The sequence below is a fragment of the Peromyscus leucopus genome, chromosome 8b, assembly GCF_004664715.2.
Source record: "Peromyscus leucopus breed LL Stock chromosome 8b, UCI_PerLeu_2.1, whole genome shotgun sequence".
Lineage (NCBI taxonomy): Eukaryota > Metazoa > Chordata > Mammalia > Rodentia > Cricetidae > Peromyscus > Peromyscus leucopus.
The window spans coordinates 430,850-640,849 of NC_051086.1; the positions used below are offsets into that span (position 1 = coordinate 430,850).

The following is a 210,000-nucleotide window of genomic DNA, read 5'->3' on the forward strand; positions in this document are numbered from 1 at the left end:
TTTCTTTTCTTGGTTTTTTTGGGCCCAGGCCTCTTCAGGGTCTGGGATAGGCCCAGGCCCACACTCTTCTGTTGTGCCCAGGCCTCTTCAGGGTCCACGGGATAGGCCCAGGCCCACATCTCTTCTTGATGGGCCCAGCCTTCTTACAGGTCAAGGATAGGCCCAGCCCACATCTCTCCCTTGTTAGGGCCCAGGCCTCTTCAGGGTCAGGTAGTCCCGGCCAATATCTCTTCTTGTTGGGCCAGGCCTCTTCAGGGGTAGGCCAGGGTGGCCCAGCCTCTTCAGGTCAGGGATAGGCCCAGGCCCACATCTCGTCTTGTTGGGCCTAGGCCTCTTCAGGTCAGGGATAGGCCCGGGCCCACATCTCTTCTTGTTGGGCCCAGGCCTCTTCAGGGTCAGGGATAGGCCGATGCCCACATCTCTTCTTGTTGGACGCAGGCCTCTTCAGGGTCAGTGATAGGCCCAGGCCTCTTCAGGGTCAGGGGTAGGCCCAGGCCCAATATCATTCTTGGTAGGCCCAGGCTCGCACAGTGTCAGGGATAGGCCCAGGCCCACATCTCTCTTGTTGGGCCCAGGCCTCTTCGGGGTCGGTAGGCCCGGCCCACATCTCTCCTTGTAGGCCCAGGCCTCTTCAGGGTCAGGGGTAGGCCCGGGCACATATCTCTTGTTAGGGCCCAGGCCTCTTCATGGTCAGGGGTAGGCCCAGGCCCACATCTCTTCTTGTTGGGCCCTGGGCTCTCAGAGTCAGGGATAGGCCAGGCCCACATCTCTTCTTGTTGGGCCCAGGCCTCTTCAGGGTCAGGGATAGGCCCAGGCCCACATCTCTTCTTGTTAGGGCCAGGGCCTCTTAGGGTCATGGATAGGCCCAAGGCCCACATCTCTTCTTGTTGGCCCAGGCTCCAGGCGAGGGTCTCTTCCCAGTCCCACTCTCCGTTAGCCAGCCTCTTCAGGTCAGGGATAGGCCCAGGCCCACATCTCTCTTCTTGTTAGGGCCAGGCCTCTTCAGGGTCAGGTAGGCCAGGCCCACATCTCTTCTAGTTGTTCAGCCTCTTCGGGTAGGTACCTAGCAGGCTCTCTTCCATGGGTTGGGATAGGCCCAGGCCACATGGGTAGGGCCCAGGCCTCTTCAGTGTCAGGGTAGGCCCAGGCCCATAGTCTCTTCTTTGGTAGGGCCAGGCCTCTCAGGGTCAGGGATAGGCCACCCACATCTCTTTCTTGTTAGGGGCCCAGGCCTCTTCAGGTCAGGGATAGGCTCTCTCCTTGTCAGGGCTCACATCATCTTCTTGTTCAGGGGTAGGCCTAGGCTCTTCAGGTAGGGATAGCCCAGGCCTCTTCGGGGTAGCCAGGCCCCATATCCCTTCTTTAGGGCCTCTTCAGGGTCAGGGATAGGCCCAGGCTCTCTAATATCCCACTCTTTATCTTCGTTTAGGTCGGCCCCAGGCCTCTTCAGGGTCAGGGTTAGGACCGGGGCCCATATCTCTTCTTGTTTAGGGCCCAGGCCTCTTCAGGTGCATGAGAGGCTCTAGGCCTCTTCAGGTCAGGGTTAGGCCCCAGGCCCACATCTCTTCTTGTTAGGGCCCAGCCTCTTCAGGGTCAGGATAGGCCCAGGTCCACATCTCTCCTAGGCCCAGCCTCTCGGGGCAGGGTAGGGCATCTCTCCTTTTAGGCTCAGGCCTCTTCAGTGTCAGGGGGTAGGCCTAGGCCCATATCGCTTCTTCTAGGGTCCAGGCCTCTTCAGTGTAGGGGTAGTCCTAGGCCCGCATCTCTTCTTGTTGGGCCAGGCCTCTTCGGTCTGGGTAGGCCCAGGCCCACATCTCTTGTTAGGCCCAGGCCTCTTCAGGGTCAGGATAGGCCCAGGCCCACAATCTCTTCTTGTGGCCCAGGCCTCTTCAGGTCTCAGGGATAGGCCCCAGGCCCACATCTCTCCTTGTTAGGGCCCAGGCCTCTTCAGTGTCAGGGGTAGCCCGGGCCCATATCTTCTTCTGTTAGGTTCCAGGCCCTCTCCAGGGTCAGGGATAGGCCAGGCCTCTTCAGGTCTGGGATAGGCCAGGCCCACATCTCTTCTTGTTGGGCCCAGGCCTCTTCAGGGTCAGGGATAGGCCCAGGCCCACATATGGCCCAGCCTCTTAGGGTCAGGGAGGGGCCAGGCCCACCATCTCTTCTTGTTGGGCCCAGGCCTCTTCAGGGTCAGGGATAGCCCAGGCCCACATCTCTTCTTGTTGGCCAGCCTCTTCAGGGTCAGGATAAGCCAGGCCCACATCTCGTCTTGTTGGGCCCAGGCCTCTTTCAGGGTCAGGGATAGGCCCAGGCCCACATCTCTTCTTGTTTGGCCCAGGCCTCTTCAGGGTCAGGGATAGGCCCAGGCCCACATCTCTTCTTGTTAGGGCCTCAGGCCTCTTCGGGTCAGGGATAGGCCCAGGCCCACATCTCTTCTTGTTGGCCCAGGCCTCTTCAGGGTCAGGATAGGCCAGGCCCACATCTCTCCTTCGTTAGGGCCCAGGCCTCTTCAGGGTCAGGGGTAGGCCCAGGCCCACATCTCTTCTTGTTGGGCCCATGCCTCTTCAGGGTCAGGGGTAGGCCTAGGCACACATCTCTTCTTGTGGGCCCAGGCCTCTTCGGGATCTGGGGTAGGCCCAGGCCCACATCTCTTCTTGTTAGGGCCCAGGCCTCTTCAGGGTCAGGATAGGCCCAGCCCACATCTCTTCTTGTTGGCCCAGCCTCTTCAGGTCAGGGATAGGCCCAGGCCCACATCTCTCCTTGTTAGGGCCCAGGCCTCTTCAGGGTCAGGGGTAGGCCCAGGCCCACATCTCTTCTTGTTGGGACCAGGCCTCTTCAGGGTCAGGGATAGGCCCAGACCCACATCTCTTCTTGTTAGGGCCCAGGCCTCTTCAGGGTCAGGGATAGGCCCAGGCCTCTTCAGGGTCTGGGATAGGCCCAGGCCCACATCTCTTCTTGTTGGGCCCAGGCCTCTTTAGGGTCAGGGATAGGCCCAGACCCACATCTCTTCTTGTTAGGGCCCAGGCCTCTTCAGGGTCAGGGATAGGCCCGGGCCCACATCTCGTCTTGGTAGGGCCCAGGCCTCTTCAGGGTCAGTGATAGGCCAGCCTCTTCAGGGTCAGGGGTAGGCCCAGGCCCATATCACTTCTTGGTAGGGCCCAGGCCTCTTCAGAGTCAGGGATAGGCCCAGGCCCACATCTCTCCTTGTTAGGGCCCAGGCCTCTTCAGGGTCAGGGATAGGCCCAGGCCCACTTCTCTCCTTGTTAGGGCTGAGGACTCTTCAGGGTCAGGGGTAGGCCTAGGCCCATATCGCTTCTTCTAGGGTCCAGGCCTCTTCAGTGTCAGGTGTAGTCCTAGGCCCGCATATCTTCTTGTTGGGCCCAGGCCTCTTCAGGGTCTGGGATAGGCCCAGGCCCACATCTCTTCTTGTTGTGCCCAGGCCTCTTCAGGGTCAGGGATAGGCCCAGGCCCACATCTCTTCTTGATGGGCCCAGGCCTCTTCAGGTTCAAGGATAGGCCCAGGCCCACATCTCTCCTTGTTAGGGCCCAGGCCTCTTCAGGGTCAGGGGTAGTCCCGGGCCCATATCTCTTCTTGTTAGGGCCCAGGCCTCTTCAGGGTCAGGGGTAGGCCCAGGCCCACATCTCTCCTTGTTGGGCCCAGGCCTCTTCAGGGTCAGGGATAGGCCCAGGCCCACATCTCGTCTTGTTGGGCCTAGGCCTCTTCAGGTCAGGGATAGGCCCGGGCCCACATCTCTTCTTGTTGGGCCCAGGCCTCTTCAGGGTCAGGGATAGGCCGATGCCCACATCTCTTCTTGTTGGACGCAGGCCTCTTCAGGGTCAGTGATAGGCCCAGGCCTCTTCAGGGTCAGGGGTAGGCCCAGGCCCATATCACTTCTTGGTAGGGCCCAGGCCTCTTCAGTGTCAGGGATAGGCCCAGGCCCACATCTCTTCTTGTTGGGCCCAGGCCTCTTCGGGGTCTGGGGTAGGCCCAGGCCCACATCTCTCCTTGTTAGGGCCCAGGCCTCTTCAGGGTCAGGGGTAGGCCCGGGCACATATCTCTTGTTAGGGCCCAGGCCTCTTCATGGTCAGGGGTAGGCCCAGGCCCACATCTCTTCTTGTTGGGCCCTGGGCTCTTCAGAGTCAGGGATAGGCCCAGGCCCACATCTCTTCTTGTTGGGCCCAGGCCTCTTCAGGGTCAGGGATAGGCCCAGGCCCACATCTCTTCTTGTTAGGGCCCAGGCCTCTTCAGGGTCAATGATAGGCCCAGGCCCACATCTCTTCTTGTTGGGCCCAGGCCTCTTCAGGGTCAGGGATAGGCCCAGGCCTCTTCAGGGTCTGGGATAGGCCCAGGCCCACATCTCTCCTTGTTAGGGCCCAGGCCTCTTCAGGGTCAGGGATAGGCCCAGGCCCACATCTCTCCTTGTTAGGGCTCAGGCCTCTTCAGGGTCAAAGGTAGGCCTAGGCCCATATCGCTTCTTCTAGGGTCCAGGCCTCTTCAGTGTCAGGGGTAGTCCTAGGCCCACATCTCTTCTTTTTGGGCCCAGGCCTCTTCGGGGTCTGGGATAGGCCCAGGCCCACATCTCTCCTTGTTAGGGCCCAGGCCTCTTCAGTGTCAGGGGTAGGCCCGGGCCCATATCTCTTCTTGTTAGGTTCCAGGCCTCTTCAGGGTCTGGGATAGGCCCAGGCCCACATCTCTTCTTGTTGGGCCCAGGCCTCTTCAGGGTCAGGGATAGGCCCAGGCCCACATCTCTTCTTGTTAGGGCCCAGGCCTCTTCAGGGTCAGGGATAGGCCCAGGCCCACATCTCTTCTTGTTGGGCCCAGGCCTCTTCAGGGTCAGGGATAGGCCCAGGCCTCTTCAGGGTCAGGGATAGGCCCAGGCCTCTTTAGGTCAGGGGTAGGCCCAGGCCCACATCTCTTCTTGTTAGGACTCAGGCCTCTTCAGGGTCAGGGATAGGCCCAGGCCTCTTCAGAGTCAGGGGTAGGCCCAGGCCCACATCTCTTCTTGTTCGGGCCCAGGCCTCTTCAGGGTCAGGGTTAGGCCCGGGCCCATATCTCTTCTTGTTAGGGCCCAGGCCTCTTCAGGGTCAGTGATAGGCCCAGGCCTCTTCAGGGTCAGGGGTAGGCCCAGGCCCATATCACTTCTTGGTAGGGCCCAGGCCTCTTCAGGGTCAGGGATAGGCCCAGGTCCACATCTCTCCTTGTTAGGGCCCAGGCCTCTTCGGGGTCAGGGATAGGCCCAGGCCCACATCTCTCCTTGTTAGGGCTCAGGCCTCTTCAGGGTCAGGGGTAGGCCTAGGCCCATATCGCTTCTTCTAGGGTCCAGGCCTCTTCAGTGTCAGGGGTAGTCCTAGGCCCACATCTCTTCTTGTTGGGCCCAGGCCTCTTCAGTGTCAGGGATAGGCCCAGGCCCACATCTCTTCTTGTTGGGCCCAGGCCTCTTCGGGTTCTGGGGTAGGCCCAGGCCCACATCTCTTCTTGTTAGGGCCCAGGCCTCTTCAGGGTCAGGGATAGGCCCAGGCCCACATCTCTTCTTGTTGGGCCCAGGCCTCTTCAGGGTCAGGGATAGGCCCAGGCCCACATCTCTCCTTGTTAGGGCCCAGGCCTCTTCAGTGTCAGGGGTAGGCCCGGGCCCATATCTCTTCTTGTTAGGTTCCAGGCCTCTTCAGGGTCAGGGATAGGCCCAGGCCTCTTCAGGGTCTGGGATAGGCCCAGGCCCACATCTCTTCTTGTTGGGCCCAGGCCTCTTCAGGGTCAGGGATAGGCCCAGGCCCACATCTCTCCTTGTTAGGGCCCAGGCCTCTTCAGGGTCAGGGGTAGGCCCAGGCCCACATCTCTTCTTGTTAGGGCCCAGGCCTCTTCAGGGTCAGGGATAGGCCCAGGCCCACATCTCTTCTTGTTGGGCCCAGGCCTCTTCAGGGTCAGGGATAAGCCCAGGCCCACATCTCGTCTTGTTGGGCCCAGGCCTCTTCAGGGTCAGGGATAGGCCCAGGCCCACATCTCTTCTTGTTGGGCCCAGGCCTCTTCAGGGTCAGGGATAGGCCCAGGCCCACATCTCTTCTTGTTAGGGCCTAGGCCTCTTCAGGGTCAGGGATAGGCCCAGGCCCACATCTCTTCTTGTTGGGCCCAGGCCTCTTCAGGGTCAGTGATAGGCCCAGGCCCACATCTCTCCTTCTTAGGGCCCAGGCCTCTTCAGGGTCAGGGGTAGGCCCAGGCCCACATCTCTTCTTGTTGGGCCCATGCCTCTTCGGGGTCTGGTGTAGGCCCAGGCCCACATCTCTTCTTGTTGGGCCCAGGCCTCTTCAGGGTCAGGGATAGGCCCAGGCCCACATCTCTTCTTGTTAGGGCCCAGGCCTCTTCAGTGTCATGGATAGGCCCAGGCCCACATCTCTCCTTGTTGGGCCCAGGCCTCTTCAGGGTCAGGGATAGGCCCAGGCCTCTTCAGGGTCAGGGGTAGGCCTAGGTACACATCTCTTCTTGTTGGGCCCAGGCCTCTTCAGGGTCAGGGATAGGCCCAGGCCTCTTCCAGGTCTGGGATAGGCCCAGGCCCACATCTCTTCTTGTTGGGCCCAGGCCCCTTCAGGGTCTGGGGTAGGCCCAGGCCCACATTTCTTCTTGTTAGGGCCCAGACCTCTTCAGGGTCAGGGATAGGCCCAGGCCTCTTCAGGGTCTGGGATAGGCCCAGGCCCACATTTCTCCTTGTTAGGCCCAGTCCTCTTCAGGGTCAGGGATAGGGCCAGGTCCACATCTCTTCTTTTTCAGGTCAAGACCACTTCACGGTCAGGTATAGGCACAGGCCCACACCTCTTCTTGATAGGGCCCAGGCCTCTTCAGGGTCAGGGGTAGGCCAAGGCCCAAATCTCTTCTTGTTAGGGCCCAGGCCTCTTCAGGGTCAGGAATAGGCCCAGGGCCACATCCCTTTTTGTTTGGGCCCAGTCCTTTTGAGTTTTAGGAATAGGCTCAGACTCATATCTCTTTTTTGGGGGCAGGTCCTTCTTAAGTTTATGGATATGTCTATGCCCATGTTTCTTCTTCTTTTTATTGGGACTCTTCAGGTTTAAAGGTAGGCCCCAACCCACATCTCTCCTCATTTGGGTCTGTGCCAAATACACAAATATACTTCATTGTTAGGAATCATTTCAGCCCCACATTGCTTTTTGCATTCTGCTGAGCCTTTCATTGTCAGGCTCAGTCCTACTCACACTATTTATTTAAGCTCCCATGTCCTCTTTTATTTGAGCTTCTGGGACATGCCTTCATATCTTACCATTGAGGGTCTGGCCATCCTCAGGGTCAAACATACCAGTTTCTTACAGCTCATGTAGTGGATCATTCTGAATTCTTGTAGATCAAAACACACTTTTACATTAGTGTTCATATATGGTCATCATCTGAAAAAAAGAAAAACAAAACAAAACAATAAACAGGCTTGTGGATAATTATCGAGGATATTATCGGTGTTCTTTTATGGCATGTCATTGACCTGTCCTCAGGGAAATTTGCACAGACACAGACATCTATAGCCCACCATCCAGATGATACAATTTTACATTTTACCAATAGAAAGATAAAATATATAGGGAAGAAGGAGAGTTAGAAAAGATCTTCTTGTTGCACAGCTCACTGGCCATGTGGTGGAGACTGCCCATGAACTCATATGGAATGTCCGGTGCTTCTAAGTTCTGAGGCCCACAAGAGAGTCCCATCAATACATCATGCCGCATTTTCTTCCTGTGGTACCCTCCCGTGAAGGAATATCACAGGAGTTACAATAGAGGGTAGTCCTCTGTGTGTCTAGAGGATGCCTTGCTAAGGCACTGGGGGCTGTGTAGATCTTCACAAGGCCTCTTTCCCTGATTTGGATATGCTGTCTTGTCCCTGTGTGTCATGCATGGACCTACGAGGATGTCTCTCTGGTTTTTGAATTGCAATTCTTCTGAAGATCACATCTGTCTTTTCCATTAAAACCCCTCAGACACTGATGTTGCCTTCAAAATGCCCCTCCAGAAATCCCCTGCCAACTACATACACTGGTGTGAGATCACTTCTTCACCTAAAGAATTTTTCTGAAGTCACTTACCTGAAGTACATCTCTGCCCATATTCTCCTTGGTTCAAATCCCTGCCTACTCTAACTCTGCTGCCCTTAGATATGGGGCACACCTTTAACCATGACAGTGATCCCTATGTGAGGTCACAAGGCCAGGCCTCACTGTTTGGGAAATCTCAAAGGCTGTCCAGGCACATGGGTATATTTTGGGTTAGTACTTATGGGAAGTATCTGAAGGCATCTTTTATGACCATTTCATGGGAAGAAGCTCAGATCCAGGCCTCCTCTTTCTCTAGGGAACTTTACCCCTGGGAAGAGCAAGTCCAGTGGGGATGAGGTGTGCACACTCAGTCCCGATGTACAAAGTGTAATTCTTGGTTTATCATTTCTGATGCCCTGGTTTTCAGCAAGTTTCTCTCATCATGAAACTTGGAGTGTCCCGTCTTCTGGGCCCTGGGTACCAAACTGATTGATAAATTGTCCTGCAGCCTGTTCTCTTGCCACCATTAAACCCAGCTTGAAGCAGGATTGCCCAGAAAGCAGGATGTCATGAAATTTCTGTACCTGGACGTGCAATGGTAGTCGATGACTTCTGAGAGCGTCACTCACTGGAGAACAGCACAACATCAGAACTTCATCCTGTCCCAGTCTGCAGCACAGGCTGGGGGTGGCCGTCCCTGGGCCTCATCGTCCGATGAGTTGTGGGTGTCATTCCCTTATTTTGACAATTTCTTGGCACACATTCCACTGATACTGCAACTTTTTTTACTGCTATAGCACAGGTCCTGTTAAAGGTCACCTTAAGGACCACATTGTGCCCCACACATTACACCCTCCCACTTTTCAGTATATCACACTGTTAATTAGGTCTTCATTCCAGGAATCCTGTATGTATTTTTCCCACCACATAGCCCAAACCTCACTGCACACCTGCAAGCAACTCTTTCTGAATCCCGGCCCACCCAGTAGACACTGACTTCCCTCTCATCAACACCACAGCCTTTACCTTGGCAATGAGCTGTTATATGAGGTAACAGAGGCTTGACTACACCTCTGTCCAGCTCATTCCTCTGTGCCTGAGTGCAGCATGAGGAACAGCCATGGTTTCCCAAACTGTGCTGAGCACTCTGTTCCAGCACTGTGGAAGGCGTTCCCTGTGGTGAGTTCATCTTATGAACAAAGCCTGAACATAAAGTTACCCTGTCTCATATGACAATGTGTATATTGGTAGGGATGATACATGACAGCAGTGTCCTCTATAAGCACTTTCCCACGTATGACATGGACCTGCAGACAGAGCACATACACGAGCACACACACAAAGTGCAAATGTCGGTAATCACAGAACTGGAGGGCAGAGTGCTTTCGTGGTGTGTCCTCTGATGGTGACATTGATGTTTGTTTCCATATTGTGACAGCTGAGGACAAATGAAAACATTGCCACTGCAGGGACTGGAGTCCTGGAGGAAGAGCAGACGACAGTCTCTCGGGTGCTTTTCCTACCTTCCCTGGAGAAGCCATGCGTGCTGGTCTAATGTGGCCATTCAAACAGGAATGGATCCTTCTTCGTTACCTATGCTGGGTGCTGAGTCCTGGCCTAGAGACACCTGTGCAGCTTCATCTTAAGGCCTCTCTGCCCGGTGAGATGAGGGGTGGTCTTGACGGAGCAGTCCCACTGCTATAAGATGTCTGACCCCTGATCTTTCTAGTTCTTAGGATGAGCTGTCCTCGGGTAGGAACATTTCAATGACCTCACTATGTTTCATTCTCCCCATTTAAGGCCTCAATGAAGAAGTGCCCCACACTGACTGAGTCAGTCACATGATGAATTTCAGGTAGCGTCCATCCCAGAAAACAGCCCAAACTTACCCAGAGACTTGGGCCTGCTTCGAATCCCAGCCCTCCTTGGTGGACTCTGTGTTGCTCCCAGCCAAAGAACACTGATGTTTCTGCAGCAGATTTACCTGTGACATCACAGAGGTCTCACCTCACTTCATTCTGAGAATCCCAAAGGGCATCCTGGCCTCAGTTACCTCCCAGCTTGGCCCATCCTTAGTCTCTCCCAAACTGTGTCAAGCATCCTTGGAAACACATAGATTGGGAAAGTAGCTGGAAGTGTTTCACAGAGACCCCTCCATGGGAATCACTTCCATGCATCTTGTGGCAGCCCTCCATCTTTTCTGAGGTCACTGCATCCTTGAGAGGAGACACACAGTTGACAGTGCTGCTTCCTCATCTCAAATGTCTGAACTCACCCTCTGTCTCAGCATCTCAGATTCTCCATTGGCATCACAGTTTATTGCTGGCACTCACCTGCAAGGTGCCATCTCTGCCCCTTGCATCTGGCTCCAAATGTAACCATACCTCGTTTTCTATTTTCCCTCTGCACCACTAATCTTTTAGCTTGTGATGGGTTATTAGCTGAGTGTTTGGCTGCAAGGCCAGTGGCCCTTAGTTAAAGGGAACCGTATGAAAATATATAGATCAATAGTGAATAAATACACAGCATTCATGAGCCACAGTAGAATGAATTGCAGACAGAGCCCAGAATGAGGTGTGAGAATCCTGGAAGCACATGCTTTCACTTGTCCTGTCCTCAGTGGATCTTCTACCCGAATAACTGTGTTTGTGAATAATCATCCTGTCTAGATATGTCTCACACCACTGTCCACATGCACTTGCACTTTATGCAGTGTTGGGAGCCCGTTCTGTTATCCTGCTCTTTCCTGGGACTCTGTCAAGTCCATGCTTCCCCTATGCAGGAGCTGCAGCCTCAACCACCAGGTTTCCAGTGGTTCTCATGAGGGGGTGGTGGGTGTAAAACATGACTGACACCCAACACTGGGGATTGCTGCCACACATGGCCATGGGGCCACTGTGCATTCTCTGTAGTTATTCAGAATGTGGAAAGTTCAGTGGATAAGTGTGAGAAGCTTTAAACCTTGTCTGAATCAGCCTGGCTCTCCCTCTGGAGACCAAGTGTCTGGCATGAGGATGTTTTCGGGGAGTTGCACTGTGTTTTTGCATTCAGATAGGCTCCCATGTTACATGACTCATGAGCATGAGGACCCTGTGGGTGTCATTTGGAGACTGTGGGAAGTCAGAGTGCCTGATGGAAGGACAGGCTTTTCCAGCAGGGGAAGGAGTCACCATTGTTGTGTCCCAAGTCTGGCCATGTGCTGTCTCCTGCACAGGCTCATTGTGGCTGTAGCTGACCATCTGACATGGAACACAGGTTACATACAGTAGAATTAGGGGGAGCCTAGCTGCCCAGTGTTTCCTGGTGGGAATTCAGATCTTCCACTGCCCTATCCCATCTCATAAAGGACCCAGATTTCATACTGCACATCTGCATTAAAATTGTCATGAAGCAGCCTGTTCATCATAATGATGAACAGAATGAGTGACATCACTAGATAGCACAATGTAAGCCACAAGTTGCTGCTACTCATGCACAGGCCATGGTCAGTGTTCGCTGTAAAGGAGCAGTATGTCTAACTCTGTAACTGGAGGTGGAGACGGCTGAGGAGTTCCCACTGTGTCTGTTCCACATCCTTCCTGTTCACCAGCTGACAGGCACTTGGTGGTTCCCAGTTCTTGGCTATTGTGAATGGCACTGCTGTGAGCCTGTGAGCAAACCCCTGACACACTGGCTGTGTCGCCTGGATCTCTACCCAGGAGTGTGATTGCTGGATCTCAGGGTGGCCGAGTCACTGTTTCATGAATAGCCTCCTTTTATTTTTCCATAATATCGGGATATTCATGTGCATAATTTTTGTTACTATTTAAAAAGTGAAAATTAATCCAACTTTTAAAAAGTACTGTAAACCTGTCCATGAGCCCAACCACATGGTTGGGGAGCTCACTGGTCCCATGGGTGTACCTACTATTATTGTACTAAATGAACTGGGTGTGAAAATGTCTCCATATTCCTGTTTACTCCCATAGATTAGTGCAGCTCTCCGACCTCGTCAGTTTCTTTGTGCCGTGTAGGGTGGTTAACAGAGAAACTCACAATTGTTCAAAAAGCAGAGAGTAAATGCCAATGGAGTGCTCAGTCACTAATGGGACATCTGTATCACCCTCTTCCCTTTGATCAGGGAACACCATGAAAGAAGAGCAGAGAGGACCAGAGTGAGACAGTGTGTTCTGGACAAGAGCAGACCGCTGTACTGACGAACTCCCAGCATCTGTGGCTGCCTCTATAAGACCTGAACAAGATCAAGCCCGTCACATTCCAGCGCAGAGGGTCGAGGGGCTCATGTGCCCTCATCGCCAGCTGAGGAGCTGTGGGGAGCTGATGGTTTCTGCTGAAGGGGTGGTCAGTTGTCTCTAAGGAGGAGGGCTGGAGAAGTTGATGGTTTCTGCTGAAGAGGTCAGTTGTCTCTAAGGAGGAGGGCTGGAGAAGTTGATGGTTTCTCCTGAAGGGGTCAGTTGTCTCTAAGGAGGAGGGCTGGAGAAGTTGATGATTTCTGCTGAAGGGGTGGTCAGTTGTCTCTAAGGAGGAGGGCTGGAGAAGTTGATGGTTTCTCCTGAAGGGGTCAGTTGTCTCTAAGGAGGAGGGCTGGAGAAATTGATGGTTTCTCCTGAAGGGGTCAGTTGTCTCTAAGGGTGTGGATTCTGTTAAGTTTCCTGTGCTCCAGTGGGTGGACACATGCATGCACTAAATGTACAGCTCCAATCCATCAGTTTTATTTTATTTTGGCAGGAACAAAGCTGGCAGGTAGGTAGTTGATGGTTGATCTGGAAGGAGTTAGAGGAAGGAGTCTGGGGTAAATATGATCAGAATGCATTGTATGAAATTCTCAAGGAATTCATAAAAATGTTTTTAAAAACAACTAAACAGAGAGATGAAGAGGAGACGTGCTCAGATTCCTTACTGCTAACGAGTGTAACCAAGTCACCTGTGGTTGTTCCCACATCCACAGGCTTTAGGTGTGAACTGCAGCCTCATACTCCAGAGACTGAGAGAAGCCTCTAGGACATGTTTGGTCATCAGCTGGTGGACCACAGCTGGTCCATCTGGGCCCCAGTGTGCAGGAAGTCTGCTGCCTCAGCTCCCTTCCCACCCCAGCTGCTGTCCTGCTCACTGCAGGTCGGGGGCCAGGACCTGCTCTGAAGGTCGTCCAGTTTGTGAGCAGATCAGTGTGGTGATATATTGTGACCCCGATAAAGCTTACCTGGGATCAGAGAACAGAACCAGCCACTAAATTAGACATAGAGGTCAGGCAGTGGTGGCACACACCTTTAATCTTTGTCTTGGGAGGCAGAGATCCGTCTGGAGCTCTGAGAGTTCAAGGTCACACTGGGCCACATGAGAGAAACAGAACCAGGCAGTGGTGACACACGCCTTTAATCCCAGGAAGTAATATGGCAGGACACAGAAAGGTATATAAAGCAGGAGGGTACAAGAACTCGCTCTCTTGAGGCTGAGGATTTCATAGGGGTAAGATAGAGGCTGGTTGTTCTGCTTCTCTGATCTTTCAGCTTTCACTCCAATGTCTGGCTCTGAGTTTTTTATTAGATCTTTTAAGATTCTTGTTACATCTGGCTCCCAGTGTTTGTGGCACAAATTCACAAAAAACTGCTTGTCTGTGGCCTTGCAGGTCCCAGCTCAGTCCTGAGCTGCATGTGGCCAGAGTCTCCACCCCATGTGGGCCAGAGTCCCTAACTAGCTGGACCCAGCCAGCTGGAGATTTCTCTTCTCTCCTGGTAAGGTGTGGGCTCTCTCTGGATCCCCATCTCTGGCTGCTATCACTCTAGGTAGCTGCCTTGAAACCCACTTGGGCTTCTACTGTTCTACACAGTCAGTAGAGTTGATGAGTCAATTAAGATTTCTTAAAGGAAGAAATTAGTTAAAAGATAATTTTTTACCACATTAAAAAAATGGGATACATTTTTACAATGGGGGTTGTTTGGTCTCTGTTTGATAACACATTAGACGGTCTGAAAAATGGAACAATTAGATGAGAGGATAACTAATGTTGATGGGATAGATGTAATGTTAATTATAAATATTATTTGTTTCATCATTTCTGTTTTAACATTTAAAAAGTTGGTTAATGTGAGTGCCAAGATAAAAATTTTAGAAAAACTTGTTACAACAGATCATAGAGAAATTCAGACCCAGACAGAAGAATTTAAAAGTAAAACAATCTCAACATTGCATTACACAGTTACAGAGAAATGGCCTAAGGTTTCAAACAGCCAACCTTAATCTATCCAATAACCTTACAGGAACTGCCAAATGTTCAAGGCTGTGTATGAGCTGATTGGACTCCTGCAAAAATGTTAGGTTTGAGGATATTCAAAGAAGTTATAGTCTCATATGGTATGCACTCTCCATTCGTGAAGTAAGTGTTAAACTTGTGGTCAACTTGTAGTAGAGTCATCCCTCAAGACTGGAAAGATTTAGTTATAGTGGTCTTAGAGGTTGGTCCCCACTTACAATGGAGGACTTCATGGAAAGACGAGGCTAAGACCATTGAATAATGATATAAGAGGTATGGAAATTTCCCAAGATCAACTTCTTGGAGAGAGCAATTATGCTGATATACAAAGACAATCTTTATATGACAACAACACTCTAGCTTAATGCCACATGGCAGCCCTGAATGCTTGGGACAGAATTGGAGAAGTAGGGGGAAATGAGTCATTTACAAAAGTTATACAGGGCCCAAAAGAAACCTTCACTGATGTCTTACAAAGACTGACTTCAGCAGTAAATAGAATGATACCAAATTCAGAAGCTAGACAGATAATAATTAAATCTCTGGCTTTTGAAAATGCTAATACACAATGCAAAAGGATAATTAGGCTGTTAAAGGCAAGATCAGCACCCTTGGAAGAATGGCTCTGAGATACAATTAATATCGAATCTTATGACCATGATGATGCTTGGATAGGAGAGGTAATTTCCAGAAGTTGAAGAAAAATAGTAATGTCAGTGTTTCAATTGTAGTAAACAAGGTCACCTAAAAAGGGACTGTAAACAGGGCATTCTTAGAAACAATGTTTTTTCAAGGAACAATGACAAAAGAATGCCCCTCCCTTCTGGAATATGCAGAAGGTGTGGTAAGGCAAACATTGGACTAAGGAATGTAGATTAACAAGGGACAGACAAGGTAATCCTTTGCCATTGACATTGGGAAACTCTCTGAGGGGCCTCTCACAGGCCCCCAGGACAAATTCATTTCAGTCCTTTCCTTTCATCATAGAAGAAACCCCCTCTCAGAGCAATTAAAGAAAATAATGCCTGTTGTAAAAAACCATACTGCTCAGGATGATAGAACAGCTATAGAAGAGAGAACAAAAATTTTAGGAGAAAACATAAAGTGAATTTTTTGGCAAACTTCTATAAATGAACAAAGACCAAAATTAAAAATACAAATAAATGATGTTCTCATTGAAACTCTTGCAGACACAGGTGTGGACATATAAATAATTGCACCAGAATCTTGGCATCCAAAGTGGCTTCTTCAGGAGCTGAATGTTCAGCTTTTAGGGATTGGAACATTTTCTCAAGTGAAATAGAGTGTGAGATGGGTCAAATGTATAGGACCAGAAGGACAGAGAGGAAAATTAAAGCCATATGTATCTGATATAGCTATGAATTTATGGGTACATGATTTGTTACAACAATGGAATACCCAGATTAACATTCCTCCAATCTCAGAAACCAACCCTAAACTAATACATGTTTTTGAGAAAAATATTGGAAGGTATTATAAAGAACAATCACTGACCATCCAGACTGTAGAAGAACAGGGCACAAGAGCTGCTGATCTTTCAAAGATACCAACAGCCTACCTTTAAAACAGTTAACAGATAAGACTGTATGGGTTCATCAATGGCCTTTAACAACAGAGAAACTGCAGGCCTTAGAACAGCTGGTACAAGAGCAGTTAAAGGCTCAGCATATTGAAGAATCAACTAGCCCTTGGAATTCTGTATTTGTTATTAAAAAGAAATCTGGTAAGTGGAGGGTGATAACAGAACTAAGAGAAATTAACAAGGTAATTCAGTCAATGGGCTCTCTACAATCTGGAATTCCTTTGCCTACTCTGTTACCTATAGGATGGCCTCTTACAGTTATTGATGATTTAAAAGACTGTTTCTTCTCAATACCCTTACAAAAAGACAGAGAAAAAAAATTGCCTTTACAGTACCTGCTTAGAAAAAATCCCAGCCAGTCAAGAGATAGCAATGGAAGGTTCTCCCACAGGGAATATTAAACAGCCCAACCCTGTGCCAATATTTTGTACAACAGCCATTGGAAGTAATACATAAACAATTTCCTAAATCTATAATTTATCATTACATGGACAACATTTTACTAGCTGATTCAAATGTGGATACTTTAGAAAGAGTGTACCGGGCATGGTGGCACAAACCTTTAATCCCAACACTTGGGAGGCAGAGGCAGGCGAGTCTCTGTGAGTTCAAGACCAGCCTGGTCTACAGAGTGAGTTCCAGGATAGACTCCAAAGCTACACAGAGAAACCCTGTCTCAAAAAGCCAAAAAGAAAAAAATAAAATAAAAAAGAAAGAACATTTGAAGAAGTAAAGAAAATTTTGCCTTGTTGGAGATTACAAATTGCTCCTGAAAAGATATAAAGAGGAGAGTCTATTAATCATTTAGGATATAAAATAGGTCTACAGCTGGGCAGCAGTGGCACATGCCTTAAATCCTAGCACTCAGGAGGCAGAGGCAGGTGGATCTCTGTGAGTTTGAGGCCAGCCTGGTCTAAAGAGAAAGATCCAGGACAGGCACTAAAACTACACAGAAAAACCCTGTCTCAAAAAACAAAACAAAAAAATAGGTCTACAAAAAATTAGACCCAAAAAGGTTCAAATTAGGAGAGATCAATTACAGACTCTTAATAGCTTAAGATTATTTGGAGACATTCCTAATCTATAGACCACTATTGGGGTAAAAATGATGAACTGAGTAATTTGTCAAAACCTTAGAGGGTAACAAAGGACTTAAATAGTCCAAGAGAATTATCAGCTGAAGCTGAGAAAGAATTGGTTTTGGTGGGAAAGAAAATACAGGATATACGTGTGTGGTGGTATTGTGTATTCCAATAAATTTATCTGGGGTCAGAGAACAGACAGCCACTAGATACAAAGGCTAGAAAATGGTGGCACTCACACCTTTAATCCTAGCATTCCAGAGATAGAAATCCCTCTGGATCTCTGTGAGTTCAAGGCCACATTGGAAATAGCCAAGCATGGTGACACGCCTTTAATCCCAGAAAGCCAGCCTTTAATCCCAGGGAGTGGTGGTAGAAAGCAGGAAGATATATAAGGCGTGAGGGCGAGAAACTAGAAGCATTTTGGCCTGGTTAAGCATTTGGCTGGTTAAGCATTTTGGCTGGTTAAGCATTCAGACTTCTAGCAGCAATCAGCTGAGAGCCATTGGGATGAGGACACAGAAGCTTCCAGTCTGAGGAAACAGGACCAGCTGAGGAATTGGCAAGGTGAGATAGCTGTGGTTTGTTCTGTCTCTCTGATCTACCAGCATTGACCCCAATAAATAGCCTCGGATTTGTTTTTATTAATAAGAACTTTTAAGATTCCTGCTACATACGTGTGGATCGTGTGAATCCAAAGCTTGATTGCATTTTGTTATTTTACCCTGTAAGCATTCTCCTACAGGAATTTTAATGTAGAGGGAAGATATTATATTGGAATGGATATTTCTACCAAATAAACAGAGTAAAAAATTAAAACTTATGTGAAAAAGATCTCTGAGTTGATTTTAAAAGGAAATTTGAGACTTCATCAATTAGCAGGAATAGACCAGCAGAAATTTTAGTACCTTTAACTAATGATTAAATTGAAGAATTATGGGCAGAAAGTGAACCTTGGCAAAAAGATTGCAGTAATTTTGGGGGGAGAGATTAACATTATATATCCCAAAAGCCATAGAATTAAACTTACAAAGAGAGCTAACTGGATCCTGCCTCTCATTGTACAGGAAACACCACTATCTGGAGCCCCTACATTTTATACTGATGCAAACAAACAAGGAAAGGCAGGTTACAAATCAGAAAATATAAGTAAAGTGGTTCAAAGTCCTAATAATTCTGTCAAAAAATTGGAATTATATGCCATTCTTATAGTATTAATAGATTTCTTGGAACCTGTCAACATAGTTACTGACTCTCAGTATGCCAAAAGAGTGGTCTTACATATTGAAACTGCTGAATTTATCCTTAATGAGTCAGAATTAACTTCGTTATTTATTCAGTTACAAGAAATAATCAGGAATAAGAATCATCCCTTATATATAACTCACATCTGATCCCAAACAGGTCTGCCAGGCTCTCTAGCACAAGGAAATGATGAAATTGATCAACTATTGATAGGAAATGTGCTGGAGGCCTCAGAGTTTCATTTTAAAAAATCATGTAAATAGTATTTAAAAAATAATTTTTCTATAACCTGGAAACAAGCCAAGGAAATTATAAGGAAATGTCCTACTTGTTCTTTATATAATCAGATTCCACTACCAGCAGGATGTAACCCAAAGGTTACTCAGAGGAATGAAATCTGGCAGATGGATATGTTTCATTTTGTAGAATTTAGAAAACTGAAATATGTACACCACACCATTGATACCTGTTCAGGATTTCAATGGCCAACTGCTTTGAGTTCTGAGAAGGCTAATTCTTTAATCACACGTTTGCTAGAAGTTATAGCCATCATGGGTATACCTGTACAAATTAAAACTGACAATGCTCCAGCATATGTCTCTAGTAAATGAAACAGTTTTTTGCTTATTACAATATAAAGCATATTACGGGGGAAGTTCCCTTCTGTACTCTCCTGGGAGATGGGTGAGGGCACCGAACAGTGATGATCCCTTGGTAGAAAAGGCCTCCCTGAGGAAAGGGCCAACCTATTAGAAGCACAGTCAATGGTGAGTCCAGTCCCTGTCCCAGCTCTAGTCTCCAGGTCTTGGACATAGGAGATGGAGCATCCATGAGGTCTCAGCTTTTAAAAGAAATTCAAAAGAATAGGGCCTGTCCTTGTCCCCTCAAGGGCGGTGAAGTAAGGCTCCTTCTGCACACAGGCAGAGAGCTGGATCTCTGCTGTGGGGTCCCCACACCCCAGCTGTGCCACCCTCTATATCCAGCATGGTCCCAGGTGTCTGGACTGGCCCTCTTCTCATCCTGGACACTGCCTGGTACCAGAAGCACTCGGGCTGCCAGCAGGTTCCCGGTCAGCTATCTGGACACCACTGAGCCACTGTGGGACTGTCCAGAGGAGGAGGAAGAGGTGGTGGCGCTGAGCTGAGAGAAGCGGCTGGTGCAGGATTCCAGGCTGGACATGGAGCCCCTGGGGAAGAAGCATGTGTACACCTTAAGTTATCTCCCAGGCAAGAGCTGTTAATACTGTACATGAGGCCCCAGGGCTCCTTCCTCAAGGCTGCTAACCACCACCAGGGACTAACAGATGCAGAGGGAAAGTCAGTGATGCCGTAATGAGCAAAGAGAAGCTACCAGCTCCCTGGACCCAGTTCCTAGGGACCAGTCAGGCCTGCCGCAGCCGAGAGCCACACTGACTAGAACGGAGCAGAGAAACCATAGCCTGGGAATAGCTCAGTCCCAGGCTCATTCTCTCTGGTTTTCTTCAGTCAAAACTACTAAGTATGGTGGCACAAATCTGCAAACCCAGCACACCAGAGGTGGAGGCAGGAGGATTGTGAATCTCAAGCCAGCCTAGGCTAACAATTAACCCCACTCCAGATATCAGGTCAGAGCTGGCCAGAAAGAACTTTCTAGTTTCTTTTGGTTTTCTGAGATAGTGCCTTATTATGTAGCCCAGGCTAGACTCAAACTTGGGATGTTCCTATCTTGGCCTCTACCTCGTATAGCTACATTTGTTCTTTACTAGTGAAATAAAAGGGATGGGCATAGTTACATTGCTAAAGTGCTTGCCTGGCACGCATGAAACTCTGGGTTTGAGTCCCAGTACCACATAAAACCAGGTGTGGAGGTGCACACATGTGACCCCAGCACTTGGCAGGCAAGAGGATCCGGAGTTCAAGATCTCCCTCAGCCACATAGTAAGCTCAAGGCCAACCTATATTTCATGAGACCCTGACTCAAAACTAATGAGAAATTAAAATGAAATGCAAAAGGGGGAAGAAATTGAAGACGTTGCCTGCTCCACCTCCAGGCTGCCCGGTCACTTCTGAGTGCCCGCTGTGTGCCAAGTGAACCATCTCTTCAGTGGTTCCCATGTAGTAGTTGGGCTTCCTATACCTCAGGGAGTTGAAGGGACTTGTCTCCTCTGTAGATGGTAACTGGGAAGCTCAGTGTGTGTGTGGGTGGGTGGTGGTGGAGGGTCCTTAATAACCCAAAGTAGCAACCTGCAGACAGTTATCTATAAGGCACTGCTCTAGAATACTTTAGAGTCGTTGCAAACAGAGGAATCTAGGATTGAAGGGTGGTCCCTCCGCCTCTCTCCTGGCCCTGTGCACTGAGACCCCCGAAGGGAGGCTCTGCTGCTGCAAAGGGTGAAGGTTCAGCATTTGAGCCTCTTCCCCACACTAAGTTCCTAGAGAGGGCTGCTGGTGTCCACCCAGGAGAAACCGGCCCCAGGCCACTGCATAGTCAGTCCCCAATCACAGGAGCAGCAGTCTCCAGGGCTGGTGGGAGCCCCAGGCCTGCCCTACCTGAAGTCTTCAGATGCCAGCACTTCACAGTAGTACAGGAGCTTACACTTGGGACCAGGACTGTGCAGAGCCGTCAGGACATCCTCCACCCCTGGGAGGCTGCAGGCCACACTCTCAGCGGGACTGTGAATCTGCCACTGGAGCAGGTAGGTGCCAGGCCACTGAGTCACATGGGAACCCTGAAACACAGAACCCACAGTAAGACCAGGTCCTCCTGGGGATGAGATGGAAAGATGGGTCCCCTGGAACAAGACGGGAGTTGAGTCTCTCTGGGGACAGGTTGGGGAGCTGCGTCCTACTGGGAATGATATGGGCCATGGGTCTTCCTAATGCTATGTGGGGCTGGGTCCTCCTGAGGACAAGATGGGGAATTAGGTTCTCCTGGAGATGGGATGGGAGGTTGAGCCTTCGTAGATTTTCTTTAGCCAGGTTTGGGAATGGCGTCTCTTTGTATTTGGTCTTTTCCAGTATCCCAGAAAATCCTTTATAAGTGCTTTCCAAAGCCTCCTTGTAGTGACTGCCATATCCCAGGGACCAGAGCTTCCTGCTTAATGTGGGGGAGCAGACCCTGGAGTGTGGGGTGCAGGACAGCAGATGGGTCTGTGGGATGCTGTCTCTGCTAATGAGGTTAGGTCTACAATCCAAGGGCTTCTGAGAAGCCACTAGGAGGGTGTTAGGGAGAATGTGTGGAGGAGCAGGGAGCGGGAGGAGGACGGTTAGAGTGGGCAGCTCTGAGGAAACACTGTGGGGGTGTCCAGTGGGATGGTGGGGACCTGGCTGTGACTGCAAGAGTCATTTGTTCCACGGAAGCTTCAGTAAGGTCCATGATGCTCATGGAGCCAGCGGCCTCTCACTGTGTGTGGATGTGTTGATGTGTATGTGTACATACATATATATATATATATATATATATATATATATATGTGGGTGGGTGTGAGAGAGTGTATTGTGTATGAGTGTCTGTGTGGGTGTGTCTGTGCATCTGTGTGTATGTGTGTGTGTGAGTATATATGTGTGTGTGGGTGTATGTGTGTCTCTGTGTGCATACATGTGCATGTGTGTTTATGTGTAAATGTATATGTGTATGTGTAAATGTGTGTATGTACAATGTGTATGTCTGAGAGAGAGAGAGAGAGAGAGAGAGAGAGAGAGAGAGAATGTGTGTGTGTAACATTTCACCTGTAACACTGACCTCATGGAGAGATTGTGGGGATGAACAAAGTAGCTTACAGCCCAGTTACACACCCATGTTCTGGCCCAGACCCATGGATCCTCAGCTGCGATGGAAACATTCATGCCAGAGTCAGGAGGCAGGAGATATGGACTCCCAGAACTTCATAGTGCAGGGTGTTCGGGAGCTTCTGAGGCCAGGGTCTTGGGGTGCTGGATCTGGCCGCTGACCTTGGGACCTTACCACTTGCCCTGCCATGCAGACGTCCTCTGGCCCCACAACTCACCCCAGCCCATGAGGTCTCCCGCTTCTTTCTCCAGCTTGGTCCTGCCATTCCTTCCACCCAGGAGGACACCTCCACCTCTCCCAGCCCCAGCCACCCTGAAGGCCCTCATGAACTCATATGGGGAAGCGGGACTTTGAGTCCCAAAGCCCCATCCTCCACCCACCATGAGGTGATGACATCGGCTGAGCAGTGCCCCCCCCAAAATCCATGTCCACTCAGAACCTCAGAAAGATGACCTTACTTGGTTATTTCTCCCATTTGTCAGCTAAGGATTTAGGGTCAATCCTAAACATGACTACCGCTGTCCTTATAGGAGAATGGAGAGGGGACTTGAGGCACAAGACAGAGACATGGAGGACAGAGCCATAGAAGGCAAGGGTGAGGACTGAAGTTATGTGTCCACAAGCCAGGGACCCACGAAAGGGACAAGAAAGAACCCTTCCTCAGCCTTTAGGGAACCCCCCAGGCTCCTTGACTGGATCTGTCACCTCCTGAATTTAGAGATGAGAAATTTTGCTTGATTTAAATGGCACCAGTGGTAGCCATTTGGGGCCCCCACGTGAATGTATGTGCTTGTGCATGAGTGTGTGTGTCCACATCTGGCTTTTTTTTCCACGTAGGTTCTGAGGATCAAACCCAGGTCTTTGTGTTTACAAGAAAGACAAGCGCTTCACTGACTGAGCTACGGCCCCAGCCTCCCTTAGGCCAGTTAGGCCTTTAATGATTTCTTTTCCTCATGCAGAAGAAACTGAAGCCCCAGCTCCAGTTGGCCTCCAGCTGCCTCTTAGCTTAGTGTCCCTCCCCCCTCCATGTAGCCTTCTGGAGTGGAGGGGGGACCTCCTATTACACAGACACTAGGGGCTCTCTCCCCGGTCGCCCTGCAGGGTCCCAGAGGCTGGGAGCACATCCACTTTGTCCACGCTGTCCCCCCAGAGCCCTGGCCTGGGAAGGATGCTTGATAGCCCAGGCCGAGTTAGTAACCACAGCCCACGCCTACACACCTGAACGCTCTGACCTTCCCGGCAGATGAGGGGCGCCTCTACACGGCTGTAATCTGTCCCAAGGACCCAGCTCTTGTCGATTAGCTGCCCACTGGCTCTAACCCCAGGCTCCTGGGGACCCAGCTTGGGGGCCTGCTTCACATGGTACAGACTGAACACCACATCTCCTCGGAGAATGTCAAAGTCCCAGGTGATGACTGACTCCCCTTCTGGAATTTCCATGGCAACCTGCATAAGGGGAGCAGAGGTGGACGAGTCCCGGGGTCAGGGTGTTGTTCTCTGGTCATCTACCAGTCTCCCTGTGGTCATAGTGAACTGCTAAGACTCCCCCACTCTCCCTCCTCCCAGAACCCCACCTCTCCCTGAAAGGCCTGGTCACTTGGGGTGCACTGTGGGTGCCAGGGATTCTGCCACCATCCCATGTCCCAAAGCTGCTGGGACAGAGCTGAAACAGTGACCAGAATCACCCCACACCCACTCTGAAGGAACCACCCCGCCATGCCCTTCCAGACCAGGTAGCACCAGGTGGCACCTCGTGGGGGGTCCCGCGGAACACGCTGGCTGCATGGTAGGTCTCACTCCACTGCCGGAGCTGGTCAGCCTGCTCCTGCTCTTCTTCGGTCAGATACAGGGACTTGGGGACCAGGCCTCCTTCTGGAACATTACACTGAGGGAAGATTTCAAAGACTGAAGGGGTTGGCAAGTCAGGGCTGCCTCATTAGGTGCTCTGTGAGCCCTGAAACAGCGTAGGAATAGCAAGATAAGATACACTCTTCTCACTTAATGAAAGAGGGGAAATGGGACCTTAGACACGCGAGGCCAGGCTGCTTTCCCAAGATCACACAAGGTGCACGTGGCTGACCAGGGCACAAAACTATGTTTGGGTTGAGTGTGATGGTACATGCCTATAATCCCAACATTCAGAAGGTTGAGGAAGGGGGACCCTAAGTTCTGGGCCAGCCTGAGCTAAACAGTGAGACCCTTCTCAAGAGCAAAACAGGGTCTGGTGAGATGGTTCAGTGGCTAAGGGCACTTGTAACCAAGGCTGAACCTGAGTGCCGTCCTCAGAACCCACATGTTAGAGGGAGAGACGGATCCCTGCAGGCCTTTCTCCAACCTCCACATGCATGATGTGGTATTTGTGCACCTACACAACACACACACACACACCCCACACATACTCACACACACATTCACACACACTCACACACACCACACACTCACACACACCACACACACTCACACACCACACACTCACACACACCACACACTTACACACACATTCACACACCACACACTTACACACACATTCACACACCACACACACACTCACACCACACACACACATATTCATACACACATCCCGCACACACTCACACACACTCACACATACTCACACACACCACGCACACACTCACACACACTACACACACACATTCACACCAACTCACACACACCACACACTCACACACACCACACATACCACACACACACTCACACACACACACAGTAAGGGGGAAAAGACCCCTGCACTCCTAGCCCTCTTCATGGTGTCTGGCTAGGTGTGGTTCCCTCTTCTGTAGCACACTCAGAGTGGGGGCAGCATCTTTCCTTCGGCAGTGGGACCTGACCAGTGCTGGGTCTGTCTGGTTCTATAGGTGTCCCCAGGTAAAGGTGCCCTGGTGGCCAAGTCCCAGACCCCAAACACCAACACACAACAGTTTTCCTTGTTTCACTTTGAAAACAAAAGTTTGGGGGAGGATAACAGAGTCCCGTCCTTGCCCGTGGTCCTTCAGTAAGTCCTTGAGAGATGTAGGCCGGTCGCCCAAGAAAAAATCATACGTCTGTATCACAAGAGCAGAGCACAGTCAAACTGGACAGAGGTCCTAAGAAAACCATCTGACCGACAAGCGGCTTGCTGCCTGGTGTCTGTGCTGGAGGACGACGGGTGTGCCCACAGATGGCCTGGGGATGAGAGCAGGACCAGACTCACACTCCTGGGAGCCATAAGAGAGTCTGGATACTGCTTTCCCTACGCATCCCAGGTGGAGTGGCCATGGACTGGGCTGGGCTCACTTACTCCCTTTTAAAAGATGTGTTTATTTATTTAATTTATGTGTGTGTGGATTTATGCACACGTCACACATATGGGTAGAAGGCCAAAAGAGGGCACTAGGGATCTCACACCACACTGTCTATCCCTTTGAGACAGAGACTCTCACTGACTCTGGGGCTCAATTCTCTTGATAAGGCTAGAAGCCAGCAAGCTGTCTCTGTCCTGCATCTGCCTGTCCTGGATTTGTGACATTTGTGAATTCCTGCCTTACTATGTGAGTGCTGGAATCCAAGTCCCAGTCCTTATAATTGTAGCAACTGTTGTTTTTGAAAATCTTTAACATTTATTTTTATGTGTACGGGTGTTTCACCTGTAGGTTTGTTTATGTACCACATGCACAGGGTGCCTATGGAGGCCAGGAGAGGGTGTTGGATCCCCTGGGACTGGAGTTACAGCTAGTTGTGAGGCACCATGTAGGTGCTGGGAATCAAATCCAGGTCCTCTGGAAAAGCAGCCAGTGCCTTTAGCTGCTGAACCATCTCTTCAGCTCCAGCAAGTCCTCTTAAATGCTGTACCACCTCTCCAGCCCTCACTGCCTTTGAAAGAACCAAAGGAAGGCCCACCTCAAGAGATGTCGTCTCTCTGAGGAAGCTTCTACAACCAGCCTTAAAGCCAGCGTGTCCTTGGTGAGAGTGCGTGGGGGGGTCACTAAGGTGCTCTTCATCAGCTTCCTGGCCCCAGGAGTCTGGGTTCCCAGGCTCCTGCCCCGCTCCTTTCTGGGACCCAGGACCAGCAGCCAGACTCACCACACTCTCTCCTCCAAGGAAGTCAGGGATCACATCCTTGTCCAGGTAGTCCACCAGGCCCCCAGGGCCCTGGTAATTGCTGCCACTGTAGATGAGAAACTTCCGCCTGGTGTTCTCATTGATGAAGGGGCTGACCTGGGGGCGGGGCAAGGGAAAGTTAGAGAGCTTTATTTCACTTTATTTCTGGTTTGGTTGTGTTTATTTTTATTTTATTATATTTTTTGGTTTAAGGGTTTTTTGCTTTGTTTTGAGAAGGGTTTCATTCTGTGGCTCAGATTGGCATCAAACTGGGGTTCTTCCTGCCTCGGCCTCTTCTGGCTTGGCTACAGGCATGAATCACCAGACATAGCTCAAAACTGATCTCTTTAAAAGCACTTTTTACATGTATTTATTTTGGGGTGGGCATTTGTGGAAGTCAGAGGACAGCTTTTGGGAGTTCTTCGTCTCCTCCTGAGTGTGTCGTAGGGATTGAACTGGGGTGGCCAGGCTTGGCCACAGGCGCTCTTCCCGGCTGAGCCCTGTCACCAGCCCTGACTCCATCCCAAGACAGCATAAACTAGGCATGGTGGTACATCCCATAATCTCAACACTTTTGGTGACAGAAGCAGGAGGATTAGACGTTCAAGGTTATCCTTGGGTGAATAGTGAATTTGAGGCTAGCTTAGGTTAAATGAAATCCTAGTTTTAAAAGGGGGGGGCATACCAAAACCACAGAAGTTGAACTTGTGTACGTTTATACCACTCCTTTAGAGTTGAACAAGATAAAAAAACTTAAAATAAAATTTAAAAAAGAAGCTAAAACAATTTTTTAAAAAAGATAAAAAAAACTTAAAGGAAATCTTATCAATTTAAAATTTAAGCTATTTTAGGGCTGGAGAGTTGGCTTAAAGGTCAAGGTCCTCTTCCAGAGGACCCAGGTTCAATTCCTAGCACCTACATGGTAGCTCACAACTGTCTGTAGCTCCAGTTTCAGGGGATCTGACATCCACACACAGACACACATGCAGGCAAAACACCAATGAGCATAAAATAAAAATGAATCATTAAAAATTAAAAAACATATAGCTATTTTATGTCAAGAAAGTATTATTAAGTGAAAAAGACATCCTGGTGATAAATATATTAATCTAAACTTGCAATCATCAGGCAGTCTTACCTGCTGGATGCTACCACCAGCCCTGACTTGATTTTCTTTCTTTCTCTCTCTCTCTCTTTCTTTCTTTCCTTTTCTTTTCTTTTGAGACAGGGTCTCACCATGTAGTCTCCTGGCTGTCCTGAAACTCAATATATAGATCTGACTGGCCTAGAACTCACAGAAATCCTCCTGCCTCTGCCCCCTGAGTGCTAGGATTAAAGGTGTACACCACTACATCTGGTTGATTTGATCTTTTAAAAGTGAATGATTATACAGGCTGGAGACATGGCTCAGACAGTAAGGTGCTTGTCACACAAGCATGAGGAATAGAATGTGGATCTCCAGAACACACACGTTAAAAAAAAAAAAAAAAAACAGCTGGGTTTGATGGCACCCATTTGTAAACCCAGAGCTTGGGGGTTGAGGTGGGCAGTGATAAGTGAATCCCTGGGACTCTCTGGCCATCTGTCTAGCCCAATCAGTGAGCTCCAGGTTCTATGAGAGACCCTGTCTCAAAAACCAAGATGGAAAGCTCCTGAGGAAGGACACCCAAAGTCAATCTCTGATTGTCACATGAATGCACCTGTGTGCACATGCACCTGACACACATGGGCACCCACGTGAATACACACCTATGCACAAAAACATAAAATTAAAAAGTGCAGGATTCGCCAGGCGGTGGTGGCTCATGCCTTTAATCCCAGCACTTGGGAGGCAAAGCCAGGCGGATCTCTGTGAGTTCGAGGCCAGCCTGGTCTACAGAGCGAGATCCAGGACAGGCTTCAAAACTACACAGAGAAACCCTGTCTCGAAAACAAACAAACAAACAACAACAAAAAAAAAAAAAAACCACCAAAAAAAAGTGCAGGATTTACAGGCTTTTAGGACATTCACCAGGTCATAAAAACCCCTCCCATAATCCAGTTACGTTTCCATCTCCTGGAAAGAACCCTGACAACCTTGGATCTGCATCATCTCCGCAGATCTGTGCCTTAGGATCACTCAGGTAGAGGATTCACCCGCTGTGTGGCCCCCTCTCTCGCCCTTGATCTCACCAGCGTCCATAGCACCGGGAATACGCGAGGCGCACGCACGATGAGCAGCCGGCCCAGGGTCTCGGGGTAGTTGTCCTCCACTACCTCGATCATCCGCAGCAGGGCCTTCACCCCCGGCCTCCACAGGTGCCGCATGTTGAGGCCCTCCAGGTCCAGGAGGCAAGTCCAGGAGCTGTGGCAGACACAGGCCGTCGGGCTCTACCTGACTCTGCCACCTACGGGGGCCTCCAGCACTGCCCCCCACCACCACCCTCCCCCAGGCACGCGGGATGGAGAAAAGGGCTCAGGAGGGCAGGGCTGGGACACAGGACACTTTCACAGTCCCTGTAGGTTACTCAGCCCAGGAATGGAAATGTGCCAGAGGAAGAGGAAGACGATGGTGACAGGCCCCGTGAGCTGAGGAGGAAGGCTGGCCTTGGGAAGCAAAGGCGCTATGAAGCTAAGGGAGCAGTTCAAATTAGCTCAGCCAGAGCTCCGGTTTCTCCACCAGCAAAACCCAGGACAGGGGCCCTGCCTCACCGGATCATTGTAAGAACTAGGTGATAGATAGCACTGTCCCACAGCGCCTAGCCGGCTACCTGGCCACCCACATGCGCAGTCAGCGTTAGCTAGCCTGCTTTGGGGGGTTTGCCAGCAACTTGGGTTCTTGCCTGATGGGACGGCGGGCCATTAACTGCGAGCTTTGTTCGGGGTGTTCCTCTTCGCGTTCTTTCTGTCTTCTTCGCCGTTGACAGAAGAGAATAGAAGGCAGGTGCATGGGTACTAGACAAGTGTGGCGTGCGTTAGGTGGACTACGTCGGGGCAGGCGGTAGTCAGCCCCATCGCAAGTTGGGCTCGACCCGATACCTGCAGCGAGCAGCGTTATGCACGGCTTCTCATAGTGCGTCGCAATGGGCGTCCAACTCCCGCAACTGCTGGAAGGATCATACCAGGCCTTTGGTGAGAGATGCGATCTGGACGACAGGGGCAGAATGTAAGAGGGAGAAGAGTTGCTGGGCCTATCCATAGCTGTTGCGCGGTGGAGCGGAGAGCACCAGCGAAGAGAAGAGATGTTTTTAGGAGTGGTGAATCTATGATCTTATGCGCTAAGATACGGTGCTACACTACTAAGCAGCTGAGGTACTGCTGGCAGGACTACAGATGACAGGGCTAAGCAGGGACACACATACAGTCGCTTCCTGGTGACTCTCTTGTTGGCATGTGAGAGCACGGTTGGCACCCCATATAGGTTGAAGACTGAACACTCAGAGAGCAGGTTGTGGCGAACATTGGATGGGGTTAGTTATATCAGTGGAGCTCGTTGAGAGGGTAACCTCAAATCTATGAAATGACATCTTTCTCTGGCGCTTGAAGAGCACATGAGTGAGTACTGGTTTGTTTGTGTGTTGTTGCTTTGTCTTGTTGTGTTTTTGTTTGTTAGGGTTGGTAAAGTATTGCTCTGTAGTGAGGAACGTGGTGAGCGACGCTTGTGATATGCAAGAAGAGAGGCCAGCAGCAGGTATGTTCTGTAAGTATTGCAGCCACTTTGATGGCATGGCAGTCTATAGATCCAGTGTGGCTGGGGAGTGAAGAGAAAGATACGGTCCCTTGTGGCATTCTGACAGCAGCCTCTCGCTTCGCATCATTTGCACTCCGGTCAGTGAGATACTCACATTAAGACAGTAAGGTATCGGCTTCTGTCTCCCCACACTCAACCGCGCATCGTAAGGGCAGCACAGTTGTTCACGTCCGCATGAGCTCTCCTAGGATCTTAGAGAGCCTGTTGAGCAGTCCGTTCTCATCGACTTCGGATGGACGTGGCAGCTTGGTGGCACTCACTTGCAGCTGCATGTGTCATTTTGGCCGTCTTATCACGGAGAGTTAAGCCTGCCTTCAGACAGAGGTCTGGTGAACTTACGAGGTCGTGCCATGGTCAGGAAGCGGTAAGCTTCATGTGCTGTGCTTTCCAAACTATTCCTTCTGTCTGATCGCTGTGCCTCGCCCCCTGTTGTGCAGAGCACGTTTTCTTCCATCCCGGTGCCTGGGGGAGGGTGGTGGTCCGGGAGCCGACAGAGCTCTCAGGCATGGGGTCAGTACACGCTGGAGGCCCCGTAGGTGGCCGAGTCAGGTATGAGCCCGAAGTGACATTCTCGGTTCTCGTTCTCCTTTTATGTTGTTGAAATAGGTCTCCAGATAGGTGGCAGGCACTGATGCTTGCCCTCTGTTGTGTACTGCCAATCACAGGTTTTAACTTGCTTAATCGATGACACTCAGCGGTGAAAGAGCTGGGACTTCGTCAGAAATGTGACTACCTAGGGCCAAAGCACTGCTACCACTGTGGTGAAATGGCAAACGGGATGATGAAAGACTGCAAAACCTAAGACATAATGTCAGGAATAAGGGTTAGGGGTCGAAGGGTAGGATCAGGAGGTGTGGGTGTTAGTGATTATATTCTCTTTCTGTATGACTTCTCGCGCGCTTTGTTGCGCTCTTCTATTGCGTGTCTGTGCTCCGCTCACATCGCTAATAAATCAACAGGAATGACTATATGAAGAACAGAATCGTGTTGTATGATCAAGAGTGTGCGCAGAGAGTCAGGGTCCGGCGAGCACAACAACAGCAGAGGAGGAGGTAACGATTGCTGTAATCCAGCTACATAGGAGAGATTAGAGTGACGGATCCTCTCTCATATAAGCTGCTTGTGTGAGAACACAGACAGACAATCTCACACGACCACACACCAGGACCAGACAAGTGTTGATGCAGATAACAATTTTACAAGAACACAAAATTCGTCACAAGATACAAGCGTAATGATGAATTGCTATGGTGAATATGAATCTATTGCACAAAAGATGAGTGAGGGATGCGTAGAAGGATGACTGCGCATGTGGTATGTGTGGAGGGGTGATTAATGGCAATCGTGTGTGTGTCGATATGTCTAAAATGAGGGCCTGGCTAAGTGTTCAAATTCCCAGCATCCACAGGCCCATTCAAACTGTCTCGTGGGTTTTCTAAGTTCTCATCGGGGATCCAATACCTTGTGGTTCTATTCTTTCATTGTTTTTTTTTACATTAAGTTGTGTTTGTTTGTTTGTATTAGAGCATGCTTATTGGTATGGTATCAGAGACTAATAATAGGGTTATTCTCTGTGTAGTTATAAGTTTTGAACGAAAAGTCAGAGACTACCGGAGATGTGGTCTTCGGCGCAGGCTCGATTTCGATTACCAGCAGAAACTACAGCGAGCCAGAGAGCAGGCTGGCCTCGAACTCACAGAGATCCGCCTGGCTTTGCTCCAAGTGGCGGGATTAAAGGCATGAGCCACACCGCCTGGCGAATCCTGCACTTTTTAATTTATGTTTTTGTGCTAGGTGTGTATTCACGGTGGGTGCACATGTGTGTCAGGTGCATGTGCGCCAGGTGCATTCATGTGAAAATAGAGATTTGACTTTGGGTGTCCTTGCCTCAGGACTTTCATCTTGGTTTTTTTGAGACAGGGTCTCTCATAGAACTGGAAGCTCACTGATTGGGCTAGACAGATGGCCAGAGAGTTCCAGGGATTTTTCACTTATTACTGCCAACTCACCCCAGCTCTGGGTTTACATGGGTGCATCAAACCAGCTGTTTTTTTTTTTTTTTTAACAGTGTGTGTTCTGGAGATCCACATTCTATTTCCTCATGCCTTGTGTGAAGCACTTATGTTTGAGCCATGTTGCCAGCCTGTATATAATTTACTTTTAAAGATAAATGAAACAGAGTAGTGGTGTACATTTAATTTATCCTAGCACCGGGGCAGAGGCAGGAGGATTTCTGTGGAGCTGTAGGTCTCCATGTGGAGTTCTGAGGTCTTATCCTGGAGTTATCACGAGGAAGTGGCAGGAGATCTACAGACACTAGGAGTCGCAGCGAACCACTGTACTCAGCAGAAAACGATGAAAGGTAACACGAACAGAAAAGAGAGAAAAAAAGAGAAAGACGCATGGGCTTGGCAACCTCACAGAGAGTCCATGTGATGACAGAGAAAGTGAATAAGTAGATGTGTGTGTGTGTAAGGTCAGGTGTGTGTGTGTTGGGGTTGTGTGGCTTGCCAAGATGACTTTCTAGTGGTGTGTGCAGGTAACCAGGAATGAATATTCGTGTTGTGCTCGTCGAGAGATGACATGTGTTTTGTGCGATAGTGTGCAGTACAGATTGATATTGTGTTTTGATATTGTGCGTAGTCGGTCAGGAGCCAGTGATGTATGTTTGTGACTGTGTGTGTGTTATTTAGTTTAGTTGTTTGCCTTATAGGTAATTAAAGAGATGAGCATAATGATGATGGTCATACATTCTAATATTTGTCAATCTCTCTATTAAATCTTGATATTTTATGTCATTTTATATTTTTAGTACTGTCATTCACTATCATTCATTTCGTGTAGTTTTTGCTTGCATTTGTGTCTGTGTGTAGATTGTCAGATCTACCTCATTGATTATTCATTTTTTTTTCAGACAGGGTTTCTTTGTGTAGTTTGTGAAACGGCAGTTTATGTAGACACGCTGATGATGAAGCTAGCACTGGCTATGTGTAGGGCAGTTGAACCTCGTGCTCTGTCGGAAGAGGACTTGATTTAAGCATCTCCAGCCTAAAATAGCTTAAATTTTTTATAAAGTTGAACGCATGAGATCTCTCTGCTCTTTTTGCCCCGAGTAGATGAGGATATTTAAATTATGTTGTGTGTCATACTTTATCGCAAACAACAGTTGTGTCTTATGTTCTTTTTAAGATTATCATGGATCTCTTGTCGACATAAGAAGACTTTATTTTCTAATCTTGATCTAAGACTCTTGAGAGGATGTGAGGGTCTATTAAGACGTACCAAGTTCTCAACTTTCTCGCTAGAGTGTATTAGCGTCAATGTGCCCTGTCTCACATTATTTGTGACTAAAACACTCACAGTGATCTGTGCTTCTCACTAGTGGTGATAGCCTAGGAGCTGTGAGACCTTCAAAGTTCGGACTGATTTCAATCTTCGCAACAGCAAGCACTTCATGAGCTACTGCGCACTACAGCTCTTGAACGTGCGTCGATCCTAAGGACTGAAAAGTTTTTACATTCTACAAACATGATGCCTTTGGAGCAAGACCCTAGAGTTGTGGGCGATTTTCAGAACTTATACTGTTCACAGCAATGAAGGTGAGGTTAGGAGATTCACTTTAGAGATGTATACACTGGAATAAGCGCATTAGTTATTAGGTGGCTGTCTCTAAGCTGAATATGGTGAGTTTCAGTAGAGATGAGTGACGCGGCAGCCCTGGCAGCTCGGAAGAGCTTCTTGTGGCACGGAGAAAAGCCTGAGCCAAGCATTTGCCGTCCCAATGTCATGCAATCCTAAGACGACGGCCTATTTTCATGGCATAGAAAGCACCTAAGAGAAGATAAACGCGCAATCAACGTGGGTCCTTCTCACAGCTTAGTTAGTTTTTTAAATCTGGTACACAATGGTGACCCACCAGGAGGCCAGAAATAGTAGTTCTCCAAAAGAACGTATAGTCCACAGATGATACCTTACAGAGTGGGCCTATAGTGACTCTGTGTGTGTGTGTGTGTGTGTGTGTGTGTGTGTGTGCCAGATGACTTTGTGTGTGTGTGCCAGATGACTTTGTGTGTGTGCCAGATGACTATGTGTGTGTGTGTGCCAGATGACTGTGTGTATGTGTGTGTGTGCCAGATGACTGTGTGTGTGTGTGTGTTATATGTGTGCAAGTAAGTATAGAGGCCAGAGGTCAACATCAGATGTCATCCTCTATATCTTTTATTTATTTATTTAGTCTATTCATTCATTCATTCATTCATTCATTCATTCATTCTCCATCATGATTATTCATTTTTGTTTTCAAGACAGGGTTTCTCTGTGTAGTTCTGGCTGTCCTAGAACTCGCTCTGTAGAGCAGACTGGCTTTGAACTCAGAGATCTCCTGCCTCTGCCCCCTGAGTGCTAGGATTAAAAGTGTGTGCCACCACCGCCCAGTGTCCATCATGTTTTTTATGTGACAGGATCTCTTGTTAGACATAGAACTCACCAATTTACCTAGATTGGCCTGTGAGCCTCAGATAGCCCCATCTCCACAGTGAGCCACAGATAGCCCCTGTCTCCACATCATTGAGACTACAAACACAGTACCTGGCTCTCCAGTGGGTGCTGGGGATTGAACTCGGGGCCTCATCTTGCACAGCCAGCACTTCACTGAGCCCTCTCCCCAGCCCCTCAGAGGACTGAAAATTTTTACCATTCTACACATGTCCTTGAGCAAACCCTAGAGTTGGGGATTTCAAACTAGCAAGTAGAGAGAGTTCACAAATATGGAAACCATAAATAAGGAGTCAACTATGTGTTAAGAAACCACCCTGGCCTGTTCTTCAGGAGAACCAAGCATTTGCCGTCATCAGCATGCGCACCATTTTTCATAAAAGACCTTAAAGAATACAGCAGTCACTGGCTTCACAGCTCTATAGTTTTTAAATCTGGAAATGGTACCCACAGGAGGAAGAATAGTGTCCTCCAAGAACGTATGTCCACCAGAACCTTCAGATGGGACCTAAGTTGTAAATGGAGCTGCAGACGTCAATTAAGGATCTCAAGATGACGTCAGGATGGATGTGTGGTGGGTTCTAAATGACCTAGGGCTCCTGTGAGGTGGTGAAGGGACATGCAGAGCTACCCACAGGGAAGAGCATGTCAAGTGGGAGCAGAAATTAAGAACAATGCAGCCACAAACTCAGGGGCCACCAAAAGCTGAGAGAGGTGGGGTAGGACTCTCCCCTAGAGCTTCTTGATTCCATCTGTTTATTTGTTTGTTTGTTTGTGAATGACAGGATCTCTAGCCCAGGCTGGCTTCGAACTCACTATATAGCTGAGAATAAACTCGAACTTCTGGTCCTCCTACCTCCACCTCCTGAGTGTTGGGATTTCAGATGTGTCCCACCAAACTCAGATCTGTGAAGTGCTGGGGATCAAACCTAAGGCTTTGTGCACGCTAGGCAGCCCTCCACCAACTGGATAGCCACATCCCTAGTACTGCTGTCTTCTGAATCCCAGACTGCCACCCTCCAGAGCTGGCATCTGCTGTTTTAGTTCCAGTTGGCGATGGCTGCCTAAATAAATCCATACTAATTGACGAGAGTATGACATATGATGGCCCTGGGGCAGAAACATCTTCCCAAGACCAAAATCTATGCCTATCCCACCTCCTGCATAGCTGGGTGACACATCACAAGTATCTCCAGATGCCCCAGAAATCTACAAGGGAACCTGAGATGCCAGCATGGGTGCATCATTTAGAGCATCCTTGGCATTCACACATGGCTCAGGTGTGGGACGCACCTATGTCCTGGTAGTGCCAGCCTCCGGCATAGAACTCCTGCAGGGGAGCAGGGGGCTGCCAGGTCTGCAGAAGGAGATCCACCTGGTGCTGCTTCCGCCAGCTCAGGGACTGGCACAACATGTCTCGGGCCTTGTCCAGGTGGAAGTCTCGTGCCCGCAGGAAGCGCAGGATGTGCTCATCTTTGGGGATCTGAGAGACAGAGAAGAGATAAGACCACAGAATGGTACTGCCAACCCTTCAGGTAAAGTGAGCGGGGGGGGGGGGGGGGGGAAGTAGCCCAAGCAAAGAGAAACCAGGGGCGTGGCGGGGAGGGGGGGTGAACAGCTGTGCACTGTGGCTGCCTAGCATCCCTCCCTCTTTGTCTTGGAAATAGCATCTTTCCTTGGGGTAACTCCTCCTCCTCTCCCTCCCTCCTCTCCCCTCCCCCTTCAACTCCTCCTCCTTTCCCAATACCATACGCTGCAGAACCAATCCTAGTACAAGCTGTCTTTTCTGGGGTTCTTCCTTTGAGCCAGATTCCACCCTAAGGATATGGTGCACGCCACACTGTATGAACAATGTCCCCGTTTTACATTTGCAGACATGGAAGCAGGCCGGTTATACCACAGGCCAACACTGAGCAACTCTCTCGTCTGGCCCCAGGGCTGGGGAGGGAAAGGTAAGTGATCCATGCTAAGCAACAAGTTCTGATTCTGCTTGGGACTGAGGTATATGGTGCACACCCCTGTTACTGGAACGAGTGCTTGAAGGCAAAATCTAGACAATCAGTTATCACTCTTATTAAGTCATATGACTCTGAGAAAAGGACAGTGTCCATGGTCAAATGAGCATGGTACTATATAGCTATAATTCTCAGTTGCACAAGAGTGTGTGTGCACACATGAACACACACACACACACACACACACACACACACACACACACACACACACACACGTCCCCAGGGGACACATGCCCATGCCCAGGACCATTTCGAATTATCATACCTGGATGAGGCAAGGTACTGGCATCTACTGACTGGAGACTAGGGATGCTACCAGGCATCCTACAATACACATAATAAACACCTTCTCCAAAGAACATCACTAGCAGGAGGGTGGTGCCATCAGTGTGTGTAAAGGACAGACAGGACAGATGTACCAGAAATGAATGAAAATGTCAATTTTTAGTGTTACTGATAGCATAAGCTTGCTTATCGTTCCTCCCCGCTGCCTTGGCTGATTCCTGTCGTTAAGTGCACGCCCCACACCCACCTTGCCTTTGTGAGTCTCCTGTAACCAGTGCCGAAGCTGGACCAGGCAACTCTCCTGCATGGGCGTGAGATGGCCCAGACACCTTTCGATGTAGTCTGCATCCAGCTTGTCCCCTTGATGGAGGGAAAAATGAGGATTTCAGGGCAGGGGAAGAGGGGGCATCCTCTGTCTCCTTCTCCTTTCCTTTTTTTTTTTTTTGTGAGACAGGGTCTCATGTACCCTAGGCTAGATTTCAGATATACTATGTAGCAGAGGCTATCTTTGAGCTCCTGATCTTCCTACCTACACCTCTTGAGTGCCAGGCTACAGGTATGTGCCACCATATCTGGTGTCTTAGTTGGGGTCACTATTGCTGTGATGAAACACTGGGACCAAAGCAACCTGGGGTTGACTTGGCTTACACTTCCATGTCGTGTTCACCATAGAAGGAAGAGAGGAGAGGAACTCAAACAGGGCAGGAGCACGGAGGCAGGAGCTGATGCAGAAGCCAGAGAAGGGTTTTGCTTCCTGGTTGCATGTTGCTCATCATGGCTTGGCCTGCTTTCTTAGAGAACTAAGGACCACCAGCCCAGGGGCGGCCCCACCCACAATGAGCCCCCCCCCCCATCAATCACTAATTAAGAAAATGCCCAACAGCCAGATCTTAAGGAAGCATTTTCTCAATTGAGGTTCCCTCCTTTCAGGTAATTCTAGTTTGTGTCAAGTTAACATAAAACTAGCGGGCATATCTATCTGGTGACGTGGGTCTTTATCTCATGGCCTATACTCTGTGTGGCCCTCTCTACTTGCCCACTGTCTGAGCTCTGGAATGTGGTTTTTAGCCAGGAAACAGCCATAAGAGCTCCAAAACCACCTTTCTAAATGGTTATCTAGATGGTTTTGAAAAGTTATGCTGGGCAAACCTGGACGTTACCACTGGGGGCCTTCCCTCCAGGTCTCAGTGTGGCGATGATTCTCACACTCTGTGCTGAGGTTCTGAGAACAGTTATCTCCCCAGCTTTTACTTTTTGTTTTTAACATCCCATCATGAGCACTTTCTACATCAACAAAGATTGAACTGCCCCCAGACATGGTGGTGCACATCTATAAATTCAGCACTTGGGAGGTAGACACAGGAGGACAAAGAGGTAAAAATCAGTCTGAGATACATGAGATAATACCTCAAAATAAATTCATCCCAAAAATAAATAAATAAGGCCAGACATTGTTCTAGGGCTGTACTCAGGAGGCAGAGGCAGGCTGATCTTTATGAGTTTGAGGCCAGCCTGGTCTACAGAGCAAGTTTTAGGTCAGCCAGAGATACATGGTAAGACTGTCTCCAAAAATAAAAATAAAATAAAATAAAAAGATGCTGTACTATGTATATAGTACATACATTTTTTCATTCCTTGAGTACAAAAATGTACTACATTATTTGTAATTTAAACACACACACATTTGCACATATACACACACACACAAACACACAGACAGACACACACACACACACCCGCACACATCTAAGACAGGCATAGTGATGCACACCTGTAATGCCAACACTAGAAAGAAGAAGGCAGGGGGACCAGGAGTTCATGGTCATCCTTAGCTCCATAGCAAATTCAAAGCCAGCCTGGGCTATTTCAGACCCTGTTTTTAAAACAAACAGAAAGCTAGGGGGTTGGTGAGATGACTCATTAGGCAAAGGTATTTGCTACCAAACCTGATGACCTGAGTCTGATGCCCAAAATCCACATGGTGGAAGGAAAGAAATGACTCCCCCAAGTTGTCCTCTGGCCTCTACATGTGCACCGTGACACACACACACACACACACACACACACACACACACACACACTATATGATTTCACATGCTATATGATTTGTAGTGAGTTCTAAAGCAGGCTAAAATAGCCTGCATCATGCCTATAAGTTCAAGGTCATCCTCAGCTGCATACCAAACCCAGGGCCAGCCTCTGTCTCAAACAATAATGTTAATAATGAGCCAACATTAGTAAATAAGGCATAAGGCATTCATACAGTACTATGAAGTGCGAGGGTGTGCATGCTGTTCTTGCAACATTAGTGAGAAATAGTAAAGTACAAACAGGGTGCATGACATGCTCCCACCTGTTCCATATTTTCTAAGTGTGATCATGCATGTGCACATACATGTGTAGGTGTGTGCCCCTCATGTACCATATGCCCTAGGTAACTTCACAAAACACAAAACTATTGAAGACTCTAGGGAGAGGGAAGAAACTTTCATCCTTTTCTTTTGTGTTTGTCTGTGTGTGCATGTGTGTGTAACAGATGCATGCGTATATGTGTACACATGTGTGAAGGCCAGCCTCAGGTGTGGCTCCTGTGGTACCATCTACCTTGGTTTTGTTTGAGGCAGAATCTCTCACTGGCCTAGGGCTCTCCAGTTAGGACCAATTAGGCTCGGCTGGCACCTCTCCGGTAGTAAGATTACTGGCTGGCTTTTTGTGGGGGTCTGGGGGATGCAAGTCATGTGTGCAAGACAAGCACTCATTGACGGAACCGCCTCTCCGTCCTTACTTCTCACTCTTCATCTCCAGTTCCTTTAGATAGTTTGCCACCATGATCTTGCATTACTCACGCAATTAAAAATATCCCCAAACCACCAGAGGTCAGTTCCTGGTCTAGAAATAGATCGACTCTGAGGAGCAGAGGGAGGAGGCTGAGTGGGTGCCAGACCGTCCCCAACCCTGGCAACCTACAGCACCTCTCCCTCCTCTCCGGGAGCCGGGCAGTGCGGCAGGCTTCCAAGAGCCAGAGGTGAGGGCACAGACTTGGATACTGGTTCTCTGCAGCCACCTACCATCAGCTGTGGCCATCTCAGGATCAGGGCCTGGGGCATCCCTGGGGCCGTCTGTCACCATGGAGCTGGAACACTGGTACACAACCCGGCTGCAGGCATCTTCCTCCCGGACTGGGGCAGGTGTCCAGCGGGGAATGTGAGATGTTCCCTGAGAAATGAGCTCACTCAGGTAGTGCTCAATCACCTCCTTTCCCTGGAAGCAATAGACCCAAAGATGTCACTGAACAAGCAGTGCTGTGAGGTCAACACACCAACTCTGAGGAGAGAGGAGAGGAGAGGAGGGGAGGGGAGGGGAGGTGGATTCTAAGCAGGGGCTCTACGGTTGAGCCACACCCTCAGCCCCTCATTGGTGGATTCTAGGCAGGTGTTGCACCACTAAGTCATGCCCCTGGCCTCAGCGACACTTTTTCATTTTCCTGATCTGGTTCTGGGAACTGAAGCCAGGGCTAGTCAAGCGCTTCACTACTGAGTTATGCCTCCAGCTGTTTGCCTCACTGAGTTGCCTAGGCTGGCCCTGAACTGGCTCTGTAGCTCAGACCTGAACTTGCTGCAGCAGCTTGGAGGTGCTGGGACAATGTCAGGATGCCACCAGTACAAGCCGGTTCTTCCCACTGGTGACCTCACTGAGAGGTCATGACCCAGTGTTCATTTTAGAAAGACGAAGACTGAGGCAGGAAGGTCGGGGCTGTTGCCCAGTGTCCTGGGGTTGTTGGCGGCAGAGCGGGTCTGGGCCCCTCCGCGTTGTGGCTAGCACAGTCGCCCTCACCCTCTTGACGTTGGCGGTGTACTGCTTCATGGCGATCTTCTCCAAGGTGCTTTCAAAGCCGAAGAAAGACCGAACATCCAGGGAGGCCGACTGTTCAAAGCAAGTCCAGTCTTCATTCTCAGGATGGACCTGCAAGATGGGCAGGGGCCACGGCAGGGCCTCAGTGTGAGGGTGCTGTGCTCTCTCCAGGGGCCGTCCTGGCCACCAGAGCCTGCTGTGGACAGCATTTCCCACCCAGACAACGATGCGAAGTCTAACCGCAGGGAGCAAAGAGCCCTTTCTCCAGCTGGGCGTGGTGGTGCACACCTATAATCCAGCACAGGAGACTGAACAAGAGAATCAAAAACTCCAGGATAGCCTGATCTACATAGTGAGTTCTTTTTTTTTTTTTTTTTTTTTTTTTTTGTGACAGGGTTTCTCTGTGTAGCTTTGGAGCCTTTCCTGGAACTCACTTCGTAGACCATGCTGGCCTCTAACTCACAGAGATCCTCCTGGCTCTGCCTCCCGAGTGCTGGGATTAAAGGCGTGGGCCACCACCGCCAGGCCATAGTGAGTTCTATATAGAGAAATCCCGTCTCAAAAAAAGAAGGGCCGGCGGTGGTGGCACACGCCTTTAATCCCAGCACTCGGGAGACAGAGCCAGGCAGATCTCTGTGAGTTAGAGGCCAGCCTGGTCTACAGAGCAAGATCCAGGATAGGCATCAAAACTACAGAGAAACCCTGTCTCAAAAAAACAAAAAAAAAAAAAAAGAAGAAGAAAAGAAAATTACATACACAAAGAGAGATAAAATTGTGTATGTGCAATTCCCAGATCATTTATATAATACAAATTATCAATATATGTTTAGATATTTCAATAATTGTTATATATTTATATATAAAGATATTAAATGTCCTTATATGTCCATAAGTATATTTGAATATGTCAGCAATTAAAAGAAATCTTAGCTGGGTATGGTGACACACACCTATAATCCCAGCACTCAGGAGGCTGAGACAGAAGAATGGAAAGTTTCCAGGCTAGCCTGGGCTACATCATGACATTTGGTCTAAAAAAAGGAGAGGAGAATAAAACCCACTCCCAAGGGTTCGGGAGCACATGGGGAGGGGAGACTGGAGGGACACACAGGGCCCAGCCCCGGACAGCCTCAGGGCCACAGGTAGGCCAGGCAAGCTCACTGTGTAGCGGCAGTTCTCCTTCACGGTCACTCGGCTCGCAAAGGTCTCATTGTGGGCATCTATCAGCAGTGTTCTCTCTCTCCAGTTGAGGACGTTTCTCTGCACAAAGACCACGTGCTCCACACCAGCGATCTGCGAATGAGGAGCCCAAGGAAGAGGAGCTAGCCCGCAGGCCACCCACCCTGATCCCTGAACCCTGATCCCTGATCCCTGAACCCTGCTTCCTGATCCCACACAGCCTGGGTTACCCCTTAGCTGGGACTTCAACTTCCATCTCCTGTCACTCCCTAGCCTGGCCTGTGTCATCCCCAAAGTAGAGACAGACACCCTGCTCCCTCTGCCACCCAATCCAACAAGAGACACCAGCCTGGGTGGACGACTCCTGCTCCCGCCACCATCCACACTGGCTCAGGCCACACCTAGCACAGAATTCAGGTCCCTTGGGCGGACACTCAACCTTGCTCAAATAACTTCCACCCTAAGGACCCTCAGTGCTTTATACGGCCACCACCATCAAGCAAAGAGTTCCCCCATCCACGCACCTATCGGGGGACCTTTGTCCTGCCACCGGGCAGCCTGGCCCGGCCCTCTCCCCACTGACACCTAGCCACCTCCACCCAAACTTTGGGACCTGCACCCCACTCTCCATCCCTGAATTCTCACCTAGCTCTGGTTCCCAGACCCTGCACCTGGGCTCCCTGGCTGCTAGACCTCCCAGATCTCAAGACTCAAGCGCCTCCTTTCAGACTCCCCCACCCCACCCTCACCACACACACACACACACACACACACCCCGGCACACCGAGACCCCAGCCCACCTTCCGCAGCAGCCGCGGGGCGTCCACACGCAGCCGGCAGCTCCTCTCCACCGTGTGCACGGCTCCATCCGCGCTTCTCCACTCGCCCAGGATTTCGCTACCCAGGAAAACGGGAATGAGAGGGCAGGTGGGGAAGCGTTTCTCGTAGGCCTGTGGACAGAGGGACAGTAAGAGCAGCACTTCCTCCCTGAGAGGGACAGACAGAAGCACCCAGCCGTAATGACAGCACACACACATCTCGGCTCCTTTTCAGAGCAGTGGTACACAGAGGCCCTGTGAGCACACTTTTCAAATTTTTCATTTATTTATGTATTTATTTGTTTATTTGTTTGCTTATTTATTTTGGTGGCATTGAGGATTGAACCCAACTGGGCAAGTACTCTAACACAGAGCTACATCCTCAGACCTCTTCACTTTTTATTTTGAGACAGGGTCTCCTTAAGTTGATCAACTTGGCCTTGAACTCATTCTGCAGTCCAAAGCAGCCTTGCAGCTTCCTCTGGCAGGGGTGACAGCCTGGGCCAGTTCCTAGCTCAACACTGAAAGAAAAGGTACCTGGGCCTTTCTAACCTGGTCAGGCAGAATGGCTCCTGCAGAGAAAGATTTCCAGACAAATACAGCTGCTCTGCCACCCCTAAGACGTTACTGGGAAGACACCACCAACCCTGACATGAGCATCCGTGGGGTGGGGGGCTTCAAGGAGCATGATCCTCAGGCCCTCAGAGAAATCTGGACATTTGCATTAAGGACATGGGACTCCAGATGAGCACATTAAGAAGGAATGTTCCAAGCCGGGCGGTGGTGGCGCACACCTTTAATCCCAGCACTCGGGAGGCAGAGCCAGGCGGATCTCTGTGAGTTCGAGGCCAGCCTGGGCTACCAAGTGAGCTCCAGGAAAGGCGCAAAGCTATGCAGAGAAACCCTGTCTCAAAAAAAAAAAAAAAAAAAAAAAAAAAAAAAAAAAAAAAAAAAAAAAAAAGAAGAAGAAGGAATGTTCCATATCCTTTGCATGCATGTTTGTCCAGAAATGTAATGTGAGGATTCTCCAAACAAGCTCTGTAATCTGGTTACCTATGACCACATACAAAAGCCGGCAGGCAACGTGGATGAGAACTAACTGCTGAGTGTCAAGCCAAGTTACACGACGGCCCTGCAGATGGGAGAGAAAGGGACAGAGACACAGACAGACAAAGAGACAGAGAGATAGGGGACCTGATAAAATGCAGCACCCCTTCCTGATTTTAAAAAAAAAACACCACATAGGAAAAAACCCATAGTTAACTTCTACTCCAGAGTGAAAGACTGAATATTTGCCCAGCAAGTCAGAAATAAGACTCAGGTGTGAGTTCTCCTTCTATTTAAAACTACAGTTCAGGTTCAGGCCAGGAATTCAGTTTGAAAGAAAGTGAAAGTATTTCTATTTATAGACTACATGATCTTACCTGAAGAAACCTTGAAATATCTCTCCCCGCCCCACACATAAATACACACACACACACACACACACACACACACACACACACACACACACACACACACACACTTAGTGCTAATAATTAAGTCCAGTAATAAAAGACCCATATATTTATACAAATTCAGGCTGGGAACTTAGCTCACTGATGGAGGGCATGTGGTTGGCCCTGGATTCTGCCCCTCGGATCACAAAACAAAATCTGCAGGAATAAATCCTGTGACCTCGAGGTAGGCAATGCTAGGGAATGCTTCCCTAGTTGTGATACCAAAATAAAAAATGAACTAGACATTACTGGAGGCTTTGTGGCTTTAATAGACACCATCAAAAAGTGAAAGTGGGGGCTGGAGAGATGGCTCAGCAGTTATGAGCATTTGCTAGTCTTCCAGGGGACCCTGGTTCAATTCCCAGCACCCACATGACAACTCACAGCCATCTGTAGCTCCAGGGGATCTGATGCTGTTTGACCTATTGGCCTGAGGTCATACATGCAGGCAAAATAGTCATATACATAAAATAAGATTTAAAAATCTAAAAAAAAATTAAGAAAGCAAAAATGGAAGGGTTTGGAGAAATTGCTCAGAGGTTAAGAGCATTCTGTGCTTGCAAGAGGACCTGGATCCTGAATCAGATTCCCAGCCCCCACATTGGGTGGCTCACAACTGCCTTCAATGGTCTCTTCTTGCCCTGAAAACACCTGTGCACGTGCGCACACACACAAACACACACAAACACACACACACATACACACACACACACACACACATACACAAACACACACACACATACACAAACGCGCGCGCACACACACACACACACACACACACACACACACACACACTCATTGAAATCTTCTTTTAAAAAAAGGAAGAAAGGGTGGCTGGGCAGTAAAGGCACTTCCCCACAAGCCTGGTGACCTGAGTTTAATGCTCAAACCCTACACAGAGGAGAGAATCAGCTCCCGCATACACATCACATATATACACACAATAAATGGGGAAAGTTCAAATAAAGAATGAAAGAGAAGAAACAAGGATTAAACAAGGTTAAAATGAACTAGGCATGGTTGCACACACCTATAATTCCAGCACTCAGTAGGCAGAACCAGAAGAATCAACAAAAATTCAAGGCCTGCTTGTTTTACATTGTGAGTTCCGGGCTACAAATAGCACTCTGTCTTGGGGGGGAACTTCAGTGCATACCCATAATCCCATCCCAGTACTTAGGAAATGGAGGCAGGAGGACAACCTTCTAGCATGTTCAAGGCCAGCCTGAGATACATGAGACCCACTCTCAATAATTAATTAATTAATAGTAACAAATAAATATCTGATGCAAAAATGTATGTGAATATAGACATATAACTTTAATTATAAATATTACTAGCAAGTATTTACAGTATATATAGAGAATATATCTATAGATATGTGTCTATAATTGTGTAAGTATGTGTAGAGATAGATGTGTTATACATGCAAACATATAAGTAGTTTAAATATGGTACTCACTTTACATATGAACATATTTATCATCATACGCACATATGGATGGTTTAGGGGATGGATCCCTTTGCCTCAGACATTCTACCAGGGAGCTGTGCTCCCAGCCTTGTTATCAGGGGTTTTATTGTTTTTCTATCTTTTTGAGAATCTCGTGTAGCCCAGGCTGGCTTTGAACTCACTGTGTATCTTGAACTTCTGATCTACCTGCTGGGATGATGGGGTGGGGGGAGTGCTTCTTTCGGAGTACAGAGGTCCTCCCTGAGGTTCAAAGCTGAGGAGGGTGCCTAGAGAGGACCCCCAAGCTAAGGATTAAGTATTCAGAGACGGCAGCACTCTCCACAGTTCTAGAAGCTTCCAACCAGACTCGGCTCTTAGCCTGGCACAACCCACATGCCCCGGACCTGGGACCAACACAACTCCAAAAATAGTGGCAGCATGTGAGGACAGTGACCTCCTCTCTGTCCCTTCAGCTCCTGGGAGGAGATGCCACCCTGGACCTGAAGGAGCAGGGCCTCAGGAAGCACAGAAAAGTGCTAGAGGCCAGGGAGGCCATTCCTCCATGGGGTGGGGGGCAGACACAGTCCTGCCGGACTGCCAGGCAAACAGGACACCCATCACTAATATATGTGGGGGTCTTACCACCCTGGACAATACACCTTGGGGCCCCTGGCTTCTGAAACAACAGTATATTCACCCTGGCAGGAATGAAGACATTCTAAAGAGACACTTGAGAAAGAAAGTCCACGAGGACTCAACCCTATGCAAAGAACTAAAGGCAGCTAAGGATGCTGAGAGCAGGAGAAATAGTCTTCCTCGGGGAAGAGCACGTCGACTAGTTACGGTTATCCAATGCCAATGGTCAGCCCTGAAAACATACGTACAAGTGACATTATATAGACTGACCAGGCTGTTTTTATACATTTAGGAATATACGTGTGTGTGTGTGTGTGTGTGTGTGTGTGTGTGTGTGTGTGTGTGTGTGTATAAACACTTAATGAGAAAAGAGGTCATGAATTTGAAAGGGAGCAAGGAAGGGTATATGAGAGTGCTTGGAGGGAGGAAAGGAAAGGGGAAAAGGTGTCATTATATCATAATATCAAAAATAAAAGAAATAATTTTTTAAAAAAAGAGACCCTTATACCCCTCCCTTTGACTATTGAAATGATGGTCCTCAAGAAATTAGAATTTTCCCAGGAGCCTTGTGCTAGGAGAAGGGAAAGGCTGAAGCCTGGTGCCAGTAAAAGGGGGAGCTTGTCTCTCAGGAAGAGATGTTCTTCTGCCATTTGTATGAATTCTTCTTTTGACTGATTAGGGAGCTGGAGCTCACGGATTCACCCCGGGTCACACAGAATGAGATGGTAAACTTGGTCTCGAGTCCAGAGACCCAGCCCCCCCCTCCTTCAGGAACCCCTCACTCAGCATTTGCTCCTGTGGGAGGCTCAGAAACAGCAGACATTGTGCTCAGGGCCTGTCCCACCACATCGTTCCCCTTTCTGCCCTCGGCCCTTGGTTCCTGCCGGGCTACGGCTGCACCACCCTCTGCCCTGGACAACTGTCAAGTCCCACTACCACCCTAGCGCAGCGAGTGGGCAGAGGAGCAAGCCCTGAGCTGGGGGCAGTCTGTCAGTGAAGTGCTTGCCTTATGCTTCATAAGCACAAGGATTGGCTTTCGTTCCTGAGAACCCACGTAAAAGAAGCTGGGCAAGGTGGTGCACGCTCACAATTCCAGCGATGAAGAGGTGGGGGGTGGGGTGGAGACAAGTGGATCCCTGGGGCTCACTGGTTAGCCTATGAGATCCAGACCAAAATACGAGATGGACAGCATCTGAGGAACAAGACTTAAGGTTGACCTCTGACCTCTACATATGGAACTGCAAACATGCAGATTCTCTCTATATATATATTTACATATAGAGAGATAGATATGTATATGTGTGTGTGTGTGTATGTCTGTCTCTCTCCCTCTCCGTGTATCTCTCTTTGTCTCTCTCATACACACACACACACACACACACACACACACACACACACACAGACCTCACATTCCTTACTTTGGCCTCCAAGTCCATCAGCCCACCTCCCACTCAGCCCCCCAGCCCTGTTCCAGCCACACTAGCCTTGCTAGTTCTGAAATGCATCAGCTTGTCCTCCCACAGGACCTTGCCCCTGTTGTTCCCATGCTTGAAAAGCTCATCTATTCGATGGCCGAGAAGAGCGGGAGGCACAAGTCACCAGGACTTTCCGGAGGGACCTACCCTTCTTCGGGGGATTGATTCATCCCGGGCACCTCCCCTGCACAGCTCCCTCCTCTCCATCCTTTTGGTCCATTCATTTCCTTGACCGCTCTTATCAACACTCCTAGTGATAGACGTGTGTGTGCGTGGTGGTGGGGTGGGGTGTTTTATCATGGCCTGCTTCCCACAGAAGTCCTCAGCCCATCCCGGGCTCCATTGCAGGCACACAAATGACCATGCAGTCAGAGAACTCATATCACCACGTCACAGCCCTAGAACCACCTGAATGGCACCCAGGGAAAGAGGACAGGCCAGAGGCTCGGCACCACCGCCGACAGACGGCCTGCTTTCCATCGGGAGAATTCCATCTGGAGACCCCAGATAACAGGCTTGGGGGATGCTGACTGGCAGCAGGTGGCTGTCTACAACTGTAGAAGAGAGGACTCCATCCTCACCCAGAGGCCCCGGAGCCCCAGGGCAAGGGGAGAGGTAGACAACTCAAAGCCGCTTACCTGTGTTGAGGACAGTGGCCACCAAGGAACACTGGACCCCACTGTTCCTCTGACAGAGTACCAACCACAAGGCATAATGGTGTGGAAGTCCGTGTCCCCCACCACATTTCTATGACACTCCCCCTCCACAGATGCACAAGTGGAGGCCAGGGAAGGCAGGGGACTGGCCTGGTGAGAGGGCACCCCACGACTGAGCCAGTCTCCTGCCTGCCTCTCATATTTCTTGTTCTTGTCCTAAAGCCAGGAAAACAGGATGCTGCTCCAACTGCAGAAAGATAGGCTGCTCCTTCTTACCCCAGGGCAGGAACTAAGAGAGCCCTTGCTTTCTTACAGGAGAATGTTCTAGAATGTGGCCCCTGCCCAGGAAAGCTTGCTTAAGCTCCTAGTGGTGAGTCCCAGGAAGGCATGTACAGTGCAGCTGTCTGCCTGTCACCGTGGCAACAAGAACAGTGAGCACTAAGGGTCAGTCACCGTGAGTCAGGATGGAACATTCCAGGCATTTCACACTACCCCTTCCAACAATCCGAGGAGGTAGGTAGCAGTCATGTGGGTATGGAGAAACCAAGGTTCAGAGAGACTGAGCCACTTGCCCACAGTCACACAGCTTGTGAGGAGAGAAGCTGGCATTTGACCCCTGGCAGCCAAAGTATGGGTTCTAGGTTCTTGCATTGCATTACCCCTCAAGTCAAATAGTCACATGTGAGTGTGTGTGCACATGCACACATGCACACACACCTCATACACACAAACACATACACACCACAAACACACACACACACACACACACACACACACACACACACACACACACACGGGGTGGGGGTGGCATAAGCTCACACTTTCAGACCGTGTTCAGCGCATCCCTGACACTCCCATATCCATTGCTTCTTAGACAGTTGCTCAATTGCTCGGGAGTGTCTACCCTCCCAACTCCACCCCATGTAACCCTCTCTGAGGGTCCACTGAGCTAGCCTTGCATCCCCTTCCTGTGCTGGGCTCAGAGAAGGAACAGAAGTTCAAATGCCTGCTCAGTGCCTGGCAGCTCTGCCTTGACGGTGATAGGGCGCTTGGCCGCTCCCGGCAGTGGCTCACAGAACCTGCCCATGCCACAAACCTGCTCACAAACTTCTGTCCCTGCCAAGGAGCTCAGCTACCAGCTCATGTCCCCATACTTGGCCTGGCCACCCACTAAGGAAGCCTGAGCCTGTCCAGACCAAACAGGCATGTGGTGTGGCCTTCTGGGGTCACAGAGCCACAGAAGGATCAAGTTACAGCCCCTTTGCCGGGTGGCGGCGGGGGAGGGGAGGGGTTGAACAACCAGGCTTGCCTGCTCAGCAAGAGAGCAGGTCCAAGGCCCACAGCCTGGCCCAGCAAGGCCTCGTCCTATGGGGTCCCCATTTTGCAGAAGGAGATTGATACCCTTAGCAGGTAGAGAAGAAAGACTGGGCAGCCCTATATTCCTGGCTGGATGCCCCCCTTCAGGCAGCAGGATTCCGATACAACTTTCCCCTAAGTATGGCTTGAATCTTTAACATTCTCCTCTCCCACAAAGGCACATTTCAAGTGAGTTTCACTTGGTCCCCAGTGAAACACTGCTGAGAGTCTATGAAGTCTATAAAAGCTGATGCCTGGGCTGGACAGACAGCTCGGCAGGTAAGGGCTCCCACTGTTCTTCCAGAGCATCTGAGTTTGAGTCCCAACACTCATGTTCCATGCCTGCCTCACGACTGCCTGGAACTCTAGTTCTGGGAGATTCAATGCTTCTGGCCCCCAAGAGCACCGGCACTTACACACACACACACACACACACACACACACACACACACACACACACACACACACGGCGGGCGGGCTATGGGCTAAGTCAGTGAGATGGCCCAGCAGGTAAGGGTGCTTGCTGCTAAGTAGCTTGAGATTGATGGCCAGTTACCCACAAGGCAGAAGAAGAAAACTGACTCAACTGTCTGCTGACTTTCATCCTTGCACCACGGCATGGGCACTGCCCACCCCCAAAACCCAAACAAACAAACAAACAAGGTGTGAACATTAATACAACGTGGGAGGAGCTGAATGAAATAAACCAGGCACAAAGGAGGAAACATAGTGTGATTTCTTCCCTTCGAGACACCTAGGATGGCTCAGTTTGTAGACAAAGCAACGTGGAGGGTCTCCAGAGTCCAGGGCAGTGGTGGAGCAAGAGGTGTTTTGCAGGTAGTCTCAGCTGGGCGGTGAGAGGCCTCTGGGGGTGCCAGTTGCCCAGCAATGCATTTGTCCCTAATGCCACTGACAACAGACTTTAAACAGTTGCCATGGTGGGGCTTTGTTTTGTTGCTATTGTTTATGGAGCTGACGCTGGAACTCAGAGCCTCCTGTGCCCCCAGCACGTGCTCTGCCGCTGAGCGGCAACCCAGCCCGCAGCGGTGAACTCCGAGTCCCGTGTGTTCACTGGGAGACACAAGTGCATACTCCTGACGGTATCTCTCAGCTCCAGAAGTGGGGTCTTGAGTCTGTTTGTTTTGGTTTCTGCACCAAGGTCTCTATGCATGTGTTGTTGACGACCCTGAGCAGGCCCAGCGGCACACGGCTATCATCCCAGTACTTAGAAGCTGGGTCAGGAATCCAAGACCAATCTTAGCTGCATATTTGATTTAAGCCTCGGCTACAGGAGAGCTTGATGTGGCGAGGAGACAAAAATACCTTAAAAGCGCTGGATAGGGAGCTCGAGAGATGGTTTGGGTGCTAAGAATATTTGCTGCTCGTACAGAGGACCAAGGTTTGGTTCCTAGCTCCCACATTGTGGCTCACAACTGTCTATAACTCTAGTTACAAGAGACCTAACACCCTCTTCTGACCTCTGTGGGCACCAACCGTGCATGTGGTACACACACACACACACACACACACACACACACACACACACACACACATGCACACACACACACACACATACACACACTGTATGCAGTTAAAACACTCATACATAAAATAGTTTTTTAATCTAAAAAAAAAAAGTTTGTTTTTCATACATGCCAGACATGGTAGCACAGGACTATAATCTCAGCACTCAGGAAACAGAGGCAGGAGGATAGACACAAGTCCAAAGCTGCCCTGCTATCATGTTATTCATAAGGGTTCCAGGCCAGCCAAGAGCTACAGAGCAAGACTCTGTCTCGAGACATAAATAAATTGGGTGTGATGGTGCACGCCTTTAATCCCAGCACTCAGGAGGCAGAGACGAGTGGATCTCAATGAGTGTGAGGCCAGCCTGGTCTACATAGAGAGTTCCAGGCCAGCCTGATCTACATAGAGAAACCCTGTCTCGAACAAACAAACAATCAAGATAAATAAATGGGACTGGGGAGATGGTTTGGTGGGTGGCAATGCACAAGCATGGGAATCTGAGCTAGAACCCCAACACCCAGCCCTGATACTGGCAGAGAAAGGAGGATCACTGGCATGCGCTTGCTCTAAATTCAGTGAGAGACCCTGTCAAGGAGAGTAATGAACACACGTGCACAGACACCACACCATACACACATACACAAAGAAAAGAAAGAGAACCTGACCACCAGGCAGACACGGTGCCACCTTACAGAAAGTTCTTTAATGAAAAAGACCCTTAAAAACAAGTAAACAAGTCAACAGAAGAATGACGCTCTTCTGCTGCGAAAGCGACCAATGATCCAGTGCCTCTAGGAGCTAACGCTTGCGGAAAGGATGGCTAAGGACCTCCTCCTGTCCACTGCAGCTCTGACATCCTCTGACATCAGGGGACTCTTTGCTGGGCAGTGGATAGGGATAGACCAAATCAGAGTTCATCACCCAGGCAGAATTGCTTCCCTGCATCAGTTAGCAACCAGATCAAATGACGCCCCAGGGAACTCATTTAATCTCACTTAAATAAGGCCCCAGCTGCTTTATTAAAAGGATGTCCACAGCAACCAGGCCACTGGAACTGCTTTTGGCCCGGGCTGCAAGAGTATCCGGCTCCTTATTAATGATCCATTTGCTCAATTACATGCTGCGTATCAATACAGCATGGCCAAGGTTTTAAATATTTTAACACTAAATTGCAGAAGAATGGAACAACATCTCTACAACCCCTGGAAAATCTACTGCTTACAAAATCCCTCTTCAAGCCCTCTTTCTTCCTTACGTTTGCAGAGCCAAAGGGGATTTGGAGCCCAAGACAACCTGGGACAGTGGCCATACGAGAAAGGACAAGGTCATTTCTGAAGCCTCATGGCCAAGGGTTGCTCAGGGCTTTACCAAGTGTCATCATGTAAGGTCCCTCTATTGAGTGAGAGTCCCTTAATCCTGGTCCAAGCTCTGCTGTGTGCTGGGTGTTACTGACACAGAACAAAACGACACCCAAAGTTAAAATAACCCAGTGTTAGGTTTGTACGGGGATTCCTGAAGAATAAGGAATTTACGACAAGAGTTACTAACTCCGTGGACAGCCAAAGCAGCAACAATATGGTGGACACTCTGCAGAGTTCAGGCTCCAGCTCCAGAGACAGACAGCATGGTGGCATCTCAGCAGAGGAGGGAGCCTCTTCTGGGTTCAGGGCTACCAGGCTCTGCTTCCCAGGCAGGAGGCAGGGAAGGGAGTGGAAACAGGGTGTGTGCCCTTTGGTGTAAATGCACTTCCCAGGTGAGAGTGTAAGCATGTCCCAGTAGGGTGCCTGTCGGTGAGGAGGCCTTGACAGTGGGATTCTAACACTACATTCTCTCACACAAGGAGGGGAAAACCGTCCCTCACCCTGGGGACTGATGTTTGTTTCCTAGGTCTGGGTCAAGAAACTTCAGTGCAGCTCATAAAGCTAAAATCTCGTTCAGAGAGAGTTTTATCTTGCTAAAGACATCTCAAATGAGAATGTCAAAAGCAACACACTGGCTAGTTATAGTGTGAGTACCGAGCATAAAGCCTTAAGCTTCCTTCCCAGCCCCACATTTAAAAACAATGAGCTTCAGACTCAGTGAGAGACTCTATCTCAGATAAAGGTGGGTGTCTTGCTCTCTCTCTCTCAGCCTGTTCACTTGAAGCAGGAGCTAGGCTGCCTCAAAACGTCACCTTTTTTCCTTCTGTTTAAAACTATATCAGATCAGCCAAGGGGTGGTGGCACACACTTTTAGTCTCAGCACTTGGGAGGCAGAAGCAGGTGGATCTCTGTGAGTTCCAGCCAGCCTGGTCTGCAGCAAGTTCCAGGACAGCCAGGACTACACAGAGAAACCCTGCCTTGAAAAGCAAAAATAAAACAAAACAAAAAATCATATCATTCTATTATAGTATTATTCAATGTGTAAATTGCTTTGCTAGTCATAAAATAAAACATGATTTAAAAACTTTAAGGGGCTAGAGAGACGTTCATCAGTTAAAAGCATGTGCCACTGTTCTAGAAGACTCCAGTTCTGTTCCCATCACCCATGTCAGGAGGCTGACTGACAACCATCTGTAACTCCAGCTCCAGGGAGGTTGGTGTCTCTGGACTCCACAGACACCTACACTCATGTGTACATACCCATCTATGGACACACATGCATACACATAATTTAAAATAAAATAAATCTTTTTTTAAAGTCATTACTAGACACTGTAGTGCAGTTTTAATCCCAGTACTTGTGAGGCAGAGGCAGGCGGATCTCTGTGAGCCTGAGGTTAGCCTGGCCTACACAGCAAGTTCTGGGCCAAGTCAAGTCTACATGGTAAGACCTTGTCCCCCAACATTCCCCCCAAAAAATATTGAAAAGGGTTTTTAATAAAATAAAGGTGGGGAATGATTGAGGAAACATGTCACCTGACATCGACCTCTGGTCTTCTCATACACATGTGCATACAAGTATACATCCACACTGTATATACATGTGCCACACACATACACAAAGACATACCACCCTCCTGCCTTTTTCTTTTTCCTTTTAAAGGTCTCACTATATAGCCAAAGCTGGACTTGAATCTGCACTTTTCCTGCCTAGCCTGCCAAGTGCATGAGCCAAATTCTTTCTCTGCATGCATGTATGGGGGTGTGTGTGTGTGTGTGTGTGTGTGTGTGTGTGTGTGTGTGTGAATAGGTGCACGTGTGGACATCAGAAGCTGATGCTGGTGGCTTCCTCCATTACTCTTCATCTTGTTTTTGAGGCAGAATTGTTCACTAAGCCTGGAGCTCAGTGTGTTTCTACTAGACTGACTGGCCAGTGAGTCCTGGAGATCTGCCTGGCTCTCCACCCCCATCCTGAGGGTTAGAGGTGCACACTATTGCACTCAGCTTTTATATGAGTACAGGGGAGATAACTCAGGTCCTCATAGTTACACACAAGCCCTTTGCCCACTGAGCCTGGCTCAAATCTTTTGAAATAATCTCCACACTTAGGAGGCTGAGGCAGGAGAATTGCTGTGAGTTCCAGACCAGCTTGAGCCACAGCTTGAGTGAGATCCTGTCTCAAAACAAAATCAATCAATTGGGCCAGTGAGATGGCTTGGTGCGTAAAGATGTCTGTGGTAAAACTAAAGACCTGAGTTCAATTCCCAGAACTCACCTGGTAAAAGAAAACTGAATCCAGACAGTTGTCCTCTGGCCTCTACATCAATTCATATTCTCAGTCTCTCTGTCTGTCTCTGTCTGTTTGTCTCTCTCAAATTGTATAAGTTTGTTTTTTTGTTGTTGGTTTTTTTTTTTTTTTTTTTAAGAAATCTTGCTGGAGAGATAGCTTGGTGGTTAAAAGCACTTCCTGCTCTTCCAGAAGACCAGGGTTCAGTTCCCAGCACCCACATCAGGTAGCTCACAGCCACCTGTGACTCCCATTCCGACATGCTCTGGCTTCAGTGGGTACCCCCACACACAAGACGCACAAACTCATGCAGGCACATGTACATACACACAAAAAAGAGTAAGTAAATAAATAAATCTTTAAAAAGTTTTAGAGGTCAGTAAATCAATACATTTTCTAGGAGGCCAGCATGAAGGGGTGATTCAGTTCTCCAGACACTTCTGTTAAACAGAAACCAACCAGCCAGCAGCTCCTCGGATGCCTGGAGGCAGCTGAGTTCATCCCTAAGGGTCCAGCCTGGAACCCACGCTGAGGGCGAGTATCAGCTGAGGAACAAAGAGGGGCATTAAGGGCAGAAAAACCCCTTTGTGCCTCCAGAGCCACAAGTTCCGCTTAGTTATGTAGCTATTTGAGGGACAATAGCGTTTTGTCAACAGTTAGCAAAGCGTCTTTGTCTGTGGAGAAGCTGCAGGCTGTGGACACAGACAGGAGCAGGCCGGAAGAGGCAAGGAGATGGCTGGGACCCACCCTCTAGAGAACACTTTGAAGATGACTCAATGCAATTTACTATTTAATTTGTTTGTTTGTTTGTTTGTTTGGCTTGGCTTTAGAGACAGTGTCTCTCTACATAGCCCTGGCTAACTTGGTACCCCCTATGTAGACCACGCTGGCCTTAAACTCACAGAGATCCTCCTGCCTCAGCCCCCCAAATGCTGGAAAATCACTGTTGAAACCTTTCCTTTTTCTTCTTCTTTTTTTTAAATTGGGGGTGTGGGGGAGATAGTGTCACATGTGGTGCAGGCTAGCCTTGGAGCTCACAATGATTTTGGTCTCCTGACCCTCTTGCCTCCACTACCCTCCCACCTACTGCTCGGGTTCTAGGCAAGTGCCACCACATCTGACTGTGAATATTTTTTATAACCCATGCATGATCAACGGAGTTTACATGTATTACGCCCACACATCAGATTGTTTTCCACCCTGTAGACATGTGTCTCAACTTCATGGCTGAAAGCCCTGGTTTCAAAGCAACCTCAGAAGGTGAGAACAGGCTCTCTCCTCTACTCAGTGAATGATGGGTTCTGAAGCTTAGACTGCGTGAGTAGCCAGGAGACTAGAGGATTTACGGTCACCTACCATTACCCCCTCGGTGATCTTTTTCAAATGTTTAAATTACATTGTTTGTTTGTTTGTTTGGGGGGCCGTGCACGTGGAGGTCAGAGAACAGCTGTGGGAATCTGTTCTCTTCCTCCAGCATTTGGGGGCCGGGGGTGAGGCTCAGGTCATCGGGTTGGCAGGCAGGCACCTTCATCCAACGAGTCATCTCGGCAGCCTTTTCTCCTTATACAGAGTCTCAAGTAGCTCAGGCTAACCTCAAACTCATGACAAGATGAGGATAACCTAGCCTTCTGCCTCTAAACTTCTAGACTGGGATTATAGTTAAGCACTGCCATATAAAAATGGGGTGCTGAGGACTGAGCCCAGCGCTTTGTTCATGCTGAGAGGACACTCCACTACTGAGATACAACCCTCCTCTAGTATTTTCCATCTGCTTGGTATGGAGTGAGCTTTGTGCTGGGATGGACACACACACGCGCGCAGAGTTAATCACCGTGACAACCAGAGTGTGGCATGAGACAGTGTGGATCCACTTCTGACCAAAGTGACTGAGTTTCACCCTCTGGAGTCACAGGCCCATGACAAAGAAGGGAAGCCTACAGCCTGCCTGGACAAGAGTCACAGTGAGAGCCAGAATTCATGGCTCATTTCCTCTTCATCAGAGCCTACATTAGGAGCCTGCAGATATGAGTTCCCTCAATCCACGACTCGTCACCATGATTTGGAAACCCTTTAAAGATGGGCAGCAGAGGGTTGGGAGTGAAGTAACCCGCTCCAAGGCTACCCATCTTGTCAACCTCACCACTCTAGGAATCAGCCAAGTGTAACAATGGCTTCTGTGGGCCTTCGTCTTCTGTCTGACTAGAAAAACAGGCACGTGGGCTCGCAGAGTTGGATCAGACAGGACACATGCACAGATCTACCAGCTGAGATGGGTTCTTAAAAAGAAGGCTGGGTTAGCCGTAGGGGTGGGGTGCAGCAGAATGGGGAGACACTGGTGTTTAGGACACTAGCAGGGGTGTCCAACCCTTTGACATCCATAGGGTGTTGTAGTCTATGACTATATTGGACCACATTTGTAGCTGTCCTGGAACACGCAAAACCCATGGGCCACAGGTTGGACACACTTCACTTGCAAGATATTTCAGTATAGTTATTTATAAAACCTTATCTTTTCTTCTCTTCTCTCTCTCTCTCTCTCTCTCTCTCTCTCTCTCTCTCTCTCTCTCTGTGTGTGTGTGTGTGTGTGTGTGTGTGTGTGTGTGTGTGTGCGCGCGCGTGCACACTAGGCACACTAGGCATGGAACTCAAAGCATTCTGCAAGCTGGATGAGCATTCACCACTGCTTTGCCTTCCGCTCTGGATCTTGTGTGACAACAGGGAATGCCATATGTCACAGGTACCTACTATGTGTCAACCATGGGGCTTCTGAGACACCTGTCACTTCTGTTACTCCACCACAAGCCTGTAGCTCTGCCCCATTTCACCAAGGAGACCGAAGCTCCAGGAGCAGAGTGACGGAACCCAGAGAAAGAGTCCAAGCCATGCCCCAGCTCTGGCCTCAGTGCAAAGACCTGGCCCAGGAGGCCAAGGATCCGGGGTCAGCCCTCGGCACCCACTGCCTCCCTGCCAGACACGCAGCCATGTCTACAGACTCAGACTCTGATTTTGTTCCTATGTAACCCAGGATAGCTTTGAATCCTGATCGCCCCGCTTCAGCCCCTCGAATGCTGGCATTACAGGCACATACCACCACACTAGATCTTGTATTCTATCTGCTAGGCAGGGTTCCAAGAGTCATGACAGATGGAAGGGGGTGGCCAGGCAAAGAAGTCAGGGCAGCTGAATAGTTCAGTAAGTCTTCCCCATCTCATAGTTTGAAATGGCCCTTCTCCTTCCCACCATAGCTGACCTCCAGTCACAAGAGAACCCAAGAACCAGGGGTCACTCACCGCCATGACCAGCTCAAATGGATACTTGTACACTCGGACAGGAGACTGGTATTTTTGCACCATGTTCGAACTCAGACACCACCAGGACAGGGTGAGCACAGAGCCTGTGAATAAAGAGTTCCTAGTGAGGTGGCAGCTCCCTTCGCACGAAGCATGGACACTACGCTGTCAGGGCAGCCCCAGCCCTCAGTGACCCGGTCGACTCTTCTCCCTGCCCTAAAAGTAAGAAACTGATCTGCTTGGCCACTGAGCCAGGCCAGGCACCTGTCCACTACCCACCACCCCAACCCACACTCACCCCTCTGAAAGCAAGCAGCACTCCATACCATCTCCCCATCCCCACTCTTTCAGAGGCCTCCAGAGGCACCCTCAATGCCACCCACTCAAACAGGCACATGCATTTCAATTCTTACATCCCCACGATTGCCCTCACATATTCCCCCATGGCTTGCCACGGATACCCTGCCCTATTGCCCACCCTCCACCCCCAGTATTTTTGTGCCTACCAGCTCGTTTCTCTCCATGATACCCTGACACATGCACCCTTCTGTACCTTACCCCTGCACTCCACTCCCACACAGAACAGACCTTGCACACGCAACACAGAACTTTGCACAGGCACTCAGCTCCCGGTAGCAACTCCACACACGCGCACACTATTCCCCAGGTGCATACAGTGCGCACCCACACAGAGCTATTCAAACACGCATGCACGCGCAGGCCCCACAGCCCCGCTCACCCTCAGGGCTGCTGGAGACACCACAGCACAGTGTTCTGGCACCTGCCTGACCAGGGAGCTGAGCTCGCCAGGGTCCCAGCAGGCACCTTACCCGGAGCGCAGAGCCTTGGAGCTCAACAACCTCAGCCTTGTACCAGCTTCTTACTCAATCCTACACACGCGGTGGCCCGGCCCGCAAAAGAGGCACCAGAGCGGTGACAGACATACCCGGCCCGGAGAGCTCCAGGACCCGGGACAGCGGGAGAACTTGGCCTGGCCTGGCCCCGCCCCTACAGGCTTACCTTGCTTCCTGATTGGTCTGGTCCCAACCCACCCCGGCCAGACTCTGCCCCCTGTTTTAAGCCCTGCCCCTCGTTTTTCCTCGTCCCTCTCTTGGTCACGCCTTCAGCCCCACCCTCGCTCCCAATTGGTCACGCCTTCGGCCCCGCCCATATTGAACCGGTCTATAGTCACCTAGACCCAGCAGAGGCTCCGCCCCCAACCCAATCTGCGTCGTCCCCCCCCCAAGAGGACCCAGCCCCCAGGTCCCCTCCACCCCCACCCCGCCCCGTTCACCTGAACCTGCCCATAGGTACAGTTCAGAGCATCCTTGCTCTGTGTAACCTCTCCTTTATCCCACTGCGCCTGAACTTCTCGTTGTTGTTTGGTTTGTTCTGAGGCAGAATTCACACTGTGGACCAGTGCACCCTCGATTTCGCGGCTATACTTCCTCAACCTCCCGAGATTACAGATGTGCTCCACCACGCCCGGCTGACACCTGGCCGTGAGCTCAGCTCCCGACCTGCTCTCGCTTCAGAGGCTGCAGTGATCTCCCACAACCTTTCCGCATGCACCTTTACAGAGCGTTCCTTGTCAGGCCTTCGGATGTTAAATCAGTTCGGCAGGCTGGAGAGATGGCTCAGCAGTTAAAATATGCACTGCTTGGTCCTCCAGAGGAGCCGAGTTCGATTCCCAGCGCCCAGTTCAAGTGCTCACGACGTCCTGTAACCCCACCTCCGGGGGAATCCAGCTCCTCCGACCTCTGCAGGACCTGCACTCACGTGCACTTACCTACACATACACATAATTTAAAATAATAAAAGAGCTCTCTCCCTCCACTCCCAAGAGGTGTGCACCCCTCGACACCCCCCCCTTTCCCTCTCCTATTTTCTCTCCGTCTCTCTATAATAATAAACCATTTCTGCGCGGGAAAAAAAAATGAATCTAAAAAATAAAGTAACATTTATTATTTGATCATTTAGACATGGTGGAAAGTGTTGGGCAGGAGAAAGTCAGGGAAGGCGTGCACGGGGTCACCCTGGAGGCAGGCATTTGCCCGTTCTTCTAACTTTAACCTCCTCCAAACCTGCCAGTCTTCCTAGGGGCCCAGGGACCAGCCTCACCCCCATCGGCCCTCCTTTTTTCCCAGCCTGCTGTTTCACCTAGAGCAAAGGAGATGGCTCCGGTATCGTTGCCATCCTTTTTGTCGTGGCTGCCCAGGTAGCGGCAAGAGTTTACCAGGACCTAGCAGGCAGCCTGTGCGAAGTGCTCGCTAGGTTAAAAAGTACAGCACTGGGAGTCAAAATTCCCAGACTTACCACAAGGTGGCAGCAAAAGATAACCCAAGTTGCCGAAGGTGATGGCTTGGTCCCAGGTGCCTTACCTAATTGGACTCATTGAGGGGACCTGTTCTGGGTCCCGGGATCAGCAAGACACAGTGACTGTGACACCGTCAGCTGGCGTTTTCCCAACACCACAGTTGAGTCACAACCTCCTCCACTCCAAACCTTGAGGGGAGATGGGACCGCACTAGGAAAACGAGTGGTGGCCTGTTGGGTGCAGGGAAGCCTGAGGAAAGGGGGTGCGTGTGTGGACCGAGTCCTGCCCCAGGGCAAGGGACACGAATTAATAATGTCACCACCTCCACCCCCACACAACCTCTTCCCAGCTCGGTTCTGCTAATTATCCCTACCACTTCATTTGTACGTCCCCTTCCAGATACCCTTGTACAGACTTTAAAATATGAGTGCACTCAACCCCCAAACAGCTGCCGTAGGGAGGAAATGCCTTGGGACTTGAGGGAGGCGATGCAGGCAGAACCCTGGTCTATTAAACGCCATCAAATGGTCTAAACTAAGATGGACGATTGCACGTTCTATAAATTTCGCCTCAATTAAAACAAAAACTGGAGAGTTGGTAGTGTTTGCCTGGCTCCCATGAAGTTCTGGATTCCAACCTCAGCACCACACATACCCTGTCTGTAATATCAGCACTCAGAAATGGAAACAAGGGGATCAGCAGTTCAAGGTCCTCCTTGCTACACAGCAAGTTTGAGGCCAGCATGGGCTACATAAGGCCCTGCCTCAAAAAATGAATGAACAGGGGCTGGAGAGATGGGTCAGTAGTTAAGAGTGCTTGCTGCTCTTGCAGAGGACCCAAGTTCAATGCCCAGCACCTACCCTGGGTGGCTCACACCTGCCTCTAAGTCCAGCACCAGGATGCCCAGTGCCCTTTTCTGGCTTCCAAGGGCATCCCCACATATCACATTCACTGTAAATAAAGCAGAAACAAGTCTTAGTAAGTATAAATTGTAAATCAGTGAGTCGGGTCTAGGGAGAGGGCTCAGTGAGAGGATTAGCACTTGTGAAGCTAGTGTGAGCAATGTGCCGGGACTCCTTAGCATGCGTGTGAATGCCAGGCAGGTGTAGCAGCCCACGTGTAAGCTCAGCGAGCGTGCAGAAGATGGAGACCCCTGAAGCAAGCTTACTAACAGAATTAGTGAACTTTGGGTTCAAATGAGAGACCCCACCTCAAAATGTAAGGTGGAGAGTGCTCAAAAAGATACCAGCCAGATGTGATGGCACACGCGTTTAATCCCAGCACTTGGGAGGCAGAGGCGGGTGGATCTCTGAGTTTGAGGCCAGCCTGGTCTACAGAATGAGTTCCAAGACAGCCAGGACTACAGAGAGAGACCCTGTGTCTTTGTTAGGGTTACTATTGCCGTGATGAAACACCATGACCAAAAGCAACTTGGGGAGGAAAGAGTTTATTTGGCTAACACTTCCACATCACTGTTCATCACTGAAGGAAGTCAGGGAAGGAACACAAGCAGGGCAGGAACCTGGAGTCAGGAGCTGATGCAGGGACCATGGAGGGGTGCTGCTTACTGGCTTGCTCCTCATGGCTTATTCAGCCTGCTTTCTTATAGAACCCAAGACCACCATTCTAGGGTGGCACCACTGACAGTGGACTGGACCCTCCTCCATCAGTCACTAATTAAGAAGATGCCTTACAGGCCTGTGTACAGCCTGGTCTTATGGAGGAGGCATTTTCTCAATTGAGGCTCCCTCCTCTCAGATGACTTCAGCTTGTGTCAAGCTGACATAAAATTAGCCAGTACAGCCTGTCTCAAAAAACAAAAGAGAGAAAGAAAGAAGACACCTAGCTTCCACATACATTTGCACACACAAGCACCTACATTCTCACGCACACATGCACACGCACACAGTAAAATAAAATACATATAACATGAGAGCGCCTATTATAACCATCTTACTGTGCAATAAATATGGCGGGCCTCAGCGCATCCGCAAGGCTGTGTAACCAGCACAACAGCGGGACTTCCCGACACTGCCGCTCCCAGAAGGATGCCTGCACCCTTTAGGCAGTCTCTCCTGTCAGCCTGCCCCAGCTGCTGCTTCTGAAGGTCATCGCATCTGTCCCCTGATGTCCTAGAATCTAGGGTCTAGATTGTACTCTTTTTTGTTGTTTTGTTTGTTTGTCTGGTTGGGTGGGTGGGTTTTTTGTTTTTGTTTTGTTTTTTCAAGACAGTGTTTCTCTGTGTAACCCTGGCTGTCCTGGCACCCTCTGTAGACCAGGCTGGCTTTGAACTCACAGAGATCCGCCTGCCTCTGCCTCCCCAGTACTGGGATTAAAGGTGTGCGCCTCCACCATTAGGCAAAATTGTGTTTTTTCTCCAGTTCTCAGCACACAGTCCAGGGCCTCCTTGTTGGGGACCCTCTAGGGCCACCCAGGTCACAGTCTGTGCACAGTTGTTCAGGTTGTAACAATGCCACACGGTGATCCTAGTGACTTTGCAGCCTTGATTGGGCAGGAGCAGGGTCAAGAGTGGCTGACCCAGGGGCCTGCACAGTCGGCCACTCCCCAGTCTGACTCCCAGCCTGTCCCAAGTCTTTTCATTTCCATAAAGGCTTCTGGACTCCACCCAGAGCCACCTGTGAGCCAAAGGTCACAAAGATGAGAAGACTTTAAACAGTAGAGAATCCTCAGCGTGGGGTGAGGGGGGGACACAGGCCTGAGTGGCTCAGCAGGCAGTGTGGATGCTTTCATAGATCCCCCCTAGTGAACTCTGGCCTTCTGCTCACAGACGTGTGGCCGCACTGTCCCCTCTTCCATCTTATTTGACTTTAAAATTCATTTTTATTTTGAAATCTCTCTGTGTGTATCTATGTATGGCATGTGCACATGAGGACACATGCTGGCAGTCAGAGATACTGGATCCCCTGGAGCTGGAATTAGAGGCTGTAGTGAGCCACCCAACATGGGTGCTGGGAATTGAACTCCAGTCCTCTGTAAGATCAGCGAGCACACTGAAATGCTGAACCATCTCTATAGCAATTATGTCTTTTTTTTTTTTTTTTTTGACAGTCTTGCTCTATGGCCAAGGCTGGCCTTGAATTTACCTTGTTCCTATCTTATCATCCTCCTGAGAGCAGAGATTATAGGTGTGAGCTACTACAGCTTTGTTCAAGAACTTAGTTTGTTTTGTTTTATCCGGAGCTGGGGATGGACCTTAGGGCCTCTCTCCAGGCTGCTGGGCAAGCGCAATGGTCCCCACCCTTCCTTCCTTTCTGTGACTGAGTCATGCTCCTCTGTGGACAGGCCACATTTCACCGGGCTGTGGACAAGCATCTGGGCTGACAGTGTGGCTTTCACAGGTGGATAAGAAGCATGTGGATAAGGGGAGATAATCCAGACAGACAGCCTGCCAGCCAGAGAAGAGTCAAACTTGGACAATGAGGCCAAGAGCTTGCTGTCAAGGCCACATCACCACAGGAGCCTTCCTGAGCGCTGAACTTGGACACACTCCCTTCAGTTCTCTTGGTTGTTTTTTGTTTGGTTGACTGGAGATTTTTGAGACTGGGTTTTACTCTGTAGCCCAGGATGTAGCCCAGTCACCCCTAGGCTGGCCTCAAACCTGCAATGACCTTCCAACATCAACCTCTTGTGTGCTGGGAACCACAATCCTTCTTGGGTTTTTGTTGTTCTTTATTGAGACTTACCATGTAGCCCAAGCTAGTCTCCAGTTCACACTCCTCTGTCTCAGCCTCCCCAGCCTCCAACAAGAGGTGTGCACCATCATGCCCAGCTCTTGGGTCTTGAAAACACCTCAAAAAGGACAGAAGCAGGGTGTGATTTGGAGCATCTCTGCCTGAACAGTGTTCCCTATTGGGCCCTGGGTGGTCACTGCCTACCCTTTGGGTGAATAGATTTGGAGGGTGACTATGACGGGAGACAAGGCCTTGGTCCTTACTCCCTGCCTTCACCAAGGTTCTTTCCTCTGTCTGCTCCCAGAGGTCTTGATGGTCCAGGCACTTTTCTGTCCCACCAGCCGCTCCCCAAATAACCACACAGAGACTTAATATTAATTATAAATGCTCAGCCAATAGCTTAAGCGTGTTTTTAACTAGCTCTTATAACTTAAATTGACCCATTTCTATTCATTTATGTGCTGTCCTGAGGCTCTTTTTACCTCATGTACATACTTCCCATCCTGCTCACTCTGTGCCCATGGCATCTCCTCAGACTCCGCCCTTCTTCTCCTCAGCATTCTCTCTGTCCTGAAAATCCTGCCTAGCCATTGGCCAATCAGCTTTTTGTTAACAATGAGAGCAACACATCTTCACGGTATACAGAAGGACTAATCCACAACAAGCCTCAGTGCTAGTTCCTGGGTTGCTGTCACAGACAATGAACTTGTGGCTTGAAACACAGCACAAATTCCCATCTCACAATCCTGAGGCCTGGAAGCTGAAATGGGCCCCACTGGGCTAGAGGTGGGCGTCGGTCAACCCGTCCTTCTGCAGGTTCTGAAGGGAGATGGTTTCTGGCCTCACTGGGGCGCCAGGCCATCTTCAGAGAGGCCTCATGAGGGGAGAGAGCCAGCCAATGGAGCCCTACATAGTGTGTCCATGCCAAGGCCAAGGAAAGCTGGGCACCTGTCACTGCACCCCAAAACATACAAACAAGGCTCTGCCTACCCTGGGACCCCCTTCCTCCATCATCCTGCAGTGGAGCTTGGAGCCTGATGAGGGGACAGGGTAAGGGTCGAGGATCCTGTTACCCACCTACTCCTCCTTGCCACACCCTGAGCTCTCCAAGCAGGGAGAGAGACCAATGTCTCTCAAGATCAGTGGGGGAGGGGAGGGGTCTGGGCACTGGCTTTCATCTCAGTGTCCCCCGCCCCCAAGTTACTCCACAAAGATGCACCGCGGCTTTAGTAAGTGCGAGGGACAGCCAGGCAGGTGCTGGGCGTAGAAGTGCCCGGAAGCAAACAGCGCAGCTGGGCTCAGAGAGAGACCAGGAGCCCGTGCTGCGGCACATCAGACTTCGCTGAGCACTCAACAGGGGCAGGAGCAAGCAAGATGAGGGTAGACTTGAGTGGGGCCAGCCAGCAGAGACTGAGGATGTGCAAAGGCCCCGAGGCAGGAGGATATTCACAGGGAGGCAGCCAAGGAGAACAGATGGGCTGTTCAGGGTGGGAGTGTGAGAGCACAGATCTTGGGGTTGTCTGTTCAGCCTCTGGCTGCTGTGCTTAGAACAGACCAGTGAACAAAGGACGAGGGAGGAGGGCGTGGAGGAGGGGGAAGATGGAGAGATGAAGAAGGGCCTGAAAACGGAGAGGAAGAGGAGCCTAAAACAGGGAGAGGGTGCCTGGGAGGAGGAAGGATGAGGGGCCTGGGAGGAGGGAAAAGGAGGAGGGGTCTGTGAGGAGGGAGGAGGAGGAGCCTGGGAGGAGGGAGAAGGAGAAGAGGCTTAGGAAGAAGGTGGAGGAGGAGGAGGGGTCTGGGAGAAGGGAGGAGGAGGAGCCTGTGAGGAGGGAGGAGGAGGAGCCTGTGAGGAGGGAGAAGGATGAGGAGTCTGGGAGGAGGGAAAAGGAGGAGGGGTCTGGGAGGAGGGAGGAGGAAGGGCCCGGGACGAAGAGATGGAGGAGCCTGGAAGCACAGTCTCCTGCAGTGCTGGGAATGAGGAAGAGTAGGTGAGGGGTGAGGCCTTGGATCTGAAGCTCAGATAAAGGCCACATGTGACAAGGGTCCCAAGGATGGCTTTTGTAGGTGAAGGGGAAACTGAGGCAGAAGAATTCCATTCCTGCACAGGGTCACGCCCACAGGGCAGACAGGAGCCTGTGACAATGACAGGGCACAGGTCAGCGGGGTCCTCACCCTCCCTGTGGGAGTGACTGGACACAGAGTGCCACAGGCTGAGCAGTTAGAGCCATGTCCGCAGGGCAGACCCCAGGGACCTCTGTCCTCAGCCTGGGGGGCCGCTGCCCAGCCCCACCAACCAGCCGACTCTCTAGAGCTACTCAAAATGACAACACCCAGCACACAGCTGGTCAAGTCTACAGGAATAGACTTTAGCACTTCCACATAAGCAAAATAAGTGGCCGCGTTGTCAGCCCCCCAGTTAGGCCTGGTGGCACAGACTGGCGATCGACCGCAGCCACTCTCGAGGCTGAAGCAGAAGAGTAAAAGTTCAAGGCCAACATGGGCTACAGAGTAAATTCAATGCCAGGCTGGACCACTTAGTGAGACCCTATCTCAAAATGTAAATAAATAAGTAAATATTTATTTATTTTTATTATTTTATTATTATTTATTTGTTTTATTATTATTTTATTATTTTGTTTCTGTTTTGTTTTTTTTTTTTAGACAGGATCTCACTATGTGGCTCTGGCTGTCTGGAACTCACACTGTAGACCAAGCTGGCCTTGAGCTCACTTCCTGAGCGCTGGGATTAAAGGCTTGGGCCACTATGCCTAGCTATAAATAAATGTTTTTAAAGGCCGGGAATATAGCTCAGAAGGACGCTTGCATTCATGCAGTCCTGTGCTCAGAAATGGAAAGAAAAGTCCCAGCAAGGAGTGGCTGGCAGCTCCAGGTTCACCCCAGCGTCTCCCCGGCTGGGAAGCTCCTGGATAGGGCTCCTCCCACGAGCAGCAAGGGCGGGCCCTGTGGTGAGGATGGGGATGGCCAACCCACTGGCAAGGATGGGGCGGGCAGCCTAGGCTGGGAGGAGGGAGCTCTGTCCAGAGCTGGGATTGATTCATCTGTCTGGGCTCTTGGCCCAGGCCCAGGCCCAGGCCCAGGATTAAGCCCTGCGTCTGTGATCCAGGAACGGCTGCCCGATGGGCGCTTGGCCACTGGGTCCCAGGCTGGAATGTTTGAGCTCAGCAGAGAGGGGACAAAAATCAAAGTAGACCTAATAGGCAGATCATGGCAGGATGGCTACAGAGATAGAGACATATTTTAATCACATCCACTCACACTACATCACAGGCTTTCCTTCCTTGAGACATCACATCTTTCACATTCCTGCCACCTTCCCGCTGTGGAGGTGGTTCACTTAGCCACAGGCCTTGACTGGTTGGCACTTGAGGGTTTTTTGTTGTTGTTGTTCTTGTTTTTTGTTTTTCCTTTTGGGGGGTGGGGAGAGGCTGGGGAAACAGTGTGTACAGTGTGTAAAGTACCTGCCAGGCATGAGGACCTGATTCTGGCACCTACATAAAAGTTGGGGCTGTGGCTGGACTTGGCTCAGCAGCTAAGAGCATTTACTGCTCTTGCAGAGGACCCAGGTTCATTTCCCAGTACTCATGAGGCAGCTCCAACCTGGATGTGATTCCTGTTCCAGAGATCCAATGCCCTCGTTTGCACCAGACACACATGTGGTGCACATAAACACACATGCCAAACACTCATTTACATAAACTAAATAGAACATGTTTATTTCTATTTATTTATTCATTTATTTATTTTCGGGAGACAGGGTTTCACTGTGTAGCCCTGACTGTCCTGGAACTCACTCTGTAGACCAGGCTGGCCTCAAACTCGAATATCTTCCTGCCTCTGCTTCCCAAGTGCTAGGATTAAAGGCGTGCTCCACCTCTGCCTGGCTCAATATGTTTTTTTTTAAATGGGGCTGGTAGAGCACACTTGTAGTTCCATTGCTGGGAGGCAGAAATAGGTAGATCCCTGGGAGTTCTCTGGCTACCTAGCAAGGCCCAGGTCCAAGTGAAAGACCCTATCTCAAAAAAACAAAAAGGAACCAATGTAGACAGTGCCTGAGGAACCCCTACCCAAGGTCGCCTACACACACACACACACACACACACACACACACGCACGCACGCACGCACGCACGCACGCACGCACGCACGCACGCGTACACAATATACCCATGCATACTTATACACCCAAACACAAGGGTGTACAAATGCATGGACACAGAGAGAAAACCAACGTGGCTGCCTGCTTTCCTGTCCCACCGTCTTCCCGAATGGAAGGGCCCCACACATGTGTCCTGTAACTCCTGGACTGGATGGACAGAAGGTGCTGTGTAAATGGACGGTTGCACAAGAAGGAAGCATGGGTCCACCTCTTTCTCTGGCAAGAAGTGCAGGAGAACTTGAGGGACCTCAAGCCTACAATTGAGGGTCTTCTCTTCCCCAACACCCTCAGCCTAGAGTCTAACCACTTTCCCCCCATGGTGTTCCCAGGCCCCTACTCAGTATCGTCTTTCTGTGCTCTGCCCCTTTGTCTGCTGGGCTGCTGTTTGGGGACCTTGAACTTACCCCATGTCCTGTCCTCACCCTGCTTCTCCACGGCAAAGTCCTCTGAGGGCCCCACCCTGATATCACGTACTGAGGAGCCGGAACTTGACTTGTCAAATAATATCTGCTCAATAAGTATCGGATGATGTGATGGGCTGGGGATGTGACACAGCTGACCGAGTACTTCCCTAGCACACACAAACCCCTGGCTGCCACCTCTCACACCACACAAACCAGGTACTCCTGTAATTCCAGTACTTAGGAGGAGGTGGAGGCAGGAGGATTGGAAATTCAAGGTTATCCTCAGCTGTATAATGAACTTGAGGCTAACCTGGCCTACAAAGGGAACTTGAGGCCAGCTTGACTACCTGAGATCCTGTCTATAAATGAATGAGTAAATAGTGGATGGATGGATGGATGGATGGATGGATGGATGGATGGATGGATAGATGAAGAAAGAAAGAAAGAAAGAAAGAAAGAAAGAAAGAAAGAAAGAAAGAAAGAAAGAAAGAAAGAAAGAAAGAGAGAAAGAGAGAGAGAGAGAGAGAGAGGGAGGGAGGGAGGGAGGGAGGGAGGGAGGGAAGGAAAGGAAGGAAGGAAGGAAGGAAGGAAGGAAGGAAGGAAGGAAGGAAGAAAGAAAGGAAGGAAGGAAGAAAGAAAGAAAGAAAGAAACTGCTTCTCTAACTCTTGCCTGGTGCTCTGGGGATCTTCCCTGGGACCACCCTCATTCACTCGGTGAGAATACTGAAAATTGTCTTTGTCCAGCACGTGGTTAATGCTGGCGGCAGGGGGGGTGAGAGGGCTGGCCCAGCACATGATCCCGAGTCCCCAGGAACTGCCCTGAGAGGCATGTCGTGATCATATGGCCACAGCCGACAGGCATGCAGAGGAAGTGGTTCATTCATCATTTCCACCAAGGCTCATTGGGTGATCGGCTGTGAGGATGCGCTTTTCATTGGCATCACTGTTTTGTGTCTTCATGGATTCTATGGAGTTGGAATCAGGATGCTCCCGTTTTGCAGATGTGGAAACAGGTTCAGAGAGTTGAAGATTCTTGCTCAGGGTCACACCACATGGAGATGAAAGAACTCAGACTGGACACCTCAGCTCCCAAGTTCTGCTCATTTAACAGAGAGGGCAAATGACCTCCCAAGGTCACACAAGTGGGGGAATGGCCGAGCTGGCTTTTGAGCCCAGATGGGCTTCAAGCTAACATCTAGTTTGATTTCTAGTTCTGTGCCTTGTAGCCTGACTCATCTATCACTTGGGATTCTGGGCATTGGAGGGAACAAGGCTCTGACCTTCTGACCTGACCAGCCCCAGGGTCATTCACACCCTAGAAACTGGCCCAAGAATGTCGCTGCACTGGTCTGGTCGGCATGAGCCTGGCAGGGCTCAGAAAGGGAGGAGCGGGCAGCAGGCAGGAAGAAGCAGCTGGGCGTGGACAGGAGGCAGGGCAGTCTGTCCTGCAGGGATGCTGTGCCTGGCAGAGCCTGTTCAGCCCCACCTAGAGGCACTCTGCCCTGACAGGATGACCTCCTTGCAGAGAAACCCTCATGGTGAGTGTGGGAGGACCAGGGGTAGTCCTAGAGGGAGATGTCTGAGCTTCGGATTCACCCCTTTGTGGCTGGGCCATGTAGGGAGAGGGCCAGGGCCCTGGGGTTCAGAGCAATCACCGTTCAACTGTAGTGGGTGTTGTCTCCATATTTTGGCAACATACCCAACTGTACAGGTGCATACCTGCGTCTAGGGAGGGTAGCAGGGAGTCATGGGAACCTGTCCTCCTGGAGTGGCCACTGGGTGGGTCTACCCATGAGGCAGGAGGAGGCTGACAGGGGCCCCGGTGGGTGAGGGACTGAGGTAAATGCTCTAGGGGTGACTCAGGAGCAAGAAGACTCGGTGAGTCACCCTGGACCCTCTTCTGTGCCTGCTTCCAGAGCTCAGCTTCCCTCTTGTCGAGGGGAAACTATGGGGAGCTCTAGTGAGGGGGAGCAGCTCGGGGTTAGGTATGAGTCAGCCCATGAGCTGAAGGGCCAGCTTGACTTTCTATCCAAAGAATTGTCCTGCAGGAAAAGTAAATACGTGTTGCACAATACAGAGCGAAGCTGGGCCAGCCCCCTCCTGTCCTCTGGGAGTGTGGGGAGGAGAGGCCTGTATACCAGGGCTCCGAACTCATCCCTTTGCACTGACTGCCCCTTATATATTAGTGAAGCAGCCCAGAGTGGTTAAGCCACCTGTTGAGATCACACAGCCAGGATTCAAACCCAAGCTGGTTTTGAACTGTGTTTTTCAGATAGTCCCCAAACTGTCTGCTTTTGTGTTCCAGAGGATGGCTGCTAACTAAAAATCAGTTTTCATCTGGCTGGTTATCTCAGTGGGTAGAGCATGATGCTAATAAAAATGCAGTTTTTGGGCCCTCTGAAGACCCCATTCAACCATAATCTCAGAGGGAGAAACCTGGAACTGGACATAAGGGCCTCACACCTGCCAGGCAACAGCATACCACTGAGCTCTGTGCCCAGCTCTTCGGACTTTTTGTTGGTTAAGTCACTCGAGCTAGTCTTGAACTCACGCACACACTTCTCTTCTCTTTTAAGAGGTGACGCAGGCAGACAAGGAGCACCACCTCTATCAGGCCAAGTAGCCCAAGGTCATTGGCTGAGCGATTACCCACTACAGGGAATCCCGGAGGCTTCACTTCACAGGGAGCCTCAGCTGAGGTCTCTGCCACCATGCCTGCTGGGAGTCTGTATCTACCAGAAAGTGTTCCCCAGGAGAAGGTGGAGCCATGTAGGAGATGAAAGAGGGACTATCCATGAGGATGGACCTGGCCTCCCGCCCTGGGAGAAGAAGGCTTCATCCCGGTCCTGTAAGCATGGCCCTCTCTCTGTTCCCCAGCTGAGAGAATGTTGTTCTTCCTGTTTCAAACTGGTTCAAAGTGAGCGTGGAGTGTGCATTCCTCTCCAACTTCTGGGGAAATGGTGAGCACAAAGAGGGTGTGGGTGACCCTTGCAACAATGAAGTCCCTCCTTCCAGCTTTGGAAAGGGACAGGTGTGAAAGGCCAAGGGTCACTGGTTGCTGGGCACTGGATGGGCCTGCAGGTGCCTCCTCAACGAGGTTTGACCATCCTGGAACAAGTCCTACTCAGCCCCAGTGCTGGCCTCCCCGCCCCCGCCTCAGCAGAGGAGATGAGTCACTTGGCAGAAGACAGCTTGCCAATGCCAAATTAACCCCATCTGGCCCCCAGAGGATGTACGGGTGAGGGCAGGTCCCCCACCCCATCCTGCCTGCCCACAGATACGTGTGGACTGCATGTGCATATACACGTGCACACACACCCATGCACACACACACACACACACACACACACACACACACACACACACAGCTGCACTAGGCCTAGCCTGGCTGTTTTTAGAACGTGGAGCGAGAAGGCGGGTGAGGGCCAAGTGGAATTCCTCCCTTAATCTGTTAATTCCCTCCAACACTCCTGGGCTGGGCCCAGCTGAGTCAGTGGGCACCAGGCCCAGCTGCCCTGAGCCTGGGAGTGGAAGCTATGGTGGGTAGAGAGAGGGGTGTCCAGATTTTGGGCACTTGCAGCTGGCAGATGGGGCCACAGACCAGTCAGGCACTGTGACTCTCAATATGGCTCCCTTCCCAAGAGAAAAGGCCGAGATGCCAGATCCCTCCTAAGCGGGGAATCCCAGAGGCTTCACTTCGCAGGGAGCGCGCAGGAGACTGGATCATCAACTATCAATGTTGTTGATGTTGTTGTTACTCTGCAGTGCGCCAAGCCTGTGAGCCTGGAGCTCCCGGTGCATAGGCCTCCCCAAATCACTTCACACCCGCCCACCCGCTCACCCACCCAGGAATTGTTGAGAAGAGGATTTGAGTGTTTGGGGAAATCTGGAGTTTTATTCAGAGCTGTACCTGGCATCCAATGAGCTGACGTCCTGCAGCAAAGGATGCGTCCCTGTTTTTTTGAGTCCTGTCTAATCACAACCAGGCTGTGCTAGGGACTCTCTATGAAGGATCTCAGCCCATGCCAGTCACTCACAGGTTTACCCACTTCACAGATGGGGAAAACAGAGGCCCAGAGAGACAAAGGGGCTTGTTCACTGTTCCCCACAGATGAAAAGACACCAAGTAAAGATTCAAACATCGGTCTGTCCTGGCTGCCCCCCCCCTTCTTCCCTGGTGAAGAGTCTTGTTCATCCTTGGGGGAGTCAAGGCTAACAGTTTCTCATGGGTCCTTCCAGAAGCTTTCTATATGTACAAAAGCATATTGTACAGGTATCCCACCCACCAGCTCTCAGGAGCTGCACTCCTTGCTTCAACCTCCATAGTTTAAAAGTATATTTACTTTTTAAATCATGTGTATGTGGGTGGGTACATGCGTGGGTATGTGCACATGACAGCGGGTACCTGTGGAGTCCAGAGGAAGGCATCAGATCCACCAGGGCTGGAGCCGCCTAACATGGGTTCTGGGAACTGACAGGGGTCCTCTGCAGGAGCAGCATGTTCTCTTAGCAGCTGAGCTAATCCCCTACACCCACTCCAGCACCAGCCTCCCTATTTTAAACCGTGGGACAGAGGCTGCAGACAGACAGCTCAACTTGAATCCAAGTCTCCTGATGCTGTGATCAAGGCCCACAGCTGTCCTTCCCTTTCCCCTCTCAAGACCTCATCTCCGGCTTGAACTCTAAGCCCTTTGGCTGTCTGTGGAGTCTCTCCAGAGGGCCTCTTCCCAGATGAGCTCCTACCTGACCCCCGACCCCAGGGTGGCACTGAGTCCTCTCAGCTGTCTCCACTCTCACTCCTACCCAGACTCAGTTTTCCACCAGTCAACAAAAAGAGATGCATCCCTTTGAGCTCATGGGATGCAGGTACAGCTCCGAATGGGATAAAACTCCCATGTTTCCACCAGCCTTCTGCTCCCAGCTCCGTCTCACCCCAGGACGTGCTGGCAGGATTGCACAATGTTGCTATTCTCAGCCAGAACTAAGCAGCTTTTATGACCCACCATGAAGTCTCTATCATGCCAGGGCCCGGGGTTATGAAAGTTTCTAGGGATATTTATGTTCTCCCCAGCTGGCCTGGGTGGCAGTGGTGGCCAAGCTTCTTGCTTGTTTGAGCAGGCACCGTGTGCCAAGCTTTTTGGTGAATTAGCTTCAGGAATCCCCTCTAGCCTTTCCGGATGTGGGTCGTTATCATCCTTTGGCAAGGGAAGAAACCGAGGCAGAGTAAGTAAAACACGGCACAGAGAACCCTTGACTGACTGTAGGTGGCCACAGGATCTGAATTCAGTACCACGCCGTAGCTGTGGCCATCACCAGTCACGTTGCCCCCACCATGAGTGTGAATGACCATGCAGGGCGCAGGGAGCCCACCACCACCTCCAGTCTCCCACATCTGTCTAAGGTTCCAGCTGGGAGTCATCAAAAGAGTGTCTTGGTGTCTTGGTAAGCCCAGGTAAACCCTTCAGCCAGGGGGCGCGCCAGCCCCGACGTGCATGATGGGCGCGGTCTCTTGTTCCGGCGCAGGTGGACTGGGAGTCCCGGTTCTGGCTACCGGCTGCGCAGCCTCTGCAGTACCAGGCGGCGGGGGCGGTGTCCGGCGGGGACCTAGGCAGCGCGCTTGAAGCCCCGCCCGCAAGGTAAGCGCCACCTTCCCGGGGAGCGGCAGGCCGGCGAGTGGCGGGCGATCGCCCCGCCCTGTCCCAGTAGTGACCCAGAGCCACGGCCCTCCTCACTAGGGGCTCCGCGCGCCGCCGCCGCTGCTGCCGCCGCCTTTCACCTGAGCCCGCCGCCCGCTTTCGGTGCGCGCCGGGCCTGTCGCCGTGTCCCAGGTCCCTCCGTCCCAAGCGCCACCATGCACTCGCTCTTCAGGAAGAAAAACAAAGGCAAATACAGCCCAACGGTGCAGACCCGGAGGTGAGGGGGCACCCTGGGCTGGGATGCGAGAGACTCAGAGCTGAGCCAGGAGTTGACGATGCGTGGGGACGCCGGGCGGAGGTCCCTCTAGAGCGGGAAGTTCTACCCTGGTGGCATGGGACCCGTGAGGGGCACAAGGGGCTCTAGAGCCCCAGGATGCTCTACTTGGGGGCCTTAATGGTGGGGACTTGAGTAGGGAGTACAAGGGTAGGGTGCTCCCCCGAGGGACTTGTAGACCGAGCAGGTGCTGCTGGCGTTGGGCTGCGAGAGATGGTGACTCCAAGGACGGGCCACCTGTCCTGACTCTCGGGCTGCACCTGCCTGCTTGCGTTGGAGCACTCAAAGGCCGCGGTGGGTGCAGGGGCCGCGTGGGGCCCAGGTTTAGGCATTCCCAGGCTCTCTGGAGTCGCCGCTCGGCGGGCTGGGTGTGGACGGGCCTCTTTCTCACTGCATGATTTCTGAGGGGTGTGGCTCCCGGCGCTTCCCCACCCCCCTAGCCCCGAAACTGGCCGCGTCTGCCATCCCTGGGAACAGTCCCAGGGCCGCCCGAGAAGCGAATGACATGTCTTGATGCGTCTGGATGGAGAAGCAGCCCACGTCGGTTTTGATAAGCCTAATGTATTCATTCGTTTAATAACCGGTTTGGGGGAGACTGGTGGAGTTGCTGAGATTGAGGGAAGGGGTGGAACTCGTGCCTCTGCCTTGATACCTCACTAGGGGAAATGGGGGGGGGGGGATCTTCAGGCAGAGAAGTAACAAATGTCGCAACTCACCTGGCTGAGAGATCCTACACCTAGCTGTCCTCCACTGGCCCATGAGCAGTTCCTCCCACTCCCCAGACCTCAGCTGGAGGCAAGAGGGGAGACTCCGGCCCAGGGCTTCCCCACTGGCTGTCTCTGCCATTCAACCTAGACCCACCTATGAGACAGGTGCCCTGGGCACTGCAGCCTGGGAGAGTGGCCTGCAGGTTCTTATGCTTTCAGAAACTAGGCTGCCCCGTGGTCCACTGACAGGGCTGTCTGAAGCTCAGAGTAATTTCTTCCCTTGTTCTGAGGTCTCCTCCCCTCTCCTGCCCTCCCCTCATCAACCCTGTCTTTCACAACCTCGGAGACTGGGCAAGGCCCTTGATGCTGTTCCTCTGAGGCCCATCCAGCTGGCTGTCAGACCCAGCTGGGGTCCCATCCAGTGCTTGTGCTGTTCTCTTGAGGATTGCACAATCGGATACTCCATGCCAGTCCCACAAGGGGTCAGGCCCCTGTGGTCCTCAGCAGGAGAAGAGTCACACATCCCAGGAGCTGGGCCAGGTCCCACCCCCACACTCCCAGCCCTCCAGCCCCGAAGGCCTGGGCTGGGACCTAACAGCAAAGCCAAGAGAGCAGAGACGGAGGAAGGAAGAGCTCCATCTTTGCCAACCACAGGGACACTGAGAGTGCTGTGGTTAAGTGCTGGGGTCCTGCCAGCCTCTGGCCTAGGCAGCCCCTCTCCGTCCTTGGCTGCCAGTCTTGGCACGGACCTCAGCTCAGAGGTCTCTTGCTCCAGGACAGGGTGAAGCCTTCTTTAGGTTCCCATGGCCTTGTGGTCACTCAGCCCTGAGTGGGGACCAGACACTTCTCTTCATGGTCTCCCATCCCAGGGTGCTCTCTGTTCCCACCCCCCAGCTGGAGGACCGGCTCCTGACAAAACTGTGGGATAGGGCCACCTTGTGCCTACTCAGGCGCTCTCTCTCTCTCTCTCTCTCTCTCTCTCTCTCTCTCTCTCTCTCTCTCTCCCATCACACACACACACACACACACACACACCTTTTCTTTCTTCCTTTCTTTATTTTTTTATTTTTGTTTTTTTGAGACAGCCCTTACCATGTAGTTCAGGTTTACCTTGAAACCACTGTGCAGCCCAGCCTGGCCTTGAACTCCATCCTCCTGCCTCAGCCTCCCCAGAGTTGTGACTACAAGAATCCCTGTAGCAATGGCTGGTGCCCAGCCAGCCCTGTAGCAACCACGGTGGTGGTGGTGGTGGTGGTGGTGGTGGTGGTGGTGGTGGTGGTGTGTGTCCCCTTATTGTTCTGAACTGTGGTTGCTAGCCATAGGGATCAGCCCCTGAGTTATTCCCTCACTCTGAGTTCTCTGTGACTCCTCTGTTGATGTTTGAGGGAGAGGGCAGTCCCGGGGGAACTCAGGTCCAGGGAGCAGGAGGCTTGTTGCTCACCCAGGTTTTGCTAACTCGTGGGCAGCTCTGAGCCTCATTTTCCCTGCCTGAAAAAGTCCGGGATGATCAGCCTTTCACCAGTGGAGGGCTGGAGAAAACAATCCCCAGCATATCAGAAATACCCAAGCAAGGGTTGTTAGTGTGTTCCCAAACTCAGGGGACCCAGCAGCCCTGAGGCAACCTTACACCCAGGTGGCCAAGGGCTTGGACAGCACAAGTCCCTGTCAAGGAACAGAGAGGCACTCTCCCTGTTTGTCTGCCTTTAACAGCTGACAGGGGTTGAGGGGTGCTAGGCAGGGTGTGAACCCCGCTGCTCCTGTCACCCTGGTTCCTAATGACAGGTGTGGAAGTTGGTGTTCACACCTGAACTAATGACAGGGTCAGGCTTGGTGGTGCAGGTCACTGAGGATAGCATCTAGACTAACAGGGAGGGACTGGAGGGGACATGCTCCCACTCTCCTGACTGTACAACTTAGTGGGGGTTCTTGACCTTTCCGAGCCACCTTCTCACCAGAGTGTCTGCCTGTGAGTATCAGCTAAGGATTAAGTGAAATAACCCAGAGAAAAGGGTGAGATGCATAGGGGGTGTCGACATAAGGCGATGATGATGATGATGATGATGATGATACAAATTTGAGGTCTTTGTGGCTGGGGCTGTAGATCAGTTGGTACAGTGCTTGTCTAGCATGCACGAAGCCCTGGGTTTGAGTCCCCAAACTGTATAAAAACAAGCATGGTAGCACATACCTGTCATCCCAGCACTTGGAATGTAAAGGCAGGGGAGTCAGAAGTTCAAGGTCATCCCTGTGTACAGAGAGGGTCTGAGGCCAGCCAAAGCTGCATGAGACCCTGTCTGAAAACAAGCACACAAATGCAGAGGATGTGCTTATTTTACCCAGGAACGAACCACGATGACCCCAGTGGGTGGGGCAAAGCGGAGGGGGACCTTGACAGCTCCCTGCACTCAGCTGTGGCGTCACACTGGGGAGATGAGGTTAAGCTTAAACACGGGTCTGACCACGTGACTGTTGGATGGATGGGGGCAGGTGGACAAGGTCTGCAGCCCACCCACTCTGTTCTGGAACTGTGTGAGTGAGGTTGTCAGGTCGCAGTGTGTCTAGGCCAGGGAGGACTTCCTGGGAAAGATGTCTGAGTGGAGCAGTTAAGATCATCTGGCTTTGGGGTCAGACTGAATCCACAGACAGAAACCTGACTTCAATGAGCGACCTCTGTGAGTTCCAGGCCAGCTCAGTCTACGTAGAGACCTTGTCTAAAAAATGAAATAGAACTGATCTCACATGTCCACCTCCAGTCATGTGCCCCCCATGACATAGCCTCTGGCTGTGTTATGAGTGTGTGACATACATGAGTCATGACTTACACTCACGGCTGGGTCAGAACACCTGGCAAACACAACTTAAGGCGGCGGGGGAGGGGGGGCGGCGGTACTTTAGCTCACCGTTCTAGGACACGGTCTGTCGCAGTGGGGACGTGTGGCGGCAGGAGTGTGAGGCCGCTGGTCACCCCGCACCCTCAGTGTGCAGGAAGGGATGGACGCTGGTGCTTAGGTCACTTTCTCCTTTTTCTTCAGTCTGGGGCCCCAGCTCATGGGACGGTGCAGCCTGCATTCAGGGTGGGTCTTCTCACCTCAACTAACCTAATCTAGAAACTCTCTGGCGGACATGCCCAGAAGTTTGTCTCCAAAATGATCCTAGTTTTTAAAAAGTTGGCAATCAAGAGGGACAGCATGAATGACTCTGCCCCGGTGGGAGGATCCTGTGTGGAGCGAGGGGACTGGCAGGAAGCATGTCTTGGGGCACCTTGGCCATCTTGGTGGCTAAGAGCAGTGGTTGATGTCCACTAGGCATGAGTTGAAACCCCAGCCAGCTAGCTGTGCCTCACCTGAACTGTGTGACTTTGAGGAGGTCACTTCCTATCTCTGAACCTCAGTTTCATCATCTGAGCAATGGGAGCAGTGATACAAACGCCACTGGAAGCCTACCAGGCAGCAGACTCACGGAGGCCATGCATGGACCCGTTGATGAATGAGAGCTGGAGGGAGAAGATTAGGGGAGGGCCTGTTAGCGAAGCGCACTAGGTACCTGGTGTCTTAGGCAGAGTGAACTGCCCACTACTTCCCTGCATCTGCCCAGGGTCACATGGCTGGGATATGGTAGCATGTCATTCTGACTGCATGCCCACAGGTGGAGTGGGTTCCACTTCCCAGAGGAGAAAAGTGAAGCTGAATGTAAAGGCGCCACCCTAGACTCACAAGTGACCTGTGCTGGGGTCCAGTTCCTGAAGAGAATCCCACCCCATACCTGAGGCTGGTCCCAGTCCAGGGACTCTCAAGCCAGATGGCCGAGTGTTGACTCCAGCTCTGCAGACATTGCACTATGCCCTCCCTTATTGTCCTTAGGCATAGGGTTGGACAGAGTGTGTATAGGCAGCGTCTCAACTTACAATGCAGCCCAAGGTAGCCTTGAACTCACTATATATCCCAAACTGGCTTCAAACTCATTCTGTAGCCCAGACTGACCCCAGTTAACCATGTAAACCAGATGAGCTTTGAAATCATGACAGTTCTCCTGCCTAAGCTCCCCGTGTGTTGGGATTGTCTTTGTGAGCCTCCACTTCCTGACTGGCTGCTCTCCTCTCTGTAGATGATGTTGGCAGATGAAGAGATCTGGGCCAGAGCTGGCCTCAGCCTGTGGGCAGTGCTGCTAATGAAGGTGGTGGGCAGGCAGTGTCAGTGGCCAGCCTTGGGGGCGCGTTGTTTTGGAAAGCATAGCTCAGTCGACACCCTGTAAGTGTTAGTTAACACCCAAAGCGGAGGGGACGGGGATCACATACTCCCAGGGCACAGCAATCCCCTGGAGGCAGTGTGGAACCTCACTGGCACTGTCTGTGCCCTCCTGCCTGCCTCAGCCTGTCCAGGCAGCGGAAGAGGAAACTGGCCTCCGGGCTTTTCTTCTTTCTGTTTTGCAGCCTCCAAAGCCTGAGAAGCCTCCTGCTGCCCGGTTCTCCCTTAAATGGCTCCTCACTCGGGCTGCCTCCAGAACTCACAGCCCCCTCTTGGGCCCTGGATGCCTGCAGCTGCCCGCTGGCATTCCTGTTCTAACCCAGTGGTCCATCCCCCTGCTGCAGGCATGGCCAGTGCTGCATGGGATGACAGTGTCCGGACTGTTTAACTTTACTCTTTGTTCTGGGACACGGGCAATGGCGCCCTGCACGGCGTGAGTGCCTATCCTGTCTCCGTGCTCTCCTGGTCATCCACAAGGCCTTCGCCCAGGCTGTGCCTTCTGCCTAAAGCGCCCTTCCCCATCTCCGCTGCTTCTTCTCCCCGATTGACTTCGGTTCCCAGGGGAGCCCCCACCCCAAAGCCTCTCTACCGGGATACGCCCATCCTCCCAGCCCATTGTCTCACCTAAATCAGTGTTACCTCAGGGTCATTTGGGTTTGTGTGGTAACCCATTGGACCATGAATGAAAGAATGGGGGCAGCCATCGGATCAGAGGCTAGGGAATGGAGTAGATAAGTAGATGGGGGTAGAGTTCTCTCTGGAAAAGGGACACCTAGAGCTTGAGAAATATGGCCCCACCCCCATCCAGTCTCTGTCCTGGACTAGGGAGGAGGCAGAGTAAACAACAGATAACAGGGAAGGGCACTGGGTACTGAAATATAGGAAGGGGGCGGGGGCATCTAAGCAGATGGGCGGGCAGGATTGATAGAGATAATTCCAGAGGGGATTTCATGAGACACATTGTATCCTCGTGGGGTCATGCTGAGCAGGGGAAGCAAGTGGATGAAAGGTGAGAGACGTCAGTTGTTAAAAATGCGCAAACAGCAGTCAGGTGTGGTGATGCTGGTCTCTGATCCCAGCACGGGTGAGGTCAAGGCAGGAAGACTGTGAGGTCAGGGCAATCTAGGTCACACAGCGAGACCTTATTTCAAAACCAAACAAAAGCATCTAACAACAGCCACAAAATGGAAAAAACACAAAGCAATTTTATTGCTAACTAAAGCTTGGATGTAGACAAACAGATATATTAAAAATACAAGTGGGGGTGGCCAGAAAGATGCTTCAGCAATTAAGAAGACACGTTACTCTTACAGAAGACCTGGGTTCAGTTCTTAATACCACATGGTGGTTGACAACCTCATGCAATGCCAGTCCCAAGGGGTCCAACGCCCTTTCCTGACCTCCTCAAGCACCAGGCACACTTGGGGTATATAGATGTACATGCAAGGAAAACACCCTTAGAAATAATAAATATGTAAAAATAAAAAAATAAAATTGTATATTCCTGATAGGGAGGCTAGAAAGGTGATATAAATGACCTTTTATTTCTTTTTAAAGAAAACCTGAAGTGAATATGGCCATGAAAGGACATCCACTTAGTCCTGGTGGCAGACAGAGGGGTGACCACTTCTTTTTGATACTATTCTGCTAGCTGGACTGGGTCATGATGATTTACCTCTTAGAGTGACATTCTAATACCCAGAGGCACCATGGTTAACTTGAGCCCTATAAATACTATAGGGATCTTCAAGACCAGGTTCATGACCCAAAGCAACCTGACTTGTGTGTCTGTCTGTAAGGGGAACCAGACGCCCAGAGGCCAGGAGGTAGGCGGCCTTCCCTGGGCAGAAACAGTTCAGGCCTTAAAAATAGAGCAGGAGTTACTACCCCGGCAACCCACTCAGTGTAGGATTTACTTCTCCAGGATTAATAACTGGGTATGGGGGAATTTATTGTGTCATTACCGCAGAAGTTTCTAGTAGGGAAAGTATCAGCCAATTGGCTAACCAATCTGGTATTTATTGAACACCACCTGTATGTGGCTTTAAGATTTTCATCCGGTGGAGACTTGGAATTTTTTCTCATTCATGTAGCCCAGCTTTAACAGTCGCTATGTTCAGTTCCTTGTTCTCAGCGCTGGCTGTGTTTCAGAATACCCTGAGGAGGTCTGCCAGGATATAGCTTATCTCAGGCTAATGAAGTCCGAACCTTCGGAGGCAGCTGCCTCTGTTCTTGGGCTGTGCAATCAGGAATAATCACAGTAGTGATGCTGATGTCATGCTCTGTCCTGTCTTTAGGGGTGTGTAGATTATACTTCCCCTTTCAGTGGCAGCTTCCTGGAATGTCACCTTCTGTTCCTTTGCGTTCGTCTTTCCTGTATCACTTAGTTTCAGGTATGTCTTAAAGTGTCACAGAGGTCACTTGGTGGTGCACACCTTTTGTTTTGTTTTGTTTTGCTTTGCTTTGCTTTGTTTTGTTTTGTTTTGGAGACAGGGTTTCTCTGTGTAGCCCTGGCTGTCCTGGAAGTCACTATGTAGACCAGGCTAGCCTCTGCCCCCCAATGCTGGGATTAAAGGCGTCTGCCACCAATACTTGAAAGGTAGAGACAGGTGGATTTCTGTGAGTTCCAGGCCAGCTTGGGAGGAATATCTGTCTGTCTGTGGACAGACAGGGTCTCATGTAGCCCAAGCTGGCTTTTAACTTGCTATGTAACTAAGGATGACCTTGGACTCCCAATCCTCCTTCCTCCATTTCCCAAATACCAAGATTACAAGAATGAGCCATCCTGCCCAAGTTATGAGGTGCTGAGGACTGAACGCTTTGTGCATACCAGGCAAGCACTCTGCTAACTTGGGCTAGATCCCCAGTCCCTTAATTAGAGAGTTTAACTCATTTATGTCTATTGTAGTGACCAATGTGTTTGGATCCACTCTGTTGTATTGCTGTTTATAGTGCTTCCTTTTATTATTTCTTTGTTGTTTACTCATTGTTACTGGATTGAGCTATTTTTTCCACAATTAAATTTAGATCATAAGAGCACCTGTAATCCTAGCACTCAGGGGGCTGAAACAGGAGGATTACAAGTATAGTGTCACCTGGTCTACAAAGTAAGACTCTGTTTCTTCAAACAAACAACAAACAGACAAACCAAGTTGAATTATGAGGTCTAAATAGGACTAATGAGGCTGAAAATACTCTGGCCTAGGTAATTGTCCTAATTATAACCACTGGGGTGTTTTCTTAGCCCTCCTATTAACCTATAAAGTTTAGAACAATAAAGATTTACTCATCTGTAGGGTGGGCCCATCTGTAACCCTTAATTCAGGGCTTGCATAAGTTTGGGGCTTGGAATATAGGCATTAAATGAACCAGGCATTTTATGGCCTGTCTACAGCTCATATCTCCAGGGGCTTATGGTCAAAGTCCTGTCCCCAGGGTCTGTGACAGGGGAAGGGAGATGGCAAGGAGTTGGGGAGCAGGAACGAAATGTATTGAGCTGTTATTGAATGTCTACAAAGTACCTGCTGTGCTGCTGTAGTTCTTAGTGTAGGCATTTACTGACCAGCCTAGGTACATAGGAAGACTCTGTATAAACTGCATTAAAATAAAAAAATAAAAATAAAAAAACACCCACCACAGAACAATTCCACTGACCCCTCTTGGGTACAGACATGCAGATGTGTTAGAAGAATCACCGGGGTCCCCACCACACCAGCCAGTTCTGAAGCTCAGCATTCCACCTCCGTGGGAGCCAGTGACACCCATCTTGGCAGGTGGCCTGAGGGTCAGAGAGGGAGCCTGTGACATCACTGGGTGGGGTGTGTGGCCCAGGTTCCCGTGATGCTGGTTCCTAGCACTTGAAAGTCCTGTTCAGAGGGACAGGTGGGGAGTCCCTTGTGGTCACATCTAGAAGAATGACTCAGCCTCAGTTTACCACCACTGATTGTTACCTTGCCTGTTACCTGGGATTAATTGTACTGACAAAGATGCCAGCAAGATATCAATTACCTTGTCACTCCTGGTAGTGAAGGCCTCACCCTTCTGTCCCCAGTGTCTCTTGTCACTTTGTCTGGGGTGGGGTGGGTGTGGTTTAGTATTGATGTCCCCCTTGGACTGGTGAGGTTGTTTTGGAGCCCAGCTGCTTAGATTCAAATCCTGATGCTATAGTTTCTTAGCTGTGTGACCTTGGACAGGTTTCTAAAGTCCGCTGAGCCTCAGATAACTTCATTTAGAAAAAGAGGTGTAGGAGTTGCTCATATTCTATAAAGCATCTGCTCAGTTCAGTGCTGCTAATGGAGCCTGCACACATGCAAGGCCTGGAATTAAGGGCCATTGAAAAGTAGTGTGTGGTGATGCACCCCTGTAATTCCAGCAATAGGGAGGCTGAGGCAGGAGGATCATCAGCTGAAGGCCAATCCGAGCTACATAATGAGACCCTGTCTCAAAAACAAAAACAACACACACACACACACACACACACACACACACACACACACACACACAAAACAAAACTCAAAAGAGGGTTGAGATCTCTCAGTCAGGAAAATGTTTGTCTTACAAGTGTGAGGACCCGAGTTCGATCCCCGGAACACATGTTAAAAGCTGGGTGTGGTGTCAAGCATCCATCGTCCCAGTGATGGCAGGTGTAAGGTGGAGACAGTGGATTCCTGGAAGCATGCTGGCCACCTAGACTGGATTACTTAGTAAAGTCCTAGGCTATGAGTGACCCTGTTTCAAATAACAGGTGGAAGGAGCTGAGAAACAACAGCTGAGTTGTCCTCTGACCTCCGCATGAACACAGAGGCGTACTCCCACCCACATACATGTCCACTTTTCTCCACCAACACACACACACACACACACACACACACACACACACACACACACTAAATAAAATATAATAGAAAGAAAAAAAAAAAAGAGCCCAGCCCCAGTAACTCTATAGTGCTACCCTTCCCAGGTCCTTAGATTTAATTAAATGACACATGAAAAGGCTGAGCAGGCCATCGGCACCTAGCGCATGCTCTGTGTTTAACTCTTGACATCCCAGTCATGTTACGAGCCACTGTGTAGAGGAGAGCAGATTGGGGGCTTTACCACACCCAAGTCAACCTTTATCAGACCTGATGCTCCAGGAGCCAGTGAGCCCATCCCTGGTTCCAGAGGCTGGTAAGACCCAGAATGACAGGTGGGACCTAGAATGTGGTGTGGCTGTGGCGGGCAGGAGGCTCTGGGGAGGTGAGCAGTTCCCGGGAAGGGGTGTGCACTCCCACGTTCCAGGCATTCCTGCTCAGACGTTTCCCACCTGCACACACCCGACACTCACCAAGACCGAATTAACCCCAAAAGGGAGGAACTGAGACAGGACCAAGGGCTGGTGCGTGGGAACTGATTCAGGCCTGGAGAGGCAGGTGGCTATGGCAAGAACGGAGTGCCAAGTGCCCAAGGCCCTACCTCTACATAAGGAGAGGTAAGGGAACAAAGACATGCCGGGTAGGCAGGGACAGCTGGGGGACAGGCAGGGACAGCTGGAGGGCAAAGACCTGGCCTCTCCAGGGTCACTAGGCAACAACTGGCTCTCAGCGTGTCTGCTAAGGGGAAAAGGCTCTTCTCTCAGTCTGGGGACAAGCCAAGTCCCCATCTCTGCCCTGTGTCCTGGAGGGCTGTGAAGCTGCAGCTGGTGTCCAGCTCATCTTCATACACTGACCCGCTACAGTCAGACCGGGGCTTGGCTAGGCAAGGTTGAAGCTCTGGATCAATTGGGAGTCAGGTTGTCAAGGAGCTGGAGGCAAAGACCTGGCCAGTTTGTGTGTGTGTGTGTGTGTGTGTGTGTGTGTGCGCGCGCGCGCGCGCACGCGCGCGCCGAGGTGGAGCAGGTGCCAGGGAGCAAATACTGACTTTATTAAGTATCCATAGGTACCAGACCCTGAGCGAGGCAAACAGATGCACTGAATGCTTGCCCGATTCATCCTAATGCTACCCAGAGGCCCCAGATCCTCCTGGAGTCATGCCCCCCATCCAGGTCACATGACTTTCATGTCAGGCTTGGGAGACTTCATATGAAAGAGTGTGAGTGGCCCCTGGGGGTGCAGGCCTTCTAGCCTAGCTATTCCCATGCTACAGATGGGAAAACCAAGGCTCAGAGAAGCTAACCCCCTGACAACACAATAAGAAGAGAGGAACCAGGCATCTGACTGGTCTGTGTGCTTAACGGGCAGCTCTGCCCCCCTCTCCCTCTGGCTGTGGAAAAGGAGAAGTAACCTGCACAGAATAACACTTGGTCAAGGGCCCAGCAGGTCAGGGGTCTAGCAGGATAGAAGTCCAGCAGGACAGGGGTCCAGCAGGACAGGGGTCCAGCAGGACAGGGGTCAGGGTCTCCAAGACCCCTGTGTCCCTTCTTAGAGTGTTTGTGCATGGGTATGCCTGGTGGATGCCCCTGTTCCTGGCTCCTCTGGTGGGCATCTTTGCTCGTATTGACAGGATTATGGGCTGCCCTGGCCATGCTGTGAAATCACATAGCACAGGACTCAAATTCCAATTTCCCACTTTGCAGGTGCCATCATTGTGTCCCCAGCATAAAGCAGGCCAGGCTGTAGCTACGGAACCTAACAGCCAGTGACGGAGCCAGCCTGCTCCCTGCCCTGCTCCAGATACATCCTTGGGACACAAAGAGATACCTGTTCCTGTTTCTGTCCCCAGTAAGCTCTTGTCAGGTCCTCCTGTTCTCAGCCCCAGCCTTGGTTATACCTATTTGTCCCCACGGCCTTTATCTTCGGGTTTCTATTGCTGTGACGAAACACCATGACCAAGGCAACTTGGGGAGGAGAGGGTTTATTTGGCTTACACTCCCACATTGCTGTTCATCACTGAAGGAAGTCGGGGCAGGAACTTAGGGCAGGAGATGATGCAGGGTTCATGGAGGGACTCTGCTTACTGGCTTGCTCCACATGGTTTGCTCAGCCTGCTTTCTTACAGACCCCATGACCACCAACTTAGGGACAGCACCATCCACAATGGGCTGGGCCCTCCCCCATTAATCACTAATTAAGAAAATGTCTTACAGGCTTGCCTGCAGCCTGATCTTATGGAGGCATTTTCTTAATTGGGGTTACCTCCTCTCTCATGACTTAATAAGCCAGCACAGGCTCCAAGGAGACACCAGCAACTTCCTAGCCAGCCTGGCCTTATTCTGTCCTAGTAGAAGAAAGAGGGACATGAGAGGACCCCACTGGACTTGCAAGACCCTCTCAGCTGGCAGTCCCAACCACAGTCAGGCTTGGGCTGAAAGGGCTGCTTCTGGGGCCTGCGAAGTCCTGGAACCCATCCTGGTCCTGCTCCTTTACATTCGATAGAGTCTAAGCCAAGTCTATGAGGTGGCATTTCTCAGGCCTCAGCATGAACCCTCCCTGACTGCTTCAGATGGATGTCTGATGGGCCACACTCAATCCTGCTCAGTTTGCTGGAAATCCCGGAAATATAGAAGGGACCATGTCCTTTTAAAGGAAATGGAGCTTTGCTCTAACTTCTCCAGCTTCCTCCTTAATGTCACTGTCTTCCCAGGCCCCTGGTGGCATTCAGCACCCAGGGTCCTTCGCTCCTTTCTGTCTGCTGTCAAGGAAGTTCCTCTGTCTTTGTCTTTCGTGGCCTTGGCCCTCCTGGGCGTGTGGTTGGCTGAGCTGTGGGATGGAGATCATGGGGTCAATGAGCAGGAGTCCCAGAAGTGGCATGGTGTTGTCTTTGGTGACAAGTAACAGGTGTCAGGACTCCCCTGCTGAGTCCCATCCTGGCTTTGTGAACCTGGCTTCCAGGATCAGCTTGGCAGCAATCAAGCCCCGCCCCCAAGAGGAGGGTCTGCCTGCCAAAGCCACACACCGTGTGGTGGCAGTGGCAACCTCCGGGCCATTTTTAATGGCAACTCTAGAGGAAAGGAGAGTGCAGAGAACCAGCAACGCCAAAGGCATTATTACCGCTGATGTGCCAGGCTCCTGTGTGCGTTCCAGAAGCATGTTGGGTGTCTGTGCATGGTCAGACAGACAGTAGTACCCGCTGAGGAGCATAAATGACCACAGATCTCCCTTTAGACGCTGCTCTGAACCCCCAGCTCAGTTCTTGAGCCCCATAAATGTCTTTGGAACTCGGTTTGGATGTCAGACACAGCCTTTAACTAGGCAGCAGGATGTATTGATCCCGTGGTAGGGATGATGAAACAGGATCATGGGATAAACAATTCACTGGGCATGGTGGTACAGGTCTGTCACCACAGCTGCCGGGGAAACAGAAGCAGGGGGATCAAAATCTCAAGCCTAGCCTGAGGGCAGAGTGAGTTCAAGGCCAGCCTGTACAACTTTGATCCTGTCTCCGAATAACTACAAAGAAGGCTGGGCTGTAGCTCAGGGGTGGAGCACTCGCCTGGGGTGTAGAGGCCCTGGGTTCGATCCTCAGTACAAAAAGAATAGGGCCATCGTCGGTTGGTGTGGTCAGGGTCTGAGCCATGTCTGGAACGCAGGTCTTTCCCCTCCACAGCTGTCCTCCATGTGACCCTGGGTGGCGCCTTTACTTCCAAAGTGGCCTGGGCAATGGGCAGATGGAGTTGATGGCCTCTGAGACACCTTCAGATGGCAATGTGCACTGACATCCCTGGCCACTGCTCACACCCCCTACAAGCTTCTGGGCATGGAAGGGAGGCTGGGCATGCCCTTCCGTGGGGTACTTACTAGCCCTGTATTCTGGGGGTGGGTGGGTGGGAGTGCTTCAGTTTTCCTGTTCCAACCAAGCGGGACAACTGGATGAGGGTGGTGGGAAGGGCTGTATCTCAGCCTCCATCGAGGCCATCAAGAGTGGATGCCCAGTGACCTGCCAGGCCTGTTCCCGTGCCCCTCCCCATGGGTCCCACCCCCACATTCCTGTGCTGCTGGCATGGAACTCTGCAACTCTTCCAGGAACACACGTGGTCATCACTCTCTTACTCAGACCCCAAACCCAGAATGCAAAGCACAGAATGTTCCAGTCTCAGGTCTCATCACTTTTCTGTAAAGCGGGATATAATGCTGACCTGGAGAGACAGTTCAGCAGTTGAGAGAACAGACTGCTCTTCCAGAGGACCTGGGTTGGATTCCCAGCACAACACGGAGGCTCACAACAGTCTGTAACCCCAGTTCTGGAGGATGTAATACCCTCTTCTGGCCTCTGTGGGCACCACACATGGTGCACATACATACATACATACATACATACATACATACATACATACATACAAGCAAAACACTCATACACATAAAAAATAGATAAATTTCATGGTGGCGCACGCCTTTAATCCCAGCACTTGGGAGGCAGAGGCAGGTGAATCTCTGTGAGTTCGAGGCTAGCTTGGTCTACAAAGCGAGGTCCAGGAAATGCGCAAAGCTACACAGAGAAACTCCTGAGCAGTGTCACAGGGACAGGGGCCTGCTCAGCACTGGGCTGGTGACAGTCAGACTCTGGAAACACTCACTGGCATCTTCCAGGTGACTGGGGTTGCCTGTCCCTCAGAAGCCAAGCCAGAAGAGTTCAAGGTCAGGTTCAGGTATGTAGCCATTTGGGCTCAGCACCCTATATCTGCCTTCTGCTTTCATGGCCGCTGCCACTGCTGGCCACTGATCTGGTGGCTCTGCCCCTTAGGGTGGTCAGGACCACTGATGGCTCCTCCAGCTTCTGCTACTCAGCCTGGCCTCACCCCTCAGCCCCACAGGTCCTAGGTCACAACAGAAGGGGAGGCAACATAGGAAGGTGTCTCCCAAGACCACCTGAATGAGCTTGCTTATGTAGCTGGAGGAGGGAGGGGTGTTTGCACCAATCACAGCCTCTCACATGCAAATCAAGGTGGGGCTTGCACCAATCACAGCGGTCCCTCTGTTGGGCCTCCCTCTCTACCTGGGTAGACAAGGTCTGCTCCAGTTCACTGAAGCTTGGGATAGCAAAAGATGGCATGCCAACCTTCGGGGCGGGGCGCTTGGCTTTGATCACTGAGTGCTTTTCTAAAGGTGTCTACCCAGTGTTCTAGTCGGCTGGTGCTGGCATGAGGGCAGTTCCTCTGGCTATCTGACTGACAGTACTTTTGTTCAAGGCTGCCAGGGCAGCAAGCCAGAGTCCAACAGCGGCCAACTAGGGAGTCACAGCACACCATCCCCCAAACCTTCGCTTATTTACAGGGAAAATAAAAACGAGCCATGCTGACAATATTACTACTGTCACTAACAGTGACACGAGAGATTCTGACAATACGTAACACCAGCCGGGCATGCCAGGTAGAAGTGGGAACCTTCACCTGTCTCAGGCCCAGCCCGCAGGTGGAAGGATCCTTTAAAGTCGAACCTGGACAGCAGAGCTCCTGTCTCACCCGCCCACATACTCATAACCACTGTGAACCGTCTTTTGTTTATACTGCAGGGGTGGAGTCCTGGGCCTCATGCACTGAGCCATCCCTGGACTCACTCTAATCATTCTTGTTATTATTTGTTGTTGATTTTTTTTTTCTGAGACCCAGTTTCACACTGTAGAATTTCCTATGTAGCCCAGGCTAGCTATGAACTTGCAATAATTCCCCTGTCTTGGCCTTTGGGAACAGATGTGCACCACTATGCCCAGCTGGCCAGTCTCTTTAGAAAGAGCTTTTAAGAGACAAAATATAGTAACTCGGCAATTCACTCACTTAGTGGATGCAACTCTCGAGGTTTCGTATGTTCACAGATGTGTACAGCCTAGAACACAGATGTGTTGTAATTCTAGAACATTTTATCACTCCCAACTCCCCAGTGCCATCCCCGCCCCCCAAATCCTTAGCACTCCTGAACCCTCTCCCAGCTCGGTCTCCAGCCTCATTTAATCTGCTTTCTACTCCTGGGGATTTCTCCACTCCACATTTCATATCAATGTGTCCTTCACATCTGGCATCTTGCCCTGAGGGTCCTGTTCACAAGGTTCATCCTTAGGGTAGCAGGCATCAGAGCTTCCCTTGTGTTGTGGTTGAGCCACGTTTTACTTCTCTGATCATTGGTTGATAGACATTTGAGTTGTTTCACATTCTTGTCTGTTATGAATAATGTTGGGCAGACAGAAGCCGCATTATCTCTCTCTTAGGTTTAGATCCAGGAGCAAGGACTCATTGGGTTAAATGGTGAGTTTACATTCAGCTCTTGGTTTATTTACTTATTTATTTGTTTTGAGACAAAAATCTCTCAATGTAGCTCTGACTGTCCTGGAACTCGATATGTAGACCAGGCTGGTCTTGAACTCACAGAAATCTACCTACTGATAAGTATTATGAATCCCCAGTAATGGGTTTCTCCGCCAATCCAATAAGGCAAATCAAGCCAAATTAATAAGGCCAAGTTTAATCTGAGCAAAGCACTCCCAGGTGATCTCTGGGGAGGGAAGAGGAGAAATCCCTGGCAGGTCTATGGACCAGAGCTTAAATACCCTGTAGGCACAGTCTTGAGCGGCTCTGAGGGAAAAACCACCACTTGGTAGGCTTTCTGGGAGGGGCAGGGTTTGGAGAGAGAGGAGGCAGAGGTTCCAATGGAATCTGCTGGGATTAAAGGCATGTGCTACTATGGTATGGGTATGCCCAGCTTATTTATTTATTTATTTATTTATTTATTTATTTATTTATTTATTTATGCATTTATTTATGCATTTATTTATGCATTTATTTTATTTGTGAAGCAGGGCCTCATGTAGCCCAGGCTGGTCTCCAATTTGCTACATATTGGAGGATGAGGATGACCTTGAACTCCTGATCCTCCTGTGTCTGCCTCTTAAGTGTTGGGATCACAGGTGTGAGCCACCACACTTGACTTTATTCTGTGGTGGTGGTGGTGGTGGTGGTGGTGGTGGTGGTGGTGTGTGTGTATGTGTGGGGGGGGGGGTGTGGGGGGGGTGTGCGCGAGCGCATACATGCAGGTACAGTCACAGGAGGCCACCTTGAGTCCTCTATTTCTCTCTGCCTTGTTTCACTGAGACAGGGTCTCTTAATGAACCTGAGTATCTCTCTCTCTCCCTCTCCCTCTCCCTTCCCCTCTCCCTCTGCCTCTGGCTAGGCTGGCAACCAGCATGCATCAGCAACTCCCCTGTCTCTGCCTCTCTCTCTCAGTGCTGGGGTTGCAGAGGTGTGTGGTGCCGGGCCAACTTTTACATGAAGACTGAGATCTGAACTCAGATCATTACTGAGCCATCCTTCCAGTCCATCCTTTTTTTCCCCTTTGAAGACAGGGTCTCAGCTACCCCAGGCTGGCCTCAGATTTGTTATGTAGCCTTAAGCTCCTAATGCTGCAGCCCTACCACCTAAGTGCTGGGATTGTACTTTATGTATTCAGTTTTTTTCCCACATCCCTGAACCATTTCATATTCTCACCAGCAGCACATGAGGCTGGGCGACTTCTCTCTGTCCTTGTTAGCAGTTGATACTGTTTTTATAATAATAATAATTATTATTATTATTATTAATTCTTATAACTATATCAAAATGGGTAAAAGTATGGCAGTTTTGAGCACATGGCTTCTTCTTCTCCTTCTCCTCCTCCTCCTCCTCCTCCTCCTCCTCCTTCTTCTTCGAGACAGGGTTCCTCTGTGTAGTTTTGGTGCCTGTCCTGGATCTCACTCTGTAGACCAGGCTGGCCTCGAACTCACAGAGATCCGCCTGACTCTGCCTCCTGAGTGCTGGGATTAAAGGCGTGTGCCACCACCATCCGTCAAGCACATGGCATCTTAAACCAATCTATTAAGTATGTGCTATAAGGCCCACAAGATTATCAAACGGAGATGTTAAGGGCATGGACTCTGGGCACTGCCTCAGTTGGAATCCTGGCTCTGCCATGTAATTACTGTGTGACTCAGGAAAGGTTACCTAACTTTTCTGATCCTTATTTTCCACATCTACAAAGTTGGGATAATATTATGGTTCTCCGTCATGCTAATTACAGGGTTCTAAGAAGATAACGTCAGAAGGAGTAGGAACCTGGCATGCAGAAAGTCAGTATTGGCGCCTGTTGTTATCATGATGTATGTTGTTGCCCTGTGTTGGGTCATGTGGTTTTCACAGCATCTGTCTGGGTAGCAGTCAGTGCTCAGGAGGAGAACTGCTGCTCTCTGTTCATAGGCTGTGTGACTCCAGGAGAGTGTTTTGACATCTCTGAGCCTCGTTTTTCTCATCCACACAAGCCTCCCTAAGTCTCGGTGTGAAATAATGCAGGAGGGGTGGTGTTGCTGTCGGGCCTGTCACTCAGCCAAGGCCAGACGAGCAAGGATGCCTTTCTGCTCATCCTCATTCAACAGATGGGGAAACTGAGTCACGATTCCTGTCTGGAACTACCCAAGCTCCCGCTGGCCCCTCTTGGTTCCCAGCTCTCTGTGCCCCATGCTGTATGCTGAACTCTGCGGGAACAGAGATGGGGTTCCCCAAGTGACCAGCCTGTGGCAGTGCTGGCTCAGCACGTGACACATTTCCCGAGGGGAGGCTGGGAGATCCTAACAGCAGCTCGGCTCGGGCCAGCAGGAGAATGTCAAGGACAGCCTTGCCATCTCCAGGTACAGTGGACGGGCTGCCGGTTAGAGCGGGAGGCAGGGCATTCGTTCTCCCACGGTCTGCCCAGCTAAGGAATGGGAGAGAGCAGGGTGGGCCCTGACCGCGCCTCTGGGAAACTCAATGCATCCCTCCTGATGCATGCACCTGGCTTCTGAATGAATTCCCCCATCCTGATCCTTCTTGGCTCATCCTGCCGACACCAGCATCTATTGCTGGGCTTCTCAGAGCCTTTTACTGGCTTGTGACTTTGTCTGGGTGGGGGAGGCTTCCTAACTGCCTAAACTGACAGAGGTTAGCCCTTGAGTGACTTACAGCATGAGGGTTCCTGGGCCTTTCTTTGGGAAAGGCTGCTTCCTCAGTTGATTCTGCAGAAGTGGTGGCCTGAGTCTTGTTCTCTGTGAGCCTCCGTCCTGTGTGCCCTGGCCTGGCACAGGGCGGGTCCTTGCCAAAGTTGAGGAGGTGGGCAGCGCACTCATAGCTTCCATTTGCTACAGAAATGTCCCCAGCTTTGCTCACCTCGTTAGTACCTGCCATGCTGGTCCTCACCACTGGTGGCTGTCCAGGTCCCCAGGAGAACCTGGAAAACGAGCAGCGATGGTGTCCCAGGCTCTGGAGACCTGCACTCCGAGGTCTGTGGCAGTGCACAGGAACCCGTCTCTCCTGAACTAGCAGGGTCACTCTGAGGATCTAGGGCTCGGCTATAGTGAGAAATCCAAGGCAGTCCCTGAGCCTAACCCAAAGGATGCAGCCAGGGCTACCTTTCTCTGCAGCCTCTCCTTATTGGACATTCTTGCCAAGACCCCAAACTTGTCCACATCTCTCAAAACCCATCTATATAATGGAATTCTGTGCCGCTGTGGAAAGGAGTAGTGTTTTCACAAAGATTGTGACAGGGATGGACCTCGCAAAGGCTGGGAGAAGCCAGACAGGAAGGGCTACAGATAAAATGCCCAATGTAAAATGCACACAGGTAGAGTAGTGGTTGCCAGGAGGGGTGGGGAGAAGGAGGTGGGAAGCAGTTGCTAATGGGCATGAGGTTTGGGGGTGACAAGCACATTCTTCAGTTAGATAGTGGTGATGCCTGTGAAACTCTAAATATACTAAAACCCACTGTATCTATATTTTCAACGGGTGAGCCAATGTGTCTCTAAGAATATGCTGAGCTTGGCCCGGTGGCCTGCACCTATCATCTTCTTGTCAGCCAGCTGGGTCCTTCTGCTCTGCTGAAATCGTGGGTGGGGGAGGAGCTCTGCAAGGCGGGGCTTTAGCATTAACAGGGCTCTAGGTGCTACGTGGGTGATTGACAGCAGAGAGTTGCTTTAGCAGGTAGACGCAGCAGCGGAGGCAGCCAGCTAGTCTCCAGTCTTGGGTAGGCCTCAGGTGCTTTAGCCCTGCATGCGTTAACATTCTTTTTTTCCTTTTTGGTTTTAACCGCTCCGGAGATAGACCCTAGAGCCGGGTTAGTGCTAGGGCAGGCGCTCCACCGCTGACCGGATCCTCAGCCCTGTTTTTGCTTTTTACTTTGAGGCAGGGTCGCACTATGTTGCCTTAGCCAGCCTTGAACTCACTGTGTAACCCTGTCAGACCTTAAATGTGTGATCCTCCTGCCTCAGCCTCCCAAGTAGATGGGATGACAGGTCTGTACCACCAGACTCAGCCATATGCCAACGCAGGCAGGCCTGGCCACTGGGACTCTCAGCCTCTCAAGTGCTGCAGCTCTCAGGTGGCCTAAGAACCAGAATTCTGCTGCTCTCAGGAGGCAGAGACAGGCGGATCTCTGGATCTCTGAGTTCGAGGCCAGCCTGGTCTCAGAACAAGTCCCAGGACAGCCAGGACTATGTAGAGAAACCCTGTCTTGAAAAAAAAAAAAAGGAAGGAAGGAAGGAAGAAAAACAGAAAGAAAGGAAGGAAGGGAGAGAGAGAGAGAGGGAGGGAGGGAGGGAGGGAGGGAGGGAGGGAGAGAGAGAGAGAGAGAGAGAGAGAGAGAGAGAAAGAAAGAAAGAAAGAAAGAAAGAAAGAAAGAAAGAAAGAAAGAAAGAAAGAAAGAAAGAAAGAAAGAAAGAAAGAGAGAAAGCAAACTTCCTCGGCCCCTGCAGCCTAGCACTACAGGTCTCTGTGGCTTCGCATCGCGGCCACCATTGTTCCTTTTGCCATTGTTAGCCACTGTTCTGTGGCTTAACCCCATCTGCTCTTGGGGCTGTTGGGGTTCAGTGCTCCTCACTTTTGCAATGATACTAAACTGACAATTTCAGGGGAGGCAGCATAGAAGGGAAACATCCCAGCCAACTCCCCAAGTGAGGTAACACCGGCTCATGTAGGTAAAAGAGGTATCTGTACCAATCACAGCACACCCTGCATGCAAATGGAGGTTCATATCTGCACCAATCACTGACTTTTCTCTTTAACATCAATCACAGCAGTCCTTCTGATAGAATGCCAGGAGAAGTACTCCTGCTCTGTCTCGGGTAGGAATAGTTGTGGAGTCATCTTGAGTTCACCAAGTTTTGTGACATCAAAAAGTCTAGTGTAAACTGTTTCAAACAGTTCTGACTCCAGCTGCCTTCAGGAGTCCTGACAACCAGCTTTGGCAGACATGTAGTTTATTCAAGGTGTCCATGGAGTGCTCAGACCACACAGAGCTGGCATAAGGCAGTCCTGCTATCTGCCTGACCCACAGTCTTTTGGCATGAGGCAGCCAGGGCAACAAGGGGGAGCCCATTCTCAACGAACGTCTTTGCTTATTTGTTAGACCATGCACATCAGCAGCACCTACAATGAGAACCCAAAGGACTATCATTAATACTCATAGATTTCAACAATGTTTTAAGGGTTAAGTGCTTCAACTTGCCAAGTGCCACAAGAACTGCTGGGTACCCCTCATATATGTCTCAGTTCCAATACGGATGGCTTGAGTTAGGAGTGGAAGCCGCCAATACAAAGAGGCCAACTCCAGGAAAAACAAAACAAGCCGGGCGGTGGTGGCGCACGCCTTTAATCCCAGCACTCGGGAGGCAGAGCCAGGCGGATCTTTGTGAGTTCGAGGCCAGCCTGGGCTACCAAGTGAGTTCCAGGAAAGGCGCAAAGCTACACAGAGAAACCCTGTCTCAAAAAACCAAAAAAACAAAACAAAACAAAACAAAACAAAAAAACCATAATTATACAAAAGATTCGTGCTTTGACAACATAACCAAATAGAAGCTTTAAGTCCAATAGACAAAGTGAGGTCTGGTACCCCTGCCCCACACACTGTTTGTGAAGTCAGTGGCTATCCTGTGGGGACAAGCTAACTCCTGGAAGTCTGGCTGGGTTGGCAGGTCCTGCTTGGGGCCTGGGGTGGGCCAGCCTGGGAGGCTGGAGGCTAGGGGCTTGTACTGAGGCCCACCTCCCTGCTCCTTCCATCCACAGCATCTCCAACAAGGAACTCTCAGATCTGATCGAGCAGCTGCAGAAGAATGCGGACCAGGTGGAGAGGAACATTGTGGACACCGAGGCCAAGATGCAGAGTGTGAGTGCCCAGCTGTCCCCACCAGGGCCTTCTCCATCTTGGTCTTCACCCAGTAACACCAGCCCCAGGGCCACCCACATCCAGAAGTCTTTGTGGTTGCTACGAGAAACACAGCTCTTGGCATCTAGAGAGTGGGATCAGAGACCTGCAGTACTCACTCAGCCTGGCTGTGGCTGAGACTTCTGCAGCCCAAGGCCTACAGGATGCTAAGTTCCTGCACTGGGCCTTACAAAGACTGAGGAATTGGGAGAATCGATGGGAGAGGTGAAGTGGTAACCCAGTAACCCAGTAGAGGGGTTCCTTAGCTCATACTGTCCTCAAGGACGTAGGTGGAGCTTCTGGGGGTGCGGGGTGGCTTTTTCTGGGCAGAGCCTTCCTCAGAGTGCAGTTTCCCTGTGAGCAGAGCTTCCCCTGGGTGGAGCTTCCAGGTCCGCAGGAGAACTCTTAGGGGTCTAACCTGGGGTAGGATCTGCACTTGTACTCACTGAGTGACGTCTCCACTGTCTGACTGCCTCTCAAAGGGCAGGAGGGCTCACCTAGTCAGGGTGTTTCAGGTTCCAGGAAACCCAGCAGGTACAGCCTGGGGCTCCACAGGGACACCAGGGGCGTCTCCCTGTACACCTCCGGATGCCACAACACAGTCTGCAGCCTTCTTTGCTGGGGAAGGCATATCACTTTCCCATTCTTTCTCCTCCCGACCCCGGAACTCCAGCGCCGGGGAGGGAACCCATTAAAACCCCAGAGAATCCAGGCTAGGCAAGTCTTCTGGCCTTCTAGTGAGGTGCGAAAAGAACTGGGGACTAGGCAGGTGACAGCTGGCCCCAGCAGTGGCTGCAAGTGGGACTGCTAGACCAGACAAAGAAAGCTGAGAAGCCGGGTTCCATTTGAATTTCGGAGCATGTTCCCCCTGAGTGTCAGCGGGCCCTGGCACTGTTCAGGGCTCCCTTGTACTCTAGGGTGGATTGTTGTTTATCTGGAATTCAAGTGTAGCCAACAGCTGTGTTTCATCTGGCATCTCAGTCACCAGGCCCGGAGCGGTGGGGACTGAGATGGGGAAGTCATGGTCTTCGAGGCCCCACCATGGTGTCTAGCCTCTGTTGTGGCTGCTCCTGCTCCCACAACCACTTCTGACAGATGACGTGTGCAATCCCAGCCAGGGCCAGTCTACAGACGCCACAGCGCCCAGAGGGTAGGGTGGGAGCGGCTGGTGGCAAGTGGGGACACTGGGATCAGGAAGCCAGGGGGTCAGTCCTGGCCTAGGATGGCCCTGCAGGACTGGGAATGGGATCACCTTCCCCCTGCCTGGGATCCTTGAACACTCCTCCTCAGTCTATATCCTCCACCACTCAGAATACCTGTCCCCTCCCAACATGCCGCTGTGACTTTTTTTCCTGCTACCCCCTCTCCTGGTGCCCTGCAATGGTGTTTTGTTTTGTTTTGTTCCTAAATGAAAATCATCTTGTTAGGGTGTGTCTGTTTTCCTCACCACCAGAATAGTGCATGCTCACTGCTAACATTTTAGGAGAGATAAACAATATGATGAGGGACATTAAAATCCCATAGAGTCCATCTGCAGAGGTAGCCAACCTTCTCTCTCTCTCTTGTGTGTGTGTGGGGGGTGGGGGGGGGGGGGGGGTGAATGTTCGGGCTTCCCTTTGCTTTTGTCTGAGGAATGACTCAAATTCAAAGTATGCCGGGCAGTGGTGGAACACGCCTTTAATCCCAGCACTCTCTGAGTTCGAGGCCAGCCTGGTCTCCAAAGCGAGTTCCAGGAAAGGCGCAAAGCTACACAGAGAAACCCTGTCTCAAAAAACAAAAAAACAAAAACAAACAAACAAATTCAAAGTAACAGTCTGCCTGTGCATGTTGATGTAGTGCTGGAGGGGGAGCCTGGTAGTGTGCACATCAGGCGTGCGCCACCACAGCCCAGCCAGCAGCCACGTTTTGAAAAGTACATGGGCCGAACCATCTCCTTGCTCTGTCCTTTCCTCTCTGTCTCCCTCCCGCCTCCTTCTCCCCTGCTTCCCCCCTTGTTTGCAGAAGGCATCGTTATTTATTCATTACATTGCCCAAACGTTTTCCTGAGCTTTTCATTTTCATAACCGGTGAGAGTTACTCGAGTGACAAACTTAACTGCTCAGAGGGCCAACAAGTACAAAGTTGGCACCATCCCCCTCCCCACCCCTGCTCTCTCTCCCCCACCCCTGCTCTCTCTCCCCCTCCCTGCTCTCTCTCCCCCACCCCTGCTCTCTCTCCCCCAGCCCCTGCTCTCTCTACCCCAGCCCTGCTCTCTCTACCCCAGCCCTGCTCTCTCTCCCTCACCCCTGCTCTCTCTCCCCCACCCCTGATCTCTCTACCCCACCCCTGCTCTCTCTACCCCACCCCTGCTTTCTCTCCCTCACCCCTGCTCTCTCCCCAGCCCTGCTCTCTCTACCCCAGCCCTGCTCTCTCTTCCCCAGCCCCTGCTCTCTCTCCCCCACCCCTGCTCTCTCTCCCCAGCCACTGCTCTTTCTCCCCACCCCTGCTCTCTCCCCCAGCCCCTGCTCTCTCTCCCCCTCCCTGCTCTCTCTTCCCCTCCCTGCTCTCTCCCCCAGCCCCTGCTCTCTCTCCCCCTCCCTGCTCTCTCTCCCCCAGCCCCTGCTCTCTCTCCCCCTCCCTGCTCTCTCTCCCCCAGCCCCCTGCTCTCTCTCCCCAGCCCCTGCTCTCTCTCCCCCTCCCTGCTCTCTCTCCCCCTCCTGCTCTCTCTCCCCCAGCCCCTGCTCTCTCTCCCCCTCCCTGCTCTCTCTCCCCCTCCCTGCTCTCTCTCCCCCTCCCTGCTCTCTCCCCCCCCAGCCCCTGCTCTCTCTCCCCCTCCCTGCTCTCTCTCCCCCACCCCTGCTCTCTCCCCAGCCCCTGCTCTCTCTCCCCAGCCCCTGCTCTCTCTCCCCAGCCCCTGCTCTCTCTCCCCCACCCCTGCTCTCTCCCCAGCCCTGCTCTCTCCCCAGCCCCTGTTCTCTCTCCCCAACCCCTGCTCTCTCCCCCAGCCCCTGCTCTCTCTCCCCCTCCCTGCTCTCTCTCCCCCTCCCTGCTCTCTCTCCCCTCCCTGCTCTCTCTCCCCCAGCCCCTGCTCTCTCTCCCCCACCCCTGCTCTCTCTCCCCCAGCCCTGCTCTCTCCCCAGCCCCTGTTCTCTCTCCCCCAACCCCTGCTCTCTCCCCAGCCCCTGCTCTCTCTACCCCTCCCTGCCCCAGCCACTCCCCTACTCTGTCTCTTGTTGCATGACCTGCATTTCCCTGTGACAGAGCTGTCCGATGAGGTGGCGTGTGTGCAGATGTCAGCTACTGCAGACAAGCCTGAAGGATGGAGCGGTGTCCCCTCATGGCCCCTCCCCCAGCTGTCCGGTGCCCGCTGGACCACCTCATTCTCCCCTCTGTCCGTCAGTGGGCTGTCAGGCACCAGCCCTGTCGGGCACTCTGATCCCAAGGACCATTTTATCAGGGTGTAACTCACGGAAAGAGCCCAGAAGTGACCCCCATCTACGAATTCACCCCGTGAAGCTGTGTTTTGGTAGATAGTCACCTAGGCAGGATAGAATACCTAGATAGGAATTTTCTAGAAAGCCTTTGGTGCTCACCCCTACAGTGACCACTCTCTAACTCCTCTCTCTGTCCATTAGTTTGACTGACTTGTGCCCTCAGTCACCCACCCAAGGCTCCCCCAGGAGGTCTCCTCATCTCAGCCAGGTGTGTTCCACCCAAATCGTCTGCAGGACTCAGTAATGATTAACACATTTTCCTTCCGAAGAATTAATCTTTGACACTGTGGCGGCCCAGGGTGGCCTTTGACTCCACGGCCTCAGCTCCAAGCCACTGGGGGAGCGGGGCTCCCTTCCTGCCCCACCTGCCCAGGTAGCCAGGGGTGGGAAGCCTGGTACCTTCTCCTCATCCAGAAGGAGCCGAGTGCTCCTGTACCCGACACTGCGGCACCTCCCAACCCCTCCCTCCTTTTTCTTTTTCTGCTTTTCTTTTTACTTCTCCAGTCCTCAGGTGGAACCCCAGGTCTCGCCTGCTAAGCACACATTCTGCCACGGAGCTGCACCCCCGTGTCCTCAGCTTCTTCTTCCTCTTCCTCCTCCTCCTGTTAGACAGTCTCATGTAGCCCAGGCTGGCTCTTTCTCCTTTCCTCCCTCCCTTTGTTTGTTTGTGTTTTTAACACGCTTTATTTGTTTGTTTGTTTATCTATTTGTTTATCTGGTGTGTGCTCACACCACGGTACGTGTATGAAGATCACAAGACAACTTGTAGGAGTTGCTTCTCTCTGTCTCCCATGCAGGGCCTGGGATGAACTCAGTTCCTCAGGCCTGGCGGCAGATGCCCCACCCACTGAACAATCCTGTCAGCGCCCTTCTCTGGTTTTGTTTCTGTTTCTAAGGACTCATTTGTTGTTGTTGTATGTGTCTGGGTGTTTTGTCTGAATCTGTGGCTGTTGTGCGTCACATTCATACCCGGCTCCCATGGAGGCCCGAAGAGGGCTTGGGATCCCCTGGATCTGGATGGAGTTCCAGATAGTTGTGCGCTGGCGTTTGGGTGCTGGGAACTGAACCAAGGTCCTTTGCGTGAGCACCGGTGCTAACCACGGAGCTCTCTCTCCAACCCCGTTTCCCTTCGTTTTTTGAAATAAGGTCTTGCTATAAAGGGTTGGCTGATGTCAAATGTGATTCTCCTGCCTCAGCCTCTCCAGTGCTGAGACCACCTTCACGTACCACCACACCCTTTCTTCTCACTTTAAAAAGCGATGCCTGCTTTGCCTTACAAGGCACCCGTGGTCTGAGTGTGCCGTCCAGTATCTTAGGACCTCTGGAGAGCAGTGTGATGTTCAGTGGGCTCTCTGCCCTTTCTTTTCATGCTCTTCCCCAGTCCTGTGCCCGGCAGCTGCCCTTCTGCCTCCTGCCTTTGGGGAGTTTTCACCATAATGGAACCCCACGCCCATGGTCACTGTTTCTCTCCAGTCTCGGCCCCCTGGTGGAATTACCTCTGCCTCTGCATCTCTAGCCTGCTCTCTCTCTTCTGGCTTTTGTGGTGCCGAGACAGAATCCTGCACCTGTCAGGCAAGCACTCACACGTACTGAACTGCACCGCAGTCTCAACTTTCCAGCTCACAGCCTAATGCTGACAGCCTGCTGCGTGGCTCCTGAGAGCCTCAACTCAGGCATGGAAGGAGCCCTGGGTTTGGCTCTTCCTTGGAGTCCTTCTGTGCTCTGAGCCATGTGATTGGCTCTTCCTTGGAGTCCTGTGCTCTGCGTCCCCAGATCATGTGAACAGCCCTCACTCCGCTCTGGCTTTCCTCTGACCACTGCCTCCAGCCAAGTAGCCTCTCACTGGTGCCTCCATCATGGCTTGCTCTCTGTCTTTCCTCAGGACCTTTGCACGGGCTGTTCCCTTTTCCTAGAACATACCTTCCCTTCAGTCCTTCAGCCCAGCGCCTTAGAGGGGCTTCCCTGAGCTGGAGCTAAAGTGTATCCCCTTGTTCCCTCTCTGGTGCCTGTGAGCTTTCTGTAGCTTGCCTTGCAGGAAGTCTCCAAGCTTGGGCTATGAACACCAGGCAGGCAGAGCCATGCCGAAGTACCGGCGGGACCATTCACCCGGGTGTCTCGGTGCCCAGCTGTGTTTGCTGAGTGCCAATCTGGACAAAGCCAGGCCCTGTGGTATCATTACAGACTCTGAGTCTCCAATATCATCCTTTCTTTTCCTTCTCAGGACTTGGCCCGGCTGCAAGAGGGGCAGCTCCCTGAGCACCGGGACATGGCCCTACAGAAGGTTTCTGAATCAGAGAAGCTGCTGTACGTGCTGGAGGCGGATGCGGCCATCGCCAAGCACATGAAGCACCCACAGGGGGACATGATCGCTGAGGAGTAAGTCCTTTCTGTGTGCGGTCCCCAGGGGGCAGGCTAGGCTGTGATCCAGGCGGGAGGGCTGGCGCGGCGCTCCTCGGCTCTCGGGACCGCTCTCCGCTGTGAGGTGTACACAGCACAGGTAGACATCAAACATGTCCTAGAGGCCTCAAGTTATGCTTAACGACAAGGTGGGGACCAGGCTTTGGGAGTTGATGTGCCCACTGCTTCAGGACTCCATGGTCTTTGTATCTCCTGAGCTTATGGCCCACACTGCAGTTCAACATGGGTGAACCAGCGCCCACCCCCTGTGGTCAGGGGTCTTCCCGTGTCCCATTTGCTCCCTGTGCTTGTCTGTATGTGCCACACCCCTGCCTCTGCCTGCGCTGGGCATGTGCTTCAGTGAACAGTGGTCTTGCCTATTTCTTCCAAAACCTCCTAGAGTAGCCCCTCAGAAAATAGAGAGGGAAAGCAGGGAAATCGGACAGGAGGAACAACATGATCCAGAGGCAGTCTGATGCCAAGGCCACTGTCCCCCTCTCTAGGTCACTGGTGAGAAGCCCAGGCTGAGAGCCAAGGCCCCGCCAGGGCTTACATAGTGATCATTCGGGCAAGTCCCACTAACATGGTAGCGTATCCCCCCACGCAGCATCCGCCAGCTGAAAGAGCGCGTGACCAACCTCCGGGGAAAACACAAGCAGATGTACAGCCTGGCAGTGAAGGAGGCCAACCCGAAGGTCAACTGGGCTGCACTGGTGGAGGAAAAGCTGGTACGCCTGGAGCAGGGGCATCTCACAGCACCTCGGCCCTGCTGAGTAGGGTCACCATTAGGAAGTCTCGTGACGAGAGGAGATGGGCTCAGAGGACAGTGCCCAGCCTGGAGTCGCACGCCAGACCTCATTCCCTGCCCCCCTCTGCCCCTCGTGCCCAGCTCGCTGGTGTCCTAGCCAGACTATGTGGGTAGGCTGGCAAAGCTTGTGACAGCCACAGCTGGGTGACTTTGTGGCATGTCTCAGCCACTGTTAGCAGCGTGACCCCGGGAAAGGGACTTCCCCTCCTCACCTGTTTACCTGTAAAATGAAAACAGCGACCAGGGTCCCACAGGCCACTGTGAGATTAAGGCATGAGCATCAGCAGTGGTCCAGATAGATGCCTGCACCACTCGCTCCAGAAAAAGTGAGGGGAATGCACTCATTCAGCCGGGGTCAACAGCCCAGGCTCCTGTGGGCTGAAGTCTGCCCCCAGCCCACATATCTCCCTGGTGTCTCTCCACCGACCCACCAGGACAAGCTGAGCAGCCAGGGCTTTGGGACTGACCTCCCTCTGGTGGACAGCCAGGTGGAACAACACAACATCTTCCACAACGAAGTCAAAGCCATTGGGCCCCACCTGGCCAGGGACAAGGTGTGTACGTGGTAGAGACTTGGAGGTGTGGGGCGGAGAGGGGCACACTTGGTCTAACTTCATTCCTTGGCTCTACCCACAGGAGCAGAACAGCGAACTCCAAGCGAAGTATCAGAAGTTGCTGGTGAGAAGCCCTGGGGGGTGGAAGAGGACAGGGGTGGGGGGTTAATGGCCTGGGGGCTTGGGACACCATGATCTTCTAAAGGTGACACTGTGCTCCAGTGTCCCCATAGCAGTCGGTGAGGTGCTGGGGTGGAAGCCAGGGCTCCGTGCATTCTAGGTGAATACTCGACCAATGAGGCGACACTTAGCCCTACTCAGTTCCTTAGGCAGCATTACTACATGCCAAGTGGATGCCACGCACTTTGTAGAGCATGCTCCAGGCTTGTGTGCACATGTGCTTGCATGTATGAATGTGTGCATGCTTGTCATTGTTCTTTTATTGTTGTTTTGTTTTTGAGACAGGGTTTCTCTGTGTAGCCCTGGCTGTCTTAGAACTCACTCTGTAGCCCAGGCTGGCCTCAAACTCAGAGATCCGCCTGCCTCTGCCTCCAAGTTCTGGGATTAAAGGCCTGTGCCACCACCCAGCATCTTTGTTTTTATTCTACAGAATGAATTACAAGCCTCCCAGTCTTCCCTAACCCTTCTTTGCCCCCAGAGGCTTCAGATGCTCCTCTGAACATAATCATAAGGGGCTGAGACGTAGATTGGTTTGCAGACTGCTTGCCTAGCAGGCCCGAAGCCCTGGGTTCCATCCCTAGCACCGAATAAAATCAGGCATGGCGGTGTTCCCCTGTCATCCCAGCACTTGGAAGAAGAGGCAAGAGGATCAGGAGTTTAGGGTCATCCTCAGCTACATAACAAGTTTGAGGCTGGCCTAAGCTACATGAGCCCTGTCTCATGTGAAGAAATAAATAATAAATAATGATAAAAAAGCAAACGTAGAAGATACAGCTGCTCCTTATGGAGTGCCATGTGCCAGTCCCTGAGCCCTCTGGGTGAGCACTTTACAGATGGCAAACTGAAGCTTCAAGGAGACATCAGCCCCAGGGCTATCTTTTCCCTTCGTTCACTGCTGTGTCCCCAGTGCCCAAAAGCGTGCTGCACATCCAGCTGGTGCTCCATTGAACACTTGGGAATGAGTGTTTCAGAGGATCTGGGGACTCATCCAAAGGGGCCTGGCTGGGGAATGGCGGAGCTGGGCCCTGAGAGAGGTGGGCAGGGACGCCGAGCCAGGCCCGGGCGCTGTCTTCACCTCAGGCTCGCTCCCCCCACAGGCAGCGTCCCAGGCACGGCAGCAGCACCTGAGCTCCTTGCAGGACTACATGCAGCGCTGCACCAACGAGCTGTACTGGCTGGACCAGCAGGCCAAGGGCCGCATGCAGTATGACTGGAGCGACCGCAACCTCGACTACCCCAGCCGCCGGCGCCAGTACGAGGTGGGCGCAAGGCCGGGTGCAGTTCTGGAGTGGGACGCAGGGCTGCCGGGCCAGGTGCTGACCCCACAACTGCTTCCTGGCAGAATTTCATCAACCGGAACCTGGAGGCCAAAGAAGAAAGAATCAACAAGTTGCACACTGAGGGCGACCAGCTGCTGGCGGCCGAGCACCCAGGGAGGAACTCCATCGAGGTGCGTGTGCCTCAGGGGAGGGTACCCGCTCTAGGGGTGTCTCCGCTCGAGCTGCGCGCTCCTAGCTGCACCCCATGACCACTGAGCCACCTGTCTGTGTTTCCCCAGCTGCCTTGGTACTCTTCCAAGCTCTGCCTGTGGCCCAGGTTTGTTTTCTGAGGCTGCCATGCAGACTGTGAGATGGCACATGTGCTCACAGATCTGGGCTGAACTGTGGGTCCGGGGGTGGCCAGTGCTGCAGTCCTCAGATCTCCCCCATCTCTTCCATCCCTGCCTGGTCCTCTCTCCTTCGTTCGGGAACTGGACCTCTCCTACCTCTGCCAGCAACTTCTTGCTCTTTCCTTCTGCCTGTCTGTGTCTTTTCTTCCTTTTTTCTGTTGAGACAGTCTCCCTATGTAGCCCAGGCTAGCCTCAAACTCACTCTCTCTGTGTGTCTCTCTGCCTGCCTCTCTCTCTCTCTCTCTCTCTCTCTCTCTCTCTCTCTCTCTCTCTCTCTCTCATCTCATCTCACTGTGTAGCCTTGGCTGACCTCAAACCCACAGAGATCCACCTGCCTCTGCCTCCCAAGTGCTGAGATTAAAGGTGTGTGTCACATGCCTAGCCTAGGCTATAACTCTAGATCCCCCTGCCTTATTCACCTTCCTGAGTCCTGACCACCATACCAGCTGTTTCCTCTCCCTTTAAAGGACCTAATTCCACCATGATTTCACCTTGCAGTCTTCAGTCAGCCCAGTCTTTACCCTATTTCCAAGTGATCCAGGTGGAGAGAGCCTAGAAGGTACTCAGCCTGCTCTGGGCAACCACCTACAGAAGATTTTTTCTTTACAGTGCTGGGGACCAGACCCCAGGCCTAGAACATGCTAGGCAAGCGTTCCCATTACTGAACTTATTCTTAGTCCATTATGGAATTATTCTACACTTAGTTTCATGTAGCCCAGGCTAGCCACGACCTTACTATATAGCCGAGGATGGCAGGATGACCTTGAACTTCTGACCCCCCTGCTTCTGCCTCTCCAGTACTGGGATTACAGGCGTGTGCTGCCATTCCTAGTGTGTATGTGATTCTGGGAATGGAACCCAGGGCTTTGTGCCTGCTGGTCGGTGCTCTACGGTGGAGCCACAGCCCTCTTTGTGTGAATTGGTTAAAGGAGCACTTTGAGTAGACACGGCCCCCATCTTGGTTGCTCGCGGTGACCTTCCTTGGCTTTTCAGTATGGCCCCCTGTCTTTGTCCCATCTGAACGGGAGCTGGCTACCTTGGCGGGGGTCTTCACCTGGGAGGGAGTCCCCCTTTCCCTCCCCTCCCCTCCTGGATTCCTATCAGTCCCGCTCTTGGCGTCCCAGGTGCCTGGGCGGCAGCCATGGTTCTCTCGTCTCCCTGGCAGGCACACATGGAGGCGGTGCATGCAGAGTGGAAGGGCTACCTGAACCTCCTCATCTGTGAGGAGAGCCACCTGAAGTACATGGAGGACTACCACCAGGTACCTGCCTGGCTCCAGGAGCGTGAGAGGGTTCGGGAGTTCCTGGGGGTGTGCGGGGCCTCTTGAACACAGGTGGAGGTCAGAGGACAGCTTTCCACGAGTGAGTTCTTGTCCCTCCACTGTGGGGTCAGGGAACTGAACCCAGGTCATCGTGCCAATACCATGGGCACTTTTACCTACCAAGTGACCTCACTAGACCAAGGCTTTGATTGTTTGACACAGGAACCCATGTAGCCCAGGCTAACCATTCTCTATGAACTTGACTCCCAATCCTCCTGCCTCCACTCCACCTGTTGGGTTTAATTTTGCTGAGTTATACAAAACACAAAACTTGCCAGGCGGTGGTGGCGCATGCCTTTAATTCCAGCATTTGGGTGGCAGAGCCAGGCAGATCTCTGTGAGTTCAAGGCCAGCCTGGGCTACAGAGCGAGATCCAGAACAGGCATCAAAAACTACACAGAGAAACCCTGTCTAGAAAAACAAACAAACAAACAACAATGTGTGTGTGTGTGTGTGTGTGTGTGTGTGTGTGTGTGTGTGTGTACGAAACATAAAGCTTTCCATTTTAGCCCCCTTTCAAGAAAACTAACATTTCTACCCCACCTTTTTGAGACAAGTTCTCAATACATAGCTGGGACTGTCCTTGAACTCAAACTCTCAACAATTCTCCTGCATCAGCCTCTTGAGTAGCCCTGCCATGCCCAGCTCATTTTCAACACTTTACCAGTTGTTACTTTCACAATACAGGACCACCTCACCCTTGTTTCCTCAACTCTCCCATCAGCCAAACAGAAACTGAGGACCCAGCACCTGCTTCCTTCCCCCAGCTCCTGATGACCTCTGACCCACTCCCTGCCTTGATTTGCCGGGTATTAGCTCGAGTGGGCATAGGGGATACAGGGACCATGCCTCTTGTCCTTGTGTGCCTAGCTTTTCTCACTGAGCACGGTGTCCTGGCACTCATCTCGGTATAGCATGTTTCTGCACTTCGCTCCGTATCAAGCAGCTGCCTATTGTCTGGGTGGGCACCTGTTTACATACCCACCTAGCCATAGAAACTGGCATTTTCATGGGACTGTGTGTTTCTAATAAGAGCTGTAGGTGACTGTCAAAATGTAGGGGCTTCCTCACACTTCCCCAGTCCCAGGGGTCAAACCCGGGGCCTCACACTAGCCAGGCAAGGCTCTCTCTGGGCCATATCCCCAGCCTTCCTTTACCTCTTGTTTGGAGACGGTCTTACAAAGTGGCAAACTTGAACTTGTGATCCTCCTGCCTCAGCCTTCTGAGTGACTGAGATGACAGCACCACCAAACCTGTTTGATTTGAGGTCTCAAGATTGGAACTTGAACTCAGCAGACACTCTTGTTGGAGTGTCTGAGCCATATGGGATTTCACAAAGATCCAAAAGTCCTACTTAAGGCAGCAGTCCAAGTGTTCAGCCCAGGGGACAGCTAAAAATAAGTGAGTCAAGATCCAATAGACCAATGAATGGGCAAGGGAACTTTCCAGAACAAGAAGAGGAAGCAGCTAGCCAGGCTTAGAACTAAAGTATGATTAGGTGCTGCTGAACGGTACAGATAGCTTCTGGGAAATTTATGGTTGGGTGATTTTGTTAGTGTGCCAAACCCGTGGAGTATACAGTGGTTTCACTGGGTGAGATGTTGTAAGGAACCTGCCATATGGAGGGTCCTCAGCTGAAGGTTTGCATGTGACTGTATTGTTAGAGTGTTCCCGGAACACGGGGAGAAGCCTGAACTGGCATCTAAAGGAACACAGTATAGAAGGGGGGTGTTGAGGAGCCAGCTTCCTCCCCGTGAGACCCTGGGGAGACAGGCTGAAGAGGGAGTGTCCCACGGCTCAAACAGGTCACATCTTAGGTTTAGGGTGAGTGGGAGGCCTAGGCCCATCTAGGGGATAAACATGAAGCCATAGCCAGAAGTCAAGATACTTGTGGTAGCTTTCCATCTGTGACGGTATCCTTGGGTCTCCCCCAGTACCACAAAGACATGAAGGATGCTCAGGAGCTGCTTCGCAAGGTGGACTCGGACTTGAACCAGAAATACAGCCCTGACTTCAAGGATCGGTATCAGATAGAGCTGCTGCTGCGGGACCTGGATGTGAGTGGCAGCGGGACCCTGCCAGAGACCTGAGCAGACCCCATCCAGTGCCTGCCCTCCCGGGGCATGGAAGCTGGCCTCACCTGGTCCTGTGCTGCTCTTACAGGACCAAGAGAAAGCTCTGGACAAGTATGAGGATGTGGTGCGGGGGCTGCAGAGGCGAGGGCAGCAGGTGGTGCCGCTCAAGTACCGCCGTGAAACGCCACTCAAGCCCATTCCTGTGGAGGCTCTCTGCGACTTCGAGGGTGACCAGGTCAGTCGCTACCTGGAACCCCAGGCAACCTGGCCTACAGCACATAAGTCTTAGGAGTAGCTAGACCTAGGGCCTCAAGCAGTCATCTCCCATGGGTGTCATTCTCTGTCCACTTTCACCTGGGGGTAGCTATGCCCCCCCATGCTCTTTCCCTGCCCACACTGCCCTATCTTTATCTTACCAGCTCAACCACCCTAGCTATTCTAGCTCGAGTCCTGGGGAAGCCCCTCATTGGCCCACTTTGTAATGTGAGCCACCTCTAACCAGTCCCTGTGGCTGGGGAATGTCAGCTTCTCATTGGCCAGGCCTCAACCATGTGTCCATCTGGAGACTGGAATGTAGAAGGGGTGTGCCACTTGGACTAGGGATGGGTAGCGATGGCTCCCCAAAGGGAAACTGAGGGGCTGGGGATGTAGCTCAGGGAGTAGAACACTGATCTAGCAAGCACGAGGCCCTGGAGTTCAATCATCTGCACTGCGGAAACCAGGTATGGATGATGCACACACTTGTACGCTCAGCACTCTGAGAGCAGAGGCAGGAGGGTCCCAAGTTCAAAGTATCCTCGGCTGCATAGTGAATTTGAAGCTAGCCAAGGTTACACAAGACCTTGTCCCCAAAACGAACTGAAGTTGAACTAGAGATTGGTGCTGAGCTGGCAATCAACGGTGCCCCCTCTTGCTGGCTGCATTTCACCCTGTGGCCTGAGTAACAGGTGGGCTAAGACTCCCTGTGTCTGAGAGTTAAGAGGGCAGTGAGGCAGAGGGAGACTGGGCTTCCAGCTCTGAGGAATCTTAACCTGCCTGTCCCACCAGGGCCTGATCTCTCGGGGCTATAGCTACACGCTGCAGAAGAACAACGGGGAGAGCTGGGAGCTGACGGATAGCGCCGGGAAGAAGCTGACTGCCCCGGCCGTCTGCTTCATCATTCCCCCCACCGACCCCGAGGCCTTGGCTCTGGCTGACAGGTACAGGCACAAGGAGGCATGAGGGTGGACCCGTACCTGGGCTCCGCAGGCCTCTCCTATTACAGCCCTGGGCATTCTCTCAGTGGACAGTAGGGTGTGACTTATACCTTGTTGTTTTATCTTTGGCACAGTGGCTGTGCCTTAATCTACTGCTATTTCAGCCAGCAATTGAGACTCCGTAGTTACCTGCCTGCTTCTCTGGCAGTGGCCTGGCTGCTCAGACCGCATCCTGGCGGGAATACTGTTCCCATAGGCACCAGCTCTGTGCTGCCACTAAAGGTAGCTTTAACTACGTCTCTATCATTCTACTTATAAATAAGACCTGAGATTCAAAGGCTGGGGTGAAAACCTGCTAGCTCAGAGAGGCTGAAGAGCAACTAGCTGACCTTCCCTCCTTGCTGGCGTCTCCAAAGGAGAGCATCCTTCTGTTCTGCTGATTAAAAAAAAAAAAAAAACTGCCTGGCTCCAAATCCCTCCCTACTACTTCTAGTGTGTCTCTCTATCTCTTCCCTCTTCCAGATGCCCTCTGATGCTTTATGATTACTTTCTGTCAACTAGTTGCTAACTCAGCCTCCTGACCCAAGGTTAATTTTATTTAATTAACATAAATAGGACTCAAGGTTCACAATGTGATCCAGTATCCTCCAACAGTACCTCTTGTCCTGGCCTCCTGAAAAGGCTCCAGGAAGAGTGGTAGCTTAGACTGGCTTGCTGAACAGGATGTCTGGCTGAGGGCCAGTATAGCAAGCATTTTCTCTTAGTCCCTCTGGGCCTTTGCACGTCTTGATCATCCTGCCTGCAGCACCTGTGAGCTGCTACACTGATTGCAGCCCTCATTTTGCAGACTTAGTAGGGTTCCCACCCTTCCTCTCTGTCTTCAAGCTCTTTTGACACTTCCTTTGCTAAGATCGGTGTTTTGGCCTTGCTGGGCCCTGGCCCCTTGATGGCAGTATCTGGTGGCAAGTCATTCGGTCACTCTTTGCTCAGTGAGTAGACTCAAGGGAACGCCTTTATGTATTCATCTCCCAGACATTTATCAAGCACCTACTGTGCACTGTCCCCTTAGAGGTCGCGTTGGAGAGCACTGGTGAACAGATGGTTTTAGGCAGCAGGGCTTGCAATGAAAGGTAACGGAGAGGGCAAAGGACAAAGGCAGAAGTCTTCCCAGACCTGGTCGCAGTGGCTCCCGTGGTACTTTTATTGCATTACTTATTGGGGAGGGGGCACATGAGCTTGGGGCAGCACATGGATGGAGGTTAGAGGGCAACTTGCTAGAGTTGGTTCCCCCTTTCCACCATGTAGGTTCTGGGGATCAAACTCAGGTCATCTGGGCTTGGTAGCAGGCCCCTTTACCTACTGAGCCATCTTGTCAGCCCCACACAGTACCTTTGACTTTTCAAAACCCTCCAGCGAGCTGCTTGGCTCCCATGGGCTGTCATCCAGCCCAGGCTGGGGACCAGGAAAGAGGGTGGTATGAGGCCTGGGTCCCCTGTACATTCTTGTTCTCACAGCCTAGGCAGCCAGTACCGGAGTGTGCGGCAGAAGGCGGCTGGAAGCAAGCACACACTCCAGCAGAGGCATGAGGTGCTAAGGACGGAGAACCCCGGAGGTGGGTACCAGGGCTTCCTGCAAGGGGTCAGGGACATGGAAGAGGGGATGGACTAGACTCTGTGCTGTGCATGGGAGACAGATGTCCGATAGAGGGCTGAGAGAGGGCGGCCAGGCCAGCCCACGGTCCCAGCTGTCTCTCAGGCCTCATGCTGCTCACTCTCATCCCTGACTTGCCTTCTCTCCGACAGATGCCTCTGATCTGCAGGGGCGACAGCTGCTGGCTGGTCTGGACAAAGTGGCCAGTGACCTGGACCGACAGGAAAAGGCCATCACGGGGATCCTACGGCCACCACTTGAGCAGGGACGGGCAATAGAGGATAGTGCTGAGCGGGCCAAGGACCTCAAGGTATTACCAGGCTGGGGCTCCTGCTCAAGGTTCTACCTCTGTGGCATATTGGGACATTCAAAGCAGGTGCAGGATAATTATGGAGGTAACGGGGGTGTGGGGAGGGGGGCTGTCTCAAGGATCAGGCTCCACATAGATGTCCTGTTCTGGCACTTGGCCATGCCCCCAGATGTGACCTGGTACTGCTTCTAGATGACTTGTCAGTCTGAGATCATGGCCATAATAATGGTAGCAGGAACTGGAATCCTAACAAGTGCCTGCTGAGTGAGGCTGTGGGCAAGGGGGGTGCTGGCTGTGGAACTGCAGGCCTGGTTCACTTCCGCTTGCCCTGAGCTAGGCTTCTGAAACCAGGCCTGGCCTTCTAAAGTAAAATGGGCCTCATCTGAGCACTGCAACTACCAGGCAAGATGCAGATGTCTCCATTTATCCCCACCTACGTTCACGTCCTCCTCTGCCTGACAACTCTTTGTGGTAGGGTCTTCACCCCTGTTTTAGAGAGAGGTAAGAGTTCAGAGAAATTCGGTGGTCTCTGGTGCCTGGCACAGGGGTAAGAGGCAGAGGCACAGGGACACAAGCCCACAGGATCCCTTCCCAAGCTCCGTGGAGTCATGGGATGGGTACTTCACAGTATCTGCCTGGCAGGTTGTCTCAGATTCCATGGACTCTTCCAGGAGGGGTGTGGAGAGTGCCAGTGTCCAGTGACAGCCTGCTTGTTGTCTGAGTCACTGTCTTTGACAGTCCACATGTACCGGATGCTCACTGAAAACACAGACCCGGGAGCGAGAAGCCAGCTGTCAGTCAAGTGCTTGCCTTGCAGAACTCACGTGCAAGAACAAGGACCTGAGTTCAGTCCCCACCACTCACAGAAAAAGCTAGGCATGGAGGGACACCCTTGTAGTTCCCCTGCTGAGGAGGCAGGATCAGGACGATCTGTCAGGTTTGCTGGCTGGCCAGCCTAATGGACAAGCCCCAGTTCCTAGTAAAAGACCCTGTGTCAAAATCAAACATTAACACAAGGTATGGGGGGGGGGGGCTGGAGAGATGGCTTAGCAGTTAAGAGCACTGACTGCTCTTCCAGAGGTCCTGAGTTCAATTCCCAGCAACCACATGGTGGCTCACAACCATCTGTAATGAGATCTGGTGCTCTCTTCTCGCCTGCAGGCAGAACACTGTGTACATAATAAACAAATAAATCTTTAAAAAATAAAAAAGAACCCCTGCCTTAAGTCATGCTAAAAAGATAGGCAGAATAATTATCCCCTTTAAAAAAAAAAAAAAAAAAAAAAAACAAGGTACAAGAGAGGCTCAGTTTACAAAGTGCCTGCACACAAGCATGAGGACCTGAGTTCAGATCCCCAGCATCTGTGTGAAAAAAAAAAAAATCCTAGCTGGTCGCACTTGTCTATAAATCTGACTTTGGTGAAGCTTGCTTACCAGTAAGTCTGGCCAATCAGTACGCACTGTTCTCAGTGAGACACCCTGTCTTAGAAGACAAGATAGTGCTCAAGAAAAAACTGGCATTGACCTCTGGCCTCCACGTGCCCACTCTACCCCACCTTTCCCCTCTCTCCAAACAAGGTAGATGGCTCCCAAGGAACACCTGAGAGTCACCTCTGGTTTCCCACACATGCACATATACCCACCCATGTATGTGCACGTCCACACACAAAAACACACAGACCGCTGGGCTGGTGACTGGGCCCTAGAGGGACACCCCAGGGAGGTGGCCTTCTCAGCCACTCACACTGTCCCAGGGAAATCCTTGGGGGGAGAGAGCCTGCCGGCTGTGGCTGACCTGGGCAGTCTTGATCCCCACAGAACATCTCCAGGGAGCTGCTGCAGATTGAGCCAGAGAAGACACAGCGTACAGCCGAGTGTGAGGCGTTTGTACAGGCCCTCCCGGGCAGCGGCACTGCACCCTTGCTGAGGACCCGGATGGAAGATACCAACCAGAAATATGAGCGACTGGTTCAGTTGCTAGATGCAGCCCAGAAGAAGTAGGTGGCAGCTGGACTGGAGGGTAGTCACGGCGGGGCCGAGGGGCCACCTGACCCCGACATATGATGCTGACCTGTGTTCTTAGGGTGGACGTGGCCAATCACTTGGAGAAGAGTCTGCAGCAGGGCAGGCAACTGCTGGCTTCACATGAGAACCGGCTGACCCAGGATGACTTGATGCCTGAAAGTGGCCACATGCTGGACAGCAAGAGGCAGGAGCTGGAGGTAAACCTAGGATCTGGGGACCGTGGCGTCCTCTCTCTGGGCTCAGGACAACTGCCCCATCACCAGATGAGGGTGTGAGGACCCTGAAGATTCGGAGTGCCTGGTGTGTCGAGCTGGGAATTATAAACATAGGCAGTGGCATCTCTCTTGGCTGTGTCTAGGGTCTGTGCATCCTGGGAAGTTTTATTTATTATATTTTATATGTATCTGTGCACCACTGGCCTGATGCCTACAAAAGCCAAAGAGGACATTGGATCTCCCTAGGACTAGAGTTACAAGAGATGGTTGTGAGCCACCATGTGGGTGCTGGGAATTAAACCTGGGCCTTCTAGAAGAGCAGCTAGTATTCTTAACCACTGAGCCATCTCTCCAGCCCCCAGCCCAGGGGGAGGTTAAGGCCAGTATTTCACAATGGGGGCAAACAGGTTTCTGAAGCTCTGGTAGGCACGTGTAGCATCCCAGGCAGGCCTGCAGCTTTTGGGAAGGTCCACAGCCACTGACACCAGTGGCCTAGGACACAGGTGTACCTGCCTGAGCACTGTGGCACTCAGTGGCCTGCAGCGGTCCTTCTCCTTTTCATGACCAGAGAGACTGGGCTCAGGGAGGACTTCGTGGCTGGGGGAGGGCAGGCACAGAGGCCACCCCTTAACAGTTTTGGGAAGGTGACTTTTCAGAGTGTTGTTTATTGTAATAAAAAAGGACATTGCAGAAGTGGCCCAGATTTGATAAGTGTGGAGGCCGAGCCAGCTTTCCTGCTCCTAGGCCTGAACCTCCTCCCAAAGCAGGAGGCCCCAGTGCTCTGGTGATGTGGCCAGGCTCTCAGGAGCTCTGGCCACGACACTGCTATCTTTTTGCCTATCCGGCAGGCCATGGCTTCCGAGCTGCAGGCCCAGAAGTCCCTCCTGGGTGAGGTGGAACAGAACCTGCAGGCAGCCAAGCAGTGCTCCAACTCACTGGCCAGCCGCTTCCAAGAGCACTGCCCCGACCTGGAGCGCCAGGAGGCTGAGGTACACAGGCTGAATCAGCGTTTCAGCAACCTCAGCCAGCAGGCGGAACGCAGGTGAGGGGTCCCACAGACAAGTGGGCTGGGGCAAGGGCCTGGCTTAGCCAGCCTGCCTTGAGATGCTAGGCCGGGGATCCTCTGGTGTCACCCAAGACCATTCTCTGGTGTATGTGCATGTGGTGTGCATGCCCATAAGCATGTCTGTATGTGTGTGGGGGTACAGGTATATGTATGTTCATGTGGAGGCCGGAAGTTGGTATTAGCAATCATTCCCGATCATTCTTCTACCTTATTCATTGAGGTAGGCTTTCTCAGTCAAGCCAAGAATTCACCCATACAGCTAGACTCACACTGGTCACCTTGCTCTGGGGATCCATGGCCACCGTCTGAGGTTGAAATTACAGTTGAGCCACATGCCTACTCAGAATTTGCATGGGTTCTGAGGATCCAAATCCCAGTCCTCACACATGCACAGTTGTTTACCTGCTGAGCCTTCTCCCCAGCCCTAGTGTCCTGGTTTTAAAAATAAGGTGACACATACAAACTAAGAAAGTCAGCACAGTGTCCCCAGGTAAGCCACCAGCACCGTGTGTGCATGAGTGTGTGTGAGTGTACACGCCATGGGATGTGTGGGGTCAGAGCATCACTTTGGATGGCACTCCTTACTTCCTACCTTGTTCACACCATTGCATAAGTCAGGCAGCCGAGTCAGGCTAGCTGCCCAGGAGCTTCCCGGGCTTCCCCCATCTCCTCATCTCCTCATCTCCCCCCATCTCCCCCATCTCCCCCCATCTTTCTCCCCCATCTCCCCCCATCTCCCTCATCTTCCCCCATCATCTTCTCCCATCTTCCCTATCTCCCCCATCTTCCCCCATCTCTCCTCACCTCCCCCATTTCTCCCCACCTCCCCCATCCCCTATCCCCTCCCACCCCATCCCCTCCCCTCTCATCTCCCCCATCTCCTCCCATCCCCTCCCAGCTCTCGACCTTCCCCATCCCCTATCCCCTTCCACCCCATCCCCTCCCCTCCCATCTCCCCCCATCTCCAATCCCATCTCCCCCCATCTCCTCCATCCCCTCCCATCTCCCCCGTCCCCTTCTATTCCCACCCATCTCCTCCCAGCTCCCTCTATGTCCTCCCATCTCCCCCCATCTCCCATCTCCCCCTATGTCCTCCCATCTCCCCCCATCCCCTCCCATCTCCCTCTATGTCCTCCCATCTCCCCCACCCCCTCCCATCTCCCCCTATGTCCTCCCATCTCCCCCCGCTCCCTGTAGGAACACTGGGATTACAGACACCTATGCTACTACATCTGGCTTTTACATGGGGCCTGGAGAGCTGAACCCAGGTGATCAGGCTTGCACAGCAAGTGCTTTTTCCCACTGAAGTACCTCCCTAGCCTCCCCCTACCTCCCTAGGCTCCCCCTGCCTCCCTAGCCTCCCCCTACCTCCCTAGGCTCCCCCTACCGCCCTAGCCCCACCCATCTTCCCACGTGTCTCAAGGCAGGTGGATGTGGCGGCATCAGTGTGGGCCGTTGCCTGTCTCTCTTCTGTCAAAGCAGGGCTGTCCTCTGTCAGTGTTCTCCCTCCACCTCTGCTTGTGTGCTTGAGCGGCTATTCCTAGCAAGTCTGTCTGAGGTCGATGGGTTCGCGATCATTTCAAAGACCGTGGTGTTCCAGAGCTTTCTCTCTTGTGTTCCTTTCCCTAGGCTTCCTTTATGCAGCTTGCATTGGGTTTAATGTGCCCCTCTCTTCTCTTCTTAAGGTGGGAGCTTAGAATGTTGTTTCAAGGTGCTTTCCCTTTCCTCACGTAAGCATTTAACACTGTCAAAGTACTACTTCTGCACCCCAGCAATGCTGACATTCTCATCTGGAGGGAACTGAAGGAATTCCCAGCCTCCACTGTGGATCTCCCTTTGCTCAAGTGATACCCATTGGGTCCCTGTACCTGTCAGGATGCATCTCCTAACCCTCCCGTTAATAATCCATGTTTAACTATTACTCTCTGGTGACTGTTTAAAGTTTGTCCAGTTCAGTTACGGTTGGCTTTTCTACTCTCTTAAAACTCAGCGTGGCTAGGAAGATAGCCTCAGTCGGAACAGGTCCTTGTCACACCAACATAAGGACCTGAGTTTTATCCCCAGCACACATGAAAAGGGTAGGAAGCATGGTGGCAAAGATTTATAATCCTAGAGCTGGGGAGGTGGAAACAGGCGGAAAAGCCAGATATGGTAGCATGGGTGCCTTGGAGCCCCTGGCCTGTCAATCTACACTCCTACAAACCAAGAAAGAACCCTCCCAAACTGAGGGGTCAGGGAGGCTCCTGCCTGCTGTGTGGACCTGATTGGCTTTGTCCCCTCAGGGCCCAGAGCCTGCAGAGTGCCAGGGCTGCCTACAATGAGTACCGCCGTGGTTATGACCAAATGTTCCAGTTCTTGGCTAACACCCCCAGCTACCAGCCCCAGGAGACAGACAGCCTCAGCCAGGTGGAGACCAAGCTGAAGAACCAGAAGGTGAGATGGCTGCTTCAACTTTGCAGGGCACGTTTGGGAGGATCAGAAGTCCTCAAGCCCAATGGGGCAAGACAAAGGACTAGGCTACAGCTTCCAATGTCTCCTCACAAGCACTGCACGTCTCACTCACCTCTTCCCTCTCGGGTGCCCTACTCATGTGGCTTGGCTACATGGTGCCTGGCGACCAAAACATAAGGAATCCTGTGGGGAAGATCTCACTATCAAAGCTGGGCTTCCTGCCTCTTCAGTGCCTCAAGGACCCCAGAAACCCAGCGGCTGGGCCTAAGTTACTTAGTCAAAAAAGTACTTGCTATGCAAACACAGGACCTGAATTTGATCCCCAGAATCCACCTAAAAAGCCAGCCATGGCTAAGCATGTCTATAATCCTAGCACTGAGGGAGGAAAGAGGGACAAATGGATCCCTGAAATTCACTGGCCTGCAAGCATAGCCCAATTGATCCAGTTCCAGGTTCAGTGAGATGGCCCATATCAAGAAATAAGTAGGGCACAATAGAGGAAGATACATGCTGTGGACTTGTAGCCGCCTCATGTGCACACACACAGATGCACACACAGAGACAGACAGAGAAATCCCATGGCTGCCATTCAACTCTATCCTCCCGGGCTTCTGCTTCCTCATTCTCAAACAAGTTCCTCAGGCTTGGCTCACAAGCTCACTGGAGGATTACACGCTCTATCAGAGCAGTGCCTGGCATCTCAGAGCACAATCAACACCTGTTTCCTGGCATAGATAAGCATCTTCATGGCCCTTGCTCCAGGCCTTGGCATTGCCCTTTGTGGTGAACAAATGTATACAAGAAAGGCATCATTACACTTGGAACTATAGCATGTTGACTTTAGGTTCTAAGGATTCAGACTTTTGATGGGTGTGTGTGTGTGTGTGTGTGTGTGTGTGTGTATATGCACATGCACGTGTGCACACATGTGGTTCAGAAAAGGTTTTCAGTATCTTTTGTTTTACAGAATTTGCTTGATGAGATAGCAAGCAGGGAACAGGAGGTGCAGAAGGTCTACGCAGATTCCCAGCAGTACCAGCAAGCTGTGAAGGTGAGCCATGAACCCTGTTAGAGCACGCAGGAGGGGCTTTGGCATTAAGAGATGCAGAGAAATCTGGGTAGGCTGCTGGGAAAATGGGCAGCAGCCATGTGTAGGTCCAGCCCTTTGACAAAACAATATGGCACCAGGCACCCAGTATCATCAGAGTTATACTCTTTGAAGCAGTAAACTCTTTGGGGGTATTTATCCTAAAACAAAACAACAGAATAACATACACCAAACAGAATTGTGTGACAGCTCTATTTTTAACGGGAAAACAAGCTAGCAAAGCCTTATGCAGAAATGTCTGTGTGAACGATCAAGCCTACTTGATGGGAAATGTCAAGGTCTGTGGGGAGGAGAGGAGGAAAGGTCAGGATGCAGTGTTCACTAAGGAAGCAGCATCTGGCCTCTGGGCCTGTTGGAAGGCCTCGAGAGTCGCTCAGTGTGTCTCTGCAGTAGAGGGAACGGCAGGGCACATTTTCTTGTGTGTATGCTGTGGAGTGAGGTAGCAACTTAGCATCACCGTCTTAGTAGCTCTCAGGAGCTCCTGGCAGCCAGCAGCTCAGGTGCAGATGAGAGGAAGATGTGCAAGGCTGTAAACCAGGTCCTGGCCAAGGGCAGGTCAGAGTCATTAGAGGGAGCATCAACCGTTGCAGCTTCCTCTTTGCTGCCGTTAGCTCACTACTGCACTGTCTTTCTTTTACCCAGGACTACGAGCTTGAAGCAGAGAAGCTGAGGTCCCTGCTGGACTTAGAGAATGGACGGAACATCCACGTGAACAAGAGAGCCAGGCTGCAGTCTCCTGCTGCCAAGGTGAAGGAAGAGGTAAGCTCTGAGTGCAGACTGCCAAGGCCTCTGTGATACACGGGGAAGAGGAGGAAGAACTTGCTTTGGGCAGTGATATCAAAATGCCTAGGAGGCATCCTGGTAGGGGTTCTGGCCCAGTGCCAGACACATGGAAAGCTCCCATCTTGTTCCCCTGTGCGAGTCTGTAGTAGAGAACGGCACAGACCGCAACATATGTGAAAAGAGCATTGGAAAGATTTGCTCAAGGGTCAGGGACAGAGACTCAACATTGGGGTTTTCTGAGTCTACCTCTCCACCAGTGGGTGGAGCTATGGGGAGGAATGGGAAAGTACCACTGCTTTCCCCACTTGCCAGGCTCTTCCCAGCCTGAGTCCAAGTGCTCTATTTTTCTCCTAGCCTGTTGGCTTGCCTGCTAACTGCTCTCCTACAATTTCTCTGTAGGAAGCCGCTCTTGCTGCCAAGTTCACAGAAGTAAACGCCATCAACAGACAGAGGCTGCAGAACTTGGAGTTTGCACTGACTCTCCTGAGACAGGTAATGCATCTTAGAACTACTTCAGATTGCCCTACAATCTGAGAAGTCAAAGACTCCTCTGCCTCAGAGACACAGCCCGTGAATGAAGAGTGCCCTGCATTGACACTTCTGAGGACTAATGTGAATGCTGGCCTGAGCCAGCCTTCCACACTAGCATGGGACAACTTCCCTACCAATTCAAAAGATGTTTGCTGAGGACCCACCAAAGGATTTTTTAATTTTTTTTACGAGTGGTTATGTACCACATGTGCCTGGTGCCCGAGGAGATCAAAAGAAGGCACTGCATCCCCCAGAACTGGAGTTTCAGATGGTTGTGAGCCACCCATGTGAGTGCTGAGAATTGAACCTGGGTCCTCTGTAAAAGCAACAAGTGCTCTTAACTGCTGAGCCATCTCTCTAGCCCCCAAAGTTATTTTTAATGGCATGTTTGTGTTTGTGCATGTGAATTCACATATGTGCAGATGCATGTACATGCATGCTTATGTGTGGAGGACAAAGGACAACTGAAATGCCATCCTGAGGAATGCCATCTATCTCCTGTGAGACAAAGTTTCCTATTGGCTTGGAACTTGTCAATTAGGCTATGTTAGCTGGCCAGCAAGCCTCAGGGAGCTTCCGGTCTCCACCTCCCTGGTGCTGGGACTACAAATGCACACACACTAAAGCACCACACCCAACATTTTCATATCAGTCAGTGCTAGGGACAGATCTCAAGTCCTTGTGCTTCCAAGGACTTGATCCTTCCAGCTCCAAAAGTTACCTTTTAGGACTTGATGACATGTATGACAGTATTATCTGACATATCAAGAAACTAGAAGTAACTTGACACTCCTCAGCAGTGTGCTGGCTTAAACTGTGTCCACACAGCGGAAACACTGCTGCTAAGCAGTGATGTGGCACCTTGAGCCAAGATGGTACTCTGCCCCTCTAGTCAGTAATGGCAGAACAGACTATCGTTTGCATAGGAAAAGGAAACGCGCAACTCACTAAAAAAATACATTGAAAATGTCTCCAAGGACAACAGGCATCCCCTAGGGACAGGGCAGGGGTGGGAGACTGGTATCACTTCAAACTCCTCTGTGCCTGCAAAATTTTGCCTTATTCAGTATTTTTTAGAGATTTGGTTTTGTTTTATGTATATGGTGCTCTATCTACATGTGTCCCTGCAGGCCAGAAGAGGGCATCAGATCCCATTATCGATGGCTGTGAGTCACCATGTGGGTGCTGGGAATTGAACTCAGTACCTCTGCAAGAGCTACCAATGCTCTTAACCGCTGAGTCATCTCTCCAGCCCCTTATTCAATTTTTCTTTTCTTTTTCTTTCTTTTCTTTTTTTTCTTTTTCTTTTTCTTTTTTCTTTTTTCTTTTTTTTTTTCTTTTTTTGGTTTTTCAAGACAGGATTTCTCTGTTTAGTTTTGGTGCCTGTCCCGGATCTCGCTCTGTAGCACAGGCTGGCCTCGAACTCACAGAGATCCACCTGGCTCTGCCTCCCAAGTGCTGGGATTAAAGGCGTGCGCCACCACTGCCCAGCTCCTTATTCAGTTTTTAAGAGAGTAAAAGTCACCCTAGAACACTAGTGGGGTCCCCAGAAGATCACAGGACCAGCCCGACCTGCCCGAGGAGAGCAGACCTGCCAGTCTCTAAACATTCATTGTCTTTTCTGCCATAGCAGCCAGAAGCAGGAGTGGCCCGTGAGACCCTGCAAGGGGGCAAGCTGGGTTCCAGCACAGAGGAAACATGGAAGATTAAGAAGGAACTGGAGGAGGAGACAGAGCGAAGGCAGCAGCTGGAAAATGAGGTCAAGAGTGCCCAGGAAGAAATCCAGACCCTGAAGGATCGGGGGCCTCAGGAGTCACTGGTGAGGAAGGAGGTGCTGAAGAAGGTGCCAGACCCCACCCTGGAGGAGAGCTTCCAGCAGCTGCAGCAGACCCTGGCTGATGAACAACACAAGAACCAGCTGCTGCAGGAGGAGCTGGGAGCCCTGCAGCTTCGGCTGCAGTCCCTAGAGCAGGAGACCAGGGACGGGGGACAAGAGTATGTGGTCAAGGAGGTCTTGCGCATTGAGCCAGACAGAGCCCAGGAGGATGAGGTCCTGCAGCTTCGGGAGGAGCTGGAGGCACTGCGGCGGCAGAAAGGTGCCCGAGAGGCTGAGGTGCTCCTCCTACAGCAGCGCGTGGCGGCCCTGGCTGCTGAGAAGAGCAGGGTGCAGGAGAAGGTCACTGAGAGGGAGGTGGTAAAGCTGCAGAATGACCCTCAGCTGGAGGCAGAATACCGGAGGCTGCAGGAGGAGCACCAGCGAGAGGGCACCCTCAGGGAGAAGCAGGAAGAGGAGCTGAGTTTCCTGCAGGCCAAGCTCAGGAGACTAGAGAAAGAACGGGCCATGGCAGAAGGCAAGATCACCGTCAAGGAGGTCCTCAAGGTAGAGAAAGATGCAGCCACAGAGAGAGAGGTCAACGACCTCACCCGCCAGTATGAGGATGAGGCCGCCAAGGCACGCACTGGCCAGCGGGAGAAGACAGAGCTTCTCCGAAAGATATGGGCACTGGAAGAGGAGAATGCCAAGGTGGTGGTACAGGAGAAGGTCCGGGAGATTGTGCGGCCAGACCCCAAGGCTGAGAGTGAAGTGGCCAACCTCCGCCTAGAGCTGGTGGAGCAGGAGCGCAAATTCAGGGGTGCCGAGGAGCAGCTGAAGAGCTACCAGAGTGAGTTGGAGGCCCTACGGAAGCGTGGGCCACAAGTAGAAGTCAAAGAGGTGACCAAAGAGGTCATTAAATACACAACTGACCCAGAGACCGAGCAGGAGCTCCAGCGGCTCAGGGAGGAGATCATGGACAAGACCAGGCTAATAGAAAGGTGTGACCTGGAGATCTACCAGCTAAAGCAGGAGATCCAGGCCCTGAAGGACACCAAGCCGCAGGTGCAGACTAGAGAGGTGGTCCAAGAAATCCTGCAGTTCCAGGAAGACCCCCAAACCAAGAAGGAGGTAGAGTCTCTGCGTATAAAGCTATCAGAAGAACAGAAGAGACAGGTGGACTTAGAAGGGGAACGGGCATCCCAGGAAGAGAAGATCCGATGCAAGGAGGAAGAGCTGGCACAGGGCAAGGAACGGGTTGTACGCCAAGAGGTGGTGCAGTATGAAGATGAGCCGGACTTGAGAGCTGAGGTGACCGCCTTCACCGACAGCATTGACGCTGAGCTGCGGCAGATCGACAAGCTGCGGGTGGAGCTGCGGAGGCTACAGCACCGCCGAGCAGAGCTGGAGAGGCAGCTAGAGGAACTGGAGCGTGAGAGGCAGGCACGCAGGGCAGCTGAGCTGGAGGTGCAGAGGCTGCAGCAGCGGCTGGCTGCACTGGAGCAGGAGGAGGCCAAGGCTGGTGAGAAGGTGACCCACACACAGAAGGTGGTGCTGCAGCAGGACCCCCAGCAGACCAGGGAGCATGCCCTGCTCCGAGCCCAGCTGGAAGAAGAGCGGCACCGGAGGCAGCTACTGGAGGGCGAGCTTGAACCCCTTCGTAGAAAGCTGGCTACCCTGGAGAAGACCGAGATCAAGGAAAAGGTGGTCTTCTCTGAGAGTGTCCAGGTGGAAAAGGGTGACACTGAGCAAGAGATCCAGAGGCTCAAGAAGAGCCTGGAAGAGGAGAGCCGGAGTAAGAGGGAGCTAGATGTAGAGCTGACCCGGCTAGAAGCCAAGTTATCTGAGTTAGAATTCTACAATTCTAAGTCATCCAAGGAACTAGATTTCCTGAGAGAAGAAAACCACAAGCTGCAGCTAGAGCGGCAAAATCTGCAGCTGGAGACCCGGAGACTCCAATCAGAGATTGAGATGGCAGCAACAGAAACTCGAGATCTGAGGAACATTACCATGGTAGACTCTGGAACCCACCTCAACTCTAGGTTGTGGTCCCTAGAGAAGGAACTGGATGACCTCAAGAAGATGTCCAAGGACAAGGATCTGGAGATCGATGAACTGCAGAGGCGCCTGGGCTCTGTGGCCGTCAAGAGAGAGCAGAGGGAGAACCACCTGAGGCGCTCCATAGTGGTCATTGACCCTGACACAGGCCGAGAGCTGTCCCCAGAAGAAGCCCACCGGGCTGGGCTCATCAACTGGAACATGTTTGTGAAGCTCCGGAGCCAGGAGTGCGACTGGGAGGAGATATCAGTGAAAGGCCCTAATGGGGAGTCATCAGTGATCCACGACAGGAAGTCTGGCAAGAAGTTCTCTATTGAGGATGCTCTGCGCAGTGGAAGGCTAACCCCTGCTCAGTATGACCGCTATGTCAACAAGGATATGTCCATTCAGGAGCTGGCAGTCTTGGTTTCTGGGCAGAAGTAGGCCTGGCTTTCCTTGGAGGGGGATGGCTGGCTTGCTCCTACTCAGCAACCTCTTGGGTGTCTTCTGCTCCCCAGTCCTCAAGCAGGCTTCTGAGCTAAGTGTTTGATCCACACTGTATCGGGCTGCTTACAGTGCAGCTACTGTAATACTAGCAGACACCAGCTGGGTAGGCAACTCTCACTCGGCTCAGCATTATTCAGTCTGGGTGAGTGACCTGCTCCCACTTCTGATGATTTAATAACCTTGATATTCTCTTCTCTTCCTTTCCTACATGCTCCCACCATCAGTGCTTATAGCTGGAAACTACAGCACAATATTGCAGACACACTCACTAAAACAGCATGGGCTTTAGACGTCACACAGTGACACAGGGTAGAAGGCTTCCTTTCTGCCTCTTTCCACTCATCAAGACTGGGTCATCGGGGCTGCTGACCTCACCATTTTAGCTTTCTGGCTGGGATCAAACTATCAGCAGTGCCTGCTCAGTAGTGATTCTTTCCATGAGACAGACAGACAGACAAAGCTCTACGCTAGAAAATGTGTCCAGAATCCACAATGCCTGGCTCCTGGTGTTAGAAAGCTAGCCAGGATGCACCAGAAAGACAGCATCAACGACGGTTTCCTAGTTCTAAACTGAAAAGATCTTAGTAATGGATGGTGTGTTAGCCTTACTTTCAGTGCCTTACAAGTCCTCATTATCTCATTGGCATTTAGATGTATGAAAGTTGATTGTTCTTCAAACAAATTTCTGCTTCTCTGTATCTCATGCATTATGTAAGAAAATGGGAAGTGATAGGGAACTTTATTTATGGCATGAAAATAAAAATCTGGTGGTTTGATTCTAACTCAGAGTAACTATTATTCCTTTACATGAGGCTGATCCTTGGCTCTCAGCCACAATGGGCATTCCATACACACCAGAGCTTCTATGTACTGAAAAATCACTTGCAAATACAATAGAAACAAAAGAATGAAGAAATACATTCTGGAAACCTCAAAACAATTTATTGAGTTGCTTTATACAAGATTAACAATTTCCACACCACCCCCTAACACCAACATAGTTGCTGCACAAAAGCCACAGCCCCTCTCACACCTAAGAAACGGCCACGCCTGGTTAAGTGCTCAGAGCCTTGCACCAACCAAAGAAACCCTTGCATCCCACTGAGCGCTCTCTACCCCCACCCTCTGCTGTAGCCGGGCTGCAGGTCTCCCTGGCCATGGCTGTTTAAGTCACTCACTCTTTCATTACCACAAATAAAGCATAAACAAGGAAAAGAAATCTCAAACTCCCCATCAAAGAAACGTTTCCCTGAGGCAAGAGGCATCGCTAGATTCCTAAAGATGAGGGCATCCTGTTCTAGCTGCACACGCAGTGGCACATGGGGAGGAGGGAGCACCAAAAGGGTGGGGTGCTGGGGCCCGTTCTTTGACGGGCAGAGGAGCCTGGAGAGTTCCCACTGCTCAGCTTTGCTGGCGGCCTCAGCTCGGCTTAGAGCTCAGCTATACAAATCTCTTCTTTGGCTCTTTTTGCTACTACCTAAGACTATTCTGTAAACAAACTGGAAATCCAAGTTGCAAAAAATATATGTAATAAAAGGATAAGGAATCCACATGGCCCAATGTGAAAACAATTGGTTCTTCCATACAAAAAGGAATCAGAACAGAGGCCGGACCAAAGAACTGACAAAGGTCTTGCTCTCAGTAAGGTGGAAAGGTGGCCACCTCCACAGGAATGGAGAGCTACTGAGTTCCAGACCCTTGAGGCAGGAACCAAGAGCACACCTGACTCACCCTGGGTGCACACTGAGAGTGCTGATCACCTTCCCAAATGTTGTCTGGCTAGGCAGTCAGCCGGACCCACTGTGTGGTAGATTGACAGGATAGGTAAGGGCCCTCCAAGTCCATATGAAATAGCCACTGAGTGAGTGTGGTAGCCTAGTGATGGAAGCTCTGTAGTCAATTTTTGTCCTCTGTCCACTCTCCAGACCCTCTGCACATCCCCCTAAGTCCACACAGAAGCTCTCTGTCTGGAGAGCACGGGTAGCCCAGACCTGTTCTCTGTGGCAGATCCTTCAGAGAAGCCTGCCCTGTGGCTCTGACAGAGATTTCTAAGAATAAGACAGAGTGGAATGTCTACCTGTGGCTTGGAATCCGTGGGCTCTCAGACACAGAGAACTGAGGGGCTCCCCTGCAGCCCACCTGTATCAACTCTAGAAAAACAAAACAGAGCTGTAGCTCCATGGGAACCTGGGATTTAGGGGCTCAGATGACTTTCAAGTCAGGACGGCACAGATTATGATGTGCAGTCATAAAAAACCCAATTAAATAAAACTGTCTTAAATACAGACTAGCTTTAAAAAAGATCTTCATCTCAGATCCACTCAGTGGGCTGAATGGATAGATTCGAGTTGTCAAAGTCTGCTCCACCAAAAAGGCACTGGATTTAAGTCTTCCTATAATGTGATGTGTGAAGAGCAGTCCCATTCTATCCAATGCATTCAATGGTAATGATGAAAACAGCCCAAGATAGGTGTGTTTAAAAATCCTACCACAATTGTAGAATCTATAAAGATCTTTTTCTCTCTAAGAGCTTCATTGTCATGTTCTGAGGAGAAACTAGCCCCTACAAGAGCACACATTAGGTGTTCCTAGTATTTTGCAAGGTCTCCCACCTGTGACTCTGGCCCGAGTCTTGTCCTCTTGAGCACACAGCCTGAGGATGGAACAGAATCATAACCATCCAGGGATTCTACTGTGACCAGGAGGAGTCCCTGACCAGTAGGGAGCTCTGAGATACTCACACCAAATGCCAGGAGTTGGGCAGACCTAGAGCCCAGTAGCCAACAGATCTGCCACAGGAGCTCATGCACACCGTGCTTCCCAACACAGTCTAGGCACACTTCCCAGCCCAGAGCTGCCCCTTGATGTCGTCCAGCGACCAAGCCTCGAGGCCCAGAGCACCGGGTCAGTAAGTGCTTTGTGGGCAGCAAAAGCTGCCCCTTGGTTGAAGGCTCATCAGAAGTGCTAAGAAGTGCTCCATTTCAAACTTGTTCCTGCTCTGGAAGACGAGCAGTGGGCAGGAAGAGCACAGCAAATGTCTGTTATCAGAGACCTACATGTTGGGCTTCCTCCTAGATCTACATCAGATGAGTCCATCCTCCAAAGTGGTCACAATTTCCTCGGTACAACAGGCCCTTTCCCATGAAGCTGTGAAGCATCTGGAAAAGAATAAACAAAAACAGAACATTCTTTAAGTGCCCCAATTCCTTTACAAGACAGCAGAAACAAACTGCACAGGGAACGTAAGTAGCAAATGTCCCCACACAGTGGCTGTGTGACGTGCTACCTGCAGCATCATGCATGAGCACTGCACTGTACAGGCAGGGGGCTGCGGCGCAGTCTATACAACAGGCACTCTGCAACATGACAAGGGCCTGACGACCACACAGAACCCAGACAATGGTCATTCTCTTGCCATCAAAATGCACTCAGGTACCAGAGGGACAAAGGCAAAAGCAACGGCATCAAGTCCACGTGGAAGAAGGGAAAGCAGAGCAGAAACAAGTCTCTGCTCCCACTAACCCGTTCTCATGGCTGCTCTTCTGATTGCCGCCAATGCCTTTTTTCTTTTCCTCCTTGTGGTACTGGGAATGGACCCAGGGCTTTATATACGCTAGGCAAGTGCTTGACCACTGAACTACATCCCCAGCCCTTCAGATGGCGGGAGGGGGAGGTGCTCGTGGACACACACACACAGACACGGACACGGACACGGACAGACAGGAAAATGGTACAAGAAATGTTTTTCTTTCCCTTTCTATCAATCTTCCTCCCCTCTCTGTTGACTGAAAACTCCATAGACCCAGAGTCTGTTTCCAGTGGCTCTTCAATTACTTTGTTTCTCTCAAAGAGGGACATTTCCAAAGCAAGTGGAGGTAGCACCATCTCACTTTCATAGCACACAGGCTCTCCAGAGCTGGGGAGGCACCCACACTGCACTTAATTTGAGTGGCAGCCACCGGTGTAGAGAAAGTCCTCAGATGTGGCTGATTCTTCAGAGGAAAGGAATGACTATCAACACTGGCTTTGCTTCTCAAAGGGCTTCCCTTTGTGGAAAACTACAAAGTCACCCTCATCCTAACGAAGCCGCTGGCATTCACTACAGAGTTCTCAGCTTTAAGGTGTGGGTATAAGGCACACACAAGCAGATCCCAAAGTGGACAAGGAGCTGTGAGCCCAGACTGTCCATAAGCAGGTCAAAGGCACACACAGCCCCAGAGTCTGCGTCTGACTCCTGCCCTATACATATCCGCACGTTCCCTAAGCTCAGCCTCCTTTCCCCAGGACAGCCCTGGGTCCTGTTGGGAACAGGTCTAAAATGCTAAGAACAACAGGACAAAGTCAGGTTCTCATTGGGCTCCTAAGCCAAAATCCCATGAGGTGTCGCTATGCAAGAATCCAGGAATCAGGACAGAGGCTAGCCCACTTACTACGAGATGCCTCCCTGTGGCAACTATTCCCCATTCTCATGCTCTCACGCTGGCAATACATGTACCCAGGGCTTTTAGTGCTGCCTACTTCCAGAAGACACTGGCTTCATTCCTGGTGTGTTTCCAAGTCTGTTTCCAAAGAAGGGTTAACACCAGGGTGGATTGAAAGCTGCTTCTCTTACAGGTACATACTAACTCTCTCACAGTCATGTACTATGCTCTCTCTCTCTCTCTCCCTGTTCTGTGGCTATTTACTCCTTTCAAAGAGCATCTGCCACCTGACAATGCCTGGCAGGTGTGTAGTATTTCACCAGGAAGGCCCTGGAGTGCTCAGTTAACCTTTGGACAGAGCCACCATTACCCTTTTTCTCTTTAAAGGCATATGAAGGGCTGGAGAATCCCTGTTTCATGCTCAGGCTCTACCATAAACTGTTGTCACACAGGCTAAGTCAGACCCAGTGGCCATTCCAATAGGAAACCAGGAAAAGCCTCTGATAGTACAGGCTTATATTATTCTGGAACCCAAAGCCAAAGAGTCAGAGCCTCAAAAGACAAAGCAAAATACAAAACAGTGATGATGAAGCAGAGATGGCTAAAAGCGCCGGCAGCAAAGCACCTAAGGGTGGAGGGGTATGGCGCATGGGGCTCATGGAACACTGCCCATCTGGCATTTACCTGGCAGACTCTGTGGGACATGGGTGGACACAGCAGCATGTGGGAGAGGCGCTGTGTGGGGTGGGCTGGAGTGCAAGCCAGCCAGAAGACCTGAGAGAAAACAGGAGGGGAGAGAACAAAACACACACATTGAAGACAGAACAGAAAAGCAGCTTGAGAGATCCAGAGCCCCAGGCAACCTATGGGCCTGTCTGAAACAAAACAGCAATACTGGGCACTAAGCAGCTTCCCGGGACAGGGGGTGCTCCCAAAGTCACACCAAACACATACAGGACCCAACATGTCACACAACATAGGAACAGAGGCAGGAGACAGTAACTTACTGTGGCTGAGGCCATGGTGGAAGGTCCCAGGGGCTGGGCCTGTAACAATGGCATCCTTAGAGACCCCTGCTTTGGCAGAGGAGTCTGAACTGAAGGAGAGCACGTGAAGTGGAAATGGGACAGGGGTTATGATTCCCAGTGAGTTTGAGTTCATAGCTCCAGGAAGCTTGGGGTTGTTGGACTTATAGGATGAAGGCAGCAGGCTTAAAGAAGAAGTGTTGGACAGCAGCACTGCCCCTCCGGTTCCTTTCTGGGGAGGAAACACACACAATAAGAACCTCACCTGTGAGAGTCCCTCTACTTAGCACTCACAAGAGGAATGAGGAAGTCTCTATGGGCCAGCATCTAGGGGCTTCGAGGGTACAGAGGTAATTTTTAAAAATAGTAAATATGTTTCTTTCATGAAGCAGAAAAGTAATATACCGTGTATTCACCAGGCAGTGGTGGCATTCCCCTTTAATCCCAACACTCAGCAGACAAAGGCAGATGGATCTCTATGAGTTTGAGGCTAGCCTGGTCTACAGAATAAGTTCCAGGACAGCCAAGACTACAGAGAAACCCTGTCTCAATAAATAAAAACAAACAAACAATATAAATATATATATATACATATATATATATACATATATACCTATATATAGTACATAATATACATATATACCATGTGGATATCCATAATGCACATATAAATACATAGATATACAAATATAAAATAAACTTATATACTCATATTTTAAATTTATTATAAAAATCTATGCAACACATATATAGGCAGGGATGGCTCAGTGAGGATCTTTGTGATTGTTGGTTTGTCTGGTTTCTTTTTGTTTTGTTTTTTGAGACAAGGTTTCTCTGTGTAGTTTGGAGCCTGTCCTAGAACTCACTCTACAGACTAGGCTGGCTTTGAACTCATAGAGATCTGCCTGTCTCTGCCTCCTGAGTGCTGGGATTAAAGGTGTACACCATCACTGCCCAGCTATTGTAGTTAAAATTTTTTTTTTCTTAAAATTGTAACACTTCTTTAAAAAGTATCTTCATGGGGATAGAGAGGTGGCTCATTGGTTAAAAGCACTAGCTATTCTTCCAGAGGACCCAGGTTTGATTCCCAACACCTATTATGATGGCTCACAATGGTCTTAACTACAGTCCCAAAGGATCCAACACCCTCTTCTGGCCTCTGTAGGCACCAGTTATCTTCATGACAAATTTAAAATCTAGAGGAGCCCTGGATCCTACCCAAAGCCTTCATAAATATGGACATTGTGGCAAGTTCCTCATTTAAAAAGATCCAACTAAAAATGGTTTCCCACATATTCATGTTCACGTAAAAGTGAACACTTCTGTCCCATCATTGGCCTTTTAAAGTTAATTGGAAAGCTTCATTGTAGCACTATGGCGAAATGTGGATTGTGAAATATAACTGCACCAGATTATACTCAATCGAACTTTCAATAAGACTAGCTAGTATGTATTCATGAACCCTGACAACACAGTTAAGTTAAAACACAAATGAACTAAAAGAAATCTTGTTCAGCTGGGCATAGTGGCATACACCTTTAATTCCATACTCAGAAGGTAAAGGCAGGTGTAGAGGGGGTGGGATGTGGGAGGTGGGGTGCGTGTGCTCGTTCTTTATATGCCCTTGTCTACCTTTGACAAGTTAAAGACATCTCAGGAAAATCATGGATTGTCATAAAAAGCATAAGTCTTGATAGAGATCTTCACCATGGCTACAAACCTCAATCCAAGGGCTCACAGGAAACAGGAAGTCCTTGTTCTATTTTTGAGACAGGGTCTCATAATAGGCCCACACTGGCCTATTATGTAGCTGAAGATGACCCTGAACTTCTGATCCTGCTGACTCTACTACCTCCCAGTGCTGGGGTTGTAAGTATGCACCACCATGCCCAGTTTGTGTGGTGCTGGGCATCAAATCCAGGGCTTCATGCATTCTACCAATTGAGTTATAGCCCCAGCCTATAATGTATTTTCAAGGCAACATTAAGTCAATGGTTTCTCTTTTTTCTTTTTTATATCAGCAGTAGTGGGGATTGAATGTAGGACCTTGTACATGCTAGATAAGAGCTCTACCACTGAGTTAGAGCCTCAGTCCTGAGGCTTGAGTTTAAATCCCTAGAATTTATATTAAACTGGGTGTGGTAACATGAGTCTATAATCTGGTGCACCTATAAGATGAAAAGCCCTATAGACTCAAGGGCCAGCTAGCCTGGTACAGCAGTCAACAAAAAGAGATCCTGTCTCAAACAAGCAGAAGGTGAAGACTGAACTCAACACACATACCATGGCACATATGTGCCCCTACTCATACAAACACATGTGTGCATACATTTTTTCCCCTGGAAATTAATGTGCACAGTCACTATACAGAGTGGCAGGGAGAATCGAGACCTGTCTACACTTTTTTTTCCCCTTTTGGTCTCACAAGACCGAGTTTCTTTGCGTGTCCCTGGCTGTCCTGGAACTCACTTTATAGATCAGGCCAGCATCGAACTCAGAGATCTGCCTGCCTCTGCCTCCTGAGTTCTGGGATTAAAGGCGTGCACCACCACCGCCTGGCTTATGTGCTTTTTGTTTGTTTTTGTTTTTGTTTTTGAAGACAGGGTTTCTCTGTGTAGTTTTGGTGCCTGTTCTGGCTCTTGCCCTGTAGACCAGGCTGGCCTCGAACTCACAGAGATCCGCCTGGCTCTGCCTCCCAAGTGCTGGGATTAAAGGCGTGTGCCACCACCACCCGGCTTATGTGCTTTTAACTGCTGAGCCATCTCTCCAGATCTCTTCTCAATTTAACACAGGATCTCACGTATCCAGGCTGGTCTCAAACTAGGTATGTAGCCAAGACTGGCTTTGAACTCCTGATTCTCCGGCTTCTATCTTTGGGATTATAGATGTGCAACACTACTCTGGCCAGACTTCTAATTTTACATACACACACCCCAAACACACCTTCCCTGCTAGGTTCTGTCAAATCACCTTTGACCTACAAAGTTCTTTCAAGCCAATCAGAGAATCAACCGGAAGGTGATACCAGTTTGTGCTGAGGCATAAACACTACCTGACTGCCACGTAATAGCTGAAAGCACTTCCATCTTTGATTCAGAGGGCAGAGGCAGGTTCTGGTGCTCACTCTACTCCTTACAGGCTCAATCTTTCCAGGGACCCAATGCCAACAGATATTCCCCTCCCTTTCCCCTTCCCCTTCCAGCTCCCCTGCTAACAAGACATTCATGTTATACTGGTCCTCCAATCACCAGTAAAAGTGAGACTAAACAGGAAACCAGGATTTTCTCCAGTGTCTAATCTCACTTACTGTCCCTACCTGACTTTCCGTTTCAGACCTCATTTCCCCAAATCCCCTGCAGTTAGAGCAGGTGGCAATGCTAGGATACTCACTGGCAAGGAGGTAGACGATGTCACACTACTAACTGCAGCGGGCTTCAGGGAGGAAGTCAGTAACTTTGCCACTCCCTGGGTCCCACCACCAGAATCTCCATTTGGACCTCCAGGCGGAGCCACCAGAGTCAGCTTCTGAGAAACAGGTGTTTTTTTCACAGCAGAACTTGGGGCAGCTCGGCTTGAAGGCTGTCCTGCTGAGGGAGACTGCACACCAGGGAGCATGGTCCCAGAAACAGAGCTCTGCACTTGGGCTCCTCCAGGAGATGGACTGCTAGAAGAAGCCCCATGTTTAGAGACTGAGCCAGCAAAGGGGTTATTCTTATAAGATGGCCCCACAGAGCTGGCTGGATGCTGCTTTGCTGGATGGCTCAGGGTAGTGGAGGATGAGGCTGTGGTCTTATGAGAGCTGCTGCTGGAGGCTGGTGAACTTCCGGAGGAGGCTGGGATAGTGGCATGGAAGGCCTGGCCTTTGGCTGCTGTCTTTACCAGCTGCAGAAGGGAACGATGACACTGTGGAGATGCAGCCTTTGGGCCTTGCAGTTTGTTGACAAAGGGGGTTGGGGGTGTGAAGCTTTTCTGCTGTTGAGTGCCTGCATGAAAGACTTTGACTTGGGAGCTAGTCATGGGAGCTGATGCCTGGGGTCCATGAGACGTCCGTGGCAAACTGTGGTGCTTTGCTTTGGACTGGTGCAATTCAGACATACCCTTGCTGAGGGTAGCTTGGCAGGACAGCTCTTTGTAGCTAGAACTCTCTGGCTTTTTCTCCTGAGAGGACGGCCCCAGTGCTAGAGCCTGTTCAGCCAAAAAATTGAGAGGTGATTGCAGAGCATTAGTGGGTGGTGGTGCAGAAGAGCTGGGCTTTGCAAAGTTCCGTTTCTCTTCTGTACACAAAACACCAGCAACTTTTTCTGTTGGTGCTTTGGAGGGTGCAGGCAGTGTGAATTCAGAACTGCTGGCTGCTCTGCTGTTCAATACAGCCAGCTCTTTAGACACAGCTTCCACAGAAGATGCTGGATTCTGGACTAAGTCTTCATCCAGTGAGTCCTCCAGGGTGACAGGAACAGGGTCAGTGAGGCCGCAAGTTGCCTGGGATGAAAGCTCCCTGTTGGTTGCCCCAATGCTCAGGCCTCCACCCTGATGTTCTGAGAGCAAAGTAGTAGGACCACCAAGCTGTCCTGATGAAATGGAAACTTTTTTGTCAGGTTTAGCGGATGATTCCTAAAGGAAAGCAGAAATGCTCCTAGTTAGAAGTATTCAAAGATACCAATAGTGGCCTGTTAGGAGGATGTCAACAAGTGAACTCAAGTTTACTGGGTAATTACAAGACAAGTGATGGATGAGAGTAAGTCATGTCTGCCTTGCCTTGTAGTACGTACTATCTGCCATGTGTCTAGCTGATAGAGGTTGATTTTAAGCCAACATGCTTTGTCACTAAGTAGACACATGCCCACAGTAAAATTTTTCTTTTCTTTTCTGAACTAGTACAAGATTTGCTCAGATATTGTGTTGGCAAGTTTTATATCAACTGTCTAGTACAGCTAGAGTCATTTTGGAAGAGGTAATCTCCGTTGAGAAAATACCCACATAAGACTGGCCTGTGGTCAAGCCTGTGGTGCATTTTCTTGATTGATGATTGATGTAGGAGGGCCCAGCTCACTGTGGGTATAGTACCACTCCTATGCTGGCAGTTCTGAGTGCTGTAATAAAGCAGGCTGAGTAAGCCATGAGGAGCAAATCAGTAAACAGCACTCCTCTATGGCCTCTGTATCAGTTCTTGTCTCCAGGTTCCCGCCCTGCTTGAGTTCCTGCCCTAACTTCCCTGGATGATTGATGGACTACAAGTTGTAAGGCAAAATATAACCTTTCCTCCCCAAGTTGTTTTTAGTCATGGTCTTTTATCACAACAATAGAACGCTAACTAAGACAGTCTCCTGGCATTCACACTATCTTGAACATTCCTGGCTGAAATTAGACTGATAAGAATTACTTTCAATTAACTTACTTTTCCTCAATACCTGACTCCCCAGCCATTCTCATGGGAACAGGAATGGGATCTATACCACTGCTCCTGCAACCCAATATTTATCACAGTATACTCTCATATAGTCTAAGAACCTTCCAGATACTCAGGAAGGAACAATTCAAACATCTCTTCTCGAAATCTCTTTAAGCAGGGCTAAGGAAACCCCAAGCCTCAACTGGTAAGTTTGGCAAGTACCACCGTTCCCCACTGAAAGGTTTCTTCAATGTCTAAGATGTTTTTCACATGTCTGTGCTCTACCCATTGCACTTCAGGGTGGTTCTCCCAGGCAGCTACCACAGCTACCACTTCTCATTACTGCTACTGTTGCAAACTAACTGGCCCACAACAGGAGTATATATACTTCCTTCCCAAGAGGTCTACTACACCACTGAGCTTTCACATTTATAGTGACTCTGTACTACACTCCTTTGGAGCTGCTTCAAACCCTATTGAGTCCCAGAGGAACTGGGCTGGCTGAGTACTGCTGTTAAAAACTGAGGCTAGAGAGGGTTAAGTGTCTCAGACATCAGCCTTGTTCAAGAGTGCCATCTGAATAACTTCTCAGTGAAGCTTACCAAGGTGCCATGATCACTCAAGAGATTTCCTGAGCATGGCTTCAGAACAGCTGGCACATGGCCAGAGCAAACTGACTCACCTTCACCTTGATTTTTGAGGGAGCTATTACTTTCTTCTTGGCCCTGTTCAAAGAAATGAACACAGATATGGTTCAAAGGAGATCCACAGGGGAGACTAAAATAGCAGTGTCCCAAGAAATAAAATTCTGAGGTACTTACAAGAGTGATGTCAGGTGCCCATGGCCTCGTCGGCTCTCCTTAAACAGAGTCCTGAAAAAAAAAAAAGGGCTGAGGTACCATATCTGCCCCAGCATGCCACAATTCTGTTTCTAGAGGTTTCCTGGAGGCCTTGGTACTCAATGGCACTTAATCTAGCTGACTGGAGAGCCACAGTCCAGCTGAAGGGCCTATGGCCTCACCAGCTCACCTAAAGCCAAACATCTAGGCTTTACCAAGAAAGCCAATGGCTGTGCTGCATGCTCTTACAGCCACAAGTTCCCTAAGACAGCGGTGCTTTTCTTACTGGTGTTCTAAATCCACCCAAGGAGAAAATGTGAAGTAGCACACATCGCATGCCTTTTTAATTTTCCAGAGAAACTCAACAAAAATTATCTTTATATAACCTAACCTACAAGGAAAGAACAGTAATTCCCAAGGTTCTGTCATCTATCCAAAACCCTGATGAGTTACCATCTTTATCTAACCTCCCGCGCCCTACATAAAGCAGACATGCTCCATTCATGGGTGGCAACACAGGTGAAGGAGCTTCTGGGACAGAAGCCCAACACTAGGCTCCTGCATGGAATCAGCACTGTTCCTTGTGAACGAACCTTCTGGAACCATGATGACTTCCATCTCTCGGCCTCTGGTACAGGCAGCCATTGCATCAAAACAACAACATCCATACTGTGAGGAAACCAGAATGCAGCCAATCCTCCAACTAAAGTGGGATAAGGACTGAACTCTACAAGTAAGATCTCTCTTCTAGAGTAAGAAGATTCCTTTATAGATCATAGTAGGTCCCTAGCTACTCAAGTGACATCAGAATTGAATCAATGAGACAGTGACTTCTCAGGGAAGGGATCACTGTCAGCCCAGACTACCCTGCCTTACTACAAGGGCCTCACCTGGCTTGCATCCAGCCTTTGGGCCAGAGAGGCTTGACCTCAGCATCCAAAAAGGCTTTCACACAGTCCTCCCAGGCCTGGGCCTTGCTGTTCCTCTCCAGATCACGGCTCTCCAATTTGATCTTCACCACCTGGCACAGAAGCTCCCTGAGAAGCAGACAGAGATCAGAAACTTCCCACCACCCCAAATGCTGTTTCACAGTTGCCACTGTGTGCTTTCAGCAACCCATGAAAGTAATTAATCCTAACCTTCATTAGCAATATGGGGACAGGCTCAGACACTGGTCTCACAAACCCTCCAATGACGCAAGGTCCCAGTTTGTGCACACCTGATTTCATCATTCCACTGGAATTTCTTCCGGGGTCCCATTATCCTCCGGCCCCCCTTTTCTTCATCTTCTTCCTCATCAGAACAAATCCGTTCTCTCTGCTCCTTGTCTTTCTCTTCCTCCAGCATCCTACAGAGGGAACAGAAGGAACCCTCAGGTCCTCCTGCCCACCAGCTTCCCCATCCTCCCTTTTATGATATTCTCATTGATTTAAGATCAGAAAGTGCTGAAAAGACTAGAACTGTGTTAGAAATGTAAGTAAACATTGCGAAGTGTAAAAAGAAGAGACAGGGGCTGGGAGGCGGTGGCACACACGCCTTTAATCCCAGCACTTGGAAGGCAGAGCCAGGTGGATCTCTGTGAGTTCAAGGCCAGCCTGGTCTACAGAGGACAGGCTCCAAAACTACACAGAGAAACCCTGTCTCAAAACCCCGCTCCCCCTCCTCCCCAAAAAAGAAGAGACAGGGACCCGGAGAGATGGCTCAGTGGTTAAGAGTATGTACTGCTCTTGCAGATGATCCGAATTCAGTTCCCAGCTCCCCAGCTCACAACCATCTGTAACTACAGCTCCAAGGTATCTGATTCTCTCTTCTGGATGATGCAAATATATGCACATTTCCACACACAGACTCACACATATACAAGTAATTTTAAGAGGGGGTAGAAGGAGATATAGGGAGATAATGATGCCCAAGTGAGATGAGGCATACTTACTTAGCAACCTTTGCTTGTGTGTGTGCTTGGCATTCATCCTGGTACTTAGCCACCTGCTCAGGCATGGCTCTACCAATGGCGTCCTTGAGCTTCTGGAGTGGTTCCTTTAGGCGCCCACCCTGCAAAGAAAAAACACAGTACAGGTTTGGCTCATGCACCACTCTAACACTGAAGACCCATAATGGGCTATCAAAAGGAGACAGTGCAGCATATGTGACCCCTCTGAAGACTCTGCCACCCACCTGTTCGTAGAGGTGAAGTTTCCGAGCACGCTTGACCAGAGCATCCTTGCTGCAGGGCAGGAATGAAGCCAGATAAGCAAACACCCCAGAACGGATTTGGCTAGTAAGCTCCCGGGTTTGCACCTCTATGCTAAAGAACACAACACAATCATTAATGGCCTGCAGCTTGCTGCAAGTTTCCTCTGCCTTAGGTTGCTGACTGGAGAAGAAAGCTAGGCACCAGAAGCAGTCTGAACCCTATCTTGATGATCACACAATATAACCAAGGAGCCACAGCAACAAAGTCTCCAGCAGCAATATAAGGAAAAACTTGCAAGCTAAGAAAAGGAGGTCAAGGCTCTTAGGTCAAGAACAAGACCAAGTCAAAGGTAATCAAGAGAACAAAGCCAAGAGCTAGGTAGTGGTGGTGTACACCTTTAATCCCAGCACTCAGGAGGCAGAGGCAGGTGGATCTCCATGAGTTCGAGGCCAGCATGGTCTACAGAGCAAGTTCCAGTACAGCCAGGGCTACATAGAAAAACCCTGTCTCAAAACAACAACAACAACAAAAATAAATAAATAAATAAAAAATAAAAAAAAATAAAAAATAAAAAGATATGCACATTAAATTTCATAAATAAACAAAAAAAAAGCTTTAAAAGGGAAAATAATTATTGCTTGGTACTGTCAGAAAAAAATTTCCAACAATATTTTAAGGATTTTTTTTTTAAAATGCAGGATATTTTGCCTGCAAGTATATGTGTTTATCACATGCATGCTTGGTACCCATCCATGGAAGCCAGAAGAGAGCATTGGATCCCCTAAACCTAGAATTAAGGACAGTTGTGAGGCACCATGTGGGTGCTAAGAACCAAACCCAGGTCCTCCACAAGAGCAATGGCACATTCTCTTATCCACTAAACCATCTCTCCAGCCCTCTCCAGCATGTTTTGATTTTTCAATTACTAGTTCTACCCATGATCATGAGATCAGGGAAATCCTGAGCTCTCTAGTTTCTCTAGATGGACAAACAGGAAAAGCCTGAGCTTTCTGTATGTGGCACATTCAAGTAGGTTCTTTGTCGACACAGAACACTCACTCACCTGACTCTCAGGTGCTCTTTGAGGCCCTGTGCTTCCTGAGCTCAAAGGTCCATCCACATCCTACTCAGTGGAGGCCATTTATGGGAACACTCTCAAGTCTTGACAACTGTTCTTATACAGACTGGACATAGAGATTGGTTTAGATTTGTTGTTGTTGTCCTTTTTAATCCAGTTCACACAGCAGAGTACCTCAGATGTTTGGGGCTCTGAGCAAAGCATAATGGGATGAAATGTACTGGGAGCACAGGTAAAAATAAGGATGAATGCTGAGAGACACCCCAGTGCAGAGTAAACCTGAGGTTATCAGGCTGTCACTCATTCTTCTGGATTCTCTCTTTTCATTTCATACTTGCCAAGAAATCCTCTTCCAACAGGCCATGACAATATATATATTACAATTTTTAAAAATTATATTACAATTTTTTAAAAAATTTATTATTTGTTGTGTATACAGTGTTCTGCCTGCATGTATGCCTGCAGGCCAGAAGAGGGCACCAGATCTCATTACAGATGGTTGTGAGCCACCATGTGGTTGCTGGGAACTCGGGACCTCTGGAAGAGCAGCCAGCGCTCTTAACCACTAAACCATCTCTCCAACCCCCTACAATGTTTTAATAATGTCTGTGGCTGAAGATTAGTATGGCCTATCATTTATGGAGACAGGGATCTAGTGTCCCTGTTTCATTCTAAATAAGAAAACAGAGACAAACAGATACTCACTCTAGCAGGATGCCATTAATATCTTGAGTGAAGAACTTCTGTTTGCTCTCTCCCTCAGCAGCTCTGGCAGCCTGATTCACAGAAGACAGTAAGAAGTATTAGTGCCCTTTCCCCATGCATCCCTTACACTCACCAGCAGGCACAGAATCACTGCTCCCAAAGAGCACCTGCCAAAAAAACACTCCCTCGCTATGTTCTTGACTATACCCCAGCCCCAGATTAAGGCCATCCCAAAGCTGTTGCAGCACCTGTGGGCAAGTTTCTTGGGACCTACAATACTAATCATGGAACAGAAAGCAGTAATCTGGTCAGAGGCCAACTCAACCAGCAATCCAGCTTCTGTGTCCAGACTCTTACCTGTAAAATGGGATTTCTATACAGTCAGTGGTAGAAAAGCAACTAAGATCTTCAGCAAACCTACAAGATTTAAAGCAGTAGTTCTCAATCTTCCTAATTCTGTGACCCTTTAATACAGTTCCTCATGTTGTGATGACCCCCAATCATAAAATTATTTCATTGCTACTTCATAATTTTAATTTTGCTACTGTTATGATTTGTAAATATAAGTTTCTGTGCTTTCCGATGGTCTTAGGTGACCCCCAAGGGGTCGAAACCCACAAGTTGAAAACCAATGATTTAAAGGCTTTTATGTATCAAAAAATTATGCAAAGTAATAAAAATACTGGGTACTCCATCCATACCTAGTACCCAGAGAGAAGCCTCCTGTGTAATTTCAGTACTTAAGGGCATCCTTTGAAAATCTGTAATATACTTATAATATCTCACACCCAGACTCCTGAAAATACATGATACTGAAGATGACACCTTGGGAACAAGCCTAGATAGAGATCGCTGAAGTGACCAGAACAAAGACTAACTCTGGTGATTCTCACTCCTGGCTGCACATGAAGTTATCTAGGCAGCTTTCCCTACCCCAGACGAATAACTACAATCTTGGGAGTTGGGTCTGAGGAATGCATGTTCTTGAGTAGTGACCCAAACACCAGCTCTCTCAAAATAACACATGGTGATTTTAATGAGCAAAGAAGGTTGAAATCACTGACCTAAACAAAAGAAATGCTGACCCAAGAGATTAAAGCAAAACACAGTTTCTGAAATCCGACTTCATATAAACTGAGGACAACAAGGTGACTCTGTGGAACAGATACACAAATCTCAATTCCTCTGCCTTTCTCTAACTGTAGTCTCTGGGGCCCTCTGGCCCCTCTAACCACTCCATTAGGTCCTTTACAGGGTTCAAAAGCTGAGAATGACCTTTAACTCCTGATCCTCAGGCCTCTACCTCCCAAGTGCTAAGATCTACACCAAGCTAGAATTTCTTCCAAAAATGTCATTCTCTCTTGTGGGTGCTAGGATTATAGGCATAAGCTACTATGCATGGCTAAGGACATGCAATTTCTTATACTTTCAAAGCATTCAGAATTCTACCTTGGTACATTTCTAGGGCACTGGGTTTCTATTAATTTGATACTTGGATTTTTTTGTTTGTTTACATGTTTGGGTTGGGTTTGTTCCCTTTGCACTTTACATTATGGGGGATAAAATACAGGGCTTCATGCATGCTATTCAAGCCCTGTACCACTGAGCTACAATCTCAGTTAATATTGGAAGAAAATAAAATTGAATCCTATGTGCATGTGTGAGTTTGTGTGTTCTCATTAGTGTGGCTGCTTGTGTTTGTCCTAGTGCAAATATAGGCTAGTAGACTACCTTAACTGTTCTTAGGAGCCATGGTTACTCTGCAGGGACTCTAGAGAATCAAAACTTGTGTCCTCATGCTTGTGTGGCAAGCACTTCAGTATCTTACGAACCAAGTTATTATTTTTAATTTGTTTATTTAGACCAAGTTATTCTTTTGCTTAAACTTATACTACTAGTTCTAAGATCCAGAAGTATCCTTAATCAATTCAATCTAATTCCTTAAACAGATATTCAAATGTCATATTGTTCACCAGACCCATCAACAGTTTTAAGTTTACAAATAAATTTTCCTTTTCTGAAATAGGATTTTATTAATTCAAGGATGAATTTGAACTCTTTGTTTAGGTGCACTGTGTGTGTGTGGTGTTAATATTCTGTAGTATGTGTGCACATCTGTGTGCACACAGAGACACCAGAGGAGCATGTCAAGTGTCCTTCTCAATCACTCTTGTAGAATATTATTTTAAGGTGTAATACTTTTGTTTATGTTGCATTTGTTTAATTCTGTGAAGCTGTGTTACTGTGCCTGTCTAAAACACTTGATGGTCTAATAAAGAGCTAGAAAGCCAATAGCAAGGCAGGAGAAAGGATAGGCAGAGCTGGCAGGCAGAGAGACTATATAGAAGGGGAAATCTGGGAAGGAGGAGAAAAGAGTCAGAGAAAGAGGAGGACACCAGGAGCCAGCGCCCAGGTACACAACCAGCAATGGAGTAAGATTTACAGAAATAAGAGAAAAAGAAAAGCCCAGAGGCAAAAGGTAGATGGGATAAGTTAAGGGAAGCTGGCAAGAAACAAGCCAAGCTAAGGCTGGGCTTTTATAATTAAGAATAAGCTTTTGTGTGTGATTTATTTAGGAGCTGGGTGGCAGGCCCCTCAAAAGAGCCAAACCCGCCCCCCCCCAAAAAAAAAAAACCAACAACATACTCTCTGCTTTATAACTTTGAGGTAAGGTCTCTCTCTGAACCTGGAATTCAATCTTTTGGGGTAGGCTTTTAGCTAGCAAGCCCCACTGATCCTTCTGTTCCAGCCCATCCCAAGAGCACTAAGGTTACAGGAACATACCAGACCATACTTAGCTTGTTATGTAAGTACCAAGATCCAAAACTCAGGTCCTCATGGTTATGCAACTAGCACTCTTAACCACTGAGCTCCTAGCCTTGAACTCTTGATTCTTCATTCTCTACTCTGAGAACAGCAATTATAAGGGTATGTAAAACCACACCAGGCTACAAATATATTTTCAGATATTAAGCCATTTCTCCAGTACTTTAAAAGCTTTCTGCCTGTATAACCTTTTAAAAAGTTTCTTTCTGAAGCCTTTTCAACTGCATAAGCTATATTTTGGAGGGTTTGTTTTACAGTAAATTACTTAGGTGCTACATTTTAAATCCAAAGAACAACTGAAGTGGGGCTTGGTGCAACACACCCATAATCCCAGTTGCTCTGGAGGCTGAAGCAGGACTGCAAATTTGAGATAAGGCTGAGTAACTCAGTGAGACAACCATGATCTACAGAAGTCCTTGATAGAGAGGTCCAGCCAGCATTTGGCTAGGCTAATGTGCTGGCTGAATGTAGTCACAAGTGTGAGCTCAGACAAGATCAGAAAAGAGCCATTTAGCCAGCCTAGTCAGGAATCGTGGCTATGCACAAGTTTTAGCATTCCTTTTCAAATTTTAAGCAATAGAAATTGACATGCATCTCATCTAAAGTCAAGATCTAAAATCTATCTAATCTTATTTTTAAAAAGAGAGGAAAATGGAACTAGAGAAGTGAAAAATAAATCGAGAAAGACTTTAACTTCTACTAACAATAATGCACACCAAGTTTAATTTTGGGTTGAGACAGGGTCTTATGCAGCTCAGGCTAATCTTGAACTTCTTTTGTTGCCAAGGATGACCTTGAACAACACATTCTCCTGCTACCACCTCCAAACTATTGGGATTATAGGTGAGTGCCGCCATGCCCAGCTGTCTAATTTAATTTTTAAAATGTCAGGTTCATTTCAAGAGCTAGCATAGAACTCTTTATTAAGGATACAAATATCTACATGTGGCTTTGGAATTCCATGTAATGTTCTGTGTCCAAATACATTCTTCTATGGAAAGACTACCTTTCCCAGAAAATTGTCAAAAATGACCAGGCAGGCATCCAGACACCCATGCACACATATGATGGGCTCCAAGTGCAGCAAAATCTGTAATGCCCAGGAGCCATTTATTCAGGAGAGACAACTTGCCAAATAGCAGGTCTACCCAGAGAGGCTTTTGTGAACCTGTTTCAGGCTGTAGCACTTCATTCTCATGAAACCTTTTCCCCAAAAAAAGTGAAGTAATAGGTTACTACTCTGATCACAATCTATCATGGGAGTGAGGGCATACCCAAGAATTTTATTTTTACTTTTTTGTAAAATAAACAATGGTCTACTATCACTTAGTCCTATTTAATTTAGTTAACAAGACTTTGAAAGACTACAAAACAATGTGCTTACAAATTAAAGTATTAAAAAGAACACAATTTTCTAAACATGAATTCTGAGCAACAGACAGTATACTCAAACATGCCAGATTCAACCGCTCTCCCTTCAATATCATATTAAGCTATACTATGTGTCCCTGATATGGCACAATTCATTAAAGCATTCCATTCAAGAAGAATGCTTATATCCAATATTACACATGGGCTTTAACAAGAAGGAACCATATATGTAAATAAGGTGTTTTGTTTGCTTTGTATATTGTTTAAATATCTTCTCTAAGTAAGAAGAACATTTCTAGATGAAGATGTTTTACACTGTCCTAAAACATGAAATATTATTCACAATCTGAAAATGTTATAAGAATCACTAGTTCAAAAATGTACAGCTGTTGAGCACAAATGCTCCTGGAGCTACAGTTCAAATCATAGTGCCTGGAGGGAAATGTTTTAACCAAAGGCAATGGTATCAAAACTAATGATGCATAGTTAGATTACAGCTAAATTACTGAACTGACCGTTCTTAGCACTTAGGGATCAACTCCAAACACTGGAGGCAAACAGCAATCCAGTTATCCCATGCTAAAGACTGCTTGCTGTTGTTTGGGACAGGAACAGTGCTCATAATGTTGAGCTCCAACATGTCACCATGCAGGTACAACTCAACACTCTTGATGATACCCAACACAAGGGAGCAAGTAAAACCCAGCACCAGCTAAGCATGTGCTGTGTTTACAAACAAGTGAATTTTCAAAATCTTTGGAAGAATTCAAAGATGACACTCTACCTCAGCTGCCTGCTGCCAACATCAGGGCTGGTCAAACACAAAAGCAAAGGTGAGTTGTGGGAAAGAAACTAACAGGCAGAAAACAGAACAAAACACACACACACACACACACACACACAATCTCCCCAAAGTAAAATTTCCAGAAGTGAAGGAATTAAGAGGTGAAAAAATGAAGCCTGTTGGGCAAAGCTTACACTGTTTCCTCCTTGGGATGAGATAAGAACTTGGGAACTGGCCGGGAGGTGGTGGCGCACACCTTTAATCCCAGCACTCAGGAGGCAGAGTCAGGCTGATCTCTGTGAGTTTGAACCCAGCCTGGTCTACAGAGCAAGATCCAGGACAGGCTCCAAAGTCACACAGAGAGACAGACTCTGTCTCTGTAAAAAAAAAAAAAAAAAAGAACTTGGGAACTTTACACTTCACTTTCCAACTCACTAAGGGTTTTTTGGGCATCAAGCCTCACAGGGTGCAGAGCTAATGCCAACCAACCCAAAGAGCTTCCAGCAAAGACCAACCATACTGTGTCCCCATACCTGAGCCAGCTCCTTAACGCGCTTCTCCAGGGGGGTTGGCAGGCCTTCAGGGAAGGAAGAAGACTGCCTGAATTCCTGATCCAATCCCACTCCAAGGGAATCACTTCCATCATCCATATCTTGGAAAGGGCTTCCTTCTGGAGACTCACTGAGCAGCTGCTCCAAGTCCAAATCAGTCAGGGAGTCCATGGCAGTGGCAGCTTGGAGCAAGTCATTGTCAGACGTGGAGCCAAAGAGTGAGAGCAAGGGGTCAGAAGTGCCCTCCAATTCCCTCAGGCTCTGGGCTTCGATTGACGACACAGCTACAGGCTTATGCTCCTCCTCCCTCTTTTTCTGAGCCTCTTTCTCCTTCTGAAATTTCTTTAGCATCTCTCTAACACTTAATGACCCAGAGTACTTCTTCTTCTTTTTCTCCTTACTGGCATTGAGGGCTGTGAAGCTGCAAGCAAAGGGAAACTAATTATTCAGGTTGCAGGACTCTCCATGAGAAATTCAGTAGCCTTGATCCCTGCTCCCTCCATTCTCTTGGCATACAGAACTCATTCTTGCTGGACCAAGGCTTGAGTGTGAATACATATTAGCAACACAGTGCCATATAATGCTAAATATCCAGTGGGGTTTTTTTTTAATATTTTTTTTAAGATTTATTTATTATCTATACAGTGTTCTGTCTGCATGTATGCCTGCAGACCAGAAGAGAGTACCAGATCTCATTACAGGTGGTTGTGAGCCACCATGTGGTTGCTGGGAATTGAACTCAGGACCTCTGGAAGAGCAGTCAGTGCTCTTAACCTCTGAGCCATCTCTCCAGCCCCCAGTGGGTTTTAAGAATCATAGCCAGGCTGAAATAAAAGTTAGCAAAAAATGGAAGGAGCAAGAAAAGTATTTCAAGAAAGAAAGCATGAGAAACAGAGAAAGAGCAGCAGCAACTTGAAGGCAGCTGGGCTGACTAAGGAGGAATCACGACCACAGATGTAAGAAAATAGCAGACAGAAGAACTGGGGCAGAGAGGAGTTCTAAGAGAACAAGGAACATCAGCAATCATATAGTGACAGAAATACCTGCCGACATGGACACAGGAACACAGGCTATCTGACACACAGAGACAAGAGTGGCTGACTATACCCACAACAGCCCTGTCAGAGGAGAGGGAAAGGAGAGTCAGGCCCTAGAGCCTCTTTTGAAGCTGGGGAAGAGGGAGAGGGCAAGTCAGCTCCCAGGTGTCATGCACTCATGTGCCCTCACAGGACAGACGTTATCCTAGCAAAAAGCTGCTGCCTCTCACCCGGTTTTGGAAAACTTGGACTTTTTCGATTTCTTCTCCTTGTCATAACTGTCATCTTTTTTCTTCTTCTTTATCTTTTCACCACCTTCTTTTAACTTCCGCTTCTGAGAATTAAAGACACAAACACTCAAATGGAGAATATGGTGGCTGTTCTGAAGACAGAGTTGGAATGGGCTGTAGGTGGGCCTTCTCATTTTAAATAATGAGCAGTGGTAGGCAGACCCTAAAATATGCTCAATCTAAGGCTGACCAGTTTTCAGTGGGTGACAGCCCTAGAACTAAAGTCCTCTCCAAGTACACAGCAGACAAGCCACTAAGAATGGGGTACAGTTCATTAGTCCATACCCTCATGGCTCTTCCCACTCTGAGATATATCTGGAAAAATGACGCTGCTGAGCCTGCTGGAGCATCTTGATGAAATGACTGAGGCCTCACCAGTATCCCCATGTTCCCACCATGTTGAGACAACTCTTACCTTTCTACCAGTCTCCTGAGCCATCCTAAGAGACTGCATATTCTAGAGTCACCTACTGATCTCAGTCACATCTTAAAGTATTTCTGCCGGGCGGTGGTGGCGCACGCCTTTAATCCCAGCACTCGGGAGGCAGAGGCAGGCGGATCTCTGTGAGTTCGAGGCCAGCCTGGGCTACCAAGTGAGTTCCAGGAAAGGCGCAAAGCTACACAGAGAAACCCTGTCTCAGAAAAAAAAAAAAAAAAAAAAGTATTTCTGAAATCAAAAAGGAAGAATATCCTAACCTTCGGAGACTTTTTCTTCTTTTCCTTAATGAAGTCATCCTCAGATTCTGAAGCTTGTCTAAACTGCAAGGTTCCCGAGTTAATGTAAAATCCTCCATACTTTGTGGTCAAAGAAGCAGGAACAAGTTCATCATACTAAAGGGGAGAAACATACCATCAGCTCATTTCTAGTTCTATAGTTCAAGGTACAAAGCACATCTTAAGAGATGCAACTAGGATTTTCTGTCACTCTTTAGACACCATGCTAAAACATTTTCTCCTCAATCACTAATGTGCAAGCTACTAGGTGTTTTGGAAAGAAGAGATTGTGATTTTCAATGAAAAATCCAAAGCCTGGGTCCAGGAAGTCCCTTCCTCTCAAGTTCAGGGTTTTTGTGCTAAGAGGACACACTAAGATGTCACAACCCTGCCCCACTGTCAGTATCATATATTCATTCATTAACTACTCACCGCCTCAGAGTTATCGATGAAAGAATCCGATTCATCATAGCCATACCCCATATCAATCAAATCCTGTATTCGGTCTTTCCTACGTTTCTTTCCACCCTAAAATTTAAAAGCAAGGTGTCACACGCTTTTTGATAAGTACAATGAATTAAATGTTGCCTTGAGTCTCATCAGCTAGTGATTAAAGGTTGAAAAGCACTGAAATACATACTCCCCTCACACCCTGTCTCTTTCCTCTCTGTCTGTCTGTCTCTCTCTCTTACACACATACCCCAACACACCCAACCCCCTTGTCTAAAGACCTTTGAAAATAGGGCAGATTTATATCTGCATAAATGGCCTAAGACAGAAGAATGAAATAAATGGATTCTTTTGTTCTGTAACAAAACACATCCTCTAAGGCCTTATTTATCCATTTAACTCACACATTTTTCCTGCCACCTGAGAGTTCTGAACCTTAATGCATTTGTTTAATAGCTGTATTCTATTTCCTCTGAGTGCTACATCAATTTCCAGATCATTTCTGACTATATGATAATCCACTAAATGAACATGAAAATGCCTGGAGACTGTTCTCACTAATGAGGTTATTGTCTTGCCCAGCACTGAAATCTTACATATTTTTCTTCAAATTTCCGTGCAAGGGCCTCCACCTTATGCCTTTCTTTTTCTTCATCGTTGAATGGATCCAAGACATCTTTTTTCTGGAAGGAGATCATTTCACAAAAAATAAATAATACACACACAAAAAGCCATAGTCCTGGTTAAAGAACCTTGAATGACTACCCAACACTTATAAACTGTGTAATAAAAACTATTATTAGCCGGGTGGTGGTGGCGCACGCCTTTAATCCCAGCACTCGGGAGGCAGAGGCAGGCGGATCTCTGTGAGTTCGAGGCCAGCCTGGGCTACCAAGTGAGTTCCAGGAAAGGCGCAAAGCTACACAGAGAAACCCTGTCTCGAAAAACCAAAAAAAAAAAAAAAAAAAAAAAAACAAAAACAAAACCATTATTCAGAAAGAAAGAGCAAGATGGAATACATGCTTCAATCATACTGTTATATTGTTTAAAAAAACAGAATTTCAGCAGGTCTATCAATTCATTGTAATCCTAGCTACTAGAAAGGCTGAGTCAGCACAAGGATCACAATTTCAAAGCCAGCCTGACTACAGGGTGAGGTCAAGGCCAACCTAGACAAGGCATGGATAGCTTGTCTTAAACTAAAAGAAGAGAGGACTGAGGCACTAGTTTAATGTTATTGCCCTTGTATAATCAAAGCCTTAGGCTCAACCCAAGAACCATATGTTAGAGAGAGAGAGAGAGAGAGAGAGAGAGAGAGAGAGAGAAAATATGTAATTTCAAGAAAACTTGATCAAATATCTAACAATGGGGCTTCAAACTGAGCAAAGGGCCTTTACTAGAGATGTTCCATGTCTACAGAACTGTGTTCAATAAAGTTGATTCTTTTTGTAACAATTTATTTTAGGTACTTGAAAACATTTTAAGGGGTCTATAGGCTTCATGAAGCTTCTAAAGTAGTCAAGGTTCAAAAAAGTTAAAAATGATGCCTGGGGAGAAAGCTCAGGGATTAAGAGCACTGACTTCTCTTTAAATGACTTGGATTCAACTCCTAGCATCTACATGGCAGTTGGTAGTCTTGTCTAACTCCAGTCTCAGGGGATCTGAGACCCTCTCCTGGCCTGTGATAACATGGACACACATGTAAGCAAAACACCCACATACATTAAATAAATAGATAAAAATTTTAGGATTTTTTTGTTATTGTCATTGTTTTGTATGGTTTTTTTTTTTTTTTGGAGACAGAGTTTCTCTGTGTAGCCCTGGAATTCAATCTATAGACCAGGTTGGCTTTGAACTCTTAAGATCTGCCTACCTCTGCCTCCCAAGTGCTGGCTCTAAAGGTGAGTGCCACTAACCCCACCACCACCACCACCCTACCATCTCCACCCCAGCAAAAGATTTTTTTTTTTTTAAGTTAAAAACATGCTCGGGGCTGGAGAGATGGCTCAGTAGTTAAGAGCACTGGCTGCTCTTCCAGGGGACCTGAGTTCAATTCCCAGCAACCACATGGTGGTTCACAACCATCTATAGTAGGACCTGGTGCCCTCTTGTGGAGTGCAGGGACACATGCAGGCAGAACACTGTATACATAATAAATAAATAAAAAAAAAAAACTTAAAAAAAAAAACATGCTGGGCAGGGGTGGCACATGCCTTTAATCCCAGCACTCGGGAAGCAGAGGCAGGTGGATCTCTTTGAGTTCAAGGCCAGCCTGGTCTACAGAGTGAGTTCCAGGAAAGGCACAAAACTACACAGAAAAACCCTGTCTCGAAAAAAACAAAAAACAAAAAAAAGTGAAAAACAATGCGTTCTTTAGCAGCACATATATTAAAATTAGAATGATACAGCGAAGATTAGCATGGCCCCTGCTGCAATGACACACAAATTCATGAAGCATTTCATATTAAGAAAGAAAAAAAGGTTAAAAACTCACTGAATGTAATACAAGTCCTTAATAGCCATTCTGTCTTTAGAAAAGTGATATAAGGGGTTTGAGAACTCAGTACCACTGGTAGAATGCTTGCCTTGTAAGCACAAAGCATTGAAGAAAAGGAAAAAGGAACCAAAACCATAAAAACAATCAAACACAAACTTAAGGGAACTCAAAAAGTGGTCTGAATAGTACTTCTCAGTCAAACACTGATTCAAGGAATTCTTACCCTTGGAAACATACCTTCAAGGGTTCACTATCATAACCCTCTTGTCTGCCAACCTCAATAACCATTCCAAATATTTTCATCTATTCTTCTAAAGTTTATTTTTACTCCGTAGGTTTACTCATGCATTTATTTTTATCAAGTAAATTGTCCATAGCTAGACTTATGTTCTTGGGCAAGGAATTTTAATATTAATAGAGATTACACTAAATATGCTAAGACTTTAGAGTATAAATAAAATACTGAAAAATGGACGTTTGCTTCAAAACAAAAGTCTCTAGGCCAGGCATGGAGGTACATGCCTGTAATCTCAGCACCTGGGAAACAGAAGCAAAAGAACAGAGTTCTAGGCCAGCCCAGATTACGTAAGGCTCCATTTCCAACCTCAAAAAAAAAGAAAAAAGAAAAAAGAAAAAATTCCTGTATTCCACCTTCCTGTCTACTAAAACCCACACACCCATAAGATCAATTACATGATTTATAGCGTACATACACACATACATATACTAGAATACTGTGGTACGTACAAAATACAAACATTTAATGGTAATAAATGTCTGGGTTTTATTTTTAAATTTTTATCTTTATTTTATATGTACAAGTGCTTTGTCTGAATGTATATATGCATAGTATATGCATGCCTGTTGCCCAAAGAGGTCAGAAGAGAACATCAGATCCCCTGGAACTAGAGTTACAGATGGTTGTGAGCCACCATGTGGGTGCTGGAAATGGAACCCAGGTCCTGTATAAAAAAGCAGCCAGTGTAATCTTAACCACTGAGCCATCTCTCCAAACCTACCTGGGCTGTTTTTAAAAACAGATGCTTATTTGTATCTTCTAATATTTCTACAATGATCACATACAACTTAAATGACTAAAATAACTTTAGGAATCCCATTTTTGAGTACTAACCAATTCAACATGAACTCTTCAAAGCCAAGGAATATACCATTCAATTACTATTTCTAGACCAAAGGTTCACCTCTGTCCAGACAGCATCCTGGCCATTATTAAGCTTAGCCCTCTGGGGCTTAAACCTTACCTATTTTAACTTCTGCTACCTGTTCTCCTAGGATTTTCTTAAAATACCCATGAGACTGCAAATTCCCATGAAGCAGGGACAGTCTTTCCCACCATGCAGCAGCACTTCACATTGTAAAGAATAGGTGCTAACTGACCCAACACACAAATGTATCGAGTTATACTAGGGGTGGGAGTGGGTGCCCACCACTATACGCTTTACACTTCAAGATAGATCCTCTTAGGACTTGTAAAACTGACTCAGGAGTCGTAAAACTGAAGTCCAGGAGTATATCCTCTGTGTATATTCCATGCATTTTTCTACAATATTGAAAGTAATATGGAGCTTCTCTACCCCAGCTGCCAAAATAAAAACCAGAAAAAGAAGGTAAGTTAGAGCATCGGAATTTGAGCCCATAGATAAATATGTTAACCTACTCCTGCTAATGTCTCTTTCTCTTAAGGAAGAGGATACCATCCCTACACTGAAAAAGTAATAGTGAACATATTTTAAATTATTTTCTCATCCTGTTTACGGGTTCTTATACAATACAATGACTCTTGGTATAGATGCACTGACTTTATTCTGGCTAAGATATCAATCAAGACAACAAACATTGGGCTGGAGAGATAGCTCAGCAGCTAAGAGTGTTTGCAGACCACCTGGGGTCCCCTTTCCAGCACCCATATAACAGCTCACAACCCTCTGTAACTCCAGTTCCAAAGGACCCAACTCCCTCTTGTAGCTTCTACATGCAACACACAGGGTACAGACACACACAGACCGAACACTTATATACATAAAAGCAAATAATGGAGCTGGAGAAATGGCTCAGTGGTTGAGAGTGCTGGCTGCTCTTACAGAGGACCTGGGCTCAATTCCCAGCACCCACATGAAGGCTCACTATCATCTGTAACTCCAGTTCCAGGGGATCTCACACTTCCTTCTAGTTTCTGCGGGTAACAGGTACACATGCAGTATACATATATACATGTAAGAAAAACACTTATAACTTTAAAAATAATAAACATATTTTTGGTCAGGTGTGTTGGCATATCTCAGCACCTAGAAGGTGGAGGAAGAAGGTTCAGGAATTCAAAAGCATCTTGCTACATGGTAAGTTAAGAAGCCAGCCTGGGATACATGAGACCCTGCCTCAAACAAAACAAAACATAACCCTATACATTTTTACTTAAGAAAAGTGAGGAATGTTTCTAACTAGATCTAACTAGATGAGGAATGTTTCTAACTAATGCTTCCTCCAAACACCCCTAAAATGAGTCAGGTAAGTGAATACTTGGCACTGAGACACTATGCCTGAGACTTTAACATGATCTCACTCCACCCTCAGACACTGTGAACCAGGTGCTGGCCTCATCCCTGTTCTAGTAAAAACCACCAAAGACCCAAATGCCACAAGTGTGATCCTACTTACCTTTTCTTCCTAGCCTAACACAGTATACCATATACAGTAAATTTGTAAAATGCTCTTCATCTAGCTCCTACTCATGATACATGATTCTATACACATACAACACACAAAGATATGCAAAACTGGTCTTGATTGACAGCAGTTGCCTGTAAGGAAGGGTGATAGTGTTCTCTGAGGCAAGTAGAAGTAATTCTAGTATCCTGGTAAATGTTGTATTTTGTGAATCACGTACAGGTTACATGGCTGTGCTGAGTTTGTGAAAACCCACAAACTTTATCGTATGTATTTTTCATGTATGTGTGACTCAACTAAAAATTGTATTTATATTGTATTTATATTATATATTTGTATTTATATTTGGATATAGTGGTATAAGTATGTGATCCCAGGATTGAGAGTTTGCCACAGGAGAATCTTAAATTCAAAGTCATCTGGACTATATAGTAAAACTATGTGCTACTTGTTTTTGTCAGCTTGACACAGGCTAGAGTGATCTTAGAAGAGGGACTCAAAAGAGAAAATATGTCCATCAGATTGACCTGTACGCAGATCTATGGGGGATATTTTCTTGATTAATGATTGATGTGGGAATAGGCCACTCTGTGTGGTGACACCCCCGGGCAGGTGGCCCTAGACAACATAAGAAAAGTAACTAAGCAAGCAAAAGGAACAAGCCACTAAGCAGTATTCTTCCATAGCTCCTGCTTCTGTTCTTACCTTAACTTCCCTTCATGATAGACTGTAGTGTAAGCTGTAAATTGAAATAATCCTTTCCTCCTCCCCAAATTGTTTTTGGTCTCTATATTTGTCACAACAATAGAAAGCAATAAAAGACAATGTTCTGAAACTATATAAACACACATACACTTTTTAAAAGTGTTAATGAGCTGGTAATGGTGGCGCACGCCTTTAATGCCACCACTTGGGAGGCAGCGGCCAGCCTGGTTTACAGAGCAAGTTCCAGGACAGCCAAGGCTATACAGAGAAACCCTGTCTTGAAAAACCAATCAAATAAATAAATTAACATAAAAATGTGTTGCTTCTTTTATTTATATAACCAGCCATAACTCAAACTGGCCTTGGATGTGCCATATACTTTTCTCTAGCATAAGTCAGGAGACGGATTCTTTTTTTTTTCTTTTCTTTTTCTTTTTTTTTTTTGGTTTTTCGAGACAGGGTTTCTCTGTGTACTTTTGGTGCCTGTCCTAGATCTTGCTCTGTAGACCAGTCTGGCCTCAAACTCACAGAGATCAGCCTGGCTCTGCCTCTTAAGTGCTGGGATTAAAGGCATGTGCCACCACCGCCTGGCAGGAGACAGATTCTTAAAAAAATTCTCTTTTCTCACTCTAGATGAGTTGTGATCTTGGGAAAGCCCAGGACTTACTTCCCTGATATAAAAGGCCCATGTGAACATATCGGTATCTTCATGTTAGGTCTGTAGAGCAACTCTGGGTCTACTGGAATGTACCTTGTCTCCGGGATGAAAGCCTTTCACCTTCCCTCGGATGCTCTTCACCAGCTCTGGGTAGAAGAACTCTGGGCAGCGTTTGTGATCTGGTTCAAAGAGGGTGAGTGTAATCCGAACAGCGGCTGCAGCTGGCTCACAGTCTTGATGCTGTTCTGTTCCTCCAACCTCCTCTTTCCTGGACTTCTTCAAAAATGCAGGATTCAAAGAACCTGGGAGAGAGGTGAACTGGACCCTGTGGGGCTCCGACATGGCTACCAACAAGTCTTAGCAGGTGTCACTGCATGATTTCTGTTAACATTGAAAAGAAGGGCCAGGTCAAACCAAAATAACAAAGATAAACATTTTCAAAATAACAAAAATAGTTGTCAATTACACAGATTTAAAAAAATTTCCTTGTCAAGAAGAATCCATTGACAAATTATAACTGTCTTAACTCATTTAAGTATAGTTGTAAATATAAAATTTTTCCTATTTTAGAAATCATCCACCGTCACATAATTCAGGTCAAAAGCTTGTGTATTGATGCAGTCAAAACTGGGTGTTTTTTGGTTTTTGTTTTTTTGTTTTTTTGGCAAGTGCCCCTTTTCATTTCCTTTGTGCCTAGAAAGCCCTTTCCAAACAGACCATATAAAAGGAATCACCCAGTCAGTCTTCTATTAACTCTAACCTAAACTGAACTAACTATGCTCTAAGGTCTAAGAACAGGCTCTAACTTGTTTTTTCCCCAGTAACAATTACTGAAGATTCTTCCTTTCCCTGCTGATTTGTCGTAGACCAAAGCAGACCTCATATATAGTTACAGTCCATGCTAAAAGCCGTGTTACGTTTAATCAATTACGGGAGAGATTCTTTAACCAGTACTGCTCTGTCTTGAAAACTCTTACACTTTTAGTATACTAAATTAAAAGTTAATCTCTCTCTTTCTTTTTTTCAAATAATAACTGGGGGCTGGAGAGATGGTTCAGTGGTTAAGAGCACTCTGTTCTTCCAGTGGACCCAGGTTCAATTCCCAGCATCCACATAGCAGCTCACAACTATCTGTAACTCTAAGATCTGACACCTTCACACAGACATACATACAGGCAAAACACCAATACACATAAAATAAAAATAAATTATTTTTTTTTTAAAACTGGCTTCTAACCTATTTCAGATCAATTTTAGAATCCTTTTTGCAAGTCCCCTACAAAATGTGACTGTACTTTGCAGGATAAATTGTAAATATGAATTAATTCAGGATGATTTGTCTATCTACATATATATGTAGATGTACTGGGATATATTCAAAATTCATTCATTTCATTATCATCATAAAAAAGTGATATAACACCAGATAAGGTAGTAAAAATATAGAAATGAGTTAAAAACAAAATCATCTATCCAGGCTGCAAAGACATAAGCAGTAAAACAGATTGGCCTGTGCAAAATGTTTACCACATGCACTAGGATACTGGAAAAAAGAAACCTCAAAGGGCCTCAGGACATTGCTGAAAATTCACCTGGCTGTGAAAATAAACCTGAACTGAATGAAAGTTAAAGGCTTGCAGGCTCCCCACTGAGAGGAAACACAATCTTACTCTAAGAAATGGATCAGCAAGTTATTCAATTGGATGAAGGAAGTGGCAAAGCAACCAGATCCTAGGCTTTCTGCTTAGCCAAAATTTTTTTAAATGTATCCTCATATCAGTTCAGGCTTTCAGAGGGCACAACTCAAATCCACATTAGCTACAACAGTGTGTGCAAGCCTTAGCCAGCAGGGATACAAGACTAGAGGACAAAGTAAATCACCTATTAACTCTTACAAGTCAGATTTTGGTTAAGTTTTATGATGTTCACAACATACTATTTTGTTCTTGGGCTAGGCCATTAGAAACATTTAAGACGATCAGACTATATTAAAGGTCATGTTAAACTTATGCATTTAATTCCAAATGCTTAAGAAAGTATAATTAAATTCTAAAGTCCATAAAAGAACCTGAATTGCATTTATACAATTAAATTAATAAGCCAGGCGGTGGTGGCATACGCCTTTAGTCCCAGCAGAGCCAGGCAGATTTCGGTGAGTTCGAGGCCAGGCTGGTCTACAGAGCGAGATCCAGGACAGGCACCAAAACTACACAGAGAAATCCTGTCTCAAAAAAACAAAAGCAACAACAAAAAAAAATTGAGTTATGGTCTTGGAAAGAGCTTACTATAAAGTTTATAAGTTTACCTCTTTAGAAATATGAAGTAGCAGGGCAGGGTGGCACATGCCTTTAATCCCAGCACTTGGAAGGCAGAGGCAGGCGAATCTCTGTGAGTTTGAGGCTGGTCTACAGAGTTCCAGGGCAGCCAGGGCTACACAGAGAAACCCTGTCTCAACTCCCTCCCAAAAAAAAAGAGATAGAAAAGAAATATGAAGTATCTGAGCAAATTAAGAAAAAAAAACTACATGTCGTTTAAAACACTTAAGAGAATCTAATTAACCTGTTTTAAAAGAGTTAACTGTTTAAGGAAGTTTAATCTGTTTAAGCTAGTGCTGTCTCACACATTTGTCCAAGTTTTACTTTCACATGCAAGTATGCATGTGTGTGCATGTGTGAAAACTTACAGAGGTTGGTTCTTTCTCATGTGGGTTCCGGGACTGAATGTAGGTCTTCAGGCTTGGAGGCAGGCACCCTTATCTGCTGAGCCATAAATTCTTAAATTTGTAAACAAAACATAAATTTTTACAAGTCTTAAAAATAGCTACAAATGGGCTGGAGATGTAACTCAGTAGAGTGCTTTCCTAGCACACTGGAGGCCCTGGGTTCAATTCCCACAGTGAATTAAATTAGGAATGGTAATATACACCTGTAATCAGCATTGTGGAGGTGGAGGCAGGAAGACCAGGAGTTTAAAATTACTCTTGGCTATATAAGGAGCTGAAAGCCATCTTGGATTACATGAAACTCTGCTTCCGAATAAAACGACAAAAAGAAAAACAAAAAACAAAACACAAACCTAGAGATTAGAGTTTTTTTGTTTTTTCAAGACAGGGTTTCTCCATGTAGCCCTGGCTGTGAGACTAGTTTTTAAATACTCTGAATAAGTTGAATATTAGAATGCACACAGGAAGAAATAAAATATTTTTTAAAAAATTGTGCCTACGGAGGTGGTGGTATATGCCTTTAATCCCAGCAGAGGCAGGCAGATCTCTGAGTTCTAGGCCAGCCTGTTCTACAGAGCAAGTTCCAGGAGAGCCAGGGCTACACTGAAAAACCACACACACACACACACACACACACACACACACACACACACACACACAAAAAAAAAAAGATTATGCAAAAGCCACTGGATTTTTCTGTATCTCCAAGTATTCCCAGGGACCGTTTATGTTTTTGTTCTCATAAATACATTCTTTTTAATCACTTTACTTTTAGAACAGACTACTGATGAAACAAAGAAACGTGTATGCTAATTTTATCATTAACTTTTTCTTATTTAATGGCTTTTCTCTTTTTATTCCAAAATGCAGTTTTATTATCTACAGAAATGACAACTTTTCTTTCACATTTATTTTTGTTTCCTGTCTTATTTCATTAGGTAGAACTAGATAGTTTTCTTATTTCATTAGCTAGAATTAGACAATGTATCCTTTGCTCTATTCCTTACTTTAATGGGATTACCTCTAGGTCTAGTTGTAAAGATGCACATTTAAAGACGTCATTACAATATTCTTTAATTCCTCCAAAATTCTAACTTCTAAATTAAGAGCACTTGTTAAACTTTATTAAGTAATTTTTATGAAATATTAAATACACTTTAAATGGTCAGTTTGTGTTTAAATTAACACAGTGTAAATGGCAGTCCCTGCAAATAATCTGTGGTATTTCTAGGAAATTTAAGAAAAAAATAGGCTGGGGTCAATCCAAGGACCCACCAAGCTTCTCCACCCTACGCCGCCAGAGCAATTTACAACCAAAGCCTCTACGTGGGAACACTGCCTTGGGGAAATGGGCATGAACTTGACACCTTCCAAGCCGGCGCTGACTCAAAAAAAGCACAGCTGTAAGTTAAGTCCACCCTTAAGTTAAGTGCACGTACTCCCAGTCGTCTGTTCTGGGAGTGAGACTTTCTTACACAAAACAAAAGTCAAGCTGCAACCCCGTCTGCGGAAGTTAGGGCAGCCGCCCTGCCCCTCAGCAGCTAACAGTTCCCTCTACGCTGTCATCTGTCTTCCAGCTGTCACAACTTCTTGCAAAGTGTCACACTACTTACAAAGACTAACGCGGGAGGCTGGACTGGACCGCGGCACACACCGTTGTCCCCAGAGCCGACGCGGGCCGCAGACGTCCCCCCGTGGCGGTCCTCATGCCGGCCCGGGACCCCCGGGCTGCGGCGCGGCTCAGCGGCCCGCTCCCGAGCGCTGCATGCGGGCACGCGGAGGGCCCGCGCCGCGGCCCATGGCCGGGTCCCCAGCCCGGGGGAAGGGAGCCTCTCTACAAACCGCCGCTTTCCCTCGCCAGCCCGGGGGGCGGGGGGAGCCGAGATATGCCAAGTCCACGTCCAAGAAAACAAGTCAGGCGACGCCGAGAACGCTTGGCGCGGACGCCGCTCCGGAAACCGACCGTCGAGCAGGGCGCTCCTCAGCAGGCTGGAGCTCCCGCCCCGAGCGCGGGCTCGCGGGAAACCAGGGTCTCTCGGGCCCCCGGCTTGGATCGAGACGGGCTTCCAGGCCGCGCCAGGGTCAGTCGGAGCAGCACCCGAGCTCCAAGCCTCGTCCGCCCGGCACCGAAGGCTCAGGAACGGCCCGGGGCCCGCGCCCGACTAACGGCCGTAACGGAAGCGGCGAGAAAGACTTGAGATGAGTCCAGAGCCCCGGAAGCGAGGTGGGCAGCTCAGTCGGCTTCCTTTCGCGCTAGTCCGGCCGCGCCGCCTCCGCCGCGGCTGCTTTGGACCGTGGACGCTTCGTTGTCACGAGCCGGAGGGAGGAGGGGGCAGGAGCCTGGAGTCTCCGGGCTTCGACGCGCTGAGAGCGCGGCGCTTAAGTCACGTGTCTCCAAACCACCCAATGAGCGCCAGCGGCGCGGTGACGTCAGCGCATCCGCTTGGCGGATGACAGCAGGCCCCCGTCACGTGGTCAGGCCCACTCCAATGGGCGGTGCCGCGGCGACCTGAAGTTCCCGGCTGCCCGTGCGGCGGCGGTGGTTGGGTGGTAAGATGGCGGCTGTGAGTCTGCGGCTCGGCGACTTGGTGTGGTGAGTCCCGGTGGCTAGGGCTGAGGGAACGACGGCGCGAAGCTGTTTTTCCTGGTTGCAGGGTTGGCGGCTGTCCCAGAAGTAGCTTTATTGTTTGCTCCTGGCAGCCAAGAGCTGGGAAGACGAGGTGCCGCCGCGCTGCGAACGACGCTTGGGCGGAAGGGGCTGTCCGGTCCCCGGGGGACCGAGGCCGAGGGTGGCCGCGGCGGTCCGGGCTCTGAACCCTGAGGCCATCCCAGGGGAGGGCTCCGGCTCTGGAGCCCGGACGCTGGCTGCCAGTGCAGCGAGTTCCGTTGTCGCGCGGGTTCGCGAGTCCCGGGGTCTCTCCGGTGCTCTTCTCAAAGCAGGAGAGGCTACCTCGCGGGGGACAGAGCCGTCCAAACCCGCGTTCCGATGGGACAGACGTGGGCTCGAGGCTCCAAGTGGCGAAATCCGGTGCCGGGCGCTGCCCCGTGAAGAAATCGAGGAGAGGGGGACTTCTCCTTTACAAATGATGGCTAGGCGGTGACCAGTGCCTCTCGTTCTGTGCCTTGTGTCTCCGACAACAGCCAGAATCAAAACTGACCATTGTCTCCTTGAAGCTGCGTAGTTTCCCGACCTAGAGGAAGGTTTCCATGATCATTTGTCAAAGGAAGGCCGATCTTGTGGTGAATGAAACCAGACTTAGGGAAAGTATGTTTACAAAGAGAAAGAACTGTTTCCAACCCTGTCACTGGGAGGCCCCAGACTAATGACTCTTAATGGTTTTGTTACTCTGTATTCCTTCTCAGTGGAAGAATGCACAGACATCAGGCACATACATGTATAGTTCTGTATTCCATGTGTGAAGGTCCTGAGCCGAGCTGTGGAGCCCATTAAAGGCTCCAGTATGCCTGCTTTTGTTGTGGCCCTTGAAAATGCCAGCCTAGAGTTATAGGAGCATAAATTGCTTATTGAGTGGGCTGAAGGAGATGGACTGGCTTTTCCAGGGCAAGTTCTGACTCTGTATTATTTTCTCTAGGGGGAAACTGGGCCGGTATCCTCCCTGGCCGGGAAAGGTGAGTGTATTGCTGCTATTAAAGGAAGACTGAAGTTGAAGTTAAGGATGTGGGAGAATGCTGTTTCCCTCAGTCTCTAAATGAGTTCCTTCAGATAAAACTTATATATTTTACCTCTAGTTATCATTAGGTTTTGAAAGGTATATCAAAGTGTTTAATGCACAGTAATCACATCTTTCTTCAGTCAGAGATGGTTTGTGAAACTTGTTGTTTTTATCTTGGAAATCAACTGTAGTCAGAATGTATCATTACACTTAAATCTAAGAAAGAAGAAACAGATTCTCCAGGAAGAGGAAAGTCTAAATGTAGGGTAGTGAAAAGCCAAAGTATTTTTGTCCCAACTAAGTTTAAATCTTCTTCCCCTGTTACCATATGTGCTGCTCTAGTGCATATCTGCAGAAGTTGACATTCCAGATTTTTTGAGAGGTGATCCATCATAGCCTTCCAAACATTCTGGTTTTGTAGTCTTGCTAGGAATCCAGGAAATGTCTGTAGACTCTTTGCAGTATGGTGTTTCCTGTGCCTCAGTGGTCCTTTATTTCCACCATTTCCTGCCTTAACTCTTGTTGCACTGAAAGTATTTTGAAGAATATTTTCTGTTTCTTCATTGATCACATATCACATGGGGGTAGGGGTGATATTGCTGTTAGTTTTAACTGCTTGTTTACCAGGACCCATTACAGTAAAAGCTGTATCTACTAAACAATACACTACCTGTTAGCTATGGGGAATTTAAGGAATATTTGCACATTTCTTCACAATAGAAAAGTGCCAGATACGGGACAAATAGAAAGCCTTCGTTTCTTTTGGGACATAGTTGTTTTTAAAATCTGGGTTTTTTTTCCAGCCTAGCTAGAGCTATGACAAATACTTTTCTAGTAGACTGCTGTGTTCTCATACCTTTTTTCTCTTTTATCCTTCAGATTGTTAATCCACCCAAGGACTTGAAGAAACCACGTGGAAAGAAATGCTTCTTTGTGAAGTTTTTTGGAACAGAAGATCAGTGAGTAGTATTCCCTGAGGGATTGTATTGCCTGTGGTTGTTCCCCTGAGTCTGAGCTGCTTTGGACTATTCTAAGGCTCCTCACTTCAGGTTCACTGCAGTGTGTGAAAAAATGGCACCTTATTCTGGCTTCTGCCTAAACAAAGGGGGCTGTTCTTTCTAATCTGGCAAAAATTATTCTGCGGCCAATAGTAATGTCCCTCAGACAAGAACCAGAGTTCATAGCTTTCTACATATTATAGTCACGTTGAAGTAGTTTCTTATGTCTTTACTTAATCAATAGTTCCTGTTTGTTTCTTTCTCTCATCAATTTTTTAAAAATTTTGTGGCCTTGTGGATGGAACCTAGAGTCTTTCCCATGCTAGACAAGCCATTGACCACTGAACTACATGCCCAGCTGATTTTCTTTTAATGACCATGTAGTGTGTTCTGTTTCTGAGGTACAGTGAAAGCTAAGATGTTATTTGATAAAAAGTATTTGTTTAATCCTGTTCCCATTTGTAAGATAAAGTAACTTACTATGTCATTGTAATTATAAAGCTTTATTTCCTAGTATGTGCTGAACTGGAAGGATCTAGAACCATTGCTTTGAGGGTCTTTGACATTACAGAAAGCAGTTTAAAAAGTTACACAGAGGGAAGAGTGTGTATTAACTTGAATTTGTAATGATTTGTTCTCCTCAGTACAAGATGATTGCCTAATTCTGGCTAGGTAACCTGATTTCTTTAAGCATTTGCTTTTGTATTTATAACAGTTAAAAGAAAAATGTTACTAAGTTTAAAAAATGTGATTTTTTTTCCTGCTAAAAACACTAATGGCTAAAATATTAGTTCCTTAAAAGCAACATTTAGTATTATATATGAAAGTACCTTACAGATTGCTTCACACATTCAGGAGTTTATGTGTCAGAGTGCTCTAGCAGGTTTCAGTTTACATAGTATGTTGACCTTCACGATGCAGATATACCCTGCCCCCATTTTCTTTTCACCAGCCAACTTACCGGCTTTGTGGTGGCAGTGTTTTCAAGGAAGATTACTCTAAGTTGTAAGAGCAGAGCCTGTGGAAGCAGCAATGTTGTTCAGTGCCATGCATTGAGATTGGACTATAGCTCAGTGGTATAGCACTTGCCATTACCACCACTATCCCACCTGCCTCAGAAAGGAAGGAAAGTGTTATTGCCATTGACTACTTAAAGAAGATTATCCTGATAAGAAAAACAGGTGTTGGTTATATTGCATACAAGTCTACATTCCATAGTGCTAGATGCTGAAGGAATTCCTAGGACGGTGAATGTTGTGGAGCTCAGTAAGGAAACGAAATTGAATAGTGCAGCTGGGATAGTGTGCAGAGTAACCAGGGTAACTAGGACACTATGATGAAAGAGGGCGAAGTCAGTGGAGAACAGCAAGGTCTTGAAAAACTGATGGAAGACAAGATGGGAATCCAATTGCAAAGCATGAATAGAGTTTGGATGATCAGTAATGAAAAGGCAGTGTACATCCTATTGAGCTATGGGAAAGGAGAAGCTTCTTGCCTGGGGTAACTGATGCTAGGGAATCACAGGCAGTAGTACTAGCCACACTTTAAGGGTGGCTAAATGAAAAATTAAACATATCTAAAAGAAATGTGGGAAGTCATTCAGATTATTTGAGGTCTGAAAGCCATTCTTTGGTAATTTTTTTTTTCTAATGCTAAAATCCTAGAAGGATATAGTGGTTTCTCTGTGTAAATAAAACACTAGAACTAAGTAAAACATAGGAAATCAAAGTTGCATAAACTTGAGTACCCAGTGAGAAAGGGTATATGCTAAATGCATATATAATAACCCAGTGCTGGTAGTGATGGTGTGATTTCTAAACAAAAGCTCTCTCGAGTAGGTACATAGCAAGTAGATACAAGGGAACCAATGCCTTTAAATGACTTGAAGCCTCTTAGCTCCTTTGCTGGAGTTCCACATTAAAAAAATTTTTTAGAAGGGCTCAGGGTAAAGCTAGTAGTATAGTATATGTTTAGCATTCATGAAGCCCTGGGTTCAGTACTCAGTATTTCCCAAAAGATAAAACCCACTGTAGGACTCAAGTGCTTGTTTATTTGTTTGGCGATCAGTAGATAAGTGATAAGGGCTTGCAGCACTGCTGTTAAGGACAGCTTCCTCTGTGCTCAGCTCTGTTAAGGCTGGTTTATTTAGGGTCTGTGTACTATCTCTGGAGGTGAATCTCCAGATTAGGTAGTTGCAGCAGAGTACTTGGGGAAATAGCTTTGAATGTGTTGTCTGCCTAACATGAATCAGATAACTGGTTCTACCTGCTCTCTGATCTAAGCAAGCCATTTCACCTTTCTAAGCCATCCTCATATGGGAATGCTTTGTGAGGAAAAGCAGCATTACTTCTAACATGAAAAGATACATTTTCCCACCTTTGTACTGTGGCTGTCCAGGAAAACTGTGTGCAGTTTAGTTATGTTTCCCAGAAGACCAGATAGAGCTAGTCAAGATCCAGAGAAGGGACGTGTCAGAAGAATAGGGCTCTTTACTATGGGAAAGCAAAGCCTGGAAAAAAAAAGCATGGTCAGGAGTTAGGAACCAGCTTGTGGCCTTCAGGAGTTCTGCAAGGGACACCTCAAATGGAATGTTGTGTGATTGTTCAAGAACAGCACGATGATTCCTATGTGAAGTTAGTCACTTTGGAGCTGGTATAGACAAATGATAGCTAAATTTTTTAGAGACAAAAGCTAGTTTCTAAAGGACAAATATGTCTGTGGCTGGGGTGGAACCTTTAATGCTGACATTAGGGATGAGGGTAAGTGTGATCCTGGCTCATCCTATGTTGCTGATTTCATTGGTGACTGGACCCTGGCCCAGTGAATGAGGCACACCCCATGCTATTACATTCCTGAGAAACATAGGATTCAGTCAGATATACTCAGTTTCAAAGTTGACACATGAACTAATAGCAAGGACCTTTATTGCAGAGTATATACATAGCCTCTTGAGTAAGATTATTGATATCTTATGATGGTCCTGGAGAGGTGGCTCAGCAATTAGCAGCACTTACTGCTTGCTCTTGCAGAGGACTGGATTTGGTTCCCAGCACCCACATCAGGTACCCTCTGACTTCCAAGGGTATATATGTGTGTACACACATATATATATGTATGTGTGTGTATATATATACACATGGTGCACATTAACTCACATGGCACACACACATACACATAAATAAAAAACAAAAATTTTAAGTGTATGTATATAAGATATATATAATATGACCCTAAAGTTTTAGACATCGGGCTTTTCCTTTCCTTTCTTACCAAATCATCGAACAAATTATATTGGCATCCCACAGTTAGGAAAAGAAGACCAAACCTACCTCATTAGGCCTCCATGTTGAGGACAGGACTTAGTGACGTGGATTCAGCTCTCCAAGACACAACTTTCCCCATTTACTTTAAAATCTAGAGGGAAAAATAACTTCAGCATAGCTTTATTAACTATACCATATGACCACAGTTAAACATCAAGAATCAGAGTATGAGAATCCACCTTGGACAAGTCTGTCCTTGATTGCTACTCATCTAAGAAGAGATGAGGCACAGAGTTTAAAAATTGATCCAGCGATGGAGAGATGACTCCACAGTTTAGAGCACTTGCTGCTCTCCTAGAAGATGCTAGTTGGTTCCCAGCACCTGTGGTACGTAGCTTACAATTACCTATAACTCTACTTCCAAAGGATCTGCCACCTTCTGCTCTTTACTGACATCTCCACACACTTGTGCATGCAAATACAAATAAGTAAATAAATATAAATCTTTAAAAATGTTTTGATCAGGGCCTAGAGAGATGACCCCGTGGTTAAGAGCACTGGCTGCTCTTCTAGAGGACCTGGGTTCAATTCCCAGCACCTACATGGTAGCTCACACCTGTCTGTAACTCCAGTTCCAGGGTTTCTGACACCCTCACAAAGACATAATATGTAGGCAAAACACCAATGAACATAAAAATAAAAACAAATTATGTATTTAAAAAATAAAATTTTTTTGATCAATACAGGCTGGCAAGATGCAGATAAGGGTACTTGGCTGCCAGTCCACATAATCTGAGCTCAGTCCTCCAAACCCACATTGTGAAAGGAGAGAACTGTCCCCCAATCTCTATACTTGCACCGTGGTCTGTGTGTACACACACACACACACACACACACACACACACACACATACTATTGAAAATTTTTGGTTTGATCTCTAGCTGGAGATAGCAAAATGAGAAAGTGTTCTTTTAGTTTACAGGCACTCAGAGCCACCAGTTCAAGAATACTACAGCAGGGACTGAACTGATAGCTCAGTGGTTAAGAGCAATGGCTTCTCTTCTAGAGAACCAAGGTTCAATTCCTAGAACCCACATGGGGCCCACAACTGTCTGTAACTCCAGTTCCATATAATCCCATGCCCCCTTCTAGTCTTGATGAGCACTAGGCACGCACATGGTGCACAGACATACATGCAGGTAAAACACAGATACAGCAAATTAAAATAAATCTTTAAGAATAATGATGATAAATCAAGGAAAGGCCCTAAGGACTTTTCTCCTTTAAAAGAATGTTGTAGGCAAACGGGCAGCTTGTGACAGGAGACCTCTGTTTCCATGGCAATTTTTATGGCCAGTTCTCCCCTCTGCTTTCAGGAAGTGCATGGGTGGTCTTCTGACTCTTCTCACATGAGGGTCAGGGGTTGCAAATTTAAATGGTAAGGTGTCCAGGATCCCAGACTCAGGAGCTTTTTACATCAAGCCTCATGTAAGGTGAGCCAGGCCTGGCTGGTATAAGGTGTAAGGTACTAAAATCTGTGGTTAATGATGAAGAGCATGTGTGAGCATGCCTTTTTCTTTTCACCTGGCATTGACCAATCTACTTCCTCTACTTCTAACACCATTTCATAGTTGGAGAGTTGAGCTAAGTGAGTAGTGAGGTCCAATGTTCTGGATATTTGACTGGCACAACCTGTCCCTGTGCCAGAGCTGCATGGTAGCTGTCGTGAATAGAATGGATTAGATTCTCCTTCCCAAAAACAGGAACAGCTCATGTCCAGATAGTAACTCCCTCCATGGCTGATGACAGTGCCGTGAGTGAACAGGTGTCATGTAATAGAATTAGAGAAGCTGGCCCATAGGGGAGCAGTAACTTAATGAGGGCAGCACGGCTAGAAAGCCTCATCTGGCACTTGAGGATGTTACCAAGTACCCTGGTTAGTTTTCTGTTGCTGTGATAAACACCACAACCAAACGCAATTTCAGTCTTATGCCTCTGGGTCACAGTCCATCTTCGAGGGAAGGCAGACAGGAACCATGCTACGTGCTGGCTTATTCAGCCAGTTTTCTTATACAGTCTAAGACCAACTTCCCAGTTGTGGCACTGCCCACAGGGGGCTGGGTCCTCCCCATCAACAGTCAAGACATTTCCCCCCAGAAACTACAGGCCAATCTGATCTGAGTTCTCCTTCTTCTCAGGAGGAGGATCTAATCTATGCTTGGTTGTATCAAGTTGACAATAAAAACCAAGCAGGACGCCAAGTTCTAGAAACAAAGTTTTCTAAATCCGTCTTAGTTGCAAGTCTTTTGGTGATTTCTTTTGGTGGTGGTGGTGGTGGTGGTAGTGATGGTGATATTTTGTTTTGTTCTTGTAGTTTTGAAACAGGATCTCTTATAACCCACACTGGCTTAGAACTCCTGATCCTCCTTCCTCCACTTCCCAAGTGCTGGAATCACAGGAGCGCACAGCCACGCTTGGCTTTGTTGGTGTCTTTAAGGTAAACTTTGCTTGAAATGAACTGAGACTTTTCCATATTGCCTTTGTGTGAGTATGTGTGTGTGTTTCCTGGTGCCTTCATTTCTAAAAAGCTTAAAACTGGAGATGACATGTATCATCTTCAGCCTCTAAGTACTAGTATCACACATCCAGATAGAGAAGGAGACCCATATAGTCTGATACAGGCTTTCTGCTCCTTTGTCTTTTTTTTTTTTTTTTTAAGATTTATTTATTTATTATGTACACAGCATGTATGACTACAGGCCAGAAGAAAGCACCAGATCTCATTACAGATGGTTGTAAGCCACCATGTGGTTTGGTTGCTGGGAATTGAACTCAGGACCTCTGGAGAAGCAGTCAGTGCTCTTAACCTCTGAGCCATCTCTCCAGCCCCTCCTTTGTCTTTTTATATGTCATCCCCATCCAGTCCTATTGTTGTGTGCCTCCATTTCAAAACTCCAGCCCAGGTTTTTGTATCTAAGCAGTGACTGAGATGCATGTGTGAGGTTGTCGTATGGTTTTTCACTTAAGGAGAAATCAGCTCCAAAGTACGGAAATTTTTATTTAAGTGGAGTGATCTGGGAATGGCTTAGTGGCAGGTCTGTCTTCCATTTGAAGAGTTTGTAGGAAGTATGACAAGACACCAAGGAACATGCTGTCAGTCATGTCAGATGTACTCACACAAGCATCCAGGCTGAGTTTCCCACTACAGCTGAACTCTAAGCCAGGAGGTTTAGGGCAGCACCTGCTGAGCAGCTGGAATGATCTACATAAAGGCCTTTATAATTGATTTTTGGATTCTTGTTAATGTTAATGGTTTTTAAAATGAATCTGAAAAGAATGAAGCAATTGCTTTTTTCTTTTTTCTTTTTTTTCTTTGTTCAGTCATTCAGAAAAATAGTTTCTTCCCCCTTTTTCTTTTCTTATTTGGTTTTTCAAGACAGAGTTTCTCTGTGTAGCCCTTACTGTCCTGGAACTCACTCTGTAGACCAGACTGGCCTCAAACTCAGAGATCCGCCTGCCTCTACCTCCCGAGTGCTGGGATTAAAGGTGTGCGCCACCATGCCTGACTGACTAGTTTCATTTTTGTTGGGTTTTGTGGAGTTTGTTTTTTGTGGTTTGGAAGGGTTTTTTGGTTTTGGTTTGGTTTGGTTTTTGGTTTTGAGACAGGGTCTCACTATTATAGCCCTGGCTGGCCTGGAAATCACAAGAGATCTGCCTACAACTGCCTTTCAAGTCCTGGGAGTAACATACTCAGCTCAGGTAGACTAGTTTCTTGGGTTGTACCATCCCAGAGACACAGAATCAAGAAGTTGTATATTCCTTTTGTGTAGCTCTTTCTGCTTTTTAAATTTAACAGATACCTGACGGGGTGGCCTCACAGATAGCCAGTTATCTTGTTTTTCAGCATTTACTACCACAAACAATGGGTAATTAACTACCTTGAACTTAAAAGTAAAGCTTCGTACTTTAGGCACAAACTGGATGAGCTTGATATTTTTTGACTTCCCAATCTATGGCAAAGTGGTCTGAATGGGTACAGCTCCTTCTAAATCCTAGGAAAAGGTTGTAAGGCCAATCACAGGTTACAGCTCACTACAAGTAAACAAAACAGCTGTGTAAGGCAGAGTCCAGCGTATTGGTAGAGCACATGACTAGCATGTGCAAGCCCTGGCTTTATCCTCGTACCACCACCAACTCCCCTAAAAAAAGAGAACAGTCTTTAAAATGCTGTCACAAGACCTAGGACTGTAACCCGGTAGAGTGTTTGCTTAACCTGCATAATGCTCTGGAGTTGATCCTGATCACTACATTAACCAGACATGGTGATATACACCTATGATCATAATCCTGGCACTTGAGAAATAAAAATAAAAGGATCAAAGTTTTAAGGTCATCCTTAGTTACATAGGGAGTTTGAAGCCAGCTTGGACTGCATGAGATCCTTGTCTCCCAAAATTAAAGTTAGTGTAGTGATGAATACCTTTAGTCCCAGCACATGGGATGCAAAGGCAGGCAGATCTCTGAGTTCAAGAAAAACCATGGCTACAAAGTGAGATGCTGTCTCAAAAAATAGATAGATAAGTAAATTAATTTAAGGCCAGCTCTGGTGATACATACACCTTTAATTGAAGCATTTGAGAGGCAAAGGCAGGCAGATCTCTGTGCATTTGAAGCTAGCCTGTTCAACAATGAAAACCAAGGGTCTAGTGAATACAGAGCTAGACCCTGCCCCTCCCTGTTTGTTTATTGTTTGTTTGTTTGTTTGTTTTTAATGCTGAAAAGTTACCCACTCAAGGGACTGGAGAGATGGTTCAGTGGTTGAATGTACTGACTGCTCTTCCAGAGGACCAGGGTTTGATTCCCAGCACCACACAGCAGCTCACAACCTTCTATAATTCCAGTTCTAGAGACACTACCTTCTGGTCTCCATGAGTAGTACCAGGCACACATGGTATATCAACATACATGTAGATAAAACATCCATACACATGAACTAAAACAAGATCAAATAGTTATCTAGCTGAGCATTTTATTTGGCACCTTTTCACTCACTGGCTAGTAAGCCTTCTAGCCTCTAAAAATGGCTGGAAGGTATCCTTTACTGGCACCAATTTCATACCTGCTTTGCTGTTCCTCCAGGATTAGAAGTCTTACTGAGGTTCCAGCTAAAAGGCACCATGTCATTAAGCAGACAGGGCTTTGCGATGTGACCGCTATAGATCACATTTTTTTTGGATGGCTGAAGTGATTCCAGTGTGGTTTGCTTTCTAGAGGTGATCCTTCTGGGCTCTGGTGAGTGGCATTTTATTGACTGTACTCTGGTGAGGCAGGAGGCCTCTGACACTGGGCCGATTTCCTGAGTAGATTAGTATTTCTCTCTTTATCCTCTCAAAGTCACATTTGTATTGTCAGTTCATTTGAATATTTCAAAGATCATTGTATCGAAGAGAATATCATTATAGTTTCTCAAAGTCCTGTCAGGAAGGTGAGTGGAATTTTGTGTGTATTCTTCCTTCTTACAGAAGTCAGAACTCTTGTTTAAAACATTTTCACCCAAAAAGATGGGGGCTGATTTGTTGGCATTTCATCCACAGAAGTCTTCACCTTTGCTTTTTCTCTGAGTCAGAGTTTGGTGGACGGAGGCAGGCATGTCGGTGACAAAGGCGAGTGAATGGATTATTGCCTGTGGAGCACCTAACCTAGTTTTAAAGCTCTGTGAAAGATGGACAGTGTGGATCTTGAGAACCGTGACTCTTTAGGCTTCATCCCTAACACTCATGTGATCTTAGAACTCAGCCATTACCTCTGTCCTTAGAATTTTGTAAATACAGTGAGAGGTAGGGTAGGGGTTGGTGTCCCTAGGGATATACTGGGCAGCATTAGAGGGTCAATATCTTAGTCCACGTGTTCTCCCTGTAGATTGGATTCCTGGCTCTCTTGTCAGCTTGCAAACTATAGCTGAGCTGGCCACTGGAAAACGTCTCACTGCACTGCTGTAGTTGACCCTGTGTGCCAGAGACCAGTGTGTCCCTGTGTGTTACTTGCTTTAGCCATAGGTACCATGCCTCCCTAGTGTGCTGTCTCGAACTTGTGGGCTGAGGTCTCAGGGCTACCATATTTGTTCTTGACCCATCCTCACAACTGCGCACACAACACTCAGAGTGCAGAAAGATGGAGGTGGATTAAAAAAAAAAAAAAAAAAAAAAAAAAAAAAAAAACACTTTGGCAATTATGGGTGAATATTCTCTGGCTTTTTCTAAGGAAAGAAACTTCAGCTAGTGGTGTAACCCAGTTTCTATATCCTTAGCCTGGCACACTTTTTCTGAAGGTTATGCTGTGAGACCCTATGATTATTACAGGGGAAAACATGTAAATTAACCAATACCGTGTCAGGTACAGTTGATGCCTGTAATATGTTCTCATTTGCACTTGGAATCCAGAACATCAGTTAGGGAAGCTGCAGAAACCTACTGCAAGAAACTTGCCTAGGTTCCATGACAGCCATGACAGGCCAGATACTCCAGAACTAGCAGCTGACTGCCTTTTTTTTTTTTTTTAACTTTAATGTGGTACATATTGACAGTTGAAATTAAAAATTAGAGGAGTTCATTTTGCCTTTCAAGAAGAATGCCATTTAAAGCCTCCATTTGTGAGCTGCCCTCATCCCAAACCATATTTATGTATGTATGGTTTAGTAGCCATGGATACCATCCTTTAAGAACAGATGTTGGGCCGGGCGGTGGTAGTGGCGGCGGCACACACCTTTAATCCCAGCACTCAGGAGGCAGGTGGATCATTGTGAGTTCGAGGCCAGCCTGGACTACTGAGTGAGTTCCAGGAAAGGCGCAAAGCTACACAGAGAAACCCTGTCTCGAAAAAACCAAAAAAAAGAACAGATGTTGGCTCAGTGGTTGCAGATATCTAAAGAACACAAATTTTCGATGTTGCATTTGAGATAGAGTTCTTGGTTGATAGGTAGTTCAGGCCCTAGCACCACCTGTAATCCCAGCATTTGGGAGGTGGAGGCAAAAGAATCAGGAGTTCATGAGTCCTTGTCTTTTTTTCCCCACTTAATGTGGGTGGGTATTTTGCCTTCATGTCTGTGCAGCATGTGTGTGCAGTGCCTGCAGAGTCCAGATCCCCTGGGTACTGGGAATTGAACCTCTGGAAGAGCATCCAGTGCTCTTAACCACTGAACCAACCCTCTCTACAACCCAAGCCTTTGCCTTTAAAAAAAGAAGAAAAAAAAAGTATTTCATTAGTCCTAGTTACATTTCTGACTCTAGGGTGATGGACAAATTTTGTAAGTCTGGTTCAAATAGTTGTCTAAACCACATGTGGTGGTTCATACCTGTAACTTCAGCATTCAAGAAGCAGAGACAGGAGGAGTGGCTGGTCTTCCTGGTGAGTTCTAGGACAGAGAGAGCTATGTATTGAGTGTCTCAAAAAAAGAGCAAACAAAAAAGTAGTTGATCAGCATCAGTTGTTTCCATGTGTGGAAGTGTTGCCATGGTTTACAGTGCTTACAGGTATCCTTAGCCTTCATGCTGTACACTGAAAACACCAGACTATTTACAGACTTCTCCTGTGGTTGCAGTGTATGTGTGGTCGGGTATGGAAAGCTACTGGCGAATGAGAGGAAAAATAAAGTGTATGAACATGATTTCACTTAAGGAACGTTCTGACCTGTTGTGGTTCTATTTGTTTCAAGAAAATGTACTTTAGGTTTAAGAGTTTGGGACAATTGGTTGATGAGGTTTACATGTCTTTCGGTTTCCAGCTAAAACCAATGGATGTTCAAATCTTACCGTGGTGAGATCTTAGGAATGTGTTGGCATATGCAGTGTGGATCAGACTCTTTCTGTGTTTGCTTTCTACTAGTGCCTGGATCAAAGTGGAACAGCTAAAGCCTTATCATGCTCATAAAGAGGAAATGATAAAGATCAACAAGGGCAAACGGTTCCAGCAAGCTGTGGATGCTGTTGAAGAGTTCCTCAGGAGAGCCAAAGGGAAAGACCAGGTGAGAGACACTTCAGCAGTCCCTTCAGTATCAGGCCAGTGCTTTTGAGTGGTGTTGCATGGTTACTAGCAGATGAAATGTATCACAGACTCACTCCATTCCCATGAGATGCCTAGCAAGAGAACAACTGTGGTTCCAGAACTCTATGCCTGTGGCTCACCTTTCTGAGGCTCACTTTTTTCTGAGGCATGTTGCTTTTAGAAGGAGTAGCTCAGCTTTGGAGTGCAGCAAAGAGCTTAGGAACACAGCCACCTCCTAACTTTGGGGCTGTAGACAAGTGACATGATTTTCTTTTTTTTTTAAGCTGTTTTTCCAGTGCAAACAGGGGTGAGCAAGGATCCTGTTTCTCAGGGTGGCTATGAAGACAATTCACAGAAGTCCCGAGAGCACTACATCGCCAATGTTGGTAGTGGCTGTTGTAGTGGTCATCATTATTATTGTTGAACTTGCAGACATCATCCCACACTTCTGCTGATGACAAGAATCGGCGTAATTCCAGTGAGGAGAGAAGTAGGCCAAACTCAGGTGATGAGAAACGCAAGCTTAGCCTGTCTGAAGGGAAGGTGAAGAAGAACATGGGAGAAGGAAAGAAGAGGGTGACTTCAGGCTCTGCAGAGAGAGGCTCCAAATGCCTTAAAAGAGCCCAAGAGCAAAGTCCCCGGAAGCGGGGTCGGCCCCCAAAGGATGAGAAGGTTTGTCTTACCACTGTAGCTTCCTGGACTAGTGCCTTTTTTGTGTAAAGCAGAGCCATACTCTTAAGTATGGTCTTGCTCACCTAGTGGGTGTGAAGTTCTTGCCATGTTCTGTAAATGAAGTGAAAGCAAAGTGCACAGACATAGTAGGAGAAGGAGGTCGAGGCGGGAGAGCAGTCCCCTGAGTTGCCTGGCAGGGGAAGGCAGTCAGGAAGGGAGGGGAAGCACTGGAGCGGTGAGCATGCAGCCCGTGGGAGGAGGCCTGAGCATCATCCTGGCAGGTAGAAAGACGGGCAAGCAGAGGACAGGTAGGTTGACACCGGGTCACAGAGGACCGTGCAGTAAATTCAAGATAGTGGAAGCCCTAGGAAGCTATTTAAGCTAGTTGTTGAGATAGCATTGTGTGCTAAGCTGGGCCTTAGTAATTGTGAGGACAGAAAAGGGACCTGAAGCCAAAGTCACTGGTATACCTGAAAGAGGTCATAGCATTTTCTGAAGGGAATCGGGGAGAGGCCTAGCAGAGGAAGCCCTTTTAGGACTTGGCAACTGGTTATGTGGAAGGGTGTAGATGAAAAGGAAAGAAAAGGTGGCGTCAAGCTCCACTCCTAGGAGATAATGCTGTTGCTTTTTTACATGATCAGGAGTCAGGAAATGGAGCTGTCACATGGGGGGGGGGAGAGCTGGTTTTTTGTGGCTTTGGAGGGATTTGGGGTTTGCTGTTGTCATTGTTTATGGAACTAAGGGTAGAACCTGGAGCTGCGTGTATGGTAGGCAAGCACTCTACCACTAAGCTACATTCTAGCCTTCGGTTCTTTTTTGAGTGTGGTGCATTTGAAGCATGTCCCAAACAGTACTAGAGCTGTAGACTGGGAAGCCATTTTGGATGAAGAACAGCCTAATCCATGAGACTAGATGAGCTTGTCTTGGGAATATGAGGAGGGATGCTCAAGAAGAGAGTCTGCACTGCTAAGAAAATATTTGATCAGGGTTCATAAAGTTGGAAGTGTGGCCAGATGAATCCAGGAGGAAATGGTGCCTCTCTCACCTTGTGTCTAATTTCAGGAAGTGGGTGGCCTGTGAATTGTGAGAAGCACACTGGTAGATATGCAGCCAGGATAAAAGGAGTAGAAGCCAGATGGCTGACGAGTAGTGGGTTATAAAACCTTGATGAAACACTAGACACCAGAGCAAGGCTGGCAGGTTCAATCAAACACCAGTGAAACAGGGCACAAAGCAACTGAAGCTGCCTCGGGTTTGCGGAAAGAACAGGAGAGCTCACTGCATCTTGGGGCCGAGCCAGTTACACTCCATCCACAGGGTGCCTGGCCAACTGCTGCCAGATTGTCTGGTCGAAAGGAGCTGGAAATACAGAATTGTATGCAAAACACTCTAAATTTAAATGTTTGAGTCTGATTCACAAACACTTTAGGGATCTAAGAGTATCTTTGGCTAGGCTCAGCCTGGTCTGCCTTTGTGGGCCATTGTCCTAAGGCTAAGAGAGCAGAAGGAAGAGAGAAAGAGTCCCCCTGTGGCCATGCTCAGGAGGTAGGGAGCTTCAGAGAACTGCAAGCCTCAGTGAGTAGGGGACTTCTGCCTACAAGGGATGTGGCCTGATAGGAACCCCCAAAAGATGTAATCTAGTTTTCAGTCTAGAAGGAATTGGAGCCGTCACGTTTTCTACTGTCTTCCAAATTAACTGTCTTCAGGCAAGCTCCTCATAAACTCCTGAATCACCCTGGACAGAAACAGCTTCTTATTAGATAAAGGCAAGTACAACGGTGAGGCCCTGTGTTTGGATGATATTAGCTTCCTAATCTGACCCTGGAGCCTCATGGGTTTCCCGTGAGAACTGAGTGAGTCCACAGGTAGTGCTGAGGACCATACCTGGAGAACAGTGGGTATCAGATCCCAATCCTGTGTGGTCTGTTTGCAGGATAGGAGCCAGGTGTGCTGTGAGACCTAAGTTGGAAAGTTCCTTCAGTTTAACCCCCCTGAGATCCCGCCCAAGCTGGCTTCTCCTATCTCAAAGCTTTGCCTTGAGCTGATAATGAGAAGCGGTCCACCTACAACAGGGAAACTCATTTGGTGGTGGTAACTATTAACCAGGTTTCAGGCTAGGAGAACAACCTGCTCTTGACCCTAGCTGGGTCCTTTCTGGGTGTTTGTGGGCTGGGCCTGTGCTCAGTGCTTGGGGGAGTCTGCCCTGGCAGTGGAGTGACAGTGCATCTGACCTCATCTGTCCTGTAGCTCAGAGAGTGCAGGTGTGTTGCCATAGCAATTGTCATTTGGCTGGCAGTAAGCAGTAAAGCACAGGCTCCTAGCTGTAGAGTCCCAGGTGAGTGCTATTCTGTTGTGTAATCTTCTGCCCCTAAGAATAACTAAAAAACCTTGATTTCAGAAGTGTCAGGTACTTGTCTTCAGACAAGGCTGAATTTATGTCTAGACGTCTATTTCAGATTTTGCCTGGAGGCTTGCTCCCATGTCTTGGCTGAGCTCCCCTTTGCTACTTCTAAGCTAAGAACTACAGCTTCAGCTTCAGATGAAGACCATCCCCGCAGAAGTGTAGTCAGGCCTGTGGTCCTCCTAAAATTTCACACTCACACCAAGCAGGTGAATCAGGGATAGAGGTCTTTCCTTCATGTTTGGACCAAGAACTATAAACTCCTTGTTCCCATTCTGTCATCCCTGGAGCCCCACTGTCCCATCTTCATTGAATACACTTTAAAATCCACCAGCCTTGTATCAGGTGCTGAGTAGTGACATGATTGGAGGCTTCTGTGTTAGCTCCGATAGAACTTGTTGTTGCCACTACAGAACAGTCTAGCCTCTCTGTTACACAGATGCTTGTTTGGCAGCATCACCACAGACCACATGTCTAGAGAGAAAGCCTAAAAGCTGTAGAGACATGGTCTCTTTGAGGAAGAGAGATCCCCCACTTCTCTAGTACATACTCAGCTTCATCTACATGCCAGCATGATTCCCAATGTAGAATAGAGTAGAAGGAGAACACACTTGTAATAGAACCAACCCTGGCTCCAAATTGCCAGAATTTGAATTGTTTTGTGTGGGTATTTGGTTGGTTGGTTGGTTGGTTGGTTAGGTTTTTTGTTTGGTGGTTTGGTTGTTTTGGAACTGTGCAGACCAGGCTGGCCTCAAACTCAGATATGCCTGTGTCTGCTTCCCCAGAGGCTGGGATGAAAGATGTGTGCCACCATTCCTGGGAGCTGGAATTTTTAATCTGTCTCACAATTGGCCAATGCTACTTAATCCCTCTACCTCAGTTTTTGTTTCTGTAAAAGGAAGGCAGTATTAGTTCTCCATTGTGAGTAATGGGGTCCAGGAGACCATATATATAACCTAGTACTAAGTACTTTTGAAACTCTTGCCGTCACTGTAATCAACATCACCTTCAAATGGGAGAAGGTACAGAGGGGTCAAATAAAGCTACTTTGATGAGGTGACCTTTCCACGGTGCCCTAAAGTGAGCCTGTGAGTCAAGTAGACATGATGGAAGACCATCCCCAGTAATACAGAAGTCCTGAGGCGGGTTCATATTTGGTGTGTTTGGGATTGGGGAATGGAGTGCTGGTAAACTAGAGAATGGCAAGGGGAGAGAAAGAATTAGGACTCAGGCCAGGCAGTGGTAGTGCACACCTTTAATCCCAGCACTCGGGAGGCAGAGGCAGGTGAATCTCTGTGAGTTTGAGGCCAGCCTGGTCTACAGAGTGAGTTCCAGGACAGCCAGGACTACACAGAGAAACCCTGTCTCGGGAAAAAAAAGAAAAGAATTAGGACTTAGGCAGATATGAGTGTGGAATAAGGCATCTGACTGTAGAGCCCTCCCTGAGGACTGCCATAGCAAAGTTTAGCTTCATTGTGAGAATTGGGGAGCTGACTTTAGGCAGATATGATAATGCCTGACTTGGGCTGGTGTCTGGAGGGAGACAAGGCTACATGGGGCCAGAGGGAGAGCAGGAGATTGAGTTTTCAGCTGCCTGCTCACAGTGATGGTGGTATGCCAGCCAGTTTGGTACTAGTGACTAGGGGGAAGGGTGGCTTTTTTGTGGCAAAGCAGCAATCACTACCCTTTGAGTCAAGGAGAGTCAGAGTAGTAGAGGAGGAGACCTGGTACAGGAAGGTGGAATGTTTATGGGCACATGAGCATTCACCCTGGTATCCCACCATGATGGGTGAAGTATGAGTATATCACAGTGGTAGGAGGGGCCAGACGATGCAGATGAAGAGCTGCTCATTTGAGACCACCCCAAATGTATTCTGGATTCATCATCACTTTCATGTGGCAGGTCTCCTCAGCAGTGCCATGTATTGTTTTTGTTCTTGTTTTTTTAAGACAAAGTAGAGTCCCTCCGAAGCCACTGTTTTCTTGGTGATTATTAGTTGCCATAAAGAATTTCCCTGTAACTTGCTGGCAGCGTCCTACTTAACCTCCATTCTTGTGACATAAGTGCATGTGCAGGTTCTGTTACTAGAGGACTGGAGAAGAAGGCTCACTTCCTATTGGCGGGAAGCAGTTGCCCTTCTCCCACTTAGAGCCTTGACCAGGGGATGGGCTTGAACTTTACACTTAAACCATGGCACTTGCCAGGAGTTTAGTCATGGTGGAGTGTGGCCAAAAGGGAAGCAAAGTTTCCTGATGCTCTCTCTGCTTTTCTCCTATATAGGACCTCACCATCCCTGAGTCTAGCACTGTAAAGGGGATGATGGCCGGACCAATGGCTGCATTTAAATGGCAGCCAACTGCGAGCGAGGTAAAGAATTTTTCCTGCTGGTAGGACTGACCACAATGTCAGAACAAGCACATAGCACATTTTCTGGCTTTGCTATGTGATCTTCTTTCCTGTTTCCCCCTTTTCTGGTTGTTTGGTTTTGTTTGACTGGAAAGCAGTACAGAAGTCTAGGAGGTTAAAAACTGAAATCTTCTATCCTCAGGGTGCTCAGTGTTTCAGGTTTGAGGTTCCAGGCAGTTTACCTGTTCAGCATCATATGTGGGATTATAGGTCCACTATCATTCTTATTGTTTGGGGTAGGACTACTTTTGTATTTATTGTAATACCCTCTCTTCCATAAATACTTTTTCCCCCTGTTTTGTTGCCTCTACCACCACCACCCTTGAAGAGGTAGTTTTTTCTGGGGAGGGTTGAAGGAGAGGTTATTTTGTCTTGTGACAGAGTCTCCCTAGGTAGCCAATGCCAACCTCAAACTAGAGATCCTTCCACCTCAGATACCCAGGTAAGGTACTAGGATTACAGAAATGTAGCCACCAAGCTCAGAGAATGCAGTTCTTGATGTTTAGTAGCTTGGGGGTCACACCAGCTTCACTGTGCTTGCACCTGGCACTAGGCATAGTTGTAAACAGTTATGGAGATCTATGGCCAAGGCCACTGTAATCAGAATTGATCCCAGGAAGCCAAGCCCTACAAGGGTCTGGCCTCAGATCCAAAGAGACCAGAGCTCTGAAACTAGAAGAGTACTAGAATTGCTATGGTTTATGCAGCAAGGCCAACTGCATGCCTGGTGAATGCTTAGTGCTAAAATGCAGGAGAGCTTTGTAATACTTAGTTACTAGAGTGATTGGTCTTAACCTGCAGAAACATCTGTCTTTTTTGTACTTGAACCCATTTTCCCTTAACTAGAATGCAGTTTATGAAAGGCCAGAGTTGGGCCTGGTGGCACAGGCTTGCAGTCTTAGTTAAGGCTGAAGCAGTAGGATCACAGGTTATGGCCTGCCTGAATAACCAAATGAGTTGAAGGACCAGCCTGAGTAAGTTAGATATTGTCTCAAAATAAAAAATAAAAGGAGACAGCATTCTGGAAGCAAAGACTGGTGGATCTCTATGTCTTCAAGGCCAGCCAGAGGTATAAGGTGAGAATGTCTCAAAAAAAAACAAAAAACAAAAAAACCTGAAAATAGGGGCTTGGAGGTAGTGCTCACTAAGTGGTAGAACACTTGCCTAGCATGTGCAAGACTCCTAGATTCTACCCCTAGTACAGGAAATAAAAAGAGATAGTGGGGGTCGGAGGATGGCACACACCTTTAATCCCAAAAAAGAGGCGGAAGCAGGCAGATCCCTGTGAGTTTGAGGCTAGCCTGGTCTACAGAGCAAGTTCCAGGACATCCAGGGCTACACAGAGAAACCCTGTCTCAAAAAATAGAAGTTTCCCAACAGCCCTGAAGGAGACTTTATTGAAGAAACCATGCAGCAGGAAAGTGAAGTGAAAGTGATTTTGGTAGAGGGCAACTCATTTGATTTCCTTGTCTTCTGATTCCAGCCAGTCAAAGATGCAGATCCTCATTTCCATCATTTTCTGTTGAGCCAAACAGAGAAGGTGAGTTCACATGGGGCAGACCTGTTTATGAATGCCATAGCAACAAGCTAAGTGACAGTGTAGACCCATGAGGAAATCAGGTGCCAGGGAAATTAAAAATAAAAAACTTGGGGCTGGAGAGATAGCTTAGTGGTTAAGAGCACTGACTGCTCTTCCAGAGGACCCTGGTTCACTTCCCAGCATCCACATGGCAGTTCATAACTGTCTGTAACTCCAGTTCCTAAGACCCAACACCCATGGCAAAACACCAGTGTACGTGGAATAAAAACAAATAAATTTAAAAAGTAAATAAATAAAATTTTAAAACGTTTTTTAGGACTCAGCCACTTGTGTTGCTGGGATATCAGCAGTTGCCTTCAGAGTTTAAGGCAGGAGGGACTAGACATGAAGGCTATCTCCATGAGGTTGCCCATGCTGCCTGGTGCCACATCCTGTGGCTCTGTGGTCAGGACGGCTTCTCAGCCCTGTGGCCATAGCGAGAAGCTTTACTAAAGTCTGTGAGAGTGGGGGTTGGGCCAGACTTTGCAAAGACCCTATAGCAATGAGTGGTTTTGGAGGTGGGCAGGTTTGGTTTCCAGCCCAGCTTTACTGACCAACTCCGTAACAAGGCATGTAAGTTGACATCTCTGCAGCTCAGAGTCAGACGAAGACCACCTTCAAGCAGCTGTATGGAATATTGGGGTAATGAGTGTTTTCCTCTGGATTTGCTAAAATTATACAACAAAGAAATAGCCTGTGTTATTGTCTCATTAGGCCTAACCATTTAGGGAAATTACCATGTAGAACTGTTGCACTTAATCAGTTGTCTTTTTCCTCCCTCTTCATTAGCCAGCTGTCTGTTACCAGGCAATCACAAAGAAGCTGAAAATATGTGAAGAGGTATGCAGGCTCCCTGACTTTGAATTTTTATCTCACCTGTGATCTCACTGTGGTCAGAGACAGCTAGATGATTATTTGTGCTCCCTATCTCTAGGAAACGGGTTCCACCTCCATCCAGGCAGCAGACAGCACAGCCGTGAACGGCAGCATCACACCCACAGACAAAAAGTAAGACCTTGGATGATGAAGCCTCCTGGAGGCTCTGGATTCTTTTAGAACTGGAGAAGTGGCGCCAAGGGAGCCCCGAAGGGCTGTGTCCGAGCCTGATAAATAGTTTGGCAACAGTTTCACTATCAGAGGAAGTTGTTGTTCCCATCCCCACTTTCTATGGGGTCCTCCCTTGGGAATAGGCTCAGGTGTTGGCTCCCTAATCGTCAGTGAATCTGAGCAACTACTTCAGAAGTTCTCTGAGCCTTCCAAAAGACGGCTTGTAAAGCTCTATCTCAGGCCCCATGCTGAATAGGGCTTCTCGACTGGTAGATTATGTCCACAGTGCAGGCCAAGAATTCATTTCCTTGTAGGTAGCAGAACTGCCCTTGCTGCCACTGGTAGTCTGGAGCCACTCTTGGAAATTTGGGTCAGTATGTAAATTTACCTTGTATGATGGGAGCTCCAAGATTAGCCATGGGGAGAGACATGCAGGTTTTTGGAATAAACCCTTTTGTCTCAATTTACCCATTTCTCCGTGTCCCTCCCTGTCCTTCCCGTGCACCTGTGAGCTGCTTTCCAGCTCCTTGCCTAGATGGTGGGCCCCGAACCTTCCAGAGACTTGTCTTTGCAGCATCATTGCTGCTCCAGCTGAGCCAGTTATGGCTGCAGTCATTTAGTGGAAGGGTTTCATTACTAAGGAGTTGTGTTGTGAGCACTATAACAAATATGAATTCTAGTGTGTACCTTCCACATAGTTCTCTCACAGACTAAACTCAGTACTCTTGACGGTACATACTTGAAATCCCTAGTTATACCAGGTTCTTCTTGAACTCCCCTCTGCAGTGTGCAGAAGATAGGAGCTTGTTAGAAACTGATCAGAGATGGGGGTGCGGGGGACATAGAGCCCAGAGGTGGTGGTGCACACCTGCAATCCCAGTACTTGAGAGGCTGGGGCAGAGAAAGATTAGGAGTTCTAGACCAATGAGGGCTGCTTAGCACAACCATGTCTCAAAAAAAAAAGGTGAGGGCCAGGCATAGAAGGTAGGTATTCTTTAGTAAGGATTGTATTTGTTTTAAAATCAAGACCAGCACAGGACTAACGACTTGAGTCCTCATATTCTCACCCAAGACCTTAACTGCCTCTCAAGGAAACACTTTGTTTTGTTTTGTTTTGTTTTTTTATTTTTCAAGACAAGGTTTCTCTATGTAGCCCTGGCTGTCCTGGAACTCACTCTGTAGACCAGGCTGGCCTCAAACTCATAGAGATCTGCCTGCCTCTGCCTCCAAGTACTGGAACTAAAGGCATGTGCTTCCACTGCCCAGCAAGGCATCTTAATATGAGTTTGAAGCCAGCCACACAAAGCATCTGATCCACATTAATCCACACTGACATAGAACTTGTTGGACTGTTGCTTGTCATGTTGGACATACAGATACTTCGCTCATAGATCTATTGAGTTTCCTAAAACACAAAAGGAAAGAAAATTACCCAGTCTTGATAGGCTTCATGGGAGAAATTGTACTGCATGAGAGTTATGCATGGCAAACACGTCAGCATAAAACCTAGTGGTCAAAGAATCCTGTTTTGTTGAGGAAGGTGGTAGCTTTGATTCACGTGATGTTCTATGTGCTGAGACAGAGAGTGTTGAGTACCTAGGTATTCCTGCCAGAGTAAGAGAAGCCTCCAAGTAAAGGAGTCATTTTCCAATGGTGCCTGCAGGCAGGATTCCAGAAAAGCCAAAAGTATGGAGAGGCTGCATAGAGCCTTTGTAGGGAATCTTGAGAATGTTGAGAGCTGAGAAAAAAACCAAATAGAAAACAAGAAAATAGTGGAATTTCTGAGAGAAGAAAGGCATTTAACTATTTTGCCATGCAAGAAGAAATAAAGGTATATAAAATCCAGCTGGGTATAGTGGTTCACCCTGGATTCCAGTGCTCAGGAATCTGACACAGGAACATTGCTCTGAGTTGAGGTTACTGAGCAACATATCTGGCCAGACTGGGCTACAACATGAAACCCTGTCTCAATTTAAATTAAAAAAAAAAAATGTCTATTTTGCCAAATAATTCAGGACCTAAATTCTGTCCCCAGTACCCACATGAAAAAGCCAGGCATGGTGGTGCATACCTCTTAACTCAGTGCTAAGGTGACAAACAGATCACTGGGGTTCACTGGCCATCCAGCTTCACCTGCTTAGCAAGTTTCAGGCCAGTGACAACCTTGTCTCCCAAAAAAGCAGTTTGTGTCTGAAGAATGACACTCAAGGTCATCTTCTGACCTACACATACAAAGTACAAGAACCAAAAAAGACGTGTAGCCAAGATGAAGATCTCTGTACAAGTATATAAAGGTAGGAGTAGTAGCAAGCAGCCCCAGCGCGTTCTCCAATGGCAGGAAGGAATAAGTAGAGGAAGTTAAAGGTAGGCAGAATTTGCCACATGTACTTCAGTCGCAGAGAGTGGTGACGGCCTGAGAAGGCATTGGGAACAGTGCTTTGGAGGATGTAGGTAGAGAGGCTGAGGGTGAGAGCCTGGGAGAGCAGGTGTCAGGGAGAAGCAGTGCATACACTACTAGGGCGCCCAGCCATCAGCACTTGTCTCTGTGGTTTGTGGATTTGGGGCACACTATGTATGTAGTGGTCTGAAAGCCTAGTGCATGGGGTTGCTGATCAGGAAGCCATTCAGGAGCTGAAGATAGCTCTGTGCTTTGTCACTGGAGTGGAATTAGAAGCTCAGATACTCTATCAGAAGCAAGGGGCCCCACAATTGGAAGACTTGCCAATAGCCACAGAAGTCATGCTTTGGTCTCTGGTGGTCAGAGATTTAGACATGGCCATATGCATTTAGGAACTGGCCATCCAGAAGAGGTACAGTGCTGGACCAAGGCTGTAAAGCATTGCCTAACATGAAACACCCCTGGGTTTGATGCCCAGTGTCATAAAAGAAAAACGTACATTGTTACTTGTGCTGCGGAGTGGACATGCCTTTGTCTGAACTGATCAATCTTTGTCTCTTTCAGGATAGGATTTTTGGGCCTTGGCTTAATGGGAAGTGGCATCGTCTCCAACTTGCTAAAAATGGGTCACACAGTGACTGTCTGGAACCGGACTGCAGAGAAAGTAAGTATTAAGGGTGAGGTTTGTCACATGGAAGGTGGAATAACTGAGGGTGGTTACTCAGTGGTTCTACTCAGTGTTCTGCACCCAGGAAAAGGAGCTAAGCTTAGTCAAGGCAGAAGGATATATAGAATGTTGCTATAAAAATTGAAGTATTAGCCGGGCGGTGGTGGCGCACGCCTTTAATCCCAGCACTCGGGAGGCAGAGTCAGGCGGATTGCTGTGAGTTCGAGGCCAGCCTGGTCTACCAAGTGAGCTCCAGGAAAGGCGCAAAACTACACAGAGAAACCCTGTCTCGAAAAACCAAAAAAAAAAAAAAAAAAAAAAAAAAAAAAAAAATTGAAGTATTTAAAACTACTCAAGGTGTACCACACATGATTGCACATGTGTGTACGATCCGTAATTCCAGCACTTAAACGATGGAGGCATGAGGATTGCCTTGCATTCTAGGCCAGCCTATGTTATGTAGGAAGTTCTAGACCACAGTGAAACCTTTTTCTCAAAAGTACAAACAAGAAGCCTGGTGTGGTGCACACCTTTAATCCCAGCACTCAGAAGACAGAGGCAGGTGGATCTACAAGGCAAGTGAGTTTGAGGCCAGCCCAATCTGCAAGGCAAGTTATGAGAAACTTTGTCTTTAAAAAAAAACAGGCTGGAGAGATGGCTCAACAGTTAAAAGAGTGTGTGCTGTGTACTACTCTTCCAGAGGTCCCTAGCGTATCCATCAGGTGGCTTACAACCGCCTGTGCTCATGTGTCTGTACACACATATACACATACATAAAAATACCAGTAACAACAGCAACAGACATACCATTGCTATAAAATGAAGCACGTATCACATGGAGCACGTAGGCACACCAGGTTCATCCTTTGTGACCACCATACCTTATCTATGATGTGGCCCATTCTGAGCAGGTTGAGCAGCAGTAATTCTGCAGTAATGAACTGCTGCAGGAACTGGGAGCATTGTTCTTACCTGGAATGAAGGACCAGAGCCTGGAAAGGTGTTCCCTTTTGAGATGGGCTATGCTTTAGCCCTGTGAATGATAAATAACTACAGAACTGAAGTGAGAGCTGATGGCTAAAGAAGACATTGGGGCTAAATAATGACAGAATACTAACGAAAATGATAATTAGGGCTGGAGACATGGCTCAGCCATTAAGAGCACTGGCTGTTCTTCCAAAGGTCCTGAGTTCAGTTCCCAGCAACCTCAAAACAAAATGTTTTATGGTCTAGAGTATAGTTCAATGCTAGAGCAAGGCCCTGGTTCTCTTCCTCAGTACCTCCACTCTCAAAATTGGTTTTTACTGGACCAGGTGCCTTTCAAAAACAGAAAAATGATTGGGTTTTGTGGGGAGCCTGGGATAGTGGGCTCCAAAAGCCACACTTTCTTGTTAGGACACATGTGTTGAGCATTGGGTAGGAGCTATGGGAACCTAACCCAGGTAACATCCTAGAGCTCCACTGCAGTCTTTGTGACTCCAGCATTCTCCTCAAGACTGCAGTTGCTGAAAGTGAGGGAGAGCAGGGGGTCTGGGTATGTGTGGTAACTGGGACTTTGCCCTTGATAGAAGTGCTTCTGGCTGCCTCTTTCTTGATTGGGAAACATGAACAAGGGAGTCATGCCTCTAAAAATTAAGTCAGGCAGGCCCAAATTCAAATCACGGATGTGCTTTTACTTTACATGGCAAGACACTCTGCTTGTCTCCATCTGTGTGAGTAGCACAACAAGAGCACCTGCTTCATAGAGGGCAGAAATCGACAGTTGCTCCGCTTAAAGTACTCAGCACAGGACCTGGCAAGGATTTAAAAAGCCATCCTTTGTGACCATCCTTTAGTCCTGTGGTGATGCCCTTGGAATTTCTTTTAAGGCTGTTGATAATGATGGTGCTTTGCTTTCAATCCCAGCACTTAGGAGGCAGAGGCAGTGAGGGTTCCAGGGAGGCCAGCCTGGTCTACATATACATAGAGCAAGTTAAAGGCCAACCAGGGGTACATAATGAGATGGCTCAGTAGGTAACAGTGCTTGCCACCAAGTCTGACCCCTGAGTCCTGATTTGATCACCAGGACACATATTGTGAAAGGAGGGATTCCTAACCTCTGACCCACATGTTCACATACACACACATCACTAAGTAAGTAACTATAAAAGCAAGAAAAACTTTGAATAGTCCTCTGGCCAGGCACAGAGGCACATGTCCTTAGTCCCCACTGCTCAGGAAGCTGAGGCAAAGAGGAGCTCTTGAGGCCAGACTGACTGCACAACACAGTGAGACTCCATAGCAAATGACAGCAGAATAGAGTGACCTGCTGATGTTTCTGAAATAATAAATAAGGAACATGGTGTTAATTTCCAGAAAAGAAAGAGTAAACTGGGTGGTGGTGGTGGTGGTGGTGGTGGTGGTGGTGGTGGTGGTGGTGGTGGTGGTGGTAGTAGTGGTGGTAGTGGTAGTGGTGGTACACGCCTCTAATCCCAGCAGTTGGGAGGCACAGGTAGGCGGATCTCTGTGAGTTCGCGGCCAGCCTGGAGTGAGTTCCTGGATAGGCTCCAAAGCTACACAGAGAAATCATGTCTCGGAGGGGGGATAAAGCAGTAAAATTGGGTTTTTGAGATAAGGTTTCTCTTTTTTTTTTTTTTTTTTAAAGATTTATTTATTATGTATACAATGTCCTGTTTGAATGTATCTCTGCAGGGATACAGAGGGAGCCAGATCTCATTACAGATGGTTGTGAGCCACCATGTGGGTGCTGGGAATTGAACTCAGGACCTCTGGAAGAACAGCCAGTGTTCTTAGCCTCTGAGCCATCTCTCCAGCCCCGATAAGGTTTCTCTTTGTAGTTCTGGCTGTGTGTAACTCACTGTGTAGACCAGGCTGGCCTCAAACTCACAGAGATCTGCCTGGCTCTACCTCGCAACTGCTAGGATTAAAGGCGTGCACCTCCACCGCCTGGGGCGGGGGGGGGGGGGGGGGGGGGGGATTGAAGTGTAAGTGGTGGGCTAGAAAAATGGCTCAACAGTTAATAGTACTTGCAGAGGACCAGGGTTCAGGTCTCAGTGTTGTTATGGTGGCTTATAGCCATCTGTAACTCCAGGTCAAGGGATCTGACACCCTCTTAAGGCCTTTGAGGCCACCAGGTGCACATATGGTATATATACATATATTCAAGCACACATTCATCCATATAAAATATATAAACCTTTAAATAAAAGGGGAGGGGTCAGTATTTCTCCTGTTACTGCCATGCCCACTGTTACTTGCAGTAAATATACTAAGCAGACCTGTTTTCTTTCCAAAATATAATTGAGTTGGGAAGATGGTTAGTCTTACTAACTAGCTTGCTGTTCACTGAGGCTCTAAGTTCAAGCCCCTTATATCCACATAAAAGCTGGACATCTCCAGTTAATTTTTCATTAAAATTGAGGCCAATTTAGGAAGACACTAGATGTTGATGTCTAGCCTCCATGTTCATGTGCACATGAGTCTACACACATGTGCACCTGTAAACATAAGAACATAGAAATAATAAAAAATATATATATTTAAAAATTCAAAAGATGGGCACTGAGTGAGAACTCTGACTCAGCCTGGAAACAAAACCTAAAGCTTCATTCCCAGATGGCTGCCATAGACCTCTAGGCCCCGCAGTAGACTAGACAGCACAGCCTCCAACAGAGCTGCTCTTGACAAGGCAAGGAGGAGCGGCAAAGACTGGTCAGAGAAGTGTTGTCAGGAGACGTGCCAAGACCAGCTATAAACATCCAAACTCTCTAAAGAAAAAGGTGAATAATGGGGGCTGGAGAGATGGCTCAGCAGTTAAGAGCACTGACTGCTCTTCCAGAGGTCCTGAGTTCAATTCCCAGCAACCTCATTGTGGCTCCCAACCACCTATGATGGGATCTGATTCTCTTTTCTGATATGCATGAGGACAGAGCACTCATATGCATAAAATACATGAACAAGTAAATCTTTTTTAAAAAGATAACGAGTTTTGTCTATAGTTTTTTGGGTTTTGTTTGTTTGTTTTTAAGTGTTGTTTTTGAGACAGGGTCTCACTATATAGCACTGGCTTTACTTGGAACTTGATGTGAGTTCAAGGCTGACCTTAAACTCCCAGAGATCCACCTCCTGCCTCCCAAGTGCTAGGATTAATCCTTAAGATTTTATTTTTATTTTATATGTACTTTATATTTATTTTATGTGTATGAATGTTTTGCCTGTATGTATGCACAAAAGAGGGTGTTGGATCCTCTGGAACTGGGGTTGCAAAAGGTTGTGAGCTGCCATGTGAATGTTGGGAATAAAACCCAAGTCCTTTGGAAAAATAGCAAGTACTCTTAACTGCTGAGCCATCTCTACAGTTCTAGATCAATAGTTATTGGATAATAATTTTCCAAAACAAAAATTAGACAATATTGAATGTCCACCAATTCAAAGTAGTTGTGGCAGTATGTTAAGACAGATATGGTTCAGTGTGGGCAGTGGGTAAAGATGCTTGCTGCCAAGACTGACAACCTGTGTTAGTCCCCAGAACCCATGCAGTAGAAGGAAAACTGACTCCATCAAATCCTTCTGTGACCTTCATATGTGTACAGCATACGCATGCACACAGATAAAATTAATGCAATTAAAAATAAACATTTTAGAGGTTCTAGAGAGATGGCTCAGCAGTTAAGAACACTGTTTAGTCTTGCAGAGGATACAGTTTCAGTTCCAGAACTGACATGGTGGCTTACAAACATCCGTAACTCCAGATCCAGGGAATCTAGCACCTTCAGCTGAGCCCCAGCAGCACCAAGCACACATGTGGTACATATTCTTACATGCAGGCAAAACACTCTTACATAGAAAATAAACTTCTTAAAGTTAAAAGAAAAAAAGAAAAACCTGCTTACAATACAGTGTGCACAAGTTATTCTTATTATCTCTTTGAATATGTTTTTTTGTTTGTTTGTTTGTTTTTCGAGACAGGGTTTTTCTGTGTAGCCCTGGCTGTTCTGGATAGATGAAGCTGGCCTTGAACTTAGAGATCTGTCTGCCTCTACCTCTTGAATGCTGAAATTAAAGGCATGTGCCATCTCTGCCCAGCTTTCACTGTCAGTATATCTTATGGGGGAAATGTACACCAAAATAGCAGTGATCTGTTTTACAGGATTTTTTGGATGATATTAATTTTAGACAAAAAGAAGTTAGGTCTTCAAGACCCTTTGTAAGTCTTAGCCTGGCTACAGTATTTGGAACCACCTAAGAGGGAATGGTGGTCAGAAGAAAGGGACCCCACAGCCCAGCCCTGCTCCCTCTGCATGTGCTAGTGACTCAGGTCCCTAGGCTGGTTTTGCCACCGCTCTACTGCTCTACTCACACAGAGGAGCTGGGCATAGGTACTGTCCATATCCTAGTCTTCAAACCACCAGCCTTCAGCAGACACTCATTCTAGATACCATGTCTGTCTACAAAAACAGGATAGTCTGTAAAGTCTCTGGAGGTCAGGCCTCAAGGTCAGCCTCCTGCCTTGGGAGACCAGCCAGAGGTCCACACATCTCTGGCCTGTCCAGCATGTTTGTTGTGCATTGCATGCAGCTCACGTTAGGATCTGTGACTTTTGCAGTGTGATTTGTTCATCCAGGAGGGGGCCCGCCTAGGAAGAACCCCCGCTGAAGTCGTTTCAACTTGTGACATCACTTTCGCCTGTGTGTCGGATCCAAAGGCAGCCAAGGACGTAAGGATCCCCCTTCCCTCTGCATCTCAGGTCGTAGCCAAGAGAGCTGGCTGGCCTCCTCCCCTTCTCCCCTGCACACTGAGTGAGTGTTTGCATGTGGGGGGATATCCCATCTGGGGGCAATCTCCTGTTGAGAAAGATGTTGTCAAAGTTGAATACAGACTTCCTTTAATTCAAAATGAAGATCTTCTAGGGTCCTTAAAGTCTGCTGAAGCATTTTTCTGAACTGGTTCCAAGTATTCTATTGAGCTGGACTGTTTGACTGTTTGTGGCTAAGTGTGCCTTGCTTTGGTCCAAGGGCCAACTCCTGTTTTAACTATTGCTGAATTTGCATGTGTTACAAAGTCAAGTGCTCCTTAGTGATCCTCTTAAACTCTGAGTGATCTAGTCCAAAGAAGCCTCCATAATAAGTAATGAGATTCTGTCTTTTAAACCATTGGAAGAGAACACAAAGATTAAAGGGAACATTCTGGAAGGCCTGTTTTTGTTTTTTTGTTTGTTTGGTTGGTTGGTTTGGGGTTTTTTTTTTTGTTGTTGTTGTTGTTGTTGTTTTTTGTTTTTGTTTTTTTAAACAAAATCTCATTGGTCTGAAACTTACTATATAGGTAGACCAGGCTGGCCTGGAATTCACAGAAATCCCTCTGCCTGTAATTGCTTTTCTGTCCCATACATATTAAGTGACTCTTTTTACTTTTGGTGGGGTTTTTTGTTTTTTGTTTTTTTTGTTTTTGTTTTTGTTTTTTGTTTTTCGAGACAGAGTTTCTCTGTGTAGCTTTGCGCCTTTCCTGGAACTCACTCTGTAGACCAGGCTGGCCTCGAACTCACAAATATCCGCCTGCCTCTGCCTCCCAAGTGCTGGGATTAAAGGCGTACACCACCACCACCACCACCCGGCTCCTTTTTATTTTTAATAGTTAATTTCTGATTAGGAAATGAGTCCCCAAAAAACAACAGACTGTGTTCTGCAGGGACTTCTGAGCACTTAATTGCAAACCTGGGCTATTGCTTCTCCATTGTGTCTCTACAGCTGGTGCTGGGCCCCAGCGGTGTGCTGCAAGGGATCCGCCCTGGGAAGTGCTATGTGGACATGTCAACGGTGGATGCGGATACAGTCACCGAGCTGGCCCAGGTAGCAGCCTTATCTAGGCTGGCTCTGGATCATCTTTTCAGTGGGAGCCCAAGACCCAGGCTGACCACACCCAAGTACGGGCAGTTTGGTTACACTAGAGCCAAAGCCAGAACGGACGTCGGGAACCTTGGGACTAGCCTCTTGACTGTCCCCCTTCAGAGCCTCAGCTGGTTGGAACTGCCATGGAAGGTCACTGCAGGCTAGTAGACAGGAGGCCCCATGCTGTCAGCCCTCCTGCAGTGAGTGAGAAGCCTCCAGACTGCCAGTGTGGCCTTTTTGGCTTAAGCAACTGTCTACAGTTGAGTCTAGCATAGTGTCCTCCTCCCAATCTTCTGGGCCCACTTGTGTTCTGAGGGTGGCTGAGTTCAGTGATGGGCAGGGTCCAGTGGGCAGGAATTCAGCCAAGGTATCTGTATGGCCATGTTTGCCCCTTGGTCTCTGAGAACCAGAATTCTGGGAACAAGATGCAGACCCTAGCTTCCCTCTTCCTTTTTGTGACTCACATCTGTTTAAAGGATAGCCTATCTGACCCACTATAGTAGTAGTAGGCTTTGGAACCTTAATGTAGATAGCCACATGCTAACATACCCTATGATGAGGCACTATGACCCCTGTGTTTCTTCCTCCATATTTGGAGAAGCAAGACCCATCAGAAGCTGTGGCTTTCCTTACAGGTGATTGTATCCAGAGGGGGGCGCTTTCTGGAAGCCCCAGTCTCAGGGAATCAGCAACTGTCCAATGACGGGATGTTGGTGATCTTAGCAGCTGGAGACAGGGGCTTGTATGAGGACTGCAGCAGCTGCTTCCAGGCAATGGGGAAGACTTCCTTCTTTTTAGGTAATATATCTGCCCACCTGTCTGGACATGTTGGACCTGAAGGCTTGGGGGCACGGGAGCACATTGGTGACAGTGTCTGTCCTGTGTGGCCTTCTCACCAGGCTCCATGAAAGAAGGCTTCTTTTTCCAGGCACAATTAGTACCTGGGAGAAAAAGGAACCCGTCCTATCCAGGACAGATGAAAGAAGTTTTCAGAGTGCATGGTGAGGGCAGCTAGAGATGACCTGCCTATAGGATTCTTGAGACATGACCTTTACCCTGCAGGTGAAGTTGGCAATGCAGCCAAGATGATGCTGATTGTGAACATGGTCCAAGGGAGCTTCATGGCTACCATCGCTGAGGGGCTGACACTGGCCCAGGTGACAGGCCAGTCACAGCAAACACTCTTGGACATCCTCAATCAGGGACAGTTGGCCAGCATCTTCCTGGACCAGAAGTGCCAAAGTAAGTGGCCTCTTGTCTTGCATTTTTGTTTTCTTTAGAACTGAGCAGCTGGGCCAGACCATCCAGGAGAGAGTCCTTTCATGGCTCATTATGTTAAAGGAGCCCCCTTTCTAGTCAGTCCTTGACCCAGGCAGAGGATGCCCAGGGACACAGTGAAAGGTTTTTGAGCCCCAGACTGGAGCTCCCAGTCTTTAGGAGATGGAGAGGAGCAGGGCTATGCCTTTTGGCAATACTGGAGGTGAACATGATCCTGTAAGGCACGCTTTTCATGTAGGTCTTTAAACTTCTGATGAATGGCTTTCCCTCCTCAGATATCCTCCAAGGAAACTTTAAACCTGACTTCTACCTGAAGTACATTCAGAAGGATCTCCGCCTGGCTATTGCACTGGGTGATGCAGTCAACCACCCCACCCCCATGGCAGCTGCAGCCAATGAGGTAACTTGACATCAAGTGGTCCAGGCCCTAGATTCTTTCCGTTAGTTGTTATTTCTGTCCTGCTTGCTTAGCTTTTCTTCCCATGTTATTGAACAGGATCTTGTTAGACCCCCTGAGTGCTGGGATTACAGGTGTGTACCCTACACCTGATTCTTAAGTTTTCTTTGTTTTGGTTTTTGGTTTTTTTACCTTTTGGTTTTTTGAGACAGAGTTTCTCTGTGTAGTCCTAGCTGCCTGGAACTCACTCTGTAGACCTTGTACTCAAGAGATCCTCCTGCCTCTCCTTCCCTAGTGCTGGGGTCAAAGGCATGTGCTACCACCACCTGGCTAAATTTTTATATTCTATTCTCACTACACTGAGCCAAGAAAGGAAAAGAACACCATGTGTAGAATTGCGCTGTTTCTGTCTTTAAATTAGGATCTGGAGTCTTTCTGTGTAGTCCTGAAGGAGGAACCCTAGGCAACAGTTCTAGACCTACCTATGACATGAGCCTGAGAGCTGTACATTCCCTTCTGAACCACAGTAATTGATTGTTATTATTTTCTTCATGATTTCTTCTTTGCTCTGTGGATTATTCTAAAGTTTGCCTATCCAGGTATAGCAGTTCATACCTGTAGCCTTAGCTACTCAGGAAGCTGAAGCAGAAGGTTCAAGGCCAGCCTGCACAACTTAGTAAGAGTCAGTCTCAGAAATAGTTATTGAAAAAACAGACAGGAGGAGTGAAGATGGTGTTTCTCGGTAGAGTACTCAGCTAACACGCACAAGACGCGGTTCAGTCCCTATTGCCACAAAAGAAGTTGAAAACGGAATGTGAGTCTGTGCAGTGGCTGGTTTGTGTTGTTCAGTTATTATCAGAGTGGGCAACTGTGCTCATAGTTCAGCTGAGACTGGAATTCCTGTTACTCTCCTTTAATTCTGCCCTCCTCATAGAGGATTTCATTTTATAGCTCAGGCTGTCTTGAATCTCATTAGGTAGCCCAGACTAATCTCAAATTCAGAATCCTCCTGCCTCAGTGTCCATAGTGCTCAGATTACAGGTGTATTTCAGCATTCCTGACTGAATCGTGTCGTGTTTCCATGGCCTGTTGGGGCTTGCATCGCCATCCATGTTGCAGTGCTCTGTCCATTCACGTCACTCCGTATACTGGAGCATGTTACAGTGCATGGTTACTTTGGAGACTCTCTTTTGGAAAAAGAGCCCTGCGGTCCTGGCTGCTGCTTTATGCCTGGCCTCACACATCCCTCCCATCAATCGCTGAAGGAGCTGGGATTTTAGTTTCCGTTTAATCACTTTAAAAAAAGATTGATTTGCACTCGGGAGGCAGAGCCAGGCGGATCTCTGTGAGTTCAAGGCCAGCCTGGTCTACAGAGTGAGATCCAGGGCAGGTACCAAAACTACATGGAGAAACCCTATCTCAAAAAACCAGAAGATCAAAAGATTTATTTTTGATGATGTGTGCACATGAATGCTGGTATCCACAGAGACCAAAGATGTCAGACCCCCCCTGGAGATAGAGGCAGTTGTGAGCCACTTAACGCAGGCCTCTACAAGAGCACCAAGTGCTCTTCACCACTGAGCCATCTCTGCATCCCCAATTTAGTTTCCAACAGGGTGCTCTTGGCAGGGAATTGCTTTGGTATTTGCAGCTTCTTCATAAAACTCATCTTAGATGTGGTTAGGAAGGGTTCTTTATAGGGCTAGTGCTGGGAGAGCGTCTTAGTGGGTCCAGGTTGTTTCTGCTCTGGCTGCAGAATTTTGGTTCATTTCACACTAGAACATGGATTGTGAGACCCCTGGATCATGTGTGTTCAGGCTCTGCACTGCACAAGACCCTGAGGGCAGGTTCCCATTAGCATGTGCCCCGATATCTGGAGCTGTCCTTTTAACATTTGTTTCTGTCAGTCCCTTTCTTCATCTCTTCCTTCTTTCTCATCCTCTCTAAGGTTATCTCTGTGTGTGGTAGAATTTCACTTTCATTCATAACTTGGCTTTTTGACAGTACTTTGCTTTTCGGTAGTGGTTGTTGTCAGTATTCATACCTTAACTTGATGACCTCAGAATTCATCCTATGCCAATTTGCAAAAAAACAAAAACCCAACCACCTTGTTCACTTTACCACATACTCGTCCCTACCCATAGTTCCTCAACTAGTTCCTCTAGATAACTGTTTCCATCTTTCTGTTCTTTGTTAAAAATGAGGTTTCTCTGGCATTATTCCTTTCAGCTGCCCTTATCAAACCGGGCAGTGGTGTAGCCTTTAATCCCAGCACTCAGGAGGCAGAGGCAGGCGGATCTGTCTGGTCTACAGAGTTAGTTCCAGGACAGCCAGGGCTGTTACACAGAGAAACCCTGTCTCAAAAAAAAAAAATTCTTATCACATTCCTGCCAGCGATGGTATTCTTGGTGCTTGGTCTAGAAAGCTCCTACATTAGCGTGGTGGTGGTGGTGGTGGTGGTGGTGGTGGTGGTGGTGGTGGTGGTGGTGGTGGTGGTGGTGGTGGTGGTGCACGCCTTTAATCCCAGCACTTGGGTGGGAGGCAGAGGCAGGCAGATCTCTGTGAGGTCGAGGCCAGCCTGGTCTACAGAGCGAGATTCAGGAAAGGCACAAAGCTACACAGAGAAACCCTGTCTCAAAAAACCAAAAGAAAAAAGAAAAAAAGAAAGAAAGCTCCTACATTAACAGATTCACCAGAGCTATATGTATTCTCCTTTATAGTGGCTCTGCTTAGACTGTTCAGCTGCCCTGTGGATAGCCAAGCATATCACTTCAGCAAAACTGGGTGCCTGCTGCCTGTCACGCAGTGGCTTTGATTCTTTTCAAGCTTTTATGTGACTAGAGTCTTAGATGACTGCTGTTGCCAGAACATGTTCTAGCTTCTGGGAACATGCTGGTATACAGGCAGCTCTCATCTTCTTCACAGTACTTACAGTTTAATGGAGGAAATAGAAAATGAGCTGGAAGCTTTTAAACAAGTAAAAATTTCAGAGTGTAGGAAAGAGTTGGGGAGGGGGTAGGCTGTGCTGGAGAGAAGGCTCAGCAGTTAAGAATGTGCCCAGATGCAGGCAGAGCATCCATATTTTTTTTTCTTTTTTCTTCTTTTGTTTTTTTGAGACAGGGTTTCTCTGTGTAGCTTTGCGCCTTTCCTGGAACTGACTTGGTAGCCCAGGCTGGCCTCGAACTCACAGAGATTACCTGCCTCTGCCTCCCGAGTGCTGGGATTAAAGGCGTGTGCCGCAGCCGCAGCCACAGCCATAGCCGCCGCCGCCGCCACCACCACCACCGCCCCCCCCACCCCGGCGGACATAAAATAATTTAATTCCAGCACTCAGAAGGCATATCCAGTCTGATCTTAGTAAGTTTGAAGCCAGCCTGGTCTACATAATGAGTTCTAGGTCAGCCAGGGCTACATAGTAAGACCCTGTCTTTAAAAAATAATAATAAAAATTAATAAACAAGACAGATCTCTGTGAGTTCAAGGCCAGCCTGGTCTACAGAGCTAGTTCCAGGACAACAAGACTGTTACAGAGAGGGCTGGAGAGATGGCTCAGAGGTTAAGAGCAATGACTGCTCTTCCAGAGGTTCTGAGTTCAATTCCCAGCAACCACTTGGTGGCTCACAACCATCTGCAATGAGATCTGGTGCCCTCTTCTGGCCTGCAGTCATACATGCTGTATACATAATAAATAAATTTAAAAAAAATAAAAAAAGACTTACAGAGAAACTCTGTCTTGGGGGTGGGGTGGGGGGGATTAATAAACCGGGCATGATATTGTGCCCTATGCTTGTGATCTCAGCACATGGGAAGTAGAGGCAGGGAAATCAGGAGTTCAAGATCATCTTCAGTTATATCTTCAGTTCAAAACAAGCTTAGGATGTAGACAAAAAATAAAAAGCTGTATATGATATCACACATCTTTAATCCCAGCTCTCTAGAAACAGAGGCAAGACACTGCAGAATTCAAGGCCAACGTGGTCTACATATTGAGTTCCAGGACAGCCAGGGGGCTACATAGTGAGAAGAGGAAAAAAAAAAAAAAAAAAAAAAAAACATGAGGTCATTGTAGGCTCTACAGGAAAGCCCTGTTGCAAACAACAGTAAAACTCAAACACTGGGGCTGATGGCTCAGGAGTTAAGAGCGATGGCTGCTTTGCAGAGGACCTGGGTTCAATTCCCAGCACCCTCAGGGCAGTTCACAACTGTCTGTAACTCCAGTTCCAGAGGATCCAACACCCTTTTTTGGCCTCTAAGAATACCAGGCACACAGATGGTGCACAGACATACGAAATAATAAAATAACATTTACAGGTAGCAGGTAATTCAAAGGGCACACAGCTGCTATGTTGATCAGGGGCTCAAAGGAGCCTTTGTAAAGTTGGTTAAGAGGTGCCAACCATTTTTAAGAAAGTATTCCATGCAGCAGGAACAGTAGGGCACAGTGGCCCTGGGGACAGTAAAACATTACTTTTTGTTCTGTATTGAGGGCTGCCACCACCACTCCTAAAGGCACTGAACACTTCACGTCTCTGAGTACATGTACTCCTCTGAGTAAAGTCATGCGGGTTATGACTGTTGCTTCTGCAGATCAAGCTGTAGCAGAAGCCCCACGGAAGCTGGGACATTTGCCCCACATCAAGCCAGGATTTATACCCAGACATCCCAAGCTCCAGGTTCTGCCTGCTAAGCAACAGGCAAGAATCATCTGGAAATGCCTCCAAGTATCAGGGCTGGGTCTCTACACAGTAGCTCTGTAGCTAGAGATTGACATCTGCCTCTTTTTTTCCAGGTATACAAAAGAGCCAAGGCACTGGACCAGTCTGACAATGATATGTCTGCCGTGTACCGAGCCTACATACACTAAGCCTTGTCCACCCATCTACCCCTCCCATCTTCCCTCTGGCCTCTCTTCCCAATGTGGGGTCAGGGTTCTGGGACTTAGCTCTGGACCAGTCACCTGTCTCCATTTCCTTTTATACAGACTTTGAGACTTGCATCAGCACAGTAAACAGCAGCACTCTCCCTCCCTGCGGCCCTGGGCAGGGATTTGAGGATCTCCACAGGTGGCTGTGACGAAGCTCTTGAGCTGGGCATTGGCCCTGGAGCAGGAGGCTGTGTATTTTCTCTCTCTGTTTCTCTTGTGTTCTCTGTCTCTTTCACACACACACACACACACACACACACACACACACACACACACACACACACACTCTTACCCACCCCAGGATAGAAGCTGCCCAGAAACTGCTGCCTGGCTGTTCTTCTTCCAAGCTTGTCTTATCTCAGCCCCCTTCTGGTCAAGGGACTAGTGGAACTAGAATTGGCAGGGAGCACAGGAAGCCTTCTCTTAACCTCCCCAGGAAAGAGGCCGGCAGAGGGTCCATGGCGGCCCCCACTGGACCCCTTGAAGGAGAGGCCCCTGAGCCATCATGAACCAGCAGACTCCCAAAGGAGGCTCTGTGGGCCTCCAGCTGAGGAGGATTTTCCTGTAGACACTACCATTATGCAGCAGTTCCCAGAACGCCTTTGTGAACTGAAGAGAGATCAGCATGACCACACAGACACCTCTTTAGGGGGAGCAGAGCCCACTGGCTCCGGCTCCCTGGCTGCTGGCTCTGTGGCTGGAGCTTGCTCTTCCAGGAGGTTTTGTTTGGATTTGCATTCCAGCCCATGGGAAAGGGTCTTGAGGGCACTAGGAGCAGTGGGGGGGCTCCTCCCTCTTTCCGTTAACGGCAGTCTCCTCTGCCAGGCCACCTATTCAGCCTGCTCTACACAGGGCCCCTGCATGCCTCTCTCCCTTTCCTCCCATGGAGATAGTATTTCTGTCCCATCCTGTTTTGGCCCAGACCCAGCCTAACCAACACCAATAATAAACATTTCACAGATGAGCATTTCATAGGCTGGGCTTTTGAGGCAGAACCTCACTTCTGCCAGTATCAATGGTTCCAAGTAAGTCCTGGGTTTGTTGGGACAGAAGAAAACTGGGTCCTGTTCTAGTAACCTAACTGCCCTCAGAGGTGGAACCCAGTCATCTGTCGGCCCTAGCATTTCTCCTTGGAGATGGGACCAGAGAGGCTTAGAGTGGCCCAGGAGAGAAATCGCCTGAGGGGTGTCTGCCTTCCTCCTCATGAGTTTGGATTTCCAAAGCTGCAATTTAGACTTTCCACTGGGAAAGACCTGGGATAAGGATCTCAGGACATGGGCATGGAGCAGCGAATGCTGTGGGGTTCAGCACAAGTGCGCATTCACTGGGATGCTGGCCCTTCTTCTGTCTGGACACATCCTGTCTTGGTCCGGGGGGTCGGGGGTTGGGAAGATGCTGTAAGGAAACCGGTTAGTCAATGTTGTCTTAATATTGTTGACAATTCTGTAAAGTTCCTTTTTATGACTATTTCTGTTTAAGCTATTTCACCTTTCGTTTTGAAATCCTTCCCTTTTAAGGAGAAAATGTGACATTGTGAAAATGCCTGTAAGAAAGCCCCTCCTCCCCCTTTTCCTTTTAATGACAAATCTAGGTGATTAAGGTTGTGAATTTTTATTTTCGCTTTGTTTTTAATGAGCATTTGTCCTTCAGAATAGGATTGTGTGATAATGTTTAAATGGCAAAAACAAAACATGATTTTGTGCAATTAACAAAGCTACTGCAAGAAAAAAGAAAAATAAAACATTTCTTGGTACCACAGCTGTGCCACTTGTGCCAGAGCGCTTTGGGGACCTAGAGTGGGAGCCAGAGGGCATCCATGACCAGGCCTTCCAATGTCAGCCCGGCTGAGCCCTCCCTCTGCGTCCCTACGGGGCGGGCGCCACCTGGCGGGACGATGCAGGGACGGCGCAGTGAGGGGCGGCCCCGCTGCCCAATCAGTAAGCAGGAGAGCTAGGTTGGTTGCCGTAGCGCCCCGCCCCTGCTGGAGAACAAGGGTTAAAGAGGGCGGATGGGCCGTGAAGCGTGGCCCGCCCGCCTCCTGCTTACCCAGGAGCAGTCGCTGGTTGTGGGAGGCGTACCGGCTTGGGGGCGGGGCTTGTGCTGGATCTGCCAATCAGTCGTGGGAGGAGGAGAAGGGGCGGGCACGGCGCACGAAGCTCCAGACTACGGACCTCAGAGAAGGCGCGCGGCCGCGACGATGGCGACCGCGATGGCTGCGAGCGCTGCGGAGCGGGCAGTGCTGGTGAGGCGCGGGCCGTGGGTGGCGGGGGCCAGGGACGGACGGGTTTGACGCCGAGCTGTCCGCAGGAGGAGGAGTTCCGCTGGTTGCTGAACGCTGAGGTGCACGCCGTGCTAAGACAGCTGCAGGACATCCTCAAGGTAAGCGCCGGTCACGCCCGGCCTGCCATCCCTCTTTCCACCGGTCCCGCGGCGGCGGCTGCTGAACGTGATTGCCTTCAGATACACACGCTCTCAGAAGAGTTACAGTCCAGACTCAGGCAAGGTGGCGTGTGTGTGTGTGTGTGTGTGTGTGTGTGTGTGTGTGTGTGCAGCGAGGTCTTAGACCCCAGGGTTAACGCGGGGTCTTGAGTGAGGACTAACTTTGAAACAGTGACATGTCATCTATGAGCAGGGTGGTGGTGAACGCTTGTAATCCCATCACTCGGGAGGGTGAGGCTAAGATCACGAGTTAGAAACTAGCCCTGGGCTACATAATGAAACACTGTCTCAAAACAAAAACTGATAGATAATCCAAGCTGTGAAGGATTCCCCGCCCTGCAGTGTGGTCTCAGCCAAGTTACCCACATCTCTGAGCCTGGTCCCTCACCCTAACCTGCTCGCAGAGCTGCTGTGAAGATGAATAAACCATCTCACAAAATACCTAGCACGGTGACCTAGGAAAGCATGTTACTATGACTACTGTATGACTCCATACCTCTGCTCCCAACCTCGGATCACAGCACTCCAGTTAGCTAAGTAATGTGCCTCTCTGTTCTGTGTTCCTACCTGGCTGCTCCTGATGGCCACTCAGGGCTGTGGAATGAACAGGTCTGAGCTCACAGAGTCTTAGAGGCTTGGTAGGGCAAAGGTTAGGAGCCAGGTCAGACCTGCCCACCTTGTCCTTTCCCTAGCTAATCTGGCAAGGTATATCTAGGGCTTGGGAATGCAGCACTGGCCAGACTGACTGAGGTGCTGAGACTGCCCTGTCTTCCACAGGAGGCCTCTCTCCGCTTCACTCTCCCAGGCCCCAGCACAGAGGGAGCTACCAAGCAGGAGAACTTCATCCTGGGCAGCTGTGGGTGAGCTGGGTTGGCCAGGAGGTTTGGGGAGGCAGTGCTGGCAGCAGCAGGCCCCGGTCTGACCCGTGTGTGTTACAGCACAGACCAGGTGAAGGGCGTGCTGACTCTGCAGGGGGATGCCCTCAGCCAGGCGGTGAGTCCCCCGGAGCCCGCCCTGTTCATTCCCTAACAGTCCTGCTGGTGAGCGGGATGGTGCTGGCCCCTTAGCTAGCCACTAGCTAGCTGTGAGACTCTGGGCAGGACCCTGTGCTCTCTGGACCTGTTTCCTTCTAGTCTGTAACCTGACAAGCAACCCTCACACTACCTCATGAGATAGGCATATAGATTCAACGAGGGACAGGAAGTGGGTGACTTCACACTTAGCTCAGCCTGGCATCTGGACCCTGTGAAATGTGAGCACTGGCAGCCTAGCTATGGACGATGGACTAGACAAGGCCTCAAGGCATGGAGGATAGTCCCTTCTGTGGCTCAGTCCTGAGTTTACAGCACTCTCCTCCTCTCTAGACCTTCCCTTTCTAACTTTTTCCCCTTTCACTGCTCTGTGGTTCGCCTGGACCTGAGTTCCTGTTTCTTGGCGTTCCTGTTCACTTAACCCCAAAGTGCCTGGGGCCTCAGCCACCCACCTACTGCATTCCTGGCTCGGGGGGTCAGGAGGACAGGGGTACGTACCTCTGCCTGCTTATCACACCCTGACCCATAGGATGTGAACTTGAAGATGCCTCGGAACAACCAGCTGTTACACTTTGCCTTCCGGGAGGACAAGCAATGGAAGCTGCAGCAGGTGAGGTCCACTGCCCGCCCGGTTCAGCCCCACGGCAGGCCCGAGCTAAGGCCTCCCCGGGCCTTCTGTGGTGAAGTCTGGCCTAGGGACTTAGTGACCACAGCAAACATAGGAGACTGTTTCCTAGCAGAACTGGGGTGGTGGTGCCTTGGGGCCTCAGAGCCTGCTTCACGTGAGGGATGTGAAACTGGCCCTACCTTTGTGACTTTGGCCACGTGAGGACAGCTGAAGGTCCCTTTGAATGTCACTTAACTCAAGAGGGGCTTCCCATGTACCTGGGATCATACAAAGGCCTCCTGCCTACCCATACGCCATAGGCCACACATGATCATTTATATACACACCCTGGCCTAAAGCTGATCCATACCCAGGGCCTTTGCCTGTGTGTGCTGCTCTGTCTGGAGCCCTACTCTTTCCTACCCCTGTGGCTTTCTTTTGTTTGTTTTGTTCGAGACAGGGTTTCTCTGTGTAATTTTGGAGCCTGTCCTGGATCTCACTCTGTAGACCAGGCTGGCCTCGAACTCAGAGATCGGCCTGGCTCTGCCTTCCGAGTGCTGGGATTAAAGGCTTTTTTTTTTTTTTTTTTTTTTTTTTTTTTTTTTTTTTTTTTGAGACGGGGTTTCTCTGTATATTCCTAGCTGTCCTGGAACTTTCTCTGTAGACCAGGCTGGCCTTGAACTCAGAGATCCACCTGTCTTTGCCTCTTGAATGCTGGGATTAAAGGGGTGTGCCACGACTACCCAATCCTGTGGCTGTCTTGGTTCACAGGGAGTTCACAGGTCTCTCCCTTGTGTCCTCCCTTGAGCCCTGCAGGTTTATTACTTTGAGGGTGTACTGGGGTTGTCTTTTGAGCAGTGAACTACACAGGGCCAAGAGCCAGTGAGCCTTGGCGGCCAGGGTTATCCGGAGCCTAGCTAGCCATCCAACTGCAAAGACTACAGCTCTGGAGGGTATTGTGACCATAGGTGGCACTACCTTCTCCCGAGAGGTTAGCCCATCAAGTGGGGTCCTGTGTTATAGGATCAAGCTGAGAACCCAAAAATGTGGTTCCTCTGAAACTAACAGGCTTTGGTTATGTGGGTGGTGGGGGCTGTTCCCAGATCCAGGATGCCAGGAACCATGTGAGCCAAGCGATTTACCTCCTGGCAAACCGGGATGAGAGCTACCAGTTCAAGACAGGAGCCGAGGTCCTCAAGGTGACTCTTCCTGTCCTTACCCCGAACAGCACCAGCCAACCCCATGTCCTCAGGCTTTGATGGAAGCTGCTCCTTCCTCAACCAGTGCTCACTGGCCTGGCCACAGTTATTGGCTTATAGCCTGGATTGCAGGATCAGGCTTGGCTTCAGTCCCCGGGCCTTGACGTGAGATGGGCAACCTTAAGTTCTTTGCTACCCTAAGCCCCCATTTGCTCACATGTTCAAAGCTCACCTGTCATGACACTTAGCTGTAATCACTCAGGTGAAGTGCCCCCAGATCCACCTGTTAGTAGTCCTATTGCAGTGGTGGCGACAGTAAAAACCTGTCACAGAACAGGGCCACATGGTCTGTGGGGACAGCTGACTCAGATGCCCAGGACTCTAGCTTTTTCTCTAAGACCCTCCAGGTAACAGACCCTCAGAACGGCAAGCACCCCTGCTGGAGCTGCAGGTTAGCCTGGGAACTGTGGTCACCTGGCAGGAGCGGAAGCTCCAGGTGTTGACCACTGATGCCAGGGGGTGGGACACGAGGGCCCCCAGCTGCTACTGCCCAAGTAGCAGTGATGGCCTACCCCTTCCCAGCTCATGGATGCTGTGATGTTGCAACTGACCAGAGCCAGAAACCGGCTCACTACCCCAGCCACCCTCACCCTGCCCGAGATTGCTGCCAGCGGCCTCACGGTTCGTACTTCAGACATCCCCGGCCCCAAGAGAAACGTCCCTGCCGGGGAGCCCAGCCAGTGGGAGATCTGGGCCTGGACAGTTTTCTGGGTTGAGTTCTTGGCCTCCACCCTGCATCCTGCCTCCAATATGTCAGCCAGTGGCTTCCAACCTAGCAGCCCAAGGAGATTGTGGGGACACTTGGGGAGCCTCTGGTGCCCCAGCCTATGGGGAAGCACCTGGGAACAGGGCTGGGGTCCCCCCCCCAGGTAATTCCATACCCTGTAGTGGTGCAGCCTGAAGTGAGAGAGGGCCTCACCCCCCCTCTCCCCTCCCCCAGCGGATGTTTGCACCCACCCTACCCTCTGACCTGCTGGTCAACGTCTACATCAACCTCAACAAGCTGTGCCTCACCGTGTACCAGCTGCATGCCCTGCAGCCCACCTCCACCAAGGTAAAGTTCTCCCCGCCCCCCACTGCCCCGACTCCAGCCCTGCTGGGGACTCCCCATCGGGACCTCAGGGACTCTGGTCTTCTGCCTAGAACTTCCGCCCCTCTGGAGGTGCGGTGCTCCACAGCCCCGGGGCCATGTTGTGAGTATACATTGAGGGGTCCTAGGGCCTCTCCCTCCTCCCCTCTGCATGCTGGGGACTGGGTCCTGGGGACCGGGTCCAGGTCTGCCTTCGGGGCTCCACTTCTCATCTCTCCCCAGTGAGTGGGGCTCCCAGCGCCTGGAAGTGAGCCATGTCCACAAGGTAGAGTGCGTGGTCCCCTGGCTCAACGACGCCCTGGTGTACTTCACCGTCTCCCTGCAGCTCTGCCAGCAGCTCAAAGACAAGGTGTGTCCAGGGCAAGTGGGGCAGGGGGGCATTCAGGGGCCACGTCACACTTCCTCAGGGCCCCCGGGTTGTAAAGCCCGTCGGGTCGTACTGAACACACCGGTCAGCTGGCAGCAGTTCCCAGATGTGATCCCTTCTGTGACCTTGACATCTCACCTGGGCTCTGGGGGTACAGCACCCCACTGACCACACCCCCACCCTCTGCAGATCTCTGTGTTTTCCAGCTACTGGAGCTCCCGGCCCTTCTGAGCAGGCACCTGCCAGGATCCCCCCCGGAGGGTAGCCTTGCCTTGTAGTCCTTCTCCCCAACACATAACCCCCGTAGTGCCTGTCACTGCAGGCACCCCCAAGTTACTGCTCTCCCTCCTCACCACCCTGTGACACATTCTCGCACTGCTGGAATATTAGGGGCCCCTGGAGAAAGGGGTGCCAGCTGGGTTGTTAGGGTGGGGGAGGGCAGTCGAGTAGGTGGGCTGAGGTGTGGCCATGCTCCTAACCCTGCCTTCCTGAGTTCTCTGGGTACCTTTGGACCGAGGGTGGGACCAGGCCCGGGGCTCTCCTGTCTCCCACTCTCTCAGCTCCCATTAGTGAGGGGTGGGAGTTGCAGGGAGGAAGAGGGGCCCCGGCAGGGGGAGCAGCCCTGTGAATAAGCAGCAGTGCTGGGATGGTTTCTTCTGTGACCTCACCCCACCTCTAAGAAATAAAGATCAGATTTGGACCGGAGCCCTGTTTTCTGTCTGTCTCCCTGCTTAGTAGGGACCTGCTTGAAGGACCCGGTCATCAATGGCCTCCCATGTTCCTGTCACCTGATGCCCCCACTCAACACCATGTCAAGGCCTTTGAAGTCGAGTCTGGCCTGGTGTTGACAATCCTGCCTCAGCCTCTTGAGCGCTGGCATCACAGGCTGTGCCCAGGCAGAACACACCCTTGAGAAAGGGACCCCTCCCTGGCTGCAGAGTGGCCCTGTGGGGTGGTGGTAAGAGTCAGTCTGGGAGTTCAGGCCCTTCGTCCAAGAGGGAACCACATGTGCATCATAAACCACCACACGATCGTGAGAACACAGTGAGACTCAGGCTTTGGCAAACATTAACTTTGTTACTGTCTTCCAGAGGACCCATGCCAAAGTCTAGCATTAAGGTTCCAGAGCCAAGTTATCCACACCCTTGGGCTTTTCCTGCAAGAGAGACAGAGAAGCCCTGTGGGTAACACTCCAAAGCTCTGCCGGAACCCTCTGCAGCAGACCCTGCCCCTGCCTGTCCCACTTAGGAGGCTGCTGTGGGCGCTCTCCTTCCTGAGGGACACCCACCCCTTCCCAGGTTCATCATGCCAGGCTCACCTTCCCGGGGCTCACCTTCCCGGGGCTCACCTTCCGGGGCCTGGGGGAGGGGCTGCAGCAGCAGCAGCAGCAGCAGTGAACGACAACCAGTAACAGCAACAACACCACAGTGCCTAGGGACCAGACCGACAGGCATCCAGATGTGGCCCCTGCCCCGACACCAGGGTGGAGCCTGGGACCAGGAGCCACACTCACCCACAAATACGAGAAAGACCGCAAAGGCGGCGACGTCCCACTCAGACTGGAACAGTTGGTGGCTCTTCAGTCTCCCCAGTACTTCCTGTGCAGTGGCCTCCAGCTCCTGCCCGAGCTCATCAGCAGACCGTCCCATCTCAGGTACCTGGCCCAGCCCCCCAAAGGGCCACCTCAGTCCACGCCTCTCAGGTCATCCACAACCTTGGCCATACCCTAAGATGACCCCGCCCCCCGCCCACCTCCCCTGCCTTCTGCCCGGTGAGCCCTCCCCCCTCTTCCTCCTCTTGCTATTCCCTCTGCTCCAGACCCAGGAACCTCCTCCCTTCCCTGTCGTTCCTCTCCACCATCCTCCCTAGACCTGCTTGTCTCGCCTCCCTCCGCTGGCCCTTTCAGCGCCCCCGTCCCCGCCCCGCCACCCTTACCCAGGCAGCCCACCCACCACCCCTTACCTTCTCGTCCCCCAAGCAAAGCTGCCTGCAGTGCCCCACGTGCCTCTAGTGCCCTCTCCCCCAAGCAAGGTAAGTCCCAGGTTCCTGGGAACTCACACTGCTTCCTGCTTCCGGATCCACACCACCTGAAACCTTAGCAACCAGCCCCACCCTCCCCTCAGGGCCAGCTAGCTGAGGCTGTAGAACTGGCAAAGGCCAGGGCCCCGCTGACTTAAAAGAAAGCATTTAATGGGAACTCACAGTTCCAGAAGTTAAAATCCATAGGGCCTAGGGCCCTTGACCTTGGGACCTCTGACCTTCCCCAGAGGAAGCAGAGCTCACTTTCCCCTGTATTCTTGTCACCTGAGGGTCCAGATGCACCTGTAATCCCAGCACTCGGGAGGCAGAGGCAAGTGGATCTCTGTGAGTTTGAGGCCAGCCTGGGCTACAGGGTGAGTGCCAGGACAGCTAAGGCTACACAGAGGAACCCTGTCTCAAAAAATTTAGAAAAAAAAGTTGTGGAGGCCGACAAGATGGCTCAACAGGTAATGAATAGTGCCTGCCAGTAAGTGGAGGGACTTGGAGTTCAATCCCTGGGACCCACAGGATGGAAGGAGAGGACTCTTTGTCAAGTTGTCATCTCAACCCCCACATGCACACTGTGCCACTGGTGCCCATGCACACATACAGGGCATAAATAGATAGATAGACAGACAGACAGACAGACAAATAGATAGATAGATAGATAGGTACTGGGGCATTGTAACATTAAGCAACTAATGAAAGTCATACGTACTCCTCATGGACTCATTTTCCACTGTGGTGTACATGCCACAGGCTCAGCGGCTCCATCTTTGGGCATGCGGTCCTCTTGGTTACACAGGTCAGCCTCCACTGTGGACTGGGTGGGCTGTGGAGGGAATGGCTAGCTCTTGCTTTTGCTAGCCTGCAAGACCCTGCCAATGTGTGAGTTTAGGCACATCCTCTGATCCCTCTGTTTTAGTAGTCCTGTGTGTAAAACTGAACATGAACTGTATCTCTTCCTCAGGTATTTATTGTTTGTTTGTTTGTCTGTTTGTTTATTCTGGAGACAGGGTCTCTACATAGCCCTGGCTGTTGTTGAACTCACTGTGTAGAGCAGGCTGTCCTTGAACTAATAAAAGTCCACCACTGGGATTAAAGGTGTGCACCACCAAACCCAGCTTCAGGATGTGGGAATTCCATGCCTTGATGATCCCATGGGATTTTTCTCAACAGCGGGATGCTGTGTTAAGTTGCTTGTATTTCATTGTGACAAAATACCAAAGGAAAACAAGGAAGGTAAGGTTGACTTTGGCTCATGGTCTTAGTCCCTGGTAGCAATGTCTGTCCTAGTTAGGGTTTCTACTGCTGTGATGAAACACCATGACCAAAGCAACTGGGGAGGAGAGGGCTTATTTGGCTGACATATCCTGAATCACAATCCATTGAGGGAAGCCAGAGCAAAAACTCAAACAGGGCAGGAACATGATGGGGAGGCCGTGGAGGAGAGCTGCTCACCGGCTTGTTCCTCCTGGCTTGGCCTGCTTTCTGATAGAACCCAGTATCAGCAGCCCAGGGATGGCACCACCCACAATGGGCTGGGCCCTCCTCCAACAATAACTAATTAAGAAATTGCCCTAATACTAGATATAAAGCAAAGGACTGCAACCACAGATCCAGGGAGGCTACCTAGCAGGGGGGACCCTAAGATGACTGTGGTTTATAATAAATTTTGGTTTTACACAATCACTGGGCAAGCTTTAGTGAAACATTTCACTACTAGGATAAGAATTTGTACTGTATCAAGCTGATGAAAGAAAATGCTGGCTGTACTTTCAGGAGGGGAGGCTAAAATCTTTTTAGATTATGGATTAGCCTATAGTAAAATGTCTGCTTTAAATCAGAGAAGGGGAAGATGAATAAGAATCTCACTTACAGAACTTAAGTAAAACATAGCTCTCTGAACATCAGATGAAGATATGTTTCTAATATATCCAGAATCTAATCAATATTTATATGTATAATTCAGCTATCATTTGGCTTAAAAGGGCTTATTGGGAAATGTTATCATTTCTACATTGCCTTCAGCCCAATCTTATGGAGGCAATTTTTTCAGCTGAGGGGAGGGTCCCTCCGCCCAGATGGCTTCCTGTGTGAAGTTGACACAAAACTGGCCAACACAGTGCTGTGTCTGGAGACAAGCCGGAGGTGAGGGAGGAGCCCAAGGGGAAGAGGACAGAAACCGGCTGGAGCCGGAAGAGTGAGATGAGCACCCGGGGGCAGGCCAAGCCCCACGGCACAGTCAACAGGCACAGAGTGTGCACGCCCACTGCCGTGCCTGTCCACCTAGGTCACCTGGGAGCAGTGGCTACAACAAAGGCCTGAGCGCTCCCAGAGAACGCCAGCCACCCCCTCCGGACATACAAACCTTAGGGCTTGCCAAGTCAACGCCGGGAAACAGGTCCGAAAGGCTCAAGTACGTGGGTTTGGATAAAGTAGCCTGGAGCCACTGAGATAGAGGGATGGGTAAACATGGAAGAGAAACTCCTGGCTGCAACTGTAACCTGAGGAGCACACTCATCTAGCTTGTGAGGCTATGGACGCCAACCTGCCAAAATAAAGACAATTTTATTTTTATGTGTACAGTGGTTTTGCCTGCATGTATAACCTGTGCACTATGTGTGTGCAGTGCCCTTGGCGGCCAGAAGAGGGAGTTGGAAACCCAGAACTGGAGTTACATATGGTTAAGCCCTCGTGTGGGTGCTGGGTATCAAACCCAAGTCCTCTGGAAGAACAGCGTTGCCCTTAACCATTGAGACATCTCTCCAGTCCCAGTTGCCCTCAATTTAATTGCAAGAAAAGGGTTGGGAAATTTTTTGCATTTATTTATGAAATTGTTTATTTATTGTGT

At 49.0% G+C, this 210,000-nt stretch overlaps 6 protein-coding genes and 1 pseudogene across 17 annotated transcripts; 4 read left to right on the forward strand and 3 right to left on the reverse strand.

The window, feature by feature from the left end:
- Window positions 1–18,703: 18,703 nt before the first annotated feature.
- Window positions 18,704–58,977, reverse strand: Sec14l5 (SEC14 like lipid binding 5). Its single transcript, XM_037200659.1, has 17 exons — window positions 58,723–58,977; window positions 57,984–58,087; window positions 42,426–42,575; window positions 41,608–41,739; window positions 40,429–40,557; window positions 39,663–39,855; window positions 36,842–36,954; window positions 35,582–35,777; window positions 30,140–30,262; window positions 29,412–29,478; window positions 28,856–29,195; window positions 28,243–28,440; window positions 26,053–26,187; window positions 23,723–23,857; window positions 23,191–23,418; window positions 20,733–20,911; window positions 18,704–19,390 (listed from the first exon to the last, which is right to left on the reverse strand). The coding sequence occupies exons 2-17, from the start codon at window positions 58,044–58,046 to the stop codon at window positions 19,279–19,281; spliced, it is 2,493 nt and encodes an 830-aa protein (XP_037056554.1). The 5' UTR covers window positions 58,047–58,087; window positions 58,723–58,977; the 3' UTR covers window positions 18,704–19,278.
- A 15,300-nt stretch (window positions 58,978–74,277) lies between these two features.
- Window positions 74,278–125,546, forward strand: Ppl (periplakin). The gene is made up of 22 exons (XM_028894784.2): window positions 74,278–74,485; window positions 96,457–96,556; window positions 102,290–102,444; window positions 103,073–103,193; window positions 103,708–103,827; window positions 103,910–103,951; window positions 105,105–105,266; window positions 105,350–105,457; window positions 106,842–106,937; window positions 108,932–109,054; window positions 109,161–109,307; window positions 110,120–110,271; window positions 111,783–111,880; window positions 112,071–112,228; window positions 114,047–114,225; window positions 114,312–114,450; window positions 115,317–115,510; window positions 117,817–117,967; window positions 118,953–119,036; window positions 119,736–119,852; window positions 120,276–120,368; window positions 122,038–125,546. Exons 1-22 carry the CDS (start codon window positions 74,424–74,426, stop codon window positions 124,699–124,701), a joined length of 5,265 nt encoding a protein of 1,754 aa, XP_028750617.1. The 5' UTR covers window positions 74,278–74,423; the 3' UTR covers window positions 124,702–125,546.
- A 138-nt stretch (window positions 125,547–125,684) lies between these two features.
- On the reverse strand, window positions 125,685–160,046 carry Ubn1 (ubinuclein 1). Of its 6 annotated transcripts, XM_028894790.2 has the most exons (19): window positions 159,319–159,400; window positions 157,667–157,739; window positions 155,077–155,364; window positions 149,035–149,121; window positions 148,421–148,516; window positions 147,971–148,105; window positions 147,215–147,318; window positions 145,930–146,368; window positions 140,416–140,486; window positions 138,614–138,743; window positions 138,372–138,490; window positions 137,658–137,786; window positions 137,329–137,475; window positions 136,421–136,471; window positions 136,282–136,324; window positions 133,601–134,821; window positions 130,193–130,442; window positions 129,870–129,959; window positions 125,685–127,922 (listed from the first exon to the last, which is right to left on the reverse strand). In XM_028894790.2, exons 3-19 carry the CDS (start codon window positions 155,323–155,325, stop codon window positions 127,873–127,875), a joined length of 3,411 nt encoding a protein of 1,136 aa, XP_028750623.1. In that variant the 5' UTR covers window positions 155,326–155,364; window positions 157,667–157,739; window positions 159,319–159,400; the 3' UTR covers window positions 125,685–127,872. The 6 variants fall into 6 exon arrangements, with proteins under 6 accessions (XP_028750623.1, XP_028750624.1, XP_028750620.1 ...); XM_028894791.2 differs by lacking the exon at window positions 157,667–157,739 and having other exon boundaries at window positions 138,614–138,662; window positions 159,319–159,567; XM_028894787.2 differs by lacking the exon at window positions 157,667–157,739 and having other exon boundaries at window positions 159,319–159,567.
- Window positions 150,807–150,907, forward strand: LOC114710648 (annotated as a pseudogene).
- A 152-nt stretch (window positions 160,047–160,198) lies between the features above and the next one.
- On the forward strand, window positions 160,199–200,092 carry Glyr1 (glyoxylate reductase 1 homolog). 5 transcript variants are annotated; one of them, XM_028894780.2, is made up of 16 exons: window positions 160,200–160,298; window positions 161,299–161,335; window positions 162,259–162,338; window positions 173,522–173,660; window positions 174,113–174,352; window positions 179,035–179,121; window positions 180,644–180,700; window positions 181,529–181,579; window positions 181,674–181,747; window positions 184,749–184,848; window positions 190,457–190,567; window positions 191,595–191,696; window positions 192,371–192,533; window positions 192,798–192,977; window positions 193,289–193,413; window positions 198,200–200,092. In XM_028894780.2, exons 1-16 carry the CDS (start codon window positions 160,261–160,263, stop codon window positions 198,272–198,274), a joined length of 1,659 nt encoding a protein of 552 aa, XP_028750613.1. In that variant the 5' UTR covers window positions 160,200–160,260; the 3' UTR covers window positions 198,275–200,092. The 5 variants fall into 5 exon arrangements, with proteins under 5 accessions (XP_037056650.1, XP_037056651.1, XP_028750613.1 ...); XM_037200753.1 differs by having other exon boundaries at window positions 190,475–190,567; XM_037200755.1 differs by lacking the exon at window positions 174,113–174,352 and having other exon boundaries at window positions 160,199–160,298.
- Window positions 200,093–200,465: 373 nt separating this feature from the next.
- Window positions 200,466–205,832, forward strand: Rogdi (rogdi atypical leucine zipper). The gene is made up of 11 exons (XM_028894781.2): window positions 200,466–200,576; window positions 200,642–200,713; window positions 201,551–201,633; window positions 201,712–201,766; window positions 202,334–202,414; window positions 203,515–203,610; window positions 204,193–204,291; window positions 204,611–204,724; window positions 204,814–204,863; window positions 204,983–205,109; window positions 205,317–205,832. Exons 1-11 carry the CDS (start codon window positions 200,532–200,534, stop codon window positions 205,356–205,358), a joined length of 864 nt encoding a protein of 287 aa, XP_028750614.1. The 5' UTR covers window positions 200,466–200,531; the 3' UTR covers window positions 205,359–205,832.
- A 352-nt stretch (window positions 205,833–206,184) lies between these two features.
- Smim22 (small integral membrane protein 22) lies at window positions 206,185–207,219 on the reverse strand. Of its 3 annotated transcripts, none has more exons than XM_028894783.2 (4): window positions 207,090–207,219; window positions 206,641–206,785; window positions 206,461–206,558; window positions 206,185–206,283 (listed from the first exon to the last, which is right to left on the reverse strand). In XM_028894783.2, the coding sequence occupies exons 2-4, from the start codon at window positions 206,774–206,776 to the stop codon at window positions 206,242–206,244; spliced, it is 276 nt and encodes a 91-aa protein (XP_028750616.1). In that variant the 5' UTR covers window positions 206,777–206,785; window positions 207,090–207,219; the 3' UTR covers window positions 206,185–206,241. The 3 variants fall into 3 exon arrangements, with proteins under 3 accessions (XP_028750616.1, XP_037056652.1, XP_037056653.1); XM_037200757.1 differs by having other exon boundaries at window positions 206,446–206,558; XM_037200758.1 differs by having other exon boundaries at window positions 206,476–206,558; window positions 207,090–207,218.
- Window positions 207,220–210,000: the final 2,781 nt, after the last annotated feature.

What these genes read in the sequence shown, in the direction of transcription:
- Ppl (XM_028894784.2), top strand. Translation starts at nt 74,424, where the DNA reads ATGCACTCGCTCTTCAGGAAGAAAAACAAAGGCAAATACAGCCCAACG. An exon ending in GCCGCCGGCGCCAGTACGAG is followed by an intron (nt 105,267 to 105,349) that starts GTGGGCGCAAGG and finishes GCTTCCTGGCAG; the next exon opens with AATTTCATCAACCGGAACCT. An exon ending in AGTACCAGCAAGCTGTGAAG is followed by an intron (nt 119,037 to 119,735) that starts GTGAGCCATGAA and finishes TCTTTTACCCAG; the next exon opens with GACTACGAGCTTGAAGCAGA.
- Ubn1 (XM_028894787.2), bottom strand. Translation starts at nt 155,325, where the DNA reads ATGTCGGAGCCCCACAGGGTCCAGTTCACCTCTCTCCCAGGTTCTTTG. An exon ending in GCGTTAAGGAGCTGGCTCAG is followed by an intron (nt 140,487 to 145,929) that starts GTATGGGGACAC and finishes TCTGTGAATCAG; the next exon opens with GCTGCCAGAGCTGCTGAGGG. An exon ending in ACACAAGCAAAGGTTGCTAA is followed by an intron (nt 137,787 to 138,371) that starts GTAAGTATGCCT and finishes TTCCCTCTGTAG; the next exon opens with GATGCTGGAGGAAGAGAAAG.
- Sec14l5 (XM_037200659.1), bottom strand. Translation starts at nt 58,046, where the DNA reads ATGGTGCAAAAATACCAGTCTCCTGTCCGAGTGTACAAGTATCCATTT. An exon ending in CTACCAGGACATAGGTGCGT is followed by an intron (nt 30,263 to 35,581) that starts CCCACACCTGAG and finishes ACCCTCCCCCAG; the next exon opens with GCACCGGGATGGAAGAAAAC. An exon ending in AGAGTCACCAGGAAGCGACT is followed by an intron (nt 29,196 to 29,411) that starts GTATGTGTGTCC and finishes CCTGTCGTCCAG; the next exon opens with ATCGCATCTCTCACCAAAGG.
- Glyr1 (XM_028894780.2), top strand. Translation starts at nt 160,261, where the DNA reads ATGGCGGCTGTGAGTCTGCGGCTCGGCGACTTGGTGTG. An exon ending in TGTTGAGCCAAACAGAGAAG is followed by an intron (nt 180,701 to 181,528) that starts GTGAGTTCACAT and finishes CCTCTTCATTAG; the next exon opens with CCAGCTGTCTGTTACCAGGC. An exon ending in CAGTCACCGAGCTGGCCCAG is followed by an intron (nt 191,697 to 192,370) that starts GTAGCAGCCTTA and finishes CTTTCCTTACAG; the next exon opens with GTGATTGTATCCAGAGGGGG.
- Smim22 (XM_037200757.1), bottom strand. Translation starts at nt 206,776, where the DNA reads ATGGGACGGTCTGCTGATGAGCTCGGGCAGGAGCTGGAGGCCACTGCA. An exon ending in GGTCTTTCTCGTATTTGTGG is followed by an intron (nt 206,559 to 206,640) that starts GTGAGTGTGGCT and finishes TCTGGTCCCTAG; the next exon opens with GCACTGTGGTGTTGTTGCTG. An exon ending in GGAAGGTGAGCCCCGGGAAG is followed by an intron (nt 206,284 to 206,445) that starts GTGAGCCTGGCA and finishes TCTCTCTTGCAG; the next exon opens with GAAAAGCCCAAGGGTGTGGA.
- Rogdi (XM_028894781.2), top strand. Translation starts at nt 200,532, where the DNA reads ATGGCGACCGCGATGGCTGCGAGCGCTGCGGAGCGGGCAGTGCTG. An exon ending in CTGCGGAGCGGGCAGTGCTG is followed by an intron (nt 200,577 to 200,641) that starts GTGAGGCGCGGG and finishes AGCTGTCCGCAG; the next exon opens with GAGGAGGAGTTCCGCTGGTT. An exon ending in CAGGAGCCGAGGTCCTCAAG is followed by an intron (nt 203,611 to 204,192) that starts GTGACTCTTCCT and finishes ACCCCTTCCCAG; the next exon opens with CTCATGGATGCTGTGATGTT.